General features: G+C 40.0%; 1 protein-coding gene and 3 long non-coding RNA genes across 8 annotated transcripts; all 4 read right to left on the bottom strand.

The window, feature by feature from the left end:
• Positions 1–5,803: 5,803 nt before the first annotated feature.
• On the bottom strand, positions 5,804–30,885 carry LOC110480357 (uncharacterized). Its single transcript, XR_004148660.2, has 8 exons — positions 28,753–30,885; positions 28,103–28,195; positions 24,348–24,550; positions 17,674–17,837; positions 16,657–16,780; positions 15,214–15,332; positions 14,556–14,646; positions 5,804–6,997 (listed from the first exon to the last, which is right to left on the bottom strand). It is a non-coding gene; the product is annotated as an uncharacterized LOC110480357 (long non-coding RNA).
• Positions 30,886–34,111: 3,226 nt separating this feature from the next.
• Positions 34,112–46,507, bottom strand: LOC144246812 (uncharacterized). The gene is made up of 4 exons (XR_013340530.1): positions 46,157–46,507; positions 43,274–43,342; positions 41,962–42,085; positions 34,112–34,862 (listed from the first exon to the last, which is right to left on the bottom strand). It is a non-coding gene; the product is annotated as an uncharacterized LOC144246812 (long non-coding RNA).
• Positions 46,508–54,939: 8,432 nt separating this feature from the next.
• LOC144246813 (uncharacterized) lies at positions 54,940–81,545 on the bottom strand. The gene is made up of 5 exons (XR_013340531.1): positions 81,370–81,545; positions 79,875–80,041; positions 77,977–78,085; positions 74,423–74,529; positions 54,940–55,110 (listed from the first exon to the last, which is right to left on the bottom strand). It is a non-coding gene; the product is annotated as an uncharacterized LOC144246813 (long non-coding RNA).
• An 81,020-nt stretch (positions 81,546–162,565) lies between these two features.
• On the bottom strand, positions 162,566–270,222 carry TBL1XR1 (TBL1X/Y related 1). Of its 5 annotated transcripts, none has more exons than XM_021548234.3 (17): positions 269,874–270,222; positions 224,383–224,447; positions 201,452–201,519; positions 184,910–185,012; positions 182,615–182,760; positions 180,969–181,188; positions 178,853–178,985; positions 177,550–177,691; positions 177,069–177,132; positions 176,870–176,967; positions 175,094–175,154; positions 173,840–173,961; positions 173,304–173,378; positions 170,774–170,901; positions 170,420–170,585; positions 169,513–169,614; positions 162,566–167,811 (listed from the first exon to the last, which is right to left on the bottom strand). In XM_021548234.3, the coding sequence occupies exons 4-17, from the start codon at positions 184,965–184,967 to the stop codon at positions 167,785–167,787; spliced, it is 1,542 nt and encodes a 513-aa protein (XP_021403909.1). In that variant the 5' UTR covers positions 184,968–185,012; positions 201,452–201,519; positions 224,383–224,447; positions 269,874–270,222; the 3' UTR covers positions 162,566–167,784. The 5 variants fall into 5 exon arrangements, with proteins under 5 accessions (XP_021403909.1, XP_021403911.1, XP_021403910.1 ...); XM_021548236.3 differs by lacking the exon at positions 269,874–270,222 and adding an exon at positions 268,865–268,921; XM_021548235.3 differs by lacking the exon at positions 201,452–201,519 and having other exon boundaries at positions 269,874–270,221.
• Positions 270,223–278,070: the final 7,848 nt, after the last annotated feature.

The following is a 278,070-nucleotide window of genomic DNA, read 5'->3' as shown; positions in this document are numbered from 1 at the left end:
CATGGTACACACACTTCTGACTCAGTATCAGAAAATTCTTCCCATTCTCTACAAAATGACTATTTGCTTTCAGGTATGCAATTTTTTTTTTAATTTCTTTTTTTTTTTTTTTTTTTTTAAGTAGAAGCATGATTTTATTTTTATGTTAACTTCTACAAATAAAAATAAGCAGCAGTGTTAAGCAACCTCCTATAGGAATGAAGCAGGAATGGGCCAGTCAGGCCTCATGAGAAAAGACAATCTTCTGTTGAGATAAACTACCCTATTTCCCAGAAACTGAAGTGTCTCATGGAAAGCATCCCTGCAAACAGGTCTGAGCCAGGACTCACTAAGCATCTCAACTGCCTTCCACAAAGGGGGAATCTTTGCACCAACAATTGTCTAACTTGAGGGGTTTTATAAAACTGCTATGCTGGATGGAACAATTTTAAACCTTGAACGTTGTCAAGAATTCTATTCCCTAAAAATCTGAGCTACTCTTGTTTGTAGTAGTGTGTAATTACATCCTCTCCTTGCATTTCTATTGACAGGGACATTTAAAACCTTAAAGCTGATTTTTTTTTTTTTTAACTGAATGTTAGGCTTCTGAAAGTCTCTTCTAGGGATTTATGCTTTAAGTTCATTCTCAAAACCTCAGTCTTATTAAGCGACAATGATATTGGAATATTAAAACATTAATTCTGTGATGATTTTTACTACTCCCATTTTCTTCCAGAGCCTCAGAAATTATCATTTTGTTATTTTGGTCTGGTGGAAACCTATGCTTGAATGATAAGACAGGTGTTTGTCACTTTGAAATCTCTGGTAAAGGTATTTTAAGGCAGTACTTAGCAGTATAAATTAAGTGTTCTCTAATAATCTGTGTGAAATGCTCAAGAATATTTTCCATGAAATTATGAAAAAAGACTAGGGAAATTATACACATTATCAGGACTGGATTACATTTTTATATCTCATCATGGAGCAGTTAATTTCTGGCTATTTCTTGCAGGACTTAACCCCAGTTGCTGCCTCTTTCCAGAGGCACAAATGGCACAGACAGGGAAGTTACAGTGGCATCAGTGTCCCAAGCAGGTCTTTGGATGTTTGTCCCATGGTTTGGGATCACTTTGTGGTGGGAGGTTGGTGGTTCCAAGGGGGGAAACAAAGAATCAGAGTGAAACACCAGCCAGGAAATGGGTACTCAAGGGATGGAAATGTCTCATGCTCCACCTCTGACTGCTGCACTTTCTCTGTAGTACATTTCCTTCTGTTTTTGCCCAGCTCATTTTGTGTCTTACTTTACCCAGTGAAACAGGTTGGAATGCTTCCTCAGAAAATCGTAATGAAGCAGACACACAACCTTGCTGTCAAATACATTTTGTTAATTTTCCCTTCATCTGATCTCTCCCATTTACACAATGTTTCACAGTTCTTTGTATTCCCATTCTAAGTATTTCCTGTGCAAACCTGGCCTTAAAATATCTGCTGGCTGCTTTCCCTGCCTTATGTTTTAGCCAAGCTGTATCTAAATTACCTTAAATTTCCTTTTTTCTCTCATGTAAATGTTTACAATTTTTTTGGCAAGGTTTTTTTGTGGGGTGTGTTAATGCTGTGCTTTGCCACTCCTCTCCCCACCAGTGCCCTCTCTCCCCTCTGCAGTGGATTTGTGGCACTGAGATGTCCAAGGGCAGCTGCTGGATCACACCCTGAGGATTCCTGCTGAGCTTCTGTTGTGGAAGAGCTGGCATAGACAGGAAGAAAAGCTGCTTTTAAGGTATGGTAAGATAAAAGAGAGCAGCAGCAGCTCTGTGAAAAGCTCTAGGACTGACTGTACACATATTATGTCTCGATGCCCATTTTTATTTTAGGCATTCCTTAGAATGGGCCTCTTTTTATAAGAGATAATTTCTTATTAAATTTGGTCTTTGATCTCCACGTAAAGGTGTAGGCACAAGTGCAATTTAAAATTATTTCTTAACAGCAGAAATTATAATAGTAGTTGTGTTGCTTTCTTTAAAGTAAGTTTTGTCTCTGCTAGGGAATAGCTGCAATTTGTGCTATTGTTCCTCAAATGAAAGTGTGGGGTTTTTTTACAATGGAGAATACTATAATAGATTTGGAGGGCTCTTTGGGTAAATAAACCTCCTTTAATGTTCTTAGCCTTTCACTTGGACATTTATTCACTATGGATCTACTAATTGAGATGAAATCCATAAAATATTTTAGTCTTTAAACTGACAGTGTGGTCAACATAACACAGCTGGCCTTTTTGCTTCTTTCACATCCATTTTGGGACAGATAGGGTGGCCAAATCACACTGCCACCACCCACTGTCCTGATGTCCCTAAGGGCAGTGATGCAATGACCTCACTTTCTTTGTCCAGCTGCAAATTTTTAGAAGGTTTGGGAAGATTTCTCTTCTGAGGGGGGCTATGAATTTTCATTTCCATCAAAATTTATCCAAACAAAATGAACACAAGTCACTTTTAAACACAGAAGTTTTGGATTTATTTTTTTTTTTAACTGCATAACTGCAGCTGTTTTCTGCCTGAGAACCTGGCTTAGGACGTGGTGTGAAATATTGCTACATGCATTTCAGTAACTCAAAAGCCCAAATATTGTTGCTATGTAGCAGAAGTGATGGGATTCTTGAGAATATGAGTGGTGAGCAGTTACTCAGATTAATAACAAGGTGTCTGCAGTCCACTAAAGAGCATTGGCAATCACTCAGACACCTGAACACTGCACAGGGAGGACATTCACAGCAGAAAACATTCAAATATATTGCTGAAAATACATAACATTTCTGTGACTAAATGAAGCTCAGAGTCATGCTTGGTATACTCAGGATCTAAGTAACAAAGAAGATTAAATGTGAGTGGGAGATGCATGACTTGAGATCTAATCAGTGGGAACGCACACAGTAAAATGAACAAGAAATGGATGCAATGTGTAAAAAGAGGGATTGGGAAGTGGGTTTGGAGCTCTGAGCACGTTGCTGGGCTCTCTCTGTGCAGTGTGGCACTCACTGCTCTGCCTCACTAAAGGGGCGGGTGACAAACCAAGGTCTGAACACACCTGAGCCAGCCACTTTGGCTTTTGGAATCAGGATTTGTTCCAGGGACTGCAGAAGGGAGGAAAGGGTCCAAACCCACATTTCTCAGTCAGCCCAGGTTCAATTAAGTGGCCTTTCTGCATTTGCAGTTCCCTGTGTCTCAACAGATAGTAGTTAATAGTTTTAATTATCTGCAACCAGATAATTAAAGCTGATGGGCATCTTGATAGGAACAACTTGTCATGGCACAAGGCTTCATAAAGTTGACAGTGGCTCTCTAGGCAGCAACTGCTTTTGATGTGATCTCCAGACTGTTTAAGGTGTGTTTGAAATATTAAAATAGAAATGGCTGCTTTGTTTCCTGGCTGGCTCAAGATTGAGCATTGGGTCACATCGAAATGTATTTTTAATAATCAGTGCTAGCTGGGGTGCTGAGGGATGATGTGGGAAAAGGGAGATTAGGCTAAACTGGCTTCTCTTTAGGATGCTGGGAAGAGAAGGGCAAACAGGAGCTATCAGGGAGTGGCAATGATAATGTTCCATAATCACTTTTCAGTGTATCTCCATCAGAATCAGGAACAAAATTACTTCATTGACACTAAACAGATAATCCAACCTCCATGACTGGATTATTATAAACAATAGTTATAAGAAATATAATAATAAAAAATATAGACGTGTAAAAACTAACATTATTCATAATGTCTGGTTAGACTTCAGACCATTGTGTCCAAGTTTGAAATTATTGCCCTTAACAGACCATGATTTCTTTCATCCAACATCTTGGCAAATGACAGAATGGCAAGTTTTGGATAATTAAATAAATATATATAAATTAATGCCCAGTATTTCTCCATTCCACTGTTCCAAAAGACCTTTAACAAACACGTTTTCAAGGGAATTATAACTTTCTTTGTTTTATGAGTGATGCAATATTAAGCATATACCTCAGCTCTTGAATTATGGTTTATCTTTGATAGTAGTGATCAAATACTCATTGTCTTGATTATTCAAATAATTAGATATTTTATCAGTTTCCTTGAAAAGCTCAGAATAAAGAGCCAAACCCCTTGAAGGGCTGCTCAATATTTTGTTTACTGCCAACAGGAGGATACTGCAACAGGGGGAAAAAAATGTTTGTTGCAGAAAGTTCCAGATTTTCTATGTGAAAATCTTTACCACCTTCGCTTTGTTATAGTTACTTCTTGCAAAAAAAAAAAAAAAAAAAAGCGCCAAGAAATCAAAAACTGGAGGCCTCAGATCCACACCAGAGGATATCACAACTGCAGGAGCGTTAAAGGAAGCAGAGCCATCCCTTACCCAGCTGAAGGCTCTGCTCAAGCATCCATTCTGCTTTGACTTAAGTGGTGCTTAAAGACAATAACATGAGGAAACTCTTCATTTCACCCTTGCAGAAGAGGTGATGCAAAGCTTCTATTTTTATACACGAAAATAGAATTAAAGAGCATATATAAATAGAACTGGAGATGTAAATTCCTCTGTTTTTTTATGAACATCAAATAGTGGCACCAATGAAATCCCAATGTTTTTAAGGTTATAATTTACCAGTGGCATGAAAAGAAAAATTAGTATTTAGATCTTTGTTATGCTTAATCATTTCAAGCTTTCTGACTGCTGTGAGGATGTCATGGAACATTAGAATAAAATCAACTCGATGCTTATGCATAATGTGTGAGAAGTTTTTTGTTTGCAATAATTTCTACTCTTTCCTACTAATTATCATCACCAGAGGATGCAGGCTGCAGTTGTCTTGCTAAATATAAATATAGCTACAGTATTTTTTGTTCAATTTATTCATTTATCTCATCCTGGGTGTATATACCATGTAAAATGTATTTCTACAGAAAGATAAAGAGAGTATTCCAGTGTGTGTGCACTGTAGAAATGAGAGGTATAGAATTTATAAGTGATTTATATTTTTATTGAGAGACAAAATATAAGAGTGATTGCCATCCCTTTCTGCCACAGGTTTTGGTTATGGCTTCATGCTCCAGATGCTTATGGAAGCATGCAGAAATATATTCTCAAAAAAAGTCAGATGTGGCTTGACATAAATATTAATTATTTTACAATCTCAATCATTTAAAGTATTATCTATTAAAAAAGAGTTCACCACAAATCCTCCATAATAAAACACTGTTATTCCCATATATCACTGTAAGTAACACTTTATCTACATAATTTCATAATGAGATTAAATGTTTGATTTCACCATCCTGAACTACCCCATTGCAATGAGCAATACAAAGAGCTACAAACACAATGTTGGGGGTTTTTTTTAAGTGTTTGAGGTGCTTTTATGAACATATGAATAGTTAGTAATTTCTGAAGAAAAATATGTGCTTTTCCAAAATCAAGCACTACATTTGCAAGAGGCTTTTCTTTTTCCTTCATACTGGATCAGAAATAGAAAGATTGCAGATGTTACTAAGTAGTCAAGGAGAAAAAGGATGACTGGGAGCATTAAAAGCAGGTAAGTGTTTTCATTTTCATTTTGGTTTTGCTACCCTTCAAACTAAGACATGACTTCACTGTTTTCTTTCCTTCAAGAATGAGTCACAGCAAGATTTTAAAGAGAAGCTTGCAGTAGTGAATATGAGCAAGAAATAGAGATGCAGAAATATTCTGCTTGAAACCAGGCAATTAAACATGTAACTTTTTAAATGGGGAGATGTGAGTTAGCAGAATCCTAAGCAGAAATTCTATATATATTTTTGTATTACTTCACACAATAAGATGTAACCTTTATAGTTCTCCAAGTGTTTATAAAGCTGGATGCATAGTTCTAGAACAGACTTTGTCCTAGGGAAACTGCTGAGCACAGCTTTTATATTGTTGTATTAATGCATTTTATTTACTGTGAAATGTTCACATTATTGAATCCCATTTTTCTCACAGCTGGTCATACTGTGGAAAGCAAACCATCCAGTTTAAATAAATAAAACAATACCATTGTGCTGGTAAGTCAGAAGATAGCAATTCTGTGTAATGGAAATGCAAATACAAATGCAATTTTTATTTCATGGATAAATGGAACTTGCAAAAAGGTGGTGCAATGTTTTTTCCCTCTTTTGTTCATCTCATCATTAGGTCACACACTAACCCCTCCTTCAGTCACCATATTCCATATGTTTTGGTGCACTTCAAAAGGGTTTATGAACATTTCTCTTCTGATCTAGTAGCTTGGTGAGCAAAGGTTGAGGGATTGAATTACACAAGGTCTCCAAAAGTTATTTCATAGGCACATCCTCTTCACTGAAGATTACTTGAGATAATAGCTGTTTGCCTGTGGGTCTCTTTTTCACATTGGAGAGTATTCTCAGCACAACATCCTTATAGGCTGCTCTCAGCACTCCAAACAATAAGCTACTTACTCACTCTGTCCTCCCGCTATTTTTGCACTCATTAATTTAAGAATAAATCTAATAACAGTCTTAAATTTCCAACAAACATTCCTATATTCCTTTAAGTGGTCTAAAAGATGGTGAATATTTTGCTAATATTGTTTCTTTTGTTTTTGTTGTTGTTTTTCCTACAAACATGATGAAGTGTAGAAACGTCTGGTGTTATGAGAGTCAGGATTGCAAAGTTAAAGGTAATTACAGGTATAATTAGTGAGGGGCAGGAACTGAAGGCTCTGCTGGGCAGATTCTGAACCACAGTGCAATGCAGAATGAAGAACTGAAAGCCTGGGTTTAATGGTTTTCACATGAATCCTCCTTTAGTACTTTAATATGGGCACTGTCCTTGAAGAGAGGGGCACAATGTTCCTCCTCTGTGGTCCTCAGCTCTCAGGGATGTGGGAGACTCACTTGGAGCAGCAGCTGCTTTTCTTGGTGCTTATCCAAGGCAACTGGAGCTGTGAAGCTTTTGAGGATCACCTTTCACATTAAATCTGTTTTCTTCAGGAAATAAATTCTCACTTCAGCTTGGCCTGTGCTATAGAAGTACACAAATCAAGAAACATTTCTGATTGAAAGGGCATATAGAGATTGCTCCCGGCTACTAATACCATCCTTGTGTGAAACAAAGAGAGATAACCAAGAGTGGGCTCAAAAGTGATAATACACACACAAAAAAGTGCTATTTTTTCCAAAACAGTACACTTTCATCACCACTAGCTCAGAGAAATTGTGTTTTCTTTATATTTTAGCGACACTTACAAGGATTCCTGCTAAACGATCTAAAAGCAGAATTCAGTACCTGTGTTAAAGCTACAGGATTTGAAAATAAGCTGATGAAGAGCTCAAAGATCTGGATGAGACAGGAAAAATATTTTTATTTCAATGTAAAATTAATGCTGCAATGCACAAAAAAAATTCAAACTATCTTCTAACCAAGGACTTATGCTCCTATCATCAATATCTTTGAATCTGAACTTCATTTTATCTGCTAGCTATTCAATTCCCTTCTAAAGGGCAAAAAAACTTTCCATTCGTTTCAGTGTGGGCTAAGTGAGGTGTCATGGACAAGGTGAAAAAGATAAATGAGCATTTACAGAATCAGATATGAGCATTCCTGAGTCACAAAGGGATGATATGGTAATATCTAGCTCCCAATGGGAATGCTGAGCACCTGGAGGATGATTTTCATGAGGATGTGTCCTGCCCTCCAGCTGGGACTGTCCCCTCTGAGGTCATAATTGTGTAAACAGCCACAGCTGCCTTACACAAACTCCCCCTCAGCAAGACAGTGATGAAATGGCACCCCAGAAAGTGGGGTACCCCAGTGTGGGCTGACTTCTGCACTGCAGAATAAAGCCTGAACCATTTCTACATCCTCTTGACCCAGGAGAATATCTACATATCTGAAAGATCATTTTCAAATTCAATTTGTCCTCTATATTCTATAAAGGTATTTCTTTAATTCAGCATGGTAGAACCAAGTATGTAATAAGGCACTTCTCCTTTCATGCTTTCTAAATAATACTTTCCTGAGCTAGAGGTAAAAAGGTTGTGATCTGCAGGAGATAAGGGTAGCAGATTGTCCAGTAATATGGATCATTTTTCTTGCCTGTCTGGAATTTTTATTGCAATGCTAGATCCTCCACAGAGCAAAGAAAATGACAGGGAAAGCATCGACAGCATTCTCCAGTGCCTGCTGAGGTCCTTAGCCTTTAAATATTTCAGGCAGCATCTCCGATTCAGAATGAAAATGGACAAATGAAAACATGAACTGAGTTCTTCAGGAGGGGAGTTGCGGGAAGAGCCAGAGATGAGATTTATCAGGGTATGGAATAGGTTTCTAGTGGAAAGTTATGGCAAATTAGCCTGAATATAGTACTCAGATATATGGCAGGAAGCAATTCCAGAGAGTTATGGCAATAAGCAAAGTAGCCTGCAGGTCTTTTTCATCTGGACAGCTTGGGAATGAGTCTGTGATTGGTTTCTCTCATGGCACAGTCTGCAGCTGGTAAGCAAGGAGGGGAAAAAAGTCAATATTATTTTTTTTTTTAAGTGTTCCCATTATTTTGCTCTTTGGCCAGTACTCATTACTGTGTAAGTCAAGTTTTCCACTTATTCCATAGCACCCTGAAAACAACCAATAGCCTCTTAGAGATGGTGTCAGGAAAGTAGGGCAGATTCAGGAGGGAAAGACCAAAACTGCTCATCTCATCACTCCCCCCTGCCCCCATTACAAGAGCACTCAGCTCAAGAGGATGTTTTTTTTCAGGCCATGTTCAATCTGCTGCAGTTTCAAAAGTCTCAAGTGATAGGGAATATTTTCTCACCGTTTACTGGGATGTTGGAGTGTGTCAGCTCCAACTAATAAATATCTGGTTTGATGGTGACATTTACAAGTCTCCTGCCCCACTGAGCTCAGTGCACAAGTCAACAGCTCACATCCCAAAGTCAGTTCCTTAATTAGCTTGTCCTTCCTCCAGAGATTTGTCAGGAATTCTTCTGATGATGCCCCAGACAGATGTGGTACACCAGTGAAGCAGATTTGCCTTCAACAGGGATTTCTGTGTTCCTGAGGGCACCTGACATGGCAGGTGGAGGTGACTCAGCTGCTGTTTCAGAGCCTGTTCCTCTGACCCCCACAAGGTTTTCCTAAAAATCCATTTGCTTGACTGCTATCCAACATTTTCATCACATATTCAACAGAAAGAAAGAAGCAAAATCTTCCCTTGAATAATGTTCTGTATTATTGAAGGCAGTTTGGGGAAAAGATCTTGTATCTAGGACAGAGTAGAATATAAATTAACATGGAAAAGACAAGAGGAAGTTTTACACAGTATATGGAATCCAGGAATTTTTTCATAATTAAATTCTTGCTTCTTAAAGAGAGATGGGCTCTTTCTCCTTCTTCACAGATTTCCCACTGAAATTTTTTTATTAGCAGTCACAAGACAGGGAGAGAAGAGACCAGAAGATCCTATGGCTCTTTAATTGTACCTATTCTTCTGTCTCCTTCATGAAATTATTATTATAGCCAACAAATAAATATAAGCTTCACACTTATGGAATGATACCTTCTTTACATGCAGAAATTAATTATAAATCCTTCCAAAGTAAATCCTTATGATCTCATCAAATTACTGTATTAAAAAATCATCACAAAAATATCTTTCCATGTGAGACTCTCAAATATATGAAATGTAAATTAAGTCTCAGAAAGCACCCTGAATGAATGCATTAAGCCCATTCTGTGGGTGGTTATACAGACACTTTGAAAATTTTTTTTGTTCATATCTTCAATCACCTAAAGTGGCACAACAGTAAAACCCTCAAGCCCTCCATCTTATTTGCTGCAACCATGGCACAGAAATCAGACAGGAGTCTTAAGAACAAAACTACTCAGAGATTTCATTAAAATATTTTATTTCTGAGCACTCGAAGTAAAAAAAAAAAAAAATCCACAAAAGACTCAACATGTTGTTTGATCAAATAACTGTTTAGAGGATAGATGCAGAAGGGAGCATCTCAACCCTGAGAAATGTATCCAGCATACATAAGACCAAGGTAGAAAAACATCTACTAACACTAATCCACAGTACTACCAAAGTGTCTGAAAATGCACTTTCCTAGAAAATCTAATATTTTATCTAAAGGTAGGCAGGTATTTCAGACAGAGGCCTGTCAGTGTTTTCATTAACTTAAATGATAGAAGACTGTACTCATGTAAAATTTACAGTGTACATTAAACCATCAAGGGGAACAACGTTCTTGAAGCCAGAATTAAGATTCAAAATTATCTTGATAAATTGAAAAAATGGTCGAGATTCAACGAGATGCCATTGGGCAAGTGGCAATGTCCTGCTCAGTGTCACAAGAGAAGAACAGAGCTGAAGTGGCTGTGAGCAGGGCAGGGCTGTGGCAGGAGTGCAGATCTCACCTTGCTCCTTGGGAGCACCACTGGCACACCTGAAACATGGGAAGTTATTATTCTTTGGTTCTTGTCACTGGTAAAAGTCTCATCCAGAGAACATCACTCAGGACAAAGTATCTTGAAAAAAACCAAACCTAAAACCTAAACCAAAAGCTGTAGATAAATTGGCAGGAGTTGAGAAGCATCAAGAGAAACAGGAGTTGTAACAAACATCTCTGCATAAAGACAGAAAAAAGTTGTAGCTTTTGTTTGTTCATTTCCAAGAAAAAGAGAGAGAGAGAGAAAAAGAAGAGAGATGGGAATAATTACAATTTTGATAGTGAGAGTACATTTTTAGTCTATACTCCATTAAATATCTAAAGATGCAACTGAGGACAAACCAACCCCAGAAGGCTGAAGACTGTGATCAGTTTATTTTGCTTAGCAGATATATAAAATGAGTTTAAAACCAAACAGCTACAAGTGCAAGATAAAAACTGTAACTCAGTCCTTGCTCAAGAGATTGTTCTGTACCTTTTTTTACTTCTAAGAAATGCTATGGTACTTGTGCAGAGCAACAAGGAAGGAAAACAGTGGACCTGACATTAATCATACATTAGTCTCCACTTCAAATTTCAAAAAAAATTATCTACATTATTCACCAGATTTGACACTCGACACAACAGTAAAACAAGCACTATTATTTCCTTCTTGTGACTCAACCTACAAAACCTCTCTGATTACTGAGGACAAGACACCAGAATTAAGATTTCATCCACCCTCAAAAAACAAGCTCCACAAAATTCTCTCCAGCTGTTCTTTTCCACACTTCTGGCACACAATGCAGGCTAAGAGCTTTTAGATGCTGAATCCCATGCAATGCTGTTAATAGCAATAAGTATCTCTGTTGACATATTTTAAGGAATTGTCAGTCACAGTTAATAAAGGCAAGCAATAAGGATTAGATTTGAAAAAAAAAATGCTTGAGCTAACATTCCAAGGCTTTTTTTTTCATTTTTCAAACATGTCTGATTTGTATATTTAACAGTGGTATTGACTAAAGACTGGAGAACCTGTATCCTCAGTGGTGGAAATGTAAATGGTATTCATCTTTAGATCTAAGTAAATTAAAGAGCATAATTCCTATGGGCTCTCATAATTAGATATTTAAGGTGGATTTTGGAGCAAAATATTAAGCACAGAGCTGCTTTAGTAGCTGTCATAACCACTGAGTGCTAAGGCAGAAGGACACAGATAGCATTTAGGAATTTTGGTCTTAATGAAAACCTTTGGGATCGGCAGCACTATTCCTCTGGAAATATCCCTACCTTCTGGTGGAATTTTTTAAAACCTTTCCCTGGGTGTCTCGGTGGTTTATACAGTGCTTTTTTTGGGCTGAACAACACCAAGTTCTTTGTTAATTGATCTTTTCAAATAAATAAACATAGAATGAGCAGTTGCAACCTTGGTTCTGCTGAGCATTAACTCCAAGCAAGTGACATGCTGTTGGCATGAAAAGGCAAGACTGGGAAGCAATTGTCCAGAAAATAAGAAAACTCTGAAGAGGAAAGAGAATACCAGGAAGTGATTCTGTCTAGGATCACAGACTTTTGCCTAGGTAAATTAAATAATAGGAAGATATGGGGGAAGGTCAAAGAATGAATGACTAGATGGCAAAAGAGAATAAAAACACAGGACACATTCCCAGCTGCCTTCTGAAATACACTTCCTGCTTCTTCTGCCCAGGAAAAAGGTATAGTTTAACCAGAAATTAAATTCCTGTCACTTGCATGCCTCTTGCCACGAGAGAGGTCCAAGCAGTATTTACGCTGCACATGCTGATATTTTATCCTGTCTGAGCCATTCATTACCTTCATTAGCAGGACACTGCCAGAAGTACTAAAATGCAAGCTATTCAGCCTATTTTTCAGCTTTCTGTGGGTCCTTCCTCAGAGTAAGGGTCAGTGTGTTATTTAATGTCTGATCCCAGTCCCTGGGGCAGCCTGGCCCGTGCTGCTGATCTCAGCTGCTGGGGGTTAGTGATGGCATATCCTGAAAGGAATTTCTGCCCAGTTTGGATGTGGATGAAGATTTTCTACAGATCAAGCATTGGAAATCCCTTAAACAACTAGAAATGCCTCTTCTGAGCTTCCCTTGCCTACATTTATCCTATTTCCTTCTCTTATTTCTATTCCTTTTGCTTTTCTGTCATCTCTCACAATCACAGAGCTGGATGATCTCCCATGGCAGGCACAGGCTCTGAGCAAAACACGCTGAATATTGCAGTGCCTCTATTGAAACGATTCCTGGTAACCAAAAGAATACACCTAAAGAATGTCATTGAAGCATCTGTCGTTCCTCCCTGGGTCACTGTAGAGTAGAGCTGACCATAATACTGGGCTCCTTCATAGCAATAGTGGTGGGCAAAGCACATATTAAAAAGAAAAGCAGATATTTTTAATTAAAACACAATAAATATTAAAGCTAACAATCAAAGAAACAATAAACATTTCTCTCAGAAAAAACAGTTCGGGGAATAAATTTCTTGGAAGCTTCCCTGTGTTAGTCAAGTTTCTCCTGAAAGGAGGCTTTGAACAAGGTACAAAAATCTTGCTTCATTTCAAAGCTTTCCCTATAGAAAACACACCACTTGGTCTTGTTAAAGGGTCTAATTCAGCAAGAAAGAAAGTGAGGCCAAGAAGAATGGTAAACAATTCCTTTCACACCAGGTACTGAAATAGAGAATAGATCCTGCTGTTGAATTAGATAAAGCAAAACGGGGGTGTCAGAGCTGCTCACGGTTATCAACCCCCCCCAGCCACACACCCCGCCGTGCAGAGGGATTTTTGTTCCCTAAAAGACTCATTTGCTTTGCCTGTCCCCTGAGAGGCTGTCACTGAATGTGCACTGGCACTGAGGCTGCCCATGCCTCACCTGGAGCAAAAAGAGCTGGTCTTGCTCCAGTGAGTATTCACTCATTTTGAATTGTTTCCAAAGTCACCTTCTTGACCCTGGTGCATCCTGCTTGCCATTCCCACTCCTGTCGTGTGAAAAGATGGAAAAATACATAGTGACTAAAACAAATCCTGTTCTCAGCTCTATCCAGAACCATGTGTAGGCTTCATTTAAACCTATGTTATGGTGGTATTTGACCCAATGTTTTCATGGTGTTTATTTTCTTCCCCTTGGCCAACCAGAGCTTCAGTGTCCTCTGTCCAGAATTCTCCCCATGTGTTCACCTTCTCCTACCCCAAACACTTGGGACATCAGCTTTCCAGAGAAAGTGCTCTCCTTTTTTAGGTCTGCTTTACTGACCATTCAAATGACGTGAAGTGAGATAGTGGTGGATAAACTGAGAGTTCATTTACCTGCTTCTATTTCCTTTATTTTGTATCTTCTCCATTGTTGTGATTCAAAAAATTTGTAAATATCGCCCAGAGCTTGAATGTCACCCTGCTGACATTCAAATAATGTGAAATTTAGGGACTTAAGCAAAGCATCTACAACAACACTGATGCCTGAATCAGTAATGCCTGACGTGATATTCTACAATTCTTAGAATGAGTGAAGATAATTAAAACATTATTTTAAACAGACTGAAATACTAATTATTGCTTTAGCTGAGATTCCATTTATAGCAAGTTTCATTTAACATTTCATTAAGAAACCAAGAGGTATCATTCAAATATACTTTGTTTGTGGGGCAACAGTAAATTCAATTTATCAGTAAGGTATTCAAATTAATAGGAAATGAGCCAGTACATTTAGCAGAAGAAAGCTTCTTGTCTTTTCTGAAGCTCACAGAAACCAGAAGCAAAGGAAGAAAACAGTAAGGAAAAAACTCCATTACAGCTCAAATTCAAGGCAGCAAATGACAAGATTTTTTTCCCTCTACCCAAGAGAGAAACTCAAATAAAAAAAAAATCAACAAGAAGACCTGACACAGGCTTCCACTTCTTTCCCCATCCACTGAACTAAATCATTCATTGTGCTTTGATGACTTTAAGGAGCAAATGAGTTTTCTTTCTAAGCTAAAGATTGAAAGATGATTGCCTATAGAGTAAGGAATGTCTGAGACGTTTGACAATTCGCCCCATGAGATGTACCCAAATATTTTTGCCTTGAACAAGAGACTACTGGAAGGAGAGCATTGTAGAAGTAATTACAGAATATTGCAGTTACTCACTCTTTCAACTTAACCTGGTCCCTGCAGGTTTCCTCTTTACTCAAGACCTCTGAGGATTCAGATTGCTCTTGTCAGCAGGAGTTAAAGAACACTTAAGAACAGGAAGAACAGAAAATCTTAAGAACAGAAAATATTAAGAACATAAAATCTCACCCTTTGCAAGCCAACCTCATCTGCCTCTCAATCAAGCCTTGCCAAGACCTTTTGGCCTAAAGCCCCAGTGCAGCACTCCTAGAATGGAAACTCATGCCAGGCAAATAGAAATCCTTCCTAGCAGCACCCGAGAAATCCTTACCCTTATTGAACCAGATTTTCTTCAAGAGCTTTGTTCCCCAGATAGCCTACTCCATCTCAGATGGGAGCTCAGGACATTTGGGAAGTGCAGCAGGATGGTTTTTGGAAGGTTGTATCCCACAAACTATTGTTTTTCTTGAATCTTGCCTGCAAATCCCAGGTCACCATTCAAGAATCTTTCTGTGCAACTGATAACATTAAATTGTTCTCAGAACTTCTACTGTTTTCTTCCTCTTGCTCCTATTCTTTTGCTGGTGCTTGCTGTCTCTCTTGTGACTTTGTGGCAGCCATGCACCAGTCACCTTTGAGGTTTTCTTGGCAATGTATCTTACTGTCATTTATTTTTGGCTTTTGAAGTACATACCTTAGATTTGATAAAAGCTCAGACCAGCCAGTGTTTTGGGAGCAGAGCTCATTGGATAGTGCTTGGGTCTTCAAAGACCTGGATTCCTCTCCTGTCTCCAGACCAGGGCCACTCAGCAGCTGTGGATAAGTTCTGTCTTCACATATTTGGCATTAATTTTCAAACTTTTTTTCAATTAAGATCATTCATTCCCATGTGTTGTACAGAACCTGCTATAACGTGGCCCTGATTTCACTTGAGTTACTGATGTATGAAGTAATAACTACATTTTTGAGGGGAGATAAAGGCTGAAATCAGTAGAACAACTGGCAGTTCTTATTAGACAAAAATAAAATTGAATCTCATATTACACACTTATTTCTTAGCTAGTTCTTTCTTTAAGACCTAGTCAAAAATTATCTCCTATTGTAGTGTATAGAGGAAATCTAGCAAATAACCCCATATTTTTAAAACTAGATGAAGCAGAAGGCATTAAAAAAAGAAGTGACGTATGTTGAGACAAGGAACAAAGTTCATTTGCTTATTCTTGGAAGAGTGCAGTAATGTTCTTCCAGTTTTTGAGATTATTTATTTTCTGAAATATGGTTTAGAGTGTATTATGGTCATATTCACAATTGGCCTTAGAGAAGGACACGTACTTGGAGCTTGTTCAGAGTAATTTAATCAATCTTACACAAAAAAGCAACAGCCAACCATTATGGCCCAAGTCAATACTAAAATGATTTCCCAAAACTCATTTCAAAGTCAATTCCAGGAATCAACTGGTAGCTTCAAAACACTGAGGCTCAATAATAAATTTAATTTTCTCTTAAGTCTGTAATTGAGCTTTTTTAAAATAAAAATTACGGTTTACTGCCATCTCCTTTAATAAAATACTGTGCTTTGGGTGGCATGTCATTGTGTTCCTGGTAACTCCTCATTTTTTAACATAAATCAGTATATTTGGTATGGTTGGTACCACCTCATAGTGACAAGAAATATTAACACAGCTCATTTTGTAGAAGAAAAATAAACACATGGCATATATTTAATCTGCCTGCCTGCCTACCAGATGGAGAAAAGAAGGGCCAAGACACTGATGGAGTAACTGTTTAATCACATCAGTTTGGTGGCTTATTTATAAACACAAACAAGTCCACTTGCACCTTTGGGAACTCACCATGTTTTCTCCCAGCTTCTGAAAGTGCATGGTGGTTAATATTCTATTTACAGGTGAGACAGATACGTGATATGATCATGACATAACAAGAAAATATCTTTGTGACTGCTGGCTCACCTGGATATCTGTATCATAACTACTTGAGAGCCAAACTGTTCCATTTCATTCACTGAGAATACCTCTGATTAATTTAAAAATTCTCATGTTTTGATGATTTTTTTCTTGTAAGTTCCATAAATACATCACAAGTACCTCATAGCTTTTCCATAGAGAGCATCACTTACTTCAGCAATACATTTATCAGGTACAGCCAATGGATATTTTGACACTTTCTCCTTCACAGGATGAAGATTTGCTCAATGACAAAGGGTTTTCAGATTTTATCTCAATTTTTCGGTACTTCAGTTCCTGTTTAAATAAATGAAAATATTTTGTGGGATAAAAAGGATACCCAGAGGAGCAGAGAATGGCAAATGTTTGTCTCAGAATACTCAGTGTGGGAGAGGGCACAGATTTTGTTGAACAGTTGACTTTTGAGTTTTGTCTGGAAAAAGGGGGCAAATTCAACTCTTGCAAGAAAGCAGAGGAATGCCCTGTCTGGTCTGTGTCACTGGGTTGTCACTGATGTGAGCTACCTAAACAATCCTCACATGCTCTACAAGTCAGAGAAATCAGACTCGAGGGGAATATTAGGGAACGAGAAGAGGAGAGAGATGTTTTGGAGGGAACAATTAGGATCATAAACAAAAATCCAAAAACAAACACAACTAAAAACAAACCAACAAAAAAAACCAAAAGCATAAAACAAACAAAACCAAAATTTTTGCCAGAACTGTAGGAATGCCAGTATTTCCCTGTCTCATTACATGTGTCCAGGAACATTCTGCATATGTTTTAATGCCTCTGTTGAATTACAGACTTTGTCTGCCACTTCTTCAATATTGTTTTGTATTTTTTGTCCTATTTGCTTTTGGATTGGTTTGGTTTGGTTTTTGTGGGGTTTTGGTGGGTAATGAAAGGAGTGAAAAGTGAGAGAGAGGATCAAAAGAAGAAAAAAATCTTCAATGATCCATTAAAGATATTACTAATACAGTAGGAAGATTACCACAAACTCTACATATGCCTTTAACACCAGAAAAAAAAAAAAAAAAAGAAAAAAATTGTTTGTGTGTTTTCCTAATTTTCCTGGGGTCCATTTAGACAAAAAAAAGAAATAGAATCACATGGAAATATCAATATAAATATGATACCAAAAATAAGCTGCAATTTTTTTTTAAAAAATTACCTTTAGATCTACTTACCCAAGCACCCAATGGATCTTCTATTGCATAGCCTTTAATAAGCATTGGGTTTTCAATAAAAATGGTAATTTAAGCAGAATTTAGGGTGCTGGTGGAGAAAGCACTGGGAAGCTGTGGGCTTTGCTTTGCAGTAGGACCAGACCATCATCGTTGTTGCTTCTGGCCTAAAATCCAAGAGCCAATGAATCACAGTTAAGGTGCTGCTGCCAAGTCAATTAGCACATAACTCAGAAGAAAGAATTAATTATCACAAATTCACCTTCTGCCTTGACATCTGTGGAACTTTCTATTGGGTCATTTTCCTGTGCTGGACTCTTTGGGTGTTTCACCCAAATCACTTCACTCTGGATTCAGAAATCCACAGAAACAAAGCCTTTGGCTCTCTAAAATTTGTTAACTTGTATATTTGGCTGACAATAGACAGAGGATATGTAAGGATTTGACACCAAGTTTTCCCTTCCATAGCTATGAATATGTGGGGCAGGAGGTTACTGAGACCAAGTGGGCAGCTCCAAAATCTTTTCTGGACCTCTGAGAGACTTCTCAATTTCTTATTCCAGCATCCAGGGAGAAAATATCCAGTGCTCCTAAGCCTGTGATCTTGATGAAGACAAATTATTATGACTTTTACTATTCACAGTGCCACAACAATTTTTTCTCTTTAAAAGAAGCTCTTGGGTTTTTTTGGGGTTTTTTTGGGTTTTTTTTTTGTTTTTTTTTTTTTTTTTTTTTTTTTGGTTCTTTATGCATTTTGCAAAAAGCTCCCTATGGTGAGCTCAAGAAAAGTGAGGAGCGAGCAGAATATGCAAGGGTTCTCTCCCCTCTCAGATTCAATAAATGGATCTGTAACAGATGGCTAATCACAAAGATAACTATTAAACAATCCTAGTAATGCTTAGCTCTTCCAGAAACATCATGGAGGGGTATTCTGGCACACTGTGTTCCAGCACTGCCACTGAAGTGAGCCAAACATACTCTGCCCTAGGCTGGTGGAGAGATTGAAAAAGCAGACTAGCTGGTGTCCTGGTGGCTTATTTTGATTCTCTCTAACTGCAACCCTTTATCAGCCATGGAGCTTTATTCAAGACCAGCAAGGGCTGATTAATTGGATTTTCTTGGCAGGTAACCTTTCTTACTCTGCCAATTAATCCAGAAAAAAAAAAAGGGCTACTGATCTCCTGTAGAAGAAACACCCAAGTGATCAAAGGCTGGATTCCCTCTCCCAGCACTCCTGCCAGTGACTGTGTGTGATGCATATGTGATGCACACTGCTCATGTACCATAAACAGGCACATCATCAGGTTTTTCATTCATCTGGAAGTTCAGTGTGAGTGACAGAGGTCCTGGATAGTCATAAATATGGAACAGATGCCCAATATAATCAAATTTATCCTGAAAAATTCTGGCTGAAGAAAGGAAACTTCTGTGTGGTAAAGGGATACAAAAATCTTTCAAGTGTGTGCTGTGATGGACAGGCCAGTGCTTTTCTCTGTGCTCTCTGGCCAATTAGTGTTAAACCCTTTCCTGCAGCTCCCTGTGTTCCATAAGATTGTTTCTCCTCTCCTTCCCTTCTTCCTGCTCCCCCAGCTTCTGATCTATTTACAGAGAGTGAAGTGCAGATGGGCACCCTCTTAGGCAGATAGGAATTCCCTGGAGGAGCAGAGCAGCCCTTGGATGGCTGCAGAGAAGGTGTGATGCCACACACTGTGCATGGCAGGAGCTGAGGGCTGCTGGGGGCTGGATCACATTCCCAGGAACATCCACATCTCCCCAGGTGGTTCTGCTTTGGGTGGCTCATATCCCTCTTACCCTTCTCAGTAAATCCACCCTTCAGTCAGTGACTTCTGCATCAGGAGAAGTTGGGGCTGCTGTGAGGGAGCCAAAGCACTTTCAAAGTAAAGGCAGAGATTCTTGCTCTCTGTGATCCTGTGCTCTGGAACAGGGTCAGCCATAAGTGTCCCCCTTTCAGCCCTGCGTGGCACAGCTGATAAACAGGAATCCTTCTCTCCACCAAGGGGCTGCTCATTTACGTGCTGCCTGCCCCAGGGAGCAAATCTGAGCCATCCAATTTGTCCACCTCACTGCACAGGAACCCTGGGCCCTAATATGGTTTTGTGCTCATTCCTGGCAGCTGGGCTCACAGAGGCAGGAGCTGCAGAGAATAAACCAGCAACTGGCTCTGGCTGAACCCGACCGAAATCAAGGAGAGGAGCTGTGCTTTGGATTCTCCCTGGCTGATCTTCAGCTAATGTAAATCAACTTGATTCTGCTGGCATCAGTGGAAACAAGCTGATTCAGGCCATTTATAGTTTCTTCTTGTTTACTTACTGCATCCTAATGACTGCCAGGCACAAAAACACCTGACTGAGGACATTAGACACAAAGGCTTTATACCCTTAATGCTTTGTTCAGTTAAGACTAACAAAGACAAGGACTTTCCCTTCTGATGAAAAAGCCAGGCCCCTGAACACTTAGCACTAATAAGGTGCTTTTCAGTTTCTAAGTGCTTTACAAACATTAATTAATTATTCCTTTCAACAACACTTGGTTATTTCAGTTACCAGAGTGCATGTTTACCAAGTTAGCTCCATTCGTGCACAGCACATTGCTGGCAGCAGGCAGGAGCAGAAATTGATCTATAACCACATGCTGTAATTTGCAGCAGATTTGCTTCACCAAACACCATCAGTGCAGCTCCAGAAGCAGCTCGGAGGAGTGACCACCCCTCCCCATGTCCTATGGTGGGGATAACCTTTACCTTCCCTGCTACACTGAGCAGAAACAGAGAATCTGTTCGCTGCACAATTTAACTAATTCCATGGAAACATATGTCAAACGGGGGCTTCACACAGCTGCAAGAAAGTAGCAACAAATGTTGTATGTGGCACAAAGAAATACCCATTACACTACAGAGAATGACACAGAGAACAGGCAGATTCCTGCTTAGTGAGATTGCCATGGTGAGGCAGCAGAATTTCCTGCTTGTGACAGTTATTAAAGATACAAAATATTCCTCATCTGTATCAGGAAGTTGATAACAGCTAAAGAAAAAAAAAAAAATCTAACCCAAGAATCAGCCAACCAACTAACGAAAAACAGAGAAACATGACGTAATACCCTACCTCAACCCTACCATGGCCAAGTTCCACTGGAAAAGAAGATGACCAGAAGGCAGGAGCTGGAGTCTCACATCCTCACCTCAAAATGAGGGTGGTGAAACAGTGGAACAGATTGCCCAGAGAGCTGGTGGTTGCCCCATCCCTGGAAACATGCAAAGCAGCTTGGACAGGGCTCTGAGCAGCCTGATGTAGGGGAAGGTGCCCCTGCTCATTGCAGGGAGTTGAACTGGATGACCATGAAAGGTCCTTCCACTCCAAACCATTCTATGATCCCACAATTCTCTGAATCAAAAATTCAATGACCCTGCTCTGTTCAGGTCACACCAAAGACCCACGTCTTGGCTTTCTAAAAGTGCAACCTTAGCCACTGAGGTCTCATTTCTTTTCCTATCCCTCTTTCTCTCTCCCCTTTACACGACATGCCAAAGGAAAGAAATGCTTTCTGCCAAAGTGCTGTCTGGACCAGTGTGTTTCCACTGGAAATGAGGATTTCGGTGATCTGTGACAGATAACAGCAACTATAACCATGGGCAATACCTCTGCAATAGAAAACAAGGTCTTGGGAAGTGTTAAGAGATCACTTTTTAATTAGACATACCCACAATATCTCCAGGAAACAGACATAAAATGCTGAAAATATCAAGCTGATCATAACTATCAGCAGAAACCAGGCACAACCTTCTGCTGTGTCTCCTGTCCAGGTCCTGGTTAGTGAGGGGCTGGTACATGGCAGCAGAACAACAAATGCTGCATGCACCCAAATCTCATTTCATGGACTGTTCAGAGCACAATGCCAGCACTAAGGGGGCTCCAGCTGTTTCCTTTGGCTTCCTTCAAACTCTCTTTGCTCTGGGCAATCAAGGACATGGCTTAGCATCATGTACACAACAGGAATTAAAATTGCAGAGTCAGGAACTAAATCTCCCAGTATCAGTAACCTGCACCCTAGGAGGGATAAGGAGCACCAAATTGTAATGCTCTGAGACATACAGCCTAATTAATTAGCCATCATTCACCTTGTTCATATTTGAAGTGCTTTGTCTGCTGGCATACACTGGGAATGTACTGTAGGTCTCTAAACATAATAAAGACGTATTGGTAAATAGCCTTTTTTGCCTGTATACCTGTATCCATACCTGGGTTTTTGCAAACACTGCTATTTTCTCACAGCCCTGCTCAGCAAATCTTTCAGCTGCATGAAAGGCCTGAGACTGGTTACTGAGCATTATCTTCAGCATGGGTGTTTACAGCTCTCAGCATCTCTCCTGAAAGAATCTCACTGTAATACACAAGTATTTACTGGAACCAGGAAGAAAAAAATCAGTCTATTTTCAGTCTGAATAGCTTAAACTGGGCTCTGGGATTCTTTGATGCTTTGGTTGGGAAGAAAACAAAACCCCTCCTGCTGATGAGTTCTAATTCACCTCCATCTATGCTGGGTACAAAGAAATGGTGAGGTAATCAGACACACTTCTGTGTCAGCTCTGCAAACACACCCAGCCCTCATTTGAGTAAATGGCACATTGCACACTGATGCAAATAAAAGACTTGGGATTATAGTCACTCATCCCAAAACAAATGCAAAAATAATTTCTTTCCTGAAGTGTTGAGATACAAGAAAGTAATTTTAGTTAATGAAATACAAATATCTCTATCTATGGAAATACAATGTAATTTTAACCTTTAAAAATGTTCTTCTTCTGATATATAATTATATTCCTATTTCTGACTTAAGGGAGTTGCATGCAGTCACAGCTTTTCTTCATGTTAATATATAGTTCAGAAAACAAAATATGTCATATTCTAAAGGATATCTTTTCATTGCTCATAGACACATACATATCAATATAATTTTGCATTGATACTCTGTAAAATACTTATATCTTAAAGGTACAATGATTACTGTAATGCCACATGTGACCTCAAAATAAATGTAATAGTACCACAGATGTAGGCTAAGAAGCTTTTTGCAGCAAATATGTTGAGAATTACTCAAAGGGTGCCAACCAGTAACATCTGGAAGCTGTAGAAAATCCTTCCTCCAAGGAAGGGACACACCAGGGTAGTGGGTCATCTCTTCTAGTAGCTATTCCCCATTGCTAGCCAGAACTAGAACTTCTAGAGCAAGGTGCCAAATCTCCATGAGAAATGTGGAATTAGATGGGTACAGTTAAAATACCTTTCCAGTATTCATCAGGAAAATATGTGGCTCAGGCTGTGAAATGAACCATGAGGGAATTTAATTCCTTTTTGAAATTAGGGTTAACAGCCCCTGGTCCCAAAATCACTTTAAATAATTCACCTCTGGATGCTCTCTTTATTCTAAATATCCCCAAGTTTCAGACTTTTGTTATGCTTTTGGTCCCTGCTACATTCCTGGCAACACAAACCACCAACTAATTTAACACATAACAAAATTATTTTTCTCCACCTTTTGAGTTCACTGAGTATTTCCTACCCCCACATGAGAAATGCAGCCAATTAATACAGTCTCCATAGCAATGACTTGTACAAAAGCATCCAAACCCAACAGCAATTTTCAACAATGTAAACCTGTGATTTCTTCATGCCATGAAAAAATTCTTTCACCTTTTTATTTCTATGTAGGAATCAAGAGATAACTTCCACTTGCCTCTTATGATTTTTGCAGGAAAATAGAGCAGGAAAGAGGAATATAAGAAACATGTTCACTCTTGCACTTCTCCAAATGTGGGTGTTGGATGTGTTTGTAACATAACTCGTTGCAGCCGATGGGCACCAAGCCCTGACATGCTCCCGGTCTAATAAAATGTGTTTCTCTTGATACCAAATTCTAATCAGAGGAACTTGCTTGATATATTCTAAATGTAAAATATGTTAAACATCCTAGACTTTGAAAAGGATCATTATTCACTGGCTCCTAATCAAAGCTTTGTTTCGTGTCATTATCTGTTCGGTTTTACACGATTCCTGCTTGCTTGAGTGAAAATGTCTGGTGCTGGAAATTGTCACATTTCTCTCAGAGAAGCAAGGCAAGGAGCAGTGCTGCATTCAGAAAAGCCCAGGCATAATGGCTTGCTTGTTTGTTTGTTTGTTCTTTTGGAAAACTCTGCACTGTTTGTTAGGTTGTAAATTATTGATTTATTTGGTGATTTACTTTGCAGCAAATTGAAGTCATATGCAAGCTAAATACAGTTTCACTTAAGGTAATTATGATGATGGGGACTGTAAAACTTCAGAAATAGACAATTGCATTTACTTGACATGTACACTATAAGCCAAAATATATCCCTCTCCCACTCCCACTATAGAGTAAATGTAACTTAAACTACATTTATTTCATTAACAGCTTCAAAGTCTGTGCCTTTAAAAGCTTTTAGGTGCTATGAAACAATGTCATGAAAATATTTTAGGCTCTCCTGGTTTCCCTGTAGGGAAAGATCACCCCCACAATAACGTGGCCACAGAGGATCTAAACCAACTAATGGGGATTGGGACACCATGACCTGCCCACTTTTTTTCACTGAAAGTCAAAGTACAATTAGTGTTTTCTATTTGAAACATTCACTGAATTACCTTTCTTTTTCTGTACATGTTGGGGCCAAAGATATTCCTCAGTAAAACAGATTTGGAAGGTACAAACATCTGGGTGGAAAAACTGGAAGAGCGTGGAACATGGGCTGCAGCGCACAGAGATCTCACCTGTACCTCACTGGAGGCACAGGTCGGTGCCCCAAGGCTTTCCCAGAGAGAAGAGTTTGACTTTCGGTATGGATTTTCTAGAAATAAAAATACAGCACAGCTGAGATTTGCCTCAGGATCCAGCACAAGTGATTGCACAGAGAGCAGGATGCAGACAATCAAGTCCAAGTTCTGTCCCAGAGGCACAACAGATTTTGGGGTGCTGGCTACCAATTGATGTATGTTACAGCTGATGTTTAAGCTGACTAGGCAGGACACTTATGGCTGCATAAATCTGAAAGTCCCAATCCAGCTGCCTCTACTTTGTGCTGTGAAATCCATGCTGCTGGGAGTGTCCTGCCTGGTCAGATGTCAATTTAGCATGAACAGCCAAGGTGCAAATGCCTGTACTGTGGAAGAAGTGCTACTCCATATCTCACATCAGGGCCTGCAGCAGGAATGGGCTCAGTGAGAGCCAGAACCACAGAACACACAGCATCCCATTCCCACCCTCCAGACCAGCCTCACAGGAGGTCTGGGTGCCTTGAGATCCTCTCTCGAGGACTCTGGACTCTCTCCTGTGTAACTGAGCACCTGAAAGCCCTGACTAATCTGAAAAGACATCCTTCCCATCCAGAGCCCTTGCTTAATGAAATCAGTATTCCAGTCAGCTCCATCACTAGAAAAAGCAGCTGCAGTATGCAGGGGAACATATTCTGTTTTCCTAGCTCCATGTGCTAGCATTTTGCAAATGAAATTTTCTCTGACTTTTAGGCTATATGAAATCTTGAAATTAAAATGAAATATAATTGTCAGTGAATGGAAAGTACTATTTTTTGGCCAGCTCTATTTGTACATATAAAACATCCTAGATGTCCCAAAGTGTCTTTTGTGCCATCTTGATTTCCTTTTTTTTTTTCTTTATTGAGATCTCCAAAGCCAGCTGCTTAGGGGTTTTCAATGCCCAAATTCCCACTCATTATTTTATTTGACACTCAGATCCCTTGAGCAGCGCTGAAAAATTACTAAACCTTAATATCTGTGTGAGACTTCCAAACAACAGCTACAATGAAGAAACTGGTCTTGGCACTAAAACCCAATGAATATGTAAGACAAATTGTGTCTGGAGAGAGCAAACACATTAAAACAGGCTACCAGTAGCATCTTTCAAAAGATATCTAATGTAAGCAGCATATTCTTCAATAGCTCAAGGGGCTTATAGTCAATAAATTTAACAGGTTGCAAAAAAAAAAGTCAAAGCTAAAGTACAGTATGTAAATGGAAGCTGGAGTGCACTCTTCTTTTCAACCTTAGGACAGAGTTAATAGAGGGAAAATGACAAAATACATAAAAAGGAATACACAGGATTTGACAGAGTTTTAACTTCAAGGCAAACTACCAGACTATTTTGGTTTACAGATAAATCAAACAAAGAACTTTTATCAGTTTGCATAAAAGTCTCATTTTCAGCACTGGAAAGATTAGGCTTCAGTGCCTTATTCTGTATGTGTATGAGGGGATTACAAGGGAACTGGTGAAAGTAATGACCTTGCCAGGGATTAGCTTCCACAATTGTATGGTAAAATAGTTGTGTTTTCTATGCTTATGGATTAAGATATTCATTGACAGCTTCTGTAAACTAGTGAAATTCATGGATATTTTCAGCAATAGGGTGATGGCTGCAGCAGTATCTGACAGCCCCATTGCTGCCTTCTGGCACTGCCCATGGGCTGTGATGTTCAGCCCAGGGAGCTGGACCCTCAGCCTTGCCAGATTTGTTTGCAGTGGCTCAGCGTTTGCCTGACAAAAAGGGTTTCCTTTTGGAATTCCCTTTATTTTACACTTGTATTATGGTAATGCTAAATGCAAGTGTCTTGGATCCATTTGGTCCTTTTTGTTTTTCAAGAGCTACACCTGACTCCTCCCAGCTGACCTAAGCAGGGGTGGCCTTTTACTGAGTTACCCCACACACTGACAGCCACACTTGGTTAAGCTGTCAGAAAACTGAAGTGGCTGGGCCATCCCCACTGAGATTCTCTTTCTTCAATGTTTTTTATTTTGCTGTTTCTAAAAAAACTCTTGGGAAGACAGGAACTACACATGTGGGGCAATCAAGACCTTTGTTTTGGCTTTGACAAGCCCAGTCTCTGCTCTGACTAAATGGTGACTCTTTGGATTGAAAGCTGCTGCTCTGAGGAAGGCAGGGCAGAAAATGCTGTGGAGGCTCTTGAAGCCCAAGCCAATATCCTAATACAGAAGACAACAGGCAAAAAGCCCCTCTGAGTCAGTGGTTCAATGTTTCTGAAGACTCTCCAACTAGCTTAATCTTCCCAAGGAAGTTGAAAAAAATTCACCAGAAATGGTCAGCTGCTTGTCTCTGTGCCTGTAAAATGTACACCATTTTCTGTTTATCCTGATGCTATCATTTAACTTTGGAAAGATATTGGAACCTATTTATTGGGCAGGATAGTGAAAAAAAAGGTTCACTTTGCTTATTTGCTACTTACTCAGAGTAATCTCTATGGTAAAATAACTGCATAGAGGAGTAAAGACAATTTTGTTCATGAGAGAAACATTCCCATGAGGGACAGCACAGCATAAATTTGGGTTAGTTTGCCTCGAGCAGTCCCAGCTCACTCTGGCTGGGCTCTCCACACAAAGCAAAGCAGTCTTGTGGCAAAGAAATGAGGGCTTACACCAGCCTATACATATTTTCTTGCACTAGCAGAATTAACTAATATACAAGATTTCAAAGTCCTAGTCAAGATTTCAAAGTCCTAGTCTGTGACTACCTGAATAATTTCTACTACAAATGCAACATGTCAAGATTTTTCTTGGACAATATTATCTGTCAAGTCTACTAAGCTTTGTGAAATAGTGCCTGCTCTCATTTCATGAAAATGGAAAGTGAGATAAACAGAGAGAAAAAAGATCTGGACCTGGGTGGAGGTTTTTTGGAAGTGCAGCATGAAAATGGTTTTAGCCAAGTCCACGTAAGGCAGCCAGCAAAATTGGTGATTAAATCTTCACAATCATAGTGATGGGTATTTGCACTCCCAGTGTGCAACCTCACAGATTATCCCTGGACAGCAGAGGGTCCCTCCAGTGCAACGGGATGCAGCCAAACTTTATGTACAGCAGTCACACTGGCAGTGGCAGCAGTCTGTCTTCAGAAGCACAGAGCACACAGCTCAAGCTGCAAAATTCATTCAGAAAACTGAAAAAACCAAGGAGGTTAACCTCTGCTGAACTCAGTGCTGCTTGAAATGGTTTAAAAATTAGGCCACGTTTGCCCTGAAGTCTTGTAGTGGTTGAGACACAAAAACTCTGAGCTTCAGCTTGGACTGTGCATGCCAGTAATTGGCAAAAAATGAGCTTCTACCCCTGGTCAAGGGAGGTGCTAGGACATGCACAGGGTATGAAGGATGAGCTCTCAATATGGAAAAGTGTTGGGAACTAATCATCCAGGGAACATAACAAGCTAACCAGAAAATACAATAGAAATAGATATCATTCAATGGATATAAAATAATCCCTTTTATGCAGCTGAGCTGAGCGATCTTTATCTCATGTAAGTAATGAAAATACACATCCACTGTGATAGACGTAGTTCTACATATGGTTAGAAATTCACATTTTTTTGTAATTACCTTTTCTCCCTGTTCATTCTTCGTTTCTTTAACATAGTCACCCAGTGGACAGTTTCATGAAGATAACTGTAAGAGCAGAGATCTCACTGTTTTCTAAAGAAAAGAGAAACAAAAGGCTTCCAAGTGCTATATTTACTATACTAAATCCCCAGGTAGTTACACCCACAACCTAACTGCACTGGCTGATTTTAGCAGGAAAAAGCAAAAGGCAAAGATACTCTCTATAACCACCAACTGGGAAATAGACAGGTGGATGCTGTTCTTTCAGAAGGCATTAAAAAAGGGGGAAAGATTAAATGCTTTTGCTTTCCTTTACTGTTGCTTAAAAGACATAGAGGAAACACTTGTTTTCCTTTTAGGGCACTTTTACCAAGTTTTTTTTCCAATGGTTTTGGACCTATGAAAGCTGCCATTAAAATCGTGGTGACAATTTCATATTCTAGAAGGAATCGGAACATGTTATTGTGCATTCCAAAATATATCAACTTGCATATTATTTAACATTAAATAAAATCTGGCTCATTACACTTGTAAACCAAGAAACTTTAAAAACTCTGCATTCTTTTATGCAAACTCATTTATTTGTCTAATCTAATTCAGTAAAGAAATACTGTTTAATATATGGTCATAATAGTTTCTTTATGCCATACCAATCATAATTTCTAATTATAGTTGGGCAAACAGTATTTGAAGTAGATGTGATCTGTCTTTGCTTTGTCTGACCTTTGCCTTTCAGTGACCTGAAAAAAATGTCAATTATTAAACTAAATTATTAAAAAGGTAGTATTCAGTTAGACAGAAAAATACCTCTCAGACAAATGGTATCATATATAGTAAGCAAGGTTAGATGGAGACAGGATATTTAAAACTAGATAATAAAAATAATTTTAGAATCAATAAGGTCAGAAAAGACCACCTAGATCATCAAATTGATTGAGTTTTTAATCTTTCTGAACAAATATATAAATGTTAATGGTAGAAGTACAAACAAATCTGCCTTGTCTTTTCTTACAAAGTGGATTCCAGTAGCTGTAAACATAAATTTGGAGTACATGCTCAATTCCAGTGGCCAGAAAAGCAGCAGGGATCAGCTACAGGGAGACAAAACTGCCAATATAGGGAGAGTCCCAGTTTGGTGGAGAATACTGAGCAGTCTCTTGAGCTATTTATGCATCTGACAAACTTTGAGAAAAGCACTGGAACAAATTCCTGCCTCCCAGGCCCAGCACTGACAGCACAGCCTGGCCAGACCCTGAGCAAGCAGCAGCTGATCAAAGGGCTGTAGCACACAGCTGCTCCCTCACTGAGGACCCAGGACAAGCATTTTTATCTCCTGGAGCCCAAAGGTCTTCAGCATGATGGCATGGAGATGGTTTTACAGGTGGGCACTATTTCACAAGTGACTGGACCCAGACCTGTTCTCAGCTCACAGAGCTGTAATTCTGTGTCACACTCTCTTCCATCAAACCCCCACACGCTGAGGAGCCATAAAATCCATTCAGGCTAGAAGTTTTGTCTTATCAACTCACAAGAATTAAAGCTCTGCAGGTCAAGTCTTGATACTTAATTGGTTTGAAATACCTTTGAAAGTATACAATTATGAGAGAACTCAGCATCATCATTATCATTACCAACCACCCCTGAAAATGCTCCAGAAACGATGCCTTGGAAGGAAGTCAGAGAGATATTGCAATTACCAACTATGTTATATCATTTAAGTATATATTTAGCTTAATTGTGGTAAAACTTGATAGTATTCTGTTGATTTCATAATTACTAGAAAAACTGAAAAATAAAACACATGTCTAGGGGGACTGGGAATTTGATGTGGTTTATAATCAACAACATTGTTCACAATGACAGATCTGAGTATACAGAAATTATTTCACATTGCAGCACTGGTGCTAACACTTGCTTTTCCACTTGCTTTTCATTACCATTGCAAAGTAGTTTTCCTAGACAGTGCTTATTTTAGTCATGGCAGAAACTAATGAATTTTTCAGACTTGTGTCTGGGTTTTATTATACTCCTATACAATCTTTTATTATACTCCTACAAAATCCAGTTTTTATGTATTGTACTATCAAAGAGTGGGCTGAGTATGCCCTTACTTCCCTTTGAATCTTTTTTACAACTTCATCATTCAGAAATTTAAACTTCTCTTGATCCATAATGAACCAATCACCCCTGAGTCTGATCTTCCTTCTCCCTCTGGGTCACTGTGAAAATTATCTGAGCTCATGGGGCACCCAAAGGCTCACTTCTTTGGCCCTGTTGTACTAAACAATGTAAAAACAAGGCTGTAAACAGTCCCACTCTCAAGAGCCTGCAGTCTGGCATGTTTACAGGACAGATTTTAGCAAAGTAAAGAGATGGTTGTGCTGACTCCTTTCAAGCTAACATCGGTATCTCTAGTCTGTACCAGAACGTAAGCACAATCTGTGTTGGTAAGACAAGGGAGCTAAATAAGTGATAGGAAAAGTGAAATTTATAATTCCTCCCTGCACACAGCTGACATGAACGTGGGTATTCACAGCAAGAGACCCAGCAGTGGAGACAAGGGATTTTGTGTGAGCAGCTGTCAGTTTGAACATCGTTTTGCCCTTTCTCAAGATTTGTCCTTTGAAGAGGCACGAACACCACTGGGGTGATTCCCAGCCCTGGTAGACCAGAGCTGCTGGAGAACCTCTCCAGAGGGTGAATCCTGTGGCTGCCCTGGTGCACAGGGAGGAATCCAGCACTGAGTGTATTGATTGGATTTGTGCTGTTGTGTAGAGGAATCTAAAGACATACAGAAATGTGAGAGGGAAACAGAAAGTTTGGTTGGTTGATACAGCAAGGCACCAGCAGCCAACAGACTCTAAATCCTACTCCCTATTTCTTCTGCTGCTTTCACTCACTCAGTTCATTTTGCTCCACAGATCGATTTCCTTATTGGAAAAAAGACTGACAAGGGTCTTCCTTACCTCTGTCTTCCTGTTGTACCCTGTAGGGTCTGTGGAGTGAGTGGAAAGATATTGTGGATGTGAAATGTGTGATTGCTTTTGTGGACACAGGGGTCTCCTGTTACTGATTAGATGGAGCCAGCTCTTCCTCTACATCATGAATGCTGAGCAGGCAGATCCCAACAAAAAAGTTTCCTGATAGGAAGCTGTGGAGAGGGCAGACTTAAGAGAAATATTTTCTGTATGTTCTAAATTTGCTTTTCTCCCTTGTAGAGATAAGGTTTGATTGAGCACCACTTAATGCAGAGCAGAGGAAGGAAAGATATTGTAGAAAGGTAGACACTGTGTTGAAGAAGAACTCTAGAAAATTAAGTGCAATACAGTAACAACAGTAAAAAATCAAGACTTTCACATGAGAAAAAAAATGGGGTATTTCCCACTTATCATCTGTTGTTTCAGACAAGTACACATTACCTACTCCATGCTCCTCTCACAGCCTCACACATCAAAGATACTTGCTGTCTTTTTTAGTAACACTAAAATAGGAGCAATGGAAAAGTAATAATGCTGGTATTTGAAGTTGCAAACAGCAAATTCAGTTAAAACATTTATTTAACTTGAGGGTGGATAACCCTCCCAACTGAGAGCCCCACAGTGATTGTTTAAGACATGGCCTGTGTATTTCAGAACACCAGAGGAAAAGCCAGCCAGGGGAGTAGTTCCCTGGAGAAAGATGGTCACTGCTAGAATTGGTGCAGATCTGCTTCAGAGCAGGTTTAGATATCCAGCAGTGCTCCTGGATCACTCCAAAAAGACAGGGATGTACTGAGAAGGGGAGAACAGTGAGACTCACCTGCTATAGCTTCAGTTTGAAATCTGCCACATACCTAATACACATGCAAAAACTTACTGTTCAGCTTGTGCAAGCTCTGGGGAGAAGAGCAGAAATCCTGTGGAGAAGGATACAAAGGAGCATAAAGCAATCCCATAAGAAGCCAAACTTAAGTTCCAGTGTTTATGGCAGTGATGTTCACATCAAGATCAGTGCTGTACTAATTCACAAGAATGATGAGCACGTTACTACAGGCTAAGGTAATGTAACAACACAGACAACATTACAGATCTCAGTTAATTTCAAAGTATATAAAAATGTTGGCATCTGCATACTTTAATATCATATTTCAAGCAGCTTAATAGAAAATTATAGCCTGCTTTTTAGTAGCATAACCCATAATTTATTTTTCATTAACTGCTCAAGTTCAATTTTGATACTGTAAAGCTAAGTGCATTTTTTTAAGTTTTTACTTTCATCAATCATTTGATTTTCTTCTGACACGTGGCATATCTTATTCAATGGTATTGGCTGCTCTGTTTTTAAATAATATTCTGTTCTCTAAAATTCCAGGAGGATTGTATTTAGACATCTTTAAAAAATGTAGTGACAGCAATTTCAATCAAAAATGAGAGGAAAAAAATACAATTAATAACAGCAACTGAAATAAGTTAGAAACAACGAAGGCAAAAGCAGTATTGGAATACTTTGGTTTCATTCATACTGAAGTTTGTGATGTTGTGGAAGACTTATGTGAGCCTTGTATACAAGTTAATACTGCAGTAGATCGCCATTGCCATCTCCTGGTAAATAAACCATATAACTGTATTCTAGATATTTTTCTAAACAGTCATATATTGTACAACTGTTGAGAGATTATGCCATAAATAGGCAATAAAGGATTTAGGGTATTTATTGTGAGACTATCATTGCATTTTTATTCTTTGCTCACGTAAGACCTTTATAAAGAACTGCATTACAGTTGATAAATAGTGGTATTTATTCCAGTGCACTCTTTATGCGGAAAAGAAATACTAGTTATGACTCTGTAAATTAAGGTGAGACAATGGTTTTGTTGTGATTGAAACAAATAGCAGAGCTGCTTAAGGAAAACTCTCCACAACCAAAATAAATATCCACTCAGAGAGAAGGTGCTGGTTTCCAGTGTGCTGTGATGTGTCTGTGCCACAGTAGTTAACCAAAAAAATGTTCACCAACACCAAGCCATGGCACCCAGAGACAGCAGGAACAGCAGCAGTGACAACAGCAAGCTGTCATTTCACTTGCTGGTATTTCTAACCCTTTTATTTTCTTGCCACTGTCATCATCCTTCCTGCTGTCCTTTCCCATTCCACTCCCTCTCTGCCACAGCTGCTCCTTTTATGTCTCTGTGCAGGTCCCTGAAGCCTCCTGACAAACAGGGCACATCCTGTCCTGCTCCTGCAGGAATGGGAGGGAGCAGGCTGCTGCCCCTCCCAGCAGAGCTGCCTGTGGCACGCCAGAGCCAGCAAACTTCACCTTCTCCATCACCCTCGCAGCCACGTGGGGAAGGAGAATGAGATGTGTCTACAACTCATTACCCTTCGGAGCAGAGAGCAGCACTGGATGTGATGCTGAGCCTTGATAAATCATCCTTTCAATCAAATCAGTAAACAGAGGGAAATGCTGTCTAACTGGCAATAAATTCCAGGCAAGTTCAGCAAGGAGTGACAGATCAGTCAAAAGGCTGTGCCTGGCTCTGTTTGTGTATTGCTTTTGCAATGGTTCTGTCTGCATCAGGGAAAGTGAATTCCCTCCCTTGGAGCTGCGTTGGCTGCCAGCATTGCCAATTAATGTGACAGGGAACAACCCCTGCAACAAGTGTTTGCTTTTTGCCATGCAAGCAAAAGAAATGTCTGCAATATTCTGGAAGAAACTAGGGCTGAAGGCTTTCTTACTACACTTTCTGAAGCCAGGGCTGCATCATGAAGAGCATCTACTTAAGAGCAGCCTTTGCAGTGGTGACAATTCTGTTTGAACCTTCCAGCTCAGCACCCACAGCCAGGACTGCACTGGATGGGGTCAGGCACAAACACTGGGGAAAAGGAGGATAAATGCAGGCAAGTGCAATGGCATTTTAGAGCTGCCATAGTGTCAGAAGGAGTAAAGATTAACTGCAGCTCAGCAAGAGCTGTGAAAAGTTGCTGGCTGTGGATACTTGGAAGGAAAAGAGCTTTGGAACAAAAGTGAGAACTGTTGAGTCTTGAGAGACTTTTATTTCTCATCAAACCATTTCCTTCATGAGGGGACACAGAGCTGGTCTTGGACTCACAAAGGCATTTAGAAACCAAAGTCTGTGGCAGGTTACACTTAATGATGATAATAGCTATTAAAGCCAAAAGGGACTGGAAAACACAAGCTTAATTATTTGACTATCCCAAGGGATCTAGAATCAACACACAATACTAATATTATCTCCAGTCATTGTTATTAGATTATGCCTAGAAACTTTTCCCTGAAGCAACACTGTAATTATGTATTTATTAATTTATCTTTATTTGCTTTAGCTTCTCCACTCTTTAGAAAAATGCATGCTTTCCATTGCAAAGAAATTCAGAACAAAGTCATTTAATTGAAGAAAATGGGTAAAAACAACTGAACTCAAAAAACAGAGGAGTAGAACTCAAGAATTCATAGCTTCCCTTAGAATTTACAAGGAACAAAAAACCCACCTGCATTAGGGAAAATTAGAAGACAGATGAAAATTAGAAGCTGAGATTCATTTCCCTTTCTACCGAGAGTGGCAGTCAGGTCTGCAGCAGAAATGAAATCCAGGAGCTGTTCATTCTAAGAGCTTGTGTCTATTCAAGGAAGTCTGGCCTTCAAACAAGACAGAACAAAAATGAGACAGGAATGCCATTCCCAGTGCTCTCTCCACATCAGGTACCAGGTTTCCATAAGAACGTGGCAGACTGATGTTCTGCTTCTGCTGCCTCCCATGGCCCTGCAGAATACAAAGATAAAATCAGAGTGCAGGGTCTTCCCATTAATTCCTCAATCTACTCTTTCCTAAGAAAAATTATTTTACAATATCAATCAGACACTAACAAACATCCTAGGCAGGGAGAGCATGGGTTGGCCAACTTAAGACACAAACCATGAAAGTTCAATGACTCCAAGGCTATCCAGGCATCAAAAAATGAGAGAAACTCTAGGATCTTTTTGTAATGGTTTTAAGCTCTCAATATCAGGAGATGGAAAAAATTTTATGAAAGCTTTTTGCAGAATATAAGTGAAGGTTGTAAGACTGAATTCCTCTTTTCTCTTGAGACTACATTTTCAGTAAATGTGTTTAAAATATTTTCCTTAATGAAAAAGAGGGGGCAGTAAGAGGGGACAGGAACAAAACAATATTTCAAAGACTTGATGAAACAGCTCATTGCTGACTGTCCATCTTATCTTCCTATGCCACATTTTTGAGGATTGGGAGTTTACAAAGAGCACTGTATTTTTTCCTTAGCACACATGGGTGAGAAGAGAAAGAGTCAAGCTTTTACATTCCAAAAGAAGAACTATTTTTAGGATAGACAAGTCAGAGGTACATTCAAGAAATGCAGAAAAATTTGTCTTCCTAGAATTGAGTGTACTATCTAGCAGGACCTATATAGCAGGATTATACTCCATGGCTTACAAGAGTATTGATCTGTGTGTACTCCTCAGTGGTGTTACATTCATTTTAGCATTGATCTCTCTTTCATTACACCACTGCATCATGCACTCTCAGTGTCATCTCAGTGCTCCTCTAAAATCTGACTGTCTTCTGTTGCTGTCAAGATGTACAGATGCATTGTGCAGCTTCCAATTCAAAATACCAAAGTCTTATTCCCACACAGACACTCCCCACTTTTTAAAATAATACTAAGGACCTACCATCCCTTAGTCCTCCAAAACAAGTTAAACACAGAATAAAGAAGACATTGGCAAGTGCTTTTTCTTCAGAGATTTTTTTACTCTGTGCATTGTTTGTGTTACCTTTCAAAGAAGCTTGAAAATACCATTTCTTTTCCTCAAGGCTCCTTTCTATTCCATTTGGAAAACATTGATTTTCCTTCCCCCTGTGATTCTTATGCAGCACAAGTAAACATGGCTCTGTTTAATATATGTCCAAGTCTGTGCAATGCCATCAAATTCACTGTAGCTCTGGGAGAGAAACCAGTCACTTTGTTGGCTTCTAGCTTTGCTACAATGCAAAATACCACAATTCTTGCACAATGTCCAGAGAGGTTACTGGTTTGGTTAATTTGCTCGTGCATGCTTTATTCTTCAAAGCACATGACTGGGCACCAGGAGCTTATAAATTCTGATGTCGGTTTTAATAACACACAGTTCTAATTACAGAGAGACAAGGATATGTAGATCAAAAGCTCATGGCACAACATGTGCAAATACATGAGTCTTTTTTTGTAATGGATTACCAAAATAATATACATGATCTTGAGCTTATCACTTAAGCTTCTGCACCATGCTTTGATTACTGCATCCCTGGTGTAAGTTAGAGATGAGTCTGATATCTTCAGGCTGGTAAAGATGAGGACAAAATCCTTAAAAACACAACTACAACTCCCTGCAGGAATTGTGTCCTTCCCTGCTGAGTGTGCCTTCAAGATTATGTGCTGTTTTGCCAGTTGCCACCATATTCTGTAATTCTGGGCAAAAATATATCTTGCACCTATCTAATTATGCCAGCCTGCAGGACACTCTGACTTTTATCTTTGGATCCTGCAGGGCCATGGGAGGCACCAGAAGCACAGTCTGCCATGTTCTTATGGAAACCTCGTGCCTGATACGGAGCAAGTGCATGGCATCCCAACATTTGCACCTTGGCTGCTCCATAATAATCACCCTCGACTTCCCTGTGTGATGTCTGTGTTCTATCCTTCACACCTTTGAAACTGGTATCCTATTTACCTGTCTGAGTGGAGAAAAAACACCTTGTTCTTTCCTTGCATGTATGTTACAACAAATGAGAGCAACCTGGGAAAAACACCTATTATTTTATTCTTCGTGATTTTCCAGTTTTTCCTCTATAAAATCCCCTTTTCTGCCTTCACACAGCTCTTGCTTTTTCTTGTCAGTATTTCACTGTCAACCTATGTACTTGTAGCCTCTTTCCTACATTAGCAGTAATGCCATATTTTATTGCTGCAAGTATAACCCTCAGCACTTTAGATCCTGCACCACAGACCCCAATCCAGAGTTTAAAGATGGGAATCCTTCCAAGAACATCCTTAGGCACTGGCACTGGATCAGACACTCTGTGCAAGGACGGATTTCTCATATCCCTAAGTTAACTTCTGAAAGAAAAGGCTCTATCCAGTGGGAGAGTTACTTACCAATGTAATATTTTATGCATTGAGCTCCAGAGTGTTGCAAGATGACTTTAAGTATCACAGCAGACAGAGTAATTTCACATAATGAGCTAGTTCTTTAAACTGTTACCTCACTTAACACTGAACCAATTAATCAGGACAAGGAAAAAAAAAGTACTGCTTGTGCACTGCTGTACCACAATGCATTTCCCAGCTCAAAGTCCTTTTCTTACAAAGAGTAGATCTCAAGAACCCAGAGCACTTTTACTTGCTTGCACTGCCCTTCTCTAATTGCTCACAATAGGAGCTGACAGGCAAGCAGTCAGGGAGACATTGTTTTCACAGAAATTGCATATAAAAGATTCAGCAGCTGTGTAAACACATCATTTTTAGGAAGTGGACCTTCCTTTAGAAGAATGGAGATGTAACACTGTTCTGAAATTGTAATATCCACTGCAAAAACACTGTTTCAGCTTCACCAGTCACTGCTGTGGGCATGGGCTGGCCAGAAGAAACATTGTCCTGAGCAAAAGAAAACAGGCTGGATCCAAAACTACTGTTTGTTAATACAATCAGTGGCATTTAAAGGATTTATTCCATATTTTGATATTTATTTAATATATATTTTGATATTTATTTAATATATATTTTGTTATGCTATTTACTGAAAAACCATCCTGTCTAGGGACTGAGACTTGTTCTGACTGGTGTGGTCAGCATTCAGGTGGCAGGGCTGTGAATGCCAGCCTGATGTCAATCAACTTATTTCTCTCTCTTGGAGAGGAAAATATCCTTTTCTCCATGTTGTCTCATAAAGATGGTGTAAGTGGGGAGGAGGAAAAGAAAGGGGATGTCATTTCACAAATGATTCAGTCATTCTTCTCTCCCCACGTATTTCACGGAATATCTGACAATCAAGAAAGGTGCAATTATCTAAAGCGAAGAAACTGCAATATTAACAGAAATGGCATTTTACTGCAGTGATTAAACATGGAATTTCAAGGGCTTATTTGTCAGTGTGTTTCTTACATGTAACAGGTAATCTCTGAAAATCAGTCGAGTTGTACTACTGGGAATGACAGTGATTAATGAGATCCTGACTCTGAGGGAGATATTGCAGGTGAAAAGAAACAAAAGTAGAACAGACAAGTGGCAAGGGCCAATGAGACAAACTCTTAATTGTAACCACCATGAAATAATTGACAGGGGAGGTTATAGGGCTCTGTGATATGCAGAAAAATGTTTGAGGGATTTATGTCCTTTTGTTTTGGAGCAGAGAAAGAAAGTGGCCAGTTTACATGGTTGCCATAGTAATGTAAACTGCTATTTTAAATACTTAAATATACTCAATATGCTGGGATAAATTGCATAGCCTGGGCTCTAAGCAGCATTGTACTGTTCAAAAAGCTCCTTGCTTACTCACTGCCCTTTGAAATTTTTACGAAGTCTGCTGAAGTAAGGTAACCACCTCTTTTACTTCAGCCCACCACTTGTATCTGTTTATGTGTTGAATTTTTGGCACTCCTTTCACTTTTTAGTCTTCCTCCATTTTACTTTTACTACCTCTTGTCCTCCACCTTAATCCATGGATATTTTACTCCCTTGGCTCCACTATTCTCTTTCAGCTTCATCAGGTAAACTTTGCCTTTACTTTCACAGCCACCTGCTCTTGCCATCAAATTGACTTTCAAAAAGTAATTTATTAGCAGCTCTCATAATAATAACTCTCAGTCATAGGAGTAGTACATAGTACATAGTACATAGTACATAGGAATGACTAATTGTAAAGGATTGCCTTGATGGACACAGCAACCCCCTGCACATCCAGAATCAGTGGCTGGTGCAATGAAATCCCAACCCTGTGTTTAGATATTTGACACTCTAACAGATATTTAAATAACATTAATTTACTGGTTTCCTAATCTTCCATTCCAGATTCAGTCAGATAAACTCCTGACAGAAGGTAAGCACCTGCAGATGAAAGGATGAGGGAAATGGGATCTGTTAACGCATAATGAAGTGTAAAGGGAACCTTTCACTATTTCCAAAATGCCCTCCCTCAAAGGCACCATTGCTGCTGGCTGCTCTGCCCTCCACACTGTCCCAGGCAGTTAAACTTCACCCAGACATCACTATTGCAGCCCCAAAAAATTTAGTTGGCCAGAAATATATCAGATTATGGGAGATTATCCTACGTCCATTAGGTCTGAGATGATTGTTCAATAGATGGAAGCTGAGACATACTCAGATTACCCAAAAAAGGCCAAAGAGCACTGCAGAAAAATGTGGAATAATCCAAAGGCTTCAGGCACCAGGAGCAAAAGGAAAGATCTTTCCTTTTTCCAAAAAAACAGGAGACTGGTATTTCCTTACTTAGTTGGTTGTATATGTGTAAATGAGAAGTCAAATTATGGGAATTTCCTACTGATAGACCTGATTATAAAAGGGAAGCATTTAATCCCATGATAACTGCATCCCATCTCTTTGTTTCTTGCCTCTCCCCTCCCACTTGGAGTGGTGCAGCATAGCTGAAAATTCAGCTGTGTGCTGAGACAGCAGTCAGGGAGCAGGCACACACCCACACGTGGCATGGTCAGAGCACCAGGTGCTCAGATTCCTTACCTGCAGTGCTGCAGGGAGCAGGGCTGCTTTAGAGAAGGGATTGAAACCAAAGCAAGGACAACTAAACAGTGCCCACTGCTCCTGCTATTTTTAATTTAATAATATATATTTAATATGGTACGGTCATTTTCATTATAAACTCATATTTCCTGGTTTTGTAATTCAGTCATTAAAAGAATTGCTGAGAGCTAAACATTAGTAAGCATCTCTGCTTACCAAAAAAATGAAGACTTTTCAGAGTGCAGGGAGAGAGAGGGAGTCTCAAATACTGCTTATTCCAGTGAGAAAGTGATTCCAGCATGAGCAGGGCTATACCAACACAGAGCTTTTGCCAGAAACTTTGTATAATATGGCACAAGGCTGTGGCCATACTCCAAATCTACAGGCACACGGCACTTCAGTGGAATCCATGGGACTAATTCAAAAGGCCAGACTTCTTCCCAGATGTCAGAGAGGATCTTTGCTCTCTGCCTTAAATCTATTCTGAAGCACAAAAATAATTGTATATCTCACTGCTGCTACCTGAAATGGACCCCCAGTTGTTTGATTCTGCCATATGTGCAGACAGGAATATTCAGCTCTGGAATCCTGTTGCTCTTTATCAGGCCTTTAGAGCCCAAAGCAGCAGCCAGGAGAACCACCAGGGCTCCAAGTTTTCCTGTGCCAGGTCCCTGTGACACTTCCTACCTGCATCCAGAGCAGCTCTGGGGTGTGGGTGTTCCCTGTGAACTGAGAGGTGAGGGATGAGCAGCAATAGCAAAGGGCTGAGTGCTCTTATATGAAAGTATAAAGCATGGCTAGAAAGTTGGAGACAGATGGAATGGCTTCCACTTTTTCTTCCCCCACTCTTTTTTTTTTACCCTCTAAAAATCAGTTAGAAAATGTAGTCTCATATATATATATATATATATATATATATATATATATATGTATCAAGCATATATAAATATATATGTGACCAGTGTGACCTTCCTGTGACATCCACATTGCACTGCAATAAAAATTGTAAAATGGAAAAGTAAAGTGTAGGAAAATTAATAGGAAGACAGAAGTAAAAAGTATCAATATCTCACACCTATACCCTATCAACCCTTACAGCTCAGTGATCTCAGCTATATGAACAGCTCTCATAAAGTTAACATTCTTAAAACAGAATTAATTTAGATGCTCTATTTTATATGCTGTTTTTAAATAAAAAAATATTTGATAAAACAACAAAAGGGGAATTTGCTAAAGAAAATATTATTACTAAAAAAGTGCAGACTATAATTTCATTCCAGGCTCTGCCTCTTTAAAGATCTAAGTGGTGTATACAAGTCTTTGTTGTGTGATGCAGTGGTTACCATGGTAATTTTTTTTTTTTTTTAAGTTTAGTGAAGACGGTGCAGTCAAAAACATAAATAGCCTGAGCCCCTGGCAGGGCAAATTGTACAATGGCATTCTAGAATAAATTTACATGGCTTTTTTATTATTTGTTTCTGAAAGCATATATTAGAGATTAATAATTGTTTGTAAAGAAAAATACTTCACTTTTCTTAAGACTGCAATTATAATTTATTATAATTTTTAACTGTACCTGCTCCAGGATGATACAAAATTCTATAGCACTTCATGTGCCCATTACCTACAGTTCCTCAAAGTCCAAGCTGGTGGGTGTGGGAGAGTTTCCTGGAGTGCTACCTGGTTAGAAGGGTTTTAAGTTTTGCAGGAACACCACCATAGAGATTTATATCACACCATCAGAGAGATTTATAATTGCCACCAAAATCAAAAATGTATCCTGGAATAACTAATTGAGCTGCAGACCTGTGGAGAACTCATGTAGATAGATAGATAGATAGATAGATAGATAGATAGATAGATAGATAGATAGATAGATAGATAGATATGCCAGCCTGGAAGCCAGGAAATTCATTTTTACCTTGTTTAGGAAAAGAAAGGCAATATTTTTCAAAATAAAATTCTTGTTTGCCAGAATTGTTTGGCAGCAATACTGTTTTACAGGACCTGGCCAAAACTGCAGGAAATAATGTAATATCTTTCCTCCAGCACAGGTGAAACATGCTCCAAGGAAAGCCTCCAAGAACAGGGAAGACTGATGAAAGACATCACCTGTGTGCTGCCCCCTCCTCCAGCACAGACATCCAGGGCCAGACACAGTTTCAGCAATCTCAGTGGATTCATTTCCCATGAGTTTGTCCTTGAAGTCCAGTGACCTTTTGCTTTCCACATCATCCTGGGGCAAAAAGTCAGAGTTAAGCTACCAGGCTTAGTTTTACCAACAGCAGTCATCACTGTATTTTATAAATATAATACTGCTTTGATGCAAGGCTAAATGTCTAATTTTCCTAATGATTCTGTGCCCAGAAGTAATGTGTGATATGTGGTTAAAGATAGTTTTAAAATGCTTAAACAAGATGAACAGAAGGACTTAGTAAAAGGGCATTTTTAGTCCTGTGGTATTTGGAGCTACTTCTCCAGGGTACCAGCTATGGCATCTCACCAGCTCACTTCTGGAAGAATTTGGAAAAATACTTCTCAACAAAACTTGCAAGTTGGAACTGCTCTTCCTCCAGTGCTCCTGCTTTGTCACGGGCAGAGATTCCTCCTTGGAATTTTGCTGTGAAAGAATATTGTGTCGTGTCCTGGTTTGCTTTCTACTGGGCAAACATATGGCTTCTCCACAAAGATTTTAAACTCATTAGGAGGAATCTGGCAAAGCAACAGATGTTTAACTATCCAACAAAAGTCATATTCCTGGAGGAATTTCTAATAATTATATCACATCAAGTCCTTCACATATCTTTTCACCCAGTACAAATTAGTGTAGCTCTGTTGATGAAAGGAAATGGTGCCAGTTAGAACCACTTGAAAATGTAACCTTTCAAATTCACAATAAGGCATGTCTATTAAACAATTTGAAAGTAAGAGATCTTTTAATACCTAATAGCTGAATTTCTATGCAAGCCATGTGAAATATTGGAACACAGGAATTTTTATTTTTTGGTCTTTATAGAATCTTCATCCCTCATGGGTATGAAAGAGAATTTTTTTAGGAAATGGGCCAGCAAAAGAGAACTAACTACCCCCTATTTTATGAGTAGAATAACACATTCCTTCCAACTGTCCTTATTAATTTATAAATAGCTATGATCCTAGGTTGCTCCGGTCATTCAAATTTATGATCAGAATAAAATTACTCTCAATAGAGAGAAAAAACTGCCTCTTCTCTAAAACTTCATAAAAAGTGATAAGCATTCACTGGACCATAATTACATCTGTCTATTTTTCCTATGCTGCTTCAGGTTTTAATTTTTTTTTTAATATCACCATTTTAATTAAGCTTTAATCTTCACAGCACTAAACTAAATTAAAAGGATCTTTATAGTGTTGCTTTGGTAACTAACAGAAGGGGTAAAATTACCTTATCTGTTTGTTCACCATGTTGCTGCTGTAAACATCCCAGTTACGGTCTTTAATTTGCTCATTTTCACTAGGAAAAAAAAAGAAAAGAACATGTGACACTGAAAACAGTTATCACTGCTGGAACAGTCCTCTAGCAGGATCTCACTGTGATTGTCATGGACAAACACAGAGTTGGGAACTCTTTGCTCCAGGAGATTAAATACAAGCTAATTAGGCAAGACACAAAGCAGGCAGAGAAAAGTGGAAGCAGCAGTACCCATCACAGGAATTCCCACCTCCTTGCCCCTCTGTCTGGTCCCCTTTATTTCCTTCAACATTCTGCAACACATTAAAAGTTAAACATAAATTTCTTATGATTTTTCCCATGGTTTCCTGCAGATAATTAGCAACAAATCTTCAGAATACACCTGCCATGTACCTGCCATGTCATTGTCCCTTTTTATATATCTCTGTAAAATACCAAACAACAAATTGAGTTGTCCAAGACTACCAGCTAAACACAATCCTACATCACAGCACTCTAACAGAAACGTGCTGAAGGTCTGAGAGCACACTCGACCTTGAAAAGCCTGTACAACTTGAGTTGTGGAATAGGCAAGAGAAAGGGGAAGAAAATGGTTAGACCTTTCTTTTAAAGCTGAGATATCACAGATCAAAACAAGAGCAAGTTCTTGCTATAATCTAATCTTGTTATTATGTAACAGAAGAAAGAATACTTGCTAAGATTGTTTAAAAAAATAATACTTCTATATGATTTCAGAGTTCTATATATCTGTTTCTCTTCTTGAACCTTTTCCTGTTGGATTGCTTCAGCCTCAGCAAGGGACTGATGCTCATTTCCCTTCAAACAATCCCACACACAGTGGCTATAGTGGCCTGAAAATGCAGTTTAACCTAAGCTTTGGGAACCCTCTAGACTGAGGGTGAGGGTGAGTGAAGGGCTTTCCCAAAAGGCAGAGCCCATGTGTGTATCAGCATCACCCAAAGACTCAACAGGACCCCTAACTCCTGTGCAGGAGAGCCCTCCTGAGCCCAGGAAAGAAACCAGCACCCATGAAAAGTTTTTTTAATTACAAATCATTCCTCCAATATTCTTTTGCTATGAATTGTACTTCTCAGCTTAGCAGGTTTTTAGGGAGATTTGATTATTTATGAAGCAGTACAGGCGAGCCCCTGGCACAGGGTGCCCAGAGAAGTTGTGGCTGCCCCTGGATCCCTGGAAGTGTCCAAAGCCAAGCTGGAAAAGGTTTGGAGCAGCCTGGGAAAGAGGAAGGTGTCCCTGCCTATGGGTGGGAACAGAATGATCCCTAAGGTCCCTTCTACCCCAAACCGTTCCATGGTTCCTTGAATATGGAAAACCCTTGTACCTACACAGATGATTCCCAGCACCTTTGGAATCCTGTGGACAGATTGACTCCAGAGCTATTTTCCCCTTCAATTTGGGTGTCCATGGGCATTTTCCAGGGTTCTCAGTAAAGCACTTAGAGCCTGAGGTTCATCATCATCATTAGCAGTAAGGTCAAATCTTGAAAATTTAGCTGGTTTGTTTTGTTTTTTTTTTAAAGAATAAATTCATGTAGCAAAAAGGGTTTAACATGTGCAGCACTCTACAACAAAGCTGTCCTACAGCTCTGATTGCAACTTGGTTTATATTTTCAATTTTCAGCTAAATAAACACAAAACATGAAAGCCACTAAAACTAAGACAGATAATAAAGTACTGTCAAGCTGTGATAAAGTCAGTCTTCACCAAAGATCCATCTTCTCCCACTGAGAGATCTTAAATTTGAGGCTGAACTAAGAATGACAGAACAGGCAGCACTGAAAAACAAAAGTTTTCACTTGGTAAGATTCCTTTGTTTTCTGATTTTGATGGACAACAAAATGGTTGAAATTTACAACTAATTTAGAAACATGAGCAAAATGACAAAAAATAGAAGGTACCAAATAAAAAAACTAAGAACTGACAACCACTGAATATATAAGAAGGAAAAAAATGACATTTTATTTTGCATCACCTTTTCTGTGTCCTGAAAAAACCTTTTTTCTCCAGTCACGTGTGCTAAACATCTTTGGTCTTTCTTCATAGAAAAACGGATTCTTAAAGTAAGCTTAAATGTAGGTCTCATAGCAATTAAATATGACTAATTATAAAATAGAAGTTCTATCATTTGATATTCACTGAGAGAACTTTTCCCCAGAGTATTTTACCCAACATATCCTCCTTAGAATCATATAAACAGATGAGCTATATTGATCTCACTAAGAACAGCCTGAACCTTTTTCTTATATAATGCCTTTTTTTCCCCCCAGGAATATTTGAATGTAAGGAGTATTTAAGCAGCACTTAAGGAAAATAAAATTGCTCTGTTAAATACACAAAATATTTCAAAAAACTACCTGTGTCAGTAATCATGCTACTGGCTGTTTGCTGATTGCTAATTGTTGCCATAATTTTCATCACATAGGAAAAATAATGCCCCTGTAAGTATCCTGTGAACACTGTAAGGATGATCTCAATGCATCAGGGTAAAGCAGCTGTCAGAAATCAGTCAGATCAGTGCTGGGAGTGCAGTCAAGCTTCTTGTGTGCACTTAGCAAATATAATTATTTAGAACCTAGGGGTGCTTTCTCCTTGCTGTTGCTTCTATTATGTAAACAGAAAATGCAACCCTCCCTGAGCAGGGAGCAGGCTACAGGCTGGGGGCAATATGTTAAAATACCAGGAATGTGCTTTCCACAGGGAATCTAAGGAGCACCTCAGAGGCTTTAATACAATCCAAGAATTGTAAGAGCAACTGTGGCCACAGCTGGGTTCCACCTGTTTGCCTCTCTGCCAGATGTTCAGGGCTCTCGAAGCCCTCAGTTAAATACCAGCTTACCTTAGTCAGGGAGCAGCCCACGTTTACTGCCAGGCTGCAGGAGCTGTCTGCTGGAGCAATCTGCTCAGAGAACCACCTGGACATCCAGAGCACTTCCCCAAATCCTCCCTCAGTGCCATGCACAGCCCATGACTCGGGAGCAGAGGAACACATTTATCCATGCCAGCCACAGCCTGACGGCTGCTCACTCTCTAGCAGAGCTGAATTTCAGGCTCTGTGCTCATTAGGAGTTACTCCTCCCCTTGTGCAGCATTCCCATCATCAGGTCCATGCAATGGGTTGGGTCAGGAATCAAATGTAGCTGTGAAATGACCAGAGGACAAATCCTCAGCACGCTGAATTTAAGCAGTCCTTCACCATCTGAACAGAAGGGACAGCACAGACTAAAAGCAGCTGAAAAGCGAAGTAACTAAATGTTTAAGTACTGCCTCAGCTAAAGTAGCTCTCCAAATATTTCTTCTTGTAGCACACTCCCAATAATTAGAGTTGCTCAGAAAAACCAGAAAACTGACACTGGCATAGGTCTTGTATGCAGAAGATTATCTCTTCTGTAATATACACTAGCATTCTGCAGAATTTACTTGGGATTTAAAAATAGAAATGTATAGAAAAAAAAAAGAGATTTCATATTAATGTTTGACAGCTAATCTATGCAGGGACGGGTTTACTTTTTAATGAATGCCACTTTATATATGTATATATATTCCCCTAAAACTTGCAAAACTGTATGTATTACATACAATGAGCACTATTTATTGCTTTATCCCTAATGTTAATCTTGTATATCTATTTCTTTTTCAATAATGCAGAAAATTACTTTGTCAATTATATTGCTTTTCCTAGGCTGAAATATTAGAGATTAAAAGGCAAATTCAAGAGAATCCTATTCCAAAGAATAGGATAGCCTGCACACTGGTTTATAACAAACACTTCTAGACCGTGACCAGTAAAAACATTCTCTAAAAGAAAGTAGGTGGTAGTCTGGACAATTTTTGGCTATTTGAAATCTGTTCTGCTTTTGCTTCATATTCCTAATCACATCATTTGTTCTTCTGGGAGCTTGGCCCTCATTTTCTTCTTCTTCTACCATTTCCTTTGTCACATATATCAGTTTATTTTTAGCTTTGGTGAAGTCCCTCAACACCATGTTTTCACAATCTCTCTCCTTGCAGCTGCTGTATTGCTGGGGAGGCACTATTAGAAACTCATCCATAACAGTTCATTCTCTCTCAGTCTCAGACAACTGCTCCATGGATGTGATACTTTGCTTAGAAAATTATAATGTGATTTTCTTGGGAAATAGATTTCTTCCTTGAGGTAATTGTCAGGAATGTAAGATGGTCAAAGAGCTCTCCCTTATATTTGAATAGGTTCCAGGAAGAATCACAGATTATTTTTTGTTGCTGCAGTTATTGTTTTTGCAGTAAAGATGGAACCATCTGTTCCTTTGAAGTGGTGCCAAATCAGTTGAAAATAATTCATTCAGGTATTCAGTGAACCACAAGAGCTGATGGTTTAAGGATTCCAGAAGGTTTCAGCAGGGAACACCAAATGCACTTTGCCCAGTTTGGATTAGATTTTATTTGAACAGTGGGCTCTGGGTAGTTCAGGAAAGCAATAAGTGGACACAAGAGACTTCCCCTCTTTCTGTCTCCTTCCCATATTAAACCTGCTGTAATGAGACTCAACAACTACACATCCTGTGGACATGACCAGCTCACACTATCCAAAGGGTAATTCTAAATTATGGCCACAACTGTGGTGTAGTTCTGCATATCAGAAATCAATCAGAATGGCCAAGAGGAGTCTGGTTTGTGTCCCCAGTTCGTGCTCTTGTGGGACAGCTCTGCCCTGTTGGCCATGTCTGGTGTGAGTATCACTTTTGGGAACTTGGGCAGGACATCATGAGCAGCACGAGCAAAGAAGGGGAGGGAAGGACTACCAAGAACCATTCTGTGAGTCTGGACAAGATGATGGCTTGCTTGACAACACTACTAGCAGCAAATGAAAATAAAAATATTCCAAGGAACTCCTGAGCCCCAAACCATCCTTATTTGCAATGGTTTTATGATGAAACAACTGGCAAGTTGATATTAGCTGGTGTCTAAGAGAGGATAATTTCTGAAGCATTTTTCTACTATGAGTTTTATAATGATGAAGAATTGTCGGCATGAATTTATAACTGAGTGGGTTAATTAAACATTACCCCTGGGCATCTGAACATTGAAGAATGTGTCTCTGTTCTGAAAGGAGCACTTAATCCTCCTCAGCCTGATGCATTCCCTGTATTATTTACTAATAAATTTTTGTTTATTTATTGCACTGGGAAAAAAAACTCCAGTAGCTTAATAAGGTTTAGTTTTCTCACTTTTCAAACTCATTGGGATGCTAAATTTTAAATAATGAAAACCTATGTTGGAGCCCTTCTTTTTCCTGTAAAATATTGGAAACAACTGAACACAAGCATGACCGATATGAAGCATTGTTTAAAGAAATTATGAATAAAATAAGTAATATATTAAACCACTGTGTAACACCTTCCAAAGCTGTGATAATTGAACATTCATTACAATCTTGTTAAACAGCTCTTCTATCAGTAGCTCTACCATCACAATGCAGGACCTTAATTGGGTGATGTTTCTTTCATGCTTTATTTATTAGGTTTTCAAGCCAAAATATTAATAAAAAAAGATTTGCAGCTCTAATAAAGTACCACCATTGCCATATTTCTTTCATATATTAGTAATTTGTTAGTTAATATGAACCTGCATTTTCTATATTTTGCTTATGATAGATGTGCCAAACACAACAACAGAGAGCAAATCAAAATATTTACAACATACTATAATTTCCTTTGCAGCCTAACGTCGTAATTAAGAAACAACTAAGTTTATGAATCAGCTTTTGTAAGTCACGTGGATATGTGGCTGACAGAAATGACAATCTTTTTAAGAGTTTTTTTTTTTTATCAGTCACAGTATAGAAATACTATGCTCCCCCCGAAAAATTTTCACATATTCTTGCAATGCAACAAGGTTATTTTGAGGGTTCCTTTGTCTCATGACTTTTTAGAGTAAAATAACTGTTTGTCTTAGGTGGGAAACAGCTTTAAGTCTATGCCAAACAAGTAAATTCTCACTTCACACAGTGATTCATCAGATACTGAACCTAAAGCCTGTCCCTGATCGAGAACACACTGTTATTCTCCCTGCACTTTAAACAATTCCTTTTTAATTAAAAAAAAATCTCAAGCTGTCTCTAAATATATTTTTACTTTATCTGGTTATCTCCAAATAGACAGATCTGGGTTTGTATTGTGTGAAATAATCCTGTCAGATACAGATTAGCAGGAAGGAGGCATCACAAAAGCAGGATGGATTCCTGGATCCCACTGTGCCAAGAGCTGCCCATGCTGCTTTAGCTTCAGCAGGGCTTTCCTCTCCCAGCCACAGCACCAGTACATCTTGTGCTGTCCCCCTCTCAGCTGGCCTGTCCACCTCTTCTCATTTTGTCACTGCTTTTCCCATGGTAGGAGACCTCCTGTCCACCCAAGATACCTGTGGGAAATAGTAAAGGCAAAGAGATTTCCAGAAAGCTGTAAAAGCAGGCCTAAGAAACAGAAAGAGCAGAGAGCTAGCTGCAGCTGCAAAGTCTGAAAGCAGAAAAGGTTACAATGGACAAGGACAATGGGCAAGGACAATGCAAGCAAGGACATTAAACAATAGCACTATTGGAGAATACAATATGCTATTGGCTAGAAAGTTTTTTAAGTGCTCTGTAACAAAGAAATCTTCAGCTGCTGCTGGCTGTACTGAACATTTGCCATCTTTCTGTTGTCTCAACCATGTAATGAGGCTGATGCTCCAAATAAAGCTCAAGGAACTACCCCAGCAGTCCCATCCTGTTTGTGAAAACAAACTCCAAGCACAAAACACATCACCAAAGCACAGGAGGCAAAAGGAAAAAAGAGAAATGGTGCTTATCACACTAATCTTGAAACAAGGCAAGATGCCCACGTGCTGATAGCAAGGATGTTGCACACAGTGGGTAAGTGTCCTGCAGCTGTAAAACGAAGCAAGTTAAATAACCTGGCCCACACAAGAGCTCAGTACATGCTGAAAAGTGCCTGTACTAATGCAGATTTTGTCACTATTTTAGGGCTGGTGGCTTTAGAAATTACTGGTTGGTTGACAGCAAATTTCTGCAACTTCTCAATATTCTTGTGACAGGAAGCTATCTGCAAAAAATATATCATTTCCTGCCTGATATCAAAAGAATAAAGAAAATATGAGTTATGTATATTTTATATATAGAGTCTTCCTCCAAATATAGAGGTTCTCTCTGGCCTAAAGTCAGGGGAAGAACGGATAAACATCACCATTACTGAGATCATGATCCCTGAGCAACCCTACAAAAAGGACATACTTGAAGGTGTTTATACAACCAGCCCTTACTGAACATTATTCAAATAACTGCTTTGATGGCACAGGACTCATCTGTCAGCAGTCCAAGTTTTCTGCATTGCAGCTATGACTGAGAGGTTATAGTGTTTTAACTTAAAATTCTGTAAATCATTATGAGCCTCTTAATAGCACATGGATTCCATTCTGAACCACATCAAGTTTCAGTTAAATAAGGTTGTCAGTATAATAATTTTCTAGCTGGATATAGCATGCAATTGGCCAGAATCACACAGTTAACGGGAATTTAGTTTCAGTTTAAATACCTAAAACAGCAAATGCTTTAATCAGGCAGCTCTCATTAATAAAAACCAGTGATCCCTTCTAAGCTGTAGTATTTATCCTGCATTCCTGTACTCTGGAAGCACTGAATGCCTACATCTTTATGTGTATTAATTGGACTCCTCTATTCATACTAATGCAATGAAAATATGCACACACCAGGCATGAGAGCTTTTTAGCTGAATGGATAATTGTGCCACAGGGAAGAAGTTCATCTTGTAATTTGTGACAGTTGCACTTACACAAAACTCCAGCAGTTCTGGAGTAGCAATGAGACCAATCATAACTGATAAAATAATTCTGCTTGTAAAGTGCAAGCAAATACTCAAAGCAGAAATCTAATCAGCCTTTCTTGGTAGATGCATTACCTTCACATGCCTTGGGAAGTAAAACCAGGTCATTGAAAATCCATGCCCCTGGAAAAGGGGTTCACAGGAAAAACTTTTGAGCAAAGGAGACCCTCTACAGAAAAGGTGCAGCCAGAGCCGGTGAGATATTCTGCAGCAACACACGGAGCAGAGCCACGCTGCAGACCCCACATGGACTGAAGAGGATGCTGCAGAGCCATATGCTACAGAAATGTTCCAAAAAGGGATTCATCCACCCCCAGCGCAGGAGGAGCGGGCGGCCGAGCCAAGTGGGCACGCACAGAGCACAGCACTGTGCTTCCAGAGAACACCCACCTTCATTAAGTCTTCTTGGAAACTCAGAGATAAAACAGATGGAGAAAATAATCTTATTGATAGTAAAAGGGTTGTAAAATCATGGGGATTTAGGGTTAAAAGGAAAATTAAGCTTAGTAGGCCCTGAAAAGAAAAAAATAGGTAGATGGAGACCTTGTACCTTGCTAGAACTGCACCTGTGTAGCTAGTACATGATAAATTATATAATTGTTAGATGTGATGATTGTTTAGTAATTAAATATAATTACTGTTTAATCGTAAGAATAATCACGAGAAACTGTGGTCAGGGGCCTAAGAAAGATCACAAGAAACTCATGTCAATGTATACAATAGAACAATATAAGTTTAATAATTTCTGTGTAAGTTATATAACGATAGAATATAAAATAGGTTCAGCTCGAAAGCCATGTCAGAGTCAGATTTGGGTCTGTACCCCTGATTCCCAGAGCTCTCAATAAAAGCACCTGCATATAATCATATCCCGTGATTATGTGTTCCTGAACACTAACATTATGTGCTTTAATTTCTTACTATTTTCTTTTTGTCAGAAGCTGAATCAGTGTAATAGCAAACTTTGCTTTTCTGTTTCTAGAACAAAACACTTAATGCCAAAACATAGGGGTTTAGCCTTTATGGAGTTGCTGTCCTGCATTCTAAAACACTTCCAAACCCCTTTCTTTTGCTACCCGTTACCGTTTTGAGTCCACATCTATGTTTCACAATTGCAATTTAAAAAATATTATTTAATTAACGTCCTTCGTTTGTATTCACAGTAACTCCCATTTGTATGCATACAATTCACTCACTCTGTGGTCTATAGCTGGCAAATAACACCACTTAACAGCTGTTAAATAGGGTAATCACCTGTTGTTAGCCACAGGTAGCTTTAATTCAAATGCTAATTGCTCTCAGTGCTCTACTTACAAACCTGCCCCGATGTCAGCGGCTGTCTGTGCCTCACCAGATGGATGGGAGCCTCGGATGGATCGCGCTGTCCCTCTGCAGGAAAAAGGTCTGAGTTATAAAAAACCTCGCTACCCTACAGTGCCATGAACAAAAAAGCTAAACGGCACAAAAATGAAACAGTGAAAGTCTTTCAGACAGCAAGAATTGCAGCAAAAAGTAATGAATTGGGAAGATGAAAAAAAGGAGTGTAAACTGGACATCAAATATTGTATGAGCTGGTGCTTCAGTCTACTTACAGCCACAACGAATTAACATTCACCATTAGTAAACTCAGTTTGATAAAATTCAGAAACAGCTGTTGCAGATGTATGTCAGCCAAAAGTGATAGGAAATGAGAGCTAAATAGCTGAACAGGTCAGGTGTTGGTAAAAATCCCACTGGAAAAATAAAGTTTCTAGGCTGATACAGGTAATTTTTTTTTCAATAGATGTAATTCTTCACTAAAGAGATTGTATGATTTTTCTCCCTTCGGTAGAAATGCCTCAAACTACACTGCACAACTACTTACTCCTCACAGCAAAAAGCTTCATATTATTTTTTTTTCTAAAAGATCTCAATTCACCCAAGCTCTCTGGAGGCACAGTTTCATGTTGTGCCTAATTTCATCCAACTGTGCATTGCTGCCAAAAGTGATGGTTTAATTCTGTCTCCTTTCCCCTCTTAACTCCAGTGACGTGTTCCTTACTCTTTCCTCACATTAGATTTAGTCATTCCCTCTGTTTCTGGAATATGACTCACTGATCCAAAGGGAAAGTAATTTATTTGGAGGGGAGATCTGTGTCCCAGTTGGACGGGACTAAGGCTTCTGTGGGACAGTGCCCTGAGCTCTCCTGTTCCTTGCTGCTGTAAGGTGCAGTTTCCTGCTGCAGGTTTTATTTTAGCTCCCCTGGCTGTAAAAGGGCCATTCACTCCCCAGAGCTATAGGATTTTTACACTGCACTGGGTGATTTTCCTGCCCTGCTCTCCAAAGGGCAGCTTTTTTTTAATAGGTGAACAAATCCAGCCATCAGTGGCCCAAGAGCAGAACGTCCTTGCTCAGTTTCTACCCTTTGACCTGCTCAGCTCAGCTAATTCTGCTGGGTTCCAAGAGCCCAACCCAAACAGCCCTGAGCTCTGGAGGATGCCTGGGCTAAGTGCTGGCCTCAGGAAATGACTGCTAGCACAAAGCCATGCTTCTCCCTGCCTCCTATAAATAGCAAATAAACATCATCACAGGTGAAACCTGGCTCTGAGAAAGGAATCAAACCCTATAAAAGTCACATATTCGATAGATCTGCAGCAAGCATTGGCACAGGTTTTAGTTTTGGTCTAAGCTCACTGGAGCTCTGGACTTCAAGAAAGGAGCTACTCAAAACTCCCAAACACAAACTTTAAATTAAAAAACATGCATTAGACAGTTCCCCAGTTCTTTGACATCTTGTGCTTATGATGAGCAGAGGGAGGGATGAAAACCTATTAAACCCAGGTCACTTTATCTCTTGGTGTCCTGCTTTAGGGACATAATTGAAATGAACATCCTGTAGCAATCACCACTTATGTGTGAATGTTCATTTTAGCAAAGTCAATTATTTCAATCATCAAAAGGAAAGAACTGCTTGTTTGACAGTTATGACTCATTAACATACATTTCATTTTGATGAGCATTTTTAAAATTTTATTTTACATATTTTGCTTACAGGAAGGGAGAAAAATAAAATATTTGTAAAAGAATGCAGAGCTCATGCTTTGATAGACTTTTATAATCTCCCAATGAAAAGCTGTAAGTAGGCCTGCATTGCCAGTTTGAAAATTATATTTTCTCTGATTCTCTTTCAGACCGTGAATAGAAAAACAAAGCTGTAAAATATAGTTTAAAAGTTGAGAATAAAACAGTTACATGTAAAATTCTATGTTTAATGTATAAAAGTACATTTTAATATTTATTCAATTCTGCATTAAAAAAAAAAAAACAAATCAAAAAAGCTATGTAAAAAATTGAATGCTGCTCTTTCTCTATTTAGGTCAGGATCAATCCACATTTTCATTTACTTCCAATGAGCTGTTGAAAACCAGTTGGTCAAATTATTTCTTTCATTCAATATTGACTGTATGAAGAAAGGAAATAATTCACACAACTTAAAGAGGGCATTTTTTGTCAATTTTCAAGGAAAAAAAAAACAAAAAAATAAGAAGTAACCTAATTTTCTTTCATCCGAGAGATCACAGGTCGAGGTATCATTAAGCTTAATTTCATCCTGGAACAACAGGATTCCACAGTTTAGTCTTTGGTCAGCTACACCAAGAGATTAAAGATAGCTTGGTGTGAGGATATGAAGCAATGGGAAAACTTACCCCTCTGGGACTGAGCTACAGCTTTCAGCTGATTCCTGAAGTCATAAATCTTTTTATTATGAGTCACAAAAGGCCACTGCTATCTCTCGTTTCACTGCTCAAAATAGGCCTTACTTTTTCTTCCACGGTTTAAGTTCCATGGCTATTATAAAACAATTCATTCAGTACAGCAGCTCACCTGGAGAACCCAATCTACTTGAAAGGTACTGGTGGTCATTTTAATTCCAGTAAGCTGTGTAATATACAATAAATGACATAATTAAGCAACTGAGATAATATTGGATGCAACCAGACCCGTATTTTCTTCCTCTAGAGGTATATAAGGGAAAGGGCACCAAATTAAAAAAACTGAGAGAGGAAAGACCGGAAATTGCAGTTTCAAATCTGGCTTCTCTCAGATCCTCTCTTTCATACTACTGTTGTTGTGGAATGACAAATTTTCACCCACCAGGTTCAGGGTCATTCTGGAAATACCTGTGGAGTGTAGGATGTGAAGCCACCTTTAAAAAGGTGGGAAGAGGAGGGAAGGGAAGAGGACTCCCAGCTTACCCCACCTGACCTCAGACAGGGCTAACGTGGTAGAGATCGTAGGCATGGGTGTTGGGGCAAGCTGTTATTTCTTTTCTATTTATCTATATATTTGCAGAGTGAAGTTGAAAGGTGAATTAGATATATAAATAGGCCAGTTAAACTTTTGAAAGCTGTGTACTGATATTCCCTGATACCAACAGGGTGGTGGAAAAGTGTTTGGTAGAAACCACTGTGAGGAGGAGGAAGACCTTAACCTCTAGATCTCCTAGAAACTGTCTCTGCTTTGGAAGGTCACTCTTCTCCAACTCTCTTCTTCATAATTTTTTGGTAAAAAAAAAGTTGGGGATTTTTGGCAAGAGATAAACAAAAGCCCAGCAATGGCTTTTCCTTATATAACAGCTCCTGAATAGAGGCAAACCCCTCTTCCTCGAGACACTGCCTGATTTGACAAACAGCCTTTAATATTGATGTTCACAGGTCATGAGTCTCCTTTGCCTCTCCAAACACTGTCCTGCAGCTATGATCTGAATCACAGCCAGGAGCTAAATTTGGGTTAAATTGTTTCAGTCATTAAACCTTTGCAGCAGTTTCCAAAGCCCAGTCTTGCTAGTCTAAACACTCTTTGTAATCATGCTTTCAAGTAAAACTTCAGAAGTATCACACCTAGGAGTGAATTATATTTAAGGACTGGAATAAACTGGGGAGGGGAGGAATTTTTTTTCTTTAAATGACAGATTTTAACCTCAATTATTAGTTGAACAAACACTTCTAATCCCTGAATCAACTGAGAATTTAACTGTCGAGTATTAAAAGACATACCTAATAGATTTTACTGAGAGCAATTGCTGGTAAGTGCTTATGTAAGACATAAAGAGATGCGAATCTGGGCATTTGTGTCAAACTTCCTGGCAAATGACATATGAAGAAATCACATTTTAATCTACAGGCACCCGATCTTTGGGATATAAAAATAAAAATCAGATTTTTGGAAGGTTTTTGTTTTTTAATAGGTTTTTTCCTTTTTTAAAAATTATGTAACTTTTCTAAGTGAGATTTCCCTTGAGTCTTGCCTTTTTCAAAACTCTACAGCTCCACAGATTGAGACAGCATGATGAGTTACCTGTTTATAATGCTCAGTATTAAGTTCAGTATTGTTTATAATTTTCTATCAAGATTCTATGATTCTTATTAAAAAATTATAGAAATTCCAACCTGAGCATTTAAAACATAAAGAGAGATTGGATCAGGACGGAATATTCCTTCCAGAATAAGACCCACTGGGGTAAAAGGAATCCTTTTTGTGCTACAAAAGGGAAGGAAAATACCCCCAAATCTACATGTAACATAGCAAAACTATGTGGATTACACCTGTAAAAATTAATTACTTAGGAAGGATTTTAATTCCAGAGCTGTGGTCAGGCAAATGAAATCTCCACACCATGTGCCTCCTCTTCTATGGCAGGGAACTCCATTCTAATACCACCAGATGGTCAAAATTTATTAGGCTGCACTGACCATGGTGCAATGTCTCATGTGAGGGAAAACTGCATCAATGCCAACATTTAACATTGTCCATTATCCCATCTGTGTTGTGCCCTCCTGTCCTTGTAACAGCCTGTGAATTAAATATCTACAAGAATCTATGTAAAAAGTCATCTTCTAAATAAAATAGTTACTGTAAAAGGTTAGAAATTTAAAATTTTCAAGTTTCTTTATAACAAGCTGGAGCTTAAGCCATTATTTCTCTCCAATATATTTCTTACATTTTAAGATGAACTGAAGCATTTTCCCACTCAGCCATAAAAAAAATCACAATTTTTAAAAGACATTTAGTTTTAATATATTAATTACCATAGCTTCTTCTAAATTCTGGCATGAATTTAAAGTCTGATCCATAGTAATTATGATACTTCAGTTAATTTTGCCATGAATTAATGTGTGCTACTCCCCGATTCATCATTAGCAAAACTTCATTTCCTTTAAGTAGTATTTCTTTCTATTTCTCAGGAAAAGTTAGCCTATTGAAGTAAAAATACTGATGGAAATTAAATTATCCTGTGAATAAAATCAATATTGCTTTTCTCTAAGGAGGAATAAGCTGCATATTTAACATTAATCACCTGATAAATATATAATAGATAAATAAAGAGAAGTGGAATTCAAAAATGAGATTTTTTTTTTTTTCCAGCAGTAAGGACTTGATTAAATAGGTCAAGAAGTCGTGAAAAATAATTACTGCTTCTCTATTTGTCATAAACACTTTTAAATGGGAATTTGTTGCCTGGTTTCCTTCAGTTATTAAAAAAAAAATAATCACAAATAATATTTGATTTTTTTTGTTCTTTTTAACATTGTCCAAAACAAAAGTTCTGAACTAGAAGGCTGTTAAAAATTTTGAAATAAAATCAATGAGCTATATGCTCTCATGTACTTTTCTTACAAAAGATAATTCTCATAAAAACACATTGGAATAAAGAAGAAACTGTTTGGGTTAGAAGTCAAGGAAAAAATACAACCTCAATATAAATACTGTCATAAGAATATGGTACATTAGTGTCAATGTCTGTCTTCATTAAACATTAAACTCTTTGCTACAAATGTAATTGTCAGAGAATTCTGAAATGTCATGTTCTTCCCTTTATGAAACAATCTGTTAATACATTAAGATATTAGCTGACTATAATAAACTATTTTAATGATTCTTTTTCCTGGGTTCAGAGAGGTTTGTGGGGGAAAGAAAAATCTCTTATGCCTCAGTCCTGCTCATTAGAATTTAATCTAAGGGAAAGGGCTCAAATTAATTTCTTTTAAGTGAATGCATATTTGTGGAATAAAATTCCAAAGCCATATATTCCTCACACATGGAGATTAAGGAAGTGCCTACCTGCACTTATCCATTTCTATGCTTAAAATTGTAATATTCAGACACTTTAGGTTCCAGGCTTAAATGGAACCAGGAGTCTTTCAAACACTGAATGCTAACTGCCCCCACTCTCCAAGAGCCCAAATAGCTCAAATTTACCCTTATCTAGGGGAGGCTTAAGGACAGGCAATAGTGCAAAGAATGGGTAATTACTGAACTTGTGCTTTGAGTTTAGTCCTCCTTAAATAGTTGAAATTCCACACTCAGCTGAAAAATGGTTCTCTGAAATGAGCCTTCTGCACTAAAAATGACTAAACAGATATTTAGCTGGTGGAAATATAAAAGAATTATGTCAGTTTGCCACTGTAAAGTCCCATCACTATCATGGGAGCCCTTGACAGATTGCCCTCAGCAGTGTTTAACAAGGAAGTAGTCAGAAATCAATGATAGCACCAAAAAAAGTTGAGGCAATTTATGTAACAATACTGAGAAATGCATGTAAGGGCTATCAGTCATCATTTACTAAATGCTGCAAAAGAGACATTGGGTGTTGCTTTTGTCACATACAGAAATCACACTGGAATAGAAGGAGCCTTTTATACATTCTCAGAGTACAAAAGTTGAAGGTCACTAGCTTTTCCTTTGTAGCAATCTTCTGTGAAGTATAAATGAGGATTTGTAATTGTAAGCTTGGATAAAGTCAACATTTACCATTAAGATTTCAGAGAGTTACTGCTATATTTTGGATTAGGCTGTCACGCAAGATATGTCAGAGCAGTTTTTTTTTAAACTATGATTATCACCTAGACTTATCTGGAGTTATCACCCCTGCACAATTAAGATTTAAAAGCCAAATCACAAAAGCCAAGATGAAGGAGTCAAAAACAGCCCCAAAAGGTTTCTGATAACTAATCCTTTGTATTGCTCAAATGCCTGGTATCACTTTATGCCTTTCCACATCTGAATGCAGTGAGGAAATTTAATTCAGTGCCATGCACGGTGAGGATCTGCAGCACACAGAGCACAGCCTGCCTGAGCACTGCTCCTTTTGCCATCCCTTGGAGGAGTCAGCTCCCTCAGCTGGTGTGGAGAGCTCCGGAGAGCAGAGCCATCGAATGAAGAGAGAGGCTGGGAGGTCAGGGGTTAACATCTGCTGTAAATACCACAGGGCTTCTTGGCCTGGATTGCAGAATGAGATTGCTTGATGTTTCTACACTGTACGGGCTGTGTCACCCTCTGCCTTACTGCATGACACAGCTCAGAGCACAGGGTCAGGCACATAAAAGGAATAATGCACTCAGCTTTTCTCACAGAAACACACTGTGCAAGCCTGCACACACAAGTAACAAGTATTCCACAGCAGAAGAATCTTAAAGCATACCGAGTTCCAATTCTTATTCAGCTCTTCAGTCAGGTCTGAATTGTACATTAAGAGAGAGATTTTATAAAGGTGTATATATATATATAATCTAAAGCAACAGACAGCAAAAAAAGTGCACCAAAAGATCAATTTTTGATTTGGGTATTGAGGTCACAGCCTGCTCCTATTCCATTAAAAGACGGTTTTTTTTTTACTGAGTTCAGTGGAGCAAGGGGAGGACAAACACTTCCTGCTAAATGGATGTTCACAGGGCAGCCTTGGCAGCTCTTTGAACAGTTACTGGAGAGTGGCAGATCGCTGAAAGGCTCTGACCTCCCCTGCAAGCAGCTGTCAGCACAGCAACACTTGAAAGCTTTTTCATATGCTTTTCTCACATATTTGGTAAATGTGATCTAGGAAGCCCACTTTAATGCTTCCCGTACTTGGGTTTTTATTCAGAGTGTTTATCTAAACAGAAAAGGAGAGATGCTTACTGGAAATAGTTGAAGGCTGGTTTAAATTATTCTCATTAATCACTAGTTGCCTATCCATTAACTTTGAAAATAAAAGAGGGAAAAAAAAAAGAGAAAGTCACAACACTGACGTTAGAAGGACAAGGAATAGGAAATGCAACAGATAATCCCTGGTGGTCAAGAACAGGCTGGGTGGGGGCATGGGCATTGGAATGAGATTTTATATAAAATCCCTTCCAATTCAAAGCTATGATTCTATGATTCTATGGCAAGCTTACTCCTGAAGAGAATATCAGAACCAGACAAGATCATCTAGACCAGTGTGAAGATAAACTGTGTAATATCAGTTAACTTCAGGTCAGACTTTAGTCTCACACTGTGATATCATTTTGAATAATCCCAGTTGCACATTATAGCCTCAGAATTATGGTTATAGAACTGGTGAAAAGCTGAAGAAGACTCATTGCTAAAGGAGAAGTTAAATTGTACCTGAGACTATTAATAACATTTCACATATTCAGTGTCCACATTATTTTAGTTATAAAAGAATCCTCCTCCACCTAAGGCATTAACTTTTTGTGATATTATGGTATTCCTTTCCTGTGGGCATGGTGGATTTTTAAAAAGCTTACATCTAATGGGTGAACTCAGAGTAAAGTGTACCACAAGCATGACAGATGCCAACCCTGTGTGCCACCCACCCATTCTGTGATCTCTCATCACACCTGCACAGTATCTGCACTGTCCAAAAAATGAGACCTCATTTTCAAAATATTTAAAGAGCATTGGCTATGAGAAGAGACAACACAGCAAGTTATATTGTCGTGTAGAATTAACTACAGGGACCATTTTGAAAGAGTCTACCAGTTCCAGAGAATGTCCCCAAAAGACAGTGAGAGGATAAATCACAACTGCAACAGCCTTTAAAAATGCATGTCTTTCTTTTTGTACAAGCCTACATAAAGACATACACTAATTTATACAGCATAACAGGAGAATTTTCGAAGTATAAGTTCAAGGGATGTAAATTATTTGTGTATGCACCAATATCAGAGGGTGCTTGCTGAAGCCAGACTCGTTTGTGACGTTCTAATCCACCAAATCATTTTATACATGCCACAAAAGTAATTTCCCAATTATTCTAGGCAGCTTGTTAAGTGTATGAGGTGTGAATGAATTTTAAATAAAGTCCAAGTCCTCACTTTGGAGCCACTGATATTAAATAGTATTAAATGTCTCATTCCACATGCTGAAGGAACAGAAAGGAAGGCTGGTAGGAAGATAAGTATCTATCAAACTGATCTTTTAATTCTACTAGGAATTCATTGTATTTCTAGTGTTATGAAGAGCTATCCAGAGCAGTAGGTAGAATTCTTAAACCTTATGCAGAAAGAAATAAATTTTGAACTACCATGTTAGAACCAGCAAATTAAATATGGTCTGATTGAATACCTAAAAGGAAGTTTCCCATCCCAGCTTTTCCCTCTTTAATAGTATCATCCAGCTTATTTTCATCAGATCCCTATTTTCATCTACTTTTACAGAAACAGGCATTAGAATTCCACAGATAAAATGGACCACTTTCTGTAATTCATCAAAGAGATGAAGACTCTACTTTTAATGTTAAGACCCTTGGGAGATTGCAGTGAAAAGCATTCCATCTAACAAAAAATTTCTTTGAAGTACAGTGAGTAAATATTTAGGTAGCTCAGTGGATAGGACTGTAGTTTAATTCCTTCATATTTCCTAACATGAGTCCTACCAATACAATTTTCAGTTCAAATTGACTTGCAGAATCTACAAATGCTTTATGTTAGTTAAGATGTAAAAACACTTTATTTTCTATTTGAGCACATAACTGTTATTGGATTAGAACAATGTTACAAACTTAATTTGATATTTTGAGAGGGAAGCCAGACAAAGTTATAAGGATCTCTGAAAAATGAAGATTCTTCTTTAATAGAGGACTGTACAGTTTGATGTGGTATTTTAATAAAATCTAGTATTGTGGCAGCTAAGGGAGACAATCATTAAGCCATGACTCTCTTGGTGTGCAGAACTTTTGTGCGAGAGTGAAAAAACCCAATGACAACAAATAAAACCATTCCAGAGTAAGCATTTCACTCTTTGGTTCCATTGCTCTGCTCTAACAGGCTGTGGGTTGGGTTTGAGATGGAAAACTCGTGTGTGGGATTCACACCCTGCTCTCCCCTCGACTCTCCCCCTGCTGACTGCAATTATTCAACACTGCCATGAGTGTCTTGGGATCTCACCTGCAAACTGGGTGAGACAAAGAACATCCATCTAATTTCCTGCCTTGCAACCAATAGAAACATGAAGCTAAGACTCCTGTGAACCAGCAGCATGGGGATACTATGATTTAGCCTAACTTTGCTTTCAATATTTACACTTTTTACAGAATGTAATTACAGGAAAGAAGAAAGAATGAAAATAAATATTGATTAAGAAAATCATAGGAGAACATTTTTTTCTAGGAAAGATAAAAGAAAAAGTAAAAATATTTGAAGGTAATAAAAAAGTTGTGGATATAAGTTAGAAGAAAATATCAACTTTCTTCATAGCTGCATATGAACAAGGCCAAAAAAAGCCCAGAAATATTGAGTGACACTTCAACTGCTATGAGATGCAATCCCATAGCTGAAAACAAAGTTTTAATTTTTTATGATTTTTACTTTTTAGTCACATTTAGTCATTTTGAATTAATGAAACAACTAATGATCTTAAGCTACACAGGAAACTGAATATACTCAGTAAAACTAGAAGCAAGCTTGAAGCATTCTTTTTGCCTGAGGCAACAGAAATGATGGATGATAGTCTGAGGAATACTTTTTGCTTTCTGGACTACTAAATAAGTAATCTCATTAATCTTCTTGCAGGTTTTACCTTTTACTTCTGTAGCTATAGCTACATAAAACCTGAGAATTTTTGGAATTTTTTTCCCTTGAATTTTTGGTATTGAATAACACCAGTTGGATGCAATGGGTGTTAAGACAATTGTAATGTTAGTTTGCTACTTCAACAAACAATTTTGGTGTTCAGTAAGAGAATAACAACACAGTACTTAACACAAACAAATCTTATACTATAGAAAAAACCTTTGAGATGGAACACTTCAAATTCTGGATTGAGCTTTACTGAAAATTCTGAAGTCAGTGAACCAACCAAAAACATCTGGCACAACAGAATAAAGCAGGAAAAGCTCTTATCCACATTTTGTGGAATCAACACTGGGCAGGCCAAGGCAACCATTACTTTTAGTGAGCACTTTTACTCTGAAATTTAATATTTCTAGAAATTATGAGAACTCAGTCTTGAAGTCCACCAAAGAAAAATACTTGGTGGACTTGAACCATTCAAGCATCAGCTAAATTCTACTCCTGAAAGTCAGGTTCAGCTTCCCTGCACAACTACCTCACAAGCTATGAATTTTCAGAATAATTTATATTTCAAAACACACATCAGATCTGATAGACACAAGTCACTTCACCAAATGGGTTCAGCCAAGATGTCAAATGACTCCTTTTAATTAGGAAGGAGGGAAATGCCAACTACACCTTGAAGTACAGTAGAAGCCTCACCATGAAGATATATTATTGAGGGCTTTTGGCAGCAGCAGTGATGGGCTGCACAGGAACCCACAGATTTTTGCATTCACAGTCCCAGCTGCCTACCTGTGCAGTAATCACAGCAGATGGATAATGTGCCATGTTCGGGTTTTTTAATAAACATGTCAAACATTCAGCGTCCTGTTCACAGGTGTACTATAATAGAAGGTTTTTGCTGATTTGAAGCTATGCTGCCTCAAAAACCAGTTTTTGCTTTAGAGAAAGAATTCTACTGCTACACACACACATCTTAGCCCTGACTTATTTTTGCACTTTACCTCTGTAACTCTAGAGGAAGAATTTCAACCTCAAGATTTCAGCCATAATATGATGATAAGTGTTAGGAGGTCGTGTGTGATTGAAGACATTTTGCCTTAGAACATTCATTTTGCACATGCATTCATGGTCTTCAGAGACCTTACAGAACTTTTAGTAGATTCTTTAGACTTCTAATCCTCACATAGAAAACTGTGTTGGAATTCATTGAGCTTCAACAGTGTTGTTCACATTACACACACATACACACTGTGAGCAGCACTCTCAGAGTGAGAAAACAAGAGCAGAGGGAAATATTCTCAACAAATTAAGTCTGAGGCAAATGCTTGAGTCTGAGGCAAACATTGAGGGTGGTATGGCACTGGAACAGGTTGCCCAGAGAAGTTGTGGATGCCTCATCCCTGGAAGTGTGGTCTAGTGGAAGACACTCCTGGCCACAGCACAGGGGTTGGAATGAAATGATCTTTAGAAATCCAAAAATCCCTTTCAATCCAGATCATTCTGTCATTCTGTTATTTAATCTGGAGTTAACTGGAAGGGCCAATTTAAATCCTACAAACATTTTTATCTCAAAATTCAACATGTCTTTTTACTATTTGTAAATTTTACTCTTTGTTAACAACATGTCTTTTTACTCTTTGTAAACAGATTTTGCACAAATCCAGTGAGGATGTGAGCTGTGGGCTTGGCCAACAAAAAAAGCACAAACCCTCACAAGCATGAGGGCACCAGGGGTCCAGGACACACACATATGCAAAGATTTTAAAACAGCTATTTAGGGCTTTTCTTCCCTTTTGGCACTGCTGACAGAGGAGAGACACTCTCTAAAGCAGATGTTTCCAGCACATTTCATCAGAAGCACAGGTTTCCTTAGCAACATGCTCCAAAACATCCAGGAGTCCTTCACTCCGTGTCCTTGGCAGAGCATCTTGGAAACATGGAACTACCTTCAAACACCCATGTCCCTTCTATGTAGAAGTACCTTAGTAGTTGGAGGTTTTGGGGTTGTTTTCTAAATACAAAATAATTTGATTTTTAGCTAAATGAGCAATATGTGCTCAAAAGAAATTCAGCAAAAAAAAATCAGATTTCTGTCATCTTTCCAGGGAAAAAGTGATTGCAGAGTGCAAGTTATGGTCACAGGTCTCAAAACTCCCTCTGCATTAAGCACTGTTCAGAAAGCCCAAGTAAGTCAGACCACCTGCATAATAAAGTAATACATCCATGATTAAAAAATACCCTAGTCTAAAGAAAGCCACAGCAGACTCTTTAAAGTCAGTGACTCATTGAATTTAACAGGCACTTTTGCCTCAGTGCTGTCTTTGATAAACAGATATTCTTGCCTTTCCTGATGGCTGATACATGCCCAGGTTTGGGGTGAAATGTGCAATATGTATGTATGCACATAATTAAATAGAATATAATACTTCTGCTGCTCATACTCCCAGGCATGTCAGCAATAATATATAATTTCAAAACTAAATATGACAGGTTGAGGAATAGATACTTATTGGACCAAATGGTAGAAATACCTGTGCAGAAAATTATTTGAGTCATGACTGACTGTCAGAACACAACAAAAAATATCCCACGGATACCAACCCACATGCAAATTTTATATTTTTTTCTTCAAACAGGTTTGTTGGGGCACAGAGATGACCAATCTCACGTGCTCTAATGGCTTAAGCTTCTCTTCAAGTGCAAATGATTTCCCTACACTTACACAGAAGACTGCTCTACTACAGCAAGTACCAATGTCTTGATTTAAAACACTACAGCATTTGGGAGGACAGCAGAGCACTTCTCACACATGAAGGAAATATGGAATTTTGAGAAAAATGAGGGATTTCCCTGTTCCCTCCTATTTTGTGAATCCATTGTGTGGACTTTTAAAATTACATTTTAATTGATTATGCCAATGTCTGACGGATAAATCAGACACTGAGAAGAAAGAGAATACAGGAAAGAAGTCTTTCTAGGTACGTATATTTGTTTTGGGGTGTTTTCTTTTCCCCACAAGTGCTTAATTCCTCCACAGGGTACGTGAGGAGAAAATCCCAATTTTACTTTGCATGTAAATTCACATGTAAACTGATCCTCAACTGACTCTAAAAAGGAGTTGATTTTGTGGGGTAAGAAAAGCTGCAAACAGCTGAAATTTTCATCATCAGCTCATTAATATAACCATTTCTTTTAAGGGCTTATCTGCTGAGTAGATTCACAATAGACAATCTCAACTTCCATTAGAGAAAAAACTATTTCTGTATTCTGCAAAGGAGAGGGAAAGCTTGAAAATTACCTCACTGTAACTCAGAAACGTAGAACTCAGAAGGAATTCAGGAGATAAATGAAAATAACATAGATAATCATTCTGAAAGTCAGCTGCATAATTTTATCACATGGAGAGCTGATAACAGAGAGGAAGAAGTTCTTATACCATTTAAGTAAAACACTGTTTGGCAAGAGTTCTGCAAATATAAATACTTTATCTGCTCTCCTTCCGATATGAATATCAGCTTGTAGTTAGGCAACCCAGACAATATCAGCAGCTCATTCCCAGAGCTTTGTATTTATTTATGGGTTAATTTACACTCTGGTCAAGGCTGTCTCAAAGATTTTTCTCCTATTTGACATCTCTTATTCCTGAGTTTACAAGAAAAACTGGTATGAAGACAATATGCTGCTTGTTCTTAACATGGTGTTTGCCACTGAAGCAGAGTATAAAAAAAATGCTATATTTTAGGAGAAAAATGGACTGTAAACATTCTTAAATTCATGTCTCAGTATGTTTTAATCTTGCTCTGAAAGCAGAGATTTGTTATAATCTTTTTGTTAGTTTCAGGTGAGTTCAATCTCACCCTGATTCACTTGCCATGTAAATGAAGTTGCCAATGTAGAGTTGCTGAAATTATTTTATCTAATTCCACATAGAAATATTTAAACAAAAAAAAGTGAAAGGAGAGGCGGTAGGAAATATTTAAGGTTCACTATTAAAGGTAAGAAGGAAAATGTGTGGTGATTAAAATGAGAATGTTCCAATCACCTCTACTCTTCAAACCTCTGTCAACATCACATTACATTAATTAACAGTTTAGTTTCAAGCCAAGGACCAATAGAAGCTATACTTCAGTTGGTATTGTGATGTGGTTCACATAGAATTGTTCACATAGAAATCTAGTTTATTTGGTTTCAAGAAACCATCTATTGATCATTTCTATCTTCACAGTCCCTCTCAACAAGGTCTTTTGTTATGCTCTCTAGAAAATGCAATAGTGTCACACCAAATGACTTAATTTCACACCCACTAGATAGAATGGACTTAATTCTGCTTTCATTACCAGTAAGTCAAAGCTATTTTATTGCACAGTTGGAGCTCAGGCTTCATCCTGTAATACTTTCTGTCCCTGAAGAAAGAATGATATATTCCAGAGATTGCTGGTACTTCAGGTTAGATTAAGAAATAATGTGCACACCAATGGGAGATTGATCTCTGTTTTTGCCACTGGTGCTGTGTGGTCATTGCAAGCTACAGATCCAAATTGGTCCCGTTTGACTGGATCAAATTTTTAACTGAATGCAGGACAAGAAAAAGTACTTGGAAAAGCACATTTCTTGGTTTCAAAGCCCTTCTGCTGGATCTCAGACAACTTTTCTCATCTACCTGGCTTGCTTTCCATGCAGTTCTGCCATAGATGGTGCCTTACAGCTAGAGTTTGGAGAAATACCAAGTAGAACTGAAATGTGTAATGGCAGGAAAGGCTACTCTTCAAACCACAGTTTTTCAGATTTGTACACAGCTGGAACTTCAGTAAATTAATTATTTGGTGCTTCATCACCAAGGCACCAAGAGTCAAGGTGTCAAGGTGCCAAACATCCTCATTCACTAGGGTTTTGTGCAAACACCAGCATGCAGGGCTGGAAGAATGGCAAAGGAGGTGGAAAAAAGGAAGGTTTTGGAGGAAACTGCAGCAGTCGCTGCTTCTGAAGCAAATTAGAGGCAATGAATTGGCAAATGAGACTTAACAAGCTTGATTTTTCTTTATCAAACATGAAATGAACTGAGTGAGAAATTATGGTAAGGCAAGAGTACAGTTGTCAAAATGAACAGAATGAAAAGGAAGAAAATAAAAGACCAAAGCAAAGAGTGGAAAATTATGAGAGGAAGGAAAAACAGCTATGAAGAATGAAGTGCAGAAAGCAGACAAGAAGGGGTAATATGTCAGGCACAATGTGGAAAGGAGAAGATGGAAAAAGTGACAGAAAGGGAGAGGTCTACTCACTGACCCGAAGTGAATTGCTTCAAAGCTGGAAAAGAGCATTTAATTTATATATATATATAAATATATATATGTGTATATATATATATATATATATATATATGTATATGCCTTCCAGAAAAGAAAACAAGTGAGGTATCTAAGGGCAAAAATACTGAGGTAGGAAAGTAATGTGACAAGAGGCCCGAAGTTCAAAATGGAAAACAAAATTGGAATAACTTTTAAATTTTAAAATGGCAAGGATATACAAATAGCTAGAATGTGAAAAGCTTGAAAATAACAAAAATATCATTCAGATTAATGGAAGAGAAAACCTGAATTATATCATTCAGATTCATTCAATGTGAATGGAAGATTCATCAAGTTGCTGTTGCTGCCATTGGTTCAGGCAGTCCTTGAAGCAGAACACTCAGAAGCCAGAAGGTTGCATCCTGGGAGAAGACTGCTCTATATTTATGTATTTATCTTGATACATATGTTCTCTAAACACTGTATAATGCTCAGTAAGATATGCAGCAATGTGTTCTCTGAACTGCTCTGTATCAGCAACCAACAGGAAGTCCACTGAGAGGCTGAGCTTTTGGAGTAACCAGAAATTCTCTACTAAAGCAGTCAGATGTGAGAATTTGGATTTTACTTCTTCTGAGGCAGATTTGCCTCCAGTAATGTTTTTGGACTTTGGGTTGTTTTTTATGCCTATGCTACATATTTCCTCTCCAGAACTTATAAGTTTAAAAATCTTCAAGACACATGAAACTACTCCAAGACTCTTTATCTAGAAATCCACATTGTAATCTCAGTTATTTCTATTCTAGGCTTTAACAAAATGGTATAACAGCACATTAAAATTTTGTAGTGGTTTAAATTTGGAATCCAATCTTATAGCTCATATATCAAACACACTGTAGACTTTATGGAGGATACTAATTAGTTCCTAATCATGCTCTCAAAATCTTTTTTAAATTTTGTGCTTTCGCAGTATAGCAATACACATCTTCCTTTCCTTAATGTTCCTGCATACTAAAGGTCAGCATTAACATTATGGAATTTCAAGCACCGAGGAAATAAGTTTGAAATATGTTGGTGGAAGTTCAGTTACTTGCATGGCATCGTGCTTCTTTATTACAAATTCTTCTCTGTCTCCTCATTTGTAATTCTCACTGAAACTTCGTCTGCTACCATCAAAGCTACTGGCTGCCTGAGGTTTTCAGTGCTGTTCTTCCTTTTTTTTATTTTTTTCTTTTCCCATGCTTATTAAGTTATCAGCACCCAAATGCACTCAGTTGGGCAAAACACAGAGGGGTCAGCACAGTACAACCTCTTAGGAAAATCAAAATGGGACCAAGATAAGAGAGAACTAAGAACTAATAAACACAAGTACAGGCTGGCTGGAGAATGACTGAGAGCAGCCCCGAGGAGGAGAATTTGGTGATGCTGTTTGACAAGATGCTCAACACGACCCAGCAATGTGTGTTCACAGCCCAGAGAGCCAACCCTGGCCTGGGATGCACCATAAGAAACGTGACCAGCAGGTTGAGGAAAGTGATTCTCCCTCTCTGTTTTTGCTCCTGATAGGCCCCAGCTGGAGTTCAGTTCTAGGATCCCCAGCATGAGAAGGACCCATCAGAGTGAGACCCATCAGGGAGATGCTCAGAGGGCTGGAGCACCTCAGCCATGGAGACAGGTTGGGAGAGTTGGGGCTGCTCAGGCTGGAGAAGAGAAGGCTCTGAGGAGAGCTTTTATCACCTTCCAGCATATCAAGGAGCTCCAAGAGAGCTGGAAAGGGACTTTAGGCAAGGGTATGGAATGATGGGACAAGAAGAGAAGATTTAAACTGACAGAGGGCAGGGTTAGATGGGACATGAGGAGGAAATATTTTACTCTGTGCTGAGGTACAGGTTGCCCAGAGAAGCTGTGGCTGCCCCATCCAAGGCCAGGTTGGACTGAGCTTGGAGCAACCTGGGATAGAGGAAGTTATCTCTGCCCATGGCAGGGTGTTGGAACTACATGATCTTTAAGGTCCCTTTCAACCCAAACTATTCCATGAATCCATGATAAAATAATGTAATAACTCTTATGAGGAGATGTTACACTGGGTTAGTTCTCTTTGTGCATTTTACAGAAGCAAAGAACCCCCCACAGGCTGGTAACCATAAATTTTGAAAGATACTGAATTTTAAATAAAATTCATTTCAGGCAGGAACAATTTGTACCCATTAGGCAGATCAGCCAGTTTCTGCTGAAAGCATTACTTTCAGAAGAGATATGGAGAGCGCGGGGTGACTTTCACTTGTGGAAAATATTTGCATTTCCAACATTTTTCTTTTTGAGTCAGAATGGGCAATTGTTTGAGGTAAAGACATTCCTTCTCAATCCCAGGACAGGAAATGATCGTAAGTCACTGTAAAATATGCAGACACAGAGAACAATTATAATCAGCAAATGGGGATCCAGACAGGTTTATTTTTACTCACTTACACAGTTATGGAACAGCACAAATTGTGACTGAAGCACTAAGCTTTGTCAACCAGCACCAGGCTACCCCTTTGTGAATTGGTTTGTGTGTGAGTTCTAGATGTGGCAGGCACAAATTATGCAAAAAGTGTTTGCCATGATAAGAGAAGGATTTGATTACTGATGTTTAAATAAGGATCCCCTGAGCTGTCTCTTTTGTGTAGGAATGGTGTTAAATATTTGGCAACAGGATGACATGTCCTGCATAATTTAAGCACTTCCTTTCACACACATGCCTGCAATTCATTAGTTCCCATCCACACTTTCCAGCAGCATTAAATATACATGTAAGATGAGATACTGCAATGTCCATCAATCCCCCCTCTCCTTATTACTTACTTTATCTCTTTATCGTTGACTTGTCTTTTACTCCAGGTAACAAACCAGCACTTTTGTGCATTTGGGAAGCAAGAGGACTCAAAAGCTCAGTATTTGATCTCTTCCTCTGCCTGAGTGCCTTCAGTGCTGTCACATCAGTGGGAAGCCCAGTTCATGACTCCAAAGACAGCTTCCATGCCTCTCTGCCTGGCTGCAGCTTATCAGCTTTGTCTGGTCTGAGCTTGTTTTATTTATCGAGAGTCAGGAGGGAGCAGGAAGACGATGGGAAGATGATGGGATGTGAACAGAAAGGTTGGGGATCTATTTAACAAAGACATACAATTGTGCAGCCAGACAGGCTCTCCTTGCCTCAAACAGGAGCAGACAGCTAAAACTGAGAGAAACTTCAGCTGATTAAGTCATTTTAGGCCTTTATGGAAGAGTGAAGAATATTGCTTTTGACAGGTGCTGAAGGGAGTTAGATATAACTCGATGTGTGGAATGCCAGATTTCAACATGTAAACAAGAGTCACTGTTACTGCTATCTGTCCTCCACAGCTATGATAATTTGCTTTCACTCTAACACCACTACAAAAAATGATTAGGTAGCCCCTACCTAATGACTTCAAGTTATCATCAAGAAAGTTTACATTTTTTCATGTCAGCCTTCCCCATTTTTTCAAAAAAAGTATTATATTACATACATCTGATCATCCTAATTAGATACTTTTTATTTCAAAACCAAAAAGCTCAGTTAGCCAAGCTCTCCCTGACAAAAACCCCAATTCCTGTAAAAGATGAGAATAAATGAGGAGTGAATGTATAGCTAATGTAAATTCCTGTCAAGCATAACAGACAAGATAAGCAAAAGCATGAGGTATGGAAAAGCAAACACGAAGGATTAGCATCACTGGAGATGTGGACGTGTCATCAGTGGGAGTTGATGCTTGTATCAGTCACTGTCTCTACAAGAGAGACAGTACAAGAGTCCTTTCCCACTGCAAATCTGGCACTGACAAGCTGTCTATAGGTTTGCCTTACAAACACATACAAAAGATGCATGAATACCTGCTTTAAAATTAAAGAATGAATTTACAAAGACTTCTGTCCAAAGGTCATTGCACAACGTTGCATATATATATATATATCACAGCACATTCTCACAGAGCTCATAATCTATCTCTACATTCCTCAGTAGAAAAGAAAGCCAGGTAACAGAAATTATTCTGCAAGAATTAGAAATCAGAGCACAAAGAAATGTAGGCCTATCTACACTTTTTAAATTGTAAATATTAGGAATATTGCCACCACTGGAGTAAAAAAATCCAGTGACAAACTGAGTAAAAAATGTCACAGGAGGATGTGAAAATTGAAAACTGGTTACTACTGTAAAGGCTAAAAGGAGTATTTGCCCCACCATGCTTGGGTGGTGGAAAGGCTTTGAGTTCAAGCCACCTATTAAAGCAGCAATACTCTGAAAGGCCAAGGCCCAAAGAATCCCAGGGAATTGTAACAGTGCCACAGAAACAATACATGAAGGATGCCTAATTTCCTAACAGCGAGTTTGAAGATATCCCTTCTCTGTATTTTATCAGCATCTCCAAAATAATTTAGCTTAAGGTAGTTGAGCTGGAAAATTAGTTTCAGGACAAGATGTTGAAAAAAACAATCCCTAAAAGGTGTCAGGACATGTATAAGTAGATTTTATGATGCAAGGAATTTCTGAAAAGCTTGTTAAGGTAACAGCAAAAAGAGACTTTAAGGTTTCCTTTATCTTTCCCCAGGAGCTGTTGCAAAGCTGTCATGCACAAGAGCGGGACACTGGCATCAAGAAAGTAGAAACAAATGTTAAATTTTTATGCACTAAAGGTGATTTCTAGCAACTAATAATTCTAATAAAAATAGTTAATAAATTCCAGACATGAGCAAATATTAAAAAAATATTTGGATCTGCACTTTTCAAGATTAACTGTGTGGACTCAACTTCCAAGGTTTGAGAGCAAGTTCCTGTGTGCATGTGTGTGTGTGTGTTCTTCTAGGACAGAATCTAAATTGTCTGAACATAGGGGTCCAGGGTGGTTTTAGGAGCTGTGGAGCACCTGAGACACCTGCACACAGCCAGCAAGGATGTCTGCAGGCAGACCTCTGCCCCCTGGATCAGCAGCAGCAGATCCTGAGACACAGTGAGAAGTGAGATGCAGCACAGGAAAAGCGACATAGGCTTACCTTTAAGTGACTAAATCACAAGTGTTTGTCACTGTATTTAGCACTGAGAAAGTACTAGGGCAGTAAAAATTCAAATTATTACCATGGAGAAAATTGCAATCCCACACCTCCACAACCATCTGTTGTCCTGCTTTAGTTGAAACACAGCCACGCTCTGCCAAGGTGATGTGAAAATGAAATGTGCCAGGTAAGCGAACTCTGTGTTCATGATGAACAGAAAGTACACAACATATTGCATTAAATGAGGCATAACAGAGTGGGTTTTCTTAGATACACCCATATTGAATTGATTTGTAACCCACAGAACCATTTACTATTCTAAATTCATGTTGCTAATTGTATCAGGAGATGAACTTACAGATAACTTCTTCTGGTGAATACAATTTAAAAATGAATGAAGGAATAATGTGTAGATGTCATCATTCTTCTATGGTGTATTGCTATTTTTCACCCAGAAACTGACTAAAATAACATATTGTTGTCCCGGATTATTTCACGTAGCAATAAAAATACTACTTCTCATAAGCACTTAGTAAAATAATTGCATCTATACTCTAAAGATTTAGCCAAAGTTAAAGTGGTTATTATTTGCATTTCCTTGCATTTATTTGCACACAATGGACATGCCTGGATGTTTTGTGGGGCTACAAATATTTTGCAATAATTTTATGCAGCACATACCTAATGCTACCAAAGACTAAGGAGAATTCTTTGAAATAAATACTCTAGTTCCTGGACAGTGGATCAGTGGATCAGTGTCAGAGCTCAGCATGGCCAAAAGCAGAACAAAGACTCCTCAGAGAAGCCCAAGCTCCTCCAAATTCCTTGGAAAAAGGCTTTTTAAGCACAATGCCCATTCAGGAATTTGAATTAGAAACCTCAGCCAATATGGAACCATTTTTTAAAAGGCAGTACAATGAGATCTGCATCTCTGGTATAAAATGTCCATAGCAGCCTATGTCTGAGACTAAGATGACTAACCAGAGTAATTTCCCCCAAGTTTTTCTGAGGAATTCCTTGTTTTTCAAGTGATAATTTCTACTAGAATTTGCAAATAGATGTTGGAGAAACAGTTCTTACCTTTGTGGCAAAATCATTCTTATGCTGTCACACTTCTGTCTTTCCTTTTGGAAATATTTACATACAATTTACCAAACTTCAACATTTGGCAAATAACCATAGACAGTCTGGGAAGAAAAAACTCTTAATTATGACTGAATACCTAGAAAAACAAGGTCAAAGTCACAAAACCAGGAAAGTAAAATACCTTGTGTAAATTATTCTCTATGTATCATTTCTACAAAGGATTCCATTCCCATCTGAACATCAGAGGTATTCAGTTCCTTAAGGTCTTTGAGGATATTAGATGCCCAGGAAGCTGTGGTGGGAGGAATCTGAGCAGGGAACCCCCAAAGATGGGAGGCTGGTGAAGAATATTTGCTTCTTGCTTGAGACTTGGTCTTCTGCTCTGAATTTCTCCTCTCAGAGGTTGCTCACTGCTCCACCTCAGATGAAGTCTGCCTCCACTGTGTCCACACAGCTGCAATATGCAGCTATTGATGGCTCACACATCATGGGCTTTCCAAAAGTCCTCATGTCGTGGAAAATATAATATTTTGAAGAGGTGTGAACCTTTTCAAAGGTGAAGAGGGCTGGAAGAGAGCAGAAGTCTGCAGATGTGGAACTTTTAGCTTTGCTGCAGACAGGAAAATAGATGTACTGGGCAAATTTTACTTTTTTTGACCTCAAGGAAAATATCAGATACTGATACATACTGAAAAGGAGAAAAATCTCCATTATTTAGCTAGAGAAAGAACTGCTAAACCCATATATGAGGCTATTGTGTAACTACAGAGAAAAAAATATCCTTGTGGTATTTTTCTTAATATATGAAAAGCTGAACACTCCCCTGCAGAACTAAACTGTCAGATTTGAAAATTAAATTTTAACACTACCTCTCCTTCAAGTGTGGACTTCTCCTTGCTAATTTTTCCTTAACCATAAATATGTCCATCATACTTTTTGGTAGTATGATAATTGCTGGAGGGTGGTTAAAAAATGTAAGACCTTTTTCCAAATAATAAAGTATAACCTGATTTCTGCATCCTAAGTCCTAAAATCTCTCAGCTCTGAAGTCACAGCGAGGATGCTGATAATAGCAGTAGGATTCAAGAAGCTGCACCAAGTAAGTTGTTTTGTCCAGACTTGTCTATTGCATGTAATGAACTCTGTTCTATAAAAATCAAGTAATTACTGGATCTCCAGGAGCCAGAAGGACAGTGACAAACTGCTAATTAATTTTTTCTCTGAAAAATGCAGTAATAATTGGATCAGGGAGTGACATGTGCATTGAAAAGCAAATGTATCCCTATGAACATGTCTGGCCTAACAAGTTTTTTAATATATCAATATTGAGAGTTTGTGAGGAAAGGCAGCATAGTTCATGTGTTCATGTCTTTTTTTTAGACAAAATACAGGCTATTTTAAACAACTTGCTTTTTCAACTCCCTCATAAGAAAAAATGTTTATATTTGAGGGCCTATCTGAACTGTATTGAAAGCTGATATTCATGACTGTAAGAGCCATTCCTCTTGGAAAAACACACTACCACTCCGAGCCTCCAAATGAAGGCAGCAGAAGGGCAAAAAACAAGTAAATTGTGGAGAGAAAAAGATGGAAAATTAAAAAACAAATCGACCAGAAGAGGCATCAGTAGTTGCTTTCTGTGCAACAAAGCCTGTTCAATTATTGGGCCTTCTTCAGAAGCAAACTGAAAAAACTTCAAGTACCATCTATTTGTTGGCTGTTACAAATTAGACTAAGGGTTGGTTTCCTTTCATCATAATGGCACCACAAGTCTTACTAAATACAAGGTTTCCTTGCTTAGATGGACTACATTTAATGAAAATCTAATAAAAACCTTGGTCTTTTCCTTTCTTTATCCTAGTTTAAAAAAAAAAAAAAAAGTACCAGGGACATGAAGAAAATCCTGCAGAACAAGTTTTCAGCTGAAAATAAAGTCCTGTTTTTCCCAAATATACCCTTATTCAATCAATTGTGTAAGAAGCCTTTAAGATAAACAATGAGTGCACCTTCAGGTCACTTTGTGGTGGAGCAAGCCTTATATTGCTGATGGCCATACATGGACGATGTCCACCTCCAGTTCCCTCCCACATTTCCCACTCCTATTCATGTATTTCCTATTTCTGTATCTCCCTCAGCACCACCCCGCCAAGCTCTTCCACGATGGCAGAGCTCTCCAAGGGTGCTGACACACCTTGCACAAAATGTGCTAAATTTAGCAGCTCCAAGACACTCAGCACACAGCAGTGCCAGTGAACTAATGGTGCTGCTGAAGAGCTCTATTTTCATTTTCTATCTCGATTTTCATTTTATCTCCACTGCACACAGCTCAGTGCTGCTTTTTTGTGCTGTTGACCCAGCACAGCCTGGTACAGACTTAGCTTTAGGGAGCCCCTGTATCTTTAAGCTGAGGTTCTCAATATCCAGTTTTAGGTATCAGCTACTTGATTGACAGGATTGGTTTCTCTAATATAAATCTATTTGAAATATATGCCCTCTATAGCCTTAATCCCTTAGAATACATTATAACTGTTATCAGGAGAGCAGAGCTCACAAAAATTACAGGTAACTCCCATATTAACCACCAGCTCATGGTAGCAAATACAAAATAAAAAGGAAAAAAAATCTGTCTCATGACTCCACACAGGTCACATACAAATTTGGGACCATCTGACCCTTCATCCCAAGCCAGACCACAGCTTCCAGGGCAGGACATGTCCAATTCAAGCTCCAAACACTTTTTAATGTTTCAATAACACAGAGCACAGACCTTTCAGGGAAATTCCCTCTGACCAGCACAGCAGTCCTGAGCTGCACAGTTCTGTGCATTTCCCATGTGCAAAAATGCATTTGGTCTCCAAGGGCAGGAGAAAGGAAGATCAAAGACAAGCCCCACTATGCAGATCCCAGAGGAGAATTTGTCATAATCCTGTGTTCCATCTTTTACCTTGAAGCACAGAGCAAATGAGGAAGGAAAGAAAGTGATGTCTTAATATTGTATGCAATTAGCAATCAGAGGGCACTCACCCAATAATTTTTTTCCAGATATTGTATAACTTTTTGGAAGATACATTTAACCCTCTCTGCTCCAATCTGCTAATTTCATTAAATAATATTTATAATATTTAATTACTTTTTTAAGCCTTGATAGCAATCCATTTTGACAGCTATGCACTCAGAAGGATTGTTTCCCAGAAGGAGAATTTCCCTCACATGCATCCATAAAGTCACCACACAGTCCTGAAACCTCTTGCTGGTAATACAGGAGAGCAGAAGAAACACCTGAGGAGTAATGGGATTGGCATTTCTGATACTCTCCTCTCCTTCCCAGATCTCTGCACTAGGTTTTGTTGAAGAAAGAGGGTTGTATTGACCTTCTGTGTGTCTGAGTTCCAGTCTGAGTAGGGAGCTGGCTGCAGCACAAGATCAATCACAATTATGATGTCCACACAGTCCAAGTTATGGTCTGAGCTTCAATGCCAATGAAGAATTGCTGCCTTGCATCATGTTTCAAAAGAAAGAAAGGAAATTTAGAAAGGGGAGCACGATACCTGAATTTGAAGAGCCCAGATAATTTGTGTATGCTTTATTCCTCTCAAACTCCTCTGTCAATACTAGAAATCTTTGAAGAGCTGTATTTTCCATCACAAATCTTTTCACCTGAGAAAGAAAGGCATACAGTGCAAGATTGCCATTTAAAGGAGCAACGAAAAAACTAGTCTGGAACAGTCAAATCACTGCATCTTCTGTTTGCAGGCATACCTGCAAACAAAATCAGCCCACCTAAGAAAGCTGTTGAGGTGGCAAAACCCTTTTTTTTCCCTATTTGCAATTGCTTAAGCTTCTATTATGTTGTACCTGCTAAAAACAGATATTAGAATTACATTCTGCAATTCAACTTTGGCTGTCTTTCCACCCAGGTAAAAGACTATTAGATTAAATTTATTAAAATGACAGGTAAAAGGTGCAAAAATCCTTTTCCTTTCTGCAATAGGTAAACTTCAAAAGGGAAAAGATTTGAAAGCAAGTTGTAATAGTGACCAGTTATCTAAGAGAACCAATATGAGGGAGATGCTGGAATCAAGTTGCTCATTTAAATAAGGAAAGAATAAAAAGTTCCAAGTCTGACACCAAACAAGGCTGTAATGGTGTGGGGTTAATTGGATTGAAGGGAGCAGCTTGGGCTCTCCAGTGTGCTGGAGCTGACAGAGACCACAGGCAGCAAAGAGCACAGCAAAAGGAGAGGCAGGACAAAAAGGTCTAACAATGTTTGGGCTGCTGGCAATTTTAAGACAAAAGAATTCAGAGAAAAAAAAGAGAATTGGCTCTGGAAATTTTGAGGCCATAAGACCCTTGCTATTTTAAGGCATGGCACTTTATTCCTTTAGAAATAAGTTTATTTTGTGTGTGGGTGCATTAGCCATTTGTATTTTCCTCAATATTCCTAATAAAAATTCCAATATTAATTTCAGATTCAGATAACAATTATAAAAGTGAGTAAATAGATAAATATATATTTACTGACTACATCTACATATCTGAACAAAAATATTATTTCTAATATTACAATTTGACTTCACATTTCCTTGCATCAAGCTCCAATCAGAAATATTAGCAACCTTTCAATTATAACAAAACTGGCTGAAAGGTCACCCTTTCCCCAAACTATGGTTAAATAGATTTAATCTTCTCGGTCTACTATTACAGCCAGAGCAAAGTGTTTATGATCAATTCAATTAAAATGGTAATTTCAGGGGGACTGGCAGCTCTCCTAGACTGTAAAGAGTTCTAGTTTACTTGAAATCCCATGGCACAAGGTAATAATATGGGATGTTTGCTGTTCTGTCACTGTGGTAATTTTCCATGATATTACACTGAAACACTTGCACAAATATACCTGCAGATAATACACACACCAAAAAGGAGGTATAATATTTAATTTTAATGTAATTATCACATCCCACTGAAAATACACAACGAAGATCAAAAGATAATTACAATACAGACCAGTGAGAGCTCTGTTTTAATCAGAAGGAGCTCTGAATCAAAGGTATTCTGCTTGCCAAAGTGAGTGTCTTGTTGGGTCGAATAAGCTCACATGGCCCCTTAGAAGAAGTCATTGGAATTACATCGTTATTTTCAGCTCTTGCAGAGTTTGATAGTGTAGCAGACCCTGAAGCAAAGCTTTGCCTTTGGTTGCAATTATATAAACTTCACAGTTTTGCCATGAGTCCTGCTGAATAGTTTTGTGATAAGCCATAAGCATAAACCGGTAAGCAATTGTTGTTACAGAGATCTATTAATAGATATTTCTCTTTTAAAAGAAAAAAAAAAAAAAGAAAAGAAAAGAAAGATAATGCTATTCATATTCAGCTCTAATGCACAGAGCATTTTAAAGGGAAAACTGCCAACTTGAAGTTTCATTTCCTCCTGATTACTTCAGACATACCCAGAAGCTAACAAGAAGAGTGAAGATTTGTATTTTTTCATCATCCCCTCCTCTCCTCCTTCTGTTTTTGGCAAAGTGTTCACAAATGTGATCATGTCTGCTGATTTCCCAGCTTTGTTGATGGGCCATGGTGTGTTCTGAGCCTGGGCACTCCACTGGCACTTCCCCTGGTTTGGCAGAAAGCAGCAGAGTAAGGCAAGAGTTCTAAGGGATTGTAGTGAAGAAGAAAACAGGTGCACACTCAAGGGAAAAATCAAGAGGTCATCTTGTTTATTATCATTGTTCTTGGAGCACCAAAAAGAACTTTCAAAGGCAGTATTAGAAAATGAGTGGAAAAGGTTCCCAAAGAACAATGAGAATTTTTTAACAACATGCTCTTCTAAGAAATGTTGAAAGGTTGCTGCATTTGGACTTCAGTGAACTAAGCAAGGAACTGGTTTTGGACTAAATCCTGACAGTGGTCAAATGACCCAACTGCAGATGCACAAACACCATTTTGCAAGTTGGAGCTCTGTCTTGGTTACACTGCAATCTCTGCTGAGACCAAAGCCTGGCTAGGTGTACCTGACAGCTGAGAGCAGTATAGCTGCAGAAAAAAAAACAACAAGCTCAGTCTGGACTGCAAGACCCTTCAGAAAAGCAAATATTTAGGTTGCTGGCTGGCACTGAAATCAGAACTGCCATGGCTGAGAGTGCCAAGCCAAGGCAATGTGATTACACACTGAATGCTCTCAGCAATACAGGAGTCACATTCTGCTGGTCTTGATACACCTGCAAACACAGTGACTGCAGAGCTCACTCAATTGGGACAGGGAGAGGGGAAGTAAAAAATGTAAAGAAATCTGTGCCAATTTGCTGAGTGAAAATGCATGCAGTCAGCATAGCATGGGAATCATAGAACCTTACTCCTTTAATGGCATCAAACATTGAGGCAGTAAAAAAGGATTTTTATTTTCTGTTAGAGCTCTTAGAAATCTAACCAAGCAGTTTGTGATGTAAAAGAAAAAGGCCCCACACAAACCAAAATTACCATCTAAATCTTTTGTTAAATTCAGCAAACCTTAAAGTAGGTCATTGCAAGTGACACATTTCACAAATAATTTATCTACTTTTTTTAGTGATGACCTGTTTGAATGTTCAACAATAACCTGAGATTTTGGGTGTGCTGTGAGACAGACAAATGGGACCCTGGGTGATACACAAAGTAGAACAAAGGGAATAATTACTGTCCAGGTAATATACAAAGTCCTTAGTTTAGGACAGTGACTTCATGAATACAGCTCCTAAAAACACTACTCAGCTTTCAGCAGACATTTGGCTCTAAAGACCTCTGAAACATGGAATGTAAGAAACCAAGCTGCTTTGGATTCCTAACACCATTATTTGTTAAAATGCAGTTGCTGAAGGAACTGAAAGACACAATGTACACCAAAGAATGGGCACCTGCAAAATGAACAGTGCAAGAGAAAAGCACACAAAGGAAAAATGAACTTACAGTTTCTTCAGGAAGTCTGAAATATTCTCAAAGCGAAGTGCAGTCACTTCTTATTTAAACACACCCAAAGCAGCAGATCCACATTCAACATCCTGTCGAGCAGTGACAAGAATGTACAAGTGGAGATGAAACCCTCTGGGGGACAGAAACATGAAGACAATGTTACTTCTGGCAGAGAAATTTGGGATGTTACATAGTTTAAGAAACTCAGTGTGTTGATGTGACATTTTATGGGCTGTGGTAGATTTGTGGTGGTTGGCATTGGCTGCCACTTTTATCTGACTCTTAAAGCAGTTAAATGATCCCAAAAATATTTCTGCACTTCTGTGTTCCTTCATTACAAGAGGATCTGCTGCTATTTCCATTAATACAAATCCTGGATGCTGGTAAGAGCACATGGCTTAGCTTCTAATCAGCTGAAAAATTACAGCAGGAAGCAAAATATTCTTAGGCATATTATAAAATTAAAAAGCTCATGCAGGAGATGCTTTTAAATTTTTTTTTCTTCCAGAGGAAAAAGAAAGTACCATCTCTTCTGTGCAGCAGGAAGATACAGCTGTAGTTAAAAATGTAAACTAAAGAATATCTCAAGGTTCCGATTTTTTTTTTTTTAAATTCAAAAAGTCTTCTTTCCTTCTGACAATAGGTTTCTTTGCCAATTTCCTTCTTCTAGAGTAATTCCCGAGGTTACCATGCTTTCATGTGCTGTGCTGGGTGTATGGATAATTACTGCTCTTGCTGTTTGAACTTACATAATGACAAAGCTTTGACTGTTTTGAAGTACCCTCCATTTCTTTTACTGATTTCTCTTCACAGACCTTTCTGGATGTGCAACTTTCTACACAGAAGTGAGGAACTTGACAATGTAATTTCTGGGATTGTTCCGTGTTTGAAAAATCACATAAACACGATCATCCTGTCTGCCTTCAGTATTCACCCAGGATTTAGAAAGTTTGCCAGCTGGAAAACAGGAAAAGAAGGGAGTAGAAATGGATTGAAAAAACCAAACACCTCATAAGAAAGATTTGCCAGTATTACCCAGAGAGCACCCTCAAATCCCAGCAAAAATACTAAAATCCAGACAAAAATGTAATAAAAAAGTGGAACCATGTGGACTTACAGGATAAAACCCAACTAGTTAATCTGAATTCAAACCAGAATTCTCAGGGGAAAAAATGTGTTATCACTGAGTTGAGGAGCAAACACCACAGCTGTTTCTGCTGACAGAAGAGCAGGAAATGAGAAGCAAAGGAAGAGAGAGGAATTACCAGCACCAAAACCTGTGGATGGCAGCTGCCGTGGATCTGACCTTACAACATGAGCATCATGAGACCTACAAGATGTTATCTGAATGTTCATGGTATAGGTAAATTCCCACCTACCTAAAGTCATCAACAAAAATTTAAGAGCCAGTGCTTATCTTTTGTTAACAGCAGACTCAAAGCATCTGTAGGAAAAAACATTTGAGTGAAACAACAAATGAAAAATTTCCGGAACTACATTTCTGAACCACATATCATTTATAACCAACCTGGCAACATTATTGTTTCAAGGCAGGCAACTTTAGAAAATATATGACCAGATACCCAAAAGCTCCTCCACTTTTACTTTGTGCATATGGCCTTTGAGCACTGTAATTTATGTTACCAGGACTCACTTGTCCAGATGGATTTTTACAATATCCTTCTCACAGCTCTCCAGGTGTTGCAAATAAATAAAACACTTTATTTGAGGGAGATGAGAATAGAGTAGGTACCAGTGAGTGTTGCCAATGCACATATTTTAGCAACAGCCATTACAAAAATGTATTGCAATATGATTAAGTATGCCAAGTGATTCTGTATATTATTCAAATGTCACACATGACAAGCAAACCACAAAAACTATTTTCAGTAAACTGCTGAAATCAAGTTGACTGCTGTTAATGATACTGTCACTGTGTCAAATTCAGTAAGAAAATGTAGGGAGATTTTGCAATAGAATGATAATTGGTCCACCTTGCCCTGTGAGATACACTGTGCCACCAATATTAACAACAACCAAAAAAAAACCTGTAAAAGATTCAGTGGATTTCTACATGAGCAAATGGCCACCTTCACAGAGATTCAGGAAGCAGAAGAGTCTGAGTTTGTTGCATGAATAATTTGTTGCAAACCATTTATGACCTCGAGTCTACAGCATATTAAATATTCACACAACTTGTTCAGAATGAAAAAGGCTGGAGCGTGTGAGAAGGGATCCTGAATCCTCAGCAGCCTCAAACAAAGTGGGCTCTGCCTGCAAACACAATTTCTCCTGGATTACTGGCAGAATATTAAACACTTTTGGCTTATTATTTGAGACAAAACTCACCTTTAATATAGGGGCTATTCTAAATACTTGAATATCCTTCTTAAAACATACCCTGATTTTGTATATAAAGGTTCAGATCCACAGAAACTATTTCAGAGTTGCCCAAATCTCTTTGTACATATGCCCCAAGCGACTGAATGAGCTGGTGCTCCTCAACTTTTCTACTCCATACTGCAGTTAGTAAAACAAATCCAGGAGTCTTATTGAAATTACATGTCCATACAAACAATTAATTAGCATTTTTTAACTGAAAAGTCCTAGTGGTTTGCTAGCAGGCAGAAATGTAGATCAGAGAAGCAGCAAAACCATCAAATGTTTCACATCAAGCCTACCACACATACAGAAATAGAACCATCTGTGGCCCTTCAGATCTGTAGATCTCAAATGACTGTAATCTTATCCTGAAAATTCAATTAGTTTTCAATGAGAGTGTGGATTTGGACAGAAATGACTTTTGAAAGGTTTAGGTAAAATTAAGAACTTACACAGAACTAAAAACTTGATCAAAAAGTCAAATCTTCAAAAGAAAATCAGTGTGTTCAAAAGTATAAGAAGAAAGCAGAGAGATGAGATTCAGCCCTAAAATAAATGATTTAACAAAATTTGCTAAAATTAATCTGACACATACATGCATATCCTTTAGAGACTATAAACAATGTTAACTGCCTTTGAATTCTCTACCCCCATCCCTTTGAAAAGACAAAAACTTACATCTAAAAATTAAATGATACATATTGTTTAATAGACAGGCAGCTAAGCTTGGGAAAGAGAAGGTCAGTCAAAGCTGTGAAATTAGGCATTCAAAAGAAAAAACACAAATTAAGCCAAGGTCACCCAATAAATGTTAATCCCATGCACTGTTGAGGTGACATTCCTGATGTTGTCATTGCTGTGTCATTTTTAAAATTATATATATTTATATACATATCTCCAAATAGACATTTGTAGATACACGCATGCACATACTAATATAGAGCTACCTATGCCCTTGTGTCTCAGACCTTGGCTCAAATATGCAAAAGGGCAACCTTTATGTCCCAAACCTGAGACCAAGTAGGAAGAGAAATTTTGGCACAGAGCTGTTTCACTGAGGTATCTTCTAAAGAAGAGCACTGTTATTATTTTTATTTCTGTATTGTATTCTGTATTTATTTCTGTACTGTGTTCACAATACAGAAATATTGGATTAAGTTTTCTTTTAAACATTGTATTGATAAGTTCACAATACAGAGGAGGGGAATGTTTGGGTTTTGTTTACACACAAAGAAGACAAAAATAAGCCTTTAGAGATATCATAATCTGAATAGACAAAGGGAAGAAGATGCATCCAAACCACAGAGCAGCAAGAAATACAAAGATCACTAGCATTTAAAAAATTATGGAATAGGGGGTTTTTATGGTAGTACAAGAAAACTCATGTTTTCTTTTAACAAAAAGCATATTTCTCTTACACAATGCTAATGCTTAACATCAGGCCAGATGAATGTTTGATATAATGAGTATTCAGTCAATTTTATCACACAATAAAAGTGGAGTTTTCTACATTGTTATTATTCTTATAACATTTGTCACTGTACTTTTACATACTATATAAACCAAGAGCTGGCTTAGAAGAATCCCATTTTTGCCCCATAAAAAAAAAGTGTTTACCAAGATTATTGTTTATTGACCAAATTAAAAATTGTCAAATTGCAAATAGAGGAATTAAAAATTCCTCTATTCCAGTGCCAAAAATGACATCACATTGTGGGCAGCCTGGCAGTGTGTCTTAAAATATTACTTCTTTTTTCTTAGTTCTATTTAGTATTCATGTAAAGAAGTCTGTCCCTATAGGGTGCTGCTGTGTTTGAAAAGAAATAGTAATTCAGGAAGATTGAAAATAAGTAGATGATTCACTGAAGATATTTCCCCACCTATTTTCCCTGCATTACACACTTAACACTCCTGAAGGGGAGGAAAAAGCATCCTGGATTTCATGGATGTATCTGTTCCACTACAAAGGAAGTCTTCCCACAATCTAACAATGACACTGCAATTATGATAGAGGTTTTTCTTAAACAAAGCTGTAATTAAACCTGGATGCTGACATCAACTCCTTTTTAAATAGTCTTGTATACTGCCTGTGATTACAAGCAGGGGTTTGGTGTTTTCCAACTAGTCACAAAGGACACACAATAAAACAAAGTATTTTTTAATTTTATTATGTCGGTTTGCTACTTTTAAGACAACCTGTTCTGAAATGGTGTCTGTGGTTTGAAAGGGAGTTTTTATAAACACAACATCTACAAATTAGCCCATTGTTGAAGATACTTCCAGTCATTCAGAGTAATTTCTTAATTTCTGGGGAGGATGAGAATGGAGAAGGAAATACACTTATGCTTTCAGAACAGGGATCCTTCAATCATTTCTAGCAAATCAGGAATGATATTGTGTTTCATTTTTATGGTGCAGTATTGTTCTCAGTGAAAAGATGATAACAATATTCAAGCCATCATGGCTTCACAAAGCATAAAATAATCCAATGCTGCCATTTGGCACAATGCCCATTGCAACAGCACTCATGCACAGGGGAAAGGGATGATTTTCCAGAATCATTTATGAATGTGACTTCTATCAATTGTGTTAAGTGTCAAAGGTGTCATCATAAAAATCTAAAAGGATTCCTTTCTCACTCCTGAGAGTTATAAGGACAAGATGGCACAGCTGAGACCAACACAACACAGCATCCATTCCCAGCTCCCCTTTTTCTTCAGGGGAGGTTGGACACACCAAACCCACACCCTTCAGGAAAGGGTTATGGGCCCACAGTTCCTAAAACACCAGAAATGATCCAGAAATGAACCTGACTGCTGTACACCCATGAGGATCTCACTCCCAAAGCAATTTCTGCACAGAACATGCCAGTGAATATGATAGGTGAGCTCTGCAACCTCCCAATGAACCTTCCAGCAGGAAGATTTCAAGGCATTATGCTTTAGGCAAGGCCTGTCTGGTGAAGCCAAGACAATAATTTTAACATATTCTATCAGTCCCTTGCTCTTTTCTAAGCTGCTGTTTCTCCTTGAGACTTCACAGTCCTGGGGACAGTCTCAGACTCTTTTCGTATGCTATGTTTATTAAACACAGAGACAGTTGCAGCATTGTGTGACTTATCACAATGAACCCACAAGACTTGCATGTTAAATATTGACTACCAAATAATCAAAACAAGCCATTCACTGGGAAAAGAGCAAAATAACTGGGGAAAAAAATAAAACAAGACTAAAAAAAACCCAAGTGATAAGCTATGTGAAAGCATTATCTCATCTCAAAGGACCATCCACAAACAGAAAACCAAATTCATCACTTGTTCCCTGAATTAGTGGCTTAGCTCCAAGAGATAATCACATTATTCTAAAAAGAAATAAGGAGACTGATTTCAAATTTCAGACAAAGGATCAAGAGACTGTTAGTTATGGGTTTCTCATCTTTACCTGTTTTCATGGCAATTTCCCAAGTTAAAACTCATTGATGACGAAGGAAATCATCTCTCTTATTTAAATTAGCTTGAAACATATTATAAACATATAATATCTAATCTTACAACTAGTTAGCTTCTAATTTTCTTCATATCTTTGTACATCACTGGCACTAAGGACATGAGAGTGGTCCAAAGAAGTGCTTGATGGAGTGAGGCTGGTCTTGGGGGCTCAATTCTAACCCAGCCCCTAATGCTGAAGGGAGGACACACATCTGCTGACTAGGACAAAAATGAATTTAATGACTCACTGGTGCTATGAAATCTATCATATATTTCCAGGTTTAAGTACATAGACAAATGGAACAACAATTTTGCAAAAAGCTTGATTTTTAAATGTTTTTTATCTGAATGTAGCAAACTATACCTCAAGGTTACTTGAGCTTGAAATAAAAATAAGCCAGTTCTTTTTCTAGAAAACATCCCCTGTTCCCACTATTTGTGTTCAACTTCCACACATCATGTGCTGGGTTCTGCCTCCAGCTCCTGCCCACAGCCAGACCAGAACTGGGAAACAGTTTTAGAAAAAAATAATGGGGTTTGGTAGGGAGCTTCACATCTTAACCAGTCAGTCCACTGCAGGTAAGGAAATCACAGAATGCAGTCAAGAACGAGAAAGAAACTCAAATTATGCTGAGCAGAATTATCACTTTGTAGTTTTCCCAAATTTCCAGTGATACTCCAGCATATTTCCATGAATACAAGAAAGCATTCAGACAAAATCAAAGGAATGAACTGATTCTCTTCATGTTGCTGTTCATGCAAATTCATTGATATGCTGGAGACAATAAAAATTAAAATTTGACACCATTGCAGGAACCTGGCAAATGGAAGAAAACCGTGAATGTTTGGTCCGTGTTGTAACAAGTGCACAGTGCCAAAACAAAAGTGTGATTGTGTCAGGTATGTGATTTGTAGGCACAAAAGCACAAGTTCGGCCAGATGTCTTCGAGGCATTTGTGTTGTTACCATTAGAAGAGTTAAAAAAAAAGAAAGTTGTATTAAAATTATAAAAAATACATGTCCAAAACAAGCCTAGCCAGACTTGAGCTGTTTCACATACACCGTGTGCTACTCACTGTTTCATGTAGACTTTTGAAGTTTCTCACTGCAGATTGACTGGGGCAACCAGGAGTGTGAAATTCTCTAATCCATCCACTTCCCCGACCATTAAACTGCTTTATTTTGGTCTGTTAAGGAAAAATCTAATTAATGTACAGTATGTGTGTTGAGTCACAATGTAGAACAGCTTTGTGTCCTGCTGTTTATCCACTGTCCTGCTCCTGTCAGTGCCTTTGGAAGTCTTTTCCAATGAACCTCTACTGAAGTAATCACTCTGCCAAATATCAGTTGTAGAAGAGCTTGGTTTTTAACAAAAGGTCAAACAAAATTGCAGTGAAGACCCATGGGATCCTTGTAAAAGGTCACTTCAGACAAAATGGATTCCCAGCTGAAGTACAGGTTTCACCACAGAGTATATCTTCTGTGGGTTACATTTTCAGAGAAAAACTTCAATTCAGAGTCAAAATGAATGATTACAATTTTCTGCTCACAATCATCTGTAAATGAAGAGTCATTTGACACCCAGCAAATGAAAAAATCACATCCAGCTACATGACTTGCACGCAGTTAGTCAGGTCTCCAAATAAAACACTCAGTTCCATAGCTGTTTTACTGAGGATGGCAAATAAAGTTGCAATGTGGTGATACAGAACTGTAATGGTCTGTGGTATGAGGCTCTATAAGACCTGGCCTCAAGAAATCTATTTTCAGTTCTATACTTGTTGAGCTGGAGGAGCATTTCACAGTGAATAATTTACTTGATTAATTTAGGGCCATCCCTAGTTTACAGAATTTCTTTGTGCTGACTTCTTTGGCCACTTTGCTCATTATTTGAAGTTGCAGAACAGATGGTTTGTTCACATATATTTTTGCATAATGATTGCTCATGAACACTCTGTCCTGGATAGTGCTTTGAATACTTGCTATGCAGGCTCTGTGACTGGATTTTTAACTCACATAGCACATGCGCTGGATTCACTTTTCTTTTCATGTCAAATAACTAAATATTTTTCCAAACCACACAAAATCTTCCCAAAAGTGAGGAGAAAGTGTCTGGTTTAAAACAAAACTTCTTAAAGATATGTGCAACTTTCAATATTTGAATAGCAAACCTGGAGCTGTGAAAATTCAGATATTTACGCAGAGATATTAAGCATTGATGGGAATGAAACCTGCATAATAAGAGATTGATGAAAATATATGCTAAGCAAAATAAGACTCAACAAAACATTTAGCAAAAGCAAATAAATTGATTAAAAGGTACCCACAAAGCAGATAAAAGCTGACATAGATGTTACTGCTGTTGTCAGGAGAGATTCAGAGCTGGTCCAACAGATTGCCAGGCTTTTAACTGGAACAACAGCAGCTCACTTGGATGATGGTGATGAAGGCATCAGATGGATGTCATCTGTTTAAACCAGGTGAGAATTTGGGCAAATTAGCTGTTGTTGAACCAGATATCATGTTGGTCTAAAAAGCCCTCAGCAAGTACAATTCCTCAATAAGTCTCTATAAGAGAAAACAACAATGATACAATCCTTTTACTGCTAATGATGTGTTTATAGATATTTATCTCTGCAGCAGTTTCAGCAGCTGTATCTCGAATTGCCACTAATGCCTTTCTTCACTGATTAATAGAGTGAAGCTATTGAGATGTAGGATTTCCACTCAGTTTTTTTCCCAGTGTAACATTGCCATCTGCAGGAAGCTCTCCCTTACTTGGAGACTCATTTTACAATCACAGAACAGGAACCACTGAAGATGAAAATGTAAGTGTCCAAAATTAGCCCTGTTTGATCAGCCTGAAAAACTGCTATTTTAAAAATTAGCCAGTAATAATATGGCTCACCAACAAAAGCAGTATATTAACCTACTGTCTGGCAAGTTATTAAATTGAGGGATTGGCATTAATCTATTTGAATAATACATTAGGACATAAAGAAACACTTCATAAGCACAAGGGACTTCTGATTTAGTTATTTATCATTAGTTGATATGTAAAGTTCTCATACTGACATACAAAAATTTTATCATTTTCTATTCTGTAGATGATCCAGATCTCAGCTTTCTCTGCCTTTCTTCTTAGCTTTGTAAGAGGATTTATGTAACACAAATAATTTTTCACCATGCTAGACACTGGATATCCCTTCACAAGTACTAAATATACTGCCCAGAGAACCAAAAAGGCACAAATGCAAGATCTTAACTTTAGATAGCTGCTTAATCTTAATCTCTGTCTTAAAGACAGAATATTTGTGATGCTCAATACAGCATCAATTCATTTAGAGAAATCAGTCTTCTAGAGCAAACTCTAAAGACAGTTTCACAATTATTAGCATCCTTGTAAAGAAAGAAAATGTGTTCAGGACTGAAATGCTGACCAATCACCCCAAGAAACTCCACAAACAGGGTGATATTTTATGTAGGAGCACTGAATTAGGGCTGACTCACTGAAATCTTTTAGTGAAATAGGGAAGAAAACCAGAATTAAATAGTGATCAATAAATAGTGGGGAAAAGCTGGGGAGGTCAGAGGAGGCAACCTGAATGAAATAATCTGATTGAAAGTGTGATCTTTGATGTCAGAAAAAGTGGGTATTGACTTTAATTCAGAGAAGACAGAATGCTGCAAGACATTTTCATTTTTGAGAATCGAAGGAAGAAGTTAATCAGAGGCGAAAAGAACCAGCAGCAGTAAAACAAACAGGATCTCAAATTTGAGATGGAGACTTTCTATGTATGCAGATGAGTCAGACTTGTACATTAGTTCACTGGAGTGGCTTCCTACTTGTAGATTAATTCCTTAATTTACCTAGGAAAAAAACTGACAGCCAGTTGGAAAAAAAAAAAAACCAACCCAAAAAACAAACCCAAACCCTCAACCAAACAAACAAATCACACTGACCCAGGCTGAACATTCTTCCATTTCTCAATTCACTAGGCAAACTAGAAAATAAATTACATTCACAGCTCTATGTAGACATTCTTAATCCAGGAGACACACACATTCCTGAAGCAGACCAGGGGAGAAGGGGTAATTTTGCTACATGCAGAGTCTGGCTTCAGATATCTCTTCTGGCAAATTCACACTGGCCTAGTTGAGATAAAGAGACAACAGAAAAAGCTGATTTCTTGTTATTTCAAAACTGTCAGTCTCCCACACCTAAGGATGGTTCTAGGGCAGTTATCGGGGGGTGTCAGCAGTAGGATATTAAGATCCTTAAGGGAGCTGATTGAGGTGAAGTTGGCATTGAAGTTAATGCTGGAGTTATAGTTGAAGTTGGTAGTGAAGTTAACGCTTGAAGCCAGCAGTGGAGCTGTGAGCAGCCAGCCTCTGTGCCAATCTGTTGAGGACACAGATTTATATGTTAAACTGCCACTCAGCTTGTTCCAGTTGACTCTGCATTGTTGCAAGCAGCTGATATCACACTACAGGTTTCAGAGAGAAGAAACTCTTCATCTCTGCCATGGCCAGGAGTTGACAGATGTTTGCAGAGCATCTCCAGAGTGTGGAGTCCCGGCAGCTGCAGCAGGGATGAGATTTGTCACTGCAGCTGCTGTGACCAAGATACTGTCATTGCCTGCTGACACAAAAAGAAGCCAGTACCTCTCTGGACATGACTCCTTGGACAGCCATGGCAGTCACCTAGAGAGGGTGGTGGTGGCAGTGTTCTTCTCCCTTGGTGAGGCTCTGCTGTTACTAAATAGAAAATTAATTCCAATAATAATAATAAATTAGTGTCTTGAGAATGCTCTTTGAGTATTTTTAGGACCATTTTATTGTCCTGCACAACATATCAATCCCTTACTACTAGAAATGTTGATAGAACACAGAATTTCATTTCAGTTTTATTTTGATTAAAATATTTACAATTCACATGCTTCTTAAGAATCACCAGTTGCCTAAAAAATATTTTTGCATGAACTTCCATTTCAGAGTATATTTATTGCACATGATATAGCTCAGAATTTTGAAATTATTTGCAGAAAAAAAAAATCATTTGTAGTCTTTAAAATTTTTTCCAATTTAAAAAATAATTCTATTAACAGACTCTACAATCCACACATTCTAGAAACCAAAATGCTTCACAGAAGTTATGGCAGTTATAAAATCAACTATTATAATACAGAAGGGAAGGGAGGAAAATTAAAGCTATAAAAAAGAAGAGGCAACAGAGATATTTACACCTTCAGCTCCCTAAGGAAGCTCAGGAGGTGGAAACGCAGCCAGAGGTCACAGGCAGGGGTGGCACTGGAGTGGTGAGGGGTCCCCCTGGGAGGTGGCAGGTTGGGTTAGGGAGGGGATTCTGGCAGGAAGAGATCAGAGGAAGATGCAGCATTTCAGGGCTCAGGCAGGGGCACAGATCTGCTGTGTGGATTTGAATGCCTGGCAGCAGGGAGGCAAGGGCAGCGCCCCGGGAGCAGGAAATGAGGCTGATCCTTGCACACATCACCCGACAGCCCAGCATGGAAAAGGGTGGGGATTTTCACCCAAATCATGGCCTGCAGAGACTGACTGCCATGATTTAGTGCAGAGTGGATCCCCTAAAGTCCATGGAGCTCTCACAGCTCTGGTGAGTTAGAGGCAGTGAGATGTCCTTGCCAATCTGTTGCTGCCTCTGCCCTGATCCCAATACAACTGCTTGTAAGTCACAACAGGGAAGCAGAATAATGGCTTTGTGACCACCTTGGGCAGTTAGGCCAGGATATGGGAAAATTATTGTAGTCAGAGCTGTGAAAAATGCTTCTTCTTGAATAGGCAATGAATAACTCTGCATTAGAATTGTAAAATATATTCTATTTTACAATTTCTATTTTACATAAAATATGAACTTATACTGGACCTGTGGGAAAACCTTGCAGAAGCTTGGTTGGTATTCAACCTGTTAATCCCAGAGATGAATTGGACACCATTAAATAGAACAAAAATCTTACTGATTAAATAGTTAAGGATAATGGCTTTCTATGCCAGAGAGGAAATAAATTATCCAACATGAGATGTTGTACAGGCCATAAAACAAAATTATTAAATAAAACAAGCAGCTCAAAAAACAGATCTAGGAAAATGATATGATATCCAACTGTATTTTTGAAAAGAGAAGGGCTAATTAAAGGGTGAGAACAACAAATTTTTTAAACTTGATTGCTCTTACTAGGATCAAAAACATCCTTAGATGAGCAAAAGGGCAGTCCTAAACAGAAACCCTAGGGAGCCTAAAAGCAGTGAGCCAAAGGAAAACTTTATTTTAGTGCCTGTGGAGAGCAGAACCTGCTCTGTAACAGATGGTCCTTGTCTGTCTTCTGACATCTTTAGCAGCACTAATCCAAGGCACACTTGTGCTCAACTTTCCCTTATTCTCTGCCTGAGAACTACACCACCACCACACAAACAGCTCCATCAGAACAAAGTTCATCCACACACACATCCAGGTACACTTCTGTAGCCAGCACACAGGAACCCCTCCTGGCATGGTGAAAACATTTGATTTACAGCCATTCAGAGACATTTTTTACCATTTGACAAGTAATGGCAGCTAGTTCTCATGCAGGCTTTTTGCATATTCACAGCTTCTACATGGTCCTGCCTCATCATGGATGAACAAGAAGAAGTTCCACCACAGACCAAAGCAGCAGCAGCAGATGGGGCAGAGTAGTGTCACAGAATCACACACAGAGTGGTTTGGGTTGGAAGGAAACAAGACCATCTCATTCCATTCTCCTGCCATGGGCAGGGACACCTTCCACTGTCCCAGGCAGCTCCAAGCCCTGTCCAGCCTGGCCCTGGACACTTCCAGGGACACCCACTTCTCTGGGCACCCTGTGCCAGGGCCTCACCACCCTCACAGGGAAGAATTTCTTCCTCATATCCAATCTAACCCTGTCCTCCTTTAGCTGTAAGACTATGGGTGGAAGGAAGAGGCTCCAGCAGGACCCCAGTTACTGCAGTTTTAAAAGATTGCTCTGTCTTTGTTTCAGAAGATTTAGGTTTATCCATTTTCCTTTGATAGCAATGCATTGCACAACTGTGCAGTTTTCTGTCTAATCAATGTCAGTTCTCTAGAAATGTTAGTCCCCTCAGCAGCCTTCAAGGTGGGTGATTTCACAATTTTAAGTGTAGGAAGTGTGATTCCAAAGACAAAAAAGACCCATTCTTTCTCTGTGCCAGACAAGAAGAGCAATGTTCAGCCTTAGGCTGGTCTTGTAAGGAAAATTTCCAGAGTTCTCACTGTAATCCATCTCCTTCACCACACAGCAAAATCTACATTTACAGAACTAATCATCTGAGTGACTTGCCTGGGTACCTGGAACTACAATTTGACCTCATCCTGTGGAAAAAATAGCCCAGAGTCACAGGTCATATGCCAGCTATAGACCTCACCTGTATTCCCTTGCTCTGCTGCAAATTGCAATCAATTACAGAATATTTTGAGTTCATATTTCATATTTATGATTTGCTGTCCTGCCTCTGGGGCAGTTAAGATGAAGTTGGTCCAACCAGCTCCTACCTCCCTCCTGCCTGGGGAGAGCTTCAAATCTCTGGCTCACAAAACCTCTTAATGTTCTTATTGGTAACTCACACTCAGCAGGAGCTGGCCATACCAGAGACCTCAATTAAAGATTCTCATATTTTAATCTCTGGAAACTAACAACCGGCTCTCCCCTTGAATAAAAGGGACACTAAAAACCTGGCTCTTGGAGGGCCTCATTAATCCCTGCTGTAACTTGATGCACTTCACAGAATATCAGGGAATACAGCTGACCTGCTGGGACATAACCCAGCACCTCTGCAGGAGCAGCATGGTGACAGCCAATTCTGTCACTCTGTGAAAAGCACTCCAATTTCCACGTGTCCTGATCACACAGGGACAATGTCAAGGCCCAGATTTCCAATGAGCCAGAGCTCTGAGCTGACCACTGCTGCAATATAATATGCATGAAGGTCAGGAGCTGCTGTCGCCTCAAATGTGTTTTTTGAACCAAGTTATTTTCTTAGCAAAGATATTCACTTGAGTATATTACTAAACCGAGGAAAATAACATGAGAAAATGGAAAGGGGCCATGTAAAAAATGAGACAGTCAGGCTAGAACCTTCCCATTCATTTTGACTGCATCAGTATGCTTGATCCAGCTTGTAAACCAGCCTTAACGGAGAAGCATTTTCCCTGTTTGAATTGCATTAAGAAGTGGAATTAGCTTTATAAATATAAATCAGTTATATATAATGCAATATTTATAACACGGTATCTGATTTTCCCCCTTTAGGATTCCATTTAAAAGGAAATAACAAGGAAACAGCGCTCTCAAAGACAGCGGGTTTACAGTTTATGCTAATTAATTTTCATATTGACACTAAACTAAACCTTGCATTTTATTTGGCTCCAGAAAGGAAAAAAAGAAAGGTAGATGGAACAAAATAGGTGGGTTTTTTTTTTTTTTTCTGCAACAGATAATTCTGAAGAAAAGGCTCTATTTTTTACCAAACCTTTAACCCTCATTCATTTTTTTTTTGCCCAGCATGCAGGTCACTGCACCCAAAACTAGTCCCAATCCCTCTCCCAAGCCCCCAGACAGAAGGGCAAAAGCATAAGCAAGAAAAATGGTTCAATTTATTTGATGCCCTGAAAAGCACCAATCAAGACTGAAAAGTCATTATTCTAGAAACTATATAAAAAGAGAAATAGCCATCCCTGACCTGCAAGAGGTTCCAATTTTTCCATTAAATCAAATAGCATTATTCAAAGTTGGAAGAAAAAAATCTCTTCTTTATACAGCTAGGAACAAAAACGCAACACTATTCTGTGGCTAGAAAGTCTGCCTGGGATTTGGAAAAAGAACTATCAGTTGGCTACTTCCATACGTGTTCATTGAAGAGTCTGTGCCAAACTCATAATTGCTCTAAGTTGCTGAGTGTCATTGATGCCACATCAAAAAGGAACCCAGACCACAGAGGTTCATTTTCTATTAGAATTATTAATCAAAGATCTGCAAAACCCTGACATAAATCTTTCTTCCAACTTTGGCTGAGTCAAACTCTATTTGGTGTTCAAACAGATGAATTTTTCTCTTCTTCATCCCCACATATATGCCCCATCTCATTTTGGCAAGAGTAAAACCACTGAAAGGGGTAATATGCAGAGTTATGACTTTGATTAGAGAGCCTGAGAAAAGCTGAAAAGCAACAATTCCACCACACTGACCAATTCAGGCTCTGTCAGGTTTAACCCTGTCCTCCAAATATTTACTCTACTTTGTTATACTTTAATTATTCATTCAGGTTTTTTCTACTGTTAATAGAATTTGCCCATCATATTGATTAGTTTATTTAGTTCAGCTGTATTCAGAGTGTAAATAAGATTTTTTTTTTACAATTTAATAACCCTTTTGCTCCACTAAATCCATTTTTATTTTTTTCCTCCTCCTAATTTTAATAGAAGCAGCAACACTAATTACCTGCCTTCATGTCAATGTTTCCTCAGCAGCATCCTCCAGCACTGAATTTCTGGTTTCCTTATTGTTACTGTCATTAGCACAGAAGTACTCTTATAAGGAACATTTCACTCAGCCAGCCTGAGGTTCCTGCAACAGAAAAAGAATAATTTCTTAGTTAGAATAAGGATGCTGTCTACTCTTAATGAGACAGCAGCATGATTAGAAATGGAGATGTTTTCCATTTCCCATCCACATTTATTTAAAAGCACATTTCTGTAAAGCAAACACAGGCTTATCCTGTGATGCGTGTTGTGCCTATTCAAAAAAAAAAAAAGTGAATTCTTTATCTCAGGTTTGCAGCTTTCTCAAACATCATAAAATCCTAATTCACTTTTCCTTATTTTAATGGCTTTCCCAGTACAGTTTTTAAGGAGACATGGAAACTAGATTTATCAACGTCTGGCAATAACATGGTGCTACAGTCCTCACCTAAACAGGTAGTGTCTGAACTATGCTCTGCAAAGATATTTACAATATTAACAAAATGGAGAGGGTGATAGTTTAAAGCATGATAGCAAATGCCTCACCTTAAAACCTATCTCCCACATCTTCTCTTCATAACAATAAACTGATTTTTTTTTATTTTATCAGGATAGCTGTTTAAGAATTTTATTTGATTGAGACAGAAAGCAACTCTATTCCACTGCTTTTCTATTTTAAATATTTGCTTTACACATTTTGTTGCCTTACATCTTCCCCATTATTTAAGTAATCTTCAATATTTATAGATAGTTGACTTTGCTAATCCTTGTACAGTCTTGTTTTTAAAATAGCTGCTAAATGACTTGGGATGGGAATACTATGAAATATATTTGGCATCAATTTATAACTGAGAAGAACAATTAGAAATCTGAGGAGAAAAGAGAAAGTCTAGGTATTCCTCCAGGGAAAGGTGACATATTGAAAAAAGGTAGCACAAAGAGTGGAGGCATGGGAGGAGGTAAGAGGGAAGGTGAGGAAGAGGAAAAGGATGACATATTTGCAAATATAAAGCAACACAGGAGCTCTTTTTTCTCCTATTAAAAGGTGTTGCTGGGCACAGTGAGCTCAGGAGTATTAATCAGGAAAGACACCTTAAATAGCCAATTTGAGCTTTTTGGGGGAACTGAAACCTAAATGAAACCAAATAAGATGTGTCCTAGAGTGAGAGCTAGTGAGTACTGCAGGGGTGACTTAGACTGGGCTTGTGGGGCCCAGCAAAACTTGTTTTTTTTTGTGTAGCTTCTTCATAAAGCCCATCCTAGGAGCTCAGATTCATGCCTACCAGGCAAAGTCTTGTATAGTTTGAAATCTTAACACAGAGGTATAGAGAGAAAATTTCACCTGAATACCTATTTTTAATTAATGATTAAGGCCAGAATTCTTCAGAATTCTTGATAACTGGCATGTTATTAATCCAATATTAAAAATGTCCATGGCGCACTAAGTCTGTCAGCATGGGAGCAAAGGGGTTAATTTGAATGAATTTGCAAAGTGGTTTAGCTAAATTGCATTAGATATTTGTAGTAAGAGTTGAAAATGCCTTGATTAGGTTTTCTTTACAGTCCTAAGTAATTTAAGTTCAATCAAATGAAGTTGAGGACATTTTATTTCTAACTATGAATGTGGGCACTGAATTTAACACAGTTTAACTAAATCTCCTTATGAGTGACTGAGGCAGGGAAAGAATCCTTGGCAATTGCCACAGCTCCCAGAGGAAACCAAGACAACTCTCTCTAACAACACTTCATTCCTTAAGATAGTTAAAATCTGTCCTGTGCATTTAAGGAGGGATAGGAGGGAAGGGAAAATGTATATGCCTCATGCTGCAACATTATATAATGCCATCCAATCCCAGAGACAGACATTGGACTCCTTCCATCCCATATGGCAAGGCAAATGTTCTCCCAGTTTATTATTAATAGTGCTGTGACAGCACTGTGACTCAGCATCAGAAATCATTATTTTAAATATCTTCCACCAGAACTGACTTGGCACAAATCTCTTTGCCACAGAAGGTTGGGCCTGACCAAAACCTTCCACCCAGCCCTGAGGTGAACACAGTGATGCAACAACCTAATGATCCACTTCCACATGAAAATGAAAGTGTGTCTAACCTTCAAGGAGTTCATATAGCATTTTGAATTATACATCAAGGAGAAAAATGTAGTGGGTAAATGTTAAAATCATTAAAGTAACTGTTCACTGCAAATAGAGAGTGAATGCCTCATCCCAAGACAGCTATGAGATGTATCAGTTTAGGTTTTTAATCCCAAAGTATGCATAAATCTCTCCAGTCTCATCTCGTGTCATCTTCTTGTCAAAAGAAATTTCATTTCACTTCCACCCATCACTGCTTCCACTGGTTTCTGAAAACATTCCACTTTAAAATTTTATCATGGGAAGGGGGAGGTTTCTTCTAGATTTGATGCAGGGCTAAACTATGAAATCGAAAGAAGAAGAATTTCTTTTAAAATAAAGATAAAATTTTAAAAGAGGCTTAATACAGTTAGCAAAAATATAAAATCACAGAATGACTGATATTTTAGAACACCCTTGATATTTTTCCTCTATCTACCTCCATTTTGCTTCCAAAGTCCAACAGAAACTGCAGAGATTGATGCACATTTTCCCTCATTAGTGTGTGTGTGATGCTCTTAGAGGGGAAAATAGATGGATCAATCACCCAGGCTGACTCGCAAGGACTCCTTCCTTGTGACATCCCTTCTCCAGCCACAAACACCTCATTAGCTCACAAAACCTGCCAGTATCTAAAGGCTGTAAAAATCCCACCCCACACCAAATGACATCCACTTGAAATTACTTGATCATTTAATTGTTACTTTCTATGTGTTTTTCCACCTAATTTTTCTGCATAAGGCAACACACCCCTTTATTTCTGCTGGAAGCAGGTTGGTGGGAGGTCAAGAGTTATTTGACTTTATAAATGCACATAAGCAGGAGCTGGCAGCACAAGATCTATGCTTATTAGAGCAGGTATGACACATGCATAAGACATAAATTACAACCAAGAGCTTCTGTTCAGTACCTGTGGTTGTTAAATCCCAGTGAAAGATCATTTCCTACTGCAGATCCAGTTGTATCAGCTCCAGCAGAGGGGATGTACTCTCCTCTCAGCTCCTCCACACATAAGGAGCCAATTCAATGTGTGACAGAGCAATGAATTGAGCATCTTCTACTTTGCTTCAATAGAAATCAAGTTTTAATGATGACACCTTAGATAAAATATTGTCTTTCACCTGACATTTTGCAGAGTGCTAGAAGGGGAAAAAATTACAACGGTAAAACATATAATAATTTTGCTCACAGTAGTATCTTAATATCCATATGAAGATGGACATTAATTTGGCATTCTATAATGTCTGCAACTTCCATGGTCATCTATCACTGTTTACTAAGATTATTATCTATTTTTAATTCTTTGGAAGTAACTTTTAAAAGAGGATGAGAGAAAAACTTTGCTTTCAGATTTCACAGATACTTTCAGAAAAAAGAAATAATGAACTTGGTTCCCTCGAGCTCCCTCAAAGGTTCGAAAGGACCTTTTTGTGCCTTACTTTTCATGTCTTTGCCTCTTCCTGGTCCACTCTCTTTAGGATTTTACAGCCTATTTCAAATGCCATTTTCAAATAACAATAATTCCCAAACTCACATACTATTTAGGTCTATTCCTCCTCTCTGTCTTCACATCCCAACCACCATTCCAGGGTGTTACTCAGTTTTTCCCCACAACCCCAACCTAATACCTTGCTTCCATCTTTGGCTCAGCCATTCCAGCTTTTCTCTCCTAGACCCAAACCTTTACCAGATCAATACCTGTACTACTTTTTGCCCCTCCTTGTCTCTCTTTTCCCCTTAATCTCTCATCTGACCCCAGTGCCACTCCAAAGATTTGGCTTCTCACTGCTCCCTTTCACTTCACTCTGGCCTCAGCTCACTTCTGTACCCACTCCTGCCCAGAGCTCCCCCTGCTCCCATCCCCTGCCCTGTCCCTCTGAATTCAGTGTGATGACTCCTCCTTGTGCTGCCTGTGCTGTGGGGTGCAGGGAGAGGAATCCCATTTGGATGGCATTTTGTCACTGGGTAAATGCAACCCAGGAGGTTTCATTGCTCTTCCATTTCCCTTGAATCTTTTGTGACACTGATTTTGAGACAAATTTAGGAGTAAGTGTAGTGTACATCATAAGCACACAACAGCTTCTGGCTGCAACCCAGCAGAAACCTCCCACATTTCACAGGTGGTTTGTGAGCTGCAGATGGAGAACTTCTGTGCAAGAAAAAGAAAAAAAAAAAAAAAAAAAAAAGAAAAAAAAAAAAAGAGCTAAAAGACTAATCCATCCTTATTTGTCGTTTCATTACTATTGGTTCTACCCATTTCTCTCCCTTTCTGAACACTGAAGAATTGTGTTCAGCTTAAAGAAAGCTTTTAAAGAATAACAATCTCTCTTATTTTGCATCATTCTTCTGGCTGCTACCAAACTATTTATTTCATTAATTTCCATTTTTCCTATTCTCCTATGTGTCCTGGCCAGCACATAGCACAGAAAATTTGGTCCTGGTTGGCAATAGCACAGAAAATAATGCCCCAAAAGGGCTTCTTCAGAGAGAAATAAAGTGTACCAAGGAGAGAGCAGAAAAGGAAGGGGAAGGGTGCAGAATCACAGAATCCTTAAGGTTGGAGAACTCCAAGATTGTCAAGTCCCACCTTTTACTGATCTCACATTGTCAACTCAACCAATGCACTGTTACATCATTTCTTGAACACCTCCAGGGATGGTGACTCCACCACTCCCCCGGGCAGCTCGCTGGAGCTGCCACCACCCCTTCAGTGACAAAATTCCTCCTGGTGACCAAGCTGGACTTTCCCTGGTGCAGCTGCAGGCTCTGCACTCTTGTCCTGCTGCTGGTGTCCCGGGGCAAGTGGCTGACACCACCTGGCTACCACCTCCTTTCACATATGAATGAAGGAGTAAATCTTTAGCAGCTTAATCAGACACCAACTCACCAAATTTCACAATATAAATTTGAAATTAATTTCATGTGCCACTAAGATGCCAGTTTTCCTCGCTCAGGCTGAATTTTCCCTGCTGAGGCTCTTCCTTAAGGAACGCTTTGTTAACCAACAAGTCTTTTAGCAATACCAGTTTTAAGCTTTTGATCCTTCTGCCCAGCTCTGGCAGATTCTCACTTCCAAATAGTGCATTAAAGTAAGAACTGCTGAAAAGCACGACATCTATCATCTAGTGAAGGCTGGTATCACAGCCTGTAACACCAATTAAATAAATAAGATGTACTCCACTTTGCACTGGGGAAGAGCTTCACTGAGGTGTACAAAGTCATGGACACCATTTAACAATGTGGAGAATTTTTACTCACCAAGCTCCCACCAGCAGAAAGATAAACATGCTGGCATGAGATAATCAGATAAAAGCAGGTCCTTTTTTAAGTGGCTAAAATTTGTTGACACAAGCTTATCAAAGCAGACAGTAACAGCAGGTTAAAGAATGGACTGGGCAAGTTCATAGGCAGTCAATTTAAAAAAAAGTGTTTTTCCAGCTAACTCATCTGCTAGTTTCAGACAAAATTAAAGAAAAGAAGAAAAGGCCATTTATTTTTAAACTTACTTCAAATTTGCTTCTAATCAGCTGGGTATTTTGTTGTATTTAAGAAAAAAGCAAAAAAGCTAATTTAAAAGAAAAATATAAATGTATTTCAAGTCCTATTGCTTTTGTTCATTTTCAGCAGACTCAAGTACTTAGAATCTCAAAAGGACATAAAACAGCAAAAATGGTACTCACAGCAGATGAAAAATGCACCCATTGCAATTATTTTATAATTAAGCCCTGATGGTGTAGCATTTAGAGTCAACCTATCAGAAAAATCCAAGTCTATAAACACAGAGCTGGACTTGCAAGTGCTCTGCTTGTTAATGTTACTGTTAATGTGTTAATGAAGGAGAAATCAAATTACAATAGGACGCAGAAATGTTATAAGACTGTTCCTTGGACATTGCTCCTTGGTGAGATCATAGTCTCCTCTTAGAGAAACAGCTCAGAGAGACAGATGTGCAACAAATGGAAGGTAACAGCACACAGGTGTTTGCTGCTCTGGTTTCAGGGTCCAGCTGTGCTCTAATTCTACCTGCCAGTGATTCACTAATGCTGTCCACTGGACCAGTATTGTGTCCGTATCATTCCATGCTGCCTAGATAACAAGTGAAACACAGGGCATGGTCTGTGCATTCAGGGGAATGAAAATAATACTATGGTCACTTAACCCAACCCTTTCCATGTAGCTGTGACCTCTCCTTAGGCAGCAGCCTCAAACAGGCTGTGAATTATTAAAGAAATATGGATATTGATCTAGTACCAATATCCAACTGTGACAGACAAAAACTCTCTAACAGTTTAAAGTTAGAAAGTGTGTGTTTATTCAACACCGGGCAGTGTGTGGAATAACTCCCAAATCCACACCGCACCTTCCAGGTGATTATCCTGATTTTTATCCATCCAAGTATTGAATACCCAAAATACAAATACATATTCATCATTTTGGTACATCCCATTCCCCGCTTCGTATGCTAATCACTCCAAAAGCCATTCAGCATGCATGGTTTGTTCCTTGGAATGGGTTGGTGTCCCTTCCATGGGGAGGGGTCCCAAAATGAGGAAGTCAATGAAGTCTTCCTCGTTCTGACCTTTCTACCTTTTCAATGCAAATATGACAAATGAACTCTTGGTAGAACTCCTATTCCTTGTCTTCAATTGGTTTCAAAACAGAGGAGGCCCACAATTGTCTTATGTTCCTAAAAGCTATTTTTCAGTTTTGTGTATTCATTATAAACCCAGCTAACTAAACATTGTGCTGACAAGCAATCAATTATTAGTTAACTGCTAACTCTTAACTTCATCAAGGCCTACTCATTTATTTTAAATAACTCTAGTGAGGCTTATCTCCAACTAAAATCTTAGCTCTTCTAAAATCTCTAAATACCTTAAAGTTTATGTTTCAGCTGAGCTTTGAGTCACTGCAGTGTCCTTGCTACTTGAGAGGATGTGAATTTGCTAACTTGATCCCAGCATTCCTCACTATTAAAAAACCAGAGAATGTTAACAAAAACAATTCCAGCTCCCATCAAGGATAAAGCAAAAGCAGCCTTGTAAAGATCTAGATGGCGGCCATTGCTTAGAAGTACCACAAAATCAGTGTCAAATAATGTTCAAAACAAAATATATGGTGAAGACACAGGTTGTGTCTTCAAACAAACTCTAGAGCTTGGGCTCTCAAATGGAGATGTTTAAAATACCCAATTTGGAAAAAAACATCAATCAATGAACAACAGTTTGGAATATTGACTTTGTATTTTTTTTACTTACATTAGTGAAAAGTATATTTCAATCAAATAAAAGGAAATGTGAAGTCTAGACTCACCAGGTTCTCCATGACAAGGCCATGGATTTAAATAGGTGGTATACAAATAGAGCTGGCTAATTTTACATCCTATTCATACATTAAACAATTGATACAATGAGGACCTCAGCAAAATGACATGGTTTTAAGTTGTTCAGTTAACATTTCAGTTGTGTGCAGAGCTCATCTGGGCCCTTTATTCAGGGAATATTTTCTTATAATTCACAAATGTAGCTAAAAATATTTTCAATCCAATTCTAATTTGTCCTGACACACAAAAATGGCATGCAGCCCAATTAATATGCATAAAACATAAACCCATTAATGGACTGCATTTAGGTGAGTTAAAGGAAGTGATCCAAGATCATCATAAATCTTCTTATGTGCTTTTAGTGATACACTGACAGGTAGGCATTAAACATGCAAGGAACTTTTATTGAACTGTCCAGATCCTGTTTATATTCAATCAAAGTTGCCCACTTTATCATGCTGCTCTTGACACTGCTGTGAAATAGATAACAGCTAAATCAGAGACTGTCAAACTGAAGTAACTTTCAGGAATTAAATGGTAGTTCTGAATAAAAGCCATAATTGAAATGCACAAAAAAAAAGGAGGGGGGTGGGGAGAAAGCCTCTAAAACAATGGGATATGGTTTAAAACAGTGGGAAGCTTTAGATGACATTGCTGAGACACCAAAAGTCCCTGATACAGCAATGGAATTGAGCAGATTGTTTGGGCAAAACATCATCGTTGGAGCTTTCTTGTGCCTTATTACACACAGATGTCATCTGGGACTCTGCACAGTGCTGAATTACTGTTTACAGCAGTTTGACCTTGAACATTAGAGTTCCATTAATACAGCCCATTCCGTGGAACTGGTAGATAGTTAAGAGGTCAGTGGAAATGTATAAGATTTTTGTATTCAAATAGAAAAGAAAAAAAGAGAGAGACTTGTATAGAACCTGAAAGGAAGCATCTGTTCATAAAACACCTGGACTAGCAAAGGGCAGCCTTTTCTACACAACAGTTAAGATGCATTACATTATTGATCAAGCATTGTAACAAGTTTAGCACCCTTTCAGAGCTCTCATGATACTCTAATTATGGGATGTAAATTGGAATCTCTAAAACATGTGAATTTCCTGAAGATGAAATCTAGCCACCCTCAAGCATGCTCGATTAACTGAGTGACAAAGAATTGCAAGCAGGAGTTTAAAATTCAGTATTCATTCAAAAGAAACCAATTTGAGGATTTCAAATACTCCACTAACAGCAAGAGACTAGCAGTACATAGGCCGATTATTTCACATCCTAAAGCTTTTCTCACCCCCTCATTTATAGAGACATCTGCAAATGCTAATAGAGTTCTCTCTAGGATGGGGATCATTAAGTCAAAGTACTCGAGCACAATGGGCAATGAAAGATTGGATTGGTTAGTGCTCATAACAATTGACAATGATGCTAATATATATCAGTACTTCACTGAATTTGTGCAGTGTATTCAACATCTGGAGACTCTTCCCTGGATTTTATGCCATCACTATAAAACTTTAAATAAATACTCACTAACACACACATTTCAAATATATATCTGTATCCTGTTTTTCATCAACTGGAAGGGCCCATAAAGAACTTGGGGAATCCATGGGAGAAGAGAATAATGAGCACTTTTCAGACTGTGGGCAGCCAGAAAGGGGGTACAGTAAACTCTTCTGCTCCTGCGTGTCATACCACCACCATGTCCACTTGATTTGTCTTGATTTGACAACAGCTGCAATCACTGGAGATTGTCCCTGATTTCTAAAGAGTTCAATAGCTCCCTCCTCAAATTGCTTTCAGTAGGGAGGTGGGAACCACTGAGGAGAAAATCCCCTCACTCTGAAAATCCCCAAACTCTGTTGTGATTGGTCACACTCAGAAAAGACTGAGGGGTTTCAAGTGGAGAATAAGAGTGAAGGTTCCTGCCTCCCCTCAGGTCTGAGAGCAGCCTGCAGCAGGGGCTTGGGGAACCAGACAGGTCCAGGACACCATTCCATCTGGTCAGGCTGGGAAATGGCACCCTGAGCTCATTGCATGGTAATTCATTTAACAAAATGCAAAATTACTCTGCAAAGGCATTGCCTAAAGACTTCTTCCTCAAGCAAAGCTCCTCTACCCATCTTGAGACCCGAGGGCTGTTTTCCTCCACCCTGAGGAAAATCCACCCTACAGACACAAACACTGTTATGGATCTCTCTCATACCTCTTTGCTTTCAAAAGGCAGAACTAAAACCCAAACCAAATTGAACTCCAAAAATGTATGTCAAATTCTTGCTTGAGCTAGAGCTCATAGTTTGCTCATATATCTACACACATGGAACCGATAACTTGCCTGCACAAGCACATGATATTTGTTTTAAAATAAGAGCTTTTTCACTAACTTGCATCTGAATACATTGCTGACTGTGAACATATCACTCATCGGCACAGGAAACTTTGGGACATACAGGGTTATATATAAAGTTCAGTATAAAGCGGTGATGTAAGTCTGTTTCTTTGCACCATCTCTTTGTATTTCTTGGGTAAGCACATGAGAACACCTCATATATTTACTGAAGAAAGATACTGACTTACACCTGTCATAATAAAAGTTTCTTTGTTTACAATCTGAATATTATTTACACCAATTTAAATTATTGAAAACCCTTATTTAATCATTACAATAACATGAGGAATGGGTTTACGGGTTTACCCTTGTGAAAGATACTAATATTTGGGTTTTTTCTTCAAATTATGGAATATAAAAGTAATTTTTAAATAAAATATTTCTTTTGTCAGACTTTCATTCCACCTCATTTGTCAGTAAGAAACAACTGTAGTAGGATTAGACACCTCAAAAGACATGAGACAGGTTGTATGGTATATTGCTACACACTCTTGTGTCTGTTAAGAATAAATAAAAGTATAATCTACTTTATCATGGTTTTCCCCTGGTTGTGAAATTATGCATTTCTTTTCAATCCAGAAAAAAAAAAAATTAAAAATTGGAGCATTTCTGCTCCATATATTGTTGCCTCTCAAGATCAGCAGTTCTCCTTTTCACACTGTGATGGATACTGCCCTGGATTATAGAACCCAACTCTACCTGCTCTGCCATTTCCTCAATATTCCATTCATTGTATTCCACAGCATGAACTCACAGTCAAGATCCTGAATATTGCTCTGTGATAAATATCATAGATGAAGAGATGGCCCAGTGCCAATGTTATTTTCGTGGTGCTGGCACATCTCCTGAGCAGTGTGTTTGGTAGGAAACACTATTTCTGTTACAAAAAGTTCTCAGGCACTTCTGTAGCACTCAGAAAGAAATTTTTACAAGTATTTCAATATACTTCATGGAGTTTTTTCCTCTAGCAGCTCTTTGTACAAATCAATATTCCTCTTTCCTTCCTTGAAGGTTTGTAGGAGCAGGGGGTGATCCTGCCAATACTTACACCAGTGAGAATTTCAGTTGCACTGGTGCCCTGTTTTATTCAGCAGTACTATACACACAGTGAAGTGCTGGCAAGACTCATAGCCTTGATATATCAACTCAGCTCTTCCCTGAAATACAACCAGCTCTGGGATAAAGCATGATAAATATTCAACAGCGCAGGGAAACACTACACCGCAGATTTAAGACTCAATCTGGCAAATACTTACACAAGAGTATATTTTCTTCACACTGCTAAAGAAAAATACTTATACATATAAACATATTCATAGGCACAAGATTGCAGAGTACAGGACCCAAGAGAGGAAGGAGAATGGAGGAGAAGGAGCACCAAGCTTTTCCAGTGCACCCCAGGGGCTTCATTGTGGATTGAAGCTCTTGCCAAAACATAGAGAGGAGGTCAGCTGGCCAAGCTGGCAGCAGCTGGAAGCAAAACCATTCCAGAATGCTCTGTACCAGGAGTGGGGGTGTCAGCCCAGCACTGCCCAAGGTCCAGAGAGCCCAGGAATGTGACTGAGCACTGCTGACAGCAAACCAGGCTGGTTGAACATCTGGGCATGGAGGTGGAAGGGAACAGGCAGGAGTAGATGCCCTTTGCTAGTGTAAGTTGAGGACCTATCTCAATCATGTGTCCCTCTCAGTTTCACATCTGTCCCAAGATTTGGTAATTTTTTTTTAAATATTCCACAGCATCAGAAGGTCTTCAGAAAGCTCAGTTTGTGCACATTTTCACGGATGAGATAATATTTTGGGTGTGTAACACTTAGTCTTTGGACCTTATACTGATCAAGTATATTTCCTATTTTTCCATAGGAAACTAATTTCTTCACTGATCTTACTTCATTTCAGCAATATAAAAAGAAGTCACTTTAAACACCTCTCTGGCACTGCTTCCCAGAGAAATGTTTCCCTGTTTCACACTTCATAAAGGTCTGTAATAAAGAGATACCTGTAAGCCATCCTTTCTAAAACTGTATTTTCCATTTAATAACTCATACAGAACTAGAATTACAGGAAATGTGTTAATGGATTCCTTTTTTCATAGGCCAGGCTTAATTCAACCTCTTCAGTGCACAGAAATGGAGACTTTTTCATTCTCTCCTGTTTGGGCATGCAGCTTAGTGAAGCATAAGATGGTCTCCTCAATCTGCAGAAACTCACTGACACAAAAAGATAGATCTATAATATTTGGTGGTCACATATTAGCTATGAACTGCAAATCTTGCCCAGGCAGTTATTCAAAAATAACAGGCTGAAGTAATCTGAACCAGTCTGAGAAGGCTGCTTTTGTATTATTCTTATGAGCAGTGATGCCCCTTACTATGGGGCATTAACAAGTTTATCTAAAATCATAATGGCACAGCTGCAATATTGATTGATTTTTGGCAGGTTGGTTGGTTTTGTTTTCTTCAGTGTTTTTTTTTTTTTTTCATTTTTTTAATGTGCAAAATTGGGGTTCCCATTTCTGTCTTGTTTAAGACTGGCTTTTATCCATAAAGGGACATTTCACATAGCTGAAGCTTTAAAGAAAGTAAATATCAATTCAATTTCTCCTTTCATCCCACACCAATTGAGGAACAGTCATTTTTTTTTGCTGATGAAAGTTTCTTGCCTCTCTGGCAAATTAATATTAAGAGACAACTGATATTTCCAAAGCTGCATGCAGGATTTGGGTATACATTTCCCTTTTGCTCTTGATGCACCTGAAGTTACAGAAGTGAATAGGTGAAAACCTACAGCAAACTGTAAAGCACATGCTTAGCTATGAGCTCACCCTGTACTAAAACACATTTATTTGTAAGGATTTGTAAGATCAAGCAAGCCCTGATTCATTCTGCTGTAAATACCTTGCTACCAGCATGGTGTTAAATTATTTTGGGGCTATGTCACATGTTTGGACCTTGAGAAATGCAAGGCTACAGCTAAACAACAATATTTCTGTTCCTTGGAAGAGAAATGTATGGATGCTTTCTGTCCTTCATGTGCAGTTATACTCAAACTATCATCATTTTTTGGCTGGAATTCAAAACAAAAGTACTATAGCTATGCTCTCCTTTTATGTTTTTATTTATTTAATTTTTCATGTCTAAAGATCTTCTCCTGACCAAAAACTCACTAGTAATTCCACTTATTTATATTGGTAGAAGAGGTTTCTAGGGCATCTACCACCCCCATCTTTTTGGTTGTAGAAAGAAAAGGAAAAAATGAAATTTCAAGAGAGCAAAGACTTTGAAAAGGGTAAGGAAAGAAGCTTCCAAATCTTATACAAAATTTCCATTCACAATCTATCTGCAGAAGCCCAAACTGAATAAAAAACTTCTGAACTTTTAGCCACTTATGAACTGAGTGCATTGAAGGTGTTCTTTATGTATTTTAAGGAAAAATATAAGCCACATTTACCATTTTGAAAAATTAATGTTCACTTCAGTTTGATTTTTATAACACTAAAAAGTTGGGTTGATGGGCATTTCCCCTAAAATTGCCTAAAATTGTTTCTTCTGCCAACAGTCTGCAGATATAGTATAACCACCTATCATTGGAATGACAATATTTGCATTATCCAGTAAAATAATGGGGATATAGGAAAATCCTGGTCCTGAAAATGTTTGAAGATGACTCAATAACTCAGATTTCTTGAGATTCAGATTACATTTATTTCTATGAGTAATTACCTAAGACATTTGGGCCAATTTTTTGGGACTTCCTTTTAAAAAGAATGAATATTAAGAACTAATTGTATCTCCTTAGGATATGAATATTCACTTTTGGAATTAAAAGACATACCCCACATTTTTTATGATGTATATTATATAGTACAATTTGTTCAATAAAGGCAATATCATCTGCTTCTCATCAGTTTTGGCTGAGAAAAGACTTTTTTAGATAGAAAAGTTCCTTGTCAACACATTTTCAAATGAACAGGAATTCAGACTGTTTTTTGTATTTTTTGTCCCAGTCAATACAGTGTCTTCATGGGATTAAAATAAATGCAAACTCCACAAAGGTCACAAGCTGTTGGCCCAAGGTAGCCCAAATTAATCAGTGTATAAAGATCTCAGTACACCAAGAGATACCTGATATTCCTGGGCAGTGAAATTTCAGGGCAGCTCCATGGGTAAGGGTAGAAATTCTGTTGGGGTGTTAGAACCACTGGAGATATATTTTCAGACAAACTATCCCGTGGCCTGCCATTCCCATCCAGGTCTTCAGCAGAGCTATTGTACCCCTGCAACTTCCTGAGATTTTCTGCTGAGAAAAAAGTTTGGGAACAGTTATTAAATACAGCTAACCCCCCACCAAAAAAAAGGAAAAAATTCTTTCTAGCATTCATACACATTGAAAGATACAAGCCACTGAATGAATTGCTATAGCAAAATTTAAAGGGTAAAATGCCACAGATCATGTCAATACCTTCAACTCTGAGTGCAAATTCCAGACAACATTCATTGGCTCAGCAATTATCGTGTATGGACCTTGTTCATGGCCCTGCATTTCCAAAGGACCCGGGAGTCTGTGACCCTATCAGAGGCTGCTGCTGGACTGTGCCAGTGAGGCAGCACCATCCCTGCTGCTCACAGAGACACTGGGAGCAGCCAAGCTGCAATTTAACAAATGTGCCTTGTTTTAGCCACAGTTGGAAGGATAAGGTATAGCAGGGTATGTTCAGTCTGTGTCAGGAGGACTTTCCTGGTTTGATACACTCTTATATGTGCTTTTATGTAAAGTGTTTATTTTTATTTTTTATCAGTTTTTGTTTGTTTGTTTGGTTTTTTTTTAAGGATAGCAGCAAAGAGTGGGGTGGGCCTGAGGCAATTATGTCTCAAACTAATAGGTTTTATCTTTGTATTTTCTGGCTAAGTCATTTTCCTCACACTAGGAAGGAATGCCATCCTCTGCCAGCAGCACACCTCTGAGAACAGGGCTACACTTAAACTTTTCATTTTTTTTTGTTTCACAATCCTTTATTTTTCTGATACTGCATTTATATAGTCAAGATTGCACCCACAGGGTGAATATTTGTATGCTTCCAACTCACTTCAGGAACTTTTATCTCCTTCTACTGTTCCACATAAGAATTTAAACACCCACTGCTCTCACCTGGTACATTTTTGTTAGCTGAAGAAGCAAAAAATATTCAGCTTATATAGGTTAAACTCCTACTCCTCAGATAAATCCGTGTAAAAGATGGCCATATGGCATATACAGAAGAATACCTGTCCTGGTTTGGGCTGGGATAGTTAACTTTCTTCCTAGCAGCTGTGTTTTGGATTTGTTCTGGAAATGGTGTTAATAGCTCAGGGATGTTTTAGTGATGGCTGAGCAGGGATTACACAGAGCCAAGGTCTTGTCCAGCCATCACCCCAGCAGCAAGGGGACACAGGACATTGGGAGGGGACACAGCCAGTACTGCTGATCCCAAGACCCAAGGGATATTGTGGCAAGCACATTTCTCTCTCTCTCAAGATTTTCATAGAGGTGCACAGAGAGAAAGAAAGAGAAAACAATTCTTATTTCTGCTTCTTGTTTTTCCTATGTGGGATGTGTTTAGAAAATTATTTACCTGGGGTGATTGCTTGATTAGATTCTGGTGAGAATTGTTTAAGCCTGAAGGCCAATCAGCTCCACCTGTATCTAGACTCTCGAGAGAAAGTCACAAGTTGTTAGTTAGTTAGATATAGTAGTTAGAAAAAGTAGGTATGTAGTTTTAATATCTTCCTTTATGTAGTATATTAATGTATTATAGCATAGTTATAATAAAAAAAATCATTCAACTTTCTGAACTGGAGTCAGACATCATTAGTTCTTCCCACAGGGTTCACCTATATTTACAATAGGATATCCCAGATCACATGGCATCATGCTGAGCACATAAACCTGGGGAAAAACTGGCTGGGGTGGCTGCTCAGGAACTGGCTGGGCATGGTCAGTGGGTGGTGAGCAATTACCTTGTGCATCACTTGCTTCGTACATTCCAGCTCTTTTGTCATTATCATTATTATTGCTGTTATTGTTGCACTTATTATTATTTTACCTCCCTTTTGTGTCCTGTTAAACCTAATAAATCTTTACTCAAACCCACAAATTTTACTTTATTTTGTTCCCCAGCTGTCTCCCTCATCCCCTGGTGATGGGGGGAGGTGAGTGGGAGGCTGTGATGTTTTGCTGCCTGTGGGTTAAACCCTGACAGTACCACAGCTTCTCATTCCACATCATTGTATCTTTTCTTTGCAGAAATTCTTGTCAGAGCTACATTTCATGACTGCTTTCTATGTCTACCTCATGTTTGCACGTGCTCTGAATCCTGCTACTCTCTTCACTTACTTCATCTTCATACTTACTTCATCCAAAAAAGCCACAATAACCATAAACAAAAATCTATATTACATTTCTAAGGAACAAGCTGATGTGTCACCTAAATTCCCAGCATTAAAATTTATCCTCTTACCTGAACTTCAGTCAGTTTCTGTTGTGTGACACATGCAAAATGAAAAAGTTCATAATTGTAGTGCAATTGGATTTCTTAAGAGGGAGAATTTGCACCTTACCTATTTCGAAGAATTAATCTGGAAAGGTTTTTATCCAGGTTTTGTTCAGGTGCACAAGAAGGAAATATGAAGGAGTGCTGAAGGAAACCACTCCCTCAGGTGCCTCCTTTCAAGGAAGGTAAGGATGCAAACTTGTCACTGCTGACTGCTTTCCACTGATCCCTGATGGACAGGAGCAGAGTAATCCCAAATCCAGCTGGTGCAGCAATTCCTTGTTCTCGTGATGCTATGACCCAGCCCCAGTATTACATTCCTCTGCCTCAGGATGGAACAAGAAACAGCACCAAACCCAGAAATCTTACAGAAAATGTCCTGAAAACTCTTCAAACAGAAAGAAATTTAAAAATATAGAAGTCCAAGTTTACTGTTCTCTTACTCATCTCTTATGGCTCTCTATATAGCAGCCTAGACTTCCAGAATTAATTACCCAGAAATTTCTATCCTGGAACTTCATATGGTCATGCAGTTTTAGCTGATCCTATGTAAAGTCTATGGGACTGATGAGTATACTTGCATCATGTCCACTCCCTGCTATTTGTTCTCAAAAACTAATTTACTCAAAAAGAAGTATTTTCTTTGTGCCTTTGCCATTTCTGTGTCATGGTGTAATAGCCTATTTCTTGTGCTGCAATTGATTACAGAGTGAGGAGAGAAATTTGAAAGCCTCTGATAATGGAAATACTTGTCTAAAAACATGTTGATAGGAAGTCTACCATCTAAACACTAGATATTTTATTTTACAGCAAAATCTGGATGCATTCTTATGTTACAGTGTGAGCAAAAAGATCATGTGAAGGGGACCAGTAGTCTAATTAAATGAATATATTAAAAGTTTCTGGTTTTGACAGGTTAAAGGTAGCTGTCATTCTTTTCAGCACTTTGGAAATTACTTCTGTCCTTCATTATCCCAAAAGATTATTATTGCTCTGTTTCTTGTGAGTGTAGCGAGCTAGAACAGCAGAGATAATAGGTTATTATAGGAAAATTTGGCTTTGACATTTATATGATAAATTTGAAGTCAATTAGAGGGAAAATACTCTATTAGATAAAGTGAGTGTACCAATTACTGCAGTGAAGAGTTACTGCTAATGGCATAATTGAAATTTATAGAGTGGTGGTCCCAGCACTGTAGAATTAGATTGCATAAATGATGGCAATAGCAGGCATGTAAACATTTTTGTTCCTAGTCATTTACAGGTGGAGGGAGTTCTTTTTTTTAGGATTCCATTCTGATGTTAAAAATCCAGAGTTACCAGGAAAGAACTGATGTGAGATACTCACCTTCTTCCATAATTTCTAGCAAAAATAAATTCAATAGCAGTTTTTGGTAAAAGTTGTATGCGTTTTCATGGAAATATATATATAAGGAATCATTAAGAGAAAGTAAAAATAAGGCTTTTCATGGGGAGAATTAAACAAATATATTATTTAGTATGAGCACCAAGCTAAAGAGGAAACAAAAAAATATTTGGTCAAATTTAGGTATAGCGGGGGAAAAAAGGGGAGGGTTTCTGTCTTAGATATTGGATTGTAAAGTAACCTCATGAAGAAACTACATGAAATTCAATTTATAGCAGTTCAAAACTAGATGGAAAGATACTCTGGAAGATAAATATTAGAGAAAATAATGCCAGACTAGGCCAAAAGGACAGATTATCCAGGATTTGGTAAAAAACCTTTTAAAAATTCTGCACTTTCTAAAAGCCTTAAGGCAAGCACGAAAGTTGGGAAAACAGTACAAGTAGGGAATATACTAAAACCCCTATTTGTTATGTGCTATTTTTCTGTTTGGTTCTGTTTGCTTCCTTGTTTTGTCCCCTCCTGCCTCAGCTGCTCTCACACTGACAAGGACCCAGCACAAGGCTGAGCTCTGCCCCTGAGCTCATCGAAGGCTGGGAGCCAGATCTGTGCTGGACACTGCTGCCTGACCCCACAGAATTCCAGACTTCTCCTGCCAACACAAAAGGCTGGTTTGGGGTTTCCAAAAGCACCCAGCAAATACCTCAGCACAAAAGGAGCTCTGGGATCACCACCCCAAAGTTCTGCAGGTTCAGCTGTGGAGCAGAAGCTGAAAGAGGAGCCAGTGTCCATCCTCTGCAGGGTACAGCCATGGTAGGGCACAGCTGTGGACATGAGAAACACCAGCAAGAGGCCTGAGAAGGGCACACAGGACATATTTTAAATGCAATTGTCACCATGCCAGCCTATCAGATCGGTGTTTCAACCCACATGCTGCTCATCTCCACTGACCTGGGGAGAATCAGTGCCTTAGTGAGGCCCTGGCACAGGCTGCACTTCCATCTCTGGAAGTCTTCAAAGCTGGACAGGGCTTAGAGCAAGCTGGGCTAGTGGAAGGTGTCCCTGCCCATGGCAGGGGGGTGGGATGAGATGGTCTTTAAGGTCCCTTCTAGCACAAGCCATTCTATGTATTTGGACATCCACCTGCCAAAAAAAGTGAGTTCATTATGTGCCAAAACAGGAGTTAAGGCTTAAATTGAAGCTAATTCAAGTCCCTCAGCTTTGATCACTTTGGTTAGGGTGTACTAGCCTGAAAACCCTTGGTGCACATGCAGAGTTGGATCTCTAACACTGTGCTGGGCTCTGGTGAGATCTAAAGGATGCTGCTCTGCTTTCACCCACCCCATAGGAGGAGAAACAGACAGACACAGGTTTATTCTGGGGTGTTATTCCTCAGGTAAACAAGATGTTCCTGAAGCAGCAGAACCCATAAATCTGGTTCCCTACAGATTTGGGGCTTTTCTCCTCTTACCCCACACTCCCTGTCAGCAGCACCTCTGTTCCCCTCTCCTTCCCCTCACTCCCCCTTTGCCCCAGGGCTGAACTCTGAGGGCAGCAATCTCTGCAGAAGCCAGGCTGGAGGCAAACACACTTCCCAGCAAACAGCTCCACAGGACAAGTGTGCAGTGCTGGAGTTCAGCCTGCTTTTCCCTGGGGGTTAATCTAAGTCTCTCCTTCTCAATCTGATCACAATCTTTTTGCAAAGATAAGATAGTGGGAACATAATTTACTTTCTCTTTCAAAAGATCCCAGCTGGTAACTGGAGAGAAAAAGGACCCAACAATCACATATCTATTGTTTCTTTTAGAAAGCAGGTGAAAAATAAATTTGAGACACTATTTTTCACTAACATAGCTAAAATAAAATAGCAGATATCCATTATGGGAGCAAAAATATGTGCTGAAGTTAAGGTTGCTTTGTTGTTTCCATTATGAACTGTTTCCTGAGCTGTCATCACGTCTTCACTGAAATTTTGCTGCCTATTGGGTTTTCTGCAGTTAGAAATTAGGGAGGCAATAGTCCCTGCACTACTTACTGCAGAGTAAAGGATGAGACAGGAGCTTAAACCATTTCTGGCTGGCCTGCTAATTTCTTCTTCAGTAATGCCACTTACAGGACCCCATCTCACCCCTGCAGCTACTGCAGCCCAAATAGTAGCCTAGACTTCATTGACATTTCTTCTCTTGTTTTCAAAAGCCAACTCTACACGCTTTCAGATACAAAGAATTACCAATATTAATATTACTAATATTAATATTAGTTATTTAGCTCCACACACAAAGCCCATTCCAAATCCAACAGTTATTCCTACTCAATCCAGTTTCTACTCAGTTCAACATATTTTCAGTTTCTGTTCTGTGAACTTCACTTCCCCCTCCCATTCCACCAAGCACAATGAGATGTGTGCAGTGCTCCCCTCCAAACCCTGCCAGCCTAGGTGTCTGATTCTCATACCCCTGAGGAAAACTCATCCCTTCCCACTGCTGGAGTCCAGGACATCCCTCTGGCTGCCCTGGCTGTCTCAAGACCCTGGCAGGAGCCTTGGAGACCTTGTGGCAAAAATACTTGTGGCTTCAATTTTAGCCCATGGAAAAAGATGTCAGTTTTATATGAGGAATTACAAGCCACAAGGGTTTGAGTAGTGTGATATTTGAATTCACACAGGGTGGAAAAGTAGAAATTTGGGATTTTCAGAATGTTATTCAGGGGGTCAAGATGGAGGAATTTGGGCGTGTCCTAGCTGTCTCCTCCTTCTCCTTGTCCTCCATGTCTTAGTGTGATGGTGACACTTTTCTATTGGTTTAAGGTAGAGACACACTGTCCAACATAGATGATAGATATTGGCACATTATTGCAAACAGACTGTACATAACTTTTGATATAAAAGGTGAACACTGCCAGAGAGGGCAGAATGCCATGGCCTCCTTTCTGGACGGACCTCAGCAGGTCAGAGAAAGAATGTTATAGATAAGGAAAAATAAACAACCTTGAAAACACTATCGGAAGCATTCCAGACTCCTTCACTGATTGCAAGGGGCTAGGAAGCAATGACTCTCACAATCCTGGGGCCATTCCAAAGCAAGGCAAGACCCCAGCATCCCACCTGCAATCCCTATCTCTGCACCCTCAGCCAGGGGCAAAACTTAGAGAACACAGCAGGGCATCATCCACGAACATTTCCTTACGCATCCCCAACTGCCTGCAAGGGATGGAAACGTCCAAGGAGCATCCCTGACACGATTGTGCTGTGTCACCTGGTGTGCCTGCTGGTTCCTGAGGGACATTTGTCCTGCCTGCTCCCCACAGCAGAAGGCTGCAGCCATTAAGGCATCAGGGCAAAGCGTGCACGCGGAGCTGTGCTGCCACTGCTGGGTCATGGTTAATGAATGAAGCGTGGCTGAAGTGCACGGGGACTCAGCCTACCCAAATTGCTGGTTCTGAGGATGCCAGCCTGAGCTTCAGCCTCTCATGCTTAATGTTATACAAGGGACTACTTGTAGAAATAGAATGGAGATTGCCTCTTAATTTTGGCTTATTTTCCCTTCGTGTACAACATGTGCGGTTCCCTCCTTCATTTCCCTACACTTAACTCACAACATTGCAACTAAAATTTCACCAGTTTTAAAATGCTTTTAATGCATTGGGCATTATTTGTCTTTTTGTTCTTTGTTTAAGAAGTGCTTTTTGATGAAATTCAACCTCTGAGCAGGAAGATGCTCAAAGGATGGGCAGAGATTTAGAAGCTCCAAGGCTGGAGTTTTATTTATGCTAAATACTGCTGACTCCATTTGGTCTTTTAGCCAACTCTGATCTAGTTTAGTTCTTCCTAGGCCTCCTGCCAAAGCAGAGCTTGCTTTTGTTTTAGTATGCTTAGTGTATTTTTATTATCACGTCAGTGCTGTATCCTTTGCCCTACTGGGGAGCTTTATTTCAGTTCCAGTTTATTATTTCCTATGATCTGCTCTAAGTGGAATCCAGTTTTTTGGGGGTTTTTTTTTTTGCTTAACCATCTAGGGGAGCAAAATGAAAGAACAATTTGCTATTTCACTGCTCCATAACACTTCCTACAGCAGGTGAATAACTGGATTCAGGTTCAAAACAACTGTGCATTAGAGAATTTATTGACAAATGCTTTGGTGGACCAGGAAAGAGATTTTTTGGCTACAAGCCTACATTAGCAGTCGACACAAGCACTAAAGCCCCAATTCTCCTTGCTGTAAACCAAAATCAACAAAACTAAAAGCAGCAGATTACCATGGAAAGTGACACTAGAATCAAGGTCTATTTTCATCACAGTAAAATGAGAATAAACCTATCTGTCCCATTTTATCTCTGTCCAAATGAACAGAGTTAAAATTTAACCAATTTTTTTTAAAAGCACATAAGTCTTCTTGACAGCATCCTCTCCATTTCTCTTTTCCTTCCCTAAATATCAATTCTAAATAGCATTGCCAGGTAGATACATTGAATAAGAGACACAATTACCTTCTATTCAGAGCTACTCCCTGTATGCAAGCACCCTAGCCAGCTTTGGACTAAAATTATAAACCAGTATTGATGAAACAATTTCCTTCAGCTTTTATGTTCACACTCAAGGATGTATCAAAACAAGCTCTAATGGTCAGATTTCAAAAGAAGTTGGTATGAGAGCTCCAGCTGGGAACAATGACAGCAGCTAAGCCTGCAGCCCTTTCAGAAGTGCAGCCTGATGGGATCCAGAATTGTGAATCATTCAGAATAGGATATTTTCTTCTTTTGCCTTCTTTAAAGCTACATAAGCCTGTGTTTACTTGCTGCTTTACAGCTTCCTCTACCAACAGCCCTGTAATCATTAGATGAATTACCCAAGCATGGCAATTACTATAGAACAGATGCTCATAAAAGACCAAAAAAAAAAAAAAAATCCCCAAAAAAACCAAACAAAAACCCCAAACCTTCTCATTCCTACAATAATATAATATACATTCTTTGTATATCTGGTATTTTTGTTAATACAGCTAGAACAATAAACGTGCACTTGCAGTGATTCTTTTACTTAAAAAAAAAAAAAAAAAAAAAACCAACTTTTTAAAAGGACATAGAAATCTATTTATTTCACACTTAACACCTAGTACAGAAGAGATCAAAATACTATGGAATATCCAGACTGCAAATAAAGGAAATATAAAGTGCAAAAATTCTTAAAGTGTTTGATTTAGGAGTTTATGGCCGCATTTTAATACACCTTCAACTGGATGCCAGTGAGTCTGGTGAGCAACAGGGACCTACATTCTGCTGCTCCTCCATGAGAGTTGGACCTTTACTGTTGTTACTTTTTTTACTATTTAAATTTTCATGCCAACTCCAGTTCACAATAATCATTGCTGATGAGAAAGCTTTGTTTAATTTGCTTTGAAGATGACAATGACAATAGTACTTGCATCTATAAAAAGGTTATTCTGGAACATTTACCAACAAAAACAAGCACCTCCACAGTCATTTCCATTCCCTGCATCTCCTTTTGGTTGTTTTTGGAAATTGTTCTCACTTCCTATTGCTGAAATGTTTTCTTCAAAGCATGTGGTGTTTAAAAATCAAGGGACTTTGTGTTTTGTCCCTGTTCTGCATGATCCATGTAAAGCAGCAATCACCAAAAGCAAAGAAATTAACCCCCCTCTTTTTTACTTCTTTTTCCATCTGTTCTCAATGGGTACACTGTTTTAAACCATAAATTGGTGATATTAGCTGTTAAATCTTGCTGAAATTATTTCTGTGGCACATAAGCCACAGTCAGTGCTTCTAGAGTTTATGTCCTTGAATGAGCAAAATACTCACTGAATCTCATGGGGGTTTACCCCAAAACATTACCAGGATCTGGCTACAAGTGGCTTCCAACCATATTGTGTAATTTTGTTTCGTTTTCACTTTTTGCAAAGTACTTTTGAGAAGTCACTTTAACAAGAAATTTCATTGTCTAATGGGCCGTGACTGTACATGATAGGATTTCATTTTAAATTCAGTTCATTATGGTGCCATTAGGGAAGATATGACTTGTCTTACTGCATCTTATCATTTACCACGATTTTTATGTCCATTATTAGTGTGGATTTCCAAAGCAAGATATTCACTCAGCACCTGATTAAATGCACAGTGGAGGTCAAAGTGGAAGATAAATTACCTTATGGCAAAAAAAGCAATGAAGTGAATCTCAACAAATCTGGTCTTTTTCCAACTCAGCCCCGTTCCTACTTTGGGCAGGTTGTTTTACCCTTTGTGGTAAAGCTACTCATCAGCTGCAAAGACAAATACTGCACCAACCCCACCTTGTCAGCCAACCACTGGAGACTGAAACCTCTCCAGGAGAAATCCTCTCATCCTGCCCAGTGCCATGGCAGTGTGGAGTGTGCAGCCTTGCTCAGCCTCTTGGTGCTGTGCTGAGACAAGAAATGTCAGCTGCAATGCCAGGTGTGTGCTCCTTTACAGCCTCCTTGTGCTCACTCTTCACCTGCTCTTTGCAGATCACTCACTTAAGCACTACTTCTTCACTTTTATCAGAAGAGCTGAAATTTTAGCCTAATAAACTGCCTTTCCTTCCTCTGTCAGGCATCACTTTAGCCTCTGAGCACCTTTTCCTACTGCAAGTACAACAGCACCAAGGTCAACTGCACCATTTCCAGCAAGCAAATCTCCTTTAAAACAACTGGCTGCTGTCACAGTGGCAGGGCAGCCAATGGTGTTTCAAAAATACATTGAGTCTCAAGCGATCTTATGGAGAAATTAAACTTTTTTTTCCACTGGACTATATTTAGAACAGAGCCACACACAGCTAGATGCTGTTTACTTAGATTTACAGCTGTGCTCAAGCCACACACACACACACAAAGAACAAATAACATGAAAGAACAGTTTAAAATAACATGAAAGAACAATTTAGGAAAGACTTTCCACAAATCTTTAAGTCTCGTTTTGACAGGGATGCTCTCTTAAAGCTGACCAATGTTTATTTTGTTGTGGCTGGAAATGGAGCTCAAAGCTCATTCACTTATTTTTGATTAAGATCTCAAAAGCCATGAGACATTAAAGGTTCTATGATCCTTCTTTTAACAGCACAGTAGCAGCAGCCCTTGCCCTTCTCCCACTGGCTCTGCATGAACTCTTCAAGGTGAAGGTGGGCAGACAACATCCTGATAAAAAGTGAATTCATCCTCAAATGGTTATTCAATACTGCCAGCTAAAACTAATTACAAAATTGTGTCAAAATAAAAGAAAATCAGTAAGAAAAGAGTGGATTTTTCTCAGAATACTTCAAAATCAGATTTTTCAGCTTTTCATTTTCAACAGGCATTTTCTTTTTTCAATACCTTCTTTTTGCCTATGTTTAGATAAAGCCAAACTCATTCTCATGAACCTCAAGTGTTTCAATTTGCATTAAACAACAGGTTTCTGGTTAACCAAAATAAAATTTTTCCAATCTGATCACTACCTCCCCATTCATTGCAAAACTGAAAACCATCAGCAATAGCCATCTTGCTGGGACTGCAATTCAGATTTTCCCCCTTCAGTTTACATTTTTGGCCAAAACATTGAAAACACCTCCCATTTGCCAAGCTCTATTCAAACACAAAGAATTATGGTGCTAAAACCTCTTTAGAGCTCTGGGAGATGAGAAGTGTTCCAATATCTCTGCTTTTGTTTGTATAAGCTGTAATAGAGTTGGTGGACTCCACATTTCAGTACCACATATTTGGGATACTCAAGGGATGTTCTCCAGGCAGTTTCTTAAGTCTGTTGTAGCTTTTATGGTATGGAAGGCTGTTTTGTTTTGTTTTGGTTTTTTATCAGCTTTTCATGTATTATGATCCAAGTATCAGAACTAGACAAGATAGAGACTTGTTCAGTGCTGAACTCTTTCAAAGATCTGATCCACATTTCTGAGATGAGAAGCTGAAGCAGCAGAAATATTCTGTGTATTAGCAGCTTCAAATTCCATCTCGCAGAGGTGGCAGATCACATCAGTATGCACTTTTAGATCTATTACAGCAATATCAGCAGTCCTTGATTTCTCAAAAATGGTGTTATTTGTGAAGGTAGAGCAAGCTGTCACCATCTGACAGGTTTAGATTATTTCACTGGGGACAACCACTGCAAGGCACAGACAGCAATTGATTCATTTCTCGTCACACGAGCTCAGCTCAGCACCTGCTGCAGAGCCAAGCTGGGTTAATGCACAATTCAAAGTTACCACCTTAGTGCAATCTTTATTCACTAGCCATAAATACAGAACAAACCCTCTTTACTGTTAGAGTTTGCATCTTAAGTGCCTTACTGCTTTACTGCTAATTAAAAAAAGAAAATCATTGAGCTTTAAAATCTAACAAATCCTGTGTTCCTTTATTCCAAAACAATCCTACATATTGCAAAGATGCCACATGCTGAGCTGGCTCATCAGGCGGAGAATCAGTGGTTCAAGGACAAGCACAAGCAAATACTGAATACTGTTTTGCCCTTCATTGATTAATTATCCCTTCTGCCCTTCCATTCCCATCTGGGAGAATGATGCTCTAGGATTTTGTCTGCTAATACAGATTTTAAAACTCCAGCACAACTTACTTCTTGTAATAATTATTTTCACCCATACTTTGCTGCATTTAGATATTGCTAAATCATCAGAGAAAAAAATCAATTAAAAAATCAATAATGGCAAATACATATGCACATGTTCCACCCCTGTGCATGTGCACAGCCCAATGCATACTTCCAGACTTGCCCAGAACATCTATTATCATTTAAATCATGGGACATGACTAGGTCACATCCAGGATTTTGCAGATTCAAAACTAATGGATCTCAAGCCTTTTAGAATAATCTTTGAGAAACACAACATAAAGATTTTCCTTAAGTGATTTTTCTATTGTTTAGAAAAGGGTAGGTTTTTTCATTGCTGTGTTTGTCTCCTTCCCCATATGCAGTGAAGTTTAATTGTTGCTGCACCTCTGTGACTTGTGCCTCCCTATGGCTTTGGAGTCTGCTTTTGACTTTTAGTGTGATGGGTGACAGAGAGCACAGAGGAAAGAACAAGAAATCTCGAGGGAAATTGAGAAATAGGTCTATCTGGAACAATTTACATTGATTAATTTTATGAAGAAAATTAACAGACTAATACTACTAAAGGTACTTTTACTCCACATATAACACCATGAACAAATGTTATTTCCTTCATGCCATGAAGATAGAAATTCAGAACAGTTTTGTACTTACATTTAGAAATCCCATAAATTCAAAATACAAATCATTTGAAGATCAATAAAGAAAAACCCCATATTTCTTTAAAAACAACCCCCCTGATTAATGGTTTCAAAGTTTAAGTAAATGTTACATAACTTTTTGCTCACATGGAAAACCTGCATTGTGTCTAACTGCTGGACACAACTGAGTGAGCTGGAGAACATCAGAAGGAAAAATTACTGCCTCAGAGCTCAGCCCTGAAGTGCCACCCCTGAGAATGGAAAACTGCTCCTCCTCTGACCCCAGAACTCATCCACAATATTTGGCAAGTACTCCTCTCTCATGGGAACACTCCTGGGTTCCTGCTGCCTGGGCTTGGGCACTTGCAGTTGGATTGGCAGGACTTGCTGAATGTCATCAGCTGCAGCTGAGTACAATTTTAGCTGTGATTTAAATGCTAAGATGTCTTAAAAAAAAAATAAGAAAAAGAAGAAAAAACCCTCTACATTTTGGTGTAGAAACCCCAGACTGGGTGACATTTCCTGCAAGTTGAGAATTTTTGACTTGACCTTTCTGGGCTCCTGTTTCCCTGGTGTAAAGGAGGAATGTCACCTGCTACTCTGGAAACTGTTATGGGAAGGTGAGTTCATCTATAATTACAAGAGCTTTAGAAAACATATTGAAAGCCCTAGAGAAATGCAATGAGTAAGTGAAGCTTCATTCACTTGGATAGTTATTAAAAGGCAGTTTTCAAGGCTACACACACTCTATGTGAACAGTGGAAAAAAATTCTGTGTAAATCTCCCTAGGATGACATGAGAGCAAGTGAAGAAGGCAGGAAGTCATAATTTATCAGTGACCAGAGAGATCACAAGAAATAAATTGACCTGAAGTTTCATTTGTGTCCTTAATGCTGGGCTTTCTCATCTGGGTGTTGGACTTTTCATAAAATATTCTTTAAAATGTTTGGGTTGGGGTTTTTTGTTTGGTTTTTTTTTGTTTGTTTGTTTTTTTTTTTTTTTGTTGGTTTGTTTTGTTTTGTTTTTTGTTTTGTTTCTTTTCTTCTTTTATCATTAAAAGGCTATTTCAGTCAAGCTGACTGAAAGAGAACAACCTGAGAGTAAAAATACAACACTATGTGTGTCAGGGAAATGCAGTGAAGATGATTTATCACTAATTACTGTGGAGATGATGTGTCTGAAATTGAGGTCTCTCCATCAGGGAAAAATGCTTGTGTCATTAGAAACCATAAACAGAGGACCAAATTCATCAGCAGCCAGTTGGAGGCACTTCTAACAGCACACAGGAGTTTTAAACTTTGATGTCAACAGTTCAGCCTATGACATCTGGTCAGAAAAGTTTTAGAGCAATGTCAGGGATTCTTTAACTGAGGATTAATGGAACTCTGCAGCTAATTCTCGATTACATTAGCAGGCCAGGAAGGTGACAGTGGCAGTGAAATACTGGATGTGCCCCACTCCTTCCTGCCCTTCACCCAAGTGAACACTCAGCACATCACAGTGAGATATGGCTTCCTCTGCAGGTCAGACTTCTTGCAGCCCAAGTACATTTTCAATTTCTGTGCTGAATAACAATTAGAGCAGTGACTTTCAGCCACACCCATGGCAAGCACATACCCTAAAGCAGTACTTGGTGCTCTTGCTTGCGTGCTTTTAACATTTCACTTCTCCTAGCAAGAATTTACTGAAGATGTGCTCCAGCATGTTTGTAACACCCAAACATTCATAAAGATCTTAGGGAGATCTCTCCTGATCTCTCATCTAATGTTATTGATCCATCAGATATTGCCTTTTCTTTGAGTAGGACCATCTGGAAAAGAATGACAAACCTCATCACACATCTGATATTTAACCAAACACAAAATACAGCAGGAATGTGGCTGCATTTCCACTGTGCCAGGGTGGTGTTGCCCTGTCCCTCTCTGAAGACAATAAAGCCCAATCTGAACACAAGTGCATGCTGAGCACTATGTGGGGAAAAAACAACCATTGCTTTACCATGTCCCAGTAGATCAAAATCTTTCCCCATCCTTCAGAAGTGGAGTTGCAGGCGGGGCAGTGAGGATAAAACACTGAGGACACTGGGAAGACAAAAGTGGGTCTGAAGAAAGCAAAAACCATAGGTGAAGTACAGATAAAACCCGAGATCAGTTGCTGTGCAGCCTAGATCCATTTAATCTCCCTGTCACTAATGCAGAATTGCATTGCACCTCATTTGTAGGCCCACTCTTCCTAATGCAAAAGCACTTCAAAAGCAGCTCATACACCATGAAAGGCTGAAACTTGATGGCTTCTTGCCAAGAAAAAGGTAGCTAAATGTCATAAGATTTATAATTTTGCAGGAGTAGCTTTGGCCTGCTACACTCATCACGTTAAATAATGTTCAGCATTGTTAATTCCAATGAGTGTTTTCTCAGCACATGGGACTATTACATAGTATCTGAGTAGGGATGGCAGCAGTGGGACTTGATTATTTCAGGAGCTGCACTGACTTACATCACTGCCTTGTGTACAAACCAGAGGTTTCACTGAGGTTCCCCCTGACTGGACACAGGAGATTTCCTTCCTACCAGTCCACCTGGTCCATGCAGCTGAAGGTTAAACCCAACTCCTCCTTGCTCCCCCACCCCAGGGACTCTGTGCCCTGTGCCCACCCCAAGTCTCTCTCTGGCAGTGTGAGAAGCAGCATGAAGCAGGATGGTTCCTACATCCACATTGTGCAGGGCAGCTCACACTCTCTCTCTCCTAGGATGCATTTTTAAACAGCTTCTTCTGCCAAAACTCTCGTTTAAACTTTTTAATTTTTTTTCACCAAAGTAAATAGCATATATAAACACAAACTATCCTTCAAAGCTGTATATTTGGGTGGATTTTAGGTTGTATTCTCTCTTTCAGTGAGGAAGACTGAGCAGGCCTGTGTCTTAAGGTGCTTTGTTTTGTTTTCTGACTACCTTCCTCCAGTGAAGCAGAGATTCTGCTGGGTTTTCCAGCTCCTCTTCTGCTGAGAAGTCAAGCTGCCTAACCACGAACTGCAGAAAGTTTTAGCTATTGACCATCATTCTATTGATCAAATCACTTTGGCAAAGACAACAGAGGAGGTCTGTGTGTGTTGTCCTTTCTTTTAAATCAATTCCTGTCCCTATCCTGGGGTCCAAAAATCAATTTTTTTTCCAATTATTGAGGCAGGGCAATAAATGCTTCCAGACATCTCTCATGCAGTAGATTTTAAGGTATTATCCACTCCATCCATTCATTCTTCCAATGATCAATGATCAAAGCCTGATGTTCAAACCACAAGACATTAATTTCTCCCCTCTGATCTCATTACATTCTGGTTCAAAACCATGTCTTGTTCCTAAGTTACTGATTCTATCAATTATTTCTTTTCTAGTGAACATTTTGTCACTCTAAAACTGGTGCTGAGCTTTGGTCAAAGTTCCAGAGTGTTGGGATTTTATTTCAACTGGAAAAAAATAATTAGGCCATTCTGGAGGATTATTTGCACCAGGAATTTGAAGAAGTGCAAGACTGGAAACAGACCAAAGTATATGAAGAGCATGGTTGAGGCAGTTGGCCTATATAAATACCAAATCTTATTTCTCCTTCTCCAGAAAGAACACAAAGTGATCTGCAGCATTTTACTTCAGCTGAATGGCCCTTCCATCCCCTGCTCTGACAACTATTTTAAGAGAAGCCTTTATGTGACAGTATCAGATTTTCTGTGTCACACCTCCCATACCCACATTTCAATTATCATGTTCCATGGGACAGCAGCAGCAAACAAATTTAAGCAGCTTTTTCCACAGAGCTCTGTGGGCCCACACAGGCACGAAGAGGGATGACATCTAATTCATTCCCACTATTGTGTGTGATGAAAAACAAAGCTCAAGGGGACTCAAATGGGAATTGAACACTTTAATTGTGATCTGTGCCTCTCAAAAACCCTGAAATTTTAATATAAAAATGGCTCTGACAGAGCAGAGCCATATTGCTATTATATTCAGTGTTAAAATCTGACTGCTACTGGCACATTATGGTATACTATTTGAATTCACTATGCTTAGAAACCTCTTCCATTCTCATCTGTCTCACTTTTTCACTGAACTGCACTCCTTTCCATTGCCAAAATGCTTTTGGAATACATTCTTCTAAACAACAGGATGGAGAGACATCCAAACAGTGTCTAATACCAAGGGTCTTCCTGCAATAATTGCACTCCCATTAACTCGTCCTCATTTGCAAGGTATATCAATTTCTAATCTACCCTGAAGTCCTCACAATTAATTAAGTCTGACGTTTCAAATGACATCTTTTATCACAGAAAACTTTGTACATGGTATACTTGGTGTTCCCTTCACAATAAAAAGGAACATTGATTGAAAAGCTGACAATCATTGCAACACTTTTGGGTCACAGCCAAAAAGTTTGCATACAGAAATAAGCCTCCAGTGCCCACCTCCCCTTCTCTGAGCTAGCTTTAATTTTCCTTCTTGCACCATGGTCACAGACTCTCAGATGCAAACTCACAGGGTTGTTCAATGGGAAAAGACAGGGATTCAGACTGAAATCCCAAAGCACCACCAGGGCCCTTGCAAGTAGCTCTTCTCAGATCCTGACCAGGAGCTTTTGGCAGAAAACTGTACTATTCAGTCCCAAATTTTTCATTCCCAGTTTTCATCACTTTGACCAAAAGAGAAGCAGGTAATTATGAAATCCTAACCAGCCCTGTAAAGGATATGAAGTTATTTTGAAATGTGAGTTGTTGGAAAGATAAAAGATAAACAGGGGTTAACCCACACCTCACATAAGTGCTGTCAGTGCTGCCCAGGCTCTGGCTACTCACTGAACTCCCCCACATTATTGTATCACCTGAGTAATGATGAATTGTGTACAAGATCATTCCAATCAATCAGCCTCTACTTTACCTAGGAAAGCTCAATATTATTGAGGGAAGTAGCTGTGAGCTAAGGAGAAAAAAATGCAATTCATTATTTCTAAGGAGTAATTTGAAATATACACCCATATGCATTTGCAAACCCAAGTCACTGCCATCCTTCAAATCCTTCCTGAAATCTCCATGCTACAACACACCCTGAACCCAACCAGGAAACCACCAGGCTCAGCAGCAGTGCACCCTTTATCCCCATTTGTCTGGGACCATGGGATCCTTAGGCACAGTGTATTTTCTGTTTTGTATTTCTAGTATGACCAACACAATGACTGCAGTTTCTCTGCAGCACCAGGGGCCATCCATGTGAACATTCCTGAGTTTTTTTCCTTTCATTTTTGGTTTGATGCTTGTTAGATACATTATATAAAATGCTTCCAAAAAAACCCCAAAAGAATACTCCCTTATTTGCACAACTTCCTATTTCCTTATTTAAATGGTTCAGTGCAGTTCTTCCTAGGAATAGCATTTTTTGTAGGAGAAGGAAGGTGAAATCCGCCTTTAGACCCCCTTTCCAGAGGGACTCCATACTCCTTTACCAAGTGTTTGTTAATAGCCTCTCTGACAAACATACTATTTGGCCTAAGAAGACAATGAAGTAACGTGGGGCTGCTGTCATCACCACGTGTGACCAATTCTGGTCACTTGCAGGTCACTTATTGTCCCCTCTCCACTCAGCCTCTCCCCAGGAGCAGAACCCCTGCAGGCAGTCAGGACCCCAGATGGGGAGCAGTGATGTGAATAAATCCTTCTTTCCAGCAGTCCCTCCCTGGAGCTGCATCCTGCAGCTTCACTGCTGGCACCCTCTGGAGGTACCAGACTGATCAGGAAGAAGAGAACCAACAATGCCTTGAGGAACAGGGCCTGTGTCCAAATCTCTTTGTGATTTACAAGGGCACTGAAAGAACATCCACCCTTTTCTTACCTGCTGCATCCCTGCCAACAGTGAAAGGTGAGTCACCAATGACTTTCCCATTGTCCTTCCAGCCACAGGGACTGTGTCCCACTGCACATCCAGGGGAATTGGAGCTTTCTGGGTTCAGGAATTAACTTCTCACAACACTCCCAGTGTGGGACCAGTCTCTGCCCATCCTTGTCCAATTTGCACAAGTTCTTAGACAGAGAACTAAGCTAAGAAAGATAAACTCACTGGAAAGTTTTCCCATAAAAGAGAAATAAAAAGTATGAGCAATTCACAGGAAATAAAAAATGGCAATTGTAACAACTTGGAGCCACCAGCTCTGAGATGAACAACCACTCTCCAATAAGCAAAGCAAACACGATGTCTGATTACATTAACAAAAAGAATAGAATTTAAATCACATGTAACTGGATTTCTAAAAATTGCATAGATCTCTAACAAACCGTGTCAATCACTTCAATGACATTCCAGTAACTAATAAAATAATAGAAAAAGGAACAAGAGGTAGAGCACTCTGTCATAATTCTGTGGATGTAAAAGAAAGAATGTACTTAACCAATTTAATAATGCAGTTGTAAAATATCTGTGTCTGGGTCAGCAAAGGGATTACCAGGCTCACAGTGGCAGGAAAGCAAGACACCAGAATACTTGAAAGAGGGGAGGGAACAACATCTTCCTTCCACAGTACTGCTTTTTGGATCTGTGGGGTGCCACATTCTAAACTAAATTATTATTTGTGACACTCAGCAGGAAACATTTTGCATATAAACAATTTTGCTGAGTTAAATCTGTCAAAAAGTGGTGCACTGATTATATTTTTAGCTACAGCTAAAATTATGCCCTGGAAACTCAATACCAATTTAATATGTTTATATAAAGAAAAAAAAAAAAAACAATTATTCTGAGGTTGTTGAACCATGCTACTTCTACATGATTCACATGTTTTAAGCCCATGTTTCACACTTGGCCTATTTGCTTCTCAGAGGAGGCAAACAGCAGAAAACTCACAAGAAACTATGAACTGCAAGGAGCTGGGGATGTGGGTTTTAATGAGTTACAGCAAACAGACCCTCTCACTTGGGACCAAAGCAGCCATGTGAGCATAAAACAGAGCAACTCCATTCCCAGTCTGCCAAGTGTCATCACACCTGCAACTCAATGGGATGGAAAATATTTGGTCATGGACAAGACAAGACTAGACTTGCACTCCTCTCCTTCCCTTAAAGCTTGTTGTCATTTATTAGAAAGCAAAACATGAAAAGAGGATATAGGTGCATGGTAGTGTTAAAATAAGGTCATTTGGGGACTAAAATTTCTGAGACATCCAGGGGAGATGCCATTAGTTCATGTAAGTCAAGACTTCATTCAGAACAACAGGCAGACACATAGAAGATTAAACCTCCCATAATGGTGCACACTCTTCCTTCCATTTTGCTGTTCATAAGGATCATTTCATATTGCTTACTCAGAAAACAGTTGAGAAATTATGTGTAATAAATATTTCCTTAAGTTGAGCTGGCAGAATCTATTTCTTCTTTTAAAATATATTGTTCCCAGTTTACTTATTACTCTGTGCTGGGACTTGCCTCCTAAAGAGAAATATGGCTTGAGGGACCACTCCTCATTTAAACAAATGCTATTAAGCTGGAGTGTGAAGATAGCATGGAAAGAACTGAAAGGCTTCCCTGGCTGCACTAAATCAAAGCTAATGGTTCGAGATAAAGTAAGTGGAGTTGTTCTTCTGTTCTTTGTCAGTATTAATATTTTAAGTTACAGCTTCTCACTAGACTGTCTCTGCTTCCACATCCTCTTATTTTAGGCCAGGACTTCTAGAAGGCTCCTCTTACGCACAGCTCATGCTTTTTTTCCTGGTGTTTTGCTGCTGCTGCCTCCTGACTCGGCTGTCTGACATTTACTGAGCTTGGAGTAGTGCTCACATGACATTCAATTTTTCATCTGAATGCTTGTTAATCACAAACAAGCACCAGGCCAATTGCAAGCACAATTTACCTGGAATATGTGGTCTGGTAAACTAATTAGGGCAACATGGAGTGCTAATGCCCTGCTTCACAGAGGGTAATTACATCAGGAATTAAGAGCTTTCAGAAGCTTTTGCTCTTGAACTACAAATTGTTTCCTGACCTTTAAATATACTTTTCTGCCTTGCAACAAGCAGTTTTTCCATCGCTGTAGCCCAAATCTCACTCTTGAATGCACCCCAGAGTTAAGTCTTTTAATGACTCTTTCCCACTCCCTTTAATTGAAAAAAGATCTTCAAAGTATCTTTCCTGTAAGCATTAGATGGTCTTTTTGGCTGTTTCTGAATAAAAGATTTCTCAGGGACCACAGAAACTCTCCCCCATATATTATAGTGCTCCAATAATTTCCAATAATGCAATTAGATCTGGGGGTATTTTTTTCAAAAAGCAGTACAACCATTAGAGAGTGTGGTTTTAGAGGCATCAAAATTCTCATAAATCTGATTTCAGTTTAGGGAACAGACTCTGCCAAAATGAGAGCAAGGAGACATTTTTAGAAAAGTCCAGGCTTTGGGCTTTTGTAATTATTTTTGTCACCCAGTCTAGCAACCATCAGGAAGCAGTTGCCCATGACTCTTGGCTGGAGGGAAGGAGAAAAATGGAGAAGATAAACCATGGATAATGATAAGAAAATATCTATGGTGTGGCAGAAAAAACAGCAGCTCCACATAAATAAATGTGGGATGAGGACAACCCAGGAAAGTGTAAGAAAGGCTTGAAAAGAGAAGACTGTGGAGAGAGGGTGCTTTCTTTTTTTCCCTTAGATAAATTAAGTAGTTAATGTTATAGGGAATTTGTAAAGAATGAGAAATATATGTTTATTCACTAAAAAAGTGTATGGACAAAATCAGAGAGATCAAGACTCACAGCTGTAAAAGATGTGAAGAATAAGGAATCACTCTCAAGTAACATCAGGAAGAGAAGGAAGTCCAAAGAAAAAGAAAATATCAACAGTGAACACAAGAGAACAATATACAGAGGAGAGCCCTGCAATATCAGTGGCCTTTCTGAATGAACCTTTATTTAAAACATTACTTTGCAAGTAAATGGTTGGTAATGAAATGAGCAAACTTTCAGACAGACAGAGCCTGACAAACACTATTGAGGCTGCCAAAAGAGCTGGTGGAAGCTATCAAAGAACTATTAGCATTCATCTTTGTGATCCTACAGAGGAGGGATAAGCTACTGAAAGACTGAAAAAAGATCAGCATAGTGCAGTTCTTTAAAGAGAGAAAAAAGAAGTAGCTGGGAGATTGATAAATCAATCGGATTAACTCCAGTTCCTGCAGAAACAAATCAAACCATTTGTCAGAATCAGGAAGATAACAAGGAGATGAGATGCAGCCAGCAGTAGATTTGTTAAGAGTAAAGCATGGCAAAGAAATGTGTTTTATTTCTACAGCAGGTAACAAACTTCTGGAGGTAAAAACAGTAGCTGTCATCGATCTCAAAGCAAGACCTTCAATGCTGTTCCACTCACCAGTCTCAGAAACAAACCAGGGAAAATTTCTTGCTAAACTTTTTCTCTGTTATAGGTGAAGCAGAGCATGACAGGGTGGCTGTATCCAAAGACTCTTCCCCCATGGAACAATCACAGTACTTTAGAATCTACTCGTGGATGCTGCAGGGCCTCTCCCAAATCTCACAGTGTTACCAAAATTTTCATTAATTATCAAGGTGACAGAATGGGGAGTATGCTATTCAATTTTCAGGTGAGGGGAAGTCTGGAAGTACTGTGGTCATAATAAATGACCCATTCAGAATTCAAAATGCTTTTAAGAAATAGAGGAAAATATCTCTGGTATTCAGCCATGACATGCACATTGCTGCTTACCTTAGATAGGATAATCCACTGCTGAAATTCGGAAATCCTTTGAACAAATAAAATGAAATCAGTCTGAGGGTAGTGGACTACCAGGGAAAGTTGGGCTGTGCAATAATACCCTGTTGGGAGGGTTTAATGGGAGGATAGTTTCAAGCATCACCTTCCCCTGCTCTGTGTTAGCCTTATCTGAAAGACTGCAAAAATCCTAAAGAAACACCAAATCCTTGAGGTTGAATTTTGGTTTGTTGTCTTGTAGGGTTTTTGTTTTTTTGTGGTTTTTTTTTGTTTGTTTGTTTTTTTGGTTTTTTTTTTTTGTTTGTTTTTTGTAATGCAAGTACACCATTAAGCCAGCCATCAAACCATCCTCTCTCACTCTGTTCAAATACCAATTGCACCTCCACGTTTCTTATTGCTGCTGTCCTCAAATCCCTCATTTGCAGTGACCCTCAGCCTCCTCTCAGGCAGTTTCTATAGGGCAAGGACTACTTTTTCTTCTGGGACATGTGCTTGCTGTTTACTCCAGATTAATGGAAAATAAAGGCACTGGCTAGAAACCAAAACAAGCAAAGGATTATTGAAAAACAGCAACTTTCAAAAATTCAGAGAACTTGATAATACAAACAAATTAACATGAAGAAACTCTGCAGGGGATTTGAGATACAGGTGAGGCAAAAGAATTATTCCATTCTGGCTGATGTTGAAAGCAACTAAGGACTGCCCAAAATCTTATTCCAAGTCTAGTGTAAATCACTAAGAGAGCAGCATACTAATCCTCCCTTCTACATGAACAGTTCCTGAAAACAAAGTCAGTGGCAGAGATTTGTCACAGGGCACATGCTACCCTGCACTGTCACCTGAGCTAAAAGGGATGAGCATCACTTACAGCCTCATCTTTGATAGACACAGCAGCTTCCCTCTCCTTATGAGAATGGTCTCTCATGTTGAGTAGGTGATGATGCACTTTTCTCCTCCAAGGACTTTTTTAGCCTTTTTCTTTGGAGTATTAGGCTTTGCTCTCTGCATGCAGTGCCACAGCATCACTGTCCTGGGTTGTGGTTTGTGCCAAGGGAGATCTGGTCTGGCAGAAAAAGGCATTTTTAGAACCAACCTAAGCTTTGAAGCAGAGCAGAATAGAGCAGCTTTTTGTGAATCCAAAAGTTCCATTCAAACTGTTATTCTGAGATGCTGAGTCCTTCAGAGCTCAGAGACTTCCAGCAGTTTGAGTGCAAACTTGCAACACCCAAGTCCCAGGTAAGGCTTTTTCTCTTCAAGGTGTGAAAAATATTTAGGCACGTTTTCATAGCAGCAGTTCCACCACACCTTTCTCAAATCCTGGTTTTCATGTGAGTGAGTGCTCCAGCACCAGCACACATTTGAGTTCTGCTCTTCCAGCTGAGGCCCCTTCCCCAAGCTGCCATTCCCACCCATTGCTCACAGCCACAGGAAACTCAAAATTTCAGTGCATATCTGTTGAAACAGTAATACACAGCAATCTAGCTGAGTGAAGCAGCCCTGTGAGTATGTCCTAGCTTGACACTGCCTGGCATTAAGGACTTTATTTTTCCCAGACTCCTGTCTCCGTGAAGCTGTGCCACCAGACTCATCTGTGCATCACAAACTGTTGCTGCTTCAGAGGTTCTTCTTGATTTACTGTCAGGAGCTCAAGGATATGAAACACAAAGTTTCAGCTGCTGCCACAGCAAAACTCCAGACATCAGGGAGCAAACAAAATGACCAGTTGCAGCAAGATAACAGGATATTTATGATTTTCCAGGCAAAGCAGTATATTCTAACCAAGCACAAGCACTCCTATTTTCCTTTATGATCTAGTCTATACATTCTTGTACATGAACACCACATCAGAAAATAAAAGGTATTTCAAAACAATGAATGCATGTAGCTCTAGATGAAGAATTTTTTTTCTTTTCTTCTTTTTTCTCATCTGACTCACCAGCTTGGGTATTTAGCTGTGAGAAAAAGCTTTTAAGATACTGAACATTGGAAGTGTTCAAGAGAAATGATTTCTCAAGACAATAAAGTTACTACTCAATTGTGATGCTTTCTGTGACCAACTGGAAGACCAGCTCAGAAGGCAGAAAATGCCACACTTCAGAAAGCGGTGAACTGGAAATGAATCCACATTTAGCTTATTCACATTTGTGGGAAGACCTTCACACATATTTGAAAGTGTTCAAAAGAGAAATCCCATGGGAGGCAACACAGCAACACTGAAAGTTGTCCTAAAGCTTAAAAGAAAAATAATTGCCCCAAAACAATATCCTTCTTTCTAACAGGTTTAAGGGAAATGTCATTATTTTATTAAAGTGATCCATCTAGTCCTTCAGGACTGGCTCTGTGGCAGTGCTCTGGATTCAAGAGGATGTTATGAGGTGCAGATTCCAATATAAACCTGAAAGAAAATAGCCACGGAAATATTCCTTCAGCAGTCTCTGAGATACATGGTCAGACATTATCATAGAGGGGTTATTATCAGCTTTTATGCCACTGTCCCTTTCTGTTGCAAACAAGATACAGCCAAGAAGAAATTAAAAAAATACATCAGAGAAGTTACAAAAAAGCATCAAATACAATGCCCAACATGCTTTTGGCAGCTTCTCACCTTGCATAGCACACAAATCATTAGAAGTTGGTAAAACCAGAATTTTGGAGTAAGATAAAGCCATCAGTATCTTCTCTGGGCAGAAGGGAAATGGCTGCATAAAATTATTTGTGAGATCTGGCCCTGAGAGAGATGCTCACACAGGAGATGGGCTCCTCACCCACAAAAGTGCCCTGACATGACTGAGATAAAAATTTGCTACACCTCCCATGGCAATGCTTGCTAGACTCTGCACTATGCCAGTGGGTTATAATCCATTTAAAATTCAGTCTTCAACTCTTTCAACCCAATAAAACTGACTATTAGCACTAGCACAAAATTCCTGTTTTGGTACAGAAATTCAAGCATATGAGTCAAATTCATATACCCCTAAATTTAGGTCTGGTATTAATATTCTCTGAGAATCTGGCCTGGAGATGGGCATATGATCAGCCTCTGAAAGAGCACCATATGTTGAGTCCAATACTTTTTAATCTTCTTTTCAGAACCTTAAACTCTGCACTGAAATCAGAATTAAAGGAGGCACAAGTGAAGCACGTGGCACAGCAGTACCTATACCTAAGAACCAGCAGGTTAAACAAGCATCTTCATTGGCCCCAGGAATGATTAAACAGACAGGTCTTCCCTCCAGTTTGGCTTCTTATAAAAAACCAGACTAAGCCAGAGTTAAATAAAGCACACCTATCAGCTGGAACAGCCCTTCCCTTCTGCAGCATAAGAAAGCAGGACAAGGGCAGCTCAATTAATTAATGACACCTTTCTCTGCAAAATGCTGACCTTGTGTATGTATGGATCCTTCCTGCTTCAGACACCTCCTTCTCCTCCACTGCACCAGTCCCAGAGGCCTTTCAGTGGCCTTTCCACATCTTAATGTCAGCACAGCAGTAATCCTGTTACACCTGAAGGATGATGCTGTACAACAGGTACTCTGCCTTGAAGGAAGTGAAACCTTAAAAAAGGACAGGGCTTTCTTGTTAAGATGAACAATGCTCTTAGCACTAATAGTGAGCAACTATTTTAGAGGTTCCTCTCAAAGAGGAATAGTTTAGAGGCTCCTCTAAAATAGGTTCTTCTATTTGTTCCCAAATGACAAAATTTAGTTAAATGTCCAGTGCTAGACTTCTATCTAAAAGCAGGATTTTCATCTCTCCCTTCCAGCCTGTTGTCAATCCTGAAAACAAGAAGCCCCATAACCTTCCTTAGGAGAAGAGGTGCCACTCCTTGCTCCTTCCCACCAGGGAGTTTACAAAAGCCAAATACCAGCACTCCTCTTGGGGTACCACAACCAAGAATTAGTTACCCTCATTACAAAACTGGCCTCAATTAGAATAGAGTTCTCCCCATTCTCCTCTCTATTTCATGTTTCCAAGTCTCTTTATGTCACAAAAGTCTGTGCAGTTTTGGGTCAGTCACTTGTAGGACATCTGTAAAATAACAAGAGTAATACCCTTTTATACAGGATATTTATCTTCCTAAGGTACTCTCGAGAACCAGTAGAGATCCCAGGTTAACAGTATAGTGTTATTTCTAACAGCCTCTTCATTAGGGTCAATTACTGTGACATGTTAAAGAGCAAGAACCAGTTTATAGTTATCTCTATGTAAATGTTATTATATATGATATTTGTCACATAGCAAATCAGTATCTTTCTTGTTCTGATATACAACTAGTTTCTGACAGTAAAATCATATCAGTGCACCCTCCTGCCCTGTGCTCTGCTATTCCCCCTCGTTCCTGGAACATGGATGTCTATAAGCACTCACTTCCTTGTGGCCTGCAAGGTAGGAGTTATTTTAAATGCCGAAGACTTCAGCTTACTCACAAACAAAGGTTTCTGCGCCATCAAGAGCGAGTTTGCCAGACTGCTCAAATCCCCTATTCCCTTCTCATGAGACTCCTGTGTCTTTTATCATCTCAGAAATGCCAATCTAATGCACCTAAAACTGGCAGGCACTTGCACTCCTGCCTGCTGGCATCCCCCTCCCACGGGAGCCAGGGGAAATGTCTGGTGGAAGGCAGGATTTGTGAGAACATCCATGGTGAATGGCAGAGTGCTGAGAGTGACGTTTGGCCCTTGGACCTTCCCACTGCAGACTGACACTTCAGCTTGATTTATTTTGTCATTCTTCCATTTCCCTCCTGGTCACGAAACCTCGTTTGGTTTCACCAGCAAATGAGTGTTTGGCCTTTGATTTTGCTGGGGACCAGAAATTCAATCCATGCCCTGACTGCTCAGCTCTGTCACCAAGTATTCAGAGAATATTAACCTTTCCCAACACCCCCACAAGCAAATCTTGCTCAGGATCTTGGCAGCAGAAAAGCAATGACTTGATTAATACAAAGCATGGTGTGGTTATGGAAGGAGCATTTCTTGTAAGGAAAATCAGCTCTTTCTTGTCAGTAAATGAAAGCTAATACTCTTTCCCTATTAAAGTCGGCTCTTGCTTTAAAACTTTTATACCTTCCATATATCATGTTTTTGGAAGAAAGTTTTGCTATTTAAATAGCTGCCAGAGTGTTACAGGCTTATATGATTGCAATTTACAGTACTTCATAAATCAGCAGACCTTAGATGCATTGGGTAGATGAGAGCTTAAATTGACATCCTGCCTTTTTATTAACATTAAAAGGCTGAATCTCATGACATATTTACACAGAAGTATCCCTGCTGCCTTGGCCAAATTGTTCCTGAAGCACTTTACATGAAGGGACATAATAACGAAAACCTCAAATAATCTAAGCATTACAGCTACTCCAGAGGGGTTAGCTCAAATCCAGGAGAAATCTGTGGTTCCTGCTGCTCCCACATAAAAATGCTGGAAATTTGTCCTGCAAATAAGAATCACATGCAGGAATCCCATGGACAATCTATCCTCACTTGCCTGCAGAAGGCTGGGGCATCCCACTGACTGGATCAACTTCCAAACCAGCCCAGCTTGACAGGGCACTGCTGCAGGCACGACAAAAACAACAGCATGTCTGAATCACAGCTCCTCTCAGCTCCTTCAGCTACACCAAACACATCTCTTCTCTGCTGACATCCTGGCTGGGGTCTGCACTTGGCTCCAGCAGATATTCAGTACCCCCAGCCTCCCTGAGGCACCATTCAGCTCCTGCACAGCAACTCCTGATCCAGACCTGATGCTGGTTTTTACAGACAAACTGGAAGATGATAGCAATATTGAATAGAATTAATGTGGGGGAGGTCTTCTTAGGATTTTGCCTCACAGGCACTTTTTTGGGGTCAGCTGTCTTTGCATAACCTTTACAGACTGGGATTACCTCAGGAGTAGAATAATTTTAATCACTCAGTAGTCAATTCTCCTGCAAATCTAGCTGATACATTTCAAGTAGAAATCACAGTTAAATATTTACATACTGTCACCTAACTAGACTGGTCATCTAATCACCACAGATCTCCCAGCAAAGCCAGAGACAGCTATTTCAGAGCTTCTTTCCATTCAGAGGGCAAGAATACATTTCTTTATGAAGCAAAAGGAGTAAATAAGCCAGGGGAAAATATCACATCATTGGAAACAACCCAGGAGATAGAAGACTGCCTTAAATGATGTAACTAATATTGGCTGTGAGAGGATAACAAAGAAATTACTCTGTTTTTAAGAAGAACCAAGCAAAAGAGATTACCCTCCGGCCTCGATTGCTGGTTCTAATCAAGTAAGCATTCCTGCTCAGTCCTTATCACTGACACACATGCTCCAAAAAGCTGAAAGAATAAAACCAATCCACTTCAATAATAAACTCCACCTTGTTCATGGTAAACTTAATTCACTTTTTCAGTCATACTTCACCACTTAAGAAGTGGTGAAGTATGACTGAAAAAATCACATCCTCCCCCTTCCCTCCTGCCAACAAAAGACAAGGAAAATATTATGGCTATCACTGTTGCCCTTGGATAAGCCAACCTTCCTGAAGAGTTTCCCTTCCCTGCAGCAACAGAGCAGAATGGTCACAGCCAAGAGAGGAGCAAAGAGCAATCCTTGCTGTTGGTTACAGCAGTGTAAAACTCTGTCAGCAGCTGAATCAGTCGTTAACACCAGCAGAATTATTGTTCCAGCCAATTTGCCTCATGGTTGCCTCAGGTTCATTTTCCTAAGCACTGTGGAAGAAACAACCCCTGTATGCAGTCCCTTCTCTGGCTGTGATGTGCAGAAGTTGTGCAGGATCACAGAACACCTCAAACATGGCTGAATTATGGATGAGGGAATTCAGGTGTAGAGATGCTGAAAAAGACATTAAGTAGCCAAATGTACAGTGAGGAGACTCCTAAACATGGATGGGTTTAGCTTCCTTGCTCTCCAGGTACATCTGCATTCCTCCACTGCACAGGGAAATTATGTTGTAGGCAAAAGAGTACTATACTTCAAAGTTATTTTTGACACTTTAGTGTTGGTTTGCCCTGCCTAGTCTCAAGCGCCTGATTTAGGCTAATAAATAGTGGCTATTTTGCAAATCAACTCCCCTTTGTTAGCATATAAATCCCTCTGTGGACTACAACACTCCCAACCAAAGTTACCTCTGCTACTTATGACAAATTCATCCCCCATTTCCCCAAATGCAGACACATCCCAAAAACCCCCAAGCTCAGCAAAGTAGCCACATCAGGAATGAATGAGAGCCAAGTCTGGTCCTCCTCCAGCCACCTGCAGGGCTCTGCTCCTGCAAGGGATCCTGCCCAAACTTCCCACCTGCCAGAGGAACGCACTTTGTCCCTCCTGCTCACTGCCATGGGGCAGCTGACGCTGCAACACAAGGGCTCACATCATCTTTCACCCATTTTTTACTCATAAATATAATAAAATGCATTACATGATAACTAATCTCCAGGTAGACATTAAACATTATAAATTCTGACACTTAAGTATGGTCTCAGACATAACAACATCATCATGTTCTTGGTCATGTCCCCAGAAGAGGCTTCCCAAAATTAAACTTGGTAGAGGCACAAAAGGATCTTTTTTTCCTATGAGCTCAGTCAGCAAGTGTAAGAAAATATAATAAATTCTGTAACAAAGAAACACCATAAGAAACTGCATAATCAATGCAAACTCAGTGGATGTTTTGGAAAATTCAGTAGCACACAAGCAGCAAGTGGGAAAAAACAAAAAAAGCAGGAATAACAGTTCAGTTTGTCTTGATCCTGATATGGAAACCCAGCAAGGCGGTCAGTGCACATGCATTTTGTATTTAGCACTAATTAGCAAGTTTAATCCAATATCTATCTTGATCTTCCCAACTGCTGTGAAGCACCTTCATTGATTGTGTAACAGTTTACAAAGCTCTGCCAATTTTCAGTGATTAAAATCTTGGCAGCAGTTGCCCACCATCATGGTGCAGCCTTTAAAATAATTTTTAAAACCCCACTCGACAAATAATGACAGCATTTAATAACAATATGTGGATGAATGGTGCTTTTCTGGGTAGGACCTAACTCCTGATCTTTGAAATGCAGGGTTATGTTTGCTTAATGTTTTAAACTTTTCTCTGGCTCAGGAAGATGAGAGCCTAACCTTTCCTTTTCTTTCCTTTTTAATGAAAGCTGAGATTTGCCTAAAATATTGTGACTATAGCAACCGGACTAGTTTTGATTATGGGGGTATTTTTAGCTGGTAGACCAGGTGACACAACAGCAGCAGAGCCACTTGGATGCCACCTGCCCAGTTTATTATTGTTGTGGCACAGCCCAAACCAGCCCTGTTACTGCCTGGTTGCTCTGAGGTGACCAGAGTTACTGTGGTGGAGCCAGGTCCCTTTTCTGTTGCCCCCACAGTCTGTGCAGGGTGGGTTTGTGTCCACGGATTTGCAGTGCAAAATGATTTCAGTGTTAGTGCAATGTTCTGTCCAGCTTTCTGAGGGTGCTGCCCCACAGCACAGTCCTGGAGAAGGTCAGGTTCTCTGCGTGATCATCGCCATGGAAATATTCACACCAGGGGAGAGCAAACTCTGAGGAGCATTTTCCTGATCCGTTTTCCTCTTCCTGCCCATACTCAATTTATGTCCTTCTGACAATCATAAAATACAGGCTTTTCCAGTGCAAACTTTGTGAAATTAAGTGGTTTACCTAGCCAGAGCCAAAGGTTAAAGACACATATTTTCCTGCTGACTTCACTGCATTTAACCTTTGAAGTTTGGTTGTGAAAATCCCTAGCCCATCCATGTAAAACAAATGGAAAAACTCAGAGAGCAGCACTATTTGGGATTACTTAAGGATGTTTGAGTAGGTATTACCTTGCCTCTCTCAAAGCACTGCAAAAATGATTTCTCTTCCTCTAAAAAAACAAAGCATCCCTTTTCCCTGCACACACCTGCCCAGGGGCAGGGCAGAGGGGCAAAGTTACTCCCCACCCTCCCTGTTTTAAAGATAATATTGACCCATTTGTCTACCAGCCTGTGTACCATGTCACAGCCACAACCATTTTACACCAGGAAATTCCTCTGGGACAGAGATGGCTCCCAGCAGATCCAGGACAGGACTTGGAGGCACAAGCACAGCAGGACCTGTCCTACAGGCATCTGTGAGAGCAGAGCTGCTCCAGGGATCTGGTGAGAACCCTGGGGACACAGACCTGTCACAGCTTCCTGGGGGAAGGATGAAAAGGCAGAGGGAGGGAAATTTTGGGGTATGTGTTCAATAGGGGAAAAAATTACTATTTAATTAATCAGGTCAACTAAACAGGCAAGAGCTTCAGTCTAGACTAAGATTTTCATTCATATTCCCTCTCAAACTCATGTTTGAGAGGGAAGAGAGCTTTCCAGCTATCTACAGGTTCTCCTGAAAACCCTGCACTGCTTTATCCCTCCCCAAGGGTCTCCTCTCACATCAGTTCTCCAACACGTTTGTGCTGGTAAGGACAAGGATTCATGTGGCGCACGAGGTAAGTTGGAGCTGGGGCAGAGCTCTACAGAAAAGGCCTTTGGAGGATTCTGCCTTGCAAGAGGGCATGTTGGAGCAGGGAGAAATTATTTTCCAAGAGTGTGATACATTTCATTACACTTGCTGTTGTCCAGTGAGGGCTTCAATTCAGAAAAACAAATGCAATTTTGCCCAGTTTGGGTTCATCCAAATCCTTAATTTTTAGCATTCTCCATCAGCAGCATCAGAAGTCAATAAAATCAAACCTACCTGAGTTCCACAGAGGTCAGCAGCCTCAGGAGCTGGAGGCAATGTCCCCACCTGGTCTGTGGGAGTCCCTGTCCCGCTGTGACATGTGTTGCAGAACTCAAGCAGTTTATTGAGCTGAGACTGGCCAAGGGCACGAGTGTCACTGCCTCCTGCTCAGGAAACATCCTTGCTACAGAAAACACGGGCAGCAAACAATCAATTAGAGGAACAAATGAAGAGTTCAGAGCCAGGACCACAAATGCATCAGCATTTTTTTTCTCTTTTGTCACCAGTGTCATCCTGTGCTTCCTGCAAAAGCCTTGGTGAGAGCTGCATGAACATGGCAAGGAGAGACCCTGTGAGGAAAATCACTCAACACTGCCAGAGCACACCTCAGGCAGCTGAAAATGCTTTTGACATGGGGAGAGATGCAGGAGCACACCTGTAGGTATGCAGCACATATGTGAACATCAGCTCTCACTGTGTTTATGAAGAATTTCATTGGATAAAAGATCTGGCAAAACACGCCTTGAGTGATTGCAGTCTGCAGCACACACACCCCAGGACCTGCCTTCTCTCCCCCTAGAGTGTTTTATTTCACCAAACAAGTGTTACGTGCCACAGGCTGCAAACCACCCACAGGGAGCAGTGGTTTCCTCACCATTTGCCCCTGTGCCTTCCCAAGAACAGCAATTCCTGCAGGATGCCAAAGCCCCCACATCTCACACAGGGACACACCCTGTGCTTTAGTGGGAACACAGCACAGGTACAGGGGCCTCTGATAGCAAAAGGTAATTTGTTCAGATCTTTGCCTTCAGGGTGAACACCGAGATGCTGCCAACAGCCAGAAAAATTTGTGATCTAATTTAGAGGCAGCGAGGCATGCCTTTTCTGCAGGCCCTTTGGAAAACAGAGCTGGGTTTCCACTTTTACATGGTATAGCTTTTTTTTTTTTTTTTTTTTTTTACTTTTTTTTTTCTTTTTGAAGTACTAAACAGTGTTCATCTCCACAGAGCAGCATGCTGAGACAGAAATGAAGGCATGCTGTTGGCTGGGCATGAAGCCTCATACTCTCACAGGATGGCAGGTCAGGCACTGGGACACTGAGTTTGGTGCTGGGCAGTGATCAATCACAACCTCCAGAAAAGGGGGAGAGTAGGGGTTTGCAGTTAATTTTTGCCACAGATGCACCACTAAATGTTTAGATGGCTGTTCTACAATTTTCTGTGCACTTTCTCCCTAGTCCTTCATGGCAATACAAAAAAGGTGGTTACAATGAGTGACAGGAGATTTCTGCTGCAATTTTAATACACAACATTCCATTTTCCCTGTTTAACCCTGCCTTCTGTGGAGTGTTAGAGATGGGCTTGGAAATATCTCACAGACAGACTAGGGATCTCTTTTTGCTCTCTCTTCCAGAAAATTTCTGGGTAAAATCTGCTTCTTCCAGTCAAGCTAAACTACCGCAAGAAAGTCTTTCATTGTGAAGCAGCCCTTGGAAAGGTTTCCTTAAAGTCACAGGCTGGGACTGAGAGTTTGAGCTCCTGAGATTTACACTTGGCTCTTGCACTGAGCTGTTGTGTGCTCTATGGTTTTGTTCTCCTTGGACAAGTGACAAGCAGGGCTGGAGGTGCCAGCACAGCCAGATTGCCCAAGCTCTGCCCAGCTGCAGCTGGGGCATGAGGTGCCCACACATCCCTGGCACCACAGATTTGTCAGGGAGACACCGCCTTGGCCCCTGGTAGTTTGGAGGAGGAGGCTCTTTCCTGGGAAAGGCATTCAAGGGTGACACCGCCCCATCTCTTGCCTGTCTCCCCTGTGATACCTCGTTCTGGTTTTGTCCCCTGGAGATCACCCAGCACAGAATGGGTGACATGGATTTGGGACAAAGAGACAAAAAGATATCCCATACCTTGGCACAGCCATCCCTTCTCCTAAAGGAAAAAGCCTCCCCTTTCCCACCTTGTCTTCCCAGAAGCACCAGGTGACTTGTGTCATCTATGCTGACTAAGGCAATGCTGGTTTTTAGCCATCAGCACCTCCTAGCTGTGCCCATTACCAAAAAAAATGTGAGTTTTTTTCAACTCTACCATCCCTGCTTGCCTCCCTAGGACTCTCTCGGTGCAGGGGAGGAGACATGAAAATCCAGAGCCGAAAGTGAGTCCTGAAGATGAAATTTGTACCCCCAGCCCAGCTCCTTGTTTCCAACAGAGTGCAGGGATAGTCAGCGGGATGCATTGCTGCTTCGGTCAGGATAACCCTCCGGAGGTAAGGCCTGGCAAGGGCTCAGCCCTGTGGGGAGCCCGCACCCCTCTCCCTGAGGCAGATCCAGCTTATACGAGGAATTCCTTCCGTGTGCTCTCTTTGGGGCTCTCAAGCAGATATTCAAGAATTTGGAAAGAAAACCCTAAACGCCTGCCTCCCTAGCGAGTGCTTATTTGCAAATAAGCATTTGCGAATAATTATTTGCAAATAAGCCACGCAACAAAAATGTTCCCCGGCTCTTTTCGGTGGCGGCAGCAGCGCTGAGGGGAGGCCGAGGCGGAGCGGCGCTAAGGGGCTCACGAGTGAGACGGGAGAGTGAGCCCTGCGCCTTCAGACAGCCTCAGCGCGACAAGGGGCATCAGTCCGTCAGTCCATCTGTCCCTCAGTCCGCCTGTCCATCTGTCCCTCAGTCCATCTGTCCCTCAGTCCGCCTGTCCATCTGTCCCTCAGTCCGCCTGTCCATCTGTCCCTCAGTCCATCTGTCCCTCAGTCCGCCTGTCCATCTGTCCCTCAGTCCGTCTGTCCATCTGTCCCTCAGTCCGCCAGTCCATCCCTCGATCCGTCAGTCCATCTGTCCCTCAGTCCGTCTGTCCCTCAGTCCATCTGTCCCTCAGTCCGCCTGTCCATCTGTCCCTCAGTCCCTCAGTCCATCTGTCCCTCAGTCCGCCTGTCCATCTGTCCCTCAGTCCATCCCTCGATCCGTCAGTCCATCTGTCCCTCAGTCCGTCAGTCCATCTGTCCCTCAGTCCGCCTGTCCATCTGTCCCTCAGTCCCTCAGTCCATCTGTCCCTCAGTCCGCCTGTCCATCTGTCCCTCAGTCCGTCAGTCCATCCCTCGATCCGTCAGTCCATCTGTCCCTCAGTCCATCTGTCCATCTGTCCCTCGGTCCATCCCTCGCTCCGTCCGTCCCGGGCGCTCCCGGCGCGGTCTCGGGGCCGGGAGCGGCGCGCGGGCGCCACCTGGCGGCGCCGGGCGGTCACTGCAGCGCGGGGACCGGCACGCGGCACTCCCGGGATTCGTTCGGCATTCCCGGGATTCGTTCGGCATTCCCGAGGTTCTGCATTCCCGGGGTTCGTTCGGCATTCCCGGGGTTCTGCATTCCCGGGATTCGTTCGGCATTCCCGGGGTTCGGCATTCCCGGGGTTCGTTCGGCATTCCCGGGGTTCTGCATTCCCGGGGTTCGTTCAGTATTCCCGGGTTCGGCATTCCCGGGGTTCGGTATTCCCGGGGTCCGTTGGCATTCCCGCCCCTGGGAAGAGCCGGGGCACGGCCGGGCCTTCCCTCGCCTGGCAAAAAGGGAGCCGGTCATGGTGTGCCCACGGCCGCTGAGCAGCCAGCAGCCACCTATTCGCTGCCCTCTATAACTGCGTTATTTACAATTATTTACGATTCTACCGGCTCAGGTATCGAGCTCTTTGATGCTCCTTGCCTGGGACAGCGCGGCACAGCTCAGCGTGCTGCCGTGCACAAGAATGGTCACTGTCAGCAAGCAGGATTTGGCTCCCGAGGCAGATTCCCGGGAGACACAATGCCACCTGCACTGTATTCCTAAAACACGTTTCCCGGTGGCTCAGCTGCTCAGCTGGGCTGTGCATGCGAGCTGCAGCGCTGGGCTGGGACCAGCATCACATTGGTGAGCTCTGGCACGGGTGAATTTGGGGCTGGGAATCTGCACCTCCTCTGCAGAGTCTCTGTGTGAGCCCTGGAGAGCCAGCTGCCAGCTCCAGTCAGGAACTGAGCCGGTGATGCCCATTCCTGGCTCCCAAATGACTTTGTCTCACCCAGGATAAGAGCAGGCAGAAATGAGCATTACTGGCATTTGTGTTCAGCTCCTGCCCTGCAGGAATTTATCTCTTCCAGCAGTTAAAGACAGTCAGCAATGTCCTCAACACGTGGAGCAATAATCACTGATATCACTTCCCCATCGGAGCTGCTGGCTGCTGCCACCCCTCCACTTTTCCACTTAATAAAACCTGACCAAGACCACAGCCAAACAAAACAACAAACCATTTTACATTGAACAATCACAACACACCATCTGAGACACACCTGGCTGCATCAGTCCTTAAATCACTTCAGTAGTGTGAAAGAATCTGGCTCAAGCTACTCACGGATGATGGTGGATAATTGGACATGTCCAGTTCCACAGGCTAAGGGTCAGATCCTCAACTGAAGGACTTAGCAATGCAGCACTGTCTGCTTTCAAGGTGAGAAGAGCTGAAATGCAAACTGGAGACTCATCTTTAATTCTCAGCCATTCCCCAAAGCTCCCAAAGCTGATGTGAGAGGCCCTTCCCAGCACCACAACCCGGACATACACAGGCTGTTCCACAGCACTGCAGTATTGGTGATTTTGTATAAGTGGACCTGTAGTTCAGTTTCCATCAGTGGAATGATGGAAACTCTGTGAAACTCTGGTATGTGAGTTAAGCTGGCCACAAACCTTCCCCTTCCAGCTCTCTCCCATCTGAGGGAACAGACACGTCAGCACAGTGCCCTGCTGCCAGCCTGGGACAGCACAGGGGTGACACAGGATATGCCCAGAGGCTGCCTGCTCCCTGCATTGGCACGAGCTGGAGCTGTTGGGAAGCCATCAGCCTGATTTTGCAGATGCCTTGTACAAACATTTACATTTCTCTGCAGACACCAGTTGGTTTTATCTGTCTGCTTAAGCTTTTCTGCTGTAGCCAGCTGGGAGGGAAGAGGGTGATCCCAGACCACACCGTGAGGTGCTGTGGATGCTCCAAGCTCACAGCCCCAAGGAGGATCCCAAGCAGGGGGGTCTGGGGTATTCAGCATCACCAGGGACTAAAGGGGTGCAAAGACAACATTAGGCAAAGGTCAAGTTGTACTTTTGAACTGTATCTTACCTCAGAATTGCTTCTTGGGAGCACTCTGCTTCTCTCAGTGCCTCCTGAGGATGATCTGAATAACCAGTGATGTTCCCTTTCATGGGGGGGTGAGGAGGTGACAAAAGGACTCCACATGTCCCATCAGCCAACTCCACACCAGCAGTCACACCAAGGAATTCCCAGGCTTAAACCTGTCTTTATTTTCTGTCTGCTTTCCACTAGGAAAGGCAACTTAAAAGTATAAATCTCACCAAGGTTGAGTGATATAAAATGAAAGCTTTCCAGAAAGCTGAATTTATGAATTTAAGGGGAAATACTGACATCTCAAAATACATTGTTATTCACTATTAGGAGAAAAACAAGCAAAGACGAAGTCATAGAAATGTTCCGTTTCCATGATATCAAGCCATTTCATTTTGATAATGTCAAAACATTCTAAAATATTGTCTTATGCAAAATAGTAAACAGATTAAGCAGTTCAATAAGGCAAAATGAAATTAATTTACACAAGCAAGTCAAAATTATTTGTTTTGATATCCTCCTTTAAAAATTGTCAAATTACCAGAAACCTGAGATTTCAATACTGACAATACAAGGTAACTGCTCCAGACTGTTTTGGACCAGCTCTTCACATATCAGCCCCAGCAATATCCATTGTTTTGTTGTTACCTGGCCCACACCCCACTCCTCTGGAGGGGTAAAGAGCTGAGCACAGTTATGATGTGTGTACAACACCCGTGCTAAAGCCTTGGGGCTGCCTTTGCTTTATTTTCTACAGGTCCTGTGACTTTACCTGGGCCTGAGCAGGTAAAAGTGAAGAAAGCAGCACTCAGGTGACAGCTCACAGGAAAATTGTGGCAATCAAAGGCAAGAACCTGGAAAAGAATTGTTGTCACTCTGTGGAATCACTGAGAGCACACATGGCTGGAGACTGGGCACTTCCATCTCCACTTCTGAAGCTGTACCAAACCACTCAGTCTGTGCTAACTTGCAATTAGGAGTGGGTGATTTCTTGTATTGACATCTCTTTTAAATCAAGCTGAAAAACTCGTCCTGCTAGAGTCTGTCTGTCAGCATTTCTATTTCTCTCTATGGTTACTGCTACCTAAGAAACTTCAGACTGTGCTGTTCCAGGCTTCACCTTTCATTCACATGAAATATTCAAATATTTCAGCTCCTATGAAAGGGCTGAGACTCTGTTTTTTGATGCTGCAAGACATGGCCCAAAATATCCTCCCTGTGTCTTTTTCTCCTGAAAACACCAAATCTACCCCAGTTTGTGCCCTGCTTTTAAGAAATGCACACAGCTTGAAATTCTGATTACAGCTCCCACAAGTGGCAAGGCCAGCCAGCTACAATGCAGTGCAGGCTCAAAGAAATGAGAGAAAATTTTAATTTTCACAAACCCAGTCTACAGGCAGCCTGGCTCCCTGCACACATCACATGAGTGCCACTGCAGACCATTCTGACAAGGGAAGGATCCTCTCTCTGACATTTTATTTCCCTTCTCCCCTGGCTGTCAGCCCTTGCATCACCACATCCCTTGTCTGAGCCCACTGCTGGGGCATTAAATGGTTTCTCCATCTCTCTTCAAAGGATGGCAAAAGAGAGATCCATAAAACTTTCTCTTAATAGATTTATGCCAGGTAACCCCTCCCACAGGCCAGTCTGGCCTCCCTAGGGAAGGACCACAAAGTCCAGATACATTTTTCCCAGTCTGCCCTTTCAGAGTGGCTTTTCCCAATTTCAACGCTGTGTTTTACTTTTCAGGCTGTTTCTTCCTGACCCCATCAAGTAGTGCCCTGAAACACAACAATAGATCAATTTACTGATGACAGTTTTAATTCAAACCATAATCTCTGTTTTTATAAATGTATCCTAAGTTTCTTGGTTGTTTGCATACTAAATAGCCTGTCTTGTTTTCCCTTTGCCACCTCTTTGTATTATATTATTTTTACAGCTGACAAGCACCGTTAGACTGCGAGAATGCTGCAGTGTCAAAAGCAGATTGAATTTGCTGATTGCTGGAGTTCTTTGTGCTGCTCACACAAAATTCCTTCTTTTCCCCTATAATACATCTGTTGTTTGTATATTCGATAAAGTTAATATCTGTGAAATCAGTCATTTCCCCCAGCTCTAAATTATACTGCAACAGACAGAAGATTGACTTCATTGTATTGACAAGAGACAACTCTCAACACTTATTATTTGTGGGGACTTGGAGAGATTACAAAAGCACACAGCTTTATCTGGAGAGTGTATTTCTGTAAAAGCTGATAAGGTGGATGTATGCACATTAATGTGGGGATAGTTTTAAACAAACTTCTACCTTTCTAACATTTTAGGGATGAAGAACTAAAGAAATAGCATAAATCAATACATCATCCCCTTCCTCTCTTCATGCCAGTGTCCTCTTTAACACCGATCTCATGTGCGATAATTTATGTCTACATAAATAATTCAGGAACCAATTAATCCAATTCTTTTATAATTACCTCTTATAATGGCATACAGCCCAAATCCCAGCAGCTTAATTGCTACTTAGTGGAGATATTTATGACACCAACACTAGTAAAGAATATAGGCACTCTCACTTATGTCAATTAGGGACAGGGTTTAAGCTAATAAATGCCTGATTTGGATTTCAAACACCTCTGAACTCCTGGAATTTGAAGGCAGACAAGTTTTTAATTCAGAGCAGGAGGCTCCAGCTCTCCTGTTTCTCATGAGTGAGGGCTCAGGAGTCAGCCCTCACTCACTGCAAGGTGACAACCCCAAGGTGCTGCCCTGTCCCCAGCTCTCCCAGCAGAGCTCTCTGCTGGGTTTTGTGTCTTTACTCCAGATCTGAGCTCACCTGCCCAGGCTGGCTTCACACCCCATGGGTGCATGAGCACAGATCACCCTGGGCTGAGCCTGAGTGCTGAGGGCATCTCAGATGGGAATTCTGGGGTGCACTATGGACCTGCCCTAAGGAACCACCCTCAGCACCACTTTGAGGACACCACTCAAACAAGGGAGAGCAGAAATGGGGAGATGTCAGAAGGGAAAATTTCCTCTGTCTTGGTTTAGAAATTAAGCTCTTCCCACTTCAATTTACCAGGCCTGGGATTTTCCCATTATCCCTTCAGAAGAACATCTGAAAGAGAAGCCTTGAAAAAAGGAATGAGTGTTTCGTGTCCTACCTAATGTGGTATTTGTACTCAAGTGAGGAGGATATTTCCTGAGCACAGTGTGACACGCACTGCCTGCTATAAAAGCATCTTGCGAGGTTGTCTCACACATCCCTTAAAATAATCCTCCTTGGAAACACGAGAGCATTGCTTGGAATTCCTGTCAGGGATGTTTTAAGCAACCTGCTACAGGGTCAGCCAAAAAAGGCACAGATATTGGGGTAAACAGAGGCAATGTGGTGTTTTTGAGAAAGGCTTTGTCTGCATTTGGCTGTATCAACCTGCTTTGCTTCAGTCCCAGAAACCCTAAAGTTAACAGCCACAGGGTTTAGGCACTTTGGATTCAAGGGACTGCATTCAGCTCAACCTGAATGCATTTTTGATTGATTTAAGGGAAAATAAACAGTTCTTAAATGAAAAATGAACACCCACGGATTGGCTGGCACAGGTTTAAGTACATTCACAGAAAATCACTCCTTCTCCCAGTGCAATTTTCCCTTTGTTACTAAGTTCTAAAATGTTAATGGCTTTCAACTTGAAAAAACCACAAATGCTCTGAAACTTTGTCCTGTTACTTGTAAAGTGCATTGCATCGAGAAATATTGGTAATTAGAGGGAATGTGCATTTAAAAGCTTAAGGATACAGCTCCTAACTGAGTCACTTAGTTTTTATGATTGCTTTTACCTTTACAAGCAGCTGAAGACATCCTCTGAAGTCTTAAACTTGTCCTAATCAAATGTTTCAGTCAGTGTATTTTGATGAGACCTGGCAAATTTATTCCATTATGCTGCTATTAATGGTGGATATTTATGCATTAGGATGCAAAGAGGTGACTCCTGCAACTAACATTTCACTAAGGAAAGTTTTGTAATTACACCAAGAGATTGGGAATTGGAATTCCTGGGTTTCTGCTGAGCTGTGGGACAGACACAATGTGCTATTCCTTTATCCTCTGAAGGCACAGTAATGTTTGTAAGGAATTACTGTGAACTTATTTGATAAAAAGGCGACTTTCTTTGGCATTTAAACCCTTCACCTGCATGCTCACTCCAGGGCATGTTAGAGCTCCTAATGTTTTTAAGAGATCCTCAGAGTTTTATTGGTGTTTATGGGTGGTTAATGAGTTAATCCCTTTCTCTCTGACCTGGGTCACAAAGCTGAAAAGCAGAATTTCAAGCAACAACCCTGGATAAGAGGTAGAACAGAGAAGTTTATGAGGAAATCAAAGAGAAATTGAGTTGTTACTAAAGGTGTTTTCAAATCAGTCCTTTTCATTTGGGGAGAGGATTAAATTTTTTTCTGAAATTATCCATTCTTTGAATTTTATCTAAATTTCAGAAAGAAAATGAAGCCACTACTACTCCAAGACCCAAAGACTGAAAGCTTCTCCATTTCTAATACAATCTTAGAGATTTGTTTGTTCAGTAAAAACAGAAGAACATCTGACCTTCATGCTGCTCAATCCTTCACTCCCAGCAGGTGATGAGCAGCAGGGCAGACAGGCAGTAGGATCCCCTGGAGAACAGCAGGCAGCAGAAGGGCCACAGGGACTCAGCTCCAGCTGCTGCAGAGACCCCAAGGGAAGCTTGGAGGGAGCATCCAGGTTCCTCTCCCACACTGCAGAGAGCCAGGCAGGTAGCTCCAGCCAGGGATTGTTCTGATCTCAGCCTCTGGTTCTAATAGACCTGTCCCCAAGGACAAGGATGTGAACAATTCCCTGGAGAATCCAGGGTCTTTTAGCCTTGCTTGTTTCTCCTGTGAGAACTTCATCACCAGTGGTGCCACACCAGCATGGTGCTGGACCAGCACAGATGCTGGGGGCCACTGCTGATCTCCAGGGTCTTCCCTTGCCCTGGGGACCAAATACCCAGGAATATTCAAGATATGGGAACAAAACTGAGCCCTGTCAAAGCCTCTCATGAAAAAAAGGGAAGAATCCCATGCCAGGACAGCCTCTAGCCTAGGACAGGTCTCCAGTGGTGCCCTCTCTGGTCTGCCACGTGCCAGGTGGGCAGCCCAGCCTTTGGCTTTTGCATGTGCAGGTGTAGCCCAGAGACCAAGGATCTGCTGGGTTGAAATTTCCCATTGAAACAGCTCTATCTGGCTGAAATGCTCAGCAAAAGATTTTGCAGAGAAATATATTTTATTCAAAGGAGTGTCTTGATTTTTATAACTGCCCTGACTTTGGTGGAAGAAGTCTCCTCTCTGAGCTGATGGTGATTTATCTGCTCTATTAAGTCCAGTGACAAAGCCCTGGTGCTTTCAATGGGACCAGAAATTAGACTGTCTGTGAAAAGGCAGGAATGGAGGTTTCACCTCAGTTGCTCTGATTTAAATGCAGAGAAGCTCTTGTGGCTCCTTTTGTATTATTTCAGCTCTAAAGGAACAGAATGGGGAGCAGAGCTGTGCCATAATTGCCTAGGCTGAAACCAGCAAGGAGTTCAATCAAAAATATTTTATCTGGAATTCCCAAGCACATTTGGGAAACTACTGATTAATTTCTCAAAAGTGACTTAATTTCTTTTAATTTAATTCTAACAAAACCAACAAGTGATAATAATAAAAAAATAACCCACGAACCCCCAAAAAACCAAACAAAATCCTTTACCACTTCTCACATTAAGAATATACTTACCTGGACGTGTGTATTTTTTTCCCTCACTCTTCTCTCAAGCTACAATTCAGCCAACAATAAATGCCTACATTTTATCCTCTGATTTAACAAATAAAATTCTATGGTAATTTCACAATCAACAATGCCTCGTGTTAGGAATTCCATTATTAAATCTGATTGAATATGATTAAATATGGCTCATGCTTTCCAAAATGGGTTGCATGATGGATTTAAATGAACTCATTAGTGGCTAATGCAGCAAAGCACTTTCTAAATGCTAATGTTTGGCTGCCTTTGGCTCGTTAATTAATTTGAAGATTGTGTAATTATGGGAGCTTTCGATTAGCATACGTCTCTTCTTTTTATTCCCAAACGACAGTTGTTTGTGTGCAACTACTGGAAATTCAATTATATTTATAATAAAAATAGGACATCAAACTGTCCAAACAAGCACGCTCTGCAGGGGACGGCATCTTTTCCTTTAAAGTCTCCTTTATTACTGTTATTTTTGAAAAGAACATGGGCCCAGCAGCTTTCTCCCAGCACAGAGAAGGGAGAGCAAAGTACACAGCACTGCCAGATAATTACACACCCCTGAAGAGCTGTGCAGGATGTGTGAGGGCTGAATATGGCTTGGGAAGAAGCAGGAGCAGAGCCTGGCTTGTTTCCTCACTCTCTTCCCTCCCCCTCTTTCCTTTTTTCAGATTTATTTATTTTGTACTTTGTTTTTAAAGGCCAGCAGCCCTGGAATGAGCTGGTATGTGTGAGCCAGGGCAGGCACAGCCCTGGGCTCCTGGTGGATGAGCAGAGCCACAGATTCCAAGGATTCTGCACCAGCTGGAAAAGCACCACCTGTTAAACTCTGCTGGTATTTTGGGCAATGAATGCACTGGCAGCTCCACTTTAAATAACACCACAAATGGACATAAAGCAGAAATGGCCTCTTAGGCAGATATCAGGCACAAGGATGGGGCTATAAATGTAACAGGAACAGAACTGAGCCAAGTGCTTCAGTCAAGGCTTGTGCCTGCAGCAGAGACATGGGTTAAAAGAGCTGTGGACTCGTGGGGGATGCTACAGGATAACCCATGCCAAGACTCCTGGAGCTGGAAGGCTCCTGGGTGGCAGAAGAAAAAAAGAGCTGAACCTCCTGGAGGCATTTTGACTGACAATGACTAAAAAATAAAATCAACTCCCTCAAGCATTCCTCCCATGCTTTTCAAAGGCACATCTGATCTCTCCAACAGGTCCATGGTTGTCTTCCCAGCACACACTGAAGTCACATCAGTCCTCATCATAACAGGAAACTTGTTTGTCATCAATAGGTTTGGTTTCCACTAAGTACAGGGTTCTCTGCTGTATATCCAGGGCCACACACAGCTGGATGGAGGGGCATCACAAGTGTAAAAACCAGGAAAGCAAACCTTGGGATTCATTAGTATGCACAACACTGCCCGAAAGGAGCCTTTCTCTGCCAGCAGCTGCAAGAGCAGCAAGGCACTAACATATGGAATAATTAAGCCAAATAAGTAACTACTGCATTTTCTAGTGAAACAGAACAACTTCATTTTCTCAGTCAACTTGTATCTCCAAAACACCCAATGTGCATCACTTAGATAAATCACCTGAGGACTGTGTTTTTTTTAATTGCTGTTAACCATGGATGTTCATCCTCTGCACTTCTATATGGCTAAATAATATTAAAAAAATGAGCAACTAGGCATGATTTAATAGGTAGCATCAAAATCTCAACACCCTCACCACATCTTCCTTCAGGGGAAAAGGGCAAGGAATGACTATGAAGAAAGACCTGTTGGCTGAGCTGAACCACTGCTGCTTCCAAAACCAGAACCCCTGATCCATTCAGCTCCAGAGAGCCCTGGGACGGTGCCAGAGATGACCTGCACTGAAATGTCACCTCCTAAGGCAGCTGGGGAAGTGCATCACTGCCTCAGCAGCTGACTGAAACCAGCAGAAGATGCAGGGACAGACAAATACCAGGAAAATCAGCAGAGCTTCTGCCAGTCTCTGGAGGGAGTGAGAAGGAAGGAACCAGGCTCCCAGACAGCTCCTGCCACCTGCAAAGCCTCTTGGGCAGATGAAAAATAAATGAAACAAAACCCAAAACGTGCATCTCAACCATGGCATTGGCACTAGGAAAAGGTGTGGCACAGTTAAACAGGACAGCATCAAAAATGACAGAAAAGCAGTGGATTTTCATTCAAAACTTCAACCCCTGAGATTACACCAAATGTAGTCAATGTTTAAAGCCAAAGTCACAGAAACAGGGGTTGGGTTTTTTTGTACTGCATTTCCCAGGGATTTGGCTGCTGAACTTAAAGTCAGCCACCCTAGAAATATCTATAATTTCAAGAGGGAAAAAGCCTTCCCCCTCCTGGGATATAACATTTATGGCATTGCTCCTAGCCCCCTCCCTGTTGCTGTTAGGGGACTGCTCTGCTGTTAATGACATCCAGCCCTGTCCTGATGCTGACGGTGCCTCGGGAGCCAGGACAGGGGAGAGCCACTCCTGCAGGACAAACTGATGCAAGGAAACACCAGGAACGTCTGGAAGCACACAGCAGCCATTTCCAACATCCAACTGTGCCTGTGGAAGTTTCCCTGTTGCTCTGTGAAGCTGACAGCCTGGTACTCTTCCTGAAATCCTCATCCTTCCCTGCACCCCCCATACACCCACACAGACACCTGCACCTGCTGTAATTCCCTTTGGAAGAGCACTCCATGCACCCTTCAGCTGGAAGGATCACGGTCCCAGTGCATCAGCTCTTTTATCTGCCTTTTAATCTCCTTTTCTCCACCCTTGAGGCATGCTCCATCTTCCCATCTGCAGACAGGGAGGGCCTGTACCACCATCATTTACTCAGCGGACGGTGAATCTGACAGTCTAATCTTAACTTCTTAACAGCTGTGTTTATTTACTTAAGTAGTAAATTGTTTCCTCTAAAGCACAGAGGGGTTGGTTTGAACAGACACACATCTCTGCAGTTGGAGGAGGTTTGGTACTTGCACATGCTTTCTCTAGAAACTGCACATTTTTCTATCACTGAAGTATCTGAATTACAGGCAATCTTGGGATCCCAGCTTTGTTTTAATGACTCCTGGCTGCTGCTTTGTATGGAGGGGAAGGCAGGCTTGAAGTGCAGCAAATTGCCTTGCAGGAACTGGGAAATAATAACACCATTTATGCTCTGAATCTGCCTGACTACACTTGCTCCCATTCCAAGGCACTTCTCTGTTACCCATCTGCAGTTCAGTTCAGGTTGCACGAGCAATTGCAGCAGCACATTGCCCTTTGCTGTCTCACACTTACCCACATGGGATAGCCCTGTACAAACAGCATCACTCGAGGTCAGAAGAGCTGCCAGGATACTTTAGTGAGTCACTCACCCACACCTGACACTTACAATCCAGCCCTATTAGTCCAGATCAAGCTGGGGTTTGTATTTCCTGGTTTTTGAGGGAACTATCCCTCGTGGCAGGTCCTGCTGGGACAGCAGCAGCTCCTGAGCTCTGCTGGATGCTCCTGCTCACAACAGACTGTGACTGCTTAGGAACCTGCCCAAAGCACTAACAACTCCTGCCCTAACACTGGGAGAAGGAAACAAACCTAAATCTCACAGTTTACCGTGAACCAAGCACTGCTGCAGCCATCCCAGCAGGAATTGCAAGTTTTGGAAAAGAGAGGAGATGCAGAAATCTCATGGGAAAAGAGCACATCCTTCCTGCTCAGCAGCAGTGGTAATTTCTTCACGTTAATGAACACGTACCGTGATATGTGATCCCCTGCTAATAAAATCTCTTCTGGCATCCACTTCTCCTAGGGGATATGGAGGCAGCTGAAAATACAGCACACACCTACCCTCTCTGCCACCACTGGGACTGTGGCTCCTTAAAACTGCTCTCTCAAACAGGGCTGTAAAAGGAGATGCATTTTCTCCATGGCAGCAGTCTCAGTTGAGCAATGGTCTGTGTTTAGCCTACCGGTGTTTGGGGTTTTCCAGTTCTAAAACATTGTGTGTGCTTAAAGCTTAAAGTGTTTTAAATCTATTCACAATAGATTTGGATGTTGTTGAAGCCTTATGACTTTGGTCTATTTAAAAGAAGTCCTTCTTAAGACAGAAACTGGTCAGAAACCAGGAATATGTGGGTCTCCATGAGACAGAAGCAGCCCTGTCTGAAATACATTTTTACCATATTAAAAAGCATTTATTGCCTGAAAGCATATTTAATATAGAGCAGTTAAAATTTTTAATGCCTTTGTCACTATTAACGGTGTCTGAATGTATCACTGGAGCATTTCCTAAATTCACTTTTCTGTTTTGCTTCAGTGCAGGTCCTGCTTCCCAGGGGCCCTTCTCCACTCTCACTGCTTCTGGAACATTTCTGTCACAGTGTTGGTTTGGGAGCAGGGTCCCAGGTGGAAGCCCTGGGCAGATACAACCTCAGCCTGGTCCCCTGTCCAATTTGGGGGAAATTTTGAGTTTAATTCCTAGCTTTGCCACAGACCTGCTGGGCAGCCTTGGACAAAAACCTGTCACTAGCTGAAAACCATGAAGGGAGAACAGCACAAAGGTTGCAGAAAGGAAAAAAGGTGTTTATGTAAAACTTCCAAAAACCTGGGGGGTCATTGCTGGGACATCAGCCAAGGAAAAATTATAAATTTCTATAAATTACTGAGCTACTTCTCAGAGTTGTTATAGCTGAACTGCAAAATCAGAAATCTTATTTTGTTTTCAGTTTCTCCCTGCCTTGTTTCAGAGACTGTATTTCTTATAAATAAGATTCTTATTTCAGTATTCATTAGATTGTCTGTCAAGGAGAGCAGCTGGTGTTGATGAATTGATTAAGACACTCTGAGGACGATTCAGTTTAAAGAAGAAAAGACACAGATTTCAAAGATGTAAAAGGCTGCTGTGAACAATAAACAGCTTTCTTCCCCCCCCACATTCAGGATGGACAAAATGCCACGTTTTTAATTGCACAGAAGATTCAGAATAGAGAGGGAAGTGTTTTACCATTAAGGTAACTGCAGTATTTCAACAGGAAAGCCTTGGAGAACAGCCTGGCAGGACCAGGCACGTGCAGCTCCCCGAGTGCCAAGAGTCATCCCACACCTCCAGCCTCAGACATTGCTCCTCACCTTCCTCACCTTCATCATTTGGTGACTCCCATTATTTTCAAACAGAAACTCCAAAAAGCAAAAGTATTCCCCTTTATTCTGCTCACTTACAAGTCCTCACAGAGAAAGTGAAATAAAATGGCTGAAGAGCTGGACAGAACTCTTGGAATTCCTATATCCATGTAAAAAAGTGATCCAGCTGCAAATGCAAAGAAAGTCACAATGTGCTGATTCCAAACTAACAGAGCACTATGGGCACAGATTTCTCATCCTTATTGTTTCTTATTGTCCAATTCAGAGGCACAATTTACGTGCAACTAGAAAAGCATTTGATGGAAACACTGAGTCAATTTATCCACCCAGCCAAGCAAACAGTAATAAGCCAGGAGATAAATAAATAAATGGGTCAACAAGTATTTCACTCTTGAATGCTCAAGGTAAGGAATCATATACCTAAAGCCCCAAATTGGAGATCAATCACTGTGCAAGACAGCAGCACCAAACTACATCTCTATAGAGCTGACATTTCCAAGAAGTACTGGAGAATTTCCTGCTTGAACAACACACAGGGCAAAGTTATAATTTGTTCCCTATGAAAACTATACTGAATGATTTTCCCATAGAATTAGCTGCAGGAACTGGATAGAAATAAATAGAATAAAATAATAGAATATTTAATGCAGCACACACAGCAAGTTTTATCAATCTGAGCATGAGATGGTAAGCAACAGAACTGCAGCTACACAAACTCCTACTTCTGTGTCTTGGGAATTGGCTCCTGGCTTCGAATTACTCACTGCTAGAAAGCAGTTTGTTCCCATCCACCTGATCAGCACCTGACCTTTCTACAGTGTTCAAGCAAACTCAAGACAGATGGGCTGCAGCAATAGAAAGGGAAAGAACTGCAAAACTTTCCAGTAACTATTTAAGACGTAAACTAAGTGCAATTCTTCACTATTGTCCTGTGGTGGGGATTTGCTACTTTAAAAACTAATCACTTATGAGAAATTAAGTGATCTATGTCAAAATTACTGTGACTCCCAAGTAATATGAATACATGGTGTTGTGTCATAAAATAAAAGGTCTTTTTCTGTATTTATAAAGCAGAGAGCCCCAGTGCAGCCTGAGTGCAGCAGGACACTGTGCTCCAGGTGGCTTCTGGAACTGCAAATGATGCAGCAACACAACTCCCTGAGCAAGAAACGCTGTGGGGACCCAGTGCAGCTTTGGAGAGCCTCCCCTGTGCCCCTCTGCCTGGCATTTATTAAAGGCAGGCCCCACACCTTCAGATATTCTCATCAGCAGAAAACATTTGAAGCAAGGACAAAGGTACAAATTAAACTAAATGGAGCCTGCAGAATGTCATGGTTTCCATCAAGGCTGAGACAACGCACAAGGAGCAAATGGTGCCTTAGGCTTGTGGTATGAGCACTTCAGCACAGTGGCACAGGAAACTTGATCTTTAATGGATGGGTTTTTGATGTGTCAGAATAAAAAGTCCTTCAACCACCAACATCTCTTTTCAGAAGTGCTGCCCTAGGTCTGCTTGCACTGAAGTAATTGGGAATTTCCCGTCAGCATCACTGTGAGCTGGCCCTTTGATTCTCTAATTGGGAAGGCAGAACACTCAGTCTGAGCTGTCACCAGTCCAGTGAAGTCTTGAAAATGTCCAAGGACATGCAACTGAGAAAACTCAAAATACAGTGTTCTCAAGGTTATAATCAGGGCACTCAGCATCTAGAACAAGACAGAAAAACTCTGTGGAAAAAAAGAAAATAGTCTGTTGAAAGTACTCAACCACTGTCAAGATGTCTTGACATTTTTTTGAAGCAAAAATCTTGACTTAGTAACTGAAGAATTAATCTGGAAGCAGAACCTTTTCATATGACATCTGCTAAGAAAACCTGTCTTTATTAATGCTTCAACCAAGCCTTTATGGCACCAATTTTCAGTTAGTCAGATAAAGCCCCTGCACTGCAGAACTCCTGGGTCAGCTTTTCTTAAGGACAAAATACTAACTGGGGCATCATCATTCTCTACAGAATCATCAATAAACTCCTCCCAAATTATTATTCCATTACAGCTGCCCTGTGCTGACATCAGCAAACCAAAGATATTGCTTCAACTTCCATTAAATCATTTCCCTGTGAGGTAGGGAACATGGACTTTATGAATACCTGAGACCAAAAGCTCCTACAGAGTTGTAAGAATCTGGCTGTAACTGAAGTCCAAAGGGAAGATTTGGGAAGCAGTGAAATAAGGCACCTACCTGGAATGCTGTCTCCTCTTCACAGGATCCGGCCATTCACTACCACGTGAGAGCAACGTGTATATAACACAACACTGCTCTGTGGCTGCTGCATTAATGAAACATCAGCTCACAGTCTGTCCCAGAACCATGAAACTGCTCCAACACTGCTGCCTCAAAATCCAGGTGATGCAGAAATCCTGCAATGAGCTCGAACTCCAGGTGAAGGGAAAGCAAGACTGGTTTTACACTTGTAAATCCAGAGTCCCTCCTTTGTTTTCAATTAATGACAGGCACTTTTCAACAGCAAGTTTCAAACTATTAGAAACAATTTTGATTTCATTACTGAGAAAGCTATTACTTTTGGATATAGAGCAAATCAGCAATCTATGAGAAAAAGCAGCAATTTCACCATAAATTGGTGACACATTGAAAAGAAACATTGACACATTGAAAAGAAACTGTCCAGGTTCCCTCACTTGGATTATGACATGGCCCACAGTTCCAAAGGAATTAAATCATTGTATGTATGATGGATGTATGTTATTTTACATGTGAATCTGGATGGTTTCACACATCTGAAATACAGTAACACAAGCAATGTTGCTCTGCACAGCCAAATTGAGTCACTCTGTAGCACCAGATCTCCCCCACGTGAGATTCCATCACCAGGGAGGAGCTGCTCCCATGCCTCCAGCATCTTCCACACAGCTGGGCTGCAGCTGCAAGCACCACTGGACTCTGCTTCTGTTCCACAGGTGTAGGGGTGAGGGGAAGATAGAGCATGTAAAACACAAAATAAATAATTTCCCCTAAATTAAACAGCAGGACACGGTGGCAGGGGATGGTGTCACCATCACAGGACAAACTGTGTGCTCACAAAGATCCTGCAGTCTCACACTGCATTAGCTCCTGCTGCTGTTTGCACCTTGTCTTATGTGAAAATGTGCCAAACCAAATATTAAAAATAGTGTTTCAGTCTGTCACTTCCCCAGCCTAATGATCTGAAAATCTTCCATCCTAAGCATCTAAAAATATTGGTATATAACATTCAGCCAAGGTAATATCAAAATATATTTTATTCTGGACCTCTTTCAGATCTGATTCAAATTACAGTTGTCAAAGCAATACAATGCAAAGGGAAACTGCAACAGAAAATGTGCCTAGAAGGGATATAAGGGCCTTGGGGACAAATCATTGTGATGTAGAACCAAAATACATCATAAAGTGTAATTAACATGGTCCAGGACAGTATAGAACATCTATATCAGTCTTCTTTAGACAATAATCATGAAAACTGAACAATAAAAGTCCTTTAAACAAGTACAAAAAACTGTCATGGGCTGGTTTACACTTTTACAACAGTTGTAGTTTAACTGGATAACTGAAGAAATGATGCAGACATTTTAATCCAGTGCTATAGGTAGGCTCACAGAATTAGACCCAAAGGATTTGTAACTCCAAATGAAACCATTACAACTACAATGTCAATGTCAGGAGAGAGAGAAAATTACTTCTGTATTCTAGAATTACTGTTCTGCACACTGCAGTCTGTTGAGGACAAGATTGCAAAGTACACTGGACTAGCAACAACATGCAGACTGTTTTCTTGTATTTACCCACAAATGTCAAAAAACATTATGAAGTAAAAATGAATGATTATTTAAAAATAAAAAAAACCCAAAAACAAAACAAAAACATGCCTCAAGTTATTGTCAAGCTTCAAACTTAAAGGCAGAGAAAGCGAATTATGTACTCAAAACTACTGATCTGAAGCACTATTAACACTAAATCTGCAATCCACTCGAAACGGCAGATTTTCCTGCTCCGTCTGCCTCCCACCAGACTGACAGTGAAGACAGTCACACTTTCACAGCTCGTGGTATTTCAGAGCTTTCTCTAGAGGGAGAAGTGAGGACTGCTCCATGTCTCTCTCCCTATGGAAAATGTCAGGGATCTCGATGGAGATTACTGCTGTCTCCTGAAGCCGCATTTGCTTCTAACATGCCACAATGCTGCTTCTGCTTTCTTCAGGCGTCTGGAGAGGGTGGAAGCGATCCCACCGGGGAATGGCTCTACAGGGCTTTGGGAAGGGAGGAGCTATCCTCTCATCAGCCAAAAAGGAATGGGCTAAATCCAGCAGCCCTGCTGTGGCAAAACCCCACAGACACCGGGGCACCCTCGGCTCGAGGGGGATGAGGCCGATTTTGTCCCCGCACCGCCAGCGCTCGCCTGGCAAGGCTGAAGTGACGGGACAGCGGGATTCCTGGTGAAGTAAAGACTGGAAAATTCGGGTCCCAAGGCTCCCCTCTGCTGAGCAGAAAACCCTCTATTTACAGGCTGAACCCCCAGTCTGCAGTGGCAATGAAGCTCCTTTAGTGAATTCATGTGTCAGCTGCTGCGGTCGCCCTGTGCCACCCACTGCTCTCCCTAAACACAAAGGACATTCCCAAGGAACAACGCCCCATCAGATGCCCCAGCATGAGGTAAGCAGTGCAAGGAAAAAGGAGTGCTTTCTAAAATGAAAAATCAATTAAAACTGGTAGAAATCTTTGGCCTTTCTCTCAAGATGCATTAAAGTGTCACAAAATCAAGAAACATGCTTCGAAATGCCACGTCGCTCTGACTCTGGTAACTACTACCTCCCCTCCACCCAACCCAGAAAAAGAGGCACTTTTAGTGTTTCATATAAGATTTCCAATCATCTAGTAGACATGCTAAATAACCCTGCACAATGGTAGTCCCAGAATAAACTCAGTTTATCAACATTACAAAGAGTCTAAAAAAGCTTTTATGAAGACCTAGATATTGTCTTAACTACACTAAAAAGTCCACTGGTTGGGAATCTTTACATCAATTTAAAAATGCAGAAAAAGGTGAAGTAAAAATAGAAAAAGACGAACTCTACAGAAATCTGGATCTGGTCATGCAAAAATGACAAACGGGATTCTGAGATGAATGCACAGAAAGACAGCGAACTCAAGAGCAGTTCATTTCTTATCCCATGATTAATTCTGAGCCCAGCTCTTCTCCTTCCTTTTATCCCCTGTTTGGATTTTTGCCTGTTATGGTGTTGAACTGATAAAAACAGGAACGACTCCATCCGTAAGACTGAGCTTGCACGGACACGCTACACAAAGTCAGGGCCTTGCTGCCATTTGGCTTCCCCTTTGAAAGGAGCAACGTGGGCAGTCTACCCCACCCTGGAACACGAGGCCTTTGTGCTGTAAGAGCCAGCAATTAACGTCACGGCTGTGTGGTGCTCTGGTTTTTGGCTGGCGGGGTGGCAGAACGCGGCGTGCGCGGCTCCGGGAGCAGGAGCAGCACTGTGGCATGCGAGGCAGGACAGCTACGGCTGGAGCTCGGCTCGGGGACACGGCCTGGGGACACTGGCCTGGCCCCAAGGCAGCAGGACACCTCGGCTCAGGGATGCTGGCCTGTCCCCAGGGCAGCGGGACACCCGGCTGGGGGACGATGGAGCCGACGGAGCCGCCGCTCCTGCCGGCCCCACACCTCACCTGGACGCGCTGGAGCTCTGCTGTTCTCTAGTTCTGAGTGTGGGATGCTATGCTGAAGCCATCAGAATTGCAACCAAAAGAGCTGATGATTGAGAAAGAGGAAAATGGCAATACCCTAAAACGTGGCTGTGTGATTTTGCAGCTATGTCACAGAATTCCACCACAATTCGGTTTAGATTGGCTGAAAGAATCATCCAATAACTTTTATGAAAATGAATAAACTGTCCATATTAAAATACAAAAGTACTATCAAGAATCACTTCTGACTTTCAGATTTAAATTCAGTGCAATTGACAAATGCATTGCTAAACGAAAAATGCAGCTTAAACATACTCAAAACATTTGTGTCTATTCCTGGGAGCACAGTTTAAAATTATTGCACAGATTTTTTTTTTATTTTTATTTTTTTTCATTAAATGACAGAGGTCAGCCACAGTCATGGACCTCCAGCAATAAAAGCAATATTTCAAGTGCCAGACACTCAATATATTAGGTTTCCTACATATTGTAACTCACAGGGTAATTGCTCTAAACATTTGCAATATGTTCCAAAACCCTAAAAATAGCTGGCACAGAACCACCACAGATAACTGTCTTATGGATATGACTTGGTGTTGGTTTTAAATGCTGTGTATGATAGCAGTATAATCCTGGGGTGTATATAAACCATGTATTATTGTTGACTTGTCTTAACCACTGGCAAATTGCTACCCTACCTTAGCCAAACTCAGACTTGCTTCAAGTCATGTTTATTTCATGGAAATAGCAGAAATTGATGCCTAAAGAACAATGGTTAAAATGTCAAAGCTGCATTATCTCAATTAAATGAATTTATACTTAACTTGGAGGGGGGGAAAAAACCCCAAATGAATAAAAAAATAGGTTAGAGACTAACAATCATAAGTCACAAAATTAATTGTGATTGAAATAGTGTTATAAAACCGATAACTTTGCAAAGCTCTGTAATATAAACCATTCCTTAAGTAAAATGTCTGTGACATAAATTTGACAACCTCTCTTTTTATAAATTTACACTCTTGGAATCTTATGCAAGACATGATGCAACCTTTTCAACTACACATACGCATAAACACAACCTCATGCTATCATTTACAAATAAAATCACTATTAGTATACTTTTAATCACATGAGCAGAAAAAGGTTTGCCATATACATCTGTCATTGTAAGAAAAATACTTGATATTGTAAACAGAGTAAAAGACACTATATAGTAGTGATTATTAAAAAAATAGCAGCTTACATCTACCCTATATTTGGAAAAAAATGTAGTCACGAGATACAATAAACTGCAGGACTGGAGCAGCAGGGGAATTAGTGCAAGTATTCATCTTTTAAATAAGCTGAATCACTGCTATTAAAATAAACTTGAAGCAAGTCCTCTGTTTAAGATCTTTCTTTTTAAAATCTAAGGTAGTAAACATTTTGCCTCTTAATGGCAGTGTTATCAAATATATGCCAAAGATTTCATTTTAATAAAGAAAAATTACATGAAATACTTTTAATACTGGAGTTTGGTTACATTTATAAATCTAAGCTCCTACAAATAATGATGGGCAACTCTCAAAGAAGCTGTGGCATGAACCCTTGTCCAGAAAGATCTTAACCTCTTAAACAAAATCCCCCAGCTATACTTTGCTCCTTTTCACAATAGTGCACAATTTAACCATATTTTAGCTATGGTCTTAAAGCAACAGAAGATGCATTTTTCCTCTATCTTTTTCTCTTTTTTTTTTGCATCCCTGTTTGTTTTCTTTTTCCTGTGTTTTTGTGCCCTTCTGTTCTTAAGTTTGGCAGAATTATGTCCCAAATAAGAAATTACTGCATTTCAGCCATGTCACCAGAAAATCAAACTTAGCATTATACCCATTTCCATCCTGCTTTGTAGATGAGGATGTGGAATATCACGCCACAAAGAAGGATTTTTTTTTTTTTTTTTTTTTTAATTCTTCTCTCTCCCTAATCCCTTTTCCACCCTCCCTCTGTTCACAAAATTGTGCTCTGGGAGCCACAAAATGTACCAAACATTATCAGGTTCAAACTACCTCTTCAAAGAATGCATCAAAACATGTTTCAAAGAAATGCCTCTTTTTTTTTTTTTTTTCCCAAGGTGAAAAAATATAAACAAGAAACTAAATCACTCCCTTACTTCATGCATCCGTAAACTTAACCAAAACAAAACAGAAAACCCAATGTTTAAAAGCGAAGAAAAAAAACTACTGCTGCAGATTTCTGTAAGTCCATTTTCTCTGTACACACAAACTGCTCAACTACTGAGAAGGAAAACAAAAATACCCCATAAATCCACATGAGAATGGATTTCATGGGGGAAGGGGTAATGAAGGCTGCCATTAGTATCTTCTGATTTTGGTATGTATATGGGTCTGCTCTTGTATATGGTATATTTCTCTCTCTCGCTCTCTTCTGTTTTTCATATCCAAAAACCTTTAAATGTTATTTTGGGGCACAGCAGATTCCAGCACTTGGTGAACAGGATTCACAAGCTGTGACAAAACTCTGTCATCCTCTTCAGGGTGTAATATTTTTTTTTTTTTCTTTCTCCTCTTTTTTTTTTTTTCCTCCTTTTTTTTTTTTATATACAGTATATGTATATATTTCTTTTACATTTGGCTGTAGTGGACTGGCCATGGTTCGATTGGGACTATAGCAGTACATGGGTCAGGGACAGTCATTTTGGCTATGTACACATTCATAGTCGGTCCATGGCTTCCAACTAAGAGCGCTATTTCCGGAGGTCTAGTACACAAACCTGCAAAGAGAGAGACACACATACAGCAGCTGCACAGCACCACGTGCTTCTGCAGCTCTGGGGGAATACCAGAGCAAAACCTGCCACAGGGATTGGGTAAGCTTAGCCTTGTATCTATCACAATGATTAAATAATGACCAGGTGAGCCCTCTATGAACTAAGGGCACTGCTGCCTCCAGAATTGCTATCAGAGCAGCAGCAATATCTTATGTAAGCTGTTTGTCTGTTATTAAATACTTTGAGGCTCAGAACTTACTCGAATCTAGTTTGTAAAAATAGAAAATGAAATTAAAGTACATGGACAAGTACTAAAATAGATCAGAAATCCAGTTAACGGTGTACAAATTCCAGTTTTAGTTTTCCCAAAATCTCCACTAAATAGTGCTTCTGGGTCTATCAGATAGAGAAATCTATCAGTAAAATGTAACCACACACCAGCTGCAAGCACATTTAAAACAGAGTGGAGGAGAAGGGCTTTTGCTACCTTCTACAATAGAGAACTAACTCTCTACAATGGAGAACAAAATAAGCCAAACATTTTTCAAAATACCAGAATCTAAGTGAAAACAAATGTATTCCAAGTACAATCAGCCTCTTGGGCCAAATTAATTGGAGGACTGGAAAGGTTACACAGCATGTATAAAAAAGGATCATCTGAGGAGAGTGACAATCAACTTCTACTCAGGATATGCCTTGAGCTTTTGTCCTTTTATGATATTCCCTATACTTAAAAGACTAAGATGATATAAAGACCAATCAAAATTAATTCTCTAAAATTTAGGCTTCTTAAAATCCAGAACTTCCTATTTTGTGATTTGAATTCTAACAAAACAACCTTACTTACAAGCAAGGAGCATTCAGGAGGGAATTGCTTTGGCACCTGTGCTAAGATGCCACCTGAGACTGCACTACTAAACTGCCAGGATGGCTTTTTGCTGATGTTTGTTAAAGGAAGCTGCAGCACTTCAGAACACAATTCCCTCATCAGCCTTATTTTATTTAATTTTGCTTTTCCTTAGGTTTTCCTCTTCTTTCTTTGCAAGACAGAGGCAAGCAAAAGCCCCAGGACTGTGCTCCTGATGCAGGCCCTACACATTCCCCTCCCACTGCAGCTCTCTGCAGGGCAGTGTCAGAGCAGCCAGGAGCTGATGCTCCAACACCCTGCAGTGAAATGACAGTGGGAGCATTCACGATTAGTTAAACATGATTTTGTTCCCTGCTTTTCCTAGGCAAAGTAAGCAGACTGATATTTATATATAGCTGCTGACATTTTTAGGAACTTTTTAATTACAAGCATTTAGAAATCTGCACTTTGTTTTGCTGTTGAATGCAATGCAGAAGGCATTTCATTCCTGTCATGCATTAAAATAATATCACCTACACTGAGCATTTTCCCTCAAAAAGGGCAGAGAAAAAAAAACAAATTTCTTTCCAAACCAGCCACACTGAACACACTGACATAGTAGGCACCAGAAGGAACAAAAAATATAGATTGGAGGTATCTCCACCTTCTGAGGTTTTTGGACTGGAATAAAGGTATTCTCCTTAAAATACCACAGCAGGTTTACAGTTGAAAATCTACAGGTGAGCTGGCTGTATTCAACCTTCAGCTAGAGAAGGAAATTTTGCCTCCATTGTTGGTTAAATGATTTCCAGAAGATGTTTGTTATTAGAACACCAGCCAAGTCAAGCAACACTTACTGAACCATCTGAAGCACTTGCTCCAACTTTGTCTCCTGCTGCATTCCAGCAAACCTCAAAAATCCCTCCTGTTCCCCGATAACTGTGAACTAGGGCACCTGTCTAAAAAAGGGACAAAGAAAGAAATTAATACAAAAAAATCAGAGTGAACAAGCACAATTTGTACATGTAACATTTCCCCACTGCTTTGAAAAGCTAGAATTCTCAGAAGAAAGTGGTCCAGAAGGGACTGTGGACAGTCTCAGCACCTTGGTCAACAACGTGGAACAACCATTGCATCTTGAGCTCCTGTGTTGGACGGGCAAAACTGGGCATGGTCACGACTACTTCCAATTACTAAAATGAACCTTTCAGAAATTAATACCCCATGCCCAATAGCCAGAGATTGCAGCATAACTGACAACAAGGTCTTTAGACTTTCAAACATTACAAGCCCTTTTTTTCTGTCAGAAAAACAGAACAAGTAATAGTATCCTTTTTGAGAAAGTTTCACAGAAATACTTACGTCATCATTATCTTCCCTCACTTTGCATTCTCTTGTTTGTCAGTGAAATTCAATGAAACAACCAATCAGATTAGTATGTCTACACCCATTCATCATTTATCACAAAAGCCCCTGTTTTATCAGGAATTTAAAATTCAGAGTTAATGAAGACTATTTTTAGATTAAATATGTTCTTAGAAAACTTTTTTCAAGGGGTGGGGTTTTGTTGGAGAGTTTTTAGTTGGGTCTTTTTGGTTTGTTTTTTATCTTTTTGGTTTTTTGCTAAGACAATGTAAAGACAAGTATTACTTCATCACAGCAAGCATTCAAAGTGAGAAATTACATGTACAACCATTAAAAGAAATTATCTCAAAACAAAGAGAAACCAAACCACAACCTCCTCAACACTGACAAGAGCAATACCTGTGTATTCCAGATGTGTACACATTTGTCAAAGGAGCCACTGGCCAGGTACCTGCCATCAGGACTGAAAGCTACACTGTACACAGGTTCTTGATGTTTTGTCAGAGTATGAATACAAATTCCTCTGTCTACATCCCATAACCTAACAGTAGAATCAAAGGATGCACTGTCAAGGGAAAAAAAAAACACATTAATTACATCTCAACACAACATATTTTTGTACTAATACAAACAGAATATGATTGACAATGATAAAGTTTCTTAGGTGCTTCAAAACATTCTGTGAACTTACATTTGTAGAAAATGAGGTAAAATAATGTTTAACAAGCATTTAAAATGAGGAATAAATAGTACCTTGCTAACATAAGATTGGCATTTGGATTATTTGTTCCTGGTCCTGTAGGACTCCATTTGATAGTATAAATTTCTTTGTTGTGTGCTTGTAAATCATGGACACAACTGTCTTGTTTCATACTCCAGATCTATGATAAAAAGAGAGGAAAACACAAATAATTTAGCACAATATTATACTAAAATATGTTTTACATGTTTCTTCTGTATCATTTGCAGGCTGGTTGGTCTTTTAGGCTACTCCAAACATTTACTATGAGTTCTAGATTTCTAGAGTAAGTATGCCAAATTTTATTCCAAGATGTTTCATTCTTTGTGTTCTAAGTCCCCAGTGAGGTTAATTAATAATAAAGGTGCTGCCTGTAGAAATCAAACTGCCTGAGTGAACTGTAAGCCCCTTGAAAAATGCAGGGATGAGAGCAGATGCTTAAATGAGAAGAGCAATATGTAAATGTTCACGTCTGAGTTTATAAAATATCATGGTCCTATTTTTAAATGAACTTCTTGCTACACAGACTGAGTGAAATAAAGGGATAGTAGAGAAATCTTCTGTTTTCATACAAATCCAGAGACACAAATACCACTATGGCATTTTCCTGACTTAGTATTTGCCAGATTTCGGTGTTCAGTACTTCACAGAGTTCATTAGAGGACTCCAACTACTGTATGATCATGCTCAACAAACAAAATAACTTTATTCTATTCAGAGTTTACATGTCTTCTACAGAAGGGATTTGGGAAGGCTTTTATACCTTTTCCTACATGTGACATTTGATACAGCAGATAACCACCAGAATGATATTTATAATAATATCTGCCGCAGTAATGCTTTTAGTTCACTTTTTGTTGGAAAAAGCTACCAGGAGCATGTTGAAGCCCATTCATGTTTAAGATGCAATTGAGGTGCATGTGTAAATAAATGGTGCTTTTCAGAAATGCTGCTTTGCTGAAGAGGAAATTGATTTTCAATGTGCAGATAGAACTGAAATTGTTTTCAGCTTAATAGTTTCAGTTTAATTCAGTTTAATCTAGCTTCTCTTCCCAAAACTAGCACAGATGAAAGAGTCCGTATCAGCTGCCCTAGAGAACATTATGTTATAGATAGAAACTGACCAAGTAAATAAATCACTAGGCACCTTCCATGTGCTTCCAAACCTGGTATTTATTCCTTCTGCCATTGAAAAGTGATCCACAAGTAATTAGTGATGTGTAGACTTATCCTCCAGCACTTGGCTTTTGAGTTAATCCTGAACAAAACAGTAACAATTCTTTCCAGCCTGGGCTCCATTCAAAATAGCCACCAAGAAGTTAATTACCTGAATCTCAAAAATGCTGACACATTCCCAATTGTCACCTCTTCTCATGAAGAGGCAGCAGCAACAGCAGCTCAAGCTCCAGACTGGAATTCATCACCCTGGAGTTTCAGCTGTTTAAGTATTAAATACCTGGCTCAAGCTGGCTATTTTGACTCCATCCCATGCCAGTGGAGAACAACTGATGCTCTCAGGGTTTTCCTCATCACACTTGACTTAAGACACTTAACTTAGGAAAGGATAACTTGCTCTTCAGCAGTGCTAGACAGTGCTGATGACTGGAGATGTCTAGACATCCAGCTTTAGACTGGAGGCTTAATGCTTAAGTGTTTGTATTTAGATAAGGTGATTTCCCTTGCCAGAGCCTGACCGTGTGCCAGCAGGAAGGATATGTGGCTACTCATTCAGCCATTCCCTGATTAAATAACAGTGAGCTGGATGGAATTAACTGTCCCAAGGGTTACTAGTAGGACAGTGCTGTCAATGTAAAAAATGTATCCTGAAACTCTACCAAGCACAGTGCTGAAGGTCCCAGTGAATGCAAAGCATCTGTACCATGGAAGCAGCACAGGCCTGTCAGGCATTAACAACCTCACTTCTGCTGGTGGCAGGTTTGTAAGGATCTCTAGAGTGCCCCGCAGTGACATGTGTAAGCAGCAGTGTCCTCTGCACTCACAAGTTTGCCCCTGTTGTACAAGAAAGCACACAGCTGTGAATCACTTGGAGGACAAGTGTAGGTGTGATAGAAAACTGCAGAATGACTCCTGATGAACTAGAAAAGCCCAGGAGTGCACATGGCCTCTGAAGAAACAACATGCCAAAGATCTTAACCAGAAAGAAGAGGAAAGCAGAAGAAAACCAGGAAAGGAGCAAGTCACCCATTCTTGTATGTGCTACCTGACATGCATTCCAACTGTTTTCTTTTAACCAAAAGCAACCATCAAGCGTGACAGCTTAATGATTAATGACCTGATTCTGTGAACAGCTAAAAGCACCTAATAAATCATGCTCCAAGTCTCAGGCTGGCAGCCTGTAACAAGCTCTCTAGACCAAAGCTTAGCCCTGATTAATACAGATTTCTAGGATTGCCTAACATTGTTATATTAAAAAAGAACAAATACTGGACACAGCAAGTACAGTGATACTGCCACCATGTCCAGGCTAATGGAGTGCATTCCAGAGTCTACAAAGACAAGGGCCAGCCCCAGAACTACCATTACCTTTAGAGTCATGTCATCAGAGCAGGATGCCAGCAGATTGCCAGTTGGATCCCATTTGATTGCATTTACTTCATTCTAAAAGTGAACAATGAGAGTAAGTTGGAGTCTTCCATTATAAAATTATAGCTTGCTTACAAAAGATAAAACTGGACAGCAATTATGAGCATTTGTGTAATTATCAGGATTTTAACACTTAATTTTTATTCATAACTTTGCCTTCAGTAACAACTAAGAGCTTTTTGCTATCCATTTATCACATTTTCCATGCATTCTTGTATACCACCTGGTAAAGTTTTTGGAGTTGCCATGCTTCTTCCAAAGCTCACTCTTGCACCCTGGCACTGGTAAAACAAGCTGCACATGGGGGTGAGAATTGTTCTGATAATCACAGAGACTGTGATTACTATAAGACCTTGACCACAATTACCTCTGTGTGCATCTACTGCCTGTAGCCAATTACACAAGTGCTGGGTATTGGTAAGTTTACTGAGCCCCAATCTCTCAGGAATAAAAATATCACTTTTTGCAGTACTTACTGTGTGACCCTGGAAGGTTTTGATGGGCCTATCTTGTCCTAGTTTACAAACGTGAATACACATGTCTGTACTGCAAGAGGCAAATGTGTTGTTACTCTGCCAATCAACATCTAATGCTGGTGCTAAAAGAAAAAGAAAGATATTTAAAGCTATGGTACACACTCTGCAGGAATCTGATGTACAAATTTAGCATGCACCACCTTGGAACATAAGGAAGCAATCATAAATTTTACAGCAGTTCTGAAGATAAACAATATGAACAGTAAAAAATGCAGCTAAAACGAGTCATACACTAAATGGAACAAATTTAATATAAGTCATCATATTATGGAACATATTTGAAATCAAAGTTACACAGAAGACAGTGCAGCAGGACATCAAGCTGTAGTTAAGTCATCTTTAAACAAACCTCAAGAGTCAGCACAAGGAACAGGTTCCCACAACTTCACACATCATCATGCATGAGCTCATCTCCACCAGCAGCTCCTGCTCGTGCTCAGGGATGGGTGAGGATTTATTTCCTTTCTTAATTCTAGTATTTAAGGTGTGGTAACTTGAAGCTTAATCATGGGCAACATCAAGCCAGCTATTTATGGCAGACAGCACAGAGAGAACTGCCTGGAGTAAATGCTGAGTTGATGTTTCTGACTGCTGTCATGGCACTGGAAATGTGGCACGAGGGGAAGGACTGGGAATGAGACACGTTTCTGAAAGCCCTTCAATGGCACGTCTGCCACCCTGTCCGTTCTGTTTTCCACCTAATTCTGGCAGGATTGCTCAGCATGCAGCCCACAGAACAATCTGTCTGACCTCCTGCACTCCCACCCCAGCTGGCCAGTGAACAGCTTTCAGCTGGCTTGTGACCAGACAATCCAGGGATAATGGGACACAGGGTGGGATCTCTGCAGCAGGAGGATGAAACGCAGTCCTTAGATGATAAACAATAATCCCCTGTGGCCTGGCCACATCATCTGTCTGCCATCATACTACAGAAAGTCAAGAATATTTGTATTATTTATCTCTTATGGCTTTGCTGGAACTGCAGTAAAACTACAAGTTATAAAATCAGAACAAATCTACCTTTGTTTACATTCTCAATATTCCAATATGGGAATAAGTAACCAAAGACTAGCTGTAAGATTTTTAAATTATGCAAATAAGTACCACAAACATCAGACTTTTAAATTTATTTTTTAAAATAACATGTTTTTGTCCTTTCAGATGAAAAATCTGAATGATGAAATCAAGACTTACCAGAATGAAAAGGAAACTGTTGCTTGGCTTCGCCAGTGTGGGCATCCCAAATAATTGTGGTCTGTGTTAAACAGATAAATAAATAATAAACAAACTTGTACAAATTGCTGATTCCCCCACAACTACCACCACTCACAAGTATGAGAATACCTACCCTGCCCACCATCACCCAAACCTACTCTTGATTATACATTTCTAGAGTTTGATCCAGTACTAAAAGAAATAGTAGTAGATGTACAGAAAACAGTAGAAAATTTAAGATTGCAGCAGAAAGATCTTTAGCCACAACATTTTGGGGTCTAGAGAAAAAGGGAATTTGTGGGCTTTTAAACAGTTTTATCCCCTTAGCCCTATTTATATTCTTGTCATCCATTCCACACACCTATTTTAAATTCAAATACTTGTATATTCAAATTACAGTATCAGCTCCTCACTTGCTCCTAAGGAGATGTTATTAACAATTAGTCACATATTGAAAAATTTAAGGGTGTAATTTCCTTTTATGTTGTTCTCTGCCAATACTTCCATAACCTTCTGGTTAAAGAAATCTTACATGACAAAATCGGTATCTTATCAGTATGTTATATGCCAATATCCCTGCCCTACCTCAATGATCAATGAAAATTTTAACACCAAATACAATGGAAGCATGAACTGACCACACAAAATTATGGAAAAGGAGCCTAAGGTTGGTCATTCTCTCTGCTAAAGTGGAATATTTTTCAAAGCATAATCTCAGTTTGTCTAAGTAGTTTTATTGACTGAAATAAGGTTTCTATTTCTTCCTTAATTATTTTCCTGCAAACGAAAGCTGTACCTCCACAAATATTTAAAAACTGGCATAACCATCACAGATGCCAAAAGAGTAAACACAATCCTTTCCATGCTTTGAGACATTAAATTTTCCTTCCTTTGTGCCAGCACAAGCATTTATAAAGCTGGCCAATAAAGCAAACCAAGTAAATGCATGCAGGGGAAAAACAAATAAAGGAGAAAATTTACTACTTTACATTGACACTGCCAGTTTTAAGTGGTTGTACTGAGGTTGCAGTTTGCCACTCTAAGAGAGAACCTTTGCTGACTTCTGCAACTTGAATCAGTTACAGAGGAAAAAATCAACTCTCCTAACTCTTGCTATAGTCTATTTGATTCTCTGGAATCACTTTAGGTGCATTTCCCCATCACTCTGTGCCCTTCCTACCATCCATACATAGAACCTCTCATACTAACAGCAGCTCTGAACTGGAAGACCTTGTAAACCTGAATTTGTTTAGACATGTGAAATAAAACACAGTAAACAATGAGCTCTGTGGCATTACACAACTGGCAGCTCCCCAGTCACATATATCAACTTCCCCTATGTTCCAGCTCTAATCTTTATACTTATTCTCAGGTTTGACTGATATCCAACTCAGCCTCGACCTACCCCTCTAGTACATTTATTTTTCCTAAGGCTTTGCATGAAGTGCTTCACTGAATTTAGATGGTTTGGTTTTACAAAGGTTTAATGTTTCTGGTTTCAATTAGTTTCCAACTCAGACTAACCTAAATGGGAAGAGATCAACAGACACTGTAATCTAGGAAATTAAAATATCTCAACAAACTACTATAAAACCCAAGGAAACATAGTTAAGCATAACAAGATCTTTGTAAGCACACATTTACATCCTATGCCTTTAGTGTCAGTTACTTACTTTGCATAGTTTTGCTATTTTGCTTACAGTTAGATTATAATGGTGAAGGAAAGAATTTTAATTTTACCAAAGATTATCTCACCTTGTCCACTCCTGCACTTAAAATGAAGTTTCCTTTCTTGTTCCATTTTAACGCAAATATAGGACCTTTATGTTGCCCTAAGGTGCTGGCAAGATTACCTGAAAATTTATATTGATATGAATACATTAAAAAATAAAAAACTATGCCGTGAGCCACAATATAGGAAAATATATCGTAAATTAAAAAGCATTTTGCTTACCATCTTTAGTCCATATCCTTGCAAAGCCATCGTAAGACCCAGTTGCTAGAAGTGTACCTTCACTCTGCCAGCAAAAAGGTTATTTATTTATTTATTTATTTTTACTGCTTAACTCAAAGAGCACTAAGCAAATTTGAGGTAGAATAGATCTGCATAGGATTTAGGATATTTTACTGACTGCAAGTTATTAGAAAGAAGTATAACAGAAGAAGTTACAAGAGTCATCAAAACAGAACTATTTCAGGTGCTGCCACAGAGGCACCGCTGCCGTCACCTAGAAGTTGCCCGTGAGGTGCTGTCGGCAGGGTTTTCCTGGGAGCACTGGAGCGCTGCCAGGAGCTCTGCTGCCAGGAGCTGTGCTGCCGGGAGCTGTGCTGCCGGGAGCTGTGCTGCCAGGAGCTGTGCTGCCAGGAGCTGTGCTGCCAGGAGCTGTGCTGCCAGGAGCTGTGCTGCCAGGAGCTCTGCTGCCAGGAGCACTTACGTTCCAGTCCAGCGAGGTCACGTCCTTGTTGCTGGGCACGTCCTGCCCGCCCTCGCGGATGCAGTGCCGCAGCACCAGCTGCGTGGAGCCGCTCGTGCTGTTCTCGCTCAGGTTCCAGATCCGCGCCGTCGAATCGCCGGACCTGCAGCACACCCGTGGGGACACAAACCCTGCGGGTCACCCGTGGGCCGGCCACGTGTGGGCATCGACACGTGTGGTTATAGTGACAGGCTGTAGTGTTAGGTAACATGCAGTGTGCCATATACCAATAATACACACTGTGCGGCATTATAATATGTGGTATGAAAAATAATAGAAAATATACATTGTACTTTTATATATACAGTCATATAAAGCACCATCTCTATTTTATACATATTACATATACACATTTATATTTACATTTTATGTATTACACATACTTTTAACATATATTACATTTATATGTACATTATAAAAATATTTATATAATATATATTATATATACTATACATTTTATATATATTACACATACATATATACACATATGTATATATAGTATGTAATATAGAATATAATGATATATGATACATGCTGCACAATATATATGCTATATGATGTATATTATAATATATAGACTATATATTATAATAAATATATTTATATATTATAACATTATATTATATTATATTTTATTATAAAACATTATATTATATTTTATTATATAACATTATATTATATTATATAACATTATATTATATTATATAACATTATATAACATTATATTATATAACATTATATTATATTATATTATATTATATTATATTATATTATATTATATTATATTATATTATATTATATTATATTATATTATATTATATTATATATTGGTTATTTATTAATTATATATTAATAAGAAATAATAATAAAAGTCCATTTTAAAGCACTATTCTGTAAAGAACAAACACTGTGGCTATTTGATGTTTGGGGCAGGTATTCCCTGAGCCTTCTTCCCTTGCATAATCATCAATAATAATAATAATAAAAATCTCCATTTAAAAGCATAATAATAATAATAATAATAATAATAATAATCTAAATTTTAAATCACTAAAATAATATTATAACATTAATATTTAATAATTATAATAAAGATAATAATTATTATAATACTACTAATAATAATTTCAAAGCACTGTTTTCTACACAGCACCGTGCCATTTGACGCTCGGGGTAGGTGTACCCTGAGCCTGCTGCCTCCCATGCAGCAGCAGCGTGCCCCAGCACAGACCCTGCACACACTCACAGCAGGCAGTGCACATACCCTGAGGCCAGAAGGTCACTAACGGGATTCCAGGCACAGATGAACACTTCGGATTCGTGGCCACGCAGCACCACTGCCTTGTTGGGAGGGATTTCCACATCTCCATCTACTTCCATCATATCCGTGTGATTATCTGCATTATGGGAAACAACAGTACACAGAGGTGGATTTTAGTATTTGGGGATATTGTGATTCCTGTATGGTTCAGATTCTTCTGCCATGAGTGCAAGAATTCACAATTTATGTGATTCAAAAATTTGACAGAGCTGTCATGCTCTTTTATTTTTTAAGTTCCAATTAATGAAGCACTATAAACAGATGGGGAGTTTCGAAAATGTGAGAAAACTCTTCGCCCCTGTAAACCTTCCCCATCCGCATGGATTTAAATTTGGAGCTTTAGAATTAGGGCCAAAAGTGAATTTTTTGCTATGTTAAAAAATAAATGCTGTTACAAGTACTCTTGTTTTTCAGGCCCAATACTGCAGAGTACAATATGTTACTAGTCTAGCTTGTGCTGAAAGAATACATTTATAACACATTCATTTTCAAAAATCTCTCTTTTCACCAATTGCAGTCTAACAGGTTTTAAATCCGTATCTCTGACACTCCATTTACAAAATGCCTTTAATGAATATAATTACATTTGGTGATAGAGTTAACATAACCAAGCTTCTCAAACTTCATCAGCAATTACCATGGAATTATGGCAGTGTAACTTTCTGCGTGGAAGTGAGATTGAAACCATATTGTTCTGTAGAACGTACTAGGGGTAATTCAACTGACAAAATAGTTTTCTTGGCATCTACCATCAATCATTTTCTATTATTAAAAATAAATTCATGATGAGTGCAAATGCAGAATGTAAGGAATGCTGCACAGTTCACCTGCTCCATATTTATTCACTGCAGTTAAAGAAAACATTTCACAGCTATTGCTTAATTTAGCATTAAGGGTTTCTGCCACTGTTTGTGAATGTGAGAAAATAGAGGAGGCTATTAAAACATCAGTATTTTTTCAGAAAGAGCACCAACATAAAGCATTGCTTCAGTCAGAGGATCTGTGCCAGTCTGAAGTGCTGTACAGCCAGCAGGGGTTGCTGGTAGATCACATTTAACAGGGCTGAGATCCAAGGTCTACCTCTATCCAGCTCACAGTTATCAAGTAAACACTCCTTTGAGATTTTTAAATTAAAGCATCAAAGTAGAGACCTCATTTGTTTCAGCCAAAGAACATTTCTAGCTTTTTATCATATATACTAACGAAAAAAATCTAGTAAAATCAGTCTGTAAAACTTGTACGTGGCTCAATATTAGTATTTTCTCCAAAATGGCATTTTTTCAGGTGTTTTTACAGAAAGAACTGTAAATCCCACACTTAAACATACAATTCAGGCTTCCAGAAGAGTATTTACAAAATCACAGTTTAATGCCTGACCCAAACTTTTCCATACTAAGCCTTATTGCAAGATATGTTCTTTTGACCAGTGATGACAAACAGAACCCATTTATTTCACCAATCACAACTGAAATGGAATTCATGAATAAAGCAAACTTGAGAGCAGTTGCATCGAGCAATTTTGAATAAAAAAATAATGAAATTGATAAAAGTGACAAGGGACACAGGGCTTGTCCCAGCAACCCCTGACCTCAATATCACTAGAACAGCTCTTGGATTCATGTGTTTTACAGAACTTTTTGGAAGAAGTTTGAAGAGCTTCGCCAGCAATACTCAGTTTTAACCGGCCATGGACTGGCAGACTCCTTTCCTCATTTCTTGTACAGGAGTCTTTTTTTTCTTTTTCTCCTTTTTATGCAAGGGCCCTGTGACAAACATTTAGGTGATGGAAAAGAAGCAGTACTGGAACTGAGACCAGTCAAGGGAATATTGTGAATTAATGAATTCAGAACTTTGATTCCTGCAACCCCAGATATCAAAAATGGAGACAGCCAAAGGTGAGACACGATCTGTTCAAGGATGACCCATGATGAAGGAATTCTCAGCAAGATGAAGGGTTACTCCAAACTCCACATTTTTACCTCATTGTCTACAAGCTCATACAATGATAAACAACTACAAAGTGCTAACCCAGCTTAAAGCAATTTCTGTCTCAACTTACTTGCTATAGTGTGTGCTCCGTTTTCCTCTCCATTTGCAGTATTTTCTCCATTTTTTGCTGATCCCTGTTGGTTGGTAGCAGCTGCAGCTGCAGCAGCTGCTGCCTGCTGTTGTGCAAGTTTGTCTCTGTAGGCCTGTTGTCTTGTCTGTACCACATCAGGCATCACTGCATCTATCAGTGAGAGAGACTCTATCGGCCTACCATCAAACAAGGTACCATCCTAAATTACAGCACAGGGAGAAAAGAAAAAAAAAAGATAACACCAAGTACAAATTAACATTATGGACAAAGATTCCAAGCAAAACTAAAGAAAATATTTTGATTTAATATAATAAACACCATATGGTGTTGGAAGTGGTATCTCATCATTGTTGTGGTCAGGACTGGAATTTTAGTTTAAAGTGGCCACCATAAATATGTAAAAAAAGCCACCACAGGCCTCTGGGAGAGTCTGTGGAATCAAAAGTTACTTGTTTTGACTTTGCTGAATTGCCTGCTAAAGCAAAAAATTCTGTAAGCTATCTATGAATACGATTTCAAACATGAATGGCTGCAGCAAAATCTAATGGTTTGTTTGGAGTGAGAGCTGCAAACATTGCAACTCGGGTCACTGACTTGTGAAGTTATAGTCTTATTAGACTAATACTTTCCATAAACATATTATCTGGGGAGTTGACTAGTTTTCTTCCTTTTTTTAAACTGTGCTGGCATGCTTTCAAACAACAAGGAAGAATTTTATCCTGAAATGGACAAGACCCAGTTAAAAATACCCTTATACATATGCTAGGGCTTTGTAAGGATCTATTTTTAGTGAATACAAGGATTCCTTGCAATAAATATAGGGTCTTCTTCTATTCCTACCACTTGCTTTATTTTTCTGAGGCTTCCTAAAGGAAAGAATTTGCTTCACTAGGACTGTGAAAACCACACAAACAGCAGACATAAGGGAGGACTGGAAAGTGAGCAGAATTAATGGGGGGAAAAAAAAGTTTCCTTCAGTAATCTGACTGACACACAGACAGGTTTCTCACCTTCCAGGCAAAAATGAGAATGGAAATTGAGGGAGAGTGTCTGCAGCATCAGGCAGGAAGATACATAGCTTTCTGTACTGCTGGAATAACCATTTAAACATCAAATTTAACAGATCCTGCTCAAGATGAATTAGCCAGCTGAGGCAAAAGGCAAACTGGCATATACCTTCAGCCTTCCTGCCACAAATCCAAAGCCTCTCTCTCCTTGGAAATCTTGCCTCTGGGCTCACATTACTTCACTGTGATGACACAAGAGCCCAAACAAAAGCTGCACAGTGCTCTCCCCACATCCCTAGTGCCAGTCTACAAAACTAAAAAATGAAGAGATTACTGGTCTCAATTATCCTAGGATGCACTACAACATTAGAGTAGGGTCAAATCTCTGCAGACAATGGACCTTTAAGCAATGAGCCACAGCACCATGCCTGGTGTTGTGCACTGGGCAGAACCCCCACCCAGCTGTGTCACTCTGGTTCCACCACTAGAGTCATGGTGAGCAACAGAAGCAGGGAATCTGAAGTAAAAGTAAATAGGACACAAGAAAGTTAAAAAATATTAACATTCAAACTTACTGCAAGCAAGGACACAACGCTCCAGCAGGCAAAGCCTCCTTACCTCATTAATACTGACTTCTGCCTCTACATACTGCAGACCTTTCTGGATGATGGAAATCAAAGCAGCTGGTGGCACCAGAGCACCATTTATATTAGACTGGCTGATATGGCTCTCTATACCAAAGGTAAATGCTGAATGGGAAAACCCTAAAGACAAGGCAAAGACATCAGAATTGATTTACAGATAGACAATGCTACTTGCTGTACCACGGTCAGACCTTCTGTTAAAAACCTGTGCAAATTATACCAAATAAATGCTATACTTGTCAAAAACTTGTCAAAACACCTCAATTCCCTCATAGTTTAAATGTACAAAGACAGAAAAGCAAAGTTCGTCTATAAACACAACAATTATTAATTACAGTATCAATGGCAAAACATTTGTGCACGAGTCAATATAAAATACACAATTCACTGTAGCATTTAAATATGTTTGTATATTCAAAAACTAAATGTTTTGACATTGTATCATATGTAGTATTTAATTAAAAAATATATATCCAAGACACAAGACTCACTTGCTATTTTCACTCACTGATTTGATACCCATCAAAGTGAAATGGATCTGTCTGTGAACAGAATTCAGCTCATGGTACAGTGCTGCCATAATTGTACATGCTCTGGCATTTAGAGCTACATCAGCACTGTGCACTGATTAAGAAGTGGCAAACATGTTATGGTGCAGCAATGGTAGCTGCTTGCTATTTATTTGAACACCTTGAGAAAGTGAATTTAAGCAAGAGAAAAATAGTTGTTTCAGCAAGTTAACTATTGTCATGGCATTTTTTCTTAAACCATTTTATTTTTTTTCCTTTTTCCCTGCCACGTAAGCAAGAAGCTGCCTGCAAATTTTCAAATGAAGATGAAGCAATTTTGTAAGTTTGGCTTCTATGACAAAAGCAATTTGCAACTGGCATAAGAGTGTGTAGTAGTTTTCAGTACATTCAGGCAGAAAAATGAGGTTTTGCTTTCTTTTGACAAGCAGAAACTGTAAAAGTCTGCCATCCACCATTGCTTCTGGTGCTTCTCTTCTCAATTTGGGAAGTCCATGAGCAGTGGACATATGTTGCATCAGTCAAATGCATTTCCAACAAGCCTGAAGCCACCTATCAGCAATCACTAAACAAAAACTATGAATCAATAAACATTGAAACACCAAGGTAAAATATGAAATATATGTGTATATTTTCTTATATATCTGTATGTATATACATTAAAGATGATCTCTTAAAGCTCCAGTCTTAAATAACAGTGTATTTTGCTTTAATATGCAGATTTCTTTTATGTACTGCTGAGATCATATTCCCTCCTTCCAGCTGACAATCATCACTTGTTCATTTACTAGGGCATGCCCTGACTTCCAGTCAGATCTTCCCATTCTAAATGTAGGCTGTGTTAAGCAATCAATATCACAGTTGTGAGTAAAAGATGATGTTGTCTCTTACAGAGCTTCACAAATAACCACCACCACAAAACTCCCTGAAGCCATATGGCTGCATCTAGAAACCCAAACATGCAACACAAACTCAAACTGCTGATCCGACTGGGCTGGGGAAGCTTTAAAAATAAGGCAGCACTGCTGCATTCTTGTGTTGTACAGACACAGTCAGTGTGGAGGGATATGATAAGAAAAAGGTTTATTTTCAAGTCTGACAACATTCAAGTGTCTTTTGCTCTTTCTTCTAAGAAGCAGGAGAATCCAGCTACTCAGAAGGACAAGATCCTCCAAAAAAAGGTCCTGGAGGGATGGAGGCTTTTTGGGTTATTCCTCTAAAAAATCTGTTTATCTCTATTTAGAGTCAAGTGATACAAGCCATAGTCACAGTTGTCACTTCTTCCTTTCAAACACAGCCACATCTGCCCTCCCAGTCATGTTCAGGCAAGGAATTCGGCTACACAAGACCAGCTGGCAGAAACACCATCACTCCAAAACAACAGGAAAAACCAGCATTTTGCTGATCTTTCTATTTTCTTCTTCAGGCAGCCCTGAAGAAAATGGTGCAAAGTGCCATCATCACCCTGCAGAGAAGCGATCTCCAGAAAAATGCATTTTAGCAATCGAGTGAGTCCTTGACTGCCATCTGAAGACTACAAATGACTAAATCTGATTAAGTTACAGAAGGTAACTTGGCAGGAATTCATTCTCTTGTTGAGAAGAAACACCAAGAAACAGTTCAGACAGAAGCACATGCCTACTGGCAAAATAGTTAAATAAGCCTGTGTTTGCTAAAGCCAGTTGCAGATGAAGATCAAATAAATTATGCATTGTTTAATAACCAGAAGTGTAAAAACTCACCTGACTCTTGCAAGTATCTATATACCAGGAAGTTAACCTCATCACTGCTTATACTCATCTTTATTCCCAGTTAAACCATGAGGTCACAACAAAGGACACAACCCTGCAAATAATAAAAAAAAAGTAGGTCAATTAAGTATTTTTAGTACCTAATAGGTATTTCCCAACAAATGCTATATTTATAAAGTAAGTAGCTCCCTGGCAGCATTGACAATGGCTTTATTTTATAATGCAAATAAGTCTACTGGAGTCATTAAAAAGTCATTTGTCTCACCACAAAATAAAGGTCAGTAAATTAAATATTAATGGGACAGATTCTCATACGATGCAAGTTGGTATGGACTGGGGAACTCTGCTGTTTAATACCAGTACTAAAAAAGGCTTCATATCACAGGTTTTACAAAATAATCGAGCAAGCTTCATCCCATCTACATTACTGCTATGGAATACATTTTTTATAACATGGGGCTCTCTCTGCCTGGTTAACAAAGACCAAGACCGTGATTTCACATTGGCATCCTGGCAGGTTCTCACTTTTATGTTCTTATCTACTCCAGTTTTCAGGTTATGTTCTTATCTACTCCAGTTTTCAGGTACTCCTGCTCTAGTAAAAAGGTGCAGAACAGTACGAGCTACAACATGGTGTCTGTTCAAACAAGCCCAGCTAATCCCACTAAAGATTAGAAAACAGCCATGTCTTTTGGCTTTGCAAAAGGAATTCTTGACATTAGAAACAAACTTTAAACAGTCTATTTTTAGTAACATTTCCCTAGGCTTTCAATCAATGCTTCAAAAATATTGATGGGATATATATATACTTACACACACAGTTTTTTTCTTGATTTTAGTAATGGCCAATATTTAGCAAGACAAATCACGTATCGGACTATAAATACTTTTGATTATAAACTTGGAAAATATGAGGCAACAGCAGTCTTTAAGACATGAAGAGACAGAATACAGTAATTTTTCTAACTCAAAGTCTTGTTTTTGAGAACATTCTCATGATGTCTGAATGTTTGAAAACTCTGACCTTTCCAAGTAAACAAGTGAAAACATCAGCTTTCAGAACATGTTATGAAATAATGTCCACCTCCTGCTCCAATTATCTGTCCAGCACTTTCCATCAGCAAACCTTCCCAGGTTTTTACCCAGCTGACCACCACTGCTGCTTCTCCTATAGAACTGGAATCTGAGAAGGCAAAGTGACTTTCCTACTGCTATTTGACAAAGTTTTACCTGGGATCTGATGTATAAAAGTACTAGAGAATGGGTTTTCCTACATCATTCAAAATAAAAAGCTTTTGCTACATGGCTGCATGGTCAGACCACATCCCACTGCTGCTCCAGTGGGAAAATGGTGAATACAACAGAAAGTAACAACTACAAAGTTGTGATTGGCATTATAAGGCTGCCATGTGGATTCCCCCTGGGCATCTTTTCCTAGCAAAAACTCCCAAGGTAACAGGAGAAAACAACCATACTGTTTTTCTTATCATCCAACTCTGAGTTTTACCAGTCAGCTGCAACTCAGCTGGACAGTGGGAACAGTGCTCCAGGATTGACTTTCCTACAAGTCCCATCGTGCTGTAAAAACAAGACTCAAGCCCCTCATGATGAGTAGAGGCTGAAGGATGAACTCAGGTATGAAGAGGAGTTTATCTGCCTGAAACCACACATGGATATCCCCAAAACTGCCCCAGGCATGAAATCACCCAGCTCACAGCCATGCTGTGGGGGAGATGGCTTTAGTTTCTCAAGGAAAAAAATTAAATTGTAGTTCTACTTAAATCCTTTTCATTTCTAAAGGAAAAAGTTGCCCCAAGACAATTACTTCTAATTAGGTGCAACATGACTGGTACAGGGAGGTACTTGATACCAACCTTAGTCCACCTCTCCACAGCCCCAGCCACGCCTGGGGTACAAGACATCCCTGCCAAACTCCAATACATCTTTGAGGACTGTTTTACTGAGCAGAATGTAAAAGGAATGGCATTTTTAGCCATTTAATGCATTAGCAACCAATTCCACCATGTGCAGGACCAAACACTAATTTTATTCAGCTAAGTTTTGTTGCCATACGTGGAGCAAATTATCTTTCTTTAAGACTTTTTTACACAAAAATGCTGTAGGAAGAGGAACAATATTTTCCTTCAGAGAAGGTAATTAATTTTAAAGAGGCTCATAAAGAAGGTTTTTTTTACATTACATACACATACACAATTGGCAGTATTTTTTTCACAGGTCTGTCACAGAGTTTCAAAATCCTGCTGCATCACCAAAAACGATAGATCAAACCACAGAAATCTGATGAAACTGCTATTTGTCACACAGAGCGGTCCTGAATTATTTATATAAAGAGGGCTCCCCCCTCAAAGCAGAACTGTGGAGGTGCCACATCAATTCACCTGTTATGTAGCTGGGTAGCTGAAAGAAGAAAAAAAAAACCCAATGTTTTGCTTGTCTGTCAAAAGTGTTCTTCACCCTGCCTGAATCAAAGGAGCCTCAATTTTCCAAGGCTGGTTGCGAGTGTTTTCACAAGCAGCTCCTGCCCGGCCATCAGGAGGTGGCACTGCAGCACCAGCTGTGGCACCAAAAACACAGAAACAGCTCCAAGGAACGCATGGTTCGCCTGATGAGGGGCTTGAAACTGGAAATAGTGCAAAAGGTTTTACCAAAATACTGCTTTGTGCACGTTTTCAGTGCTCCTTTACATTTTGTCGGGAGGTCTTTTCTGTGTTTCCCCCACCCCAGGCTCTGTGGCTCGGGCAGAGCCTGGGGACAGCATCCCACAGCCAAGTGACACAAGAAATGTGAGAAGAATGAGCAGCAGCAAACCACCTTCCTTCCAACCCAAAGCAAAATGTCACTTTAAAAATACAGTAGAAGAGGACACACGCTGAATTAACACCAGGCTTACACTGCCAACCCTCATATTGTTTGTGACAAGGGACCCATGACTATACACATGTACCCTACATCCTAAAAAAATTACTTCATCAATGCTGGCTGATTCCCCCCCAGGTTCACTATTTCCACAAGCAATCAACTACTCATTTTGGACACTTTAATAGATATTAATATTGCTCTTCATTTTATATGCAGAAATTAAATCACCAAAGAGACACATAAAAATGAGACAAAAGTAAGTAGAAGTTAACATGCAATTCCTAGCAATCTTAGATTTGTAGCCTAATTTGCATAGGGACCATTAAAATATCTTAAAATATTTGCAGCTTTATGCCCCATTCCAAAAATGTGATGAGATCCTTAAGGCCCTTTATCTTCCTTGCCCTTAGAAACATTCCAGGTCTTCCTCAAATCATTCTGTGGAATTACATGGCAAAGAATGATGCACCCACATTGCTGTTTTAGATCCAATTCTGCTTTTAAAGGAAATCTCTCCCACTTGCCTCTACTTCTGTTTTGCACACTGGAGCAAGCACAGCACATGTGAAGTGGATTCCTCACTGGTAAAACCAGGATTAAATAAATAAATAAAATACCCTATAACAGGTAACAAAAGGATGGGCCTGAGAGCTTATGAATGATGCTCAAATTGCTCATGGGACCACACCAGGATCGATATTCCCTGCTCAAAAAAAACTCCATTTCAGCAGGCCTCTTCCCAGGATTAATTTCCCTTCCCAGAGGATGGGCCTGTAGTTTGTAACACCACTATTCAGAATCAGCACAACATCCAGATATCCCAGGTAATTTTTAAGTCTGCTATAGAAAGTCCCTAAAGTCCCAAAATTTATCAGGCATAACACACATCAGCCATAAAAGTCAACAGTCTATAGAGATGCCAGCCTTGAGATTTACTCAGTAACAGGTCAGGAGCAGACAAGACACACACACCTGTGCTTTAGACAAACTGACCCACTCAATGCATGCCAGGAATCACACAAAAATTCACTTGGAAGCTACTTTTTCCAAAGGAAAGGCAGTTTATTATCCCAGAGACAACACCAGCTCTGGCTTTGCTCCCAAGCTGTCAGAAGCATGGCTGTGTTTCTGTGCCTGCCCCAAGGGAGACAGGGCAGGTCTCACCCCAGCACCTCTGTCCCTTGAGGACCATTCACACACTTCATACCTGGGGGAAAATCTACAACTAAAATCCGTTAAAAAGGAGATTGAATTCTACTCTCAGCAACACCAGGTCTAATCAGTGCCCAACAGTGCAAACCTGGCTGTGCTTCTGACAAATCATTATTCCACCCCACATGTTTGTGCTAGCTTTGCACTCCTTTGTCCAGGTTCATGCCAAATGCTGGAGAACAGATGCCACCTGATATGGCTCCTGGCCTAATAGGTTTTTTTGGTTGTTTAGGGGATTTTTCCAGACAAACCTGAACTGGCAGAGAAGGTTTATACATCAGATTATTACTGGGTATCTCTTAATCACCATTTGATAATGTATACTGGAGTTACACTACAATTAGTGTTATTGTATCATCAAATAACAGCCTAAGAAAGTGGTATTTCTGCAGTTGTAGCTGGGCTCCAACAGATTCCCAACAGGTAGGATAACAGGAAAACCTGACATGCTGCTGTGAATAATAGTTCCCCAAAACCATACCAGTCATTAGTTTGCTACAAATATGATATGTTAAAGGGAGCAGCTAAGGCTCTGGGTAGCCCTGAAGAATGCTTAATGTTCAGACATAAACAGACTGCTACATTAATCCATGGAAAACAGAAGTCTGTCTGCAGAAACAATAAATCCCCTACAACAAAAATATTGCCATTGGAGCTTTTATTTTTCCTCTTTTGCAAGAAATCTAGACAAGTACTTTGCTAGCATATGCACACATAGATATTTTATCAATTGTTGCTTAAGATTATTTCTTGGTTTTAATGGCCATGATGATTAAAATAAAAAGAGCAAAGGGTGCTGTTTCAATACAGCCACTCAAACCTGGCAAACTCCTGGATATGTGAGGTTTCAGCAGATTTCATTCAGATACCAAAGCCAGCACAGGTCACAGAACTGGAGATTTAAACCACGAAACACCATTCCTTGTGGCTGCTGTTCTACTAAAGCTTTCTCCCAATGCTCTTCCCTGAGACACGGTGGGTCCATCCCCATTGGCTGAAGAAATTCCTAAGTTTACATCCAGAAGAGCTGTGCACAGCCTTTAGAAATGCTTTATAAAGGAAAACTCAGAAAATTAATTAATAGTTTCTTTCTATCAAGCATGCAGTCTACGACTCTTGTTGTACATCCTCTGCGTCAGAATTTATTAGACACCAATTTCAATCAAAATGAACATTTTGTCACACTGTAAAAAGGCAAAAAAGGTTGACTTTTCTTCAAGTGTACCCTTTCACATGTTTGCTTGAGCAATGGGGGCCAATATTGTATTGGACACAGTACAATTGAACCCTCAGAAAAGTTTTCCTACTATCTGATGATCTGCAGTTAGGAATTCTAACATTCTGAATGAAAAGAAAAACATTTTTTTTCAAGTTAAATGCCCAGATGTTTTCTGTAATATCTCAAAATAGTGTTCTCATTTTCTGCATTTTTACCTGTGCCTCTAAGTTGCTATTAGCTAAATGCCCTTTTGTTTTAGATTTAATAATATGTCAGATGTGCACTTGCACAAAAATTATCTGTAATTCTATCTCATTAACCTTCTTACTGATTTCTCATATCATCAGGCTTTGCTATTTTTCCTTCTAGTAATTTAAACCAAGAGATGCTTCTCATGTTCATTGTTTAACTAAACTGCTTTGCGCTCAACCTCAGGAATATAGCTTAATTCCTGAATACAAAAAAAAAAAAACAAACAAAACCACTTTTCCTTTCTTCATAATTGCCTTCCTTAGCTCAGGCAATAAATATTTGTATTCTGTACTTCAGCTTTAGTGACCTAATTTATGGCAACAGTCTCTGCCTTTCCATGCCAATTTGAGAGTATGAAGAATACGAGATGACAAAGCCAGTCTGAAATCTTCTGAAGAAAAAGAATTACAACCCTGAAAGGGAAGAGAAGGAAAAAAATAAAAACCAAACAAAACCCACAACAAAACACAAAATCACCCGGAACCTTGGCTAAAAGTAAGTTACTGTCTACTTATCTGAAAAATGCAGCCCAGTCCTGAGTACAGTTACAAAACATGCTGCAGATGAAGCCCATTTGTTGATTTTGCCTAGAGCAAAGTAGTATTTAATTACTGAACTCTGAATCTCCTCCCCAAAGTCCCATGCTGTGTGACCCAGGAGGCTGGAATTCCGGATGTGACAGCACAGACACAAGGACAGCATATCCAGTATTGTGTTTCCAGAGCTATGGCTACAGAGCTGCAAACTTCTGTGCTTTCTAGAGCTGAAAACACATCTTCCTGGACAGCTATAGGGCATCTTGCAGTGATTCTTGGCAGCCACATTTTGTAAATTCCTAGGCTGAGCAAAGATACAGGGATATTTCTGGTATTGACGCTTTAGTCAACATTTTAGGTTCTTAAACCTTCTTTTCTTTTTGTTATTACAATGCAACAGCAGAAGAAATTATGTTTGGGGAAGATTCTTCTTATTTCCTCTACAGGAACAGTAAAGACATATTGTTTATTAGTATTTTAAAGATTTTTCAACTCTCTGGGTAACAGTGAAAGTAGACACAGATGGACTAAAGGATCTCCAGAGGTCCCTTCCAATGCCAATTATTCTGTGATTCTGTGACACCTCTTTAAAGGCACAACTGTCCCGCATGACAATTACAACCTTGCTGAAATGGAGCTAGTCCTGATACAGCCTTCTGCAGATGCAAATACATTCCTTCATAACTTAAAAGCCAAACTCAGCTGCTCAGAATATGCAACAAAACCTCGAGCAGTAAATCCTGCATCGTTTTTGATTACTTCATGAAAGCCATCCCTCCCTGATTCCCCACAAGATCCCAAGCCCAAACATCTTGTTTTGGGAAGGATTTTTAATCACCGAGCTCAGGCTCCCTGATGGAGACAAACTGGGATTAAATGAAAACTGTCCAGACAGATTAAACCACCATTCTTTTTCAATACTTAAATAATTATCAGAATGCACCAGGAAATACAGCTAAACGTTATGGAATGCTCCTTGATCAATTGTCTAGTCCAGATCAAAGGCATTTTTAGAAAGGAAGAACCTGTGGTTTGATAGGATGACCTTCAGGGTTAGACTGTCCTACCCATAGGACAAGTTGGACAGATGACTATAGCAGCAAAACTGGAATGTGGCATTTGTAGAACTGATTAGAAAGTGATTGGTCCTGACTGATAACCAGAATCAGCACAATCACCTGAGGGAGCACTGGTGTAGGTTTGGCCAGTATGGATTACTTCAAGATGACCTGCAAGGTCCAAATTCTAGGCTCTGTGTGCTAAATATATCTCTGTAATGGAGAGGGAAGCACCAGACAAATGCTTGGCATTCCTCCAGGGAGAGACATCTGTCCATCTGTCCCTCAAAAAGGGAAAATCACCTTATTAGAGAGGCATCTCAGGAACAGCGGTAACATCAAACAAGCTCTGCAGCTTCCATTCCATTAGGCCATTAGAAAGATGTCCTTTTAGAGAGAGTTAGAGTCCTTCAGGAATACCTAATTCCAATAAAGACAGGCTTCTGCAATCAAACTTTTAGACCCTATCTCAAGAAGGCTTTGTGAAATTGTTCAATGGCTTTATAAGTGCTAAAATAGCTGCCTGCTAATGCTGCCTGGATCTAGACACAGAACAGCTGCTGGAATCAAGCCCAAGAAAGGTGAAAACTGGAAAAAGCCTTTTCTGCAACATTGTTTAAAATCTTCTATATGCTTTTTTGGCATGCACCTGGTTTTAAGTATGCAACTATATGGCTGCTGATCTCCTGTGCCGCATTAAAGCCTTTGCAAGAAATTAATTATGGATGAATGTGGGAGCACACCCATAAAACCTTGCTTGGATCAAACTGTGTAAAAAATTCTGAGAAAATAACAGATTGAGAAGAGCCCTTGAGTCAGTCAAAATGAGCCCCATCAAGGGCTTCTGCTGAGACTAAGGAGGGGAGGGGTAAGGTCCAAAAGTGCTTTTCTATTTGTGAACACCACCACTAAAAATAAACAACTCCTGTGGTTCAATGTTTTTGATCAAGAACCTGTAGAAATTAACAGCTAAATGGGGTTAAAAATCTCCATACCGTGCTAAGTTTCTGCTCTCACTTGGTTTATTCTCATTTTCACTGCTAGAAAACCCACTAAATAACATGGCCTGTAAGTCTGATCAGGAACATTCCATTTTTTCCAATATGTTCTTCCTGATGTTCCCACAATAGATCATTCAGGGCTCTAAGGGACTGTGTCAATTGAATTGAATGATGTGGTCGCCTGCTGGTACATAAATGCAAAAGCAAAGCTGAGGGGGTTTATTTTCAAAACAGGAGACATTGATCCTGTGACAATGTTCCATTACCCTGACTTTATTTCTATTAGAGACAGTGATTACATCTACATCAATTGCTTGAGCTGATGGATACTGGTGCACTAACAGTGACAGAGTTTTTCACTAGGCTGCTGCTGGATGCTGATGGCTTACAAAACAAGACTCATTCTCCAGCTAATGCCACTTATTTCTCCATGGAAAACTGCTGCTGTTTGGGCAGACTTTTGTAATTAGTCAGTTCTCAGCTGTCTGTGATTTTTTGGGGGAGTTTTGTGTGTTCTGTAAATCTTTTTGTAGAATGGTGATTAGTGATTGTATAGCCTGGCATGGATTCTATTTGTTATGATTGAAATATTTACATTGCTACCTGCTGGTAATAAAACAGCAGATGTAGTTCCCAGAAGCAGCTGTGGGAAGGTATTTCTGCACTCCTACAACAGCAGCCCTATCTTGTCTGGGTTTTTTTCATATGACTGTATGGGCTCCTCTTCCCTTTTCATGCAGTGTCACCCTTTTGCAGCTTCTGCCCACTGCCCTTGCTATCCTTCCCAAGCTGGTGATCCATCTTCCAGCTTTCATCTCTTCATCTGACATCCAATCTCAAGCCTGTGGCCACACATTTGCTGTGGTTTTCACCTACTCACCAAGCACTGCCCAGACATTCTCTGCACTCCTAAGCCCACCTCTCCATCTGCTCTTCAGAGCATTCATCTGTACCTCCTTCAGTCACTCCTTTTTCTATGTCCTTCTTTCATTACTTTTCCATTACAACACAAGTTGCTAACGTTTTGCACAAATAAATTCTGCTGGTTGGAAAAAAAAAAAATTCAATTCATCATCAACAGCAGTGTTTTCTAATCCAAGTAAACCCTGTTCATTTTATTTGTCCTTGTTTGTTTAGCCTGGTGCCCTGAGTCACGTCCTGGACAGCCTGCAGGAGAAAGGCCTTTGTCTGACGCACGTCAGTGAATTTACCAGCATGGGTTCCCTCACCCTTGATAAGGAAGTTTTTTTTAATGTTGCCATAACAACAAGAATTGGAGGTGATTCAGAGTGACACCTGCACAGAGTAATGGAGCACTGCTCTGAGCTCCCAGCACCTGGTCAGGTGCAGAAACTGGGACCAGAGCAGGTCTGCAGAGCCAGCCAGCACCTCCCCTCTGCCCCAGGCTGGTGCCCACAGCTCAGCACAGCATCTCAGCTGGGCACCTCCCTGCTCAAGTCCATTTCAGACTGCACATCTAGAATTTCTGCACAACCAACAGCAAAATAAAAATACTCCAAACTGTGCTTTGTGGTGTGACTGGGGACTTGCAAGGCTGAGCCTGCAGGGATCCGAGCAGCCCATGCCCAGCAGTTCTGAGAGCAGTGAATTCTGTCCAAGAGTCCAAGTTTGGAAACACTCATCAGTGGCCACTTTTTCTTGATGGTTCTCAAATAGGCTTTTTTTTTTTCAAAACACTGTATTTTTGGTGTTTATGAAGGTTGATATCATTACGTGGGTAACTAAATTAAATTTCTGCAGGTTTTCTGGGACTGGCTCCTCTTCCCTAGTGAACAACTAAATTAAAACTGAAGGCCAAACATGCATCAGTCTGGGCACAAACAGCTCCATGAAAACGACCTTTCCCAACAAAGGATCCACTCCCTCATTTACTCTGCCCCTCAGGATGAACCTGAACACTCTCATCTCACCTTTTAAGCACCTACAAAGTTATTTGGGTAGGTATTATTTTCAGTGTAAAAAGTTGACATAAATACTCCATAAGTAATACTGACCACACAAATGGAGAAGAAGCATTTCCTGGAGTGGAAGGATGCTCTGTGTGTGTGTGTGAGCATCTTTCCTGCCCCCTACATTATTTTAGAAAACATCAGGGATTATCAGGCACAGTACAGCTTCAGCAGTGTTGAGGATATAAACATCCGAAAAAGACAGAGGCAGTAACGAGGTGCTCAGTGCACAGAACAGGTCTTGAAGAGGCTTTGATCCATTCTAAACGCAAATAAACCCAGCTTATTTCCCCATAGTTAAGCCTAGGCTTTTATGCCTTTCCCATGAGAAAAGACGTTTTAGAATTATGTACTCTGGCAGAATCTAATTTGGGAATAAATAATTTTTCTGAAATTCCTTTGTGATGCATAAAAGCTGCCAATTCTTTTCCTGAGGCAGATGTCTTGTTGAACAGTAACAGCCCTGAGTCCCGGGTTTCTGAAAATTTAAGGATGAAACACAAAACCCCTGTGAGGGAATACCATAATGGGGTGAAAAAGGAAAAAAATCCAACCTAACAACCCCACAGGACATAGAGAAGATCCTTTAGTTACAATTTATTGAAATTTCAAGTCAAGAAAATATGAACTGTTAACAAGGAAAGATAATTTCCAGCTTTAGTGGCCATTAATCACAGAATCGGCTCAAGAGCAACTACATCAGAACTTGCTATTACTGAAGAGGAGGCCAGATTTCTTTGCCTATTTTTAAAATTGTGATGAAGAAAAAGAAGAGGGTGCCCTTTGGACAGGGAAAACAATTAATTAGTTATACTAACAATGCTGGGGTTTGCTGTGGATTTTTTAAAGACAAAAACCTTGAATACCTCTGACTTCTTAGGACAGGGTCAGTATTACTCATAAGTTGTGGATTAATGGCAAACAGATTGCTACTTGTGAACATTAATAGCAGAAATACACTGCACTTTAAACAAGCTTTTTTCCATTTACCCAGATATGAAACATGCTAAAAATCTAATGGAGTTTGCCAGCAGAATTTGGTATCGAAAATATAGGCTAACATTCATCATATTTAGTATTCAAACTTTTCCACAGCCATGAAACATATCCTAAAGCCTGGAATATATTAAATGTAAAATGACAAGTTCTTCTAGACCCAATATGTTCACCTCAAGAGATTTAAAGACATGTAACTCGCAACTGACTGCAGCATTATGCATGAATGGAGGTTTAAAGAAAGCTTAAGAAGTTTACCCTCAGATTAAAAACGCAACTCTTTGCTTTGCCCAAGCAGTTTCACATCCACCTCTGTTCAGTAAAGCAGCCTGAAATGAGCCTGCAGGAATCTGCAGGTAAACAACCATTATGAGTGTAGGATCTTGAAAAAAGTGGGAAACCTCCCCCCAGTTTTTGCCAAACCAAGAGTCCCAAATAACACGTTTCTTCAACTGGTCACATGAATACAAAACCAGAATACATGTGAACTTCTAAGAGCAATGTCTACTCCCACACTCCTGCACTATCCCTGCCCTACTGGCTGCTAATCTGCAAAAAAAAAAGCCTCTTTTCCACATACCACTACACCAATGCCACCCACAACACCATCTTATTCTTTTAAATAAAACCAAAAGCAGCCCCAGTATGAAAAAGTGCAAACCACAGCTCTGAGTCTTTAAGAAGCCATCTTAGAACTACAGTACATTTTTGTTCAGGAATAATTCATCTGCAGTGTCTGAGGACAAATTACAGAAATCAGTTACCAGTGTAAACAACATCAGGTGCAAAAGGGCTGTACAAAACCATCTTCACCTGGGGGCTTTTTTTCAATAATTAAAGACCAATTAGCAGGCAAAAAATATTAAATCAGATGTTCCTCATTTAAAAAAAAAAAGATGTGCTAATTAAAACAAATTTAATACTTACAAATTTATTTCAGAAAAAAGGCCTATGAAATGGATCAGAAAACCAACTACATTCACTTTGGCACCTCACAATTTAATTTCAAGTGAACTTTGAAGTTAGGCAGCTAAATTTTCCAGAAGCACCTAGATCACTTAGATGCCATATCAGAATTATTTCTAATGAAGAACAGGATGTGGAGTTCTTGCCTTTTGTGGCTACTTCCTACATCTCTCAAAAACCATAAAGAAATTAAGAAACTATGTCTGACAAACATTATTTTTGGTATTCAAAGAGGCAGAGCTCTTCTTATTTGATAAACTTAAATCAAATATTAGGGAAGGAGTACCCATTATCTAGCCCTGCCAGCTTCACTGGGCATGGCCACTCAGGAACACGAGAGACTGCAGCTGCAGACAGCCCTGATTCTCTGTCCTAGGCAGTGACACAGCATCGTCACCGTACTCATCCTATTCTCCATCTCAACCCAGAATATCAGCAATCTGAGACCAATGTAAAAATTCCCATCTCTTTTTCCATTGCTCTGCGTGTCAAGCTGCAATGCTGGTGTGGTCTATCATGAAGTGATAGAGGAATAAAGCAACAGCAACCCCAGCAACATCTCAGCAGCCGAGGCAGGAGGGAGGGAGGGAGGAGTGTGGTCCTGAGACAGCCTGGAAAAGGTGGCCCTCAGGTGGGGTAGGGGCCACAGGGCTCTGTCATTAGGGCAGAGTGCTGCTTTACTTTTCCAAAATGAAAGGCTGGGCATTCCTAGGCCACCATTCTGTCATCATGGTCCCTTGAGGGCTCCGGAGGCAGTGAGGTGACAGCCAAGGGACAGAGGGGCAGTGCAGTGCCCCTCGGTCAGGTCCCACTGTGGGAGCGGACACTCAGCTCACAACACGAGACCCTGCTGGGCACACAGGCAGCTCTGACAAACACACACAGTTCCCCCAGGAACTCTGCAACACGGGACAGATTGTTTTCCAAGCCTGCAAGTATCTCTTCCCTTAATTTATACAATTTTCAGTTTCTGCTATAGGAACCACCCTCAATGCAGACATTCCATTTCTGCATCCCTACGTCCTACCCTGTACCATACCTCAAATCTGACTGGAGGTTTTCATGAGCAAAACCTGCACTGTCTAGGTATTAGTGTTGTGTATTTTGGCAGAGACATCTCCATTTGTATTAGCTATACCCAAAGTTCAATAAGAAGTTGTATTGATTTTTCCCTTCAAGCATATATATATTTGATGAAAAACTCACTCGTGCCTCCAAAAGTTGCCTAGACATTAAGCTGATCCCCCTTCTGCCTTCAGCATCTTTTTTTTCCCCTCAAAATGCAGCTCTACCAGGGGTCTTTTGACAGAATATAAAGAATAGCATGTATGCTGAAGTGATATGCCTATAATACATGGAAGAGGCACATGACACTGTCAGTGTCATCAGCCTCCTTAACCAGATTTTCCATACCCTGCAATATACTTTTTTTTTTTTTTAAACTGGGAACAGTTCCAATATCTGAATCATCAAGACAAGTCTTTTCTTTCACAGAAAGCCTTGAAAAATAAAAACAAGCTTCCCTTCTTGCCTGTAGAAATTGGAATATTTTGCCTAACTCAAATTATCCCACACTAAGGACAACTTTGAATAAATGCCAAGTTCTGATACTTCATCAGTGCTTAAGTCTAAAGGCATATTTATACTACTGTAAAGGAAAAATTCCCAGAGGTTGGATGAGTGTGCCTGCCATAACACAGCCCCAGACGGCTCCTACACATTGCAAAGTCACCTGCATCTCTAGAAGTAATTGCATTGTTGATCTGAGAAGATTAAAGCAGCATACCAAATGTTCCTCTTGCTAATTTGGTACTCTACAGAAGGTCTAACTGGTAAAAGGAACCTGAACACACCTGTACACTAATATATTATGACATTCAAAAATACATTTAAAAGTAGTTTAAAAGAACACTATTTTGCTTTTCTGTATAGCACATTGGATATAAAAAAGCAGCCTGTGGTATATAAAGTTTTTGTTTTGTTGAAGACATCATCCTCCCAAGCTGTATGCAAAATCTTGCCTGAGTGCCTAACCCATACATAAAAACCTTAAAATTTAAAGCTGTTGGCTTTGTACAGTAGAAGCAGGAGACTCTACTGAATAAACTCTTATCAAATGGGCTGAGTCACAAGGGATCCAATTAAGATAAAGAGTTCAAACCCAGGACATTTCCTCTACTTTCTGACTGCTCAGGCCAACATCAGACATCTGTTCTCACTAATTTTTTAATTAATCCCCTTTGAAGCAAACTATTCAAAACCTGACAATACCTCATCTGTCTGATAAGGACCCCCCTCCAGCAGAAGGTGCTATTTTGAATTAAAATGCTCCTCCACTGATGCAATTGGAAACACAACCACAGCTTTGTGGAGAAAAACCAGTTTTGCTGAGTCAAGCTAAAACATTAGCAGAGATGGAAATACACCCTGTCCTGTAACTGCAGGCCACTGTTACACAGGCAGCTGCACTGACATGGTCTGCAGCTTGTCCCACAAGTGACCTCTGCCCTGCTTTTTGCAGAATTAACCAGTCACAGTCACTACTTCTGCTAGTTCAGCGTCAAACAAATTAGACAGGATGGCTTTTCACAAAAAGAAGCTCGTCGTCTCTGGTTATCTTTACCTTACCTCAAACAGATTCTATGCACGTAAAATTCTGCTCACCCAATTCCAGTAATGGGAGCATTATTTGAAAATAGAGATGATAGAGATTAAGAAATACATGACTTCTCCAGATGACATTATGCTTTAATAAGTACTGCACAAATTGCTCACAACATTTTGAAAAATTTTCAGTATTTCTCAGACTCTAAAGAGCTCCCATCATCTTTCTTTTCTTACAATATTTATAAAGCTATGATGTTTTTACTTTGCAGAATTTCCATTTAACATTCTTGAGTGATGCTACTCAAACCTTCCCAAAGCCATTTCTCTCCTGTAAATCTGAAAGCCCATTTTCTGCCACTCCAAGACATAGAAACTCTAAAGTAAGCCTACATGCATGAGTGGTGCATGCTTGAGGCATTATGGACTTACAGGACTGGAAATCACACAGTGTGAGTAGTGCCATGCCCAATTATTTTAGATAAACCAACCTAATGCCATGGCAGAAGGGAAAAATGGCTTTATTCACTCAACTTCCAACACCTTTTGTTTTCTCCACTAATCAGTCCAGAGACTTCTCAAGCAAGGACACCCCTCTCTCTCCTCAGTATCTCCAACACACAAAGACCTTATTTGTTTCCTTGACCAGAAAACCCCATTGAGAAGTTCTTGTGAACCCCGCCTTGCTTTTAGAAAGTCCACATGGGTAGAGATAAATCCAGAAGAATATTTAAACATATTCCAGCCCCACTGCCTCCAACTGCTTAAGTGATGTGTTGGAGCAGAGCCAGTGCAACACTACCCTGCAAGGCCACAAAGAACATCAGCAAAATCCTAATCTACCTTGTGGGGGTCTACTTGCGAGGTAAGGTTTGTTAAAATAAATTCCTTCTGTCTTTGAGTGCCCTCTAATGACCTAGGACAGCACACAAAGTTTGCCAAAAATTTTAAGGGATTGCAAATTTTTAAAATAAATAAATAAATAAATAAAAGGAGGGGGGGTGCAGGGGAAAGAAAAGACATCTGCTACACCCACGAGACATTTGTTAAATTATGGTATATATTAAAAAATTCTACAGATACAAATGTGATCTCAGTTATCTCCTGATGAAAGAACAAATGCTCAGTTGTGCTCTTGCAAAATACTTGAGCATTGCTGCTGATGGCCTGGTGGCACAAGGAATTTTCCCTTAGAATAACTATAGGTAATCTCATCTCCCTTGTAACTCTAGCCATGGGGAAGAGATAAGAAAATATATTTAAGGGAAGTTTCCAAAATCAAAGGAAATGATACAGGGATTGCCATTACATACATTTAAAGAAAACAACCACAAAATCATGACTGCATATCACATTTTAGAAGACACTAACAACAACACACAGTCTGGATATCTGCCCTCTGAACCACACACTTGTATTTTCCTTTAGAAAGACAAGACTCTAGCACTTGAAAAAAACAGACTATAATCAAAATACAGTAATTTTACACTCCCTTTAAAAAACTGTTAAACACCGAGGCAATAGTGACTCCACACTTCAAGGAGACAATACAGTTTTTATAATGTGTTTTGACAAATGGTCTATTTATTAATATTTCCATACTGTGAATTGATGCATTATAACTCTCAACAAAATGAATATGGATTTACACATGAGACACTAACAGCTCCAAAAGGAGCTGTTAAAGACCACTGAATAAAAGAACACTTAATGTAAGGATTCAGTGAACTGCAGAAACTGATACCTAACAAATACTGTAAGCGCACGTAATACTAAATTGTACCAAACTACAGTCCACTTTTATGACAAATAAATAGATAAATCATTGAGTGTCCTTACCAGAACTACTCTCTGAAACCCCACAAAATTGTGATGTGGCAGCAGTACAGCCCTTGGTATTACACCACCTGTAACACAAACCATATTATGATAGTTTCTATCAATATTTATTTTAAAGGATGAAAAAAGGATAAAAAGCTATTTTTCTACCAGTGTTTTTACTGAAAGAATTAAAACAACATTCAGTTTCCTACTGATAACAATATATGTTTAGTTAAGAAAAACAAAAATTAGAGACCTTGATTATTTACATGGAATTTATTCAAAAAACAAATTACAGTTTCAACTCTATCCTCTCTCACTCTTTTAGTTGAAAGCAAATCCCCACCACAGAACAGCACATTAGCTTCAAAGAAATTTCTGTTCTTTTTGTCTGTCCACATTGACAAAGGGGAATTTTATCAGACTCCAGAAAAAGTTTACAAAGGGGTAAGTATTGATGCAATAGATATTGCAGTGTTAACCAATGCAAATAAAATTATTCAATAGGAAGATAAAAAACTGGGAAACACAAGGCCATGATCAAACCATCCAGCGTTTTCAAAAGTAACCATTCAGGAGCTGAATTTCGCACCAACAAATTATAAAGAGCCAGTTATATGAACAATCCTTAAAATATCCTCATGAAGTTAATTTCTACAGGTGACTTCAAAATTAAAACATTATACACCTGTGATCAGAATAATTACTGATCCTGTATTAGCACAATGGTGATTCCTACCAACAATATTCATTACAGATTAAATCATTAGAAAGTGATCTTATGTAAACGAAGGGATTAAGGAGAGATTTGAAAGCAGAAGCACAGGAACACTGTCTGGGCACCACAAGAAAAGAATCCACATGTCAAAAAAATGCTGTTTGAAGCAGGATGCACTCAATAGTGAAACAGCTAGTTCTGAAGAGGAGCTGGACAAGAACAAATAAGCTTCTAAGTACTAAACTCCAGCTACAAAGGCTCACAAAATACATTACAAATAACACTAAAACTTCCAAAGCACCTCCTTAATACTAGGATTAAAACAGAGGAAGGCAACACATGCCTTAAACAGGACTTAGCATTTCAGATTTTCCATCATCCTGAAAGCAACCACTGACTTCTAAGAAACCCTCTGCTATTTAGTCTGTTGCTAAGCCCAGTAAAACTTGAAAATGTTTTTTTCCTCTTTTGACTGGGGAACCACAGGGTATTTTTGTCAGTAATCATTTTCCATGTGTAAATTCCCAAGAGAATCAAGTAAACTTCTCCTTCCCTCCCGAAAAGCCTCCAATGGCCAAATGGACAAAAATCTCCAAAACCATGAAACAGCCATCCTGGACTGGAAATGTGTCCTGGTCCTCCCTGTAACACTGACAGTAGTTCACAAGAACTGAGTGAAAAGGTCCTGACCCTCCATTAATGTCATTTTAATTCCCTGCTAGGCTATTATGTACTGCTTTGATCATTTCTACAAACCTAACTGTATATGCCAACTGCATCGCTAAAATTTAATTTGGAAAAAACAATCAGAAGCAAAGTTTAAAAAGCTTATAAAATTTTAACTCCAAGGCAAAAGGTCATTAAAAGGGGATGTTGATCCTGCTGGTTGAACAAACAAGACAGAGCAGTAAGTTTCAACTCTTATGCTTTGAACCTTGTACACTTTATGTTTACATTAAGGATTTTTCATTCCTTTGGAACAAACTCTGCTCAAGTAAATAAGTGGAATTACCCCCAAAATGATGCCAAATGAGAGAAAGAAGCTGGAGGCCCTACAGGAGAGCAGAGAACCACCACACCCTCAACAGGAGCTGCTTTAAGAGGAATTCCTTCCTCTCCACAGAGCATACACAGAAAACACAAAACACTGAACACAGAAATTCACCATTGCATGAACCTCCCTACAAGAGCAGAAACCTGCTCACTTACCTCAGCCAAGGCACGGAGAGGGCTGAGGAACAGCAACAATTAAATGCATGGCCTAACTTACCTGGGCTTTTAGGAATGACTAAGCAACAAAAGTAATTTTTCAGATGGATCCTGATAGTCAGCTACTTCTGGAAGCACTTGCAGACCATCAGAGAATCCTCTAAATTATAATTTAAGTGTTTCAAATTAGTAAATAAGAGTAAAAATTATTGCATGTGCTACAGAGATACATTACTTAAAGACTATATATATCTATTATTTTTAATTTATGCTAGTGATGTGAATAGAATTTGTAGCAAAAAACCCCTTCACATACAGTGAAGGATGTAGGATAAAAACTTCACATTAAATTCTATTCCTACCAAGTGACATGATGAAATTAATCCCATCTCAGGGAGTTCACCTATAATCACAGGGCATAATTTCCCTTACTATATCTGCTCTTCAGCTCTGGATTGCTTCATAGTTACTTACTTAGCATTTTATTTTTATTTCTTATGAGATGCGTATCTATCTATGTGTATTTCAGAAATCTGAAGAGAAACAAACTGTAAATCTACAGTCTCATTACAGAAAAAAAAAAAGTTGAACGAGAGAGGAAGGAGTAAAGAAATTTTCCAGCCTCAGGGAGAGGACTAGAACAGAAAACACTGCAAAAATGTGCAAGGCTTCAGAGCCCAACATTTTATGTGATGCTAACAGGCAGGCTTAACAACTGTGTCTGTTACTAAAATGCTCACACTCCATAAGAATTTGTGCATCGTGAGCATGAAGTCGTCCCCTCTGCAGCTCAAAATATCTATGCATTTAAAAACCATCTGCAAAAATAGACATATACTTCCCCACTGCAAAATTAATTAGAGAGCAGGAATTTCATCTCACTACCACCAATACATGTGATGATGCCACATGTAAACACATTGCACTTACTTTGGCACTGGAGAGCAACAGAAATGGTAAATTTAATAAGATTCTGTGAAAATGTCACTTTCTTGAAGAAGCTGATTAATACCAGTGAAGGTGGAGGATGGGCACCCGAGAAGGCCATGCTGGATTAACCTGCCACTAGAGCGTGCTCCTTGATCAGCACAGAGCCCATTTACCCATTCCACTGGTGGGGGTTTTTCCACATCATTTTTTGATTTTTCTTCTCTTGTATTTCTTTTAAACAAAATCCCTACTGCTGTTAGATTGGGACTTAATCTTTAAATTAAAAAAAAAAAAAAGTATAAATAATCAAAAGTTTTTTGTTGGGTTTTTTTTAACAAACAAGTAACCTTTTTTTTTTAATGACTGACTAGGGTTTTGCTTGTTTTCATTTTAAATCATATGCAGCTAGGGAAAACAAAACAAAAAATAAACTATGATGTCATAAAAAATAATGATGTGCATTTTAAAAATTGAATGTGGCCCATTAGGGAGAGAGGAATTACCCACTTTTAGGAAGTATTGTTTACTGCTGCCTTCCCACTAGACCACCTGTTAATAATATTTGATGTTGTTTTCTTTCTGTGCGATGAGTATGACTATAAACGAGATATTTGATCTGCTCGCTACAACTTATTCCCTCTAATGCCTCTATTTCAAAGACCATCCAACCAACAAATGACACCAGCCTCAAGGCAATGTCCCAAGTGAATGTGCATCTTTGCTTCTCTTCCTTATCCACTGTCATTTCCATAATTCATCCTCTTAACGATTTACGAAGTGCAGAGGATATTTTCAGAGCACATCAATGGTGCTCAAGAAGTCTTATAGCTGACTGACTGCCAAGGGCACATGAAGGAAGCAAGAAGTATGTACAACTATTTTGGAAACAAGATGCTGAAATTCTCATTCTTTCTATTTGACAGATATTCCAATTCTTTGGCCTGACCATAATGCATGCTATTTGGCTTAAAGCATTTAAGTTTTATAAGGATACAATTATTGGAAAAAATCAAATACAGGAATAATTTTTACAAAGCTGGAAGGCAGAACTATTTAATTTTTAAAGACTGCCTCCAATAGCACTGGTTCATGACTGGCGTTGCAAATACTACAGCCAGTATTTTGCATACTCATTAAAAATGATGTCTGGAGCTTGCAGCTCTTTTTCCAAAAAAAAGCCACCCTTCAAAACGTAAGCCACTCAAAAGCACATTAAAGCTGGTCATCATTCTCATTCCTGAAAATCCTCCATTTTACCATTTTAGAATTTGGTAAATAAATACTTTTTTTTCCCCTCCTTTTCTCCCTTGCCACTCTACACAATCTCTTTAGGAGCTTTATTTAATGCCATCAACCAACATCACTGTCAGCACTCAGAGCAGAAGGCTGCCTCTGAATTCATGACCAGAGATTCACCCTCACCACACACAGAAAACGAGCAGCTTTCATCTTCCCATTTACCCCCATTAAGTCAGTGCCATCATGTTCTCCCAGGAGAGAAGTGCAGGAGCTGAAGCACCGCAAGCGACAGCAGCCAAGGACACTCAGAAATAAGGTCTGCCCTTGCTGCTCTTGGACTGTGAAAAGGAAAGCTCCAAACTGCAGGGAGTGACCATGTACTGCTGGAGTCTCCCTTCATTTGAACGGTTATCAAGTAGCTGGGATGGAGCACATACTCAGACTGGGCTTTAATTTGCTTGGAAATGCATATAGAAATAGTGGGACTTGGTCCTAAAACTGGACCAAAAGCAGTTGTATCATAATTATGTCATGTCTAATTAAAGTGCTTATCACTAAAAGAGACTTGCCAGCATAGATACAAATGTCACTTTGGCAGCCACAGTGGTTCTCAAACCTGCAGCTGGAACACAGCTCAGGACAGAAAAGTGTAAAAAAGCTTCTGATTGAATAGCCTGATTGCTAGAATGTAGTAGATTTTGCCTTGTTTTATAGTGCTGTAGTAACACCTTACTCCATGGGATGACAGGTTCTTGGATTTCAGAGATCCAATTCCGTTGGTACATGGAGTTACCACATCGATAGCTCCTGCATTCTGCCAGGAGACTTGAGCTCAAGTTTGTAGTGAAAATAAGCAGGCAGCATTAATCTAGCCACCATTTATCCATGAATTACAATTAACCTCCCAAATCTTAGCTTTATCAGCCCAAAAGGCTGTGACTGCATCTGCCAGCACAAACAGTAAAAAGAAGGTACCTGACCTTCTTAAAGTCTTAAATGTAGCTCTTGTAACCTGTCTCTCAACTACTCACAGAGAAAATAATCTTGGGACAGATGGATTCACAAAGTCCACTGAACAACTCAAACCAGACCTGCTCTGTGGAAAAAATTTTGACAGGGAAATAAGAATCTATTTTTCTTCAATTTCACAAGTTTTGCAGCTGCGTATTGCTTTATAATTTAGTTTATTAAAGGCAACAACTGTCAAAACTATACAAACTAATTTGTTGTGCAGCAATTTTACATTATTGGAATCTTGTTATAATCTAACGCACACGATTGCCTTCTAACCATGCCTATAATTGGGCTCTTGGCTCCACAGGCCTAAAGACAGTAATCCAAAACATCTTCCAATTACACTGAAAAATATGCATGCTTGTGGGAAGCTACATTACTTAATTTCCAGACTCAATGGGTCTTTAATAATATGACAGAAGGGAAAAAATGTTTGCAAAAGGACAATCATTTGTGCTACTCAGAAAATTGTGCATTCGAAAACACCACCTCAAAACCTATAAACACCAAAGCAGCACTAACAAGACACTTATGGAATATAAGAGAAACTAAAGCAAAAACAGTCAAAAATACATTCAGATGGAAGACTATATTCCAAGTCAATACATCCAAACCAAACAAGGATCCCAGCCATTAAAAAAGTCCATACTTCAAAGCTAGGGTATGTGTGAGAGTCACTCATAACTTCACCTGTTTACTTCCAACACATGAACTGTCTATTGCTCCTGCTCACAACCAGATGTGAAGTTCTTTGAATTTATTGGTAGGTCAGAAGCAGCTCAAGACACAAGAACTTTGCACAAGAACCATTGCTACACATTTTCAGTGAAATGCTTCACATTTCTGGAAGACACTTCCAGTGCACTACCAGGACTGACAGATAATTTTTAAGATGCCTGAAGTATTGTGACCTGCTATATTATTTCACAAACATAGTTTACAATTTTAATACAAAAGGTTAGCAAGTAAATATTACAAGGGCAAGAAGGATTGCCCAGGTATAGATATGCTTTTTATAGAGGAGAAAACACTGAAATTGCCATAGAATCATTTAGGTTGGAAAAGACCTCTGAGATCGTCAAATCCAACCTACAACCTAACACCATGTCAACACATGAAATACAAGAGAATTTTTGCAATTTTTTTAAATATTAAGAGGTCTTCTTTTATTATTGATAGAGAATTACAAAACATCTATAAATCTTGTCAGATTAAGACTGCACCTTTTGATGGGTTCTCATTATTACATGAGAATCAGCACGACTATATTAAATACTGCCTGCAATAAGCAGATACACAGAGAAAAGATTCCCTGAGTCACAGGGAACTGAAAATAAAAACATGAACTGTCACACAAAAAGAGTCAGAAAAATATACAGGGACAAAAACTTCAAAACAACACCCTGACAGTCACTTCCAACATGCCTCAAACTGTCTCTGAAATTAGAGAAATCAGAGAAATCAAACCTGATGTGTCCTGTGGAGTTTGTGTGCCTCTTTTGGCCCCACACACAACCCTCAGCAGCACAAGTGCATTACTGGTGTCAGCTCTGTCCTTTGAGCTGGACAAACACTGCCAGCTGTGTTTTATCAATGGACAACAACCTCAAGCACTTCTTGAAATGGCCTGCATCCCAAGCGATGCCTGGAACACCAACCTCCCGCATCTGTGACTCAGGATTTCCAGGATTGGTTCTCTGCCCAGAGCTGCCCTCTGCACAGCAAAGCACATAAGAGCTAGGAAAAGGAAACCACCCCCACACTCCTCAAAAAACCCAAAACAAACAAAAAAAAAACCCCAAAAAACCAAAAACAAACAAACAAACAACAACAAAAAAAACGTGCAAAACAAAAAAAAAAATTCCAAAAACCAAACCAAACCAACAAACAAAAAAACCACCAAACAAAAGCACTTTGAGATTGCAATCTCTGGATAGCTGTAAAAAAATGGAAGAAGGAAGCTTGCTCCAAGGGATCTGTCTATCCACAGCTCTTTGATTCATAGCAATGATACTGTGAACTATGCTGGAACACAGAGACACAGCTTTCGGGAGACAAATACAGAGGAGCTCAGCACCTTTGTAAAGGCACAGAAGCTAAAAGCCCCACACAATTGTTTCCTTTATCATCAATGCCATGCCCTGTAACAGGCAAACAGCTGCAACCCCCACCCACCCTCTGCAGGTATGAAAAGCCAGAATGCTGTTATCTTCTTGTTGTTATACATCTGCTGCTAATATGGGCTTTTCCTCACACCCGCAACAAATGCTGAGAAGACCTGAATGCAGCAGATGCAGCGTGTGGTTGAAGGGAGCATGGGTGCTTCCACCAACAGGTGAGTTCCACTGGTAACTGCAGCAGGGTTTTAATCCAGCAACAGGAAACACTTCCAAGGACACAGCTTAAAACCTCCTAGGACAGTAAATCAAGGAGTAATGCAGACTCTAGAGATAGAGGGAAACCATTTTTGTTCCCTGTGAGTTGAGCACTCACAGCAAAGTTATTCACACAAGAGGGATGAGGTGCAAAGACAGTGCACACAAATTCCACAGCTAACAGTCAAGGCCCAGATATAACAGCATTGCTCTGTGGAGTTTGGTGGAATACATTTAAAAATGTTTGTGACAAAACAGAACTAAAAATATCAGACGTGTACAAAGTACAATGAATCTCTCACACAGTCTTCCTGCCTTATTATCAATTCAATTAAGAATTCATTAAAAGGACAAGTATCACAAATATTATTAATTTACAGATGAATGTGAGAGAGAAGGCAGGAGACAGGGGGAATAGGTAGAAGAGACAAAACCCTATGTTGAAGTTTTTCCCATCAGAGCAAACAAAAACATCACAGCTCTTTGGTATAGTAACACACATGCTGTGAGAAGCAATGAGAAGTTGAATGCATGTTTCATTCTGATCCCAAAGGATCAAGCTGCCTGTGAGATGCTCCTTCTTATTTTATTCCTCTTCATTTTGTCTCTGAGCAACACACCTTCAACAGAAGCCTAGAAACTGCTCTGTATTCTACTTTAAAACACAGGATACCTACAGGAGTGATGCTGATTTAGGATTCACAAATACAGGTGAGATGTAGACAATGCATCACTGGCTTCCCTCTTAGGCCTCGCTTCAAGAGGGAGACTTCCCTCAGTGGTTGAAGTGTCACTACTTTGAAACTGTCATCCTCAAAAAGTGGGTTTGAAGAACATACCAACTTTGCTATCAAGCTTTTGATTGCAAAGCCTGACTGTTACCGAAGCAAAAGTTTCAGAATTAAACATATATGCAAAGAAGGATACACAGCATAGATGAATAATAGATGCCTATAAATAAGCAGAAAAATAGACTTAAAATATCCACATAACTATTAATTAGTTATTAATATTAGATCACTGGTCTATTTCCTTTCAAATTAGCCACCCACTAGCAAAATGTCAATTGCAAAACAAGGGACTATATTTATAGTACAACCTACTTTGAGTTTTGAGCGACATGTCAGCCACTGCTCAATTACAATACCCCTATTGTGTGCCTTCCCAAATTAATACCTTACTTTCACTACAGGTAGCTATGTACAAAAGCCATGTTGGATTTTTATAGCCTTTATTACATCACATAAACTGTGACAAAACAAACATTTTTCCATCTAGAAGCATACACAGAAGAAAATAAAAAGGAATTAATGCACTGGAATGAAGCTGAGTGGGATGCTGGACACAGTGAGGCTAGGAGGAGTGAGTGTCCAGGAGATGATAATAAGAAATTGCTGGATCTGATTTTGTTATTTCCCAGAGAAAGACCAGCTTTGATTGCTGGTACCAGCAGCAGTGCACCAAGAGCTGCAATACAATGTACTACTCCAGCTTCAGACTGGATTTAAATGGAAGAGTCACCAACAAAGGGGAAAAACCCCAAACTCCTCTGGCAAAACTTGACTCTGTTGGGACTTCAGAAGAGGAGGGTTAAATTTTTTAAAAATATCACCTATTTCACTGAGTTTTCTTCTAGTTTAGGTTTTGTAATTTCCCCTGAAAACAGTTCCCCTCCCTTTATCTCTCCAGATGCCTGACACTATCTGCAGAAGAGCAGAAAAAAGAGCATCCTGCAGAGGATGCTCAGTGGAGCCAGAAAGCTGGCAGGAGAAACCCTGCAAACACACACTGAATTGCATCAAGCCTTCTGCTGGGAGAGAAGCAGGACTCATTGTTTCAGGTATGTCTGCCACAGAGAGAAAACAGAAATTGAGACAATCATATAGGAACAAGTCTTGAAACAAATTTAAGACTAAGGAACACCATCCCATCAACAAGAGGGGACTTGTATTCATTCATGTCTCAGTGGATAAATAATCCATTTGTACAGCTGTACAACAAAATAATTTGGAATACTCAGAAATGCTGGAAAGACAGACTTGAGGAGAAACACAGATTTTTGTGCTCAGATTTTCTCTTAGTGTAAAATCACATCACTTCCCATCAGCTTGCAGGAGACACACTCCTAATAATGCCATTTACAGAACTTCCTTCCATAGCTAGCTCTTTGAATCTTGAAGAAAAAAAAATTAAAATTCATCCTCCTAGCCGAAGATTTACACAAAACCAGGAGGCCTTTGCCAGCTGTTTAATTTCTCATGTATTTATGTATACCAAAGCACTTGTACAAGGAAATCAATTGGAACTGTAACTAATATTGCACATTGCCAATTCACCTTTAACTCCAAAGGGAGTGAAGAGAATCCTGACTTAAGACCATAATTTTCTGTCTGAGAACAGGATTGTCTATGGTTTTCCATTTCCTTGACTTTTTTTTAATCCTAAAATTCACTCTAACACTATAACTATTAAAAAACTGTAAGAAAAAAATCAGGAAAGGGAAACAAAATCTGCAGGAAACAAATACAAAGCTAGCTGGGATCCAAAGCCACTTTCATCACATGGGCTATTTTTATATCCATTGTACACTTTATCTTTTCTAATAACTGCCACACTTCTAAGCAAAAAAGCTGCAAGGTACTCGAAAAGAAGGTAAGAAAGAAGACACGAATGTGGTTACATCTATCCCCTGACAGGTTTTTTTCTTTATATATACTAAAAATATTTAACCCTTTAGGAGATCATTTAAAAATGGTCAGTATTAGAGTGGGCTTGACCAACTAAGTAAACATCTCTATTATCAGCAAATTCCACTCCAGCAATAGCTGTAGGAATCCACGTGTCTCTTAATTTTGAATAAAAACTGGAGCCCAATAATCAATAAGCAGTTTTGCCTCTGCACCTGTAACACCACAACCACCTTCACACCACCCCTGCTTTATATAAAACCAGCACCAAGTCAAGACCTAGTTCATATCTTCTGATTTTTCTCCTATTCCAAATCATTTTACTTGCAACACTCACGTTAAAACTTGTAAGCACTATCAGCAGTAGGAAGATTTTTTCCTTGTTTTTTTTTTTTTTAACTTGTTTTTTTGTTGCACTTACCCTAGGCAAAATTTGCTTTACAGAGGGAAGGACATGTGACATCATTTTTATTATTTTATTTAATCTTTAATAGAAATAGGGATAGAATTTAGAAAGTTAGGCATGTTTTGGAAGTGAAGACAAGTGGTTTTCTACAAAGTCCGGCCTCGTACAGATCACTCAAAAAATCCACACCAAAATTTTCTTCAAATCACAGGAAAAATAATAATATAAAAAAAATCAAGCAAAAAATGGACACTTTAACTCTTTTGCTGACAGATGAACACTCTTTTGTAAATAGTATATTTTCAGACTGTTATTATGTAGCCCACAGGTTTTGTGACACTACTGAGGGAATGAATTTCCACCAGACAAACCACAGACTCCACAGTCAGCCTAAGGTGAATCTCTTGGTAAGAGGATTCTCCCTCCAAGATGCCACAGAAGCTGCCTTTCCGCTGAATTTAACCTAATTAATTGAAATTATTGTTACTGACTATCCTGTTATATAACCACAGGAACAATAAATCCTTTGCCATTGCACTCTTCACCTGAAGTTGAGAAAAGTGCAATATCCAATGACCCTGTGCACCACAGCAAGAAAAGCAGCCAGAGTTATTCCTGAACACAACCTCTGGGTAACCCATGAGGTACAGGGTCTGGAAGGCAGTCAGAGGCAGAAGGATGAGCCAGCACTGCCAACTGATCATGGACTTGAATTTCTGCTTCTTAATCTGCTAGAAAAAGCAACTCAAAATATACTGAAAATGTTCTTTTCTGCCTCAGGTTCTGCGAACTGGTCTGTCTGTTCAGCATAGCAACACTGGGATGAGAAGAGACTCACTGTAGATATGCCACAAGATATAGTATTGAAAAACAAATATAGCTCATTTTGTCATGAAGAAAACTGAGATCACTTCTAAGTAGGGCTTTCTAGGCCTGTAGTACTTCAGATTTATACATCTACATGATAATTTTAGAAATGCTTTCGAAAGTTAATAGCAGATCCATTTTTGTTGCCTATTATATTGAGAAGCAAACTGCTTAAGCATTAACTACCCTTGACAATGCAATTAAAACCTGACCCATTTTCTAGACACAAACGACCTGCATTTTTCACAGCACAGCCATATGTAACCAAATTCATCTCTATTTACTCTGTCCTCAATTCCACTTGTAATTCTGAAATCTGAGAAAAAAACAAAACAAAACAAAAGACTACCATAAATCAGTACTTGGCAGGAAAACAAGCAGGTACTGTGCAGAGGAGGGGTGGCCACCCCCTCAGCTGTGATTCCATGACTTGTAGAGAAGGAAAAGTCAAACAAGTGCAAAGTTTTTATCACTGTTCTTGCACTCTAAAACAGACAGCAAGCGAATTACGAGGCTGCAAATCCAGGATTATATAAAACTAAAAAACCTCTGGCAGTCATCATCTTTACTACTGAGTATAAATCACAAAATGCACTGATAGAACCCTTGTAAAATCTCTGATGTGGTTTTATACACACTTGGATAAAACGGAGCGGCACAAAAACATCTACAAAACAGACAATTAAAAAGCAACATATGCAAAGGATCATGGGGACTTCACTCATTTCACTTAAAATGTTGCTGTGCTGCTTCAGGCACATCTCTCTCTGCTCAAGGAACCTTCACAACAACTCAAACCAGATATAATGAACATTATTATTACCACCATTTATTTGAACAACTGCATCATCCAAAAGATCTCTTTTTAAGATGGGGCCCCCATTGTGCTAAGGTTGCATAAACAGGTAAGACTTCGTTCCTGTACTGAAGAGATTGTAATCTCACCAGACAAGGTCAATAAACAACACCAAAGGTCAACAACAAAGTCTCCTGTCCAGGACTTTTGTTGTTTTGTTTTAATATATGTTAGACCATCTGCTACTCTCTCTTAGGGACCAAAGTCCTCCAGAGAGTCAGCACCACTGCTGCTGCCAGGTCTGTCCTCCTAGCACACCCATTAAAAAAAAAGAAAAATAAATATTCCTCTTCTGTGGGAGACAAAATACACTGAAGAGTTTTCAGTGATTATGGAAGCACTGAGATGTAACACAGCTTTTCTACACATTCCTGAAAGTGCCAGTTGTTACTGAGTTAAGATAAATACAATGTTGAATATTGTCATCTTTGTCTAAATTCAGTAACTTCTCTGGCCAGTGGAATGAAATATTTGCAGTACTAAATGAGGAACACATGCTAGCCCCCGGTTTATTTTAGGAAAAGAGCTAGATAAAGAGCTATGTAACGAGTGTAATTGTGTCTGGAAAAAAAACCACATAGAGCTAGCAGTGAAAGAATTGGATTCTCTTATTTTCTAACCATATAGCAACCAGCCTCCTACAGGCAGGAACTTGCTCAGCCCCAGTGAGCCCAGCAGAAACACAGGCACTGAGCTACGCCAGAGCTGAGCAAGCAGGGAAGTGTTTTGCAGGAACAGGCTGAGAGAGGGAAGGTAAAAGCATCACAGGAAAAGGCACTTTTTTCTGTTCTTGGCTCTGGCTGTTGGGCTGAGTTAGGGAATGTCTTATTAAACAGCTGAAGCTCTAGAAATTTGCAGCCATTATCCTAGTGTGAGGCAAAACGTTACACAGGCACTTCTGCCTGGCTACGATTCTTTCCTCACTCAGCAAATATTTAGTATGTTTAAGGTTCCCAAAACAAATTATTTTTTTCCTAGGTGTTACTGAAACCATCCGTACAGCTCACTTAGATTTGACTCAAAGTGATAAACAGATGCATTTCCTACAGTGAAGACTACACTTTACAGATCCTACAATCCTCCTGTACTAAGATAAAATGAGAGAAGGAAAAAGAAGCAAAACCCCTACTTCAAAATGCTGCATTTTGGAGGATTTTATGGCATTCACAAATTACAACAGAAACAACTGTCCCCCTCCCCCTTTTCAGTATATCCCTTTCCATTTTAACCCAAGATATCTGTCATGAAATCCTCCTAGGAATTCATAGCAAGTTAGGGAGCACTTTGCTTTTTGACAAATCCTCTGTACTTAAGGGATGCAAGTGTTTCCTTCACCCAATTTTCCAACTAAGCTTCCTAATTATAGCACTCTTACAGGATTTCAACATATGCTGACAGAGGCGCTGTGTATCACACTGAATTTAAAGCTGGGGTAGCCACAAAACTGCTCTTCAAACCCCCTAAAACCATGCACATGGTAAGACTGCACTGGTATTTCTCAACCCTGACACAGGGTGCAGTGAGCTGCTTGTGGAATTGAGCCACAGCATCATCTTCCCAATTGTCCTAAGTGCTACTCAGCTCCCATAAACTGTCCAAGAGAGGGCTGTGAATTCACCCACTTCCTAAACAGACCCTTTTGCAGCTGACCTCCAGGCAATTTTTCAGTTGACCTCTTGGCAATTTTCATGGGTGTAGCCAGGGAAATGCTTGAGGCAAAGCTGGATTTATTTTAAATAAATAATTCCTCTAGCATGAATTAATTTTCCAGTGGAAGATTCCTGTGGATATAGCACTGCAAATACATAACTGCCATGCTACCAGGGCAAGAGAATAAGGAAGGAAGTGTGTTACTCTGTGGACCCAGACCTCCAGGGATGTCCAAACTCCTTTCCCTACTCAGAGCACTGTGCCTACAAATCACTGCAGATTTTTCATCAGTTAAGTCACAAAAATATCTGGAACAATTGACTTCACTTAAGCTGCAATGCTTTTTTCTTCAAAAGCAAGCACAGAGGTTCCTAACTTATGAGTCCTGCATAGTTGACATCTTTTTAAGTTGATGTCACACATCACAGCTGTAACTTGGCACTTCTAGTAACACTCTGCTCGAGATTTGCCTTTCCTGATGTTTCTCCATTCCTGCACTTGCAAAACGTCCCACATTTATCTTGGGGTAACAACAGAACCTCAGGAACCCTAAAAATGACTATTTTTTCACCATCGATTTGCTATGTATAGATGCCACGAGTTCTTTTCAGAATGATTTAGAATTTGCGCACATCACACTCCTTTTTCAAAGCATAAATTTAAAGATTTATGTAACGGATTAAATTGTCTTCCAAATCAGACAAAAAATGAGTCCAGGACTTGCTTATGTGCTTCTGAATTTACTGAACTATAGTGCTTCTGATCATTACACTGTTTTCTCCCAGGGTACAGTTTCTGCCCCATATCCCAGTTCCCTCACAACCCAACCCCCACGAACTCCAGACACTTGGACATCAGGTCCAAGATATTTCAGAGGATCATGTAACACTCATTCCTCTTCCAAATATGCCACAATCCCCATCCACTTTTGGACAGACTGAAAAGCAGTCTGATGAAAATGGGAAGCTTTAACAAAGACAGTCCAAGTGCAAGTCAACCTCAACAGGGTAAACCCTGCAACTACCTTGACATGGGCATTTTGCAAGAAAAAAAAAACAAACAGTAGCTTAAGTAGTTTGCATTATGATGAAAAGTAAATTCAACTGAAATATATGGACCACCGTGGATACACATGTGAATAATAAAAAACATAATCCACCAAACAAAAAAAAACCACCAGAACAAAATGGCAACAGTTTGTGGGCAATGAGGAGGCCAATCCGCTGAGAAATTTGTCAGCTTCAGCAAAAAGGATGTTTAAACAAAACTGGATGGGTCAGTGGGAGCAACTTTGCTCCCCAACAGCTGATTCACCACAGCTCCCAGTCTGTCCCAAGAACTGGAACATGCAAGAGTCTCCTCATCAACTGGGGAGGACTTTAAAACAGGAACCTCGTAAACTGCAGCAGCATAGGAAAAATCTTAATAATAACCAAAATTGAACAGTTCAGCAAAAAAAGGATTTTGTTTTTAGAAAAAGTTAAATATAAAAGAAGCCAGGAATTAGGCCAGTGGAAAGGTATTCCAACAATCTATTCTAAGCTGCATTCACAGTCACAAATTCAAACACATAGCAGTTACTTGCTTATCATAAGTAGTATGAAATGTGTACAAAAAAATGATCCTGCCTAAAGAGCAGCACATCACCTTGGGGTACCAATGGTAGGAAATATTAAATTGTATTTTATCTTCTGTTTAGAGCAAAACCCCAGCATCCCTAATGTGGTTTCCATTTGCTATTTACGTAATTAAGTCACCTCCACACGGTTCAAATACCCTTACTTACTACTCAGGTTACTTCCAATTTCCCAGATGGTCAGTCTCCAGAAAACACTATCTGAGCCTCAGCCACTTCTTGGTTAAATCCATTCTGATGGCTTATTAGTAGAATAATTTATCAGCTGTTAAAAGAATATTTGCTACAAATTTGTTTTCTTATGTAAATCAGGTTCCATGAACTAGGATGGAATTCCAGTCTTTTCAAATTCATTTTAATGTGAAATGCTGACATCAAGTCATAACTTCATTTGATTATTTTTTCTGTTTATGTTATTAGCAACCATTTTTTCTGGCACTCTTTCCTGTTCCAGTTCAATCACTCGGTTGAATTACTTGAACTCCTGATGAACTGCACCAAAAAAAGGAAAATTAACTAATGCCTCATTTGATCTTGTGACCATAAAACTTGTGTTTTCATTCCCTCTTTAACCTTTGACCATCTATTTTCCCCTTAATTTGTGTGTTATGTACCTGATAGTTTTAAAATTGTTTCTTTTATTCATGGAAAAAGACTCTGCTCTAATGGTTGATCTGCCCTCTATTCATTTTAACCACCAGTGGCTTTATTCTGGATTCTCATCAGTAAGCAGACACTTAAAATCACTTCTTCATAGCCCATCATGTATATGTAATTTGGCTTACTGTGTACCCTTTACCAGAAGCACATGGCTGTTCTCATAAAAAGTGTCACCTAAGCTAAAAGAGAAAACAAATTACAAGCAAGCGAAATGGCTGATTTTATAAAAGCTCCTTTGCCAGAATCAGCAAAGTTGGAAGAGACCCACAAGGGTCATCGAGTCCAACTCCTTGCCCCACACAGAACCATCCCCAGGTCACACCACATGCCCAGTTCATTACTTTATTCAAGTCCTCTCTTTTCCACATTGTTATGATGGAATTTAATTTATCTTATGCCACTGGACTTAGCTTTTTTTTTAAGTAGTTGTTAAACACCTGAACACCAGGTAAAATATTTTTAAAATACATGTAGACTGCAATAAAATATGGTCTATCTACAACCCAAAGCGAAAGGAGAAGATTTCATAAATATCATTAAGGTCAAAGATTCCAATTATGGCTCACATTTGACATCAATACCCTCCATTTGTGTGAATATGAAATTCATGGATGCCAATCCTACATACAGATGCTCAGTATGGGATTCAAATCCCTTGTCTTGAATAGTTTCTTACATTTGTTCACTAAATTACAATAAGAACGCCACACATGACCTTTATTTACAAATATGGGTGCACTAATCCACTGACTACAATTTTTGCTTCTATCCACTGGGTGAACTGGAGACTTGAAAAGCAGATACAGGCTTCTAGCCATGCCATCCATGCTGATGGCCACACAGAGTCCTGGATTTGAAGGCCAGCAGGTCTCTGATTCTCCTGAGTAAATAGAAGTCAGCATCAGCAGTGTCATTCCACACAGCCTACAGGCTTCCTACTGTTCTGCAGCAATATTCATTACCTCCCAGCATCAGCACTGCTGAAGATAAGGGCAGCTTTTACTTTTGTTAACTTGAGCTAACACCAACTTTCTGTTGACAAGAAGGAAACCAGGATCAAGGCCTAATGATTCAAGTGACACAATTACATGGTCTCCTGTGAAATCAGCCTTGCTTTTCTGCAGATGGCAACACTCATGTGGTGGGACACAAAAGAGCCTGTCCTTGGGTTTTCTCTAACATCCTACTTCATGTACACCCAAAGGCCAATTAAATTTTTTAACTATGCAACAAACTTTGTCTATTTTGAGAAGACTTTATGCTGTATTTATAATTCTTTCATATAATAGAGCAGGAAAAAGGTCATTTCAGGTTATACAACTTCACTACGGGCATATGGCAGTGAATCCAGAGCAGAAACACAAAATCTCCCTCTCCTCTAAAGCAGATGGCATGCTGATCAAGTAAGATATAATCTAATACTAACTGCACTACTATTATATATTGAACCAACACCAGTAGAAAACAATAAAGACAGAAAAAACCTAAGGCAGGGGAGATGAAGCAGAGGAAGACAACAATGAAAAAAACAAAGCCAGCTGTAAGAGAAGACCATCCATTGCAGCAGAAACAGCCTCTTTTCAGGTACATTTAAAATTTAAAACCTAGAAATGGCAGTAGATAAGGAATAGCAATGGCCCTCACCCTGTTTTAGATGTTCTTCTAGCTCAAGATACTGGCCCAGTTCCCTTTGCTCTTGCACTACACTGGGCACCTGCCAGGGGCTAAATATCCCAGCTGCTTAGATAATTACATATTTATGATTTTGCCGAGAATTCTTAGTCAAAGCTTATTTTTGAACTGTAAAATGCTTAGAGAAACAGCAGAGAAAGTTCTCTGACAAATGCTACTTCAAAAGAGAGCCAACACTTCAATTTTTTTAAAGGATGTTCATTTCCGTTTCAGTTGATTCATTCAGTGGTGAACTTTAATGACAGAAGAAGGAGAAAAGGGTGTTTTCCCTCTCAGTCAGAAAGGAATCTTGCTAGTGTATTTAACTTGCTCTCTGACAAGAAACAGAAAATTCCAAAACCCTTCCAAAAATGGTACAGAATAGTGTACATACAATTTTTAATGCTTACCACAGTTTGCACCCTACCACACGATGGAACTTTGCTTTTTTATCACATTATTGGTAGTATTTCCTCTTCCACACATAAACCACTAGATTAGCTAATTCATGCTGATCCAATAAATAGAATGATGTATGAACAATTTTAAATACAATTGTATAGCCACAACAAATTATCAGACAAAATACATTGCTCTTCACCTTCCTGCATTGATAATAGCATTCACTGATTTCAGAAGGAGCAAAACAGTCCAAAATTTCATGTTGCTGGTTATTTTAGACTATTTCAGAACCTGCTAGAAATAACTTTTTTTTATCCTTTTACGGCTGCACTCCATAAACTGTACAACCAACAGCCTCAACAATAAATTTCATGAACACTTTTAGGCCCTACTGTTCAAAGTGCTTTCAAGCTTGCTTAGCTTTATGCATGCAAATGCTCCTTATTTATATGGCAAAAGAACTACTCCTACACTAAATGTTACATGTAGGCACATGTATTTGTATTTCATAGAATAAGGGCCTTAGTCTTGCAGGGTTATTTATTTTGAATCAGTTATTCTAGGTTCTTGAGGACAACATTTTTAGTACTGTCAAGTTTCATAAACTTTGGAAAGCAGGGGTCCTGTTCTCAGTATAATGACAACCAACCTTCAGCTCCACCACCTTACACAGAGCTGCTCATCTGCAGATAGGCATTTTAGATACCTCTAGCTGAGAGATGCCATTCAGCTCCTCTTGAAGCAAAGCCAGTTTTGCAATTCCAGTGCAAAAGCCTTGGAGCTAGCAGCACAGACCTCCAGCTGCCCTTGGCAGGTGCCAGCAGAGACAAGGCTTCCACACCAAACCCAAATGTCCAGCTCATATCCCCTCCCTTGGTTGTCTTCCTTTGCATGGAAGCATTTCAACATGCTGGCCTGGCAGATCAGTATTTGGATGGGTTTAGCTGCTGGGGAAGCACAGGCTAATAGTTATATCCATTTATTCATTCACCTGTCTCCTAAGGAGTGTGAAGGTCACAGGACCTGTACCTGAAGGCACCACAAAGGCATTAAAATGAAAAACAACTTGCTGCAATCTTGGGGAAATTCTTGCACACATCTTCCAGTGCCTTCACTTAGTGTGTGACTTACTCATTCTCCCCAGCTCCTCCAAGCCTTCCTGCTGTTTCTGAGCTAAATCCCCTGTAGGTAATTACACTGAAATGTTGCACCTATGGATTTGCTGGCCCAAGAGACTCAGAGCCTGCAGAGCTGTTCTATCCCATCTCTTAAGTGTAGGAACAGTTGACAGAACACACAATATGTATGTTACACCCTCCAAACACAGTATAATATGTTCACCTAAAAGTAGGCAGCACTGAAAAGAATGGATTTAAATCACCTGCTTGGTATTCCCCCCAAGACTGTGAGGACATGCCTTAGCTGTTGATAAATCTGCTTGCCTGGGGACTAGGTAATTTTGTGTTCCATCCAGAGACCTTATCTGTGCTAGCTTGTAACAAACAATAATATCCTCTATTCTCCTCTGCACTGGACTTTTTAACTGACCAGGGTGTTGATCTTTGTCAAACTATCCATGTAAAGGCTCAGAACCTGGACACAGTGTTTTCCAGGAGGCCTGTAAGAAGGGCACCACATGGCCCTGCTTGAGCCCTTCACAGCCCTTTCTGGTTACCTCTGCAAAATTAAACCCATCCCAGCAAGCTGTCATAGGACAGTCACAAACTGGTAGCTCCCACCCTTCTGTAAGCTCCTGGGTTTTGCACAGTCCATTCTGTATTTCTAAATTTAGATATACATCTATAGGTGTGTATAAATACATGCACAGATAAGCACACTCCTATATTCCCACATTATTTATCTGAATACACACAAACCTGCTTCAGTGACTTGCAAAGGCAGAAAGGCAAACTGGTTTGCTTCCAAAACCCACAAAGAAGCCTTGCAAGACACAATGGAAAATCTCTCTTGGGTAAGCTACAAGTTCCATCACATAATAAGAAAATTTATTTGCAAAAGCCCTTGTTGAAATCCTGATGTCATCTTTTGCTTAGACCCAAGACTTTAAATTTCTATTTCCAACACATTCATTAATTCTTGTGAGCACAGATTAAGTACCCAGGTATCAGCCTCCACATAAACCTTCAAAATCCTAGAAAAGTAGCAACAGACACTTTCCTGCAATTACCAGGCCTTTTTCATTACGCCTTTGTAGCTTTCCTTTGACATTGTGAGGAACATTAAGTTTGGCTGGAAAAATGGGGAGGAGAACTTACACCCACTGAACACAGCCATGCTCTATCACAATATCAATTTTTAATTTTCTAAAGAATTGCCAACAACTACAATAATTTTTAAGGAGTAACTAGTATTTTACCCTATTTGGTTTATCAGTTAACATATATATAACATATATATACATATCATAACATAATATGATACAAAAAGTAAGCTTCTTTTAATTACTTTGAAAATTAAAAGTCTAAGAAAACAAGAGAAGAGGATGGAGTATGTGCCAAATGTTATTTTGGGGTTTTTTACTACAAAGAAATGGAATTGACAATCAGGATTAAAACATGACAAAAATGCTACAACCATTTCTCAAGGGAATCAGAAATTAATTTCTTATTCAAATGTAAGTGTTGAACATGGGCAACCATGGTTAAAGCAAAGCCTGTTTGGGACACGTACATAACCTGCTTACCTCAGCAGCCTCTGGCCCACATTTTGTTTACACACAGCAAAGACAAAAACATAAAAACCTCTAAAAGTCTTTCTTACTGTACAGGTTTAGTTACAGTTACTTTGGGGATGGTAAAAAATATGTCTAGATTGTCTCTTAAATCTACATTCAAACTATTTCAAAGTTAATCAGTGGTGAGTCATGGTTTAGAAATCTCTTGAATAATAAAGTATAACAACTTCTATCACAAAAACAGCCCTCAAAGACAAAAGTGGGGAGTACTTCACTTCACTGCAAGTAACAGTTGAGTATGTTTTATGATCACTGTAACAACTACCATGCCCTTGAGACTGCAGTTCTGAATTTCTAATATAATTTGTAGGGGGAAAATTAGGACAAAATGCAGTAACATTTCAAGTATAGTCTTACAGTATTTTAAAATTTTATGAAGTATAAGGACTAGGTTAATATGAAATTAGTCATATTTTTAAGAGAGGCAGTAATACAGATCAGTATCTTAAATTATAACTAAAATAACACTCAACCACTACAAAATAAAAAGAAAAGAGTAGCTTTTTGCTGGAAAAAGGTCAACAACAACAATAAAGATTTAACAATACTAGAAAAGGCTGAGAGTGCTGCTTATTTCAGGACTGAAAAGTTAAAATACCAGTCTGAGTGACCAGGTATATGCTATTCTTTCTCACTCAACAAATCCATTCCCACATGAAGTTCATCCCAAATTAATATAAACTCTACTCATACCAACTCTGAGCCTAAAAAACAGACTATTAAACAACATCCATGCTTGGTGCAGATCTTCTGATTTTAGAGGTCTATTTGCTTTACTTTGTAACAAATATATTACATTTCACTCCATCATGTCTTTGGGAGTTAATAGAATTTCTCACTACCTCTAAGTCAATGAGTTACATCCATGCAGACTGTCTTCGAGCATCATTTTCCTCACAGGGCAAAGACAGTGGAGTTGCAAAGGTGTAAGTGAGGCTGTAATTGATTTACATATTCTTTAGATCCATTTCCACATGCAAACCAAAGGAAACCAGCTCAGCTCTCAGATCCAAAATAGAGTTTTCAAAGCAAAAAGTTCAAACATTATGCCTTTAACTTCTGTACTGAGCACAAGGAGAGATGCTTCAAATACAGAATTCACACTGGCACTTTATGCATTTAATTCTTAAGGCTAATGCTGAAGGTACCACTCTTGTACACCTCAACTGTGACAACACAAGATACCAGAACTGCTAGAAAGAGGTTGTTTGATCAAAGCTGAAGCAGTAAGTTCCAGTCCTTCCCTTCAGGCCTCAGCTCTGCTTTCCAGCTTTCTGCACAGCTGTCAGGAAGCACCAGCAAACCATAAGCACAGCCTGAAAATATGAATTTGCAGCAGTCTGTAACACTAACATTCAGACATGGAGTAAGAAGATTGCCCCTTTCTACAGAAACTAAGATTTTAACTTCACTGGTCTTACACTGCCAAATGGGCTGAAGTAAAATACACCTGACAGTGCAGAGCTGGTTCTGGTACTTCTTCTGGGAAAAGCTGTTAATATTGAAACAAACTGCAGAGAGCTCCCAAGTGGGGGCAACAGAACACTCGGCTTGGCTACAGCTCACCCCAAACAGGCTCTGGGCCAAAAGAGGAAGCAACACCAGTTACCAACAGGATGAGCTATGTCACTGTCAAGTCACTTCTCACTTCAAAATTAACATGCTGCCCTGTTTTCCACAGGATAAAACCAGGTGCAATTGTAATATTTCTGTCAAACAGTGGAATGGTCTAGATGTTCCTTAAAAAATGAAAATAATCCACTTAAATACTAAAAAGTAGTTATTCTAAGAATACTATTTACAGTGTAAGCCTGCTAATGGCATGTGTGCAGAGAGAAACCATGCCACCTTTAGTCAGTTAAAAAGGTACTTACCATTGGCAGTGCATTGATATGCAGAAGTTTTCCTTTCGGGTGCCTCTTGCCACAGAAGGGTGATGCTGACAGGGGAATAAGGAGATAAAATAGGAAATGTTAGTATTTATTATCTTGAAACCACAGCTACTGACATCTAAACACTTTGAAAAGCCCCAGACAAAAATCAACATTCCAGTCGTATGACTTCCAAAATAGTTATATCCACTGTGAAGCAGTAAAAGAAAAATAAATCTGTTTTCCTAACACATCTTGCACTAAATAACTCCATTTATATACACAGGTGTGCCCCAGAGTTACCAACTCCAGCAGTGACCTCAGTGATTAAAAAAAAACACCAGCTCACACTAATTGCTATCAACACTTGACAACATGTAAATAACAGAAATCTTCATAGTGCAAAATTCAAGAGAAATCTTGTCCACCTTTAAAAACCCAAAAAAAAAACTTAATCCAAACAAATCCAACTCTCCTACATTTTAGTAATTTTCTTTACATATCAGTAGTAATTTTATGCGCCCTAAAAGAAAAAACTAAGTATAAGCACACAGATTTTGACATCCAAATATGAGGTAACTCCATCCACTACAACATTCATTTTTATTCATCAGTGACAAATGATTTTTATCCACACTAATATTCCTGAGTGGTTGCCCTCCATACAAATACTTGCCAGACCACTTTTCTTTAGGACATAATCTAATCACGCACTCAAAGAGCAGGAAGGGTGACAGATGGACATGGGTGACTAATGAAGTATTACCAGACTATTTTTAGATTAAATTCTTTACCAAGCATCTGCAACCTGTGGTCAAAAAACTTTTACTATGAGTAAAGAGTAACTATAGTTTACGGGACTCATGATCAACACGAGGTTCTCACATGCAATTTTCAAGCTCAACCAGCAGGAAATCATTCATTATAGAGCCATTTTCTGACCCAGCCATAAAAAAAAAAAAAAAAAAAACCACACCACCAAAAGACAAAGCTGCAGCATTTGGGCTTATTTTATTCTTAGAAGATCCCACAAGGCAGGCAGTAACATCACCTTCACACAGTGCAAGCAAGAGGCACTGCAGAGGATGCTGAGGAATGCAGGAATGCTGGGAATTGAAAGAATTTGCAAACATGCTCTTATTTCCTTGCTTAGTTGTACTTGTGTTGCAGAAAATATGTAAATAGGCTGAGTGAAACTCCACTCCTCAAGAGGTACAGTAGCAAGGCTACTCAGAAAGCTTTTTTTTCCACAGCCAGAGCTGCTGACCAGCTGAGAAGAGAAAGCTTTAACACCCACCCTGCAGACCCCATATAAATATTATTTACTTATAACAAGTGTTTTCCTTAAAAGCAGAACAAAACAGCAACCAACCAATATTCTTTTGAGAACAATCTAAATCATGATGAAAGCTGTGTGCAGAGAAATGCAGAGGAGGGCCCTGTTTCTGAGTGCTACGCTTGATTTGGGTTATCCATTTGGGAAGGAACACCGCAAACATAAATAAAGGGATGATTGCACAGACATAAACCATTTTCTTCAAGGAAAAAAAGGCTTTCTTCAGTACACACTGCCCAAACTGTCTCCTTCCAACATCTCTTTGCCCTTGTGCAATCTCTAGTGCAGTACTTATCATCGAAGCCAGAGAGGGAAACCTTTCCGCCTGATCCGTGGAAGAGGCTTCTTGTCCTTTGCTTTACATCTAAACAGGGCAGTGACACGGAAAGAAGCTGGAAGCAAAGACTCAAGAGAGCAGAGAATTAGAAAAGAAAGGGTTCACTGACTTCACTTCATTCCTCACTCAATGTTAATTGGTTGTAGGCTCCAGTTTTAAATAAGGGCGCTTGAAGCTACGTGTAAACATTTAGAAAACTCTGCAATGTCCTTCTTCAGAATCAACTGCTGAGTACAAATGCCTCATCAGCAGCTTTTTTTCCTTTCCAAATTTATCTTACTGGATTTTGGCATGTACCTTGAAACAATGCAGGTGACAGTTATAATTTATTGATTTCAGACTATCTTTCACCTTTATATTACAGCATGTTACAGCGATTTAAACAGGTGGCCATACGTAGTAACAGCTACTCTACATGACACTTAAAGGGCATCTGGTGGATTATTTTTAAGTTGATAAAGCACACCTGAAGAATGCACAACAGCTTGTGAGTTTGGATTCTTCATTTTGGAGGGGCTGGGAACAGCTCACCACTGCCTGGTGACTGACGTGCTCCACATCAATTGAAAACTGCTCCCCTCAACTTGAAAAGAAAGATGATTTTGATGAGCACAATGTGTGCTCAGAGCCAGTGCTTACAAGCCTTGCCCACACCAGTTTTTTCTGCACAAAATGACATAACTGATGCCCGTGTCCCTCAGAGATTTGGGGCCAAACACAACATCATCTCCCTGTGAAGAGCATCCTACCCTGCTGTGGTGTACAGAGACCAGCCATGCCCCAGGCCTTAAACCCAGGCTGCATGAGCCAGGCAGTTCCCACCTGCAGGGCTAAAACCAACACACCAAACCACCTTCAGCAAAGCAGCAAATACACATCCAGGCTGCTTGCACAGATTGGGCTGCTGCTGTCAACCAAGAAATAATTGTGTGGTACCAAGGAAACCACAGATAAAAACAACCCTGGCACCAACAGAGTGACAGATCTGGTTATAAGCACACAGTCCAGATGTGCACTGATGTTAGTCCCTACCGGTTTCCAAACACAATCAGTTCAAAGCAAGGATTTCCTTAAATGCTACTTGCAGAAATGTTTAACCATTTCCTTTCAGAAATGCTGCTATTGGTGCTACTTTCTCCTTCCCAGACATTATACTGGGTTTGTGTTACGGTTAAATCAGTGGTTTTTGCATGAGCTTTGAATTGCTCCTGCTCCCCATGTGAACTTGTGCTTCTTTCTAATCCTCTTAGGATCACACTGTTTAAACTACTTTCTGAGATTTTGGTGCTATTTGATTTTAACAACAAATTTCGTCACTAGATGTTGTGCCTTCTGAATCACAAAAGCCTTCTAAGGACACAGTATCTTTTCTTCTAAATTATCCTTGAGTATGCTGCTTTTATCTGAATTCAGTATCTGGAAAAAGTGTCCCAATCAAAACAGAATTAAAAATAACTAAATCCTGGATATTCCCTTCAGTAACTAGGCTGCAAAAAACCATGAGACAATAACTTTAAAAGCCTAAATTGAAAACTAATCACTCCATTGAATCCTTCCTTTCATTTGGTTAATAGGCACATACAAAGCTAATGGTGATTCTACTACTGCTGTGCTTGGAACATAAACAGAGAAAACCAAAGTTATTTCTTTTAATCACAGTTCCACAGTGATGTATGGCAATTTTTTTAAAGCAATTCAGCACATTTACAACAACATCTGCTTTTCAGTTCTGACAGAGAGGCTAAACTGAGACAAATACCAACTTAGAAAATTCAGGAGAAACAAATACATGCAAGTGTGTACTGGGGGGGGGAATCAGCAGCACACACAGGACATCGTTAAAAACTGTCATTACTTGAAAGTGGTAGGCAGCAATAGAGTTCCTAGTGACAAAATAACATGCACAGACTGCTCCTGTACTTCACTCAGGAGCATGGTGTAGGTGAGGTTGCCTTACAAAAAGCCTTGAGAGTATCTAAGACCTTCCCAGAGACATATCCACACAAATTCCTAAACTCTACCTGAAACAGCTCTTCTCTGTCAATTTAGTAATTTTTATTTCCTGATCTTTGTTCTTTTATCTTTATTCCATCAGAAATATAGAAAAACCTGATGTAAGCTGACCTTCCAGATGTTTGAAAGAAGAAATGCTTAACTTGTACATTAGTATCACATTAAAGCTACACAACTTTCCATACGTCAGGAATACTCTTACTTAGAATAAGCACCTGTATGTCCATGGACACATATTAATCAATGCCCAACATCAACAAAGGGTATCTGAGGGGATAAAGAATAAAAACTGAGCAAGCAGACAGAGAGAAAAGTATTCTGGAGAAAAGTTCATCCAGACACAGCAACCACTCATTGCAAACCCACAGAAACAGGATTCTCTGTGCAATGAGAAACACAGGACAAGTCAGACCAGAACAGAACAATACTGCAGAAATTTAAACACCAATTTCTGTAAGAGTCAAGAACAGAGGCAATCACAGAAAACAGCTCATAGCCAACTGAAAGGGAAGGAAGCTGAATTGCTGGAGAGGAAACCAACTCAGCCAACTCCATTAAAGCCAATAATGCACCCCAGTAATCTTGTCAATACCAATCAGCTGGTAGGAAGGCAAGCAGCGCAGCAGCACCATTTCACTTGCAAGGCATTTAAATGAAATTCATTAGCAAGTAATCCAATTCACATAAACTGGAAGTTAGAAGGTCCTAGAGAATGAAGTTAAACCCAGTCTAGACTGGGAAAGAGTATAAAGAGTTATTACCCAAAGCACTCTTATGCCAAAGCACCTTAAAGCACTCACAAAACCCTACCTGCTATCTGCAGGATGGGGGTGAAAATTCAAGACAGTTTCCAATTTGTGGAGTTTTTCTTCCAAAAATAGTGGACATAAGGACTACTGACATATTGATCAAAACAGTAGCACATTGGCAAATATTTTTTCTGTGTTTATAGTCTTAGAACTGAGTTTTAAATTTAAATTAATTGCTGGAATATTAATCAATAATAAAACAACTTGTCAAACTGGGTGCTCTCAGCAAACACACTTCAAATAGGAAAAAAGATTTTTCCTTCTCTAAAAAAAATTAAATGTGATGTGTAACATTCGGGGACCACTCTGTTATTACAGATTTCAAATATATACCTAAAAAATTGAACCAAAACACAAAAAAAAAAAAAATCAGATTTTTTTTTTCCATTCCCTTTCCTCAAAGTAAGAACTGACGTATTTTCCATGATACTAATTCAGCTTTATCCAGCTCACTAAACCAATTCGGCTGCACTGGTGGGGTGAGAACCATTCCCTCCTCCACTCAGAACTCAGTCCAGTTAACTCAGATAAGCCTTCACAGCTGAAGGAAGGCCACAGCTGCTTTAGCCAACATGGAAATGTGCTTGCAGGGAACTGATAGTTGCAAGGTTAGAGGGACTTTTAAATTGGTCTCCAACGCGGGATATGGAACAAAGCTCAAACTGGGAAAATCACCTTCTGCTAGCAGTGCTTGCTTCATCTGTGTTCAGAACAATATATTCTTCTGCTTTGGGATTCACAGTAGCCATGCAGAAGAGCTTATCTAGATTATAGCAAGCTTAATTTACTGAATTAATTAAAACTGTGTCTCAAATATGCCATGATTTGGTGAGGTGAGACACATGTTTTACACAGACATCACATTTGGAACTAGGCTTAAAATGTTTACATAAGGAGATCTCCCAAACTAATAAAAGGACTTGACAATATTGTGTTATTTCCAACCTCAACAAGTGTAACCACCACGGGAGCCCTGGCTGGGTTTCCCTCAGTGGTGGTACCACCGCCACCTTTAGTTCTTTGGGCACCCAACAGTCCAACAGGGCATTCTTTCAAACAGCTCAGATGTACATTTGTGCCAAGGCAAGCTAAGGAGCTGCTGAGGACATCCAGACAATGCAGTGGGGCTTGGTTTCTGCTGCAAGAGGTGTTTGCAGATAGCCTGACGCCAACAGGCTCAAGCTGTCCCGCTGTGGCCACTGACCCTCAACGCTGGGCACACCCAGTGGTGCTGAAGTGACTCTCCCTGCCTGAGGACACAGAAAGGGCAGGTTTAAAAACAAAGGTATTCCAAAATGTTCTTAAAAATCTACCTTGCTTGTGATATTGGGTTGGTGATTGTAGTAGCATAGAGGCTGAAGAGCTGGGATCCAAGGATTCCTTTAAAATAACCCTCAAAATTATAAGTTACTCTTAAAACTCAAAAGGACTTAGAAAGGTATGAAAACATTTTTCTGAAAACTAAGTTGTACCAGAGGCCAAAAGCAAAGTTGGCAGTGGAGCTTGGGCTCATACACTCCGGTGTTCCTGGGATACAGCTTCACTAGAATAAGGTACTTATAATAAAGTTTTCTTCCACTCAGCTCTTTAAGCATCCCACTGCAGTGTCAGAGGAGGACAGAACTGGCCCAAGAAAGGAAGAGGGAACACAGCCCTGAAAGGGAAGAAATGCAGGAGCAGCACTGCCCTATAGCTCCATCATCAAAATTCATGTTTCCAAAGGATGCCTGGTGCCTCAGGCAGCGAAAGCGAGCCCAGCACAAAGAGCTCTCAGCAAACATGGAATGATGTACTAGGTACGAGCTGTACCAGAAACAGCACAGACACTAACTGCATGAAACAGGTACCTGCTATTCTGTTGTCTTTTCAAGCCATTGGGTTACCAGAGCTGTTTGTCTGTCACACTGACTGAATAGCAAAACAGCTGCATCAATATTAGACTCGTACATGGAGTAAGAGACACCAGAACCTGTTCCAAAGAATAAGGAGCATACAGTACAGAGAGAAACATAGCAAAATATTTACTTTAGCACTATGGTCAAGGAGAACAACATCTATTAAATAAATGGACTAAAGTCATTAATCAACAGCAGCATATTAAACTAATATAATCATGCCACTTGTTCTTTGGTTTGTTTCTTGGTTGTTTTTTGTTTTTTTTTTAACAACAGAACTTAAGCATGACCAAGGAAAAGATGTATTTGATTCATCAAAGACAACATAGACAAAAGAACTGAGCACTCAGGAAATGAAACCACAGCAGGGAGGTTTTACAAAGATCATCAACTAGGCCATGATTAATTGGTAACAACCTAACAGTGCCCTTATTCAAGCCTGTCTTAAGCAGTAAAGAAGGTTTAGCTATGTGTATACATCTGAAGTATTAAACTATGTACCTCTGGGACAGACCTAGGTGGTATATCCTGAAATTAAAAGAAAAAATCCTTCTTCTAAAAATACTGTTTCATATGTTAATTAACATTTCAATTATGTTGGTTTTCCTGCTTGTAGGAAAAGGATTTTCCCTATTGAAAATGAGTGTGAAAAACCCTATGCAAACTTATTTTGTTGCCAAAATGAATGAAGTCAGTATTTTTGTTTCACTGGAAATATTTTCTGTTGGATTTCCTATGGTCATTGCAGCTGTACAGATCAGTTTATATCCCTTTGAACTTATGTGTTACACATACAGAACAACACACAGCAGGTGTTTATCCTACAAACAAGCAAAAGTGGGATTACATAACCTATTGCACCACTTTACAAACAATTTAAAAAGCAGAAAAAAGAATGCTGGTGTTAGTGAAGGGATCAGTTTCAAGTACAGCTATGTAACATCACCAACAGGAGAAAAAACGGCAATTTCACAGGAGCAAATGTTAAGGGCAAGGCTTTGGTTTTTCTGGTGAAGGTTGGGTAGCTGCAAATACATTTTACATAACCAGGAAAAACTTCCCCATGGCAAAATCATGAAGCTGAAGACAAGGGAAACTCTCGGTGCCATGGGACTTCTGTTATTTTAAACAAGAGCAGTAAGGACTCTGGAAGGAGTAATTCTGCCTAAGGAGAAAGATTAGTGTATACTGTTTGATCTAACAGGGCTTTTCCCTTTCTTTACTTCTTGATTCTTATCTTGATTGTTTCACACCAGGAATCTGAAACTGGCTGAGCTGTGCATCCTGCAAATCTTGTTCAAACTGGAATAGGCTGGGGATAGAATTTCACCGTTTGGGAATTTCATTTACAGAATTCTGCCTCTGCAGTCACCTCCAGAATTCTCATTCTCTGTAACTGCTGTCAGGGCTTCATGAAACCGGTGGGTTTGGGACTTTTCTTCTATTTTTTAAGTCAACTCACATTTATCAATGTGATCTAATAGACTGGTCAGAGAAAGTAACAAACTCAAGACCTCTGTTCTTGGTATTTGGAAAATAAAATTTTCTTATCTTTGCCTTGTTAAAAGATGGAAAATTTACCCACATCTTCGTATTAAAATATGCCAGGTAGCTACCACCACTGAAGAGATTTGCTCCTGATGTGGTTTTGCTGCTCTGATACAGATTCACTAAAGCATCCACAGACCAGCCCAGTTTTAATTTTTAAAAGGAAAAAAGTGATAAATGTTTATGAACTCAAAAAAAAAAAAAAAGCTATGCCTCTATTTTCCAATTGAACCTACAGATATTTAGTTCCTTTTACTGATGGAGAACAGAAGGCCTGCAAATTTTGCTGCTTTCTTTTGTGATCATGCTAAAATACTTTGGTTAAGCAAGGAAGCAAGTGACAAATAAATGCTCAGGGGAGGAGTATTGAACACGCTTGTCAAAAATACTCCACCTAGCAAAAGTATTTCCTCTCAATATCAAACACCAAATATTGGGGTCTGGTTCATCTCCAAACAGAACACTGTAGATATTATTTCAGTCACACCTAGTCAAGGGCTTTTCTTCCCTGTTTTTTGGTTTTTTTTGTTTTTTTTTTTTTTTTGAGGATACTTTTATGCTGTATTTTTCCAAGTCAGTGGCAGAATGTTGAAATGGAACAATATGAGGTATTTAGCACTAATAAATACACAGACTCTATACAGCACAGAGCAATAAATGCACAAGACTTGGCAACCCAATCATGATGCAACAACAAGTAATAAAAACCCAGGTTTATACAATGCTGCACTCCAGAAGAGAGTGTTTACTGTATCAGATAAAAACAAGGTTCAATACATATATTTTTTGTTGTATGACACAGTACAGCTGCAATCATTTATCAGACTTTTTCTTCTGCCTTATCTTTTTTATCACTGCCTAAGGAACAAGTAAAATCTTGGAATTATAAAAACATCTCAAACACCAGCACTTCTGACCCATTTAACATATCCCCTTCTTTTTTTACAGCAACTTTACCCAGAAATAAATCCACTTGCCATATTCTCCCAGGAATACTACTACTGGACTGGCTTTGACACCTTTTCAGAGAAGTCTTGGACTTGTAGCAGGCTGGGTGTGCTTGCCACCTACATAGTGACACTCCCTCCCCCACAAAAACAAAAAAGATGCAGTTTATTCTGCAACATCTGCAGACTAAACAAGTTCAGTCTAAGAGCAATTAGCACTATTTGTTCTTTGGTCAAGATAATTTCCATGGGGCATTTTTAGCCAATCCATTAATTCAGTGATTCAGAGAACTTTACTAGTTTTACCTTTTTGTTCCTAATAATTTCCTGTAAAGCAGTAAAAATCAAAATACACTCATTTACTTTCACCAGCATATGAAGAGTTAATTTTTATAACTTCACTGTGTAATGACTTCACTGCAAAATTCTTAACTGACTTGAGCAATTGCCAGTCCTCAAAACACTTGCCAAATGTTCTTACCAAATTTTGAAGAGTGGCTGCGCGGACCATGGGCTCACAGGGCAAAGATGAGTGTGGATGAAGGGAGGCAGCCACAGGGAAGTGCAAATAATTCATGCCAGAGAAGCACCAACAGTGTGAAGTGTCAGTAACACATGTATGGAAGTGATCTACAAAGGCTCCCATCACTGCATGGAATTCCTCTGTCCCAGCACAAGCTGCAGAGCCATAAAGGGTAAGATAAGGAAATAAAACTGGATTCCTGCAGTGTGCTGCAATGGAACACTGCAGCTGCTTCTCCTTTCTGGTAGTACTTCATACTGCAGGGGCAGTCTGATTTCACATGTTACTCTCCATGTACAAACATGTCACATCTCTCATGTGACATTCCAGGAAGAGAGGTGTACTTGGAAAAGCATTAAAGCCAACATCTGGGTTTCTTTTGATTAAGAAACCAGAAAGGTACTCCTGCTCATCCTTAGTCACCAGCAGACTTGACCTGGTGAGGTAATTTCAGCAGTCCTATCTCAGGCACTCCACCAAATCCTCCTGAGGCTTTTATTTTTCTCTTTTAAATTAACCAAATCTCTTGCAAAGAAAAACCGTGGGCAATGCCCAAGAAGAGTAGCTGAGTTACGCATGGCCAGAGACCCAAAAAGCCAAAACAGAGGTAGGCTGAACTTAAAAATTCTGGTAAAGTAGATAGATGCTTCCATTACATTATTATTAAATATGTTTAGAATTAAGAAACATTAAAATACACATCCCTACAGATACCACACAGTAAATTTTAAATCGTGCTGCTTGCTATTTTAACCAGCTAGAACAAAACACAACTAAATGGTGGTGCCTGAAGAGAAATGGAGGGCAGTGTCTCCACTGCCCAGAGCAGGGCTGTGTCCCCTGCCCAGTGCTGCTGCCTCACAGAAGAGAGAATACTACAGAAGCATTTATGTTTATTCCTTTAAAAAACAGGAAGTTATTTTTCTATTTGCAAAGAATTTACATTTTTTAAAAGCGAGTAAAAAATCCTTTTGCAATTCTCTAACTGGAATTCTTCAGTGTTTTGACAAGAGAACACAGTGCAGATATAGATATTATAGAAATACCACATCAAAACTGAGTTTAGATTTTAATTTCAAATTAAAATTAAAATTTTGGCAACCTGTACCAAAATCTGATTGAAGCCACTAGAAAAAATATCAGATAAATGAAATAATCAAGCAATATTTACAGTTTGAAGAAAACTAAGCAATCATTGGAACTGCTGGAAATCACAGGAAGAATGCTCATGAACTAAAAGTGTTAAGTGGCCAGTTTTTACAGTGGCACAAAAATTATTTTTAATACCACAACTATTTTGCATTCAAGTGGCTTCAGTGCTTTGCATGTGCTTCAGACATTCATGGATAAGAAATTTATCTGCCAGTTATGAGACTACAAACCCCTACTAATCCCAAAATACTGAACAAGAAAATCAGTTCATTACACTATTGTTAAAAGAGTACTTTTCCCTATCTGAAATGCAGCAGTCTCACTCTTTATCTAGTGCACTGCAGCAGCAAACCAAGTGAAGATTTTGTGCATTAGATACACACCTTCCTCTAAATGCATTTTTACACAATAAATTAGAAACACAGCATTCATCAACATGAAGCTTCCTAAAAAGTCATAAAAACTTAATTTGTATAAATAAAGGTTATGTGCTTTAACAAAAGCAGAGCAAAGCAGTAAATCAGCCTGATTAGCAAAATAAATAGCACTTCTACTACAACAATTCAATCTTAGTAGCAAATCAAACATTTTAATAGATTGCAGCACAGTTATTTTCTAGACAAAGTTTGATTTCTCTAAATCCAAAACAAAATTACAATCAATTACTTCAAACAAGGACTTCTACCTGTTGATTAAATTGCTTTCCTTTCGATCCACCCTGGGCTTAGACATTTCATCTGGAATTAAACAGTCAAAGGTGTAAATGAAAGCCTAAAAGGCCTCCTTAAAATAACATCTATAATCAGCCTTGATGTTCACTACTCTCAAAAGAAAAAGATTTCAAATAGGGCAGCAAAAGCACACAGCACTAGGTAGACCCTGTGTCTCGGGATGCAAGTCATTGAAAACAGATCCAAGGAAAACCCTAGCAGGACCTAAGCCACATCCTGAGGTGCTCCTTCGGAGGTAGAACAGTGAGCACCAAAAAAACAAATAAAGGAAATTTAATCATTCAGTCCGGAGTGGGATGATTTTTGTTTGTTTGTTTGTTTTTAAGCTTAGCTTTACCACTGAATTCAAAACCAGCAAATATATTGAAATAAACCACAAAGTTGTATCCAGACTACAGCAATCTTCAGGTCATTACACTGAGGAAGGAAGAATAAGAGGACAGTTGCCACAGGAAGTCACCTATAGTAATTGTGCCTGCAATTATTTTTGTATTCAGTACGCATTAAAAATTAAACTTTTTTTTACACTTCACTTCTGTAATTCACTCCAGCGGTGCCACACTTGCTCTTACTTCTGCAGGGAAGCATTCCCCACAAGTTCATTGTGGGTATCATAAAATCTCAGCTCATTGATAATTAACTCATACATCTCATCCAGAAGTTTCTTTACAGTGCCTCCTCTGTATCCCTTCTGGAACATCAATGAGAAACACCAAAGACTGGACCAAGAGGGCTGATTTTAACTACAAGTCATGTCAGAAGAATAATAAAGTTGTTTCCCATTTCTACAGTAGCAACTAAGTAATCAATAACATAAAATACATACATTATAAAAGAACAAACCTCAGAAACACCTTCTGAATTTAGGCTTCACTGTCTTACACACTTCAAAAAACATGAAAGGCCGTGAAAGATCAATACAACCCATAAGAATCTAAGGTGCAGAAATCCATAATTTGATTTTTTTTAATATGGTAAATTGTACAGTAGCAAACACTGAGATAAATCAAAGATCTCCATACAAGAAACAAAACAGGTTATAAATCCAGAATTTATAAACTTCCCATATCCTCAAACAGGGAATGTGGTACAAAGAACATTCTTTAGGGAATGTTGTGCAAAGAACCATACAGAACTTGTTTTCTAGTGGGCATCCAGGTATTTCTCATTTCAAGTAAAAACTTCTATTAAAGTAACATGATCTCTAAGGATTTATCTCTGGGCTTTCTCCCCCACAATATTGTAAATTTTTAATGAGCTTTCTGAAAATTCCCTTTGCACTGAATCTCACTGGCTGGGGATGCCAAAGGACCCTTTGATCAGCAGACACAACCCTTTTGCTAGTTTTGGAGGGATTTTACTCATGGAAACTACAAAAAATTCTTTTGATCATAGCACCAAAACTCTCATTTCAGATTGCTGCTGGTTTGGAGCCATGGGGGGTTCGTGTTCTGCCGAGTCATTCCTCCACTGGAGCAGCTGAGCTCAGGCTGGATCCCGAGCAGAGAGGGCACTGAAGGGTCTGGGAGCCTGCTCTGGCATTTAATGGTCACCCTGGCTCCCTCAGCATCCTGCCTGATTCACTTTGATTCAGTTCAGTGCCTGAGAAATTCCCAAACAAGGCAGAACCAATCTGCCAAGCCCTGCTGTACGTCCACACCACAAGGACACATGCTGGACTGTTTCTAAGAATGGGACACCATTTGGGAGAGCTAAGAAAACAACTCATTAGAGCACCAGGAGAAAATCCTTTCCTCCCAGGACACTGCTGTGCCATGGAATAGAAAATGCTATTAAACAAAAATGATCAACTGCAAACAAACACGAATAATTTGCTGAACAAAAAATATCTCGCAGCTAAGAGACAATATAAATTACCATATGCAGACAGCTAGGATGCCAAAGGAGCAGGGGCCTCGCTGCCCGAAAAAATAAATCAGCAAATGCAGAAAGATGGTTAGTGACTATGTTTTGATTTTAGCAATAGAAATCTAAAATAATCCAAAATTGAGGATGTAATTGCCAAAAGGAAGAAACAAACAACACAGAAAAAGAATAATCAAGACTGGAGAAAAACAGATTATCAAAGGCACCTGCTATCACAAGAATAGAAATGAGATCTTCAGAAGCCCTGAAGGACTCCTTGCAGAAAAGAAACAAGAAAAAGCATAAAAACCCCAAGAAAGTGATCATTACTGATTTGATCATTTTAGCATACAAACAGAGATGTACTAGGGACAGTAGAGACTGCCAAAGGGAACAAAACTCAGAAAGGTGTGTGGGGGGGGTGTATATTTCTGTATTCCTCTTGTTTATGCCATGCCAAACACATTTCCCTTTTTTCCACTGCATCCAAACCCCTGCAACCTGTTGGCTCTGCAGCAGCTGCCACAGTGCCAGACCACAGAGCTGCAGGGAAACCAACTCTGGCATGGGGGACTGAACACCTCGGTGAGAATAAAGCATCATCTCCTCAAACATTCCCCTGCCTGCTCCGGCCATGGCATTGCTGTCACTGCTGTCATTTCTCCACTCTGAGCAGCAAACACTCTCCATCCAGACAAAGCAGGAGGCTCTCTGTGCTTTCTGCTCTGATCAGAGATGTTTCTCCATCCCTCACCCCTGGCACACACACACCACAGAGCCCTTTGGGGCCTCTCTCAGAGACTGCACTCCCAGCAGATGGGCTGATCAAACACACCGAATGCACAACGCATTTGACTCCCACATATTTAATTATGTGCCTCTAAATACTAATGATTTCTCAAATAATTTTTTTACAGAACTTAAAATTCCCACAAAAAGATCCCCTTTGATATCTGAACATTGTTCTGTAGGTATCAGAGACACTGTAAATATTGTTTTACAACAAACAGAAATTCTATACATTTCTACTCATTTGCAAGATGATCAAAACAAGTGAGAAGCTCTAAGCAGAGAACTTTAATTTCGTTCATTCACCCCCTGCATCTACCAGCTCCTTGACTTCCTGCGGGAGCTCCGTAAGCCTTTGGAGAAACCAGAAGATCCTGCTGGGAAGGGATAGGGAGAGTGCACATTATTTAATAACCAGAAACTATGTATGAGAGACCTTCCTGCTTTTATTTTTGGCACAGCTTATCTGCTGGTAGAAAGACTGTATTTTAACACTGAGAGGAATGTAATGGGAAATTTATTTCAAGAATACAATTCTAGCAGGTCATAAAGATTGCATCATTATCCTCCTTGGACAGTAATTGACAATAAGAAAACATGTTCTTTTAGTTTTTGTTCATGTGATGAGTTGAAAGAGAAAGGCTGTTCATCCAACATGCTGTTTATTTGATATTCAGCTTTCCTGAACTCCTCTTATGCAAAGCACAAATGCCGATGATCAATTATTTCAGTAATCATAATTCAAGCTCAAATTTTACACTCTGTAAACACATTATCATGACCACCACATTATGCATTTGAAAAATTCCAGTTGCAGCAATCCATACAAATGAGCACACTGCATTAGGTTTACAGTAAAATTCTGTTCTGGCTAGACATACAAGGGGTTTTTTCATAACAGTAAAATGAATGAAGCACACATAAAGGCTGAGTATTTTTCTATACAGTGTACAAATGCACACATTCACACACAAACAGTCACAGCATTTGTTTCAAATATTGAATAAAAGTGAAAAATATTTATACATATCACTAACAAGAAGTTATTTCAAATACTGGATTTTATGTTTTTAAAATTAAATCATTGGGTACGATACAGAAGTCAGAGGAGAGCTGCTGTCATTTTTGCAGGAAGATTTCCTATCAACTTCATCAGGTTGACAAGAACTAAGTTTTCCCGAAGCAACCGGTAGCTCTTTGGAAGCAATCTAGAACGCCCTCACACTCAGTGGGTGGCCTAATACATCCTGAAATGTAAGTCTATAATTAAATAAAAATTTGCAAAATTTAGTTTAGACTTCTTATGGGAACGGTTAATGCACACGTAATTGGGGTGTAACATACGCTGCATTACATTTCACTGATAAATCGTAACTTTTCAAATCAACGTTTCATGGAAATGCTTAGAAAATAGTTTGACGTTTAATGCTGCAAATAATAGTAAAAGGCTAAGCAAGGAAAAAGTGGGGCTGTTGCTGAAGGAGGCAGATGATTTAGTGACAGCAGATGGGAGACAAGGCTGAGGCTTGTATTGGGGATTATTTGATTGTGACCCATGGCACCAGATGGGCAGAGAACCAAGGTCACACCACTGTCATGTCAGAAAGCTCATGGAGATGGAGGGGTCCTCAGTGGCTACAGAAAGGTAGGTTTTCTGCCACCCTCAAATAAAAAGGGAGAGCAGCAGAGGGTATTGCCCCAATGGATATCCCACAATATGGACCTATCCAGTCTGGGATGTGGCCAGAGGGATGAATGACCACCCAGTGGGTGGAAACACAGCAGTTAATGGGTCCTTTAGCAACTGACAGGAGGCCACAAAGTTGTTCAGATGACTGGAGCACCTCTGCTATGAAGCCATGCTGAGAGAGCTGGAGAAGAAAAAGCTTCAGAGAGACCTTAGAGCACCCTCCAGTACCTAAAGGGGACCTCCAAAAAAAAAAAGAGATGGACTTTGTACAAGGGCACACAGTGACAGGAAAAGGGGGAATGGCTTTAAACAGAGGGCAGGCTTAGATTGGATATGAGGAAGAAATTGTTTACTGTGAGGGAACACTGGAACAGGTTTCCCAGAGAAGATATGGATGCCCCATCCCTGGAATTGTTCCAGGCCAAGCTGGAGTCAGAATGAGATGGCCTTTAATGTACCTTCCAACACAAACCATTCTGTGGTGACCAGGAGGCCAGTAACACCTGGGATCCTGCAGCCATCTCTCCTGGGACCTGACCTATCCAGTGACTTGGAGGAAGTCCAGGAATGCACTCTCATCATGCTTGCAGGTAACACCAGTCTGGGGGCGACCAGCAGCTACTCCTGAAAGCAGGGCTGGCATCCAGAGAGACCAGGAACCCTCTGGAATTCTGCAAGGACCTGTACAGAATTCTTCCAGGGAGGGAAGAGCCCTTCCATCAATCCAGGCTGGGAGTCACGGCTGAGAAGAACCTGTGTGTCTTGGCCAGCCAAGCAGCAGCCAGTGGTGTTGTGTGCTCTTGGACATCTTGGTCCTACAATGGTTTATTCTGTCTATTCAGTGCCGTTGGGATATTTGACTTTGAAACCTAAATAATATGGTTTTCAGCAGTTCTTTTGTAAAATTAATCCTGGTAGAAAAAACAATTCCAGCACATCCATGTCCAACACGTACTGCTGGATTTTTTGTTCCCAAAATGTGCACTTTGTCTTCTGAGAGAGCCAGTGCACAGCCTTCAGCAAAACTACTTAAAATTGTGATTTCTGCGTCTATAATTAAGCCACAATTGGCACTTTAAGGGGCATGTTCTACAGTTCATGCTGCTAAAATAAATACTGTGTGCATGAAAAACTGCCACATGATGAGTGCAATGAGCATCTATGCTTATTTGCCAAAGGAGCTCCTTGAGTTTGCATTTCATTCCAATTCGTTATCAAGCATCTTAAAAGTCAAGCAATTGCAAAGTCGCATAAATATAGGTGACTATTAGAGTTTGCATTAATACAGTACTTAACAAGCAAAACCAAATTAATTTATTTCCACATGCAAAAACCAGAATAGGTTGGAGAGGCAACGCACACTCACACAGGCTTGGAACTGAGCAAACTGTTACAAATTTACTGGAAAAACTGTATACTGGGCATATGTAATAGGCAATTCGTTAGCACATAATTGCTATTTCTAACCTAAACCAAGGCAACTCTATCCAAGAAGCATGTTCATATAAACACTATATTTTATATACATATGTATATAGGCACAAACACTCTTAAATATTGTATATTGAAGCACATTTTTGAAAGATAAAAAACAAAGCATGCTAGGGACATAAAGAACCCAGCTTCATTTCCACTAAACACCAGGGGAGCTGAACATGTGTACCCACACTGTAACCAGTGCTACCTCCAAGTTATCCTCTGCCAGGAAGAAGAACAGCAGCTGCATGGAAAGTTGGGGATTTAACTGTGAACATCTTGGGGGTGGTGGGGGAGGAGAGGAAAAAGAGGCAAGAAACTTTAACATAACTGTCTTCCCAAGCTTGAACAGCAGCCCTACCTTCATCCCATCCCACCTTGCCAATATTCAAATATGCAACATTGACCACACATGGGACATATTTTAACTGTATGTGGACATATTCTAATGGTGCGAGTACAAGGCTTCTAATCAAACCTTTATGTAGATAAAAATCAGAGATGTTAAAAGGAATTATCGTAAAAATTAAGGTTTAAACCACATCCTGAGGTTAAAATTTAATTTGGTAGGGTGATGCTTAGAGTGCTCCTAGAATTTTTAAATACCTGCAAAATTCTTCCCTTTAACTATCTGCTTAGTACAGAACTTCTTCCTACAATCAAACTCAATCTCCTAACAAAAATATGAGAAAAATATCATAAACATTCACAAATCAAGGTTTAAAAAAGAAGACTTTATGACATTTAGCTGAGCAATACTTAGCAGATTCCAGGAATATTCTATGAAAAAACTACTTGTGTTTATTTTGGACATCACCTTCTATTTTCAGTTGATGCCTTTAGTCTTTGCATTAGAGTAACCACAATGTCATGTAATGATCACTTTAGAAGAAAAAAAAAAAGATTAATTAAAGCATATAGTTGGTATATTAGCTGAACGGCTGACATACCCCACCATTCCATTTCCACTGCTCCTCAAAGAATCCTCTTAACTAAGCCTGCACAATCAGAGCATTTACTCTTTAAATAACACAAATAAAAGCAAGATTGCTTTACTTCTTGAAGCCTCATTGTACATTCCAGAGCTCCTTATACTTGAAGCAAATGGCAATAAAAAACAAAGGTATTCTTATTTTGAAAGTCTTTCCAAAGCCTTAGAGACTGTGACTCCACATCTTAAAATGCTCAAGTACATATACAAGACGTACAATGCCACTCATTAAAAACTCACATTTTTACTGGTGTACATGCCTCTGTCTTTATAGAGACTATAGATTTAACTAGGTTATAGGGAAGTTCAGCAATTCTTTCTGCTTAGCAGCAGTAGAACATGGCCTATATCATCCAACCATCCACCCAACTGAAGCTTTTTGTTATCTCACACTTGAGCTTATGCTGCCCCTGACAAAGGCAGTCTCACCTCACTCACAACCACTTAAAATCCCTCTGAAAAGGTGACTGGCTTTTGTCTTGCCATGTTTCTTTGTAGTCCTGTACCAGCTTCACCTTCTCACGCCTCAAACATAACACACTTACCAGGCTTCTCTTTCATTAGCCAAGAAGGGCCTTTGCACTTTGCTTATCACTGATTTGGTACCAGAGAGCAACTCCAGCTCCCTCCAAATGGCTAATGATGCACTTGATGTATTTGCTGAGGAGCATCAGCATGCTTTCTCACACAGTGCTCATTATGAAAGCTGTTCCTAAATTCACAAGTCTCCTTTCAATCCCTTTTCAAAAGTCTCCCTTTCCATGTCAGCTCAAAAACTGAGTGTTCAATAGCTCCAGGTCAATTTTTCTTCCATGAATATATAATGGCTTTCTGAATTCACATCAACTTTTAGCATTACCATGTCCTGAGGCATAAAAGTCCGCAGGAATATTCTAGGAAAAAAAAAATACCTGTGTTTATTTTGGATATCACTTCTTAGTTTCATTTGATGCCTTTAGTCTTTGCATTAGAGCAACAGCAATCACTCTGTAATTACCTTCACCACAGTGCTCCCCAATTTACAAATCTCTCCCATCCTCTCCATCAGCTACTAATGGGTTCCTGCCACTCAAACTGGAGACTACTCGACTGCCTAATGAAACTCCTCCACTGCCAACTCTGACTGTGGGGATGACCCAGCTTGTAAACCCAAGCAGACACCTCCCTAAGTTTTTAAAAAAGCCTTTAAAATAAATCACTTTTTTTTTTTCTCATTAGCAGGACAGGCTTCCAGAATTGTTCTGCCTCAAGAACATCAGATGCTGAGTCCAGCATACAAAGAAAGGTGTCAGCACTACTGATGTCTGCTGCCAGGAAAAGAGAGGTGCTCCATGTCACCCAGACCATGGCAGCAGAAGGGGCAGACAGCAAGGACCACTGAGGACTGGCAAATCCTCCCCCACTGCTGAGTTATTCCATCTCCACGCCTCGTCTCACTGCCGTGAAAAATGAATTGGATTTTCTCTCAAGGGCTGAACTTCACTGAGGATGACGAGGTGGCTGTGACGAACCAGAAACCTGCAGGGAAGCTGCAGACCTGGCTCCTGTGCACTTCAGTAGCAGCTCTAACACAACTGCTGTTAGAGCCTAATCTGCCTCTGGTCCAATTCCTTATTCTGCAACAGCAGGAAAAAAGTCATCAGTTCCTGCTTTGGGTAGCAAAAGGGAATGGCTGTGTAAGGAGGTTCAATGCACATGCCTCCATTAATTTTCTAGATGAACAACTTCCACATGATACTCACAGCACAGCAGTAGTGTCCTAATAAATTCATATTTTTAAGTCAGGAAATGCATTTTTGGTATAGATTTGAAGCTGACTGAGACATAAATTAATGAGATTCTCTACCAGTGGTTCTATTTCCTTTGAGCATGAACCTATAAGAACTTTGGCAAACACATTGAAAGGTTCTATGGTTTCACTGCTTTATAGTTTAATAATTTTATATCCTTTTCTGAGATGTCTCGCATCTGTTTACAGAACTGCTGCCTACTGAGTCACAGATATTTCCAGAGCCCCAGCCACACTAGACCACTGTTATTTTTCAGTCTCCAAAAGAAGCAAGATAATCATTAACTATAGCAGCAGGGAAAATAAAATCCATGCTGCCTCACTACGTTAACACTGTACATCCAATAAAAATAATCATTTAAAAAATTATAAAATCATTCAAACAATTTTATCTTTGATGTTTTCCCATAGTTTCTTTCACTACACTTAGCCATTTTTTCATGTTTCTCTTAACAAGGCTTGCATGAGCTGACCTAGTTTATTTGCACTCCTCCCAAACTGTGAAGTAGAATGTGTTAACATAAACCAAATGGTCTCAGTCACTTTGAAACAAGCTTCTCCTCTGCCAGCTACTCACCCTCTGCCACCTCTGTCTACTGCCTCGACACTTTCCAGCCATTTTTCCTCCCCGGCCTTTGCTGTCTCCTCCTTTGTTCTCAAATCCTACCACCCCAAATGCCTGACAGCTCCCTGCTTTTTATCCTGAGGGGTGACACCTTCCTTCTGGCAGCCCCAAGCAGTCGGGTTCTCCCTTGGAACCGACTGCTCCTCACCTCCAGCATCCCAACCACAGCACAAGGGATGCAGCTGCTCCAAGAGCTGCTCCCTGAGCACAGGGCCCTGGCTCTGCCTGCTCTTCACCTGGCCACTGTTTGCTTCCCAGCCATGCCACTGGCCACTGGAGCCCAGCCTGGCAGCTGCCATGGGATAATGCCACTGCTCCCCATCACATTCTGCAGAGCAACTGGACACCCTGGCCCACGGGAGAAAGCCCAGCTTGGATTCAGCACCAAAACGTGGAGGAGAGGTCAATCTATCACCTGTCCCACAGCTAAACCTGAGAGTGAGAACTTCATCCACCTCTCCAAAGGAAGTCTCGCTGCCATCCCTGGCATATGGTATAACTCAGGTTACTATTTTCATCTTTGCTAAAGCTGGAGCTATGGTAAGGCAACAGCCCAAAACTTTCACAATATGAAATTGGGGGGGGAGGAGGGGGAAAGAATTAAAAAAAAAAAAAAGAAACAAGTCACAGCACTGAGAAAAAGGCCTTTAAAACATTTGTAGTGTTGTGGCTTTGTGCTGCCATTTAGAAAAAAAAATAACACTAAACAACCTTGCAGTAAGCTGCCTGAAGCAAGCTATTTTCGAGTTTCCTCTGGTTTAATGACTCCTCATTTCCTCACTCCAGAGGCATACCTGTAAGTGCTACAGGCCAGAGAGGAGCAAATAAGCACCTGTGGTAGCTAGGAGCAGAAAATGCAGCAAACACTCGCCCATTAAGTGCAAGCCTGAAGGACAGATTGTGAACTGCCAACAGGGGAACCAATGAGGAAATCATATGGAAATGTGAGAGTCTGCCACTCACATAAAATGACTTCCATTTCTTTAAAATTACATTAACTGCACACTCCTATGTTAGAAGTTCACATCCAGAAATCATCATGGAGTTTGTTTCTTTACTAAGCAAACTCTCTCATACTTATCCTTAAGTTTCATGGAAGTTGTTTCAGCTGTTGTGTTTCTAGAGGAGAGTGGATAAATGCACAGGAGCTTGGAACCACAGACTACCAGCATGCTTAGAACACAAAGGAACTGTACCTAGTGCACACAGTTCTGACTGTAAAATACACCTCTCCCAGCACACTTGTGAACAACACATCAAATCCACAGCAGCAGATTGGTCCACCATGGTGGAACTGCCAGGTTAAACTTCAACATGATTTTTCCTCTAGTGTCTGAAGGCTGAACAGCTAGAGAAGGATACTGGAGAAATACATCTTATTCCAGTACTGACTACCAGAGAATTTCCCTCCATACTCTGCACTGCAATAATTTGAAATTGTTACAATGGCAAATACTGTTGCTTGTATTGAAAGGGTTTTGGGTTTTGTTACAGATGTGAACCTTTACCCGTTCTCTCTGCAAACACACAAAGGACTTTGGCTAAACCAGGTCAAGGGCTCAACATGAAACACCACATCAAACCACCATGCAAGGCAAAAGGATGAGCTGGTACAAAATTAAGTTGCCAGACTGGATTTGCACAGAAAAGCCCAAAAGGAGCAGCTGTGATCTGGCACACACCCGGTTTCATCAAACACTGCTGCTCCTCCAAAGGCAGGGCGTCAGTTGTGCCCTTGCTGAATTCCTGGTAACAAGCACAGTTACAGAAAGCACACTCACCCATTAGCACAAAGACAGAGCCCTGGCCTAAGGCCAGTCTCTTGGTTTTTTATGTTGTTCAGGTAACTAAAGTGTCTAAATCCCCCCATCAGACTAAAAACAGGACAGAATGCAAACAGGATTCTCAGTTTCCATTTGGCCACATACAAAGCGATTGCTGCTGGAAGCATTAAGTGCCATGTAGAGATTTGGGGCTCTCAGATACCTGACCTCTGAAACCGTACAGCTGACTACAGATGTTGCTTAGGACAATGAAAAAATACCAGACTCTCCCACTGCCACACAGAGCTTGTCATTTCCAGGAACACACAGCTCAATGAAATGCAACAGATCAAGAACACATCCAACCACCAATCCAACACCTGCCCCAAGTCCAACCACTCTATGCTGCACAACACGAGCCACATGTCACAAGCAAGGAGAACTAATTCAGTTCCCTCCACACAAACACATTGTCACATTTGTGACTTTGCTGGACTGAACAAAGATTCAGTCTCTCCACCTGCTACTCTTTTCTTAATTCATTGGGTAAACTGACACATCCCCTCCTCCTAAGCCATCAATGAAAATTTTAATTAACAAGATGATGACATAGGAGGTCTTAATCAGAAATAATTCTTGTGTTCTTGCTTGCTGAGAAAAGAAGGTAAATTTCATTTTGAATTTTTCTCAAATAAATAACTGCAGTCATTCAGCACAGCTTCCTGAGATATTTGCTTTCACTAGTGTTACTAAAAAAAACAAGTTTCCTAACTGAAATAATAAAATAAAGAAATAAGCTAATGAACAGGAGGCCAAACTTCCATGGCAGCTATATAGGGATAACACAGAATTACACAGCAGGCACCAACCTGCAGAAGTGTCCATGCATGTTTCCCATTTTTTAAGGGAAGATTACCAAAAATCTCTTGCCTTTGCAGTAAAGTGTAAGTGATCACAGGTGTGATGTGTCTGAAACTAGACAGATAAATGACAAATGGGCTATGATGACTACATGTATCAAATAAAAAGCACCAGAAAGGCTCTCCCACAAATACACACACATATTTTAATCTTCAATACACTGAATGTGGTACTGCAACTGTCAATACTACATTTGACTGGGTGGAGGCTGCTGTTGAATAATGCAATGCATTAGCTCCCAAACTAGATCACATTTTTTGCCTTAAAATGTAACCATTTTGTCCAGCTCAACAAGGATGAGGACAATGCAAAAGCATCCAAAATGTAAATAAAAACTGCCACCCCATCTTACTGTTCCCAGAACATACTCCAAAAATAGACTTGCCTACAAAAGCAACTCTGTCTTAGATTACCTAAAATTCTGACAAATGGGCAACCAATCATGCATGCTGCTTCTGATGGGGAAGATCATGCTTTCAAAAATTCCACTAGTCCATGCCCAAGGGTGGAACTACAGTGTAGCTTGTATACCCACGCTACTCAGTATCTTCTAGAAATTAATGTGGTGAATTAATTTAGGCAAGTATTCCCGTAGCTCTCAACAGTTTTCAATGAAACTATTAAATGCTCTGCTCAGCTGAGTTCACTGTAAGCACAGTGCTGAAAATTTCACTTTCCCTTTCCACTTTGAAACCTGTTACTTAAGTAACCAACCTTGACCATTCATTCCAAATAAAAAAGCCCCTCTGAAACTGGCTAAAAACCCCCAAAACAGACACACCCAATGCAATCCAAAAGGACAAAAAGTAATTTCCTTCAATTGTGGTATAAAGATAAGGCACCCATTAGAAAACACTGAAATACAAGTTATTTTAATGATAGTTAAATGTTTCACATGCCCTCCAGCAACAACCCCCAAAAGATCAATCTTCACACCCCTTACTTCAGTAGGTTCCTTGCTCCAGGGCTGTTCCCAAAACCAATTCAATTCTTCCCATGAGCTGGCTTCCCTACAATCATACCTTTCCCTCCCCATGTTTAAAACACACTCCAGTGGTATTTCTGTCAATCCCTGCTGAGGAAACATCAGAAACCCTCTCTTATCAGATCTGTGCACAAGCCACCCAAACCATGACAGATTTTTCTCCCAGCAAAGGCTGGGATCAAAGCCAATGGCATTGTCAGCATGAACAGGGACACAGGAGGAAGTCAGTGCAAGATGGGACATCTCAAACTGAGCCACAGCTCACCATCACGAGCAATAAATGAAAACAGAAGTCCTTTCTCCTCTGGGAGCCATTTATTTTCATAAGACATGAAGCCTGATTTTAAATTGTTCTGAGTCACAGTCAGATCCACACTTCAATGCATGCAAGATGATTAATATCAGTTGAGAACAAGGCATTATTTTGAGCTTCAGAAAACACAGCAGTGTGAGGAAACTAGTCCGGGAGACACCCAAGAAAAGGGAGAAATCTGGTTAAAGCTTAATTTCTTGCCTACAACCAGGGTCCTAAAGAGCCTTCCTTACTCCTGTGTGTATCAAAATCCCAGTAAGAGTTGGCTCTTCTGACCCCAGCAGGGCTAGAGATTTAAATCCTCCAGGCAGCCATGAGAACAGCTCTGTCTAGGTGCTCCTAAAATCCTCACCGTGGCATCCCTAGAAAGATAATCCTGGTCGTGTTTCTAATACAAAGGGTTGCTCTGGTTGACCCAAGCTGCTGCTGAATTTCACGTGGAAAACCCAAGAGCAGGACAAAATGCATCTGAAAAACACCATTATGAGGACTTCACTTAGGAAGACTGATGAGAGTCTAGGAATTTTAACTGCACCACACATCCTATTTCTGCACTATTTAAATAATTATTTGCATATAATTTATTTCAATTATTTTCAAGCCTTTCGTAGAAGTCAGGGTGTTTTAATAAAAGGTAAAATAAATACTATTTCACACAAAGCAATTTTACAGGAACCTCATAGTGAATTAATTTCAAGCCAATATAATGAACCACAAAATAAAAATTGCCCCATAAATAATGAAGTCCCTCAATCTTCCCATGCTACCCCATTTCAGCAATCATACTGGTTCACTAAATAATACTGGAATTACTACAGCAATTTCCACCATTCAAATTACACAGAATGCAAACATTTCATTTACATACACAAATGTCCACAGAACATGAGAAAACACATCCAGCCTGCAATCAGAAAGTCACCAAGTTTTCAGTTCTGTGTGGACAATATTCACAATCTTACAATTTTTCCACCTCAAAATACACATTTTGTACAAACATAATAAAAAAAAAAAAAAAGGTCAAGCTAGAATGATTCAGGGTTTAAAAAAAAAAAAATAGTCTTACTCTGCTCCTCCTGAGTTGTTCACAGCTGATTTTTGTTATAAAATTTCTACCAATAACCTTAGAGAAAATCATCATACACTAGGGTCAGAACGTAGAAATTGGTGGATGCTCCACACCACAGAGAATCCAGTTTGGCATCAGACTTGGATAAAGTTGAATGGGTTTGGGGAACTGGTTGCCAAACTGGAAAGGGATGAAGAATGGGTTTTTATTGAGGAAAGCCAACACTGGATAGAGAGGAGACCAGTAACATTACTACCCTCAAAACCAATTTTGCTCAGGCAATGAGGAGGGGTTTGAGTGGAAAACAGCACAGCATTGTTTTACATGTTTTTCTGTTAAACAAACAAACAAAAAAACCTGAATACATATTCATGAGATGAGAGATAGATCGTGGTCAACTGAGTAACTCACAAATTTCAGTACATAAATACAGCAGGAAAATATCCAGCAGTCTACATTAGAGTATTAAAAAACTCCCAAACCAAACAACAAAATGAAACATAAGAATTCTATTAGACCAGTCTGAAATATACCCGATGCAATTACTAAGTTTCTCCTTATTACAACCAACTGGCATATATTTGTGGAACTACATTTTGTGGCACTTGCATTTTCTATTTTATTCTTACTCCAGTAAGTAAAACCAGTGATCCTGCAAGAACACACACTTGTCACATAGCAGACAATTACCTCATTTAGGCCACAGGTGACCAATTTTGAGAGATTCTTGTCTATATGTCCCATGGAAATAGATTCAGAACAGTCTTCAATATCCTGGGATTTTGTTTACTCATGTTTAACAGGCAATAAATTACTTGTTTATTTTTGGATTTAAATCTAAACTATGATTCTGCTCCTTAGCAGCTTAAAACTACACTGCACAGAAAGAGGGTTTTTTTTTTCATTTTTCAGAATTTCATTGAGACACATTCACTGCTTTTAAATAAATAACCAATCAAACAAAAAAAAGGCCACCAAGAAAACCCCAAGTCCCACTTTATCACAAGCATTAGTGATCTTTCAAGGCCAAATCCTGCAGGTGAGGAGGAGACAAAAACCTTCTAAAATTTGGTAATCCCCCTACAAGTGTCCCAACAACAGAGGGAGCTCCCCACTGCTGGGATGACACTTGCTCTGCAGAAGCAGCTCTCACTTCCACCAGCCCAATTCACACTCACCACCTAAATAAAAGTGTAATTAATGGCCTGGTGCAAGGCTTTTCCTAGTTTTGTCTAGTCTGTCCTGCTTTTCAACAAGCACAAGGAGATACAAATCCTAAAACACTGAACATTGTTATACAGCTACCTCCTTGGGAAAATACATTCAAAAAAGTCTCCCCTCATTTCACAGCCCCTGCTCATTTCATTTCCCTTGCTCTTAGCCCTCACTCCACTACTCTTGCTAGCTCTGAGATTTATTAGCTTGAAAAAACATGATTTCAGGGTTTCTACTATAGCAAGTTTCTACTACAGCTCAGCAGATGTCTCACATCTCTATTTATACAACTCTAGAACTGGTAATAAACACAATTTTCCTATTGCCACACTACATTTTTTAATGAGACATCATTCCTCGTCTCTGTTTACCAAGAATTACGTTGGCCACAACGAAGTCCTTCTCCCACATTATTACAGCACATAACAAGGGTTTGGAAGGCTGAGTGGAAACTTGTTATTATACATGAAAGAATTCTTAATGGTTAAGGATTGGCATTCTCCTCTCTGTGCCTGTGGAGAGCAGGGCTCCTTGGAGGTGTGCAGGAAGGTGTTGAAGGGGAGGGAGATGCCTGGGAAGGCATCAGGCATAAACACTCAGCCTTTCAGAGCTTATTTCCACCCAGATCCCAAGCACAGTGACTTTCACAGGGCTGTGCCAAAGACATTTGCCCAAGACCAAGAGTGTGGTTCCTAAATGACGTCAGATGTCTGGGCAGTCAGCCAGCTTCCTATGGAAGTAATTTCAATATTGCTGGACTTCAATCTAATTGCATTTATCATATGATTATTTATGTAAGGAGCCAGCAGCTTGGATAGGTAACCTGTATTCTTGAATCTAATAAAACAAAGTATGTTTTGAAAATACAAAGAAAGAGATAGATTGAGCTAACAAGAAATCATATTAAAGTTTCATGCCTTCCTTTAAAGCCACTTATTCCAGAAAGGAACAGATGTTAGCCAAGACAAATACCATCCTTGCTCAACTGGGACTTGGAAAGCCTGATGCAAAGTACAGTATTTTTCTCACCTGCAAATTTACAATTGTTCCATACCTATAATTATACAATGAATGCAAAGTCTTGCTTCCCCTACGCAAGCTTCATAGCAGGTTCTCACTGCCCCAAAGCTTTGAACAAATTTTTTTATTTATTCCCTTGTGACCTTTCTCTTAAAATTTTTCTGTAACACACAAAAATCTTCATCCAACCCATCAAAAAGCCAAACAAATTGGAGATAGTTATGCCATGTTCTGAAATTACCATTTCTCCTCCCAGACAATGTAACATCAGTAATTCTATGCACACTTTATCTCTTCCCTACTGCACAATTTTTTCACTGAAGTTCTACCTGCACACAATAAGGCACAATTAAACCCCAGAACACTGATGGGTCCCCGTCCCACAGGCAGTGCCACGTCAGGTGGCCGTGTCCCGTTAAACACTCGTGACCCTAAATCAGTTGATTGTTAACAGGCAGAACAAGGAAGCTGGTGAAGTTCCCACCACCTTAAAGCTGGGCACTGAACTCATGGAATCTGTGTGCCAAAGGGAAGAGCAAGAAAAAGAATTAATGCTACTTCTCCCCTTCCTCAACGTTCTTATGGCCCTGATCTTCTCTTCCAGTCCTCTAAAAGAAAATATGCCTTTACAACACCCCAGTTCAGATTTCAGATTCTGGCAAGGTGTTTCCAAGGTCTTTGCTGTCCTTTCTGATCATCCCTCTCTCCTAAATAATAGCTTAGAAGTTCAGTGACAACAAAACCAGAAGAACAGCAGAAAAGGCTCCATCCCTCAACAGTGATTTCAATATTCACTGTATGTCTGAAGGACTGTAATAACCATGTGCAGATTCCCTTACTGTTCACTGCAAATCTCAAAACCTTTCTATGGAAATCTCCCATTTGTTTTCCATAAATTAAATTTGGATCATTCTCTAAAAATTTAAATAGGAAACACAATATTTAAAAAACCCAAACCCTACACACACAAACCAAATTTTCCTCTGTGGCATTTTTTTTGGACGGGATGTAGTTGCAGCAGTGTTAATCACCCATCACTAGGAAGTGTACAGTGCAGGAACCATGTGTAAAGTGTTTGAAAGCATTCCGAAATTTTGGAGAAAAGTCTTTGCTAAAAATGTTTTGTCATAATTTGTTAGCTATGTCACAAATGTGAGGTAGCATTGATGTATTTTATTTCCAAGTCTGTTTTGCTATCTTTACACTTTTGCCTGCATACCAATAAATGGGTTTTTGTCATTTATCGCTTTTTAATGCTACAACACACCCTCTCCACTGTAAGTGGTTCACCAGCCTGAACAGTCTATTAGAAATGCAAAAACTAAGGCTGCCTATGTCAGATTTATGTTTTACACAATAGCCTTACCAATAATAAAAACCCCAAACCAACAAAACAAATCCAAAACAAAACCAAGCCAAAAATATCCCCTGCTGACACAAAGATCCTATCTCTGCCAAATTTCAAGCACATGTTCTCAAACAGGAAATAAAGCTTTTCAAGAAAAATTTTTAATAGGTAAAAAAAATAAAAAACAATACCAAAAAGCAACTGACTAGTTTTTCTTGTTGCTGTTATCACAAAAGCTGACCTATTCTGGCTAAATTGGCAAGAAAAGGGAGACTACTCAATACAAACCTTATCACACAATGTTTTGGCCTACTTATAAAAAATTATTTGTGATCTAACTTCCTCAGCAGAGTTGTTTTTACAAAGCTTTTCCCCACTGCAACCACATTTCCACTGGGACCATAACCAGAAGCGATCACATAAACAACTGAGCTTCTGTAAGGGCCATGACCCCACTTGCAGCTTCCTTTGTCCACCCTGAGCCACCACCTCTGTGATGGAGGTGGAGGGATGGACAACTCCATGCCCAGGTGTTTAAAAAAAAAAAAAAGTATTTCCAAGTTTTGTCAAGGATTTTATCAAGATTAGGCCCAAAACACAGTCCCGGACGAAAGCAAACACCACAGAAAATTACTAATCAAGATCTACAATTCCAGACTGGTTTTTACCTATGGAAAACATAAGCTGTGACAAGCCTTATTTTGGAAAATTCTAGCACAAAACACCACCTCTGATGGAGCCCATGTTCAGTTGCTGCAGTTATTTTGGTGTTACCACTGTGTGTGCGTGGAGCAACTCGCAGATATATTTATTGTCTGACTCCACTGGTAAATCATTGTAAGTAATCTCTATGCAGTAGAGCCATCTTTTTTAGTAAATTGTAATAAATAGGGTTGCACAGCATTCCACAAGACAACAAAAGGATATCAGATCCAAATATAGCTCTTTTAAAACAGTTCTTGGCTAAATAAGAAGTTAAGAAAAACACATAATGGATATAGCTTAATCCTCAACCACCTCACAACAGGCACACAAAGGACACTTCACAGGTAAACACAGAACAGCAAGCATTTTAAAAACTGTCCCGTTTGGGTTACAATTGATTTTTTTAAGCCACATTCTGTTTTTTACTTCAGATATTTTGGGACCAGTTACACAGGGGGAGGGAAAAAAAAAGTCATTTTTAGCAATTTATAACTACATAGCCACACTCTTTTTAAGAGCAGGCCCAAAGCTGTGTGCACAGATCTAACTCTGCTTTCTCCACACATACATTATGCAATGCAATGTGATAAATATGTAACCATGGAGGCACACACTGTGTTGCAAACAGGACACAGAGCTCCTCGGTGACCCAGGAGAAGGCAGGCTACACCACATTCTAGCTGTGATTCCCTCCTCCCATTTATTTTTCATAATGGTCCAGCACTTATTCTGCAACCTTTTTATACCATCTCCTCTCTGAGGTATGTAAATAATTTAGTCAACAGCAATGCATTATGCAATTTATTTTCAGCCAACAGCACAGCCTTCGTTAGGTGCAATTCATGGGAAGAAGCAGTTAATTATGGTAATTCATCTGCAGACCTAGGTGAGCAATCTCACCGTTATTCTGCTATCCTACTTAATATGCATGTGCTGTATGAGAGCAGTTAAATGGCAACTTTCGAGGCTGACATCCCAAACCCCGATTCCATAACAAGCTTTGAACTTGGGCTTAAGGCAGAGCTACAGTAAACAGGGCTTCTGGGAGGCGAAGGAGTCAATTTACACAAAACAACTTGCAAGCTCAGGGTTTAAGGTAGTCTAGTGAATAGACCTCTACCAGATCCTAGAAATAATTCTATGCTATTGTATTGCACTATTTGTGGAATGGTATGTGATCATATAATTAGAGATCATATAGTACATTCACACAAAGAATACTTTAGGGCTTGCCGGGGTTGGGGGAGGGGACCTCTTTTAAAAAAGAAAATTACATTATCTGGAAATTCAGAGCTAATCTCAACAACCCAGAAATGCTACAGGAGAGCTTTTTCTTCACAAACTTTAGAAAAAAAACATTTTAGGTCTGATTTCTGCCTGAGGAAGAAATAGCTCCAAACAAAACCAGCTGAAGCCTTGAGTCATTAATGTGTTAAAAGCCTAAATAAAATATTTAGGAAAACAGATTGAAATATGTGCAAATAATTAAAAATATAATAAATTCTAAACTGAAGTTCTATGCTTGCAATGACAGGGAAGTGAAGACAGCATTTGGTTCAGAAGCAACACTGAAGAAGTGCTTTGGGCAGGTGTAGGAAGGATGCCATGGGTTTGTTTGGAGGCTAAACCTGGGGAGAGAAGGAAGGGCAGGTCCCAGGGAGGGTGGGAGCCTCCTGGAGAAGGGCTGTGCTCCAGCTTGGCACCTGTGTTGAGGGGAAGGCTCCAAGCTTGTCTCCTGTCCAGAGGCCAGCCTGAGTGTCCCCCGTGTCCTTCCCTTGGGGTGACAGCCTGGCCAGGGCACAGCACACCCTCCCTCGCAGCCTTGGCAGGAGAGCCCTTGATCTTGGGGCTCCACTGCACCTCACCTCGCCCTTGTGCAGCCCTCTGCAGACTTCACCATCCGGTTAAATGGCCCAGCTTGCGTAACTTCCAAGAGCACGCAGCTACCGAAGGGCAGGCTTCTGCCAAATCCCTGCCCTCCCCCGGGAAGCACATTAAATCCTGCAGAAACCACTGGAGCTCCAGCGCTTCGGAGAACCCGCCCAACTCAGCTCTGAGTGTGCAGCGCTGGTCTTCAGCCACAAACCAAGCCTGGAAACCTGAAAACCCCTCCTTGATTAAAAGATTAAAGTCGCAAAAACTAAAAGAGAGTCACTGCTTTAATGACAAAAGAAATAGAATTTTATGGTGAGCATCCTGAAGGGCTCAGTGGAGCACAGGTCCAAGAAGCACAGTCCGACAGACAGTTTTAATTTAACCTTACATGCTTTCCTACAGCCACAGGATGAAAGCCTTAGTGGTCTCTAGTTTGTTTATGACTGACTACATATGCTAGAATGTGCTCTGCCAAAACCCATTGCTAAAACAAAAACCAGCCTTCAAATGGCACAGAACTTCATGAACCAAATAAACAACACATTGCAAATATTTAAGGCTTCCAAGCAAAGGCTACTTCCGTAAAGTCCAACATTTAAACTGGCAATAACACATTTCAGACACTGAAACAAACGACTGGCAAAAAAAACCCTGTTGTCCTCAGCATTTCAAATGGTTCATTTTTCTGTTATCCTGAAACACTCAGGCCACTCAAATTATAACTGAGCAAATATACATATCCCTTCCTATTTAAAACAAAAAAAAATTGGAAACATTCAATTTAAATCTTTCTGCTTAACCCAGTACTCGAAAACTGTCAGCACTGAAAATTAGTTTCACAGAGCCTTAATGCATCTGAAAATGGCTTATTTGCTACACATGACAAGCAAATTCTGAAATAAAGGGAAACCCTTTCCCTCAACATGCACACTAATATTTTTCTTTCCTGAAGGTTGGATTACTTCCAGAGAACCTGAATTGACTTCAATGGAGCAATAATGTATTTCTTACAAAGAACATGCAAAACTGCCTCAGATCACAGAAAATGGTTCAACCAAGAAAGGCCTTCACTCAGCTCTTCTAGATATACCAAAGAATCACACTTAAGTGACATTTTTTTAAACAATTAGGGCTTGACTACACCAACAGCTAAATCAGCTGATATATAGATATATATTACTCTAAACAGGAATGAGACACTTTCTTCCTGGAGACATTCCAAAAAAAAAAAAAAAAGTGAGCGTACTGTAAATTCCCACATATAACTTCAACCCATGCTGCCAGTGAGTTGTAAATGCATCTTTGCAAAGTTCAAGGTATTTATTTAAGTGCTAGCAGGACTTTATTTTCAAATTAACCAGAGATACTTCTCAAGGTAGAGTATGGTGAAAATAAGAAAAGGCACCCTACAGAAGTACAATTTATAATAGTAAAATGCTAATGTATACAACTTTAGGTACTGCTTCCCAAGTGAAGAGACTCCCCAGAATTACAACATTCCCTAAAATTTCTTTTTTTTTTCTCAGCAGATGAAAAATGTTCAAACAACATATGAAAACAAGATAATTTAACAGCAAATGTCTGCTCATCAGTGTCACAAGCACAGCGGTTACAGCCAGGACCAAGATGTGTTTTAGGAGACACCTATACCAACAAGGAAAACATTCACCAGAAATCAACATCCTCAGACCAGGAAAACACCACTGGCTCCCAGTAAAAGGCATAAAAAAGATTTTCATAAAAGCTTGTAAATTAGTTTACAGTCAAAAGAATCATAAAAATAATAATTTAGGAAGTTATAAAGGAAGACTCACCCAAATGAAATTACATGCACATGACAAGGATTTATGTGCATTTGATGTATGGGTGAACCCGAGCATACAAGCCTGTATGTGCAGACTGGCTGAGCTGTCAGCTGGCCCACTGCACTCCGAGGAGATTCTGCCTGATAACACAGCTGAGATAAGGAGTTCATGGCCCACCCTTACCTAACCCAAGCTCACTCCAATGGCTCAGCCACAGCCTCCAGAGTAGCAACACCAGTGTTTGTGCAGCCAGGCTGGAAACTGCTGCAGCAAAGCTACCTGGACTTTAATCCCCCCTCCCCACCAAAACAGCTGTTGGGTTTAACACATCCTTGCAGAGATTATGTTTTTAGGGCCCATAAATCTGTCTCAGTATGGCAGAGGACTCAATATACCACAATAGAGGATAGAAACTTTTTTGTGCCTCTTTTGCTCTGTCAAGAACAGGGTCAGCTCAAGGGTCCCACCACCCCCTTTTCCCACCCCCAGTGGGATAAGTGGCTGCTTGTGTAGTTGTTCTCCAAAAACTCATTCCTGAAGTGGCTCCACCAAGAAAGTTCCACCTTTCCTCATTCCCAAACTCTGCCAGGGTCCAAAAAAAAGTGCAGTCATCTTAAAACTTCATATAAGTACTAAGGATAGAAACATGCCTACATTTATGAACCAAGTAGCCTAATTTCAACATGTCCTGGCACTAGTGGAAAATATTTCCATACGAAGCGCCACATTCTGTCCAACAGAAAACAAGAAGACGCAGACAAAACCTATAAATTAAAATGGAGTACTTGCTTAAACTGAAAACTCCGAGTAAGCAGAGACTGAAAAATTAAACAAAAATCACTTTACACTACTACACAGCCTTTCACCAGAAGATCTCGGGGCATTGAACTGGGCTGAAAAAGCTCCTGTTAAGTTTAAATCACTGGTGCATGGGTAAATTTGTTAATCCATTTGCGAAGGTCACACAGTGGCAGAAATAACAGATAATCCTGACACTAGCTTTCTGTCCTAATCATCATGTGGACAGAAAATCTTCAGTGATGTAAACAAAAAATAAAGTAAACACAGTTATCTGTCACATACTCGTATATTAGGTCGACTGAAAAAACAAAATTGTGGGTGTAGGGAGCGGAGGTGCGTCTCTGGGGATCCACCACAGAGCTAGACAGGCCTGTGGAAATGTAGGGAGAGAATTTATACCCAGAAAGTAATTCCATAATTCCCTCCATCAAGCAGTTCCTTTGAAGGGACTCTGTAAACAAACTGCAGTCACACTCAAAAAAAAGTCTGAAAACCTTGAGCAGTAACCCACAGACTATATTCCACTGCTGTATTACACCTACATCAGGATGCCAAAAGTTGACCATTCATCCTGCATCAAAATTAAAGCAGTATTTTACAGACTGCCTGCAAGCCACCCAGACTGGGGAAGTTTTCTAATACCAGAGAGCAGATGGACACACAGCTGACACTGTCGACACACAGTCAAGATTGCTACAAGAATTTCTACCAGCTTGAAAGTTTCTACCACCTTCTATGCCATTAGACATGAAAGCAACTTGGCAACACCTAATGTGGAGCTCTGACAATTCAAGACCATTTTGGTGAACAGTCCTGTAGAGGTATAAAACACATCAAGAACCAGTTTCCAAAGAAGAAAAAGTAAGACTATATGCTGATTAAAAAAAAAAATAAATTAAAAAAAAAAAAAACAAACAAAAACCCGCCACAACCATATTTATTCTACAAATCAAAAATACTGGACCAGGCAATGAGCTACACAGGCATTGGTAAGACCTACTAAAAACAATAACATAATAAAAATCACTGTAGGCAGGGAAGACTAATCTTTCTGCTCTTCCTTAAGCAAAACTCAGAGCAATTTCAATGGAATTCTCCCCCAGATACGGCTGGATGACTACATCCACAGCCTACACATGCCAAGTCTGCTCCTGCAGCCAGTCTCTACTGCATCCATCTTAGTTACACTACACATATCCTGATTACAGGGATTTATAAATGGCATGAGTAATTTAGAGGTGATCCACAAAACTGTGACTTCAGTACAGATGAGGTTCACTATTATTGTCTCCATTGTCACTAGCCTTATGGTAAAGGACTTACACCTGGAAGACTTTCAAGCAAAAAACTTTCACTGACTTTCTCAAGAGCACATTCTCCATTGTCTCAGTCCCAAGCACATCCACTCTGGAGCCAGAACATAAGCCCACTATCCATAGGTTTTGCTGGGCAACGAGGTAGGAGAGAGCTCATAATCCATTAAGTCACCTGTGTTTATTTTCTTAGGTTTGGGACAACAAGGCATGAAACAAAAATAGTGTTTAGATATCAAGCAAGAGAGTGCTTTATCATGCAGTTTCTGGATGTGAACTCTTTAAAGAGAAATGGCTCAACTCCGAAGTCACAGTTCCACACAGGACAAAGGCGCCTGTGCTCACGTCCCAGCTCACAGCCTCAAAGCCCTGTTTGTTCACCCAGAACAATGGGGCATGTGACTTGTCAACACTACCCACAATAAAAACAATAAGATAAGGCTGCCACTGATTTCACGATGACTGACTTTGTTTTCACTAATTTTAAGTCACAATGTCAATAAAAACCTTGCATAAAACCCCTTATTTTGAAAAGCCCAAAGCCAACCCCACCTTGCGCCGAGGTTTTCACACCGACTTCCTTAGCTTTTCGTGTCTGTACTAAATGCTCACACCAACTCCCTCCAAAGCCTCCCTCTGACTTCATCAAGAGTTGGATCAATGCTATGTGCCTAGAGCCAAGATTATTTTTATCATATAAGAGCACTGCCAAAATTTGTCCTCTGCATTTCCTGCCCTGTGTGCCCATCCCAACCACCCATGTGCCCGCAGGCAGGCCCCTCGCTCACCTCCTGCTCCCTGCCAGGGGCACACACAGGAAAATGAAACTTCCCCAGCAGCCCAGCAGGTTTTGCTCCACCACTGACTCAGGCTACATCATCCAAACCCATTCAACCCCTCCAGTTCAAGAGGGCTACCTAGGACTGAGTCCTGCATATAAATTTAACATTTTGAGAAAGAGGAAGAAAGCAGAGAAAATCCAGAGAACAGAAACAAAAAGGCACCAATTTGATTTAAAGGACTGACAAGAGAACAGATGGGGAGATCGCAAAAGAAAAAGTCCAAAATAACAAAAAAGGACAGAGAAAGACCAGGGAAAAAAAAAAAAAAATCCCAGGCAGGGAATTATTAGAAAAAATCAAATAAAGCCTTAGGAAGGGGTAAGAATAAAATGGTGCAAACTGCCAGTTCACTACACTTATTTGCCACTTTCCCACTACAGCACGGACAAGGAGCAGAGCCAAGAGGAGAAGACAGAGCCACCCTGACACTTGGAATGGGTCAATTCAGAAAGAAAAAACGCAGCACAATCTTGCAACCACTTGTCTTTTTATCACACAGGGGGAGGCTTGGGGGGTTATTTTAATTACACAAAACAGCAGCAGGCCCAGCAGCATCAGATTAACAAATTCAACTAGGCAGCAACAGGAAAACAGAAGTACATTGCAGTTCCAAACTTTCACCATTTACAGGAACATTAACACAAATGAAATCAGACTAACCTGATCTCTGAATGTGTTTTTAAAACCTGTGCACTTCTTTCATTTCACCTTGAAAAAACTCCATTCCACAAGCAGGTAGTTACAGGGTTACAAACCCAGTCCACAGCTGGGAAAGTGGGAGGCACATTAAGCACACGAATGAAATTTCACATATTCTAACACCATCAATGGAGCTTTCTGGAGCTCTGCAGCAGTGTCCAACACACACAAGCCTTGCTGCTGGCACAACAGACAGATCTCAGCCTACGTAAGGGACGTTCTCCTAGCCGGAGTCTGACACTGCATTTCACATACCCTCCGAGCCTCGCGTATGAAGTCACCCGTAGCATCAAAGAGCGAGTCAAAACACATCCAGAGTGTTTTCCCTGGCTACCTCTAAAGTTTCCATCCCTTTATCTTTCATGGAATTTTTTTTTTTAATTCTTCCCACCATTTCTGTCGATACGCACAGGATCTCTAGAAGTCCCCAGTACATGCAAGCAGTGAGTACCTCTCTAACATGGGACCTCAGCTGTGTTCCAGGCACCGAGACAACAGCACACTGATGGGAAAATTGAATTTGGTGCTTTCACAACAAGCCCATAGAACCACACAAAGAGAGGGTTCATTTTTTAAGACAAAAGCAATGCCCTTCTTACCAGACAATAATACACCTGGGAAGGCTGTGGTGCCCAGGCACTTCAATGGGATGACTCTGTGGTAAAGAGGGTTTTTTGTTTTATTTTAATAGAAGAGACTCTTAAAACTTTATAGCTGATGTATTTAAGGTGTATTATATGTACTGTAAGAAAGAATCTTACAAGGGGCCTTGATGAACTAGGATAACTAAAATATAACCTTGCGCGTGTAGACAGCAGAAGAACCAACTAACGTGGATTTTGCCAACAGCAAGATAACACTGATATTTCTAACGTACTCAAAGGCCATTCACAATCTGCCCTGGAAGACATTCACAGAAATAAAAAGCATTTTTCTTACAACTCAAACAACTGAGATAAATATTTACTATAAAGGCAAAAGGTGTTTAAAAAAAAAGAAAAATAAGTTGGTTTCTATTAATCGGCTACATTTAGATATCCGTTCCTGCTATCAGATCAAGCTCACCAAAACTGCTTAGCAGGTTGTTTCAACATATTTGTGTTCGAGTCACAATTCACCATATTGAAGTTTCATATTGCTGACATTTTCATGCCCACAATGGTAGATACTTACAGTCTAAACAAGACACCAGATTGTGAAATTTAGTTGTGCATTAAAAATAAAGTGTAAAATCAGGTACCACATTGGCATCAAGAAAACATTCACATTGTTCAGGAAGTACAGACTCCACTTCTATAAACCCCACATTTGTTGCACTGGCAATGGAAAACAGCTAATCCATTGCTACACAAGATGTACATCTAGCACAATTTATTATGTCAGCATTAATAGATGGTCTGACCACACCATCCCTCATTTTCCTCCATCCACATTTGTACAAACTTTGCTTTATTAGTACATTAAAAAGTATAAAACCTGATACATTACAGAATCACAAACATCATCATGGCAAAAAATCCGTATTTTTACGAAGTACTTCCCAATTAAAATTTATCACCAAGAATCTGCATTTGCGAAAGCGTGTTTGTGCTGATACACAACCAGAAATTTCTGCACTAGGGAAGAATGTGAACATCCACACAAAAATTAGTGGTGATTCATTGTTTAGCAGTTGTCTTCCCTTTACAGCACACCGTAGACTGAAGGACACGTTGCCAAACTGTGCCAAACTGAGAGCACCAATACTTCCTTTAAACTAATATAGGACAAATAAATACACTTCAACAGCTTCTAAATCTTGCACGTCCTACTTTTTTGACCCAGATCTCTTGTTATTTCCCCCATAGGTCTATGCAATATCAAAACTATTTTTTCCCCACAAATTTAGACATAACCTAAAAGAGGAAAAGTTCTCATGCTTACTGTGAGCTAGAGAGACCAGGAAGCAGAGGGGGAGGGTCAGACTCAACTCATCTCTCTTAAGATCAATCGGTATTTTAAGGTAAGCTCCTCTCTCGACTGCTGAAATTAATGGCAAAAATGCTCATTTGTCCAAGAGGATTGCAAGTTAGACCAATATCAGTAATAAGTGAAAAATAATGACATCTTTTTAGTACTGTTTTTACAAAGCAAAATTGTATTTTCAGAAGTCATGCTGACACTCGAGCATGAATCAGTCTGTCCAAAAACCACTAAACAGCTATGAAACTTGTTATTCCACTCCTTGGCCAGCCTGGGCAACTTATTCCAGGAAATCAAACTGTCTCCTCTTTGCCTGGTACTTTTAGGGAACCATCAGGGGATTCAAATCTGCCTCACATGTGCTCACCATACATAACTCCCCGCTCAATTTGCTGGTGATAGGTCACCCATGTGAAGAGCCTGAACTTTTAACATTGTTAATGTCAAATGGATGCAACTTTACGGATGGGTTCTATTTAGGGCTCTAGACCTAGACAATTTCTGTGGTTTTGGCACTGGGCACAGCATTTAGCACTGCATTTTCACAAACAGTAAATATTTGACCCTTAACTCATAACCTTGGAAAAATACTCCAGGAATAGGCAGCACAGAGATCTTTTCTGCAGCTCTCTGGTTGCCACCAACAGGCACGTAGCTGTGCACAGAGCAAAGTTTCCACTTTCACAGTCCCAATTCAAAAAAATCTACCATCAGCCTGACATCAGTGGGGCTGAGGGGGAACTCTGTGTGCAGCCAGAGAAGAGACTGAATCATTCCCCAAACCCACAACGGGTTAAAAGGAGCACCAACATTACTACAGCATTACTACAGCTGCCCACCTGCCCTGCCAGGCTGGCAAAACTATTTCTTGCCCCACTGAAGGGGAAGGGAAGCTCTGCTACTCACACCCCACCAGCTCAAACTTCCAGCACCTCGAGTGATCCCAAATGCCACCCAGCGTGTCTGCATATGGCACATGGTTGTAGAGTGTCTGTAACACACTGACACTGAACACAGCCTCAGATCATAAAACAAGAAAACCCACACAACTGTTTTCTCTGGATGATTCTGATTTTTTACTGCTAGACATTACTAGTAAGCAAGATTGCTCCTCTGCAACATGGAGACTTCAGAATTACAACAATAAACACAAGTCAGAGCACACAACATAGCCTTTTACTAATACTGCTCCCAGGAACAGAAACTACACCCTCACGGGAGTTTGCAGAAGCCTGCAAACCACACAAGAGTTGATTTTTAGAAATGCTAAGCACACACAGAGACTGCCAACTTCACATGCAACTGCGGGGACTCAGCATCTTTGAAAATAAGACTATTAATATCTTACTTTAGAGATGCAGATGCCAGCTTATACTCTTCTTAAGAGGAGTCATGCTTGCACCAAGCACAACTACAGCACTTATTCAGGGACCAGATCCCCACTGCCACCATACCTCCAGCTCCTGAGGCAAGCAGGATGCAGAGGACACCAGGAAGGGCCATGGGCAGGCACTGAACCACACAGCCAGGCTGACACCCAATCTGCCTGCATTATTCATCCTCAAAAAATGGTGTATTAGGCCGAGAGCATACCTAGGGATGCTGCTTCTGACATCCTAGCTAGCATATTCCAAAGGACCTCAGCATCTCCACTTAGCACTGAGTTCGGCCATGCACAATTATATCCAAAGTAAACTGAGACTCTCTGAAAGATGTTGCATATATTGGCCAAGACAATTCCATAACACTCCCCCTCATCACTTGGGAGCTTCTTTAAATGAGTTCTTCAGAAAGCTGTGCCAATTCACCAGACTTTGTGATCACTATTTCTACAGGTAAGGAAATACACTCAGAAGTCTTCCCTGCAATCAGCCCATCCAAGAAGCAAGCGAGCAGGTGTGAGCTGCAACACCAGCAATTTCACTCCTTGGTTAGCCAAGCCAGCAAATCCTACACACCCAACCAGTGCGTACATTTTCCCCTACAATTACACAACCTCCAGGTTGGAATGACCACTTACTTCTTATCAAGGCAGAATTATTTTTAAGGCTCCTTATCAATATAAAAAGTTAAGTCTAAAGGATGCCACAGAAAGGTAAGTGGTAAGGTATTAAAGACAAATGTTTCAGAGTGTAAGGTGACTTATGGTTCTGTAGATCCTCCTGAACCAAATAAACACTTAACCTGAGCTCAAACAAGGCCACTAACACTCTAGGGCATTTTGTATAAACAAGTGCAACCTTGTTTTCATTATGAGAAGGAGCCAAAGGGCCTTCTCATCTTGAATTAGATACCACAAGACGGAACCCTAAGAAGTGTGCCAGTTTTCATACAAATTGGCAAATTCCAGACCAGACTTCCAAACCTTTTCACTCAAGCTATCAGCTCTCCAAAAGTGAAAGCTACGCTGCCTCATTTTCACTGCTTCTTACCTCCAGTTAGCTAATTCAATTTTGCAAAATTAGAGGAAAGCCAATATATTCCCCTACAATTTCATATCAAAAGATATTCCTTATTCCTCATTTCACTGTCACACTTTATCTCGGAAGAAACCAATTATGAAATGAATAAAGCAGTCTCCATCTACTCTGCTCGGGATCACTTGAACCTTTTTCTAGTAAAGTCAGTCGTCATTATGTGACTTTACAGAAATTAAGACCATCTAACTTCATACTTCAGCACTTAAAAAACTGAGCACATTTGGGACGGGGGTAGCTAAATCAATAGCAGAAACATAGAAATGGTTTTTTATCACCTGTTAATTTGAAACTACTACATTAATGCAGCAATGCAACTCAAAAAGAGAGAAGAGCTGTCAATCATAGTTCCTAATGGGAAGCTCCTGACACTTCTTCACCTAACACAAACACTTAAATTAGTATTTAAAAATGAGCATGCAATGAGTATATTCTCAGAGCAGCTACTTTTTGCAGGAGCCAAACATGCCTAATTACAGAGTGTGCACACACACACTTTCACTTCTCCCCCCAACCTGCAGCTACTTGTATGAGCTGATGTTTAGGGCACTAAATACAGTCATCATTACACTCTGAACTCTGCGTGCAGGCATGTGCAAACACACACCCAGCGAGGATGGTCAGCACACCGACCAAAATCACACCACTCAATAAAAACAACGTGAATTAGATTATGAATGAGTCACACTTGGGTACGATACATCTCAGTATCACAATATTGCAGTACTGACACAACACCGACCTGCAGCACACCCTGTCCTTGCCCTCCTCTCCAAAGCACAGACCAGACCACTTCACCACCACCCTGTCCCAGCTGGGAAGGGGAAGAGCTGGCGGGAGACTTGTGTCTGCCTCTCCTCCGCCTGCCAGCAGTGTCCTCGCCAGCAAGGTGTCAGAATTCACACAGGCACCACCATCTTCAGCAGCTGTGGGACCAGGGGACAGAAGAGACAGGCAAAGCAAGCAAAAGCTGGAGGGGTGACTGTCACCCGGGGCTCCCAACCAGCAGAGGAATTAGTGATGAAAAGGTGCCACACCTGCCACTGCCTCAGCCTTCCCAAAACACTTGACAGTGCTGTTCTGTCAAAATAGCATCGGTGTAATGAAAGATTCACATCTTACTGCCCACCACTAACACAAAACACACCCAACTCCTGGGAGCAACTTCACAGAGAGCTGCAGAGCTCATTCAGCTGAACGAGACCACTGATGTTCACAAAGCTGTGTGTTTTACAAGACTTCCTGACTTCTGCACGATTACATCCTTGTAGGATGTGGGTCTTTACTGCCACTACAAAACTTATAACAGCAAACACATTCTGACTCAAATGTGAAGTCCACATTCTATTAAATTCCAGACCAAAATGAAGTTAGGTAAAATAACTCAGTTTGCTTTACGTTATTCAGATCTGTTCTTCCTAACTTAAAACAACATTATCAGCAATTTTGGCCATTTCCCCTAATCCGTCCAGAGCCTCTTTATGCCTAGGGCTCTAGCACTTTTAAGGATCAAACTCTTTCATGATGGGAAAATGACTATGAAGTATTGCTGTTGGGTACTTAGCGCTTATACCCTGCCTTACAACTTCAAAGCATTACACAAACATCAATAATTACCATATATAGAGTAAAACTGAAAGAAGTATTCATATTTAAAAAGAAACTCACAAGAAAAAAAGTTTTAACTACCTGTTTGAAAGAGGAAAAAAAGCTTAAGCAACAGAATCTTCTGTAATTATTGTGTTCTTTATGCTACAAACACACATTCTGGCTGTGCATGTTCAAACAAACAAAAACTATACACTCTTGCAAAGTCTTAAAAATAAATTATAAAGCCCAAAAGCCAAACCCCAACCCTTCTCATACATTTAAATTACATTTCCTTCTCTTTTCCTCAAGGAATGAGAGCTAAGTGCTCTCCAGGTGTTCCCAATAACAGTTTGGGAGGCAGGCCACCAAGCTCCCAAGATAGAGTACCAGAAAACACAGTTCTCATGGAGAAAAATCCAACTTCCCCCAAGAAACCTTAAGATAGCAACAGTGCAGTGGCTCAGGTGACCTTAGGTAAATAATACAAAATGTTATCATTCCATTAAACCTTAAACAAAACCAAAGGGGGAAAAAACACTAGAGAAAACCACAGAAAGTTTGTTTCAATCAATTACAGGGCACCACCTGTGGCCTAAGCACCATCCCAGCCCCTTTTTCCAATGGATAAGGACAAAAACCCCTTCAGAGCTCATCCACAAGCACATACCCACTCACTTAAATTTAAGGACACACACGGGAGCTTGCAGTCCAGTCCTCATTTGGAACATATTCCAAAAAGCCCTTTAACACACATGTCCAAAGGAAGGCCCCAAATACAATGTGAGCCTCACGTGGACAAGCCTTCAGGTTACTCAGAGCAGGAAGAAGGCTGGAAACTGCCCCAAAGCCCAGGTACAACCAAACCCCAAATACCAACTTTGCATATGGTGCCCTTGATGCTAAAGGAGCACAACGCACAACACCCAAAGGGCAGAGACCATCAACAGTAAAGAACCTTTTTAAAGCACACAACGTGCTCAGACATTTATTTTAGCACAGAAGGAGAGCAAAGCAAGTCAGACAAGCCTACAAAACTCTTTTTTTTATGCAACAAAGACCTGTTTCTCCTGATCATGCCTCCCATGCCTTAACAATAAGGAAGGAATATGTTTTGTGATCCCCTCCCCCATAAATCAGTTAGGAATTTGATTTACACAGACAGGAAAACGAGGAAGTCGAGCACACTGGAGAGTAGTAAAAACTTCACCAGCAAACTTCACTTTCCTACACAGCGACCTACAAACCAAACTTTCCTCCAGACTCACGTGTCATCTGCAGCAACCAGCCCCTGCCATAAAGCACAGACAAAGTTTTGCTGTTCTGGGGATAAAGACAAGCGAGGGAGAGACTTTTATTCTGTCAAGCTGCCTTAAAAGGAAATTCGGTGATGAAAGATTAAATTCACCTGGAACAACACGATAAATTTTAACCCTTTCGAGGGTACAACAATAACAAGCCACATATTTCAGGACTTAAATCCTCCACCAATAAAACAGTACACACTGCATCAACCGTGCGAGCCCCTCTAACTGATGCAAGACACAATTTACACCAGGGTTTCGGACGGGGATAAGCCCTGGCAAGGAGAGACGCTGTGAAATGGGAGAATAAAAGCTTATTTTATGCCCCGAAGCGGGCCCGCTCCCTGCCACCGCGGGGCACCGCATGTTCCAGCCCGAATTCCGCCGGAAAACTGATCAATAACTTGGCTCTGGGGGGGTGAACATCGGGAATGGCCCGGGGGTGGGGGTGTATCCCCTCCCCAGCAACGGGGAGTCGGGATGGGGGAGAACTCCGGGGAGCGGGGGAGGGGAAGGGCCTCCCCTCCCCCATCCCGACCGGGCCCTCCCCCCTTCCCCTCCCCCCAAGTAAATATGCGGGAAGGGGGGGAGGGGAAGCCGCTCTTCCCCACAAATCGGGCTAAAAATAGGCCTCTCGCCATGGCTCCCGTGTGCCATTCGCTGCCGAGGCCGGTGTCCCCCCCATCCCCCGCTCCATTAAACCTTTTCTTCTTTTTTTTTTTAAAAAAAAATGAAGGCGGGTGGGGGAGGGGAAGCCAGCGGCGCGGGGTGGGGGAGGGGTGAATATGTGTATATATACATAAATGTGTCTGCATATCTATCTATGCATGTATATATACACATACTAATAACAACGGGGGGTCCAGAGGAGCCCCGTCCCCCTCCCGCCCGCACGGACACAAACAGGGCGGCCGCCCCCACCCCATCCCCGGCCCCTGCCCGCCCCCGGGGCTCGGAGCCCCCCGGTTCTTACCTTGCGAGCGGCTGCTCCCCCTTTCCCAGGGAACGGAGGCACGAGGAATTCACCCTGGATTGTCTCTCCTCCTCCCGTGTGTTTTATACCGCCGCGTGTATATACGCGCACATCCCTGCCAGTGTGAGCGTGTGTGTGTGTACACGCGTATAGTTATCGATTATATTTATATATATACACACACATATATATATGTATTTTTAAGGTGTCCACACCGAGAGGAGGAGGAGGAGAAAAAAAAAAACACCAGGAAAAAAAAAACCAACAAAACCACCACACACACACAGGAGGAGGAAGGAAAAAAAATACCCAGCGCGTAGCGCTGTGATATTCAATTATATCCGAGCCAGGGGCCGGGGGAGGGGAGGGTGGGGAGGGCGGGTGGGGGGGGACTGGAGATTAAGTCCCGAGGAAGGAGGGGAAAAAAAAAAAAAAAAGTAATATGTGTGTGTGTGATTGAGATTGAGGAGGGATCGGGGCGGAATGTGGGAGCTGTTACTGGGGGAAGGAGCCAAGCGGCGCGGAGCAGCCGGCGGCCCGCAGACACTCCGGGTGCCCGGCCGCGCCGAAATGGGCGCCGGCGGAGGGAAGGGAAGGGAGGGAAGGGAGGGAAGGAAGGAGGAAGGGAAGCGGCGAGCCTCGGGAGGCGAGGCCAGGCGAGGAGGAGCGGCCGGGCCGGCCGCAGGAGCCCGGCGCGGGGCTCGGACGGGAGCCCGCGGGCCGCCGCCTTCCCCGGCCGTGCGGAGGGAGGCGGCCGGGCACGGCGGGCCCAGGCCGCGGAGCTTTTTCTGGGAAAGACGTTAAACTGCGCTGCCGACAGGGCTTATGTAAATGCAGGATGTAACATGGTGGTTTTGCCTCTCGCGGCCCGTCGCGGTTGGCGATGGCACCTGGCACCGGGGTCCAGCCCCGTGTGGGCACCGCGCTACCGCCTCTGCCCTCTCCTTTCATGAAAATAATCCTCCGCAGCACTAACGCAATGGCCTACCTGGGTGCTGCTCATTTTTACAATTGAAATGCTGTTTGTCATCTATAGGGCCGCATTGTTTGTTTTTGAAAGCGAGCTTTGTTAATCAAAACCACATTCGTCACCAGGCAGCCCTTTCCATCTTAAAATGGTTTTGCAAGAGCATTTCACGCTCTTGGGCGACGGTCCAGCACTCTCATGTCCGGACATTGGCACCCGTGCAGAGTCCCAGTGACCACAAACCCTGCACAGATCCGATGGAAACATCCGATGTTATCCCAGCTCCACACACGCCAGCCCAGCTCTGGTGCTGCTCAAACAGGGTGTCCACATCTCCACATCACCACACTCAATTTCAGAGCTTGATTTCGCTGCAGCTGGCACTGCATAAAGAGCTGGTCATGAATGTAGTGTCTTTTTTCTTTCGTCTTCTTTTTTTTTTTTTTTTCTTTTTTTTTTTTTTGTGAATAGACCATTGCCAGAGAATTATGCTAGTCCTAAGGCACCAGTTCTGGATTTTACCTTCAGTCTAACACCTGGGATATACCATAGGCAGATTTTGCCTACCTGAGCATCATTACACAAGCAGATGGAGTCCATCCACTCCACAAAGCTTTGGGTAGGTCTCTGGGTGTAGAATCCTCTTATAGTACTCATTTTCTTCAGGGTCAAACCCATGCGTTTTTCCTTCCTTTCTGAAGAAAAATATTTAAATACAGGCCAAAGTCATGTAGAGAAACATAAATCTCTCTAGGAAGCCAGGAAGCACATTTGTAATTGCAAATCTTGGTGTCCAGCATTTATTTGTGTAATGACTTTGGTGTCCCAAGTGAGCAACTTTCTCTTCTCACTAATGGTGTGGAGGCTGTCTGCTTCAGGTATGTAAAGAGGCAATAGTTTTGAACACTATATCCAGTCTAGCTCCAAAATTTGCTGAAAGTCAAGAAATTTAAGAGGGAAAGGAAAAGTGGCAATGCACTCATTAACACATTCACACATTATAATCTTAGATCTGTCCGTGCTTCTAATGGAGTTGGACCTTCTGATACTCTGATTTATTTCCCAGGTGAAAGAAGATAAGCAGTAACAGTGTGTGGAGGAAGGGAAATGGGAATATGCACATAGCCTAAGGCAAGAGGAAAGGGAATTCTTCTGGGGGACTGGGGGACAGCAGGGGCCTAGAGAAGGATATCTGAGAAGTCCATGAAATGGGAATGAGAGGTGTGACATTCAGAAAGCTTGTGTGAGAAACGGGGGAGGGAAAATCCCTGAAGTGTGCGTTGTTTGGCCCTCAGGAACTACAAACACTGTCTTCCCATCCATCTGCCGAGCAGCGACAACGTGCTGAGCTGAAGTCATCTGGCTGAAGGTTTCCGTGGTCTGGTGTTCTCCAAATGTTCGGTCGCGGCTCTGGGGTGCCAGGCTCTCTTTTTTAACATGGTGATGTGCTCAACTGGGCAATTTCCCGAGAAGTTCTGTTCTGCAGAATCTACAAAGTGAATTCTGGTGGATTTGTGCTTTTAATAGTCATCCCTCATCTGTTTTGTTCTGGTTTCCCTTGTTTCACGAAGGCAAACACCCCGCAGGACTGCACAAACGCCTCTCACTGTCTGTTATGAGCTTTAGCCTTTGCAGTTCTCTTGCCCAAATGTGCAGCTGGATTCAGGGCTACAGGGGACACTTCCAGAGCGTATGGGAAGGAGGCTCTCCCTTTCAGAGGTTTCCAAGAACGGATGTTGGGCAACACGGGGCAGTTGAGCAGGTTGTGGTTTACAGCAGATTGTTCAGTGAGCGAGCTGAGCTCAGGGAGTTGGCTTTGCCCTCTGGGAGAGCCACTTCTAAACAATAACTCTTGTTACACTTCCCAAAGCAGCAAGAAAGATTGGACAAAACCCTAACTTTCAGATGTATAACTGGAGCAGATCCGAGGTCTCGGTTCACTTGTGTGTTTGAATAAAAGCACGCTTTCTGAAGTTCTTCAGTGACACAGCTGCTCGCAGCCAGTGGATCCATCATCCCAATGACTGGAAAGTCTTCTCATGCCCATATTTTTAAGACGCATCCTTAAAATAGTTGAAATGACTTGTAACAGGGAGTGCTCGGCCTACCAAGCACATATAAGCAAATATTTGCAATAACTGGCCCAGTGTTTGCACAGCACCAAGCACACTGCCTGGACTCCATAAATAATAATACTTGGCACTTGCAGAGTGGTTTCCATTTTCAAAGCACTTTAGTCATAACCCTTGACACCTATACGGCCTTTTACATCTTTACAAGAATTAATTAATCCTCACAATGCCCTGTGAGGTAGGTATGCACTGCAATAATAACAATAACAACAATTAATAATTCATGCATTCTACTCAAAAATCACTTCAGGGATTAAAATGCATCTGTAATACTTGGGGTTTATTAACATTTTCCAGCAAATAATAAAACCCATGCTATTGTGTTAAATCTATATAATATCCATCCATAAATCTTGTGCAGATTGGAGCGAGACTGAAGGCGCAGCGAGGCACCAACACACCAGCAGGAAGCAGATGGCTGGCTCCAGAAAAGTTCAAGCCCAGTCCACACACAATCCAGGTGCCAGAGTGGAGCCCACCACGCACGGCAGCACGTAAATAAATACCAGCGAATCAGGAAGGCTTTTTGTTCATTTTTAGCTCTTGTTTCTGCAGGGGCTCCCCCAGGCTGGGGTGCTGAGCCCATCCTGCACAAACACAGCACCAGGAGGGTGCAGGCTCCTGGTGAGGAAGGGCAGTGACTCAGCACCGCGCTGAGCAGGGAGCAGGGAGGAGCCTGGACAGCACCAGGCAAACACTTTCCCTCCGCACTTTCCCTCATAAAAATTACCATAGTGCCTTTGATATGCAGGCAAGCCCCAGTTAAACCTGATATTTAAACCAGCGGGACTTAAACCCTGTCGATTTAAACAGGAGAGCCACCAGGCTCCCACGGGGCAGCTCTGGGTTTGGCAGGGCAGAGGGGGGACCAGGCTCCCCACACGGATGGATCCCCCACAAAGATGCTGTTGTCACTTTGCATCCCAAAGTGGATTAATGAAAACCACAAGGGCACTTTAATCCTAATGAGTAGGTACTCCCACACCCTAGCAATTCCACCAAGACTTCCTCTGAGTCGGAAGCACTGAGCAGTTCGGCCCAGAGACCTTCATATTCTTAAGACCTTTTCTTTCCCCCTCAATTCGAGAGAGATGTCAACATTAAGGAAAAAAAAAACCCTCTAAATTATTTTTATTTGTATTGTGCATACTGAGAAAGGAAACAGAGGTTCACGGTTGGAAGACAGTGGTTCTATTCCTTTTGAGGCTGCTGACAATGACTCTTTGCAAGGAGATGACATGTTCCTGAGCAGGGAGCATCTTCTGCCCCACCTTAACATAAATTCATTGGTGATTCATCATTTATTGATCATATATGGTTAAAAATGTCCAACACTGATGAGCAACATAGCAGTACCACTAGTTTCATTAGTTGCCTTAAAGCATACGCACAGAGATAACCCTGTAGGGCTCCATGAGCCAGGGAGGAGTCAATCCAAAAACAATCATCTCGTTGATACACTTTCCAGATCGATTGGGGAGGCTTCTGCTTCCCAGAATAAACAGCAAGAGCAGAGCAAGAGCATGACCAGGTGAACAGTCCCTCATTCACAGGCAGTTGCTGAGCTGTGTGATCCAAAGCCATGAAGTGTTTCCTTCAGAAGTTTCAGGATAGAAGTTACGGTGCTCATGTTCAGCTCTCACTCGGTGTTCATGCATGTGAACTGTTCAGCACCTCCCTGGAGCACGGAGCTTCTGCTGGACACAGCTGCTGGACACGTTACTACTTTCAAAATCTACCACAGGATCCTAAAAAATAGTACAGATGAGCAAGGTCAGGACTGCTGCAAGATGGGGATGCCTACCAACAGCCTGGCCTCACTTTAATTGCTGCCAACTTCCCACCCAGTGGCCCATCATTCCCTGAAGGCTGTAAGAGAAGCACAGATGTGTGTGTGAACGTGTCACACCAAGGAGAGCTTCCAGATCAGTGCCAGAGGAACGGGTTTTTAAATGAAAATAAGAGATGCCCACTGCCAGAGCTCCTTCAAGCACCCTGCACCAGATTCCTGCTCCTTGACTTCTACTGGGCCACATGATCCTTTTTTTTTTTTTTTTGGAGAGGAAAACCTGCAGTCCCAGGGCTTCTTGCCCATGGAGGGGCTGTTATTTGTGGCAGAGAATGTCCCTGCCCACCTGAGCTCCCACTGTGGTTCCTGTACAAGAGGGTGGACAAAATAAAAGCTGAATGTCATCCCTCACTATCCACAATCCAGCCCCAGGAGGACTGGTGGAGGTTTCACACAAGAAGAGGAGAAAAATGAGTGAACAGCCTGGACAGATCTGGTACAGACCTCACTCTGGGAAGTGACACACACTGACCTCAGGGGGTTTAGTTATTGCAGGTGCAGCACTGTAGCTTCAGTGTGAACTGGGGTTGTTACAGGCATGGGAACAAATTTGTGTTTTGGCTTTAATAATTTGCTAAGGATTGGGTTTTTTTTCTTGTTGCAAGTTTTTTTTGGTTTTGGGTTTGGAGTTTTTTTTGCGTATGTAAATATGCACATTTTTTAAGATGGAAAGAAAGTGTTGCTTCTCAGACAGAAATGCAGAAGAGGCCCTGTTAACTCTGAGGTTATGGCAAAAGTCACTTCACAGCGAGCATGTAACTCAGATGTTACATCCTACAGTGGCTGAGCAAATCCAAACTTGTTTTATTTTAACACAGTTACGAAAAAGGGTGTGTCCCAGCTGCTCTGGCATGCTTCTGAAGTTTCAAGCAAGACGTATCTGGTCCTCGTAGGAGATCAAACAGATTATCTCACAGGCTCAGGATGTGGTTGCAAAAAATTCAGTCTTGTAAGCGTCATAGTGATTCATAATGTAATCTACATTACTTGGTGTAATTACTGCAGAGTAAATAAAGGCACAAGTACAAAAGGTATAATATTTGTTATTTACCTTGATCTCTGTCACATACTTCTTTAATATTTCCTCTCAGTCCAATAATCCAGCCAACCTGAAGAAAATTTCTCTTTCTTGCCCATATTTAAAACCTGCTTTTCTTTCATTATACCAACATTGTTCTGTTTTTTATGTGAGGGGAGGACAGAGCCAGGACTGATTCCTTCCCCAATCAGAGACCTGAAGACTCTTCATGTGGCCTTCAGCAAACTGTTTATTATCAGGGCATGAGCTTCCATCTATAAAAAGAGAGGACTAACACAGCTACTAATGGTGATTATATCATTGTTAACACATAATTATCTATCTCACAAGAAATTTGGGAGAGTAAATTAGTGTTTATGAAGTATTTTTAAGATGATAATATTATTTATGTGAGGGCCATACATTATGCCTTGAGGACAGCAGTTGTTGAAAAACACCTTCTAATTAGGTTTTGCTAATGATAGTGTCAAAAAAGTGTAGAAAAAATATTAATAGGTACACTTGAAGTCCCCTGTTTTTATTTCTTAAATTATTTGCATCAGCTGCTTCCTTGTAGACAGATATGCTATATCCACTTATACCAGATGTTAAACATTGTTTTCTAGCATATTAAGCATAAAATGAATGATGAAGGTGGCAGTGCCAAAGCACACCCTGCAGTATGTTGTTATTAGACAACTTGCTCCAGTGATTAAAGCCCTTGAAGTCAATAGAGGTTTTGTAGTTGTTGGGTTGTTTTTGTTTCCCCGCCCCGCTGGGCAAGGATTCCATCCTGGATCTCCAGCCTTGTCTTTCACTGCACATCACTGATGTGCTTAACACTCAATTAAAGCACACCCAGGATTTATTCCACTCAATCCCTTAGCAGAGGGTGACTGCAGGTACTCACAGGGAACTGACAGCAGCATTAAATCCAGCCAAAAGGATGACTTCACCGTATTTCCCCTTTTTTCAGTCAATTATCTACATTTTATTGAACACCCACTTCTTTCAGTTTTATTCTTGAGGATTTCTGATAAGGTATCAAACTTCCCCAAGCTGGCTGTAATCTTCACCCCCTCTCTGTGACAGTAACTGTGAGCGGCTGCAGTAGATTAAGCAGCACATTCCCACAAAACATTTCCAATACGAGACCAAATTTTATGACCTGTGCGAGCATCCTGTGTAACGTTCCTAGCAGGTACATAAAACACTTCAGGGTATGTGCAAAAAGAAAGATCACACTGGGTAGAGCAGTGCATTTAGGAATAGCTGTCAATATTTCACAGCGCTTGATGTGTGCCATACCATGAGACCAAAACACTCACATACACAAAAAAAAAAAAAAAGAAAAAAAAAGAAAAACACACACACACACAAAAAAAAAACCACCTCAACAACAACAACAAAAACCAACCAAATAAAAAACAAACAACCCCAAATCTCATAGTGGAAGAATGAACTGAGAATTATTTCCTCAGTTGAGCCAATATTTCCTACAACATGGCTTTCTGTGAGTCAGCCTTTTTGTGCCACAGAACTTAAAATACCAAAAGTGAGATAACAGTCGGCTTGTTGGAAATAGAAATTTTCAAGGGATAGAAGCAAAAACACAGAAAAAAAACCCAGCTTCTGGACCTAGAGCGTGGTGATGAGCATGGTGAGATTACTGCAATATATCAAATAATCCTAAAAAAACCATCCAATTTATCTGAGATTGTAAAACACGGAGAATCCCAGGTATGTGGGAAGCACACCACAGGGATTTCAGACACTCCCCAATCCTCCTGCAGCACTTAGGGCAGAGAGCACAGCTCTGCGAGTTGTCTCTTTCTTGCTCTTTGATAAGCAGAAGTGGTTTCATCCCAACCCCAGCACCTCTAATTTTGCTGCTGAGAAGCCCTGGGCCAGCAGAGAGGAACCTAAGGCAAATTCCACACTGATTCCACATAGTTCAGGACATGACTCAATAAATACACATAGAAGAGGAAGGAGAGTATTTCTAGAGGCAGAGTGAAGCAGGGGATGGGCTAGCAATTATGCAGACTTGTTGGCCACATACACATCAGTGGCCCTTCAAGGGCTGTACCTACTAGAAATGAGTTTAAAACCCAAATGAAATGCATGTCCCTCCAAACCCATCACCTTCCCTGTTTGCTTACATGATGTGCAGTGCACCCACGTAGAGAGTTCCTACTGGGAGCAAAGATCATGCACCCACTGGTAATTCT

This window comes from Lonchura striata, chromosome 10 (genome assembly GCF_046129695.1).
Source record: "Lonchura striata isolate bLonStr1 chromosome 10, bLonStr1.mat, whole genome shotgun sequence".
NCBI classification, from domain to species: Eukaryota; Metazoa; Chordata; class Aves; order Passeriformes; family Estrildidae; genus Lonchura; species Lonchura striata.
The sequence above is the reverse complement of the archived record's forward strand: the minus strand, read 5'-3'. Positions and strand labels throughout refer to the sequence as shown.

Excerpts from the sequence above, each read along its gene's own strand:
- TBL1XR1 (XM_021548234.3), bottom strand. The coding sequence starts at position 184,967 with ATGAGTATAAGCAGTGATGAGGTTAACTTCCTGGTATATAGATACTTG. Across the intron at positions 181,189-182,614 it reads CAGAAGTCAGTATTAATGAG|GATGGTACCTTGTTTGATGG; the intron begins GTAAGGAGGCTT and ends GCTGTAATTTAG. Across the intron at positions 178,986-180,968 it reads CGGAGCACACACTATAGCAA|ATAATCACACGGATATGATG; the intron begins GTAAGTTGAGAC and ends CCCATAATGCAG.